Here is a 288,358-nt window from a genome sequence, read left to right on the forward strand (position 1 = left end):
TTGCTGGAGAAGACCAGAAAGGAGGAAGGAATATAAACCCATTGTTGAAATCCTAGGAAGGTAAAACTAGATACACAGCAGTGCTATGCAGTTAAATACTGTGGGGAAAGATCCTCAGTTGGTGTACATTGTCATAGCTCCATTGAAATCAATTTACATTAGCTGAGGATCTGTCAGATCCCAATCCCATCAAAATCAATGACAAAGCTACTATTGATTTCAATGGCAACAGAATTTTACTTCCTGTAGGGACAATCCCACAAGCCCTATTCATTACTGAAGTACATTTCCTATTGATTTCAAAACTCCCAACAAAGACAATCAGACTTGTGCTTGGGTAAAGAATTAATAATGGCTGCAGGAATAGGCTCTGTAAGATGTCAGGAAATATAATGTTTGCAGTGGTGTTGTAGTCCTGTTGGTCCCAGGATATAAGAGAGACAAGGTAGGTGAGGTAATATCTTTTATTGGGCCAACTTCTGTTGGTGAAAGAGACAAGATTTTGAGCTCCCTGTGGTCCAATAAAAGATATTACATAACCCACCTTGTGTCTCTCAGGAAATATAATGACTAATGGTTGCAACAAAAAGATGAAGAACTAAATACTTCCACTATCCCTGATCCAAATGAAGGATGGAGTAAAACAAAAATTACAGGGGAAGTCAGTCATCTGCATTTACAGTTATCTTGAGAAAATGAAAATAGGAAGCACCAGAGGACCTTGTTGTAAGTGATGCATATGCTATTGTGTGTTCATAAAAACCAAAATTAAAACAAGAGGACTTATATCTAAGACATCATTTAGATAATTTTAATATCACAGATATCCTGTGCATTATACTAAACCTCAAGAATCGGCAAAGAAGATCCAAACTATAATTAGCTCTGCCTTATTTTTTAAATTAGAAGTATCTTTGACATTCAATTATAGTACTAAACAAATTACTCAAAATAAGTCTGTACTTTGTACTGAGCAGTTTGGCTTTTATGTAGACATCGTTAGCATGGAGAAACAAATGCATCTGATAAAAAGTAACAAGAAAATAGGGTGGCTACAGTTTAAAAAGTGTTGTGCATGGTATAATCATAGAATCTCAGGGTTGGACGGGACCTCAGGAGGTCATCAAGTCCAACCCCCTGCTCAAAGCAGGACCAATCCCCCAATTTTTCTCCCAGATCCCTAAATGGTCCCCTCAAGGATTGAACTGACAACCCTGAGTTTAGCAGGTCAATACTCAAACCACTGAGCTATCCCTCCCCCACCCCCATTGTTTGTTTGGGTGAGCAGAACTGTTGATGGATAAGAGACAGTCCCTGGAAAGTTGTCTGGCTAATAGCAGCTATAGTATAAATCAGCCTTTATATTAAATGTGTATTTTATGGTTCCTTGTATAGAAGATCAAAAATTAAATATATGCAGGACCATAATTACAGGATTAATGGCCAAAGCTTATACATAAAGAGAGAGATTTCAAGAAAAATGTGTTGTAAGCATTTATTTATTTTTTTAATGAGTAGGCTTTACAAACAAACTTGAAATATAAAAACAATAGTTCTCTTTTTATACCAGAAAGGTCACATTCAACAATTCCCCACCGGCTTTATCCACTCTTAACACCAACTGAACCAGGAACAGGTTTTGCCTCTTTGATTTGCCAAGACTCTGATTACCAACCTTTTGGTTACAGCCATGAATCAGAGCTACTTGGTGTCTGTAATCGGGGGAAAAGTTCACTTGACTAAAGTAGTTCACAAATGTAACACATCTGAGCAAGTCATTTTACTAGTTCAATGACAGTACATTCATCCACATTATTAAATGCAAACTGAAAAGATTGTTTTCATATTTTGGAATAAAGGGCCAAGAAAATCAACAATTTCCACCCCCGCCCCTTCCCCAAGGAAAACGATATAGCTTCAGAGAAAAACCCGTTACTTCTCATCACAGATAGACATGTAATTCAAAACACAACCCCCTGCATAAATTCCTTTCTAATAAGCCATTATAAAGTAGTTGTCAACGGGGAAAAATAGTTAACCACACCTCTTGTGGGTTAGCCTGAATGGAGAATAAAGTACTAGGCCTGCGGGATTAAAAACGCCTGGATCTTTGGGGAGCTTCCAAACATTCGCTTTGGTAACAGATAGAAAGCTCTTCAGCTCAGACTGCATTGTCATATGTTTTATTCATGGGCCATCATAAGGGCCACCAAATAGATCATCACGTTTACATCAGGCCTCCTCAGGGAAATAAATTCTTTAATAGTTGAACTGGCAGGGTCAGTCAGTATAGAGATGCCTGCCGGGCAACCAAATAATAAATAAATAAATGAAATGAAATGAAATGAAATCAAACATTGAGAGTTTAATGATGTCCTTCAGCAGTCACCAATCAATATGTTTTCTCTCTCTCTGAAAAGGTCACATTAAGGTTTCATCATTTTAGTGGTATCCTTTTTTCGTGGCATGAGTAATTGCGGAGGTACATGAAAAAAGCAGTCTACAAGAAACAACTTCATTGGTGTTGACAAACCTTTACAAATACTTATTTGTGATGTTGCATCTCTTTTGTGATTTGGATTCCTAGTGCCACGTGGAGTTCCCATTGTTTGCCGCTGGAAATAAATGTTTTAACAGACCCAGCGGTACATGGGCTAGAGGCTCTCATTTCAGAGCTGACTAAACAATAGAACAGCCTCATATAAAAAATTTGGCAGGACTAAGGGCTTCTCATCACAGACAGACATGTAATTCGATGTTTTCTGCAAATGTATACATCTGTAGTTGTTCTGTTTATATATATGGGGTGCATTAGGTGAAACCTCATGTAAAAAAAGAAGGAATATATGCCCCTTTTAACTCTCTCAGTAATTAAGTTAGACGAAATTTGTAGAAGCTGGAGATTGATCTGATTTTTCCCTGGAAACCATCCCCTTCCCCATTCCTGTTGAAAAGTGCACTGTTGACCACATCACTGAGGCTTGGGGTCATATTCAACTCCTCCCCCCAAATCCAAGTTGTCAGTAAATACTGCTATTTTTTAAAAAACAGATCTCCAAAATCTATCCATTCCTCTCCATCCACTAGTAAAACCAATATCAATGTCTTGGTTGTCTCTTGTCTTGACGAGTAAAACCTTCTTTTCTTGGCATCCCCATTTTATGGTGGACCCTTTCTCTGACTTCCAATTGCTCCCACATGAAGGTCAAACTTCTCCAGGACTCTATGCAGTTTTGCTTCTGATCTTGGCTCTCTTTTCATACTACTGCTCACGCTGCTGTTTACACTCTGCTTACACCCTTCCACTGTAGCCATCTCCCACACTCACTTGAGAGTTTAGTGACTCTGCATCTACATTTCCTACAGTCACTCTGCCTTCATTCACATCCCTTCTCAAGGTGCAATATTTCCACAAAATCTTTCAAGATGATCAAATAATGAGATAATGCCTCCTTTTTAAAAAAGGTATCTGAACCCCTGTATAACAAAAAGGGAGGATGGTACAGTGGTTAGAATGCTAGACTGAGCTTGAGAAGACTTGGTTTCAATTCCTTGCTCTGTCACAGACCTCCTGTGTGACTTTGGGCAAGTCACATAGTCAATCTGTGCCTCTATAAAATGAGGATAATAGCACTGCTGCATTCCCAGGGCTGTTGCGAGGCTAAATACATTAAAGAGTTTGAGGTGCTGAAACACCATGGTGTTGGGCACCATAAGTACATTGGATAGACAGAAAACTCAGTTTTGAGGTTATTGCATATCAAATATATTACATGTCTGATTTGTACTGTCTGTCAAATGTAGACTGCATGTTCTTTGTGGCAGAAATTGTGGCTTTATCTAGGTGCCCAACAAATAAATAAATAGTAATTAATAAAAGTAAGGTCACTTGGGAGAGCCATAGAATTAACAGGGATAAAAATGGCAGCTCATAGTAGAAGAGTTGAGGAGACTCTAAACTAACTCCATAGCTATCAATTACTGGAATCACTGCCTTAGATAAAGGAGACCGTTGACATGTCTTTGGTCACTGGCAGGGAAAGACGCAGATATTGGTTTAAAACCCTGAGGAGGCTGAGAATATGAAACATTTGCATGCTAGTAGCTCCCACAAATGTTTGTGAATTGAAATTGTGTTTTACTTGGGAGAAATCTGCTTATTAGTTCACAAACAGCAGAAGTATTTCACTGCTTGTACAGCTTCTGTTTCCCCATTCCACAAATTCATGGCTCACTACCTAACACCCTGGCAGACAAAGAAAAACATTTTGAAAAAAATATTTTTGATACATTCTGTTGTGTTAAATTCAGTTACATGGCATCCAATTAGGCTGCTGGAAGCCAGGGTTATGCATTGCAGCAAACATGATGAGCCATAACAAGATATAGCAAAGTTGGCCAAAAGTGTAAGCAAAGATCACCAGGCCCTGGCAGTCCACTAAAAAGACAGAGAGAGATAAAGATATGGGTCCTTCAACTGAGGAGCATACAGCACAGCACAGACAGCAATACAAAGGTAGAATAAAGTCTGCTTTACACTACTCCAATCCTGAGCTCACTATGTGCGGGTAACCTGGAATAGTGTACATTATCTTGACGGCTACTCTAAATTACACTGGCTGCCAATGGCTCAGCATTGGTGAGGCTTAGAGAAACTCCAGCCACCTCTCCTATACTAACTGCAAGGAGAAGGGGTGCGGTAGAATTCATTATGCTGCCTCTTCAAAACCAAACAATCACTCCTATCCTCTGAGGAACAGTTATGCTGGCATTATGGCATGCCAAAACATCTGCATGGCACCTGAGGATCTGGCCTCATACTATATAGATATATAGCTATCCTAATGCTTATATGTTTTATATAAAAGATAATGTGATACCGGAAACTCAAAGTCGGGGAGAAAACTTAATCAAATGAGTGAAAATTACTCTAATATTTTGGGATGCCATGCACATGGCCTGACGGGGAGAGCACGTGGAACCTACACTAACATATTGTTTAAAGAGAGTGGCTCCAGGAGTGGTGGAATAGGCTCACAGGGTCATAGATAATTATTTATATTTGCCAAGGAGGAAAAAAAAAACAACCTCATTGACCTCACCCTTTTCTGGCTCTGCAAGTAGAGAAGCAAGGGCAGGCATGGGCTATTTTATTGGCAGGAAAAGGCAAAAATGTTGAATTTTTCCAGAATCTGTGCAAATGTCATCTTCGGTCTGTCATTTCAGACACTTTTCATGCAGCTTTTGCAACTGTCCCTCAAACTATTAAGCAAAATCTTATTATTATTCAGGTATCAGAGGGGCAGCCATGTTAGTCTGTATCCACAAAAACAACGAGGAGTCCGGTGACACCTTAAAGACTAACAGATTTATTTGGGCATAAGGTTTCGTGGGTAAAAAAACCCACTTCTTCAGATGCATGGAGTGAAATTTATTTTCCCAAATAAATCTGTTAGTCTTTAAAGTGCCACTGGACTCCTTGTTATTATTATTCAGGGGAGAGTTTTAAAAGTAAGTTGAGGACTTGCGGATCTTTGTTATATATCTGTTTGGCCCGCCATCTACCAAAGGGAATGTAGAAATGTTTGCTATAGAAATGTAAGACCAAACACTCGGGGGGCAAGGCAGAGGGGAGTTGGTGGGGGAAGAGAACCTTACACTGTTTGCATCTTTCCTTCCCTCATACCCAGCATTTTCAGTGCTATTTAGTAAATACAGGACATCTGCTTTATTGAGCTAGAAAAAACCTATCAGATGTAATGACAGCACTTTGGACTCTATTCTGATCTCACTTACACTCCATGCAGCTTGGGTTGTTTTTTTTCTGTAATTTTAATGAAAATGTGGCACAGCATATCCCTTTCATTTAAATTATGCACTGTCAGTATTTTTCCTCTTTGCAATTGAATCACGTCTCAGGAAACATGCCAACAAGAGGGGGCTGCAGAAAGCTGGGAGAAAGTGTTGGAGGCAGGCTCTTGACCAAATCTACACACACTCTGCTGGAGCCTGTAAATTCCCACTGTTTCTACATGGGGAGTTCCTGCCCTGAAGGGTAAATGCCACTGAATAACACTGACTTCCTGTTAAAAGGATGGTCCATCCATGCCCGCATGACAGGTTAAATGTTATGCTCCAGGATGGTATATTGTTACTTTTTCTTGACCCAAGTGGCTAATCAAAGTTTCAGGTTCTGAGGATTTCCAGTTGGGAGCAGAAATTACTGATGGAGTCTAGTATTTTCTTTGATGCAATCTTATTTGTTTACAAGGAATGTACAATCTAAGTCCCGCTTCTGTAAACACAGGAGGAACCAACAGCAAAAGGAGCAGTTTCTTAGCTTTCAGGCCCAAGTGTCTTTCAGCCAACACTCCCAAACCAGAAACTTTCTTGACTCTAGGCTTCTTCCAGGGTCACATGCACACCCTGCTTTCTTTCTCTGCTCTCAGTCTCTTTCTTTTTTTTTGGTCTATACCCCAGTTTCTCCCTCTTTCTCTCATCCCTCCCTCCCCCTGCCACACCCCTGCACCTGGCCAGAACAGTACCCAGTCAAATCCTTCACCCACATGGTGCTAGTTTCTGGGAAGACTCCAGTAGGCTTTGTTTTTGGTGTGGCGCTGTGTCTTAACTGTTTGTTACTGCAATCTTAAGTGAAGGGCACATTTACTCATCAGTTTCAATGAGGTTTTAATTCAACCCATAACAAGGTTTAATGCAGCTCATAATAATATTATTCTGCTTTCAAAAATCTTCCAAAAATGGAATGTGATAAACAGAAGCAGTCTTGGAACAGTTTTAGCTAGCATGAATGGCATTCATGCATCAGCTCTACAATATAAGTCTAGAATAGGCAATTCTTAACGTCAGCTATGTCAGGGTCTGAAATTAACAGATGTGCCTTTCATTTAATCTTCTGTAAACCCAATTTTTGGTTATACATGGGCACAGAAGCTCAGTCTTACCCACTTTTTAGCAAGAGTGATCTCTGCTTTCTTACCTCTTTTGGTGTCTCCTAACCTCTGTGCTAGTTCAGTCCATTGTCTCCTAAAATTCTCTGGCATTCTACTGGGTACCACTCAGCCCTCCTCACATGAGCTCCAGCATTTGCCATATTTTTTCTGGTGACACAACAACTTGGGCCATTGTGAGAACACAATTATGAGCAGTGCAGATGTTCTAGGGAGACACTAAAGGGGGCAAAAATTTTCAAAAGTAACCATTGTTTTTTGGTGTCCCTATTTTTAGAAGCCCGTATTTAGACTCCTGGGGCCTGATTTTCAGAGGTGCTGAAGGCCTGCAGCTCATATTGGCTTTATAATGGAATTGAGGGTGCTGCACCTCAGAAAAGAAAGCAAAAGGAGGAGAAAGCCTTGGTGCTATGGCTTAAATATGGCTGCGCTGTTTGGAAGCCAGATGGGAGACCAGTGAGCCCCTGGACCTGAAGAAGAGGTACAGGACCTTCATAGTGGGATGAATCTTTTGGGATCTTTAGGATTGGCTTTCACGTTCTAGCTGCGGCGGGGCGCGACAAATGACAAAAACATGAGGAATCTCTGAGGAGTTCTCCTCCCCACAGGGTACCTCTCTTGTGGGTTTTCTACAGCCTGTGGTACTATATTTAATATCAAAGAATCCAGATAGATGCCTGCTCCAAGATGGGTGAATCAATCCTCTCTCCCAAGCACATAACATCACAGTATTTCCACATAAAGTTACTGATTTGCCTTTCAGTTAAGTTCAAACCTTTGGTTAAGTTTAAAGCCAGTGACTTTAAACAGTTTCATTTTTCCACTGTGACATTTTTATTGAGGTCACCAGCTCTCTGGTTGACATTCAGTAATGAATGTTTGAAGGATCAGGTCCTAATATTGTTAGTGTAATCTAGTGGGCAGGGAATTAGACTAGGACTTAGGATACCTGAGTTCTATTCTTAGCTTTGCTATGCCCTGTTGTGTGACCCTGGGCAAGTCACTTCCACAATCTATGCCCCCATTTCCCCTGACACCTTTTGTCTGTCAGACACTGACTCCTACTATATATTTGAACTGTGCCTGATACAGTGGGGCCTCTAGATGCTAACACAATACAAGAGTTATATGATGATACATTAATATAGTCTAATATAGTCTATATCAATACGATAGTGTAATTAGACTATTTTTAAATACATATTTTATTTGTATTTATATTATATTCATTAACAGATTAATTTGACAGATACTTTAAAAAGGCAGCCACTTTTCTTCAATTCAAGTACATAATTTAATTAAGAAGTATTGGTAAGCTCTCTGGTTCAGAGACCATCTTTTTGTTCTGTGTTGTTACAGCATCGAACACAATAGGATCCAGGTTCACAATAGGGCTCCTAGATATTATAGTAATACAAATAATAAAAATAACAACAATTATAGAATAATAGCTGGAATTCAATATCTGGTATATCAGGTTGTTTATTACCTTATAGGTTTACATAATTCAGGTTTTATTTTTGTTACTGTACCTTTGCAAAATATCTTATTTCATCTTCTTCAATCAGAAGTCAAACTAACCTTTTGCGCTACGTCTAACCTGTCAAGGTCTCTAAGAGAAAATATGCTTTAAAGGAGTAGGAGTGAACGGTCACTTATGCACCATAAATTCTATTGGCAGATACACTAATAGCTTGTAGAAATAAAGATGACTTTCTCCTTGGAAGCTCTAATAAGACCAGGGAATAATATACAATCTGTGATTCAGATACATTGCCCTACAAATTCAAGAGCTTTTAAACAACCTCTAATGCTTAATAATAAGGGAATACATCCTATCTGCTTCTTTCTTAAACTTGGTGAGATAAACACAAGTTATATTTGTGAAACTCAACTACCTTTGATTTCTGTTGCTGTCAAAACACTTAATGATTATTTTAAACATGTAAAAGTAAATGCCCTCAAGGATTGCCTTTAATTCAACCACAGTGGATAAAAGGGAAAAGCACTGGATTCTTCTGGAAACTTCTTCATGATAGTTTTTTTAAACAAAGAACTTTTAAACATAGGCATTGAAAATCCTCTCCAATTCATGCTGTTATTTTTAAGCATTACAGGTCTCCCTAGATAATTGCAGCCAATGGAGTTTATCTTGGGCTAGCCTTACTTGGTATGTTTTTAGAGTGTCTAGGTAACAGCACCTAGAAGAATTAAACTTTCATAGAAAGAAAGAATGAAATTTTAATACCCCAATGAACCACACTGAGAATGTCTTTTTTGAAGGAGTAAGACAGCTTAAGACTGGACTTTTTCTAAAGAACAAAATGAGTCTCACTTCTAAAGACTCAGACTTGGCAGGTTTGCAGTTTTCTTCTGTACGGTAAAATGCAACTGATAGCTACCATATTTTTTAAAGCTATAGAAAACTGACAACTTGGCAGAAATGATAGTCTCAGAAACAACAGGGTTTTGTGTAGGAACCGTAAACCAGGAAAACTCTATTTAGCCAGAAGCCTACTTTTGTGTCCATTACCCAACCTACTAATTATTCCCTTCACTCTGTGGGCCCAGATTTACATACACAGATCTAATCTTGGAAAAAGAGGCAATAAAATTTTTCGAAAGATAATGCCTGGACTTCACAGTATCTTTGGTGAGCAATGCATGGGACACATACGTACCTACACACCCCTCTTGTGAATCTCATGCTTCAGTTTTTCTGGTATGTTTGGATTCTATGTGTGGGGCTACTCCATTTTCGCATTTGATATCAATCACTCTGAGATGCAAATGAACCTTCAATTAATAGGTCCTTGTGACTAAAAGAAAAAAGAAAAAGAAAAAAGTTGTTCTTTGATCAGATGCAAAAAACTGAAATACCCGATGTGTTTCACACTGGTGCTTCCACGACCTGCAAAATGGGCCCATAAAAAGACTAATAAGAGAGACAGCTTGGACTTCGGCTGCCCAATATCAGCAATGCCTGTGTTCAGGATAGGCATTTTACCCGTGCCCCTAGAAAACATGATAGCACATATTGTCTTAAAATGCCTGCACTCACTGCAAGTAATCCTGACAACTACTGTCTAGTAATCACCCTCTTGTTTCTGGACAAGGTTACTGAAAAGGTGGCAATGAGTTAATGCCAGACACACCTGTCATTTGCCAATGTTATACATCCTTTCCAGTCATAGCATGGAGAAAAGTCTGGTTGCACTGACGGATGACGTCCTCATAGCTATGGACTTCCATGTTAATATTACTTGACATTTCGGTGACTTTTGGCACAGTAAACCCTAAGAAGCTACTTAAGACCTTGCAGAGATGGATGAAATTGCCTTAAGCTAGCTCTGCTTATTCCTCTCTGACAATGTCTGGAAGGGGTATGATGGGGAAAAAAATTATTTTCCTCCTGTAGGGATCTCACTTGTTGTGTCGACAGAACTGAGTTCTGTCATTTCCTTTAGAAATAATTGGCTACAATATCAGGAATATAATAATGATACCTACTTCTAAATCACTTCTGCATTAGTACAACTATCCCAATGCTTGAAGGAAATCTGAATGTGGAAGAGAGATAATTGGCTCAAGTTTAACCCAGGGAAAATGGAGATGATGAGAGTAGGAAGTGGAAAAATTCTTAAAACTAAGGATGTACCACCTATGAAGGCCATCTGTCCTGAATAAGTAAGCAGAAGTCTTTCTGGACTCAGAGCTAGTCCTGCACCCTAAACACAATAATGAAGGAATATCTTTGTACCATCTTCAACTAGCTAGGAGACTGCACCCATTCCTTTCATATCAGCAGTTAGCCACCTTGAGCCATGTTTTTGTCATCTTCAAGATTAACTAGTCAATGCACTCTACCTCAGACAGAAGATGATGGCCACACAAAAGTTATTCATCAGACAACAGCTCCCCTCCTAAGTGAGACACACCAAAAGGGAGTCCATTACACAAGATTGCCATCCGCGTCTACAGCAGTTCTGATTGACTTTCGGGGGTGAGACTACTTGTTAAATTCCTGAATGGGCTGGCAAAAATCTATCTCAGAGTTCACCTCTGAGCCACCACAACATCTGTGATCAGACACATTGAGACTGATAGTCCTAGTGGTGAAACTATCCGAGACTTGGGGCTGAGCATTTTTTGGTGGGTGATATAGTATCTTTAGGCTTTTTTGTGGAGAAGCTGTAGTTGAGGCACATGTACAATGTGTTAAGGTATTTATTCCTTCATAGTGGTCTCATAAACCCACACATTCCTTGTTGCTTTCTTTGGCATCACACAGGTGATTGGTAAAGTCTCTACTTGAAATAGGAAGTTCATTCTCTGCTATCCAGTGGTAGTTGGGACTATCAATGGGTAGAGCTCATTGATGTTTTTCAGACAAAAGCTTTTGCATTGAAAAATGGCTTCTTTCCAAAAATGGCTTTTTAAAAAAAATCTTGTCAACATTGAAAATTGCAGTGACGAATGTTGTGCCGTTACATTTTTAAAACAATCTTCTATTGAAAACAAAAACATAATAATTTCAATTATTATTTCAAAATTGTGAATTTTTTGGAAAAAGCAAAAACTTCTAAATTGTTCATGAAAATTAAGTTGGACCAAAAATTAAAACCTCACTGTCAGAATTGTAATGCTTTGCTATATTCCGATATTCATTTTATTTTGGTACCCACTAAGCAACAAAGCAAAATACTGCAAGTAGGCAGAAACCATTACCTTTTGCTGGGGTTGAAGGTAAGTGTCTGAGGAGGATAATCTAGCATTAAAAGATAAAAGGTCATACACATAAATACTGGTGAAATTCCTTAACCTTCCAGTCGTCAAAACCAAACTCTGGACATCTTTATCTATTTGTGCATGATTCTTATTGAATGGAGTTAACATACAAGATGCAAATACTTCTGACCTTTCATACCTGTTCTTTTGAGGGGCTCTAAGTAGGGTTGCAAATTTTGGTTGGACGTATTCCTGGAGATTTAATCATGACATAATCTTTAATTAAAGATTAATCTTTAATTCCTGTAGACTCCGGGACAATCCTGAAGGGTTGGCAACCCTAGCTCTAAGGGAAGCTACTGCTGCTGTATGAGGACTCTGGGGGCTGCATTAAAATTTGTTGACTTTTAGATAATGTGACCTTGCCTCATTCCTTCAGATACCTCTGATATTACAGTATATTTTACCTAATTTGCATTGGTCATATGATAGTGGTCAGTAATATTACAGTGGCCTTTATGTGGTAATTTGCCTTTTTTCTTAGTATTCTTCAGAAACTTTAGGCACTCCAAGAAATGTTTATATTTAACAATTCATGTTTCTCAACATGCTCTTTGTTTTGGTTGGAAAACAGCATTTTAAAATCCATGTGTTATTCAAGTAAAAGAATAAGTGTCTGTTTGTGTGGAAGTGTCCCAAAAAAATATAAGCAATGAAATGAAATGTATTATTCCACATCTGGAATCTGCCTTTGTCCTAGAGACGGATGCAGTCTAGTTGTAGTTGTGAAGAAGAGCTGTCTCAAAAGCTTGTCTCTCTCACCAGTAGAAGTTGGTCCAATAAAAGATAAATATTACCTCACTCTCTTTGTCCTAGAGATGTCATTTGAAATATAAGCAACATTTAAAGTTATATCTTCATGCTAACAAACCTATGTCCTTCCTATTGTCACAATAAACACAGCATGTCAGTAAACAGAGTTTAAATTTAGTCATTCATTAAGTGAAAATGGAACAGTTATGAGTTATCATGACAGGAAGTTACCTTTGTAGGCATAGTAAAGACAAAAATATTCTCTTTGTGAAAACGTACCTGTATCAAACAATCACAGCATGTTTTATTCATGCCATGTTTATGTCTGGATATGTCCAAGTTACTTGCTAGGTCACACTTGATGGATTCAGGAGGGAATTTCTTGGTACAATGAACAAAAAGAGCCATTGTGTTCTTGTGCCCCCACCTCAGACCAGAAAAAAACCAGTACAATAAAAACACAGTCACCTTCCTGCCTTCATAACATGTGTGGAAAGAGTCTCAAAACATGAAAAAAAAAAAAAAGATGACTTTACAGGGGAAAAATCTTTGCTGTTCCTATTGTAATAGTCAAGCTGGTTTACACAGTAGCCCAGGAGTAGCCTGAGTCGGGAACAGACTGATGTGGATTGGAACAGCAATAAATGTTTGCTGGAGATTCAGACAGAGCTAGTGAATACTGAATGAGTAATAATTCTTGTATGCTAAACATTTACTGGAGACATTTTGCCATTTTAACTCTAGAATCTTAGTATAAAGTTGCTAATAGTTAAATACACCCTCTTCATAGATGTATTTACCAGAATCTAGACACTTGATGCAACAAACACTGTTGCTGAGCTCTCAAAGTTTTAAAATTAAAGGAGAGTAAAAGTGATAACACCTCATCGAGGTCGTGCCCCACTATGTTGATCCTACTGTATTTAAAGGGTAAGGTTGGGTCACTAGCTGAAATAAGAGCAGTGTAGATGTGGTGTTTTTTGTTCATTTTGGTCCCGATGACCCTAGCAGAGGGCTCACTTATTGAAGTGTGTTTGTGTGCAAAGGCATCTCCAGAGGGAATGTCTTAGATTATGCTCTTGGAATTGTGTCTGAAATTGGAAAAGCACTGCTTAAAGAAATATCATGGTGGTATTAGAGCCTGTTGCTAGCCTTGAGTAGCGCTAATGCAGTGATTACATAAAAGTCAGAGCTCTTCCCTGAGAAGGACTAAGATGCTGTCTTTTCTGCTGTGCTTCCCAGTATAACAGAGACAACATTACTCTATATAGTACTCGCGAAAATTTATGATGGCTAGCCAAAAAAGGAATATAGAGGCTAAACAGGCAGTGACATGGTGAGGGGAATAGAAATCTTGTCAAAGTAGATTGTCTATGTATGCAGTTAACAGATGTAGGTTTCAATATAGCAGGAGACCTCAGGAGGGTAAGTTGAGGTATTATGCCAAGAACATATTGACATATCAAGGTAAGTGGATGTGTCCGGGGGTGTCACATGGATTTATGTTAAAGATGCTAAAATCAGACCTATTAATGATCTAGAAAAAAGGGGAAAATGCATATTAATTACATATTGCTTAATTGGAAGAGTTGCAGACAGCAGTGAGAAAATATAAAGACACCTAGAGAGGTTAGAAATACAAGCAAGAAATTAAAAAAATAAAAACAAAATAAGATTTGGTATAGAAAACAATAGAGCAATGTATTTTAAGGGAAATAATCTGACACAAAAATATACAATGGGAGGAAGACAGTGCTTGGAAAGCATTAATGCTGAAAAAGACTTGGGGTTAGTGGTGAGCTGCAAATTAAATAAAGCCTGCAATGTGATATGGAAGTAGGAAAACAAACAAATGTGATTTTGGACTACCCATACAGAAGGATCACTTTCAAAGTGAAGTGTGGAAGCCACATCACATGAGAAATTTAGAGCACTTGAGAACCTGTTGTAGGAAATAATCTGGAAACAACAAAAGGATGGACAAAATGGCTTCATGTGTCATAATTCAGACCTGCTGTAAACAAGTGCAACTGCATTGACTTTAATGTAGTTGTATCTGTTTTTTTCCAGAAATGAATTTGACTTATTCAAATTCAAAAGACCTTTTTTACTTCAAATCAGAATGATCCTATGATATCTCCACACCTATACATTTAGAAAACCATTCATCCTACAGCTTTAAAAGAGACTAAGTCAGACATCTGTGGGTCAATGACCAGTTTTCCACCTCCTATTATTCTTGGCTTATTTCCCAGCTTTGGAGTTGGGTTCTTTAGACACTCTTGGGAAAGTGAAAATGTTTCAAGGCCCTACCTGCTTCATTGAGCTGAAAGTGCATATTAAAGAGTGTTTGAGAGCTGTTCCCCAAACTTGGACAATTTTACAGGCAAATATGGAGAGTTCATGAATCTTGACTGAGATTACAGACTACTGCCTGGGTACATAGTTTACATTTTTCTCTTGCATGCCATTATAAAGGTAGACATTTGAAACCATAATTCTACCTAAATAGTTGCCTTGATTTTTTTCTGTTTTGTTTTGAGAAGATTACAGTCATATGATATTATTTATTTGGAATTTCAAAAAGCTTCTTATACCATTTTCACATGACAAGCTCCTGCTTAAGCTTGTAGCTACAGAGATTCAAAGAATCACACTGGAATGGTTTAAGAATTGGTTCAGTGTAGAAAACATAGCTGGCCTGATGGTGAGGTGCAGGGGTAGCAGGCTTGTAAAAATTTTGGTGGTACCCAGAAGACCTAGAACCCTCCCCCACAAACTTCCCCAGCACCCGCCTAAGGCTCTGGGAGGGAGTTTGGGTGTGGGAGGGGGTCTGGGTTGCAGGCTCTGGGACGGAGTTTGGGTAGAGGCTCTGGGCTGGCGCAGAGGATTAGAGTGCAGGAGGGGTGTAGGGTACAGGCTCTGAGAGGGAGTTTGGGTGCAGGAGGGGTGAGAGGTCAGGCTCTGGGAGGGAGTTTGGGTGCAGGGGGCATGAGGGGTGCAGGCTCTGGGCTGGGGAAGGGGATTGGGGTGCAGGGTCTGGGACAGGGGTGGGCAAACTTTTTGGTCCGAGGGCCACATCAGGGTTGTGAAACTGTATGGAAGGCCAGGTAGGGAAGGCTGTGTCTCCCCAAACAGCCTGCCCCCTGCCCCCTATCCACCCCCTTCCACTTCCTACCACCTGACTGCACCCCTCAGAACCCCAACCCATCCAACCCCCCTGCTCCTTGTCCCCTGACAGCCCCCTCCTGGGACCCCCACCCCAACCATCCCCCCAGGACCCCACCCCCATCCAACCCCCCCTTCTCCCTGTCTACCCCGACCCCTATCCACACCTTCACCCCTGACAGGCCACCCTGGGACTCCCATGCCTATCCAACCCCCTCTGTTCCCTTTCCCCTGACCGCCCCCCACCCCAGAACCTCTGCCCCATCTGACCGCCCCCTGCTCCCTGTCCCTTATCCAATTCCAGAATTCCCTGTCCCTTATCCAACCCCCACCCACCTGTCCGCTTGCTCACTCGCTCGCTCCCCCCTCACCCACTTACCATGCTGCTCAGAGCAGCAGGAGATCATAGCCCCGCCACCTAGCTGAAGCCAGCCATGCCGCCATGCTTCATGGCAGGAGCTGTGGGCCAGAGCGTTGGTGGGGTGGGGAGGATAGCCCCTGACCCCTCCCCTGCTATCCTCCCTGCACTGCAGCCTCACCTCGCCGGGTTCAGGTTGCCGGGATGCAAGGACGTGCCGGAAATGATGTGGAACGAGCATGCATGAAGCCGCTCAGCCCTGCTGCACTGCTGGTGGGAGCCCCCGGGCTGTTTTAAATCTCCCGGGGGTGGCAGGAGGGGTTGGGGGACATGCGTGGGGGCGGGGGGACGGGCAGGAAACTTTGCTGGAGCCGGGCCCCTGGGCCAGAATATTCCTGGTGCCCAGGCACCACGGGCCCATATAACTCGCCGCCCATGGTGAGGTGATACAAAGGCAATGCTACATAGTGTTTTGCCTGAGACTATAGGTCTGTTGACCTTTAATCTCTTTGGATTGAAAGATTGTGGACATATTATAGCTTTACTGGATTCTTTGCTGCCTTGCACTTTGTATGGTCATTTACATCTGGGCACAGTAGGTGCAAAGTGAGTTCAAATGGCTACCTCTGGTGCCAGTGAGGAATTATGAGTGGGTAACATTATACATGCACATTGCACTCACTACACACAGGTGTATATGACTTCACAAGATGCAAGGCATTGTAGAAACAGGCCAAATGTTCTTAGTGTAAGGATATTATAACTGTGGGCTTGTCTACACTTAAAATGCTGCAGCGGCACAGCTGCACCACTCTATCGCTTCAGTGTAGACACTATCTACGCCAACAGGAGGGCTTCTCCCATCAGTGTAGGTAATCCACCTCCCATCTATCTAGAGATCAGGTCTATACTGGGGATTAGGTTTGTATAGCTCTGTCTCTCAGGGGTGGGGATTTTTCATATCCCAGAGAGATGAAGTTATACTGAAGTAAATTCCTCGTGTAGCCCAGGCCTATATATTGCTGTAGGCATAATGTTTGCTTCAGGACTCCATGATCAATCGATAGAAAAATAATAGCACTGGCTTCAAAGTCCAGAAATCTTACTACTTTGGCTGGAGGTGAGGACTGTGTTGACTGCTAACAGAAGAATAATGACAGAAGAAAAACAGACAAGTTTTTGGCATCTAATTCCGGGGTAAAAAAATCAATTATCTTTCTTTTACAAGCTATAAAAGAAAGGGTGAGCAAGCCCATGGCCAAATTCTTAGGTCTCTTATGCAAACAAACAAACAAAAGCGTAAACATAGAACAGGTGTTTGATTGAGAGGAGCTTTAACTGAAGCCAGTGGGGGTCACTTCTTGGATGGCTGATGCTTTTAATGTGCTGTATATGAATCATATCCTTTGTCTATACCTATAACAAAATCTATATAATCCAGACAGAGGAATAGGCTACTAAGTGGTGAAATTTGCTGATGACACAAGTTTGGTGGCATGTTGAAGAAAGAGCTAGTATCAAGTTTAATTAAAGGATTTTTATTTGCTGCATAGCTTGGCTGCTGTCTAGCAAACCAACCAGTCTGGACAATGTAAGGTTATATATAATTGTTTCAAAGTAGTAAACAAATAGTGTATACACAGGATAATTACACTCAATTACACGGGGAGTATTTTGAAAGAGATCATAAAATAGTGGGCTCCATTCATGAAATATCAAGAAAATGTGGGGAACCAATTAAAAGGGGGAGAAAAAGCCAACAGAAGGATTCGGTATATAGTGACAAGAGTAGAATACATGTTTTACAATGCACTTAGAAGTAAATGTCTTCATTTTTATTCATTAAAAAAAAAGAAAAAAACCCCCTAAAATTACCAACAACCTGTTTTAGCATTTGGGAAGGCACAAAGAAGGAACAGAAAGATAGAGGAGATGATGACAAGCTATAAATCTTAATGCTTAAATTAAGTGGTGGGGCTAGAAATACAGTACAGTGTACCACTTGTTAGAAGTGTGACAAATGGTGTTCCATTTGCTAAAGTCATTTACAATTGGCCATTAATAAAGGGTCTGGGATACGGGATGCCATTTCCTAAAGTTTTAAAATCTAAATGATAAAAAGTATCTGGAAATCTGAGTAAACTTATATTACTTAAGACCTCTGGTCAAAGAAGGAATTCAGTTCAGATATATATGGCCTTAAACAGAAAGCATGTTACTGATGATTTGCATTGCTCTCTTTAGGATTGTAAAACCTAATCACAACAGACAATAGCCCAGATGTGTTAAAGTGAAATTAAAGGAGAAAACCTAATGCAAAGCGGTTACCAAGAAGCTTTACCCCCTTTATTATAGAATTCATTAAACATCCCCCTACAAAACTTCATGAGATGGTCAGTGATCATTCATGAAAAACTGACGACATCTCAGAGGAAATACAAATACCCTTCTCAATACAAAAGCTTTGATGTGCAGCTTGTTTACCCAGCTTTTCTCCTCATATGCTTTTCCTCCATCATGTGGAAATTGGAATTGAAAGGGGATATTTTCTAGATGCTTGAGAATATCAGCCACTAGTTTCTTCCTTCCCCTCTATGTTCCCCTCAATCCAGTGTATCTAGTTTCTTTACACCCTTTAATCTGGAGGTTCATAGTTATTTCTTATAATATATAGGCCAGGGGTGGCCAAACTGTGGCTCACGAGCCACATGCGTCTCTTTTACCATTAAAGTGTGGCTCGCAAGCCCCCTCGGCCCCCTTATTCTCTGCCTACCACACTGCGGGGATGGCGGTATGGGATCTTGGCACCTCTGCCTTGCAGTGGGGTGGTGGAGTAGGAGCTTCTGACCAGCGGGAAGGAGGGTCTCAGGGCTTCAGCAGGAGTGGTACTGAAGCCCTGAGCCCCGGCTCCTAGCAGGGGTGCTCTGACTCTTGAACTTCTGAAGATTGTTGTATGCAGCTCGGAGGGACAGTAAGTCCCTGATATAGACCCTTAAAAAGTACCGGCAATTGTGTAGGGAAACCACAGTAGCACTTTCTAACATTTTGAGTCTAATTCTCATTTACACTAAGATTGCATCTACTCTGACAGAGTAAGGGGACCTTGAAGTGAGTATAAAATGTAACATATAGCCACTTTAAGGGATTTTTACACTGCCAGAGTGGTGTAAAGTGGCCTTAGTGTAAATGAGTAGCAGGCCCATTGTCTTTGGAGCCCAATCTTGCAGACCATACATAGGCAAAACTCTCACCAGTTTCAGGGCCCCTACAATGCTATTTTTATATGTAAGAGAAACGTAGTATTATTGACACTATAAGCAAACTAAAAGTCACACTAAAGTTAATATTCTCACATTATAACAGGGCTGTCCATAAATTATTAAACCAATACAATTTATTATCCTGTCTTTAGCTATAAAATAACTATATAAAAAGGGAACAAGTAATATCACAAGCCATTCTACTTAATTAATGATTTTTTTCCAAACTAGGATGTGTTGTGATTTATAAATCACTGTGCTAAACCTTGCACAGTTTCAAGAAGAAATATTTACTATCTTTGCCCCTCTCCAAGTTATGATCACCTATGGAGGACATACATTAGCATTCACATTACTTCAGAATGAATCACTTTTGCAGCCACCCTCTGTTCCACATTTGTGCTGGTAACCTTTCTATTATTATGGTAATTATTAGCAACTGCCTTTAAACAAATGGCAAAAGCAACATTACCAGACCTTGCCTTAATTTGTTTCCTTTACCTTCATACACATCTGTATGCTGTTTGGTCAGGATGGCATTTGATTTGATTTTATCAGTCTCAAAGTGAACAGCAAAAGCTAATGCTTTGCCCAAATGCAGACAAAACAGGCATGTAATTACAAGTTGTTTCAATGCATTTATTCTCAACAAGGTAATTTGATACTCCTACTTTTCAAGAATTAAGATGTTACAGATAAATAATGCATTGCTCAGACTTTCAATTTGCTATTCAAAAAGACATAAATCCTCCCCATGCTTTTATTTGCATCTCAGATTTAAATATAATTATAAGTTTGAACTTTTAAAGAAATGTTATTGTAGATAAAACTGTTGGATTGAAAAACTGCAGAGAGGAGCCAGCCACAGACTTCAGGCAGGAGAAGCAGCTGCTGAAGTAGCCAAGGCAGGGACATGCTGCACTCAGAGGGAAGGGGGTAAAATGGGGTAAAGCTTGGCCCACCCCTCAACAGACCCAGAACTTTGTCCTTACCCATAACTACTTCACATTTGGGGACAATGTATACCTTCAGATCAGCGGCACTGCTATGGGTACCCGCATGGCCCCACAGTATGCCAACATTTTTATGGCTGATTTAGAACAACGCTTCCTCAGCTCTCGTCCCCTAAAGCCCCTACTCTACTTGCGCTATATTGATGACATCTTCATCATCTGGACCCATGGAAAAGAAGCCCTTGAGGAATTCCACCATGATTTCAACAATTTCCATCCCACCACCAACCTCAGCCTGGTCCAGTCCACACAAGAGATCCACTTCCTGGACACTACAGTGCTAATAAACAATGGTCACATAAACACCACCCTATACCGGAAACCTACTGACCGCTATTCCTACCTGCATGCCTCCAGCTTTCACCCTGACCACACCACACGATCCATCGTCTACAGCCAAGCTCTGCGATACAACCGCATTTGCTCCAACCCCTCAGACAGAGACAAACACCTACAAGATCTCTGTCAAGCTTTCTTACAACTACAATACCCACCTGCAGAAGTAAAGAAACAGATTGATAGAGCCAGAAGAGTTCCCAGAAGTTACCTACTACAGGACAGGCCTAACAAAGAAAATAACAGAACGCCACTAGCCGTCACCTTCAGCCCCCAACTAAAACCCCTCCAACGCATTATTAAGGATCTACAACCTATCCTAAAGGATGACCCAACACTCTCACAAATCTTGGGAGACAGGCCAGTCCTTGCCTACAGACAGCCCCGCAACCTGAAGCAAATACTCACCAACAACCACATACCACACAACAGAACCACTAACCCAGGAACTTATCCTTGCAACAAAGCCCGTTGCCAACTGTGCCCACATATCTATTCAGGGGACACCATCACAGGGCCTAATAACATCAGCCACACTATCAGAGGCTCGTTCACCTGCACATCCACCAATGTGATATATGCCATCATGTGCCAGCAATGCCCCTCTGCCATGTACATTGGTCAAACTGGACAGTCTCTACGTAAAAGAATAAATGGACACAAATCAGATGTCAAGAATTATAACATTCATAAACCAGTCGGAGAACACTTCAATCTCTCTGGTCACGCAATCACAGACATGAAGGTCGCTATCTTAAAACAAAAAAACTACAAATCCAGACTCCAGCGAGAAACTGCTGAATTGGAATTCATTTGCAAATTGGATACTATTAATTTAGGCTTAAATAGAGACTTGGAGTGGCTAAGTCATTATGCAAGGTAGCCTGTTTCCTCTTGTTTTTTCCTACCCCCCCCCCCAGATGTTCTGGTTTAACTTGGATTTTAACTTGAAGAGTGGTCAGTTTGGATGAGCTATTACCAGCAGGAGAGTGAGTTTGTGTGTGTATGGGGGTGGGGGGGATGTGAGAACCTGGATTTATGCAGGAAATAGCCCAGCTTGATTGTCATGCACATTGTGTAAAGAGTTGTCACTTTGGATGGGCTATCACCAGCAGGAGAGTGAATTTGTGTGGGGGGGTGGAGGGTGAGAAAACCTGGATTTGTGCTGGAAATCACTTTAGATAAGCTATTACCAGCAGGACAGTGGGGTGGGAATAGGTATTGTTTCATATTCTCTGTGTATATATAAAGCCTGCTGCAGTTTCCACGATATGCATCTGAGGAAGTGAGCTGTAGCTCACGAAAGCTTATGCTCTAATAAATTGGTTAGTCTCTAAGGTGCCACAAGTCCTCCTTTTCTTTTTGCGAATACAGACTAACACGGCTGTTACTCTGAAACTGTACAGGAGAGACCCCATCTTCATACTTTAGGGCATTCTAGGACCCAGGCAGTGTGTCTTTTCTCCCTGGCTATGTGGCCTTGTGGGAAAACTGCAGAGAGGAATCAGGCAGAGACTCTTGCTGGAAAAAGCATCTGCAAACCGGGACCTCTGGGTATTCAGAGAACAGTCCACCGTTCTGACTGGATTTTCTCTGCCCTGTGCAGATTGGCTGTTTGCTCCAACCCTTCCTCCCCCCTCCAGGCTCTTCACCCGAGTTTCATTCCACAACTTACCCTCTTCTCCCCTGTCCTGTCCCCCTTCCCTTCAATGGCTCCTCTCCCTTTACTTTTCTTTCCATTTAACATTTTACTTTTTAACTAAATACCCCCACCAAAACAAAAATCATAACACTAACATTACATTTTTTTGCCATCACATAGCTCTCTCTCTCTCTGCTTGTGTGTTACATCTCACCCTGTGTCTGTCCTGTCTAGCTAGGCTGTAAACTCTCCAGGACAGAGGCAGTCTGCTACTCCGTGCTTGTACAGTGCCTAGCACAATGGGGCCCCATTCATGGTGGGCCTTAGGCACAACTGTGATAAACATAATAGAAAATAAAGTTGGAGATGATAGAACAGGCATATGAAATGGATGTAAACAGCCAAATTAGAGCAGGCCCAGGAATCTAGAGGGCCCTTGTGAATACAGAGTCGATTGTCAGATTGCTAGACTATCAGACAAAACACCAGCGAATATACTGTCTACAGAATGGACAAGGAGATCTATTAGGTCTTTTCCATTCATTAGATCGGTGGTGGGCAACCTGCGGCCCGTAATGGTAATCTGCTGGTGGGCTGTGAGACAATTTGTTTATGTTGACTGTCTGCAAGACCGGCTGCCCGCAGCTCCCAGTGGCTGTGATTCGCTGTTCCCCGTCAGTGGGAGCTGCGGGAAGCAGCGCGGGCCACAGGAACATGCTGGCCGCCGCTTCCTGCGGCTCCCATTGCCTGGGAACAGCGAACCGCAGCCACTGGAGCTGCGGGCAGCCATGCCTGCGGACAGTCAATGTAAACCATCTGTCTCATGGCCTGCCAGCCCACCACTGCTTTAGATTGCAAGCTCCTCAGAACTGGAACTATCTGTTCTTCAGTGTCTAGAAAATGCTGAGAACATAGTGAATGCTATGGCAAATGAACAATAATTATTATTCCTGTGATTCTTTGATTTCCTATATCTCAAGCATCGATTTAAAACTGACTGCCAACTAATTTTCAGTACATACTCTGAATGAATACGCTTTTAGAAAACGATGGGGCTTTCCTAACATTTTTCTTTTTAAAATCATTTTATTCAATTCTACAACAGCACGATGCAAAGTATTGGGCCAAATTCATCGTTGGTGTGACTTCGTTAGTTTAGCCCACTGTATATGTAACTGTATAAAACCACCACAATATATTTTAAAGAGCGTTATTGATAAGCTAAAGAGAAAAGAAAGTTTTCAAAGCAAGCATCAAAGAGAGGTCGAGTGATAAAAGGGCCAGAAGAAAGGGCTTCTAGATGAAAGGACCAGAGTGGCATGAAGGGGCCCTAAATATCCTATTTCCAGTTGGGGAACAACTCCCCGGTGCAGGCACTGTAGAAAACAGCTGTAAGGCTGCGTTCTGAGAACTCTCTTACAAGCCCTGGTGTAAGGGTGGACCTGCGGACAAGGAGGCATGGCTGCTGCAGAGTGACTGCAGCTCAGATTCAGGGCAGTGCTTTGGCTCTTAGCTTAGGGAGGCAGCTATAACTTAGTCAGATCCCCTTGGTATAGGTGGCATACAATCACTTTAGACCCTCTCTCCCTGGACATAGGGTGACCAGGTGTCCGGTTTTCAACCGGAAAACCCAGTAGAAAAGGGATCCTGGCAGCTCCGGTCAACATCGCTAACTGGGCCATTGACTGTCTGGTTGGTGACACCATGCAGTGGGGCTGGCAGGCTCCCTGCTAGCCTCCACGCTGCACAGCTCCCAGGAAGCAAGCGGCATGTCCCCCCTCCAGCTCCAACGAGTAGGGGCAGCCAGGGACCTCTGCACGCTGCCCCCACCCCAAGCGCCATCCCTGCAGCTCCCATTGGTCGGGAAGTGTGGACAATGGGAGCTGTGGGGTAGCGCCTGTGGATGGGGCAGCACGCAGAGCTGCATGGCCGCGTCCTCATGTTGGAGCCGACGGGAGGACATGCTGGCTGCTTCCGGGAGCTGCTTGAGGTAAGCGCCGCCCAGAGCCTGCGGCCCTGACCCCCTCCCGGGCCCCAACCTCCTGCCCAGCCCTGATCCTCCTCCTGTCCCCTGAACCCCTCGATCCCAGCCTGGAGCATCTTCCTGCACCCCAAATCCCTCACCCCCATCTCCATCCCAGAGTCTGTACCCCCAACCAGAGCCCTCACGCCCCATACCATACTCCAAACCTCTCGTCTGCACCACCCAGCCCAGAGCCAAACCCCACGTTTCTGGCCCTATCCCAGATCCCACAACCCCAGCCGGAGCCCTCATCCCCTCTCGTATCCCAACCCACTGCCTCAGCCTGGAGCCCCCTCCCACATGCTGAACTCCTAATTTCTGGCTCCACCCTGGAGCCTGCACCCCAGCCAGAACCCTCAACCCCTCCCACACCACAGCCCCCTGAGCCAGGCCGGTGAAAATGAGCCAGTTATGAGGGTGGGGAGAGTGAACAACAGAGGGAGGGGGGATGGAGTGAGTGGGGGCTGAGCCTCGGAGAAGGGGTGGGCAAAGGTGTTTGGTTTTGTGGAAGTAGGAAGTTGGCAACCTTACCTGGGCATCACATTCTAAATCTCAACCAAGGAAGGGGCGTAGTTAAGTCAGAGAAACAGAAAAGGGTTTAAACCAAAAGTCCAAAACATCTTTCCCTCCCAGACCATTCTCTGTCACTGTTTACAATGCAGACATCCTCTTTGTCACTCAGGCCTCTAACCAATGGAGGCCCTTTGACCCTTCCATCTCTCTTGCTCCACATATCCAAGATAGGCCTTAATTCTGCTGCTTTCTCCAGAGAGAAGATGTGTCCTTTCCTTTCCATCTCTATACCTAAACTCTTGTTCAAGATCTTGTCCTGCCTTGACGTGATTACTACAACCTCTTCTTCAGCAGCCTCCCTCTAACCCATGTTAATTTCTCTGATTCATGAAAAGGGCAGCTAATAAATTCATTCTTCTCATGTTTTTTCCTCCTCATTCTGACCATGTGATCTCCCACATCCATCCCTCTTTGAACTTCTGCACTGTCTTTCCTCTATTGTATCAAGTTCCAACCTCTCATCCTTGCTTCCAGAAAATCAGCTGAGGAAGATGTAGAACTGGATGTCCCCTGTATAGACTCAAATTAGCAATAAGGCTAATCCCATAAATAATCCAAAAAACCCAACTAACCAACCTACTCACTCACCCGAGGGCAACTGAAAAAGAGAAAAGGGCCTAGGGCAGAAACTCAGTGCATTTAATTAAAGGAGGGAGAGGAGAAAGCATAGTCTCTACCCAAAGTTATAAAAGGAGCTGTTAAAAATGTAGGATTAAAACTAGGGTAAGAGTATCCTCAAGATACACCTTCCTGTTGGAAAGATTTATTTATTAGTTTTATTAAAACACATTAATATTAACTTAGTGCCATGTGCATTAAAATGGCATGTGTAGATGTTTTTAAAAATATTTTTAATGTTACATAACGTAAGTAGATTCAATTTTACATGGCATTATGACATAAAACCCCAAAATTTAAAATGGAGGATATGATTATTTTAAAAAATCTCAAAGAAGCCTCCATCTTTAATTTTATCTTATTTTAAAGGGTATAGGTTTCCCCTGTCCTATAAATGCATACTTTATACAGGATGAGATAATTCAACATTTCCATTTTGCAGATGTCTGAAATTTTGGCGATTTCTAATAGAAAGAGTATCAGAATTTTTGTATATTTGAGAACTTTAGGATTTTGGATAAGATGCTAGTTTGTAGTGTGGTACAGTATTGAAGGCAATCTGGGCAGTTCAAACTTTCTTAGATAAGATCTGATCAATCAATTTGATTCACAATTTTATAGTGAATTAAAAAGAAAATTTATATTATCTGCTATTGAAAGACAATAAGATCATGATCCTGTTCAGGACATTTTTCTTGTGTTATATTTACATTCTTTGTACAAGGTTTCCTGCCTGCTAGGTCCCATTTCCAAGTGTGACGAGTACTGGGTTATTGATGAGGAGGCAACAGGGCTGAAAGATGATGGTGATATTTTTCAGAACATGAAACCAAGGACATAGAATAACAAGCTTCTAAATAGCATGGTTCTAAATAGAATCATGTTAGGTTACAACACAGGTATGCTTGTTACATCTTAAGATAGAGTGGCTGTAAATATATACAAGGAAATATTTGGTTTCCAGTTTTGTGCAACAATCCATTTATGTTCAGTAGTATTCATGAGCTTATAAAGAAACAAGTGGTAAGGTTGGAAATGTAAACAAAATATTTTAGATTAACTGAAATATCCATTTCATCATAAAGATATATCTAAAGAAGTTTTTTTTCAGAAAGGGTTTTCCTTGAGGAAAACCAAGTCCAAATCAGTTTACTAATAACAGAGATATTAGATCTAATAGGAAGGAAATAAAGTAACATTGTTTCAGAAGAGCCATCTCAAAAATTCAACTTGCAATAAAGTAGAATATGCACAGTAAGGGTCAAGGCTGATATAAAACTATGTGTTAAATCCTCAGAACAGCTGACATGGAAGTATTGGATGCATTAGCTCCAATGGGAGCTGTAAACTTCTTAAACACTGATCTAACTTAATAGTTGGCCTCTTATATAAGTCATGAAGGGAAGGTCTTTCTCTGTCCCCCTCCCACAAACATCCTGACATACATCCCTGACCCTTCTTTGCCTTCTGCAGGGTGTGGAAGTTGAAGCAGCCTCAGGGCTCATCCTTGATTTTTACTTACATTTTCTAAACTACAACCAATCGCGTTTCAGAGTGGTCCCTGGACACTCAATGATAGACTTCTAAGTGGCAATTCTTCAATAAAAAAACTTCAAAAACAGACTCCAACTAGAAACTGCAAAACTGGAATTAATTTGCAAACTGGACACTATCAAATTAGGCCTTAATAAAGACTGGGAGTGGTGGGTCACTACAAAAAACTAATTTTCCCCCTGCTGATACACCTTCTTTTCAACTGTTTGAAATGGGCCATCTTATATATTGAACCCATTACTACTACAAAAGTGATTTTTTCCTCCCCTCTTGTCAATTGTTGAGAATAGCCCACTTCCACCTTAATTGAATTGACTCGTTAGCACTGACCCCCCGCTTGGTAAGGCAACTCCTATCTTTTCATATGCTGTGTATTTATACCTCTATACTGTATTTTCCACTCCATGTGTCTGATGAAGTGGGTTTTAGCCCACGAAAGCTTATGCCCTAATAAATTTGTTAGTCTCTAAGATGCCACAAGGACTCCTCGTTGTTTTAACCAGTCCAGTGATTGGCTGAACATTTTACCTGCTCTGTTCAGAAAAGGGTGTAGCCCTCTATAGCTGTCTGTCACCGTATGGGAACTGCAGAGGGCACTTAAATACTTTGGAAAGTTCATCTTCCTTTTTTGATCTGTTCGTTCTCTACCTAAACTGCTCTTCCAGAAATATTTCAGATTAAGATTTGTCATGTGCACGTGTACATGGAATTAACATACATTAATTGTACATCAATTATCAGCAAACACAATTCTTTAACAATAAGGAGCCAGACCCTCAGACGATGTAATCTGGGTAGTTTATTTACACCCACTAAAAGTCTGGCCTACTATTCATTCTTCATTGTTGATATTTTATTTCTGCTCATTTTACTGAATGTTACAGCAGAAAACTGCTTTGGCTGTAAACATGCACAGCAATGCCAAGAAAAGGCACTCACACATTGCAAGAGAAGCAGTGGTGATCTATAGATTAGATAGATTTAATAGATGCAAACCCATGTCTCTATTTTTTGTGGGGAAGGAAGTATTGCATGAAGTGTTATCTACTGACTGGAACTGCATTGATTCACAACCTGCTGTCTGCGCTACCGTGACCTGTCACTGGTTGATCATAACTTCAGCATATTCCCTTGGGATTCATAGGAGTTTGTACATTAGCTTCTGATCCCAATGAAGAGTGCACAGAAACTTCTAAAACTCAATTCTCCAATTTCTTCTATGCAATGAAGGATTTGCTATTTTAACTGCACTAAACTCTTTTAACAGAACAGCTCCGGGTATAGTCTCAGTCAGGAAAAGCCCACAGACCTCAATAGGTGCTCTGAAAAAAAGCAATGTACACCCCACTCTAGCAGTATATACAGGGCAGGGGTCATGGCCTTGCTCCCTAACTAGGGGACCAAGTGGGGGTCCCTCTTGGGATCCCCTTGAGTAGTACAGCTTGGAAATCTGCACTGCTGTGTCAGGTGCCCTGGAAGGGAAAGATGTAAAAGGCTCCCTCTTCTGCTATCTTAATCTCTCCACCACAGAAAGGAATTTGGCATTGCCATTACATGTTGTTTTTCTGCTTTGTTTGTAAGTTGAACAGTCATTTACAGTGCCCCCCACCCTGCCATCTATGCAGGCCTGAGCTGTGTGTGACACTGAATTACATCAGGGATACTGATGATACTCATCAATGCTATAGTAGGATTATATTCACTTATATGGGCTCTGGTTAATAGAGAGAGCTAAATTATTCACGTGATTTATTTTAGTATATTTATTGCACCAAGATCTTTTCCCCTTTCTGACATGATTGGTGCCATAAACAGGATTTCGTAGTCTCCTAGGCTTTTAGCTCAAAAGTTGCTTCTTTACATATTATACCTATAAATGTAGAGAATGGAAAAATCATAGTGACCAAGCATAAATTATAAATTAAGCTGACAAAGTACAGGTAGTAGCCAAGTGTTACACAAAGTAAAACCAAAGCTTTGCAGGATCCTAGCCAGACACTTGTGTTGTGACAGCCCAGCTAGGGTAACAAGGAGCAAAAACACACAGGATGCTTCTTGTTTATTTTTAAAGTTTTTCCCCCTTAAGGTTATGTCCGTGGAATCCCACATAAGGCAGCAAGCCTGCATTCTGTAATGTTTACTTTTGCCCAACCCTTCTAACATTTGTGTATCACATTAATACATTTGCAATTGTTTGAACAGAATTTTACTATGTGTTTTGACTTCTGAGCAATAATTGGAAATAACAGACTTTTAAGTAGTACCCCAGCTGTCTCCTAAGTATTATTAAGCCTCAAGAATTATTGGGGATGCACCAAACTACAAAGGAATTGTAAATAAATGATTTCATCTGTATATGATTTTAATCAAGCTTGGCTTGCTGTTAAAAGGCTTGTTTAATGAAGGCTGTTTTTCCCTTATGAGAGTCTAGACTACGTAGTTCAATATCAGCCAACCAAGGCTTATTGCCGTAACAATAGCTAGAGGGTTTACCACAAAAAATATGCTTTCCTTTGAGTCTGTTTCTGATCACGTATTTGGAAAATGACAGGCAAATAACTTGAATAAAATAAAATAAGTGACAATCAGTGTGAAGAAAACTCTGTTGGCAAGAATATAAATTAAATGAAGTCAAATAATATTTTTGATTTGATTTATATGATGTTTTAATCTATAGTTTTAATTAAAATAATTACTTCATCTGGGATTTCTTTTCCAGTGTTACACCACAAACAGGAACACTTCAACAGCAGAAATAGCAAGAGGCAAAGACAAACCCTTGGCAGGTCAGCTGTAAATTGGATAGATGTATGATGGCTTCAGTACTTATCATTACAGATACAGGAAAGAATGCAACATTACAAAATACTCTGGAAACAAGAAATGCTGTGCATTTACCAGTCCATTCTCAACTGAATCCGAACTTTTGCAACTTCAGTTTCCAGCAAATATTTACACACATGCATAACTTGATTCACAGTCATGACTCACCCGAGTAAAGTTACATGTGTGCAAGCGTTTGAAGGATTGGTGCCTTAGGGTCAAATTCTCTCACGCATGTTTTTTCTTTGTAGTCAGTGGGACTATTTGGTATGAGTAGGAACTGCTCACTTGAGTAAAGGTTTGCAGGTTGGGGCCTTTATCCTTTCTATTGCCGACTGTACTTATAAGATAGTCCATTTCAACACATTTTGTTTAGTTAAACTGAAGTAGTTCATTTTTAAAGAAAAAAGTGCTATTGCCAAAAACTACAAACAAGACTAACTTTGACTAATATAAATATTTGAAAACCAGAACTTTTTGTTACGTATTATAGAAACAATCCCGATATAGCCGATGGGGAGAAGTGCTTTTATGGAATAGATGAATCAAATGAAATATAACAGAAGAGCATAAACGTTAAATAAACATGAGAAAGTTTGTCTTATAACAGAGCAGCATGTTTGGATCAGCGGCAGATATTCTCTGCTTTTAACAGCTCGAATGGAAATTCTTTACATTTCCACTTCCGCAACACATTATTTGAACCTTAAGCCTCTCTAATTAAAAGGAATCATTAAATTTATTCCTATTACCTCCTTTAAGGTTTATTTGCTAATAAGCAATTGGACAAGGGATGTGTGAAATGAATAGTTGAAGAAAAACGGACAGCAAAAGAGAGGTCTGGAGGGTGAAGTTGGTTTATTAGGCACTGTTTGTCATGAATGAGTCTACTGCACGTACAAAAGCAAATCCCACTACCTTAGAAGATTAATTCTGAAGGAGGCACTCTTTGGGTCAAAGTATACATAAGCGTGTGCCTAATCTCAGAGAAATCAGGCTATTTTCTCACAGCAATTAAGCAGAGGTCTAGGGTTTCACCCACAGTGTATTTAAACACAGGATACAATTAAACCCAAAAGTATTAATATCTTTGCTGTGCAAAATTGCCCAGGAAATAGATTTTGCCCTCTTTCAAATGGAAAGCAAGACAAATTAAGGAGGATGACTTTATCTGAGACAAAATTCTCTTGAAACAAGTGTATATGTAAGTTTCTAACTATTAATTCCTTATGTACACAGGAGTTTTTCCTTTTTTCACCTGTATATCTTATACTGAAAAAGCATAATGTTCAGTTTACCTAAGTGATTGATAACTTAATTTTTCAGTTAAATTAAATTTGTAAACAGTTCTACAAAATAAATAAATTCGACAAAAGCACTATTAACATCCAATATTACGAACAAAAATTCTGTCATGTAGCCTTGTTTTCTATTAGACCAGAGAAATGAGTAACTGTAACATCTTATTAAGTGATGAATAGTTTAGAAAGATTTCTTTCTTCCATGTTGTGTAAAGATTTTAGTTACATAAGCAAAAAGAAGGCTTGGTCTTGAAGAACATTAATGCCTATTTGAAACAGCACTCCGAGAGGAGGGGATAAAAAAAATAACTTCACAACATGTTATTTGTTACACATTGACCCCACTGGGCAAGAATCTTCATAATCCAATATTTTATTAGATAAACTATTACTTTTTCAAACCCTCTAAAAACCCATTGTGAGCTGGTGCACTTTCATATTTATCACCTCTCTTTTGGCTACGTAGCAGATCTATAATCCACTTCATCATTAATCCACTAAAATAAATCAATTTTTTTTCATTTATATAGATAGAAAATGCCAATCAGGACAGCTCTTTGTACACAAAACAATATCCATTAACAGTAAGAAATCAGGCAACCTGTATGTTTGGTCTTAAAAAATGCTACAGCTCTACCATCAAGGCAAAACATAGAACAGATATTAAATATATTGCATGAGAAAGCATCGGTGCTTTAATAAGTCACTGAAAAACTGTTAATAGCTTGAGCTTTCGGTCTGATGAAATCCTGCATATGATAGTAGATATTCTGAATTTTGTAAGAAATGTGCAGAAGTGGTTTTGTTTTGTTTTTTAAATCACCAGTGATTTACTTTTCACTGACACTGTTGGCCAGTTAGACTCCATTTTAACCTTTAAAAATGCAGCATTTCCCCAAACAAGTTACTTATTAAATAAATGTTCTTTTTTGAGTGCAAGTGACCTTTTAAATGATTATTTCTCAGCACTTGCAACAAAGAGAATTTCACCTATCACCTTTAGGTTTTTGATGTGCTGCAGTGAGTGAATCCCTAACCTTTTCACAACATGTAACATGCTGCAGAACACAAAATTACTTGCTAACTTTAATTAAATCCCTTCAGGAAAGTCTTGCTGACCTCCCTGGGGGAAAAAAAAAATCTTACAAAATGGAGAGAATCTCCCTCACCTCAAAACCACCATATCCCTCATCTGCATTTGATAGCTGTAAATCAATCTGCAACTGTTTCACAAAATTATGTTCTACTGTACCAGATAACCACTGCTGTTGCTACTTCACAGTAATGTTTTTACATAATTTAAATTAAAAACCATAAATCTCTTTTTTTTTCTGGCACTCAGTAAGGGCCTGATCCAAAACCCACTGAAGTCAACTGGACTCTTTGGAACAGGCCTTAAAACAGCAGTCACATGGAGTCTTCTAAGTCAGTGGTGCTCAACCTTTCCAGACTACTGTACCCCTTTCAGGAGTCTGATTTGTCTTGCATATCTCCAAGTTTCACCTGACTTAAAAACTACTTGCTTACAAAATCAGACATAAAAAATACAAAAGTGTCACAGCACATTATTACTGAAAAATTCCTTACTTTCTTATTTTTACCATATCATTATAAATCAATTGGAATATAAATATTGTACTTACATTTCAGTGTTTATACTCCTCTATATACTATACACGTCATTGTCTGTATGAAATTTTAGTTTGTATGACTTTGGTAGTGCTTTTAAGGTAGCCTGTTGTAAAAGTAGGCAATTATCTAGATTAGTTCATGTATCTCCTGGAAGACCTCTGCATACCCCCAGGGATACGTGTACCCCTGGTTGAGAACCACTGATTCTAAGTTGTGAGCTGCCTGAAAAACATTTGAAGAAAACACAAACTTCTGGACAAAAATCACCCTATTCTCTACACCATAGGGAAAAAAATTTGTTCTGCAAGGTAAGAGAATTTCACAACACAATGAATGTAAAAAAACAGGAAGTCACCTCAGAACCAACACACAAAGACTATCAAGGAACAACAGGCCAAAGTACCATTGGATAATAAATGGATGCAGCTCCCTCCTCAGAAACTAATGGAGCAGTGACCTCTTTTCCCATTAAGTGGCAATGGTAATTTTAAACTTGATAATTTATGTTACGAATCAAGTCAAACATAACATTTTCATGCTTTCCTTAGAGTTCTTTACTAAATTAAAGGGACCCAAGTTTTTGCCAATACTATTTCCCTGATCCCGAGCTATTATAACTTACAACCAACATATATAAACACACACACACACACACACACACACACACGAAGCACAGGATAGATTTTATTCGCTGGCTTGTTACAGTTCTCATGCATGCTAAATCCATCAGCATTACTCAGCTTTGATGTCTTCCTCTGAAATATTCAGGCACTTCAGCATACTTCTAACACTAAGATGTTCATCATGTATTATATTTTTCTATAACATTAAGTTAAGAAGGGACATAAGTCTTAATGTCTAGGTAATGCTTTTAATATCTAGGTAAGGAAAATTGGGTTCTAAATGACTTAGATAACATGATGATCATTTAAATATTAAAGTTTTTTCCCTCCTGACTTGAGTAGTAATACTATTTTTAAAATGTACATTACAGAGAGAATTGGAATGAGGCTTATTTACTTGAAATGAAAGGTAATGTAGCCTGGGAAACATGCCATATAGTTAAAAAGAACTTGTTAATGAAAAGAAACTTACAGGTTTTAGGATTTTTTTTTATGTTGAGTTAATAAGATGGTGCTGAAATTTTGCAATGGATGCAATCCTCCAGATGTAAAATCAAAATTAGTTTCCTGTTATAAGCTGGAGTCCTAGAATAAGCAAAGAAGCAACAGAAAGATGTAAGGACTATGGACCTTCTTCTGTTTTGTTCAGGAAAAAGGAGATCAGTTATCTGATTGGTGTGTAATCACAAAGTTAAACAGCAATAAGGGTAAACTGATTTACTGTCAAGTCTACATGCCATCTTTGTCAGTTCATTATGTATATTGGTGACAAATAGTACAGAAGAGACAACAATCAAATAACTTGCAACAACTTATACTTATATACAACTATTTACATTTCAGCAAATGAATATTGATAAACAAGTGGCTTTCCCTTCACAAACACTACTCAAGGATCTCCCATTCATTATTATATCTAGAAAGTACAAACACTAATTCTGAGTCAGTGACAGTCTGTTGAAACCTGCCCTTAAACAAGGCCAACTATACTAATGTAAAACCTTGGCAAAACCTGCTTTTGCTTCCAAATGTCCTATCATTTTATATCCCCAGGTCACAGGAGTACAGATTCAATATTATATCTGTCCTTGAACCTGGCATGCCCCAATGAAACAGTTGGCAGAGTTTATTTTGCACTGTATCAATACAGTGTAAACCAGCATTTGCTTTCCTCCATGGGGTTATTGAACCCAGCTTGTCTGGGTGCACAGACAGCACTTTGGCCACAGATGTGACTGGTTAACTGTACAAGTAAGGAGGATAAATCCACACAACAATACTTCATTCACCAAGGAAATCTGCAGTGGATTACAGCTTCTCTATGGTTACGTCTGTTCTTAATTTACTGCTTTTATTCAGTTTTCAACCATAAATGAGCCCCTTATGAGGCATTCACTATGCAGAATTGACAACTCTTTATATCTACTCGAAAAATATTTTTGGATAATAATGTATGGTTATGAAATATTTTAAGCCGTTTGAATAGTTACATTATATTCCTTCCGTACTTAATGATGCAGTGTCCCCTGTAAAAATGGAATCCTGGGCAATCTGGGGATTTCACATGTTTATAACAAACAGCAGCTTGGCCATACAGAAACGTAAATTTTAAAACTGCTTATTTCATGGGAATGGCATTGTGATTTTTAAAAAAGCTCTTATACTGCATCTCAGGAGAAAATCCTAGGCAAGAATTGTGACTAAGGGCCCTGTGGATAGGAAAATTTTAAAAAGTATTTTGGCAGGCATATTTTGTTTATGGGCTTTTTTGTTTGTTTGTTTGTTTAAGTTCATGCCACAAGTACTCCTTTTCTTTTTATGATAGATGTAGACGCTAAACACCATTCAACAAGGGAAATCTGAAGATTTCTGAGAGCACATAAAGGCACTGGGGAGGGTTACCACATTATTTATGTATGAAACCGAAATGTAAGCATGGGTATTTTAATCTTTTTCACCATCAAAGGTTCTCTCTCAATTTGTATGCCGAATTAATGTGCTATCTGCTTCGGAAGAGCCATCTAATGGGACTGATTAGCATTGGACATGAAGTGGCATTCAAGGAAGAAGATGCCAGTAAACAGAGCTACCTTGGAAACCAGTGACATGCCATAAAGCTTCACATACAAAAAATATGTCTTGCTCCATGCCAATATCTCCCACCTCTCCCCCCATCAGCAACTCAGACATATGTCCTCAGAGGGATGTCATCCCTTGACGCTGTAATTGGCAATAGAGCAGGGAATCCATGTCAACGATATGGAACACTTATTAATTGAGACAATAGCAATGAGGCTGTAAAAAACCTTCCAAGATGACAAAGTCCCCTTTGCATTATTTTAGATTAATTTAAAGTGTTGGCACACAAAGCTTTACAACTTTATTCTTGGCAGAATATGAGCACTTTCAGACTCATTGATACTCAGGGATTCTTCACTATTACAGAGTAAACTCCCTGTAGATGAACAAAAGAAAACATTTGAATGAGGTACTTGCAGTGTTTTCCTCATTAGCGGCTACAGTGTCTTGATCAGGGAATGAGTGCTTTGGGAAAAGCATTCTTGGCATTAAGAAGAAAGGACATTGCTTTTACAGGCAGGAACACTTTATGATTTTCTGAAACATCCTATCATAGCACCATATGTAATTCAAATAAAAAAATACAACTGAAAACAAAATTAAGTATCAGGGTACTTTAAAAATATGGGCATATGGATTTAAATACAGCAGAAAAATACTGAACTGATTTTAGCTTGGTTACTTTAACCATTACCCTGTTTTATGGATTCCAGTTCTTCCTTTGTTTGCAATCTAATTGTGACTGGTTTTGATTTCTTTATAAAAATAGAAATTGCATTGTTGTTATACTGTGTATCTTCAGTCTTGTTTAGTGGATGCAGTTTGCATGCTAGGGACATTTCCTGCATTTGTCTAAGATTCTGCTGGAATTACTGGATAAAATACTGTAACTAAATTCTGCAATAACAGGGACTATTCCAGTAAGACCCTAAGGCCTTGTGAGTGCATAATTCCCTGATGTATGCATTGTGCATGGACTTCAGTGGCAGTTGTGTGTGTGTGTACACAAGTCCTGCTAACATAAATAGGAGTTATGGCTCAGGACTGAAAGATTTACTTCAAAACAGAAAAGTCAGACAGGCAACACCACCCGATGACAATAATAATTGAAACTCAGCCCCACCCCAAAATACTAAACCTTAATGAACAGGCTTGGCACAGGGAGGCTTTGTGGGTGGCAGAATCCCCACATGTTTATTCACAACAGTTTCTGAAGCCTCAGACCAGCAGAAGCTTCTGTTGCCTATCCACCACTGCCCTATACATGCAAAGTCAAGTGAAGTGGTCTGTGGATTCAGATAGTCATAGATCAGCCTGCCACACCTGTTGCTCCATAGTGATGTGAAAGGAGCTCCAGTGGAGCTGGGCTCCATACACAGAGAGTGGATACCTACTGCAGAGGCTTTGAGAATCTGTATCAGTCCCACGGCACAGTAAGCCCTCTTGAGCCCCAGGGAGCAGTACCATGGTGTCTTGGGGCTCCGCAGCCACAGATATCTAAGTAATTCAGGAGAGAAATAATCTGAGGCAGCCATGTTTTCCCAGCACCATGCAGCTAGTCAACAACTCCCTTTCACCAACATCTGAGTCAGTGATGTTGTCCAGTTGTGCTACATTGCCGTTGGGGGTGGGGAGGTATGATGTCAGGAGAGGAAATGCCTACTCAAGATTCCAGCGGGGCGGGCGCTCCTCCTCAGCTGACTGATAGTCTGCGAGAGTGATTGGCCTGGACTGCCAAAGACAGGCGTGTGGTTGATAACTCCAAAATGACGGTCATTCGAGAAGTGGAGTTCAGGCCCCATCTGGCCAAAGACCACCCCTTCGCAGCAGCCAGGGGAGTCAATGTTCAGTAAAGCTCCCCCCACCTCCCCACAACTGTCCGCAGGACAAGCAGTATCAGTTCCTGGGCTATGTTATTAGTATGCTGCATACTAAAGGACTAGGATTTGGCCCTAGCAGCACAGTCTAATTTCATGAACAATAAACCATATCAGTTGTCTGTATTTGTGTGCCATAAATAAAATGAGCCACACAGTAATATACTGTTACAGGTCTAAATTAAACTGACAGCAGCAAGGACACTGCAAGCTAAGACTGCAGCTCCACTGTGAATTCACCTTCCTATACTAGTACTTAAGGACTGCCGTTAAGGATGATCAGTATCAAGACACCTGACCCAGCTGGCTAATCAAGTGTAATCTATCTGACCCATCTGGCACCTGAGCCAGCCAGCATTCTTACATAATTAATATCACACACCAGTGTACTCATACTAGACCTCCACACTACACTATACTGTGTATATGAAGAAGTGCAAGTTGGAGGATCATTTAACACTGAATTTTCTCAATACATCACAATTACAGAATCACCCTTGCTGAATAGCTTCTTTTTACTGAGCTGTTGGAAATTTTCACAGTATCCCAGTAGTTAACAAATTATATCATTTTTTATCTGAGATGGAGAGGTCTAATGGTTGCACATGGGGACTATAGTGTAAAACATATACAGGCATTAGGTCAAAACCACTTAAAGAGAAACTGAAGAAGTTAATCATTTAATCTACTCAGAGTTGTCCTGTTTAACTCTTACCTCAATATATATATACATATATATTTTAAGCCCACTACTTTATGGACCAGATACTGCAAACTTTATTCACATGGGTTGTACCATTTAAGTCAACTGGAGAGGATCCCCATATTGGGACTTCAGGGTTGGTTAATATCAACTTGCAGGCCCAAATATTGAAAAATACAGTTGTGTCTATGTACTAGTTTTGCTTCCAGTGACGTGCAGCAAGCTGGAGATTTTTTTTCTTGAAGCATTATGTAGCATTAACAGCAAAGATAGAATGAAACAACTATTAGACTATCACATATGCCTTCTCGGGCACTTGGATACTCTAACAGTTGAGATCAGTCCTTTCCTCCACCAGAACAAAGTTATTCTAAAGCCACTTTACCTAACTACAAGATCTTTGTAAAGGGGGGTCCTTGGATGGGCTACAGATGACATAACAGCTTCTACACCACTCCCAGCAACTGGCAAGGCCAAAGGAAAGGGTGACTGCACCCTGGCAATCCCTGGTTGCTGTAATTGCTCTTTGGTGCCATAGGCAATCAGCACAAGTTTGAAGTGCCTGAGGAATGTTTAAACATGATTCAGGGGATTGGAACTAATCAGAATGGTTTCAGGAGCGAGAAAGCACAAACGTGGCTTAAAACCCCCTTTGGACATCCATCCTTAACTTGTGCTAAGGGGTTCTCAGCTGTCACTGAAGATGTTGAAGATCTGGTTCTGTGTGTCTCTGGGAAAAGCTTGTCAACTTTTTGGGATGACAGTGTGGTATGAAGAAATGCAGAATATCCGATAACAATGGGCCAATTTAATCTTTGATGTAACCTCACTGACCTCCACAGATTTATGCTGGGGCAAACGTGTTCCATTATACCCATAAATAAGTAAATATAATGCATTCTGTAAACTACTGATAACTGCACCTGAGACAAGAACATATATGCTAAATTTGAGCCCATAGCAAATTAAAGAGTAGCTGAATGATAACCCCTCCACAATAAGGTGTGCAATCAATAATGAGCTCCCCTCCAAAGGTTAGCTCATTTACAAGAAGCACTTCAAAGTCTGGGGCCAACTGTTCACTAATAAACACTTTAGGTACTAGATGCTAAAATGCCATTGCAATAAAACAACTCCACCCTGGTGTATCAGCAATGGACCCCCACCAGGAGCAGACCCAATTGGGGCAGGCTAGATGGATTGATAGGTGAACCACTTCTGGATGTTACACACACTACACACATGCACTGATGGGTAGGTGACGCTTCAATGACGGAGGACAGTCAACACGACCGTTCTGGCTGGTGTTGCAGACAAATTCTGCTGTCCTTCTCAGGCTTCTTTATAATATTGGAATAATTGCTTAGTCCTGACTGGTACCAACACTCTTCACACATCTTCTGTCTACTGATAAATAAAGGGGGCTCTGGAATGCTGCATGCAATTTATTTCGACTTGTGTCTGGGATAGGTTGTTCAGATGAGGCATGCAGGGCTGGGCCAGATGGCAGGGTCAGGATCTGCAGAGATGCTCTAGGGGGTAAATCACTCTGACTTCTCAGAAAGTGATGCTCCATTTTCTCTGAGCCTCAACACTGGAAGAAAAAAAGGCAGATGTGGCCATCAGCAGTTTTCTCCACCAGTGTGAATTGCAGCACATTTCCCAAAGCCTGTGGTTCTGGAAAGAACTCTTTTATGGCTTTCTGTCCTATCCTATTTTGATATCCACAGATATATAATGAGATTTTTTTTCTGGGTTACTTATTGTGAATTTTATCTGAACCTGACATTATTTGGGTACGAGGATTGGGGCAGGAATTTCATAAGAATGTGCTACCATCTTAGATTTTTGGTACAATTTCCTGGCAGGTGCAAACACCTTGAGAAAAGGCTTTGAGTAATGTTCGCAAATGCACCTAAGTCCCATTTTGAAAAGTGACTTAGGGACTCCAAAGGGCCAGATTTTCAAAGGATTTTCGGCATCTAATGGAATAAATAGGCAGTTAATGTGATTTACAAAACTACCTAAATGAATTACATGCCTAACTCCCATTGAAATCAATGTTTTGGCACCTTTGAAAATCTGGGCCCAATTCACTTTTGAAAGTAAGAGTTAGGCACCTAAGTGACAGATATTTTTGAAAATGTCACTCCTTTATGGCTATATTTCTGTACTTTGCCCATGGTAATCAGTGGAACTCAGTAGAGCAAAGAGTAAGATGCAGAAAAGTGAAGGAAAAAAATGAAAAAAAGTTAAAATGAACTACTTCAGACTTAAAAAACATACAAAAAGTAAAAGTTGGCTTCAGTCAAAATTTAGGTTGCAGTTCTGGACTGGGGCCAATTCTCAATTTATCCAAGCCCAAACCATTTCTAATGGAAATGTCTGATTCTTCCCCCACAACTCTAAAAGCATTATTAGGTGCTGCTACTGTAATTAATAGACAGTAATTTATAGAGTTCCTACTTCCTTTTTAGAAACATGCAAAACTAATCTCACAAAAATAAATGCAAAGTAACAACTGAAAAGTGACCTTTAACCTTTTGATGAATTTAAAGAAAAAACGTATATTGGATCTGTACATTAATAGAGCCTGTTGAGCTCAGTAGAATATTTTATATTCATCTGTGGTTCATCAGGCAGGTTCATGACCTTTACAGAACTGCAGCAGCTCCCTCTGTTCTGAAAGTCGCAAAGGGGAAGATAGTAAATATTATTTTGTGATTAGAAAATGATACGAGAATTGTTACAGAGTTTTCAGTTCAAGAATTAAAACATACACAGCAGGAGAAACTGCACAGAGTGGAGCATATTTTATTCCTGGTAATACCCATGTAAAATCAGAGCAGCTTCTAGGACTTTGGTAGTGTTATTCCACAATTACACCAGCTTAAGCACATGCCTAACTTTAACCACGTGAGTAGACCATTGACTTCAGCACCTTGTGGAATCAGAATTTGGTTCCGTGATCTTGTTCCTTTCTACAGCGTAGAGAAAATGTATCCAAAATGAATACAACTGAACTTTTTAAAAAAAATTTAACAGTGAAAGTAACTAACCCTTGGAACAAACGTACCAAGGACTGTCATGGAGTCTCCATCACTGACGATTTTTAAATCAAGATTGTATGCCTTTCTTAAATATATGCTCAAGGATTTATTGTGGGGAAGTCCTATGCCCTGTGCTATATAGGAGGTCAGGCTAGATGATCACAATGGTCCCTTCTGGCCTTAGAATCTGAAAAAAAATTGTTAAATTTGTGTGTTGGTAGCATTTTATATGAAACACAGGAATAAATAACCAAGTGCAAGAGAGTACATTTTTAAAGCATTACATGAAGTGTCTGATACAGTGTTTACTAAAAGCTTAGTTTATCTACTGCATTTTTAGTTCCATATTCTGAGTTCCTTGGTATACATATAGATTTTTTAAAGGTCTTCAGTTATGACTTGTTGGGTTTATAATTTCATAATACCCTGCTCTTCTCAGACCTTACAACTCAGTGGGTTGGTCTAAGATACCAAAATACAGGTGTAGAATTGTGTTGGTTGTGTGCAGAAATCAAACTGGGGGTGGGGATGTTGGAGCAGTGGTACATTCCCAAGCTCTTCTTATTGCCCAAGTTCTACCTTCTTCTGTTACCAAAGTAAGAAACCAGATTTCACAGATCTTCATGATATGATTACCCCTCTCCTTTTGTACACTTTTGAGTTAGCAATGTTGACATTTAAATTATCATTACAAGGTTTCAAAGCTAATGCCCAATTGAAATGAATGAGACTTTTCCCAATTTTTAGTCCTGTTGTTTCAGGCTGTCTTCAGACTCACACAAATGGCACAGTATTTTGATTTACACTTTACTCACATACTGGACTACGGTTTGTTTGTTTGTTTTGAAATCAAAGCTTACAATTTGGCTCCCATCTTGTGCTCCATCAGGAAAAAATAATAGCTTGCCAAGCTGCTGGGAGCCAATCCAGTGGGAGCCTTGGTTGTATGTATGAACTACAATAGTCTTAAACATTGTGGAAATTCCTCTTTGGGTTGGTTTTTTTAATGCCACATATGAAATAAACATAAATCTGACTAACTGAACATGATGCTATACCTTATTCTGCATCATGAGAATGTCCTTTACTTCTTTCTCCATATACCCTTTTCACTGTGGTAAACTGCAGAGTGAGATTTAAACACTGTAACAATATCAAAGGTAACACCTTTCACATGGAGCATTATAGCCTAATGTCAATAACTAAGATGATGACAGGCAAAAAAAGGGTGGTACAACAAATTCAGCTTCCCTGCGGGCCAATTCACAGCCATCTTTCCAACCAAATTATCCCAATCTAGAAGATTCATGGTGAAATCCTGGTCCCAATGATGTCAATGAGAGTTTTTCCCACAAACTTCAAGGGGGCCAGGATTTCACCCTCTTTCTTTAGTGTATGAGGGCACTTTCAGCCCATGTTAATTTTCTCAAGTATCTGGTGATGAAATAGTTTTCATTTTAGCTTATTTTTCATCATTTACTTTATTATCACAGAACGATCCTTCCCATTAATGGATTGCCTTCATATTTATTCATTGTTTTGTAATATACTCTTTCTTTTGCTTCCTCATTGGCAAGGGACGATGAAGACAGGAGAGAACAGGGTATTAATGACTCCTGAGCTGGTGCTTCAGGAAATGCTCAAGTCCCGCCTGCCAAGAACTTCCAACTTTTATGAATGTGTGCAAATGTTTTTTTGCAGCCAGATACCACTTTCACATAATTGCTATGGGAGAGTCATCTAACTTGATTTTGTCATAATTTAAGTGGAAATCCTGTTACATACCATCCCAGGGTGGGCAGAACATAGCCCACATCGTTTTTACAAAGATCTTATACTGACATTCTCCATTTAAATAAGGCAAAGCTAACTCTAGAAAATATTTCTGGATAGGATACTAATAGTAATATTACAGCTCTCAATAGTACAAGAACACTGGTCAAAACCACAGATCCTAAACAGAACCACCATGAACAAAATAGCCAACATATTTTGCATCCTAGCTTGCTAATAACTAAAATGTGCTGTTGCCAGAATAAGTTTCCCTCAGAGCAAAATTTAAGAATCATATTATTTAGCTGGTTACCAGACTGTTTGAGTTATCTGTCCCTTATTTAATCCAAGGGATTACTCAACAAAACCAATGTTCATTCAACAACATTTACAAAATCTGTTGTGGATTACCACTATCACCAGTTAAACCTGTTTCAAATTTATTGCTTTCATTCAGGTTAAATAATAAAAGGGTCCATTTGTACCACCACATGTATATACACGAATTCAGCTTTCATCATTCTCTACAAGTTTAATCCAGTGATTTATGTTTTTTAACACAGATTTGGGGAATCTGTTGAAGAACCTCAGCCAGACTGATAGAAGAGTTAAACTGGATTAATGTGATATGGTTAAAGCCAGCCTATTCTGTTTGGTGAAAGAGAAAAGGCAAATATTTTAACACTGCAACCCTGCGTGAGGTTCTAATCATTTTAATGACTTTAGCAAAGGAGAACAGAGCAAGGTTGGGAAAGTTCAAAGACACTGATCTTTATTATTAGAAATATGTTAGAACAGCAAAGAAGCAAAGCTGCTTTTTTCCTACTTTTTCTTTAGTCACAGCAGGAAATAACACTCTACAGATTACAGAATAGCAGCCGTGTTAGTCTGTATTCGCAAAAAGATTAGAGTTTTCTGACATTTAAGCAGTCAGGGCAGTGGTTACATTTTAATTTTAAAAACATTTTTTTAAAATTCTTCCAGTCTTCCAACATTTAACATACACACACCATACAGAAAATTCAGTGTGAATTACTTGTCTTATGTTTCATAATACAGGCAAATTTTTTAATTTAAACTGAACTGAATGGCTGAGGGTTTTGTTATTGGGATACAAAGACTTTTGCCTTAGGTCAGCAGTTCAAATCCAGCTCAAATTAGAAACAACTGAAAGTGTTTAACCACCAAATGGCCATGTGATGGGTTGCATGAAATGAACTGGGTGCTCACAGTCCAGTTTGCAGTGGATAATACCCAACATAAAAACAACCACCACTGCCTCACTTCCCCAGATGGCATTGCTTGACAATCTTAGTAAAGAAGTCAGGAATTAATTACTTCCGCCCCTCTACCAGTGATCCCTCAGTTGAGGTGGTCAGGGCTGAGGTGCAACAGTGATGTGGTGTGGGGAAGCTTCTCTGGCTGATGCTTATGTTATACCTGCAATATGGATAAACAGAGGATTTCTGTCTCCAGAGTTATCACATGGCTCTTAAAAATCTTTCTCAAAGCACTGAAGGAATGAGAAGATTGGAATGTCCAGAACACTACATGGACTTCCCACATTCCATGTTATAAAGCTTGTTAAAGTAGCACCTTTTAATCTTCAGCAACAAATTAAGGCTTTCTTGAACAATTTGGTAAAGCATGGCTCTTCCTACAAGCAGTGGACAAATCAAAGCTTTAGAAAGGAATGTCTGGTTTTGCTTGATATGCAGTTCTGATTATTTTTAATTTAGCCTAACTGTAACTTTTGTTATCATAGAATCACAGGACTGGAAGGGACCTTGAGAGGTCACCTAGCCCTGCCCCTTACACTCATGGCAGGACTAAGTATTATATCTCCTGGAACTCCTTATACTAAGAACATTATCAAGATGGAAGAAGTGAAAACATAACAATGTGCTCTGTGCTTAGAATAAGGCACTGAGAGTCAAGTTCAAACTTGGGGATGTAAAGTTAAGCATAATCCACATTTGAGGACCAAAATAAGAGCTGCCTGGTTTTCAGCAGGGCTGAGTGCTTTGAGCTTCCACTGAAGTCAATGGACATTGTGGAATTTCAGCATCTCGATAATCAGATAATTTTTACTCGGGCGCTTAAATATGGATGTAGGCGCCTAATGTTAGGCACCCAAGTTTGAACATTGTTGGGTAAAATCAATGGTATTTAGGCTACTAAGTGACTCTGATGCTTTTGAAAAAGGGATTAAGACTCATCCTTTGAAAATGTTATCCTTTTAATCCTAAACTATTTCCCCTGCTATACACATTGTGTGACTCAAACAAGTCGTTATCTTCTCTGTAGCTCAGTTTACCAGCTGTAATTTGATGAGGCTTAATCAGTGTTTGTAGAGGGTTTTAGAACCTCTGATAAAAGAATCATAAGTGCAAAATATCATTATTAGTAGTATTGTTAAAAATCTCCTACAATAAAATACATGGCTTCTCCAAGTTCTGAAGCACTCATAAACAAGGTACTCCTGCCGGCTCCTGCTCCCTCTGTGAGAAAGGAGGAATGACTGACTTCAGCTCAGGTTAAATATTTACAAGCAACTTAAAATATCTTGACCTGTCTGATTTGCTTTAGTGATCGCAGTGGTATTTATAAAGAAGCCCAGCAAAACTCTTGGAACTATATTGTACACTTGTGTACGAGGGTGAAATTCACTCCTCTGCAGGGAACCAGCACCATGACTATTGTGCCTCCTAAATCCCATTTGCACAATGAAAATAGAACTTAAGTGAGATGTAAAAGAGGCCAGAGCCTTGTACAGGATCCCTGCATGGTAGGGAATTACACCCGTTGCAGTTATTTTCTCACATAAAAGATCTTTGGTTTTATTTCAGTACTAAGGGGCCAAATTCTGCAGAAATTACATAGACAAAACTCCCAGTGAATTCCCAGAAGAAATTTCTGAGTAAGCAAGGACTCAGCAAGGAGTACAACATTTGGCCTTCAGTGTTTAAAAATAATTTGGCTTCAGCTTACGGACCAGTTCAGAAGGTCCAATTATAGTACTAATTACATACAAGCATATTTTCCCCACATTCCTTATTTAGTCACTATTTTTATTTGCTGTTTTGTTTTTGTGCCAGTTTGACATATCAGTTTGACATCTTTTTGTCCTGATGATCCAGTATAAATGTATTTATTTAAAACATTCTGTCAAAGCAAAACCTTACATTTTTATTGGAATTTAATGGGAATTGGAAACTGTAGAGAACTAGGCTGGGAACTGTCTCAGGACATGTTCCTCAAGTCCCAATAGGATGGTGACACTTGATAACACAGAGATGACATAGTTAAGGTGAAATCCTGACCTTGCACAGACTGAAAAACTAGGGTGGAAGAGATTTCTACAGTTGTAGAAGTGAGGGAAGAATCAGCTTCAGCAAGCTACGGAGCTGCAATGCAGCTGAGAAGACCAGTGAATCCACATGGTTATGGATCCCTGGATCCATTCACTAGCCCTACTATACCAAATCACTTCCTGAAATCTCTCTAAAGCACATGTTCCAGTTCTGTGTGGGCTTCACCAATCCTACCCCTTCTTGCCTTGCTAAGTGGAATCATACTGATTCCACTTTATCAAAGGCCACCCTACACCATCTGTCTGGACAGATTTGTCCATTAATCCCTAACGACTAGACTGAGTTTTTAGCTGCAGTCTTGAGCAAGAGACACTGCATAACTTTCACTGCTCAGAGAGTTACAGTTCTTGCCCTGTTCCCCTCTTCTTCCACTTACTGCAGCCCTTGAGAGAATGCAGCCTACTTTCTCTCTCATGCCTGGCCATCTACCCTGACCAGCATGGAAGGCGGGAGAAAGAGCAAAACCAAGTCACACTCTGCCTTCTCTTTACTGACTTGCTCACAGGGAGGAGCATCTGGAGACCAAAGGCTACATTCCACACCAGACTGATACAAGGCTGAGGAAAAAAAATGTATAGGGAGCTTTACGCCCCTGCTTGGCTGAGTGAGACCAGGGCACCAAGGAAAGGGCCAGAGATAGTCAATTACTTTTTGTCAAGGTCCAAATTTCTTGGTCAAGGCATAGTCAAGGTCCAGACTCCAGAGAAACATTTTTCACGCTGCAGTAACAATAATTATAATAAAATAATAATAATAAGTAAATAAAAAGATTTTTCAGTCTTTTCAAAAACATCTGACGGTCTGAATCTGGCCTGCGGTCTGCCTATTGACTACCCCTGGTATAGGCGATAACAATCTGAGCATTTTTGGAGCAGGATTGAGGTCTAAATACTATCCAGATATTATTTTTATATATATATAAATATATATAAAATTGTCCAAAAATTGCAACAAGCTCAAGAGAAAACATTGCGTCACTAGTGCACTGTACCACCTTGTCTCTTACAACTCTGTGGTTCTGCGGAAGAGGTGCAAATACTTCCTTAGAATTCAACATGCTGCAGGGAAATGACAGCACTTTTCAATTGTTGGCATTTGTGCAACGTGCTGCGAAGAAAGAATGACAGAACAGACAGACAGACTGAAATGTAATAGACTCTGCTGTTTGTCTGTTAGGAATTTGGAAGAGCTACTTGGCACCCTTCAACACTTTGGTCCGCTGAGAAGAAATGTATGTTTTGAAAATCTGAATGTAGCTTTGAAACAAACCTGTCTGTAAACCTTTGACAAATCTTTCATTACAGAAATGTGGAAGTATGGCTACCAGTGTTAGGTAGGAAAGTCATAATGACAAGGAGAACCATTTATCATCCATACTCTGTGCATACCATTTACTGGATAAGGTGTATGCCAACAGTAAGAGTTAAATAGCATTCCAAACAGCTGTTCACATCAATCTGCTTAGCAGCTATGGAAAGGCCTAAAGTGTTTCCGTTTCAAATAATTTATCATGGAGGTAGTTAGTGGCACCTGTCTTTGACTTCTCCCTAGTACTGAATCCTTACTGGCCCAATGTATGCAAGGTTTGGTTCACCAGGCCTCTTGAAAGTTAATGACAAAGCCACCTACACAGAAATAATGCAACACAAACTGCGATGGTGCACAGTAGAATAAAATGGATCACTGAGTATTATTCTCCACACTGGATGAAGGGATACTTAGTATATTGACCACAAAAGTAGTAGTGTTTGCTTTATTTCTGCTTAAGTCAGTGAGACTCAAGGCAGTAGACCTTTGCACTGCAGCTCTCTAAAGCCCACTATTAAGCAGCTGGGATCCTCGCATTCTGAGGTTGCGTTAAAAGAGGGCAGTTAAATCTGAGGGGAAGTAGCCCTGCCAGTGGTTGAGGCTGCATGCCTGAGATATTGAATCAGCACATCCACTGGCTAGCCTCAGTAGACAATGCTGACCCATTTCAGGTCTCCTAGTGTCCTGAAGTTTGCTTGTCCTCATGTCACCACAACCCCCTTTAATGCACGTTCCATTGCCTGTGCCCTGGGTTATGCCAGCGGAAACTGGCATAACCCCAGGGCTGAATCTGGCCTGTGGTCTCCTTTCTTTTTCCCGTAACCAGGTGTTTTAATATAGCCAAACACTATTTAAAATAACACAAACACATCTTGGTTTTGTATGAGGGGAAATAACAGGCCTCTTTATAGCACACATTTTTATCCTGCCATAAAATTGGCACCTGGTGTAACAAAAAATGATATCAGTGTGCACTTTATAGACTTAATGTGAATAATGCAAGAAGTATTAAAAGAAAGAAGCACTGAAATTACCACTGCTGATAATTTTTCAAGAGTGCAGAATAATTTCTTGAGAAAACAAGAGGCACTATTCATTATGCTGTATCACATGAGCTCCAGTTTCATATCCCCCCCCCCTTAGCATTAGGTTTGAAAAATGCAAGCATCCCAGCTGCTTAATAATGATGTTGTTGTATTCATGCAAATCCCTCAGAACTTATGTCAATGTTTAATTTTACAATAAATAGAAAAAGAAGCTTGTTGCATCTGTAGTCCCTTGGCTGGTAACAGACTTGTCATCCGAAACATTTCCCACTGCAGTCGCCTCACTATTCTAGAGGTGGTAATAGTCAAGGAAAACGTTAACATTCATGTGGTGTATTGAGAGAAGTTTATAGATATTGACAGTAGCGTTCATGAAATAGATTATATCAAAACACCAAATATATTACCTTTACCCCAGCGGTAAGCTTTTGTAAATTGAAGTCAAATATGTAATCACTGAACTATGCTAGGATGATAAAAGGAGCAAAGAAAGGACTTCAAGTGCTACGGATTTATAAATGGAACTGTTCCATCATTTCTCCTTAACGAGTTTTAAGATATTTTTTACTCTATTTATTTACTGTGCAATTCCACATGATGGACTTATAAATGGAGAGCTAGAAACTGCACGGTTTGTGTAAGCAAAGCTCCCACTGACATCCATGGATGTTTTGCCTCTGTGAGAGCTGTAAAATAAGGGGTCCTGAGGATTTAATCCAATCACAGGATTTAGTCCAAATCCTGCTGAGAAAAGTCTTGTGGAATTTAAGGATGAAAATAGCAGGGTTGTATAGACATTAAATAGGATTCTAGAGAAATAACTCTAAAAACCTATAAAATTTAATACAGAATTATATGATGTGTATGGAATTTGTAAACCAGTTTATAGAATTTAACAGAAAATTACATAGAGAAGTTATTCTCCATTCAGGAGCTTTCCATAAGAGTAAACCCATTTGAAACAAGCTGGATATATTTAGGAAAATGTATGTTTCTTCAAAGAATGGTAGAGCAGATTGCTAGGGCTTTATAATTTGAGATAGTCACAAAATTGCTCCTAATTCTGAACTTTAGAACCCTAAAGCAACATTAGCTGAGCTGTTTTCACAACCCTATGGGGGAAAAAAATGAAATGAAAGAGAAAGGTCACTAATTGCCTTAGCCATATTTGCTTGTATTTCCACTTCTTGCAATGAGAGCTGGAATGTAAACCTAGGCAAGTCTAAGGCAGAGGGAAGTATATATGTTTTACATCAGTTTGCCTGCTGTGCCTGGTCAAATGAGCACAGTAGGGGGAAAGCATATTTAAAATACTAGGCTTGCTGAGCACAAGAACCAAAGCACCAGAGGCTCTGGGTGAAATCCTGATTCCACTGTAGTCAATCAGAACTTTGCCAACTTCAGCTGAGCCAGGATTTCACCCCCAGCCTATTCAGAAGATCTCTATGGGATCTTTTTACTGGCACCTAGGGCTCCGAGGAATGCAAGTGCCCTGGGGGACATGTTTTGTGGGCCCACTGACAATGTGAATTCAGTGCCTTGCATGGTGACAGGTTTCAGAGTGGTAGCCGTGTTAGTCTGTATAGTATCAGCAAAAACAACGAGGAGTCCTTGTGGCACCTTAGAGACTAACAAATGTATTTGGGCATAAGCTTTCAGTGGGTTCTAGCTCACGAAAGCTTATGCCCAAATACATTTGTTAGTCTCTAAGGTGCTACAAGGACTCCTCGTTGTTTTTAATGTGAATTCACTGTGCCACGAAGCTTCCCAGGTGGAGAAGATTGCAGCTGGCCACTTCTACTCCATCCCATATGCTGTAGCAGCAGCTGTGTCCTGGTTGTGTCAGTGCCAGGGAGTAAGGTTTCTATTCCCTGCACTCCCATGCAGTTTTTGAAAGCTAAGCCCTTTCTTTCACTCGGTATTTGCTCAGGAGATCAACATTTGAGTCACAAAAATACCTTTCTGCTTCTTTAAAAAAAGGTTTAAACAATCAACATTTGGCAAGAACAAAGCTGATACAAGCACATTCAGATTCCTCATACTTCTGCAGGCATCTCCATGACTCGACCCTTTCTACATTTCACCTCCTACTTCTTCCACTCATACACCTTTCACTCTGGGTTTGTCTACACTACCACTTTTGGCAGTAAAAGTTTTGGTGATCAGGCGTATGGAAAAAAAAAACAAGAGGCTCTCCTGCCGACATAGTTAGCACTGCTCTGTTGTGGGTGGTTTAATTATGCCGGCAGGAGAGCTCTCTCCTGCTGGCAAAAAGTGGTTACATGGGAGACCTTACAGTGGCACAGCTGTACACTCCCTTTTGTTTCCTTTTTTCATGCCGCTTCCCATGTCTGAACCAGCCAACCCCTTTCCACATTTCTCCAGTGATTTCATTCTTCTCCTTCAAGTCCTTCCTCATAACTTTCTTCAGGCTAAGGTTCCATCTACAGTCATTGCTTGAGAGCTGCCCATTGCCATTCCTTTGTTAATGTCCCACAGGTCAGGCTTACTAAACAACACAAGCTAACAATGTCAATCCAAACAAGCTTTGCCAGAGAACATTTCTTGTTCTCCTTTTGTGTTGTCACATCCTCCTTTGTTCTCTCTCTCTCTCACTCACACACACACACACACACAGACACACACATGTTGATAGTGGTTTTGCTTACTGTGTGATCTGTATCAAGTAAGCAGCCTAGGACATGTCCTTGTCTTCCTTTGTGTCTGTAAAATGCCTAACACATACAATAAGAATAAATACTAATACAATAATAATGACAATGATACTATCTTTGCTAACTGGGTGTCCTTAGATTTGGGCATGCTGCAAGTGGGTTTGAACAGTGCTGGGTGTGAAAGGGTATGTTTATCTTTGCAACTCACGTGTAGCTGCGTCACAGCTTCATGTTAATGAAAAGCTGCGTAGTTTCTCTAACACACCAGGGATCTCCTATGAGTTACACCATATGCACCCCCACTTTATAAGCCATCTTTACTCTTCTTTCCTTCCCCTCTTGTTCTCTATGCTCTTGCGTACTTGTAAATCCCCCATTGCGTACAGATTGAGTACTTGTATGATGAGAAATCCCCACCAATAAACTATCTTGTCTATATATACGACCAGCTATAAAAATATTTAAAGTAAATTACAGAGATGCTTGCGTTTTGAAGGACATTAGCAATTTCAGAATGGTGCCTATCGCTCTGTAATACTGACATTGATTCCAGCATCGCTACTCTGGTAACCTTTTCACGTGTTCATAGAAAATCAGATATGGATCTAGAATGAAATACCTGATCTTCACAGATACCTTTAAGATACTATCAAAATACTAGCAGGTAATCCAGTAACTCAGTCTACTTGGAAAAATTTGCACGAGGAACTTAATACTGGCAAGAAACCTAATTGAAACGAATGTGTGACAGTGAAACTTGGCACCCTTTAACTAGACCGCCAAACCTAGCTATTTATACACCTATTTTCATTTTTTAAGTACTTCTCATGATAAATAAGAAGCCAATAAATCTATCAAGACAATCAAAGAAGCAGGCACAATTTTTTAAAATATAAAACTTTAGACGGTATTGAGACTTTCTGGATTCCTACCTTTTTTCTATTACAAACTTCGAGAGCACTCAACACTGTAAATTTATTTCCCTAATTACACAGTTACAGAAGTGCCTTTGCCAAAAAAACATGCCAATCCATCTATTCTAGACAGCCACAGCATTGTAATATACCCTGGTGTGAACAAACCAGATCAAGCTGCAAAAGCACAGTGAGTCAGACATTAGCCATCCCATTCTGGATGTACACGGTGCTCTGCATCCACACACCATGATCCGTGCAAGATCTGGGGATTGTTGCACCTGTTTCAATTCCCAGCAAAGCTCCTTGGAGCAGGTGCATAATGTCTATGGTTTATAAGGTCTGTTTGCACCTGTGCATCTTAACTAATGACTCTTTTCTGTTTGCTCTTGTTTTGATCTCAGGAGCGTGGGAGATGCTGCTGAAGCAGCAGACAGGCAGCTGTGGGAAGCCCCAGTAAAGTACATCAGGGGCATGTGCCTATGTATGTGCCTGCTAAACTAACCACTGATTTTGTCCTTTATCTTTCACAGGCTACTCCCAGTGGGATTTTAAAAAGTTAACGTATTTTAGAAATTTGTATTAAGGTTTCACATTCTATTTTACTGTTGTGACCTTCTGTGTTGCTCTGGCGGTTGGGGTCCAAGGAGGCTGGCGGAACCAAGAGCCTTTTGGTCCTGTTCTGAATAGGAGTGTGTGTAGGGAGCACAGGACCAGGACCAATCAAGTATTACCTCAAGTACCCTTGGGCCTGCATGCACCTCCTAGTACGTTGTTTGACAGGTAACAGAACCAGGCACTAATGGAAAGGTGTAGAGGAACATTGTGGGATAGCACTAGGAGGCAACAAAGGTGCTGAAGCATTAATACAATGCTCCCCATTAATAAAAACTATGAGATTTGTTTGGGCAGGGGAGGGAGGAAAGAGAGAGAGACAGAAATGCAGCATGGCCATTTCACAGGATTCCCCCTGCCGCACCTATATTCAGTTGAAGGCTTGTGGATATTAGGTCCAGGAGTTGGCCACATTAGCATGTGAGTTGGGTGGTCTATACAGCTTGTTGCATTATCAATTTCAAACAATATGCTTTACAAATTTAGCCTTTTTTCTGTTCAAACTCGTTTAATCCCGGTTTCTGTATTCATTATTCATGTGTACTTATTATTCATAGATAATCACCTTATAGTATGAATTAATAATTCTCATCTTATAGGTAGTTCATAAACTGTTCAATTGGACTGTATGTTATTTGCACTGTGTGATTGCCTTGGTATTATTTTTGTTCTTTGATTGGAAGAGCGAAAAGTTTAAAACAAACGAATGAATAACAAATGACGAATACTGAATAACAAATACTTTTGTTCATGCACAAATACCCTTGTTTGCACGTGAATACAAGTGTTTTTGTATAAAGAACAGCCATTCCCCAAATGTGTGTGAAAAAACCCCCGCACATGAATGCTGTCTCATAGCAAATAAGAGAAGTACTCATGTGATTGAACAGAGGTTAAATATTCAAATTACTGTTTGCAGGTAGAAAAGGAGTACTTGTGGCACCTTAGAGACTAACCAGTTTATTTGAGCATGAGCTTTCGTGAGCTACAGCTCACTTCATAGCTCACGAAAGCTCATGCTCAAATAAATTGGTTAGTCTCTAAGGTGCCACAAGTACTCCTTTTCTTTTTGCGAATACAGACTAACATGGCTGTTACTCTGAAACCTGTTTGCAGGTACTGTTTTGCAATATTCCATCAGCTCCAGTGTGATGCATGTATAAGATACCAGGGACAAAATAATTCAAACTGGGATTTATCTGAATGGATTCAGGTCACAGTCATTCACCAAAAATGTTGATCTGCATATAATCTTAAATATTCTGCTGAACTTTACACAATAAGCAATAAGCAGCTTTAGCACTACTTATATTTCATAAATTTCACATCTTCTGGATAAATGAATGTCTCTAAATTCAGCTTTTGTACCCCATATCCTTTCCTGGCTTTAAAAGAGTTCGTCCAAGATCAGCGAGATACTGAACTTTAAAGCAGAGTCCATTGTAATAACAGTAAAGTTTAATGATGCATAGCTGTGAGAGACTGACAAATTCCCAGCCAAAGTATTGATTCCTAGAGAATTTATGAAGTACATGCTGTATTCTATGTCATTATGGTCCATTTTTGGCTGAAAGACTCATGTAAAATAGATTTTTAAATGAGTGGTAATAGCCAGACATAAAGAAGGTATTGATGTGTGTCACGAAGGGTGAAATAGCATGCCAGGTAAAGGCATATAACAAATTGAAAACAACAGTGCTGCAACTCCTACAAATGTAAATTTGTTTTTAGTTTTAATCAACCCTTTGTTTCAATAGGCCTGAATATTGCCACAGCAAGTGCAAAAAATAAAAAAAGCATAGATTTTTAAAATGTAATTATTTACAGTTCGATTTCATGCTTCACTTTGGAATATGTGTCTATAAAATGCATATCTCACTTACAGACATGTTAATCAATATGAATTGTGTACTACATTACAACAAAACTACATCTGAGATTATTAGAAAAAAAATCAAATGCACATAGATCTGCTTACTTGAGCAATATGTGAAAATTAATAGCTTGAACCTCTACAGAACTGGTGGTTAGAAGACAGGGCACTCTACCTTTTTAAAGTGAGAGCTATAGTAATGCTGTCTGATATGCCCGGATGAGGTAAAACCAAATTATGGCACAGACAAGACTTGAAAGCAGACTCAAAAAAATGAGGGTGAAGAGAAGCTCAGACAAAGAAGGAGAAGAGAATAATTGATTGGGTTGCTAAGGTTTTACAGAAAAGTAACACTGCATTTTAATTGCATTCCAGCAACCTCTTTTTGAGCTAGAAAAAGAGGTCACCTAGGTCTAACAGTGTTAGGGACCTACATAGTCCAGACATAAATATATCTCCCATGCACTCAGAAGCACCATGAGAATCAGCTAAATCCTCCTCGGAGCAGCTGCTTTTCAACAATTCAAGAGTTTATCAGCCTAATAAAAAAGTAGCTTGGCAGGAAAAAAAAGGCTGACAAGCTCAATAGGCTCTTCTGTGGCCTAGTGGGGCTGAAGAACTCTTCAAGGTCTTAGGCAGCACTGAACAGAGGGCTCTAAACTGGCACAATCATCTGTACCACAAACAAGCCGCAAGACCCAGAGAGAGGTCATTCTTTACATAAATGTTTTTCCCAGGCAAAATGCAGGCGAATTCAAAGAAAATGGGTTGAATCCAGGGTGCAAGGTTAGAACAGAAGTACTTTTAAGCTCAGGGAATCAGGAAAGATATTCCCACCTGTAATGCAATATCATAGCAGAAGTATTCACTAAACTGGCCCAGTTCCAGTCCATCCGTGTTTTTGTTTTTCATGGGTTCGCTAGGATTTATAAGAGCAGCCGTCAGCTCTCAAAAATAATGTGTATAAGGTTTAAATCTCCAGCTCAGGTTTTTACAGCAATTTTAAGGAATCAGTCTGGCAAAAGTGTAAATAAGTCAGTTAATGATTTCACAGGCTTATTTCTTTTCTATTTGTTGTTCATTTTTAAATTGAAATGGTCTGAGCAAAATTTACCTCAATTCAAATCTTCCTGGCTATTACCAGTTTAAGACAGACCTTTAACATTACAGTCACATAGCTTTCGTGTGTTACTGTGCATACACATATAGTATATCCAAGTATACATAATTACTGTATCTGGCTTCAACAAATCAGCTTTACTAAAACAGAACTGTCCCTTTTATCAACAACATTAACAGCTGAAAAGGGGAAAGTAAGTCAACTTAATGGCATATTAGATTTAGTAAATAAGCTATTCCTCCCATTATTAGTTCACTTGATGACAAGTGTTCAGGGACCACCTTTGATCATTGACAAGGCCTCACAAAATTGTATAAACTATCATAAATACCTAGAATTAGCAGCATCAAGTTATTTCTGACCTACAGCAAAGGAATGACTTCACATACTTCAGAATTTTCAGGATGTTTACTTACTGATCCATGATGCTCATTTGTGCTTTTAGACTATACGCGGTTTCTAAACTGCCTGCATGCAGCTGCATGTACAAAAAAGGACATTTATAATGTGTCCTTGGCTGCAGGAGCAGGGACTAGGATACGAGTTGCAGAATGTGCGTGATGGAAGCAAGAAGCCAGTAGAAGGAGTGAATATGTGACCCTAAGAAGTAGTAAAGGGTCAGAGCTTCTTAGGCACAACTTTCGCTGGAATGGGTGACTTGGGGATTTCTGAGCAAGGAAATTGCCTGCTGTTTGTTTCTACTGTGATCAGGGCAACAGGACTTTATGTACATTTGCATGAATCAACAAGTTTAGACCAAGAATATACCTGACTCATCACCAATTTCTCATCCTAATGGAAACAACCCTGCAAGACCCTGAATTCTGGCTAACCACTGGGGACAAATGGGGAACAGTAGTCTAACAAACTAAATCACTGGAAAAACTTTTCTATAATTAATTCACCAGCACGTTACTAGGAATAACTCAAAATTAACTGTGTTCTCTGTGGCTAAATGGACAGAGAAAAAGATGGCACACAAATGGTTTCCTTTGTAAATTTTTTACACATACTCACTAAATTTCTTTCTGCCTCTCAGGCCAGTATGCATCTAAAAAAGTATGCCATTGCACAGCAAATGGGAGTGAAGACATAGACCAATAACACATGTACAAACAAGTCAAACCCGACAGTAAATGAGTTCTGAATTAGGCTAGATAAAGTACATCATGGTTCAATGTGGTGTGTGTATTTATAATACACTAAAAATACACTTACTGGTATTTGTCTTTGGTTCAGGGAGGAAAGCTTCTTTTAAACAAACAAACCAAAAATAAAGTCTAGACCATAGTAACTTGTGTTTTTCAATATACTTTTTTTTACTAAGATGGTCAGTCCTGTGGCATTTGTAAGAACAAGACAAAGGTAAGAGCTATGTAATAGAGGGTGTTTAAAATATTTTATTTTTAAACATTTGAGGGGTTTTTTTGGCCTTAGTAGATCCTTAACTTTAAGAATGGATCAGTCACTAAGGGCAAGTCTACACTACAGCGGTACATCAGCGTAGTTGCACTGATGCAGCGCGTCTGGTGAAGTTGTGCTATGCTGAAGGGAGTGTGCTCTCCCATTGGCATAATTACTTCACCTTGGCGAGAAAAGGAAGCTCTGTCTGGGGGAAAGGGTCTCCCGCCAACGTTGCACCTGTATGGACAGTGAAATCCTGGGTCGCTCGGGGGAGAGGGCTTTTTCACACCCCTGAGCAATGTAAATTAGATCGACTTAAGCAGTAGTCTAGACCTGCCCCCAAAATAGTCTCATGTTAGACATTATTCGGGCCTGATTCTCCCTTACCCTGTACCTTGTATACTCATTTATACCTGTGTGAAGTGAGTGCAAAGTAAGTGTAAAATGACTATCCATCAGAATAGCAGCATTTTATGCCAACTTTGCACTCAATCCTTGGATGTGCTGATGTGGTGCAGAGCAACCTTAGCCTGTATAACTGGCTATGGCAGGATATTTGATGTGATCCACCACTGAGCCAGTACCAACAGCTCCTGCAGCACCCTGCTCCCTGCAACTGATGGAGGATGTGTGGCCTGAAGAAACTGTCTTCCCTGCATCCTGGCAACATAGGACTGCTGTTACAGCTCCTGGGAGCGACTGACAACTGGTATAAATTACACCAGCTTTTAGCCAATATTTGTTAAGTTATGTTGGAGTATTGGCCTTGACTATATCAGCTCAGGTGACTTAAAGCTTCCATCACACGCTCTCCGGAGAAAAGCTCTTCTGGCTTGCAACTAAGGATCAAGGCCATGTGCCCTGGTATAATGACTGCCTAATCCGCAAGGTAGGAGAATCAGACCTCACATCCACAGATCAACTTCCTTTATTTACAGAGTTCTCTCCTCTCAGATTCACAGTTGCAGGAAGCTAGTTTCAGCAGATGATACTGTGTGGAGTACAGTTTTATAGCCATTTAGTTCATGTTATTGAAATCTACTTTTGTGGAGATTATGTAAAAGTATGTTTCCCATAGGACAGAGTTTGACCATTCGAACGGGTATAAGTGAACCACTCTAAAAGGAAGAGCAGGTCAGAGCTTACCTAATGTGATCCATCACAAGGGCCAAAGGGAATAATTATTCCCTGCATGACTGATTTTGCTTTGTAATTTACCATATGTACTGTCCTCACCATGTTGGAATGCAAAATCTGGTTGCTGCACTAATGGTATTTCCCTTGATTATGTCACTCAGTAAAAATGATAGCTTAAAAATAGACAGGAAAGTTCAATACAACACATCATCTGGTCCATCCTAGCACTGTTAAAGGTACATCAGCCTAAATAAATGGTTCTAATGCTAGTGGGATAGGTACCTCAGCTTTGAAAATCCCACCCATAGTGCTTTGAAAAAGAAGAGCTGCATAGAATTACAGAAATTGGAGATGGCAATAGGGGCATCTTGCCCATCCATTTGCAAGTGAAAGACTGAATCCCACAGGATGGTGCCAAGCATTGCTATAGTCACTAATAATTTTTATTGAGTTATTGAATGCACAAACATTTAAATGCACCATAAATACCAAGACCTTATGGAGTAAGAATATGTCAGCTCAGTTTTGGTTAGGGTAACACTTGTGTGATTGTGAGTAGTAATGTATCTCATCAAAATACAAAGGCAGTAGATTACTGGTTTAAAATATTATATGTATTTTAAAACAGTAATCTGCTGATTACACACACACTTCAGTACGTGTATATCACATACATACAGGTATACACATATGCCATTCTGATTCACACACGCCTCATATCTATATATGTGCCTATGGATACACTTTATTCAGAAAAAATACAACCTGGACTCTTTTGTACAAACTTCAGAGAAAGGTCAGATAAAAAGAGCATGCTCAGATTCATTTTTAAAAAATAATTAAAATAACATAACATCCCATCTTCTCTACAATCCAAATCATTTTATTTTGAAGGCCCTCTATAGTTCTTCTGCATCTCTTCCTTCAGTTTGATTACAATCTATACACTTATTTTATATTAAGATATACATATATAGTACCACAGAGCATACTTGATACACATTCACATGCATATATATTTTGGAACCTAATGACTGTGCTATTAACCTGAACACATTAATATATATATAGAGAGAGAGAAAGAGCCTAATTATGGTGTCAGATGTGAGGCACACTGGAGAAGAAAGGGTGCAAGTTGCACCAGATGGCCTTAAAAACAGTACCCTGCCTCTAATATAGAATACACACACACACACATACACACACACATTCCAAAATATGGTCTAATATTACTTCTTTCCTGGGGGTTTGCCTTTTATACTTGATAAGGAATTATCAGACTCATGTTATATAAATGTGGGTGATAGACTACGTACTACAATGATACAGATATAAACCAAAATGATTACGCACAAAAACCCCTATATTGCATGTAGATTAACATCACTGAACATTACTTCGCAGAGGTTACAATCTACTTTATACTGGTGGGTTTGGAAAAGCTACATTAATAAAAAGACCCCATTCAGATATTATATAAAATATACTGCACTGTCTGTTATGTAATATTTGCTCCACAGATGAAGATAACAGCATATCAGTCTGCCTGCAAATCTAATGATCTACTTTCTACTAAAACCCATTAAAAATATCTTTAAACCTTCACCCAAATATAGTAGTGATAGAGGCTAAGGCATCTCTCCTCGGTACACACTGATAAGCTAATTAGTTACCAAACCTTGGGTATGCGACATTAAATATAGTGACTCTTCTGAAAAGCATGGATGGTCCTCCCAAGCCAGAAACATGAATGCGCACTACTGGGCGCAGAGTAATTTGTGTATGGACCCCAAACAAATATTTGATATGATCCACCACTATCCTCAGTGTCACATCTGTTCACCTTTTTCCTGCCCTATATTCTGGGCCAGTCAGGAAGCTCCACCCTTCTGGGAAGAGCCCATTACAACCGTACACCTTGTCGGCAGGGCGTGCTTACCTGTAGCTTGTTCAAAGAAGGTGAGGTGGAGTAGGGAGGAAGTGAGGGTATGGCCCCTTCCACCAATACTATTATTCTTATTCTTAGTATTACCATTGTGCCTCAGAGCTCTTCTCCTGGAGCAGGACCCCACTCTGCTAGGCACTGTGCAAACACAGAACAAAAAGACAGACCCCACCCCAAGCCACTTCCTATCCAAGTATAAGACGAGACAACAGATGGATATAGACTAACAGGGAAGTACAAGGAAAGAATGAGATAATGTAGGTCAGCATGATCAGCAGTGGTCTCAACCACCAGTGGCCCTAATAATTGTCAAGTTTTTGTAGGCATCACGGCAAAGGAGATTTTTAAGGAGGGTGTTGGAGGAGGATGAGGTGGCTTTGCAGAGGTTTCAGGGACTTCCTCCCAAGTATGAGGGGCAGCACGGGAGAAAGCATGAAGGTGTTTGTTTGAAAATTTAACACGTGTATGATGGAAACTGGCATCATGGGCCACTCAGAGGCAGGAGTTGACATCTCATGATGTCATTTTCATGAAACACTGAGAGATGATAGGATGGGCCATGAAGGTCCTTGAAAGTGAAGACAAGAAGCCTATGTGTGATGCAATAGAGAAAGAGAAACCAGTGGAGGAGAGCTCTGGCCCAAGAACATGGCTGATGAATCTGTGCCATCCTTGAGGATGTGAATGAATTAGAAAAGAAGGTCAAAATAAAACGATTTAACCTTTCAGGGCTATGACCTGACATTCAGAAGTTGCAAGGATTTTTCTGTGAAAATAATGCCAATTAGCTCTCGTGTAGCATTTTTCATCAGTAGATATCAAAGGGCTGTACAAAGGAGGTTAGTATCATTATAAGATGAGATAAGAGAGATGTCAGAATGTGGTTCCAGCTGAAAAGGGGTTAAGACTAGTGCATTAAACTCAATGGAGAGAGAGATATTTTTAAGCTTTCTAGTGATTTAAGAGGAAAAATATACATTGTGTCTTTCACATCATAATTACATGTTAACTCTCTGTTCAAAACATTCTGAAGATATCAGTAACAGTAGTTCTCAGTTATCTTAAAAAAAGGATAAATTCTGGTACTCGCTATAATAAGCATGCAAATATAAAAGACAGAAAAATCACAGAATAAGCAACTTCCACTGTATCATTTTCAGAGGTATAAATGCCTGACATTAGTCAGGAACCCTGAAGGACTAGTTTCCTCTGGACACATCTACCATGTAACATCCATTCCTATTAAAGGGCGTCAGACATGAAGCTTCATTGAAGAAGCAAGACCATATTATTGTGATGACTAGCTGGGCTTGTTACTTTGGCCTAGTCTACACTGGTGGCGGGGATCGACCTAAGATATACAACTTCAGCTATGAGAATAGCGTAGCTGAAGTCGACGCATCTTAGGTCGATTTACCACGCGTCCTCACGGCGCGGGGTCGACTGCCGCTGCTCCCCCATCGACTCCACTTCCACCTCTCGCTGTGGTGGAGTACAGGAGTCGACGGCAGAGTGATCGGGGATCAATTTATTGCGTCTACTCTAGACACGATAAATTGATGCCTGATAGATCAATCACTACCTGCTGATCTGGCGGGTAGTGTAGACGTACCCTAAGTAGTCTTATCAGACAAGGGTGTGTGTGCTGAGGTAATAATACTGGGCCAATAAAAGGTGTGTTTTGCTTGTGTCACTTCTGATCTTGATGTTTTTGGAAGCAAGACTATTGGCTTCACACTTTCTGTTGACAGATGTGACAAAGGCAGCTGTGTCTTACCAACTGAACCCACATTTTCAACCCTGGTGGTAGCTACAGTACTATTCCAAGATGTGAGGTATGAATATCCCAGGTACTCGCTTTTAAATGAACAGCCTGATATTAAATCCCAGGCTGTGGTTGGCCGATTGGTAGCCCCTGACATGTCCTTTTCCTTGTGACCCCAGAAATATAGGCCCCATTCCCCAATCTAGGACAAGGGATGTTGGCTAGTGCAGGTTGCCCATCAGGAACTAGGAGTTTACTGCTGTATGTGCAAACTACTCAAATAGTTCACCAGGTCAGACTCCATAAGCTGAAGACCTGTCTGCTCTTCACTTTGCAGGACACATTGCTGAACATACTGCAACATTAAGCATTTGAGAAATTGCAAGCAGGGGCTGACATGATTTACTTATACATACAACTCTTAGTTCTGTGCCTTCTAGGTTATTTAAAAGGTGTCTTGAGAATGGCAAGCTTAAATAGGGTAGACTGAGAACTTTCAGTTCAACCCTTACCTAGGGAAAGTCCTGACTGATATCCACATACTGCAAACAACAGAGGTCTATCACAATGTTCATTCAGATGTCAATATATCATGGAAAGGTGGGTGCATGGGACCCAGCAGGGAAATAGTCATATTGGCTGCAGATTATTGTTACAGCAAGTTTAATTTTTGTCAGGCACTTTGACATGGGCAGCTTTTAACTTTTGTTCAATCCACATAAATAGTACTTGACTAAAGTAACTCTGACCACATAACAGACAAACATTGCCGGATACTGTCTGAAGAGCACTCCATTGCTCTCATACATCTTATGGAATAATTATTTTGTACAAAATATCATCAATAACACTTTTGGTGGCTCTATGTCAATAAATACCTGAAATCACTAAAGTATCAGCATTTATTACTCCATTTGTAATTCTGATAGACTAGCAACAATAGTTCCCAGTAAGGGAGTTTGTTTGTTCACAAAAATCTTTATTTTAATAAGGAATTTGAGTGTGAATTTCATATTTTCGAGTCCTCACCTACCCTTCCTGTATAATCAGTGTTGCCAACTCTTGCAATTTTTATCATAAGTCTTGAGATATCTGATGTTGTTCTTAAAGCACTAGCCCCTGGCAGGTGAGTGAGAATTGCAGCATTTTAAAAAAATTAAGTTTCTAGCCCTCATGGTTGCAGAAAAAACCTAAAGGATCAAACCCAGAAAGCAAATAAAAGAACCCCACATTTATTATTTTAAAAATCTCATGATTTTCAAGCCAATATAATAATTGTGGGGGCATGCTGCCTGACTCACACTCTAACACCACTTGGGGTTGGCAATAGTATAAACCGCGGGTGTGAACAGGTGGAGAGCTTACTGGTCACTGCTAGGAAGCAGAACTGAGTGAGATGAGTGGGCTCCTTTCCTGGCGCTTTCAGCCTTCTCACCTGGTCCTTCCTCTAATTTCTGTAGCTGTTCTAGCCAGATCTCCTCTTAGTGGAAACACTCCAAGAAAAAGCACTGTGTGTGCTCCTTAGGCAGCATAGTAACAGCCACCAGGTACCCTGCAGGCACAGTTGCCAACTTTCACATGGTAAATAAGCACCCCGACTTTCACAATAAAAATCAAGCTAATCCCATTTCAAAACAAGGCCAAAACAAGCCAACCCCTAAGATCACCAACACTCTATGTGACTAGATCCCCCCTGGGCATGCAGTCTGGGACTGTCGTGGGCCTGCTGTACACCCCTGACTCTCTCCCACCCTTGCGCCTGCTTGCACCGCCTTTGCCCCTGCTTGCTGGGAGCTGATCAAGAAAAAAAAAAGCAACAAGCAACAAGCTACAAGCCAAAACCTAGTCAACAAGCGACTCACAAGCCAATTAAGCCAAAAACAAGCCCAATTTCTGCATTTTTTTTTTTTGTGGTGGGTTTGGCATGTCTGCCTGCAGGACTGCTTGGCTTTCTCAAATCTACCTCACAGCTCTGTCCCTCCCCACAGAGAGTTGCAGGTGGCTCCTCTACCCTCTGCCCAAAGCAGTTACAGTTTGTTGTTGGAGGTCTTTATGCCTTCCAGGCTAAATTCCTTTGAGAGACAGAGGGAGGAGTTGAGGTCATTGCTGGTTCTCTAGATCTGGATCCATCCTGTCAGCTCCTTCTGAGCCCTGACGCTAGAGCACCCAGCTCCATTAAAAGACGTTTAAAAAAAGCCCAGCAACCCTGACTGCAGGGGTGGTGTGTCTCTAAACTATCTGAGTTTTATAAGTAGATTTTAGGAAGGAACAATATATTCTTTCTATTGGCAGGGTGTAATCTGAAGGTGGAAATTCAGGAAAGAAATTTTGAAATATCTGAGGGTGGAGGGGATGGAATAACATTATCCAGGGGGAACAATTTCAAAGAAAGAAGATTACAATAAAAACCAGAATACGACTCTTTGTGTATTTGCAAAATCAGCAAAGCAGCAGTTGGACTGTAACTAACCCAGCCTTCAGGAAAAGGAGGGCCAATCCATTTTCAAGAGGGGAATGCACAGGTCTCTCCAATATGCAGCTCTGGAACAAAGCTGGCGAACAAGAGCCAAATAGACTAGATGGACTCCAATCAATTCTGCTAGTGCTAGCTTTCTGTAGCAATTACATATCACCTTTAAATGAACAAGCTCTTGTTTGTCCAAGTTGTTCTCTGATGCACCCTAAAACAAAGCCATTGGTGTTTTATCTGATCTGGATGGAACTGGGCTGCTTGAGGAAATACTTATATACTATTTGTTACTGTTTTAGTTAGGGCATTCTGTCTTCAGTGAAGGGGTTGCAGAATAAAAGGACTGAGCCCACCAAAATCACTCTGGCAAGATCTTCTGTTAAACTGTGCACCAAAAGGCACATAGGCTCAGAGGGGCAAAAAAGGTGGGTTTAGTTTTTTTTGTAGTTATGAATTATCCAGTATAGCTCTGGCTGCAATACTATTTATCCTTTCCTGTAGCATAAACACACGGAGAAGCACTATTCAGTACTTCTTGTCCATTATGAAAACTACTAAGCCAAGTTCAATCCCGATTGGCTTCCCTTGACTCACAGCCAAGGATGAATTTGGTCCCAATGTGTCTTGCTTTACTCAACGCAGTCCACATAATTCATGTTCAACGCGTCTTATTACTCACTTAATCCCATCTGGGGATTGAGATACTATTTTGATTTCTATATGCTGAGACAGAGAAATTGTTATGCTGGAAATTAGTTTCTCGGTGCAGAGTGCTATTTGCGTTGTGTAGTGGATGCCTTCCATGTCACCATTCATTAAGGTTCCTGTAATGAAGGATCCTCGGGCATTCCCACTATCAACCCCTAGGCCCATTGCTCAGTCATGGAAAATGAGCTCTTAGCTACAATTTAGTATAAAAGGTCTCAGCCAGAGAGCTCATATGTTTCTCTACTCAGCGCAAAACTCAGGGTGGACCACCACAAGAGTTCCATGATTCTGGAGCCTAGAACTTCATGGGATGACTAGAAAAAAATATGTACCATCGGCTTCAAACTACAGAAAGTTTTTCATGCCATCCAAACAACAAATATTTAAACCCCATGTCTAATATCAGCATCATGTAAGTGCCCCAATCCTACCAAATCTTGTTCCATTCGCACATCACTGTTCAAAAGGACAAGATAAAGAAAGCCAGAAGCTGGAAAAGTAGTATGTTGGGAAGCTGTTCACATAAAGAAGCCTCTGACAAAGGCACTTCAGGGCAGATGTTTCAAGGGATTTAGTTCTCTAGCTTAGTGGTTCTCAAAGCTGGTCCTACGCTTGTGCAGGGAAAGCCCCTGGCGGGCCGGACTGGTTTGTTTACCTGTCGTGTCTGCAGGTTCGGCCGATTGCAGCTCCCAGTGGCCGCGGTTCGCCACTCCAGGCCAAGGGGGGCTGTGGAAAGTGGCGCGGGCCAAGGGACGTGATGGCCGCCTTTCCCGCAGCCCCCATTGGCCTGGAGCGGCGAACTGCAGCCAGTGGGAGCCGTGATAGGCCGAACCTGCAGATACGGCAGGTAAACAAACTGGTCCGGCCCACCAGGGGCTTTCCCTGAACGAGCGGCAGACCGGCTTTGAGAACAACTGCTCTAGCTTTCATAAATTTCCATGAGTGTTAGGCACCAAAAATGCCTTTACAAATCTGGCCCTTCCTCCGAAGGCCCTGTCCAGGATGCTTTCATCCACTGGCACTCCCCGAGGGGTTGATTGGGTATTATGGCAAGTGTGCCTCAGTTTCCCCATTTGTTCAGCCAGTCATTTAGCCCTGTGTCTGGCAGTTCCTCACTGTGACTCCAGTGCACCTACTGGATCATTAATAATCTCTCCTCTCTTGGGGCAGTAAAGAGTTTAGTGAGTCAGAAGGCTGGTAACCCTAGCAAAGGGTCAATAGCCTCCAGCCGTTTGGGATTAGGACCCCTCTGCTGGGGTTTGTAGGGGAAAAAACACCCAATCCTTTGGGTTCCAATCCAGAGAACCTGTTTGAAGCTGTTACAATCAGTTTATCCCTAGCCCTTAGTGCTTCCTACCACACCTCTCTTGAGGCTGTTCCCCAGACTCATCCTGATCCTTTTTTCTGGAGGTCCAGGTGCCTGGGTGGCTTCCTGCCAGCATGTTGCTGAAGGAGTCAAGAATCCTGTTCTCAGTCTCTCTGGCAGCTGCCCCTCCCTTCTGACCTGCAGCCTTTTATCAGCCCATCTGGTGCAAGGTCACCAATCCATCCCAGATGAGACTAGCTATAGCTAGTCTTCCTGCTTAACCCTTTAGCATTTGGGACAGCATGGGGCCTGTGCATTCCATGACAATCTCCATACCCTCTAGGGGCAGTTGTGTGTTTTGTTGCTCTCTGACAGTCTGAATGACAATGGGAAAGCATGTGAACGACTGGATGACATCATTTGTAACACTGACATTTTGCAGTGTTGCCAAGCTCCTGACACAGGCTGGAGGGAGAACTGGAGCTAATCATTTAACCCCCACTTTGGGTTTTTTTTTTTTTTTAAGTGTAAAATTGATACAACACAATTTAATACAAGTGAGAGAAATCCTAGATGGGATTTTACTTTATGCAACAGAGATTAAGTGAAAACTCCACAAACATAAAAGATAAATCTTCTCTCCCTTTAATACAGCACTCTTCTGTTGCAAATGAGAGTCTACCTTGCAGGTGACACAGGTGAAAGTTTGAGTGAAGCCATGTTTGTGATTTGCCTCCAGTTTGCCTTTAAAACTCTGATTGTCCCCACCAGACTACATTTTTCAAGCCTAGGCAGTGCAAGTTGATGGAAGGTAGTATGCCAAATGCCCTGCATCTCACCCACAAATACATTCCTTTTTGCTCACTCTTGCATTACCTCACTCACATAGGCTATGTGCTTATTTTAAGTCTTCTGTACTGTTTTGATGCAGGTGGAAGTATGCAAAGCTGGGGAGAGTTCTGTAAGAAATAGGGTCTTTCCCACTCACATTGTTTCTATGAGTGGCATAGGCTGCTACAAAGAGAATACCTTCATTTAAAATAACAGCTCCACTTTACGTAGCTTGTCACAGAATTATTTTTTTAAATCCCTCTAATATTTCAATGAACCTCTTCCTCCCTGCCGCTCCCTTTAAATGAGCATCTGGATACATCATCCGGGGCCTGCCTTTGCTGTACTAACCTTGAAGTGCTGCAGAGTCTTGGGAAGCAGGAGGTTAAATATTAGCAGACAAAATCATGACACAAATGGCTAGTTTTATTCTCAACAATTTGGAATGCTACAGCGATAATTCAAAACCTAAAGAATATTCTGAAGCAGGGACTTTTCTTCTTTCATCCCAAAATCCCAGTAAAAGAAAAATCACCTTTTAAAGCCTTTTACATATCTTACACAGCACTATTACTAAGTACTATAAATCATGGACTGCCTGAAAAATATATACATTTCTTTTCATAGGGGCTGAGCCAACAGTCCATACCCAGGCAAAACTCCCATCAATTTCAACAGCAATTTTATCTAAGCAAGGACTGACTAGAGACTGAAGAATATGGTCCATAATCTTTAAAATGCATTATGCACCTCAGAGGAAGAAAATCTTTCTTTCCTTATATACCCTGTGCCAAGTTGGACCTGGCACTGAAAGGATTTTTGCTATTAGCAGACAATGGGGACAAGGTTAAAAAAAAAGTAGCCATGAGAAAGCAATGATTCTGATTAAGTAAATTCCATTGAACTCTTTCTAGTAAGCAGTATTCAGGTCATGAATGCTAATTTGTCCTGCAGGGGGCTGTGGGTAATTACCCAGAAAAACTATCAGCCTTATTGAATTGCTACAAAATAGTATTGCTGAATGGCATGCACTGTAAAGGAAGACAACCTTGATATGAGCTTGTACGAGAAGGCAGACTTTTTTCTGAAAACATCATAACCCAGACCCACATGATAATACATAACATTTTACTTAGGAAATGACAGACATATTCCAGAGTACTTTTATGTTTAACACTTAAATAAAATTAACATGCAAAATTATGCATTACAGAAATGCCACTATGACACATACAGCAAATTTAGCTTTCTGCATATTTAAAGTTGTGCAGAATCAGAACCATCTTAAAAAATGAAGCAAATGTGGCATATTTGGCCGCATTTCAGCTACCACACAGAACTGCTGACATGACTAAAATCTAGATAATTTAGTCCCATATGGGAATCCATACAACAATTATATTGCCCCTGTTCCGACACAGTCCTGATTTTGCACTTCTTTCAGCCTAGCTTTTTATAATTTTAATTCCCTTCACCAATAAAGCAATTTGCATTCACATAGTCTTCCTGGCTAAGGAGAGAAAGGAAGAAATCTGTTACATGACCTTGGTCTCTTTACAGTTGATTACAAGGAAACAAACTCTTCAACTAAACCATTCTCTCATCTGTTTTTAGTTGATGTAGAACATCGCCCCACAAACCACAGGAGAGAGCTAAATATGTACAACATAATGGAGGGTATCAATTCTGTTTCACTTAAAGAATGTATATAGGAGGGAAATCCTCCCATATATACCTAGTACAGAGAGAAGACCGGACTGTACTAAAACCCCATTCCAGGTATGCACATAAACACTCAAAATTTGCTGTTCATCTCAACTATGAAAATATAGAGGAAACTCTGAAGAAATTAAGAGATTCAAAAGAAAAAGAAACTACACCAGAATGTTTCCATCTGTTGCAAATCCTCTCCCTTTACTGGGATCAATTGAAAATGTTGCCCCTTTGATTCAATTATTATAAATTATTAATTATTATTATTATTATTATGTAACACTGACCACATTGGACTTCATTGGCAGGGCTCAAACCATGGACCTCTTGAGCTAAACACATGAGCCTCTGCTGCTTGAGCTAAAAGACACATCTCCCAAGTCCCGTAGTCAGCCCTATAGCAGGCTCATCAATCTCTAGCTGGCCTACCCACCACTAGAAAGGGACAGAATGCCATCCTGGCCAGGAAGGGGGGTTACAATTATTATTAATCATCATAATTCTTTATATCACATAAGTGCATAGAAGCTTCAGCCTATGGTGGGGTTCCATGTCCTAGTCACTGGACAAACATATAGACAGTCTCTGTCCCCAAAAAGCTTACAAATGTAGGCTGGCACTCAGGGACAGAGCCTCAGCTCATACAAACAGGTCTAACTTCACTGACTGACAAATCTATACCCATTTACACCAGCTTAGGATTTGGCCCTTATTGTAAATATTTAATTATTTCTGGAAAAATATCATTAAAAAAATTTATTCCAAACAGTATCAAATAGTGACATGAAGCATGTTTTCTTTGTGACTTACTTTACTAGTCTTAGATAACAAGGCAGAACATAAGACACACAGGGAAAATATAATCAAATTAATCAATTACCTGAAAGAAAAGTAGCATTGCTAGCAACTTTCTTTGTTTTAAATCTCTGCGAAGTAGGGGAAAATATTCAATGTGCAAACCTACCATAATTATTATAAAGGATATGTTTGCAGAGCTCCAACATACAAGAAGAAACAAGCTGTTATAATTGCTTTGTTATTAAATGGAGGGATTCTCTCCTCTCTCATATCTGCCTCTGTCTTTCTTTCTCTCTTTCCTTCTGCTCCCCCACCTCTTTTCCTCTTCTCACCCTGGCTCTGAATAGAAACATTACTCTTTACTAAATGGAAGATTAACTTTCCCATGGAACCAGCACTGCTGAGATTGGCTACTGGGATTCATTTGAAGGACTTAGTTCATGTTCAAGATGTTGGAACAACAATGACTGTCAGTAAAATAAAATATTGAATATAACTTGGACATAATATTAATTAATAATCTTTTCTTTTCAGTGCCTCATTTTCCATAGAAGATATGAGATTTTGGTCAAAGATCAAAGTGTAAGTCCACAATTTTCACAGGAAAGGACTCATTTTTCTTTTGAGTACTTGAAAGCAGCTGGTTAAAAGTTGGCCTGTGATGATATAATGTGTGTGTGTGTGTGTGTGTGTGTGTGTATTTTACTGCTTATTTTGGGGGCACTCTCTTTTTCAGGTTTCAGATGCAATTAAGCAAAAACAATCATTCTGTTTTCACCACCACAATGAATTGTTCTAAACATATCCTGAAAAAGCTAGACAGCTATGAACAAAGGCAACACAACAATTGTGAATCCAAGGTCCTCTAATGTACTCATACTGAAGTACATTAAAGTAGTTTTATTCCTTCTACACCTTGACAATGACAAAAAGGAACAAATAGAACTTCTCCCCCAGCTGATGGGAACAATGGCAGCTCTCACTTTTCAGTGCCACTATAACCTATATCTCATTGTAGAATTACAGCTGAAAGTTGTTGTTTTTAATTCAATAAGATCAGAAATGCACAAATTTCCTCAGTCTATATTTTTCACAATATAAAACTGTCTTCTATTGTAGTTCTTTTAAGGGAAAATGAATGCCGTGTGTGTTAATGGCAAACCCCAGCTATGAAGACTGTGAATGAGTGTGTTTGTCAGGTTAACACTTCTGTTTCTAATAAGAGTTTCATTTTTCAGCTTTTTTTTTTTTTTTGGTTACCTGATTGGAGCAATTGAGGTACACTTTAAGCAGTTGATGGATAGATGCCCAAGAAATACAATTATTACTGTGTATTCAGCCTTCACATTATCATTAACACTCCAAACAAAGAGACCACTGCTAAGATATGTTACATTATGAATATGAATGTTAGTTCAGTCTAATTTAGTTCATTAGTTGGATGGCATATTTGATTTCCAAAGAGTCAGCAGGATACTTTAATCAGGGCATAGCACATGGGGCTCTCATTCAATGCAAGGAAAGGGTTAACACAAACCTTTCCTTCCAATAGGAACATTAACATAAAGAAAATAAAAACAAACTTACAACAACCCCAGCAAACTTTAAAATTCTGCTTCTCCCTCCAGGCTGTGAAAGAGTCAGAGTCATTTCTCATCATTCCTGAATGCGCTCTATTGTAGAAAGAGTCTAACTGGGATTAAAAAGACAGTCCTATGCATGCACTTTACTAAATCCCTGCATGCCATTCTAGGGTGACTCTACTGTCTGAACAAGTTTGCACAGAAGGAATAGCTGCTTCAAACAATTCAACTGATCAGCAAGACTGGAACAGAAAGCATGTCAGTCCAGCTATGTGCCAGTTGGTAATCCACCTCTTTACATAAACGATGGAAACAAGGGCTTTGTTGCTTAAACAGTCCCCCTAGCAATGTGCAAATAGGTTTTTTTTTCCTTTTTAAACACTTAGTTCCTATCATCATAATGGTTCCTGTTAGCAATCTAGTACTATGATTACTACCACAATTCAGGCAGGCAAGAGGACTGCAGTAAATTCACATAAAACTGTCTGTCAAAAAGCTCGACATTCCATATCAGTTACAAAGCAGTTATCTGAACAGGTCAGAAGGTCAATATAATTGGATGATGGCAGATATAGCAGTGAAAGAAATGTACTGGGAGGCAAGCTTGAATCCTCTTACAGCTATGGGCAGCGCCCTTTTTTGCCATGTCATTTATATTTTTCTTCTTAGTGATTTCCCATGAAAGTGGAGGGGGGCGGGAGGAGTGGATGCATTGTGCTCAAAGCAGCAAACAAGTCAGCAAGCACCAGGAAAGATGCAGTTCTCCGGTGTGCAAGAATTACTAGGAGCTGTGATAGCTGATGCATTTGTGGGCACCGATCCTGGATTCATTTGTGTGTTTACAGTCCTCTGGTCCTCATACAGTTGAAAGATCAGCGTGGTGGGGTGTTGGAGTGGCTCCGGTAAATATCATAGCTTGGGATAACAATAATTCGGCTAAGCCAATAAAAGGAAAGGAGGCATTTTATCATTATACTTGTTTAAACTATTGATGAAAGAGGTACACACTGTGTACACATGTATTGGTTTAACTGAATTGGGCACAATAACTGGAAGCTTTTTTAAATAATAGAAGGGCTGATTCTGTTTATACACTAGTATAAATCAGGATTGACTCCACTGGACTCAATGGAGCTGCAGTGGTATACACCAGAGGAGAATCAGGTCCATAGTTGTTCATATCGCGCTAATTTCAAGCTGATACTTTTTTCATATTTTGGGTGAATATTTCACTTTCTAAAGGTTAGATCAGTAGCAAAGTTGAAAAATAAATGAAGCAACCTCGTTTACCATTTGCCAGGTGAAAGGGAGACTCTCTCGGTGTGTGCTTCCCTACACTGCTCTGCAGATGAACTCATTGCTGGGCTGGAAAGATACTCATCTGTAAAACGACAGGTTTCAGAGTAGCAGCCGTGTTAGTCTGTATTCGCAAAAAGAAAAGGAGTACTCGTGGCACCTTAGAGACTAACCAATTTATTTGAGCATAAGCTTTCGTGAGCTACAGTAAAAGTAAAAGTTCAACAAGTCTCCAAGCCAATTCAGCTGCTAAATCTTTCCTAGTCCCCCCGCTATTTTTCTTTTGAAGGAATGTGGCACACAAGTACACACACACACACCCCTCTACCTCAATTTATTTACAGAACAGGTACAAAGTAGGCAGCTGGAATGTGAATTCCCCATTACTGTCCCACTGAATAGACTTCTACTCTCCTGCTGCACCCCTCTGTAAGTAGTGAGAAATGATTCAGTCTTCATGGTTACTCAGTTCTGACCCTCACCTGAACACATCAATTGTACCAAATGCTGCGGCTTTTTACTGTTTTTGTGATCTGGTCAAATTTCAACTTGGCTTACCTGACTTCACTTTAAAGAGTGAGGTGAAGATGGCCCAGGGTCCTGAAAGCAAATGACAGATGCTTTATCTTGTAAGCCATCCTGCCCCTTGTAGTGAACCTGTTTTGATTTGCCCAGTCTATGAATTCTATCATGTATGTGAAAGTTTAGTGATTTGACAATTGAGCAGGCTGAGCCTGAGACTAAAAAATCATTTAATGTCGCTTTTACAGGTCACAGAGGTGATTTTCTGTCTTCTATCTACTGAGCACACCCAACTTTCTGTTCCAGCTTGTGCAGTGGATGTAATGGATGTGTGAGTATATAGATAATTATTCCAATAACGTGAGCGAGTCATATTGCACCAACTGCTTCCACAAGCCAGGGGAATGGACTTACTGCTGACCCAGGCCTGGGAGGTACAGAAGCTGGGAATTTTGCCTCTAAGTCATCTTTACTCCTCTTTCTTCATATCTGTGAAACCCCCTCTGTTGATATGGGAACTGTAATTGAGGAAGGAATATGGCAGGCCAGAGCCAAGGGAATGGCTATGAAGAGGCTTGTGGGTCCAGCAGCTGTCGGGGAGCCCTTGAAAGCATGGGATAACAGAGGAGGCAGAAAAGGGCCAGGAGTCAGTATGAAGGCATGGGACCACCACAGATCTCAAATCATATGCTGATTTTGGGAGATGAATGCTCTGGTTCTGCCATGGGAATGGGAAATCCTGCTTCTCTGACTTAAAAAATGTGTAGGAAACTGTGTATGGGGGAGTGTCATAGGGCAGCCTGTCTGAAGCACCCTCTTGCAGTAGCCACATCATGATACATGCACCTGCTCTGTTTCTCTCCTGAGTCCCCAGAGTCTTGCCAAGTATAAATATAGCCTTTGTGAGATTCAATTATTATAACAGTCTTGTGCACATAAATCATAACAAAAGTCCCACAACCATAGCCCAGGTTTCCCCTAGCACAGTCCAAATAGAACATGAAACATAAAGCCCTGACTTTCCTTAATAGGCCCTTGCTCTCCACTGAAGTCCTATCTTGTCTTTGTGCCAGGACAGCTACCCCAGTCCTTCCAACTAGAGTGAAGCCCTGCTCTTCCCAGCAGGAACCCTCACATCCCTTAAAAATTGTCTGCAGGGAGCATCCTTGCCAGGGGAGAGTCCCTCACTCCCCCAGCCCTCTCACAGTTCCTCTGGGTCCAGTTCCCCTGCCTGGAGATGTCAGCAGGTAAGCTGTCCTGCTACTCCCCTATATTCAGCCTTCTCTGGCCCTCGGCTCCAGCTCTTTTCCTCAGAGCCAGCAGACATCTCCCTCTCCTGTTCCCCCTGCCTTCTACCCTCTCCAGCCTGTTGATCTCTGGCTTGGGGATGCCAGCCAGCAAGACTCTTTTTCCTGTTCTCCTGTCTTCAGCCTTTTTCCAGGAATCACTTTCTCCTTCCTCCTCTAGTCCCCTGGTCTCCGGCACCTGTCCTTCCTGACTGAACCAATCTGCTCTGACTCACTGGGACTCCCTTCCCCACAATGGGTCTGTCTCTCTCACTAGATCTCTCTTGACAAACCCAGGTAGCCCTGACTCTCTGGGTCCCTCCTTAATTCTTTATAGCAACCTCTTAATTGCCACATGGGAGCACCTGCCCTGGCACAGGGGAGCTGAACTACTTTATTTACTGGGGCCAGCTACCCTGTGTGTCAGGGAGCTTATGGAGTTTCTGGTCCTTCATGGGACTAGCATGTGTATGGGATGATATTGGCCAATGTTACTGTCATTCTAATTCTATTGTTTCTCTTATTCTATTCTATCTTATTCCATCAATATTTTGTCACATTGCTTATATGTATCAGCTGACTAAAGCAGCAAGCCAAGATGAACATAATTGTATGTTGCTTAATTTTTGCAGCATGATTCACATCAAATTCACAAATGCTGAAAGTTGGATAGCTGCATTTCTCTCGTATGGGCATAAAGTCAACACTCAGTTGATGTAGCATCACCTTTGTTAGACTCAAAAGCCAACAATATTTAATAAGACATACAGGTGACTTCTATATTTTGAGATTTTATGAATCAGCCTTTGTGCCTCTCCACCTCCATCCCCTCCTAACTGAAACAGGTGTGGAAATATGAGATCCATCATTCTAGTAAATAATGCTATGTGGCAGATTGTAGAGAATACACAGTATAGATTCCTGTGATCACGCATGTGAATCATCGCATTTATGCTGCCTAAGGCACATGTACACTAAGGAACAGTTGAAACCCAGCTGATTAAGTTGTAGCATAAAACAACACCTCAGTAGTCAGGAGTATGACAGCCAACAATGGTTTATTAGACCAAGGAGTATAACATTGTAATTTACTTCTCTAATACATGTCATGTTCTCTCTTACTGTTTCCCCTTATAGAGTGAAATATGTAGGTAAGAGATTGCTGTACAAGCTTCATGTGTTATGCCCCTCCAAAATTAGAGGGTAACAAACCGTCCTTATTATCCAGTGCATTTGGTGAACTGCTATAAATCATCGAAACTGCAGGTTAGCATCTAGTGGTTTAAAAAGTCAAGGCACACTAAAGACTTCATGTATCTGCCTGAAGCTATTTTTGAACTACGATACAGATAGACAAATGATTACTTCCTGGCTCTTCCTATTTTATTGTATGTTCCTAGACATTATTTCTTTGCTTATTCACAGGAAACCCAGGATTTATAGAGTCTGGCTTGATGCAAATATTTAAACGATTCCCCTCGCCCCCCAAAAACCATAACAATATGAGCCAAATCAAGTTTTGTTTTTCTTTTGAAACTGGAATTTGTGGCCTTCCTCCAGATGAATGCTGTGCTGGTCACAGACAATTTATAAAGAATAGCTTGCTTATTTGTGAAGCAAACATATGTAATCTGATGAAATTATTAATGTCATCATGTTAACTGTATTTATGAGAAGAAAGGTAACAGTGCTGACATTGCAATTATGCTCAAATGTTCCGACTCTTTGCTTATTCGCCCAATCTGTCAGTCCAGCATGGGGGAGACAAATTGTGGTGGGCACTTGACAATGCACAAAAGAGATATAAAACTATTCTGATTAAACCTTGATGAAAGATTAAACAGCTCTGAACACTTGCCAGATTCCTAGGACATGACATTTTAAACTAGTATTAATAAGACTTTCTACTCGCCAGAGGTTTAAAAATATACAAGATTATAAAAATGGTAATGTAGCTCACATCTCATTTGGTTCTCACCTGTGTTTCAGAATCTATACACTAGTGGATTCATTCATAGCTCTTTTCCAACTAACCTGAGCTATATACATTTTTAGGGGAAATCCTATAGCCTATACATATTCAAGCACAACTCTCATTGCAATCAACCTGCTGTGATATCAATGAGTGTTTTGTCAGAGAAAGGACTTCAGCAATTTGCCCCATTACTGTTCAGGACAACTTTTTAAAACTAAATTCATATTTAGAGAGATAAAGTGAAGTGAGCTATAGCTCACGAAAGCTTATGCTCAAATAAATTGGTTAGTCTCTAAGGTGCAACAAGTACTCCTTTTCTTTTTGCGAATACAGACTAACACGGCTGCTACTCTGAAACCTGGGTGAGGTAATATCTTTTATTGCAGCAGTTCTCAACCAGGTGACCGTGAACAGGTTTCAGGGGGTTCACCAAAATAAACCAGAGAGCAGGGCCAGACCCACAGGACTAAACTCACTGGGGCCCAGGGCTGAAGCTGAAGTCTGAGCCCCTCATCCCTGGGTTGAAGCAAAAGCCCAAACAACCTAGCTTCATGGGGCCCCCTGTAGCATGGGGCCCTGGGAAATTGCTCTGCTTGCTACCCACTAACGCCAGCCCTGGCTTTTAATCTACTCTGAAAAACAGTTGTTTTGGCACAGGTGGGCTGTGGAATTTTTATAGCATGGGGGGGGGAGGGGCTCAGAAAGAAAAAGGTTAAGAAAAAAACCATTTTATTGGACCAACTTCCGATGGTGAGAGAGACAAGCTTTCAAGCCACACAGAGCTCTTCTTCAGATCTGGGAACAGTACTCCCAGCACAGAAAAATGAAAGCGGAACAGATTGTTTAGCACAAGTGGTTAGCACATATTGTAAGGGACCATTCAAGGTTCTCACAAGAAAACCTGCACAAAAAGATGAGCCTGAACGCTTAAATTCATAACTTTGGTAGAGACCAAAAACCATGGACTGAACAGAGACACTGGGTTTATGGCTTATTACAACAATCTGTAACCCACTAACCCAGTGGTGAGCTGGAGCCAGTTCATACCTGTTCACTAGAACCGGTTGTTAAATTTAGAAGCCCTTTTAGAACCGGTTGTTCTGCGAGGGACAACCGGTTCTAAAAGGGCTTCTAAATTTAACTGGCCAAAAGTGGCGCCATAGGCGCCGACTCCAGGGGTCCTCCAGGGCTGGAGCACCCAAGGGGAAAACTTGGTGGGTGCAGAGCACTCACCAGCAGCTCTCCGCCCCACCCCCAGCTCCAGCTCTCCTCCGCTCCGCTCCGCCTTCGCCTCCTCTCCTGAATGCGCTGCCCCGCTCTGCTTCTCCGCCCCCCCAGGCTTCCCGCGAATCAGCTGTTTGCGTGGGAAGCTGGGGCAGGATGAGAAGCAGGCTGCAGCTTCCCGCTCAGGCCCAGGAGGCGGAGGTGAGCTGGGGCGGGGGGGTGCAAGGAGGGCTGCCTGCGCCGCAGCCGGGGTGGGGGGCGCGCAGGGGAACCACTCCCTGCCCCAGCTCACCTCTGCCACCCTTGGCCTGAGTGTGAAGCAGCAGCCTGCTTCTCAGCCCTCCCAGGCTTCCTGCCAAACAGCTGATTTTCAGGAAGCCAGGGGAGGGGGCGGAGAAGCAGAGCGGGGCAGCACGTTCAGGGGCAGAGGCAGAGCAGAGGTGAGGTGTGCTGGGGCCAGGCGCGGGGTGGGGAGCTGCCGGTGGGTGCTCTGCACCCACTGAATTTTCCCTGTGGGTGCTCCAGCCCCGGAGCACCCAGGGAGTCAGCGCCTAAGGTGCCACTTTTGGCATGATCAGTGGGGGGAGCGGCCGCTCCCCCTTCTCCCCCCCAGCTACGCTCCCCCACCCCTAGGAGCTAGAGGGACCTGCCAGATGCTTCCTGGGAGCTGCCCCAGGTAAGCACCTCCGGGACTCCCCACCTTGCCCCCCGGCAGGTCCCTTTGTCTCTTAGGGGTGGGGTGGGCACTCACTACGGTGGCCCAGGAGACCCTCCTGCCTGGTTCTGGGGGCAGTCAGGGGCCAGGGAAGGGGGATGGATGGGGCAGGGGTCCTGGGGGGGGGCATCAAGGAATGCGGGGGGTTGGATGGGGCAGGAGTCCAGGGGGGCGGGGGTGGGCAACGATCCCCTCGTGGGGTGAGGAATGAACCCGTTAAGATTTTGGCAGATCATCACTGCACTAACCTCCTCTTTTTGTCCTATGACTGCAGAGGTGTTAACGGACCACTCTAACTTGAATGGTTCCTTACAATATGTGCTAACTGCTTATGGTAAACAATCTGTTCCACTTCGCATTTTGCTGACCCTGGGATTTCCTTTCTCTCACCTGAAGAAGAGCTCTGTGTGGCCTGAAAGCCTCTCTCTCTCACCAACAGAAGTTGGTTCAATAAAAGATATTACCTCACCCACCGTGTCTCTCTAATATCCTGGACCAACATGGCTACAACAACACTACATGCAACTAATTCATATTTCGGCACCTAAATAAGCGCCCTACTGCTCGGGGGCTCATGTCTCCCCGGACTTCAAAGAGACTGTTTCAAGTGCCTCTAAAAATCAGACCATTTAGATGCCTTAGGTCTTGATCTTGATCCCACTGAAATCAATAGCAAAATCCCCATTAACTTCAATTGTAGAGGAACAGTCACTAACTATGGATTTAGATGCTTAACTTTAGGCATGCCATTTGGAAAATATAAGCAAAAACCTGTTTATATTATTGTTCATAATTCAGCATTTGGCTATAGATCTATCTAGAGGAAAATAGAAATAGTAATCCCCAAACTACCGCTCTCTCTTTATTCTTTAGCAAAAAGTTTCTGGCTTGAAAAAAGGGATTTTTCTAGAATATAAATTATACCTCTCTGTTTACACAAAATAGGAGCCTGATTTTTCACTGCATTGCCCCTTGTGTAGGCATTTACACTGTGCAGAGTGCAAACTGGGTGTAACATGCTGCTGTTCTGATTATGTAAGTGGCAAGAAGTAAAGCAGTAGGGACTCAGGCCCAACATTGCTATGATTATATGTTTTTAATATACATGTATATTGACGCCTGTAGATCTATAGTGATTTCACATCAGCTGAGAATCTGGCCCACAATTTCTACTCTAGCAAAATCTTTTCATACCAGTTTTATTGCCAAGGAGTAAATAAAGACCCCCAACAGATCACTTAGGCCTTTTGTTCCAAATTGATGAGACACATATTGGAACTGAAACTCTCATATGACACAACTGAGAAGACTTTAACAGACATATGTTTAATTTCTGAGGGTTTGAGATGATTGTATTTGCTTTCTCTTTCACCAGATCTGAAGACTGAGGAAAAGTCTCATCCACTCACAATGAAAACATATTTTGATTTATGATTTGCCAGATTTCAGTGATGACTTCTGTCAAAAAGAGAACGATCCCATATATGGGCCTCATAAAATATTTAGTTAGCATAGAACAAAACCACAGAACTATAAAAATGCAATTCTCACAGTTCAGAAAGAGAAATAAATTAAAGTGAAAAAAAGTTTCTTAACAAAAAAATTCCTTCAATATTCTGCTTTTACATGCAGTCCATGCATCCATTAAACCTGAAAGGAAACAGTGAGCTAAGATGAGGTAAACCTAGACACTAAGACCTTTTTTGTTGACTTATTCGGAGAAGATAAATTGAAATAATAAAAAAGCTGCCTGGCTCTTAGAGGCTGTTATTACTTGCAACTTCACATGCATTCTTTTTGAATTTGCAACTTGTAGACTGTTTTTATCATTATTATGTGTGTACATATATCCATATAGTTATACTTTTAGCTGTTAAACACAAGTAGAACATTGTCCTTCATATTTAAGGCCGCAGTCCTGCAGACACATAAGTGTGTGCATAACTTTTACTTTAATGGGATTCCTTGCACAAGTAATTTGTTTCAGTGTTTGAAGGATCAAGGACTAAAGCCCCAGTCCTGCAGAAAGATCCATGGGAATGGGGCCTATATTAGTAAATCGGCTTGAAAGTATGCTAAAGTGTTGAGGTAGTTTTCTGAAAGCTTGTGCATTATTGATTTTTCAGCAGGGTAAGTGATCTAGCTAGTTACAAAATCTTGTGCTGATTTTCTCAAGATGAAGCGATTCACAGTAAATTCACTCCTAACCTAAAACATACCTCCAAATTTACTGACCAATCCTGACGCCTTCAAAGTCAATGGTAAAATTCTAACTGACTGCTGTGAGAACAGGATCAGGCCCTCTCGGCTCTTGGTATTGGAATTTTAAGGTCTCTCCCCCCCAACCTCCCGCCACAATAGCTTGAATTCCTGTATTCTGATTAAGATAGATGGAATATTTGCATCCTATCCATATTCATAACCCTCCTTTTCAGTGTCAACCCAAGATACCACATTTGTTGCCTGGGCAGACACATGCAATATGTTTAGGAGGTTTTGTAGGGATGGAAAAGAACACAGTCCTTTTCAAATTCCGCAGAATAGGTGGCCACTAGGTGAATTCATGCTGTTGAAGTGCTGAGAGACCGGAACAATCACCATGTCTTTTGTGTGTGACAGAAACTGTAATTAATGATTTCTCCCCTTTTTTGCTAGAGAGAATAGAGAGATGTGCCATTGACAGGCATTTTATTAATGGTTTCTGCCATCTTAGTATACATAAAGGGGCATTATTGGTTGCAATGCTAGTTTAAAGATTCTTTTTGAGGAAATGTTGAAGACGTTGTTTCATGGATGAAAAATGAAGGTAATCTATCCTCAGCCCAAGTTTGGGTTTCAATAACAAAATTAACACTATTGTGACAGTTCCTATTGTGTCTTTTAACCATCTGCCTCCTGCTGGCCCAATCAATAATGGCATCTGCGGGGACGTTGTCACCCTTACCTACTCTCTCTCTGTTGAACAACAAAACGTGTCAATATCATGTCTCATGGCAGCTTTACTAAGGAGATTTATCATCCGTCTAGGTGGTGGTACATATTTTAGTGACTGTTGGTCTGTTTTTTTATTGGGAACCTATAGGGGATAAATAGTCAGCCTGGCACACAATAAATTAGACATGCATCTTCCAGTTGCAATAATGGGTGTCAAATGCCTAATCCGCTGGCCACAGAACTGAAAATGTACTACGAGGCCTTGACTACACTAGGGTATTAAAATGAAAGAAAGGGTGTGCCAAATTCAATATTACTTTACAAACTATTTTGCTGATGGCAGCAAATAATTCAGCGTGCAGTGCTAAAAATGCATGCACATTTTCCTTTAAAAAAATTAAATTCTTTTGAATTGCCCAGAATTCGCAATGAGGGGCCATTTCTATGCTGCAATAAATGGGTATCGCTTCATTGAAATCATTAGAGTGGAGTCCATTTACACTGGCTGAGGATTTGGCCCATTATTTAAAGATGGATTAGGAAACCAGACTACCTTTATTTGGCTTAGTACTTTTTCCAAAACACTTTGGAAGTAATGTTTTACTTTGTCACTGATGTGTTGTTGATTCAGTGATTTCTGTGCATCAATTAAGAAAAAAACATTTTTTTACCACATGGATTCACAATAATGCAATCCAAAAACACAGGGATCTTTGCTGCAGCTTGCAAAATCCTCCATTAAAAGGAAAATAAGATATTCCATATTTTAGGTCCCGCCGGTATTTTATTGCAGACTTCTGGAGATTTAATTTTAAAACACAGAACTTTTCTGACTACTTTATGCAGTGTTACAGCTGACAACATTGACAAATTTATCCACTTTAGTTCATTAATAAAATACCCCTCCTCACAACCCCAATAAGCAACCCTATGATTTTCTATTCAGTTTTTCAAACTTCCATTTCTCAAAGTCCTGAAAGTCCCTGTTTTGGGAGGCAGCTGGAAGTGTGCTGTTTGCTCATTTGATCTACCAACAGCCATTCATTTTCTCTGGGAATTTTTAAGTAAGCTCCCTTATTGGGAATATGTTAATGACATCCGCCATGATTACCGATTTTCTTTTTGAATCGTTATTCCTCTGTGGGCAAAGCAATCAGAAAGGGAGAATAGAAGATTTACTTCTTGCTTGTGTGCCTTCTTCAACCATCTGCTCCATCCTGATTCATTTGAATAAGATCTGCAGTTTTAGAGATTCTTTACTATGACATTCTAAAGTATTTTAAAGCTTAAAGGAGTTAATAGTTATCTATCAATGTCACAAATGTGGCACTGTGATGTATTCTAAGAGCAAATTTACCTTTCAATAGTTTACAGGGCTAGATTAATTTTATTAAAGTAAAAAACTGCAATGCTCCTTAACAGCTTCATTATTTCAAACATGCCTTTTGTGAGCACATTTATTATCAGGAGCACAGAGTATAAAAGCTGCAAGAAAGGGAACTAATTTACAAAGCAAAATGATTTTTAAAATGGGCATTGTTAATCTAAAAAAAGAAGGAAGAAGAATAAAGAAGCCCCATATACAAGAAAGGATATTTCTGAATGAGGAATTATGATATAACATGAAAAACATTGTCCCTTAAAGTACATTGTTCTTGCTGAATCTATATTCCTATGCATTGTGGTTCATTTACCTAGATTGGAAATGTTGTTTTGAGATTTAACTTGGACAGGAGACGTCATTTGTCCATATCAAAATCAAATTCAACTGTTCTCTCAAATTAAAATACCTATCTCATATAGCGAGAGTTAGTTCATCCAGCCTCTATTGTTGATAGTGATGGGCATACTGTACTTTTTAAATGGGGTGCACGTCTTTTGCTGCTTTACGTGTACACCGCAGATTCAAAACACTGCTGACTGACTTAAGCCATTTGTACAGAAAAGTAACTGAAAATCAGCAAGACTGACATCCTAGAAGAGAGAGAGCTAACTAAACAGGAATGTAGAGGCAGCATTTATAGAGGGGCTGCAGGACTTGGGGATAGTAGGCCATTAAACATTGTCCAAACATTAAGAAAAAAATAATTAATTTTCAATGAGGGGAAGGAATGGCAAACCCTCTTTAGTTCATCCAGATGAGGAGAAATATTCATGGGCACATAAATAAAGAATGTATCGAGGTCAGTTACTTGACTTTATGGAACTAATTTGGAATTTGTACTACCTGGTAGAAACCTAAAAAAAGAGAGAGAGAAAAAAAAAAGTAGAGGTAATCTACAGAACGGCAAGTAGTAGATGACATTAATGCACTTCCAATAAATAAGATGAGCCTTTATTGATTAGAGTTCTGATTTCCCTTTGACTTACTACAAATTGAATAACAAAGCTGGGACCTAAAGAGTAATGACCACACCACTACGATTTAGTTGACCAGAGCCAAATTCTCTCAAAATAGCTGCCACTATCTCCAGAGATCTTCCCAGAAAGAGAGCTTGGACTAAAAATCCTTACTGGTGTTGTGTGATTAATATGACTGCCCCAGGGGTTACAGGACTGGGTTCAAAGGAGAGGAACCTACAAACCCATTTTTTCTTATTTTTTAATACGAGATGGACCTGAACCAAACCACAAGTTATTGGGCTCAGTGCATTAATTATTTGTTGAAACTGTTATTCAGGAGGTCAATTTCCTTCTGGCCTTCAGAATCTTTGAATCTTTGAAATTCCCTTTTCTAAACATCCAAAGGTTCTTAGGATTTCAAACCCAGATTTGGAATTCATGGCTGTCCCTAATGACTAAACTGAATCCTGCCTCCAAAAACTCCAAAACTTGGTCCCAAGCCTATTTCTACTTTTAATGTAGTGTACAAATAAAACACTTTGGAGAAAGAGGACTAAAAATAGAAAAGCACATGTCTATCTTAATATTTCATGAGATCAAAATCTTAAGAACTCTAAATTAAAGCTAGGCAGGTGGCCAATGGAGTACAGAATAGAAGTATTCATAGAAAAAGTAGGGCTACATTTGATGGAGAGTGAATAACCTATATCTGGACACATTCTTGTTTTGCCCAGGGGAGTGCATTGCATTTAAAATATACAGTGCAGCGTTAGGTTATTTCGTTTGGGAAACATCATGTTCTAGTTTTTCCATCTACATACTCTTCCATTTTTCTTTCATCCCGGTAAAAATGCACCTTGCTGTTCTAATGTTATAGCTGTGAGGGATGCAGCCGTCTGCTCATTCAGTGGTCAAAGGAAAGCCATTCACCACAAAGCTCTGGATCTTTAAATACACAGACTCAGTGTGCAGAAGGAATATTTTAATCTCTTTTTCAATATTTCCCCACATTTTGGACCATTTTAGATAAGTAATCTGACCACCCAACCCAATTATTTTTCATGAATAAAAGAATTCGAGATCTTAGTCTCCCGTGTAAAGCCAGAATAAAAGGTTTGCAAGGGGGAAACTATACCCCAGAAGGGTGTGAAACATCTGTGTAGTTTAAGGGCATAGTAGTAGCACTGGCTTAGTGAAACCAGTTCCCGCACCCATATGAGGTTTGTGGCCAGTAGATTCATGCATGGCTACTAAGTCTTTGCCCACTAACAACTGCCACATCTGTTGTCTATCTATCTTAGGCACTTATGGAACTCCTATTACCATAGTTTCTGAGCATATCAGAATCTTTAATGTATCCCTATGAGGTAGGGAAGCCCATGTCATTTCAGATGTTGGAGGGGAAGAAAATTTGGCCTTAAACACATGAGAACACCTAGCATGCTGGGCTTTAAGCAGCAGTACATCAAAGTACAAGGTCACTCTTCTGCTGTCTGTGAGCAGAGAAGAAAAATACTAAAAAAAAAAATGAGGATAGTCTTAAATGCAGTAGTAAATTTCCAATGATGGACATGCAGACAAGGGTAGTGAATATTTTATCCCATTTTGCTGAATGTATTTGTTATCTGAAATATGTATATAACATATTTCAATTTTACCTTAAAAATCTATTTAATAGCTATAAAAAAATCTGATTTTAGAGTCAGATTCTAGATCTAAGAACTACCAGTGCCTTCTGCTGAACCAACATATTTCTTTCAGTAGTAGACGAGAACTTGGGGATTTTTTGCATTACATTTCCCCTCTCATGTGATCTGCGTCAATATACTATTGGTACTATTAGGCTAAAGAGTGTTTTTTTCCACATAACCAGATTCTGAGTTTATGAAACAAACAAACAAACAAACAAACAAAAACTCTCCAAAAAACAAAAAAAAGCCCTACTTGAAACTTGATATTGGAGCCCAGAAAGTAGATTAGGCTATTCTCGCTTCTTGAATCTCTTTGTAAGGGTATTTGGAAGAGTAAGATCATATGAGTCCTGTACTGTGTTTAGAAAATATTTACTTCTTTGGATCTTGCTGTTGTTTACTATCGACTTACTTATTTTTTAGTCAGTATGCTGTTGCTGGAAGTGTTCAAAAATAAAAGGCACAACAGTCCTGTTCTCACACATTGTTTTAACACAATTCCACATTGGTAAATCAATGCCAGATGTGTACAACCTGCCAAATGTTTAATCATTGCCATGACTGCATTTATCCTTTTTTAAGGATACACTGTATTTCTCATTTGAGCTGCACTATGTGTAAAGGTCCTACCTTCATTTGCATGGGGTGTTGTCTGGAATGGTTAGCTAGCCAAAACTCTCACTGTAGTCCCACTGACTTCAGCGTGAGTTGATCAGGCTCTAGCGGATGTGTATGCAAGATGTCTGTTTGTGCAGCCTCATACGTGAGCACAGAGCAACTCATTTAAAGAGGACAACAAGACTTATGCAATTTTGAAAAGAGACAGGGTTTTAATATCAGCCAATGAATGAAAGGAAAGAAAATGGCAGACAGGAATAATAGTGAATAGTAAATGAATAACTCCAGATGATATAAACTCATCATATGTTTTCAATTACCTTTTGTTAATAAAGTAGGATATTGAAGGACTAGTCTACTGACTGACAAATAAAACCAAGACTTAGGCAATTCTGGAATCCTTTGCTAGGTACAGTTATATAACATTGATTTGCTTTCACTGTACTCCCTAAGGCTGAACTTAACTTCTTTGCAGCAGGCCAGCATGAAGCCTCTGTACCACATAAGTAACTTAAGCTCACAAAATAGCTTTTAAATGGGTCACACTTTATCGTAAGGTTCCTTTGATAAATAGTTGATAAAGGATTAATAGAGGTTTTAATCAATGGTTAGTCAATTGTTATAGAGTCCCATAAATTAATAGTTTGCTTATAATCATCTAGGTCTCCTTCTGCTGACAAACTTATAACCATCTATACCCACACTACTCATGTTTGCAATGAGCATTTAATATCTATTAATCACTTATTGACCTTTTAGAAAGGAGGTATAAATGGAACTTTAATATAAAATATGAACCCTAAATGGGTCTCAATTGGAGCCTAGACAATTTGTACAGGGGCATATTTCACCCTAAATTTGAAAAACGGAAGTCCTGCTAGATGTCAAGGAGTTTCAGTGATACTACTTGTTCCAATACAGAAACAATATTATACTTGTGTGTGTTTGTGAATCAATTATGTGCTTTGTCACCTATTGTAAGCAAATTACCAGTTCTAGATGAGATGAAAACCTCTTCTGACTACAACTTAAAGGTCTCATTGAGAACAGGGATACAACATGACCTGCCATATGGCTGCTTCTCTGACAAAGCACAGATACCCACCTATTATTACAGCTAATGCTGTAATCTCTCAGCATTGTGCACTTTCCAATTTAGTGCCTCTGTAAGGATTCTTCCATAGAATTCATTTACAGTCCTTTTAATGACAATGTTTTTCTCATAACATTCCAATAAATATTTCAATTTGTTCAGTTAAACCAAATTGGGGAAAAGGAAACAAAGGTTTGACCATAGGGGAGGTAGACTGAGGTGAGGGTAGCTGGCAGTGCAGTGCACCAGTGCATGGAGAAGGCGGCATGTAGCACCATACATTGTGAACAACGGTGGCACACATTGTGGACACAGTGGGCACACAAAGAGGGCTAGCTCCATAAGCAATACCAGGCAACTGTTAGAAATGTATCAGTATATAGCAGTAATACTGACAAGCTTGCCAGTCCTTCCCCCCACTCCCCACCTCCCCCCGCCACAAGATAAACAGAATGACTACCTCCATATCTGCCGTATTCCCTGGTGCATCTCCATACATAATACAGGAAATACCTAGTGTATTATAAATACTGAAGTTAGCTAACTGCAAATCTTATTTAATTATCTACGACAATTAGCAAGTTTCAAGTCCCATCACTGCCACCTATGCTCTAAGAATTATTTGAAACAAAATACATTGGCAGCAATAAGCAAAGGCACAGAAGGCAAAATGCTGCAGGAAAATAAATAACTAATTGCATTAACCATCCACTGTCACTCCTATAAACTAAATGCACTGATGAATCAGATATTTTTAAAAATGCTACCAAAGTTTGTATTGTCTGCAGCCATAGACTGAGGAACACTATGGAGCCCCAACCCAAGGTTTGTATGTAAGTTAATTAAGTTTTTGGAGTAATTGCCCTCTCATAAATCTCGATGGGTTTTTTAGTTCTTTTTTCGGATCCTGACAATTCCATAAGGATTTCAATTTCCTTCTCCAGTTCCTGATTACAGTACTCCAATCAGGTTCTAGTTATCTTGTTTTCCTTTCAACTCCATACTTACCTTCTCAGAACCCAGTTTCGCAGTTCAAGCTGTTATACAATGTTCTATTGGTGAGTAATTTAGTATCTTACATTTTTCAAAGCTTTGAGGGAAATCCTTTACTGCTACAAACAGCAGTTCATCCTCAGCACTCAATGTGGTGTTCTATATACCATAAATTCAGCTGTCTTTCTTGTAACTGTAAAAAACTAGCTTCTGCTTTCTGGTTACTTTACAATAAAGTAGCCCATCTGCTTACACTGTCTATAGTAACAATGTTATCTTGTGAGAGAAATACCTAAAGATATGCAAACTCCGCACTGCTTAGGTCTGCATAAACATTTTTAAAAACAGCCCGAATTTTCTTTTTCAGAAGGATTTGAATGCTTCTCCCAATACAAATACAGACAAAAACAAATCTGACCCTGTATTTTATTTCAATTAATATTACAATCTTCCTGACCAAGACAAATGTTTAACAAGTGACTCTGCCAAGGAGCCTTGTCAGAATTTTATCTTTACTGTTCATTAAAAATGTCCTAACAAACATTGTTTATGGAATAAAAAAAGTAGCCACTGTACCTTTTATTGTGCAAAACTCAAAGGTGGCTCTTCCTGCTACTGGTTTTACTCAGCAGTAAAAGAGAAAACCTTGCAAGTGTTGTTTACACAGTACTAAATTCTTGTAAAGTCATACTGAAACAAGCCTGCTATCTGACCTAGCCCTTAGGGCTACTTAAACACCTGTGGATTTATAGAGTTCAGATGTCTACAAGGTCTGTGTTGAAGTTCATTTTCAAACCTGTACCCCATGTGAAATGCTTTGCTGGTACAGTTAAGCTATTTCTACTTCTTTCTGGTTCGCAATGCAGGGACATTATGAAACAACAAAGATAATGAATTATGAACAAACTTATTGTTATATACAGGCTTTAAATGCAAACGGCAGATAAATACTGAATATTTTGGACTCTGTTTTGAGAAGCTTAGCTTCACTAAGAATTCAGCAATAGGTGGGGGTGAAAGCAGGGGAGGGGGATGACTAGCATCCTCTGTGCAACTAACTGCACAGAGTCACATACACGTACAGGGTTACATATCATCTGTTTTTAAGATGAGTACCCCCATTACTTTTACTCTTACTCATGGTGAGTGTTATAAAAAAGGCATCCCACAACCCAATGACACAATATGGTCCAGGTGAGAAGAACAGGCCATGATGTATTCTAAACATTCCAAAATAAAAATAGCTGAAGCACATAGTGGGGAAATCCTGGCCCCATGGAAATCAATAGGAGTTTTGCCATTGACTTCAATGGGTTCTGGTCTTTACCCACTGCATTCAGATAAAATGTGCCCCAAATATTGTCTCTCTCCATAATCCAAGTTTAATGCAAATGCCTGTCGTTTGATTCTTTGAAAATCACCGGATATAAGCTGGTCTAGCTCTAAGGCCGTAATTTTAATCATTCACTTTTCATGGCACTCCATCCCACCTACTTCCTTCAGATTTTTCAGAACTGAGCAGTTGGCAAGAACTTTAAATTCCACTTTTTCAGTAAGATTTTATAACCATCCACAACAAATGTTAAGTTTCATGGTTCTGATGAAATGTTGAGGGTCATGGCAATATACAGCCTCACTTATAATAGACCAGGTTTGACTAGAATGTCAAGATGGTTCCATATGGCAGAGGCGGCTATGCCGCAGTGGGAAACGTAGGAATTTGGTCTAGCTCAGCCACAATGCATCTCGACAATGGTCATGATCTTATTCCGAGTCTCGCAATATTTGAGGTTTTTCTGAAACCCCCAGCTACTGATTACATGAGACTCTGAACTCAGAAAAACTTAAAAATGTGATTGGAGTGCACCCTAAAGGCTTGCCAATCAGAAGGCAAATGAAAAGAACCCTGCATTTATGAGTCTTTACATTTCAGGATTTTTCAGCCCTTCTCATGATTTTCTGGGACCTGACTCATGAGTTTTGAACAGTTGGGGTTTGTGACGCTGACTCCCGGAGCTCAGAGAGCTCATGCTGCAAAAAGAGCTGTAAGAAAGCATGCACACTTATTACCATCCAGCCAAATTTGCTGACTAGAGCAGGGGAGAGGGAAGCTGGCCATTGTCCTGCCCTCGTCACCTTTAGGTAGCTTAGTGCGGTCAGCACAGAACAGCTGCTGTATTTCCCAGCTTCACTGTGGCTTGCCCCTGCACAATGTGAACAAGAGACATCTCCGTGCGTCCACTCCATGTTTAATGATGCATCACAGTGTGCTGCTGCACTCTACATCAGTGCATTTAATTCAAGCCACTCATAACTTTATAAATTGTTGGAAGTCAACACTGCTGTATAAAGAGTTATATACATGTTAAATACATTTACCCCTACATGCAGCCCAATCCTCTTCTGGCTTGAAAGCTCCAAATCAGATCCTTTTAAGGAGCAGAATAATAAATAATAATAAAGTCATCATATATTTAACATCTCTTCCTCTTTTAAACTCTGCTCACTATAGCTTTCAATAGGGGTAAATGTATATAATAAACTGCCATGCTTGGCCTCTTGCTGATCTATCCTGTTTACACATGACTAAATCTTTTTTTATGCTTTTGACAACATGTTGTTCATACCTTTATATCTGTACTCATATTGGTTTTATTGTAGGGTTATATTTGCAATGCCGAATTAGACTGGAAGATGTATCTGTTTATTAGATGGAGTATGGCTCACACACATTTTTATGATCATTATTTTTTATTTCTCTCTCACACACATTTATACACCCCACCCCCAATATAACGTTTAATTATTTACCAAGTTTTTCATTATTCTTCTCAGTGCGACTGATCAATAGGCAAAAAAGCATGGACACTTTTTGGTAAAAGGTGACATAGCCAATAAAATAAAGCCATTCTCTCAGTCACTCCCCACACTGAGGCCACGTCTACATTACAGCCGCACAGCTACAGAGCTGCAGCTATAGCAATGTAGGGTAGACTCTTCCTAAGTTAATGGAAAGGATGTTTCTATCGACATTGATAATCCATCCCTCCGAGAGGTGGTAGGTAGGTTGACAGAAGAATTCTTCCGTCGACCTAGGAGGTGCCTCTCATCTGCACTTAATACTAAGGCTCTCACTCACCATGTATCATCAATCTTTGCAGAATTCTCTGTCCAGTCCTGTGCCTAATTTGTAGAAGTAGCCTTCTTCCACTGGAATAAATACTGCATACTGCAAGTCAAAATATCCTCAAAACTCTCCTTTGCCTGACGCCTACAAAAAACTTGACAACATTTAGGCAGTAGTCTTTGCCCACCAACAGCTCATTATGTTGACCAATGTTGTCTCATTGTTCATTTGTACCCTCCCATCTGTCTATATCTGTTCCTTGTCTTATACTTAGATTGTAAGCTTCTTGGGCAGTGACTGTCTCTTTGTTCTGGGTCTGTACAGCTCCTAGCACAATGGGGATCTGGTCCCTGACTAGGGCTCCTAGGTACTATGGTAATATAAATAAACAAACAAATAAAATGGAATATGACAAAAGTGAAATATGGCTTCCATTTCCAAGGAGATGTTTGAGGAGATCTCATAGAAATGTGGTCTAGTGCTCATTTCCAAAGACAGAGAGATGAGAAGCCAAGGACGTGAGAGCAAAACCAGGGATGCTAATATAGCATTCAGAGCAAATTGGGAGGATCCTGTAGAACGCAGGCCAAGCCTGGGAGAAAAAGAGTTAAAGGGGTAATGATCATGTAGTAGCAGGGGAAAAAATGGGAACATAGTAATGAAAGTTCAAGGAAGGACTTGGGGCAGCAATCATCATGATTTATTATTGGATTGTCTTTTTACTTCATGTCTGTACAGCACCTAGCACAATGGAGCCCTGACTGGCACTACTATATTAGAATTTATAAAAAGTAAATAATAATAAGGGCTGGTAGTGAGTTGAACAATGATACATTAGCTGGAGCGGGAAAGGAAACTGGCAGATTGCGTTAGGTGTGAGGCCTTAGCAGCAGCTACTGGAGAATGAAAGGAAGGAGAGAGTGAAGAGAGAAGAGAAATTAGTTTGAATCAGGGTGGACAGAGCAGTGGATAATTAGGTCACTTGCCAAAGTAGTATTAATCCAGCACAAATAATCTTTAAGGGAAATCTTGTTCCTATATAAAATCATCCATGAAAGGGATAATTCCGTCAAGAAGAGATCAGTTTTGCAATACCTGCCCCTGGGCTCAATCCTATTCTCATTGAAGCAAAATGTCTTTTGACCTCAGTGGGTGCAGAAATTTGGCCCTTTGCCCAAACATCACCCCACTTTTTACTGGATCAGCTGGGAAAACCACCCTTTTGAATCACTGAAATTCTTCTCTACTTTGCTGGGACAAAGCATTTCTTCCATTTGAAATATTTCTTAGTTTCATAAATGCTGAGACAACGTGATAGAATATGGATTCTTCAAAAGAGCCAAGGAATAGATATTTTTAGGTTTTCAAATATGAACAAAAATGGCATCATTTTGTATGTAATTCTGAATTTTAATGAGCAGTTCTATTGATAATCACTGAACAGCTATATTTATAGAAAAAATGGATCATCATAAATACTGAATTGTGCCATTATCTACATATGTTGCAGTTCTCAATACATCTAGAAATTCAGTGTTTAATTTCTATAGCAATAGAAATATGGTAATTTCCACCAGAACTATTAGTCAGAATGCAAAATTAGATCTAAGCCAACATCCCGGCTGCAGTTTTAAAAAGTTGGATCTAGATGAACTTCCTCATAGATATTTTCATATTTTCCCCCCCACAGGGGAAAAAGAAACAATGTTATTTAGGAATGCTAACTGTGCCAGCTCGATTTTAAAAAGATCTTTAACAATTTAATGTCACTTATTTTGGTACAGCAAAAATTGTGGTCATCGTCTTGAATTGTATTAAAAAACACACAGTACTAAACCAGACGGAACCAATAAGAATATTGCAACCCCAACTGGTAGTGCTGGACTGGTTTGACATGATAAGATTTTTTTTTATAGTCTTATGCACACTAATTATACTGCCTTTTCCATTGAGACTTCAAGGGTTCAATAATAAAAAGAATTGAATGAGTAATGACTGATTTCTGATGTCTGCCTATAGTGGAAATAACATTTTTCACTGCAGGTTTGAAAATGTCCAATTTTATCCTTTGTAGATAAGCAACAGTTGCTCTCTAGCACTGGAATCCCCTCTGTTTGGGTTGATTACACCTTTTAAAATTGTGAGCCCATTAGATGTATATTCAAAAAGAGAAAGTTTGATGTAGTCAAGTTGGGATTTCGTAAACATAAAATACAGAAACTTAATCTGTCAGTCATCTTCCAGAAACCTGCTCCTTGTTGTTTTGGTACATAGAATTAAAAAAAGGAAAAATGTAACAGTGCATTGGATCCTCAAATCTTAGCAATATAAATACACATCCAACTATGTAATTAAAAAAAGATTAAAATTTGGCTTTGTAAAACAGCTTGCAAATTCAATGTATCTCGAAGCAATTTAGAAGTAATGAGTTGATATACTCAAAACTAAGTGCTTTGAGATCGTGGTCTGAAAGGGGCTATGCAAGTATTAATTATTATTAGAAGTAATTTAATAACCAGGTAGCGAAAGAGAACAACATTAAGCATTCAGCTCTCTCTCAGATATAGCCTTGAATGTTAAAACCTTTATTATTGAGAAAGAATGCAATAGAAATCAATTGAATCTTTTTATCATAACATTTTAGCCTTGGTGAAGGGGGAAAAAAACCACGCTGAGAAATGCAGGTTCATTTTTTTTTTAATCTGTTTTAAACTTAAAGGTTTTTTTAAACTTTCAACCCTAGTGTGCGGTGGGAAACAAATTCATACCCAGAGTAGGCATTCTTTTGGGTGCATATCATATTTCCTTTTGCATTTATAATAAAATAATAATTATTAATAATACTAATAATTGTAGCAGATCAAACCAGAAGGATCCTGGAATATATTTGCTGGGAATTGCCTAAGGCTAAACACCAGGGACATGAAACAAACTGTTCTTATCACCTTTTTCCAAACACAGCGATTTAAATTTACAATGAAAGAGCCAGCACCAGCTGCACTTTAAGAAAGCACCACATGTCTTGAGCAGTAAGAAAATGGAAAAAAGCCCAGTTCAAGCTGGAGGTGTCATCTTCCTCTAGCCAGCTGGGTGACACAAAGCTGAAAGCGATGAGGTGCTAATTAGAGGTTGATGAACAGAATCTCCGAGTGGAAACTTGTCGAAATAGCCTTCACTGAATCAGAGCCTTATATGTCAGCTCTTATCTCCCAGTACAGAGCACTGTCAAAGCCACAGAAAGAATGTGTGAATTCAGATATATATACGGTTAGGTTACCTTTTATCTCGTACCATATGTCCTCTTTATCTTGGCGTTACTGAAAAATTACCATATTTTATATCATCCGTCTGTATCTTTTCTCCAGTTTGCTCTATTAAAATGTCTAGCTCTTATTGCAGAAGGACACATCAGACCTTTTTTTATTAAAAAAAAAATAAGTATTACTAATTCTCCCAAGGAAAAATGATCTTGGAATGCAAAGTACCAACAAGCAACGAGCAATTAGCCAGATCAGACAGTAGCCTATGTAAAAGGAAAATGATGTAGCTCAATAAAAGAAAGAGATATTATTTTAGAACGGGGCTGAGTTTAAAGACATTCCCTCCTTTCCAAGAGAAGGGAACATTTTGTGGTTTTGATTTTTTTTAAAGGGTCAATACCAAAGTGCTATTAGCAGATTTGTATGCAAGCATCCTATTCTAATTAGATCAAAGGCAGAAATATTTAGTGGCACTGATGGGCCAAGCACAGGCAGTTAGCTTCACTTCTGGAAGAAGCAAGAGCCAATGGTTTAACAGCAACAGCAGGTGCACCGTGGCAGCTGCTCCCAGGACACCAGAAGGGTAGGGTAATTGGAGAATTTTAACAAAGGGCTTGTCCTCTTGATCCCCTTCCACCTCATCTGTTCATCCTTAACTTCTGCTATCACTATTCACTGAATAGTGCAAATGCTGTGGGTGAAATTCACTGCAGGTGTATAGGCCCTGAATTAGCAAAGCATTTAAGCATGTATTGTTGACTTTAATGGCATAAACACACATGCTTAAAGTTAAGCATGTACTTAAGGACTTTGCTGATTTGAGGTCATAAAACCAGGGTGATACAAATTTATGCAGGAAAAGTCTGGAACCAGAATGGGGAGTTGAAATCATTCTCCAACACAGGGCCAGGGCACAGGTCTGTACCAACTCTGCAAACTTGTGTAGTGGGTTGGAGCATAAATATGAGCTCTGTGGACTGGCACCATGCTAACCTCTGCCTCAACCTTTCTAAGGCTGGCATCTAGATCTCTGACAGCACACTGAGGGCTGCAGAGACCTCGCCTGACTGCTCCAGCAGAACCCCAGATGAGGCGCTCAAGGGGTAGCTCTGACTGTACCAGAGTGAACGTCACCCTTAATGTATGTCATACCACAGGCCAAGTTACTTGCTCCTAATATATGATGAAAAATGCTAATCACTCACCAAATCTTCCACTCACACTAATGCATCAGTTACTGAAAACTGCAGTACTCACTGCGTAAGGATGAGGGGGAGACCTCACCGGAGGCCTTATTGCACAACAGAGATTAATATCCTTCCGGTTCTTTTGAAGGTATTAAACCAGGCCCAGTACTGCTACTGTTCTGTAGCATTACTGTTAAACAGTAGCGTCACTGAACTGCAGAAAGGCGTGCACGTCAGTGGTGAATAGAGCTTTTTATTATACATAGTATGCAATGTTCTTCAGGCATTCAGATACCATGGTAATGAGCATAAGGACCTATATAGAATGGAATTGGGTAGCTTAGGACAAAATACTGATAATCAAGATATTATTAAAGAACTGTGTTTAAAAGAAAAGGAGGACTTGTGGCACCTTAGAGACTAACAAACTTATTTGAGCATAAGCTTTCGTGGGCTACAGCTCACTTCATCGGATGCTGAAGTGAGCTGTAGCTCACGAAAGCTTATGCTCAAATAAATTTGTTAGTCTCTAAGGTGCCACAAGTCCTCCTTTTCTTTTTGCGGATACAGACTAACACGGCTGCTACTCTGAAACCTGTGTTTAAAAGGACTTTTAAGAACGGTCAGATAAATACACTGCATTGACATCTAGCAGCTCGATGGCTTGGTGACAGATATATCTGTCTCGTAAATAAAATACCAAAACCCATTTTCTATTTAAAAGCTGTTTGCATCCAATATGCAACATGTGGTTCTCCCGATATTATGTAGTAGAGACCAAGTTACACTAACAGGTTAGTAATTCATGAGTAGCTCTGAATATCTAAATAATTCCTATAAAAATGGACAATTTACAGGTAACAACATTCTCTTGTCCAGTGTCTTTCTCCTCTCGTGCTCTAAGGCTCCAAAGAATTTGAGACTGGCCAATCACATGATTTTCTACTCGTCTTCCAGACAGGAACCCACTTGGGCTCTGTGACAGCGTGTGTTAGTTATTGTGATGCATTGGTTTTCTGTTACAATTTGAGTGTATTAAAATCCTAAACGTATGACTTACAGACCTTGGTGCATGTCAATGGAAAAGGGGAAAATGCTAAGTTGATGAAAACTTGGCATAAAAGATTCACAACATATTCAAAAATGCGGCCCTAGCTCTGATGAGCACACAAGATATGCATAAGGAGCTGATCCCATAATTGTATCATGTAAAGATTTATGATATTGTACTTTAAATATTAACACCTTATAAAATATGAAATATGCTTTCCTGCACATTTGTAATTTTACTCAAAGTAACATGTTTCATTCTGTTTGCCTTTTGCTTCTGAAACACAGTTCAGATTAATTGTTCTCTTGGAAAAAAAAAAATCCATGCTCTTTTGAAAACGTCAACTCTCATTAAAGCAACTCTCCAGAATAATGACGTTATCTGATTTTTCCCTCTTTGATTAGGCTTGTATAATTCTGTATTATCTTGGTATCTTTGATGCCAAACAGGATTAAATTGTCAGGTATAGTATGCTAAATTCATAATCTGAATTTAAAATAAAATCACTTATAAGGAACTCGAAGCATCGGCATCAAGGGACATAGTTGCTATATTTACATAATTTACACCACTGACAAGGCATTCTTCCCTAATTATTTATGGCCAGTTATCATCAATTTCTGGTCACTGCTTGAATCATTCACTGTAATTATTTCCCTAAGGAATCTTGCTTGGATGTAATGGAGACAGTTCCTTATGCCTCATGATAGCACCAATATATGTGTTTCTTTACAAAAACAATACTGTTTTTGCCACTTTACATCTGTGTGATTTACTCAGCTTGAAAAAATAAAACAAAAAATCTACAAATCCTGAAAAATTGATATCAGCATTTCAGCTTTATATTCTATTTGTCATAGATTTTCAGAATTATCACGCAAGGAAGAGAGAGGAGAATTCCCTCAGAAATTTTTGAGATATTAGGAGGAATCCTTGCTCAATCTATTATATGCCTTTACTTTTCATTACCCTCTCTCTTCCACTTTATCTTTAAATATTTTCCATCCCTAATTTTTATTTTATAAAAGTAAATACAATGAGGACTGATTTCTGCCCACAAATGTAGATTTCACTTCTATTTGAATCAATCCTAAAGCGTGCAAACACAAACCTGCATTTGAGTTCCTAATAATTCTTCCGATTGTCTCGTTGCTGTTAAAACCTGTCAGTCACTGATGAAAAGTGCTAATCACTCCCAGAAATCCAAGTCTAACACACAAAAGTACCAGTCACTGAAAAAATAATACCAATTTGTCATGGATGGGAGGGAAATCTCACGCAGGATCTAACTGCACAATGGAGTTTATTAAGTTCATTTTGCTTCAGTCTAGCTCTGCTTGCATCCAATGGTTTCAGACTTTAATTTCAATGTCAGCTAAACCCCACCAAGGTAACTTATATTCATTAGCTAGGCTCCAGCTGAACTGCTGTGAAATCTCTTGGCTGTGACAAGGATTCTTGGCTTTCAGCAGAAGCAGCAGCATTTATTTTCACTTTAAGAAAAGTAGAGTTAGTCGGATGTTCCTACTCCTAAATTCTGAACTGGTTCTTGCGCGATTTTTTTTATTTTAATAGGCACATAAGTTATTTTCAAAGTTGGTTCTTTACATGTGACTAATTGTATCCAGGAAAGAATATTTCACAGTTAATACTCCACATCGCAGCAGTGCCTTTGCTCTACAACAGTTAAGCTTACTACAGAGCAGTCGCGGTGATGAGGAGTACATATCATGCACCATAAAGCACTGTCGCCTCCGGTCACAGAAACTGTGTAATATTACAAAGGAAAGGTAGCTAATTCAGGAGTCTTCATGCCCAAACCATTGTACCCTCAAAGCACTTCTTTAAAGCCTTAAAGCAGGCTCTGCTGTTTGCGCTTAAACTATAAACAGAGACTCTGTGTTTTCCTATTACGTCACCTAAATGTTTAGGAGCGTTTGATCTTAATATACTATAATTAAGGAATTTACAATAATTACCTTTTAGAAATCCCTATAGTGGTTATTACCTCTGGAGTTGATGAGAGGATGTTGAGAATGTGCAATAATTGATTTCTATCGGTTATGTGGATTTTACTTTCTATTTTTCAAAGGGGCAGCAACATTTTAATTGGCTGAAATTTCTGCTTAGTTAACTTAGTTTTATGAGTTCATCTGGATTTGGTTAGATATCACTACAGTCAGAGATTGCTATCTGAGCAAGGCCTACCCCATAAGTAGTGTGGTAGGAGCACCCTTACAAGAACTGTAACATTTGCACATAGTCAACCATTCACAATGAGCGTCTTTTTGTCTACAGCTTTGTACCATAGGTCCCTGGTTGTCTGCAGTGGTTAGGTTGCAGAAGGGTTTAGAGACCTACCTCTAAGAGGCAAGATGTTGAGTGCTTCCTGCTTTCAAGGCAATTGAGGGCTCCTCACGGGATCAGGCTTGCAATGCTTTTGATAGAAAGAGGAAACAGAGTACGGCAAAGCACATTTCAAGGGTGGCGTGCAAGCTTCAAAAACACAGCTTCATCAGAGTACCTCAGTCCCGACCTACAGCCCTCTCACTATTCCAAGCCTCTGAATTGATCCAGAGAATTTGGTGCAGCTTACACCAAACTATATATGTGGTGATTCAGGAAGAGGGAAAACTTCAGTTTGAGATTTGCCTTGCTTATGATACAAGCCCCCAGGCACATTAATCCTCAAGTACGTTAATCCACAGTGCCACCTAGCCACCTCTGTGTATTTATTTTAACTGTGACAAAAAGATAACTTTCCTAAACTGTAAAAACTGCTAAAACAAAGTCCCTTTAGTAGCTGGGTGTAGAGGGAGGGTGAAAAACAACAACTATACACTACCCAAATATGACTATACCAACAGTTACTGACCCAAAGGAAATCTGCAAATCTTTCCTACAGCTCTGTGTTATACTGTCATTATTCAGGACAATATAAACGGGATATTATCTACCTTAAATGACAATGAACCATACTGAATTACAATGAACTATTCTATAAACACCTGCTCTAAAATAACACAGAACTTGTCTTCCAAAAACACAAGCATTTTTTTCCTGCCCATATCCTCTTCCCCCCGCCTCCCTTTTTCAACCTTGGTCTTAGAACGGAGTTAATTTTTATATTATATTTACACTAGTCAAGCTTTCAAATGTTCTCATAAGTATTTAATTTATTCTGGGCCAGGCTAGCAGAATCAAAGACAGCCACTAAAAGAAGTCCACCAGAATGTATCTAATAGATAGTTCCAAGCCAAGGGAATTCCCACAGAGAATTAACTGATGCCCTGAGCAGTCAAGTTCTTTGGCATAGTGATCAAAGAATGAACTAGTTCTCAGCTCAGGGTGCTTCTGTGAGACTCACCCTTTAAAACTTCTCTGGTCTTTGATAGCATCTGCACAGTATTCCCTAGACATCCCTTATACCTGCGCATAGGGAAGTAAAAGGAATAATACAGCTACCATGGTGACATTTTCCAGTTATCAAAAGCAAAATTGGACGTATGTGCTAGTTCGGACTAACAGGATGACAGAAGACAGGACCATCTACACGCTCTGGATTGCTGAGATCTGCTCCAGACATCCCCCAGTTTTGTTAACCCAAATTTATGTTCTCACTAGGATGATGCCATCTTTAGTAACTCACCTGGTTCCAAAATTTGCCCAGACATATAATTTCACCCCTGCGTCCCCAGCCCAAATACTGTGGAGACCAGACTATACAGAGTTCACATTAATGTGACAGCTGTCATTTATGGCTGGCAGTTATATTTCAAACCCCTCCATGCTTCAAGTTCAGGTAAGATGACTTAGGCCTATACAATTATAACTTTTCAAATGACAACTTTGTTTAAAAACAGTTAAAGTTGAAAGTATGTTTCAATGGAGTCCTGCTAAAAGCCAAAACACAATACTACATTTCTTTGCAAAAATCCACACCTTTAAGAATATCCTCTAAAAAGTCTGGAAATGAAGAGTAAGGGGCCAGTTCCCATTGCCACGTACTGTGCAGTTACTCACTGCAGACCAACTAGATGGAGGAGAAAGGACTTTCTCTCTCTCTCTATGCCACTCCACAACTCCCACTATCACCTGAATCATCGCTTCACACATTCCCTACTCCCTTCCTCTACCTGCCTCACTTGGTCCCAATTCCTGGTGTCCCCCTTCCACACCTCTGTGTCCCTTGGTCCTCTGCCTTACCAGTCTCCTGCCACTTCCAAGTTTGCCCAACTCCTGACTGTTCCAGAGCCCTCCATTATCTTGATTTCAGTAAAGCTTTTGTTACAATCCCAGATGACAATCTTATTAGCAAACTAGGGAAACGTGGTCTAGATGAAATTACTACAAGGTGAGTGTACAAGTGGTTGAAAGACCATATTCACAGGGTAGTTATCAATGGTTTGCTGTCAAACTGGGAGGGTGTATCTAATGGGATCCCACAGGGGTCAGTCCTGGGTCTAGTACTATTTAACATTTTCATTAATGAGCTGGATAAACGAATGGAGAATATGCTAATAAAATATGCAGATGACACCAGGTTGGGACGGGTGGCAAGCACTTTGGAGGACAGGATTAGAATTCAAAACAACCTTGACAAAATTGGAGAATCAGTCAGAAATCAACAAGATGAAATTCAATAAAGTACAAAGTACTATACTTAGGAAGGAAAAATCAAATGTACAACTACAAAATGGGGAATAACTGGCTAGGTAGTAGTACTGCGCAATAGGATCTAGGGTTTATAGTGGATCACAAATTGAATGTCTGTCAACAATACGATGCAGTTGCAAAAAAGGCTAAAAAAATTCTGGGGTGTATTAACAGGAGCATTGTATGGAAGACACAGGAAATAACTGTCCCATTCTACATGGCATTAGTGAAGCTTCAGCACTTTAGGAAAGATGTGGGCAAAATTGGAGAGAGTCCAGAAGACAGCAACAAAAATGATGAAAGATTTAGAAAACCTGACCTACAAGGAAAGATTAAAAAAAAACTTGACATGAGTAGTTTTGAAAAAAGAGGACTGAAAGGGGACCTGATAACAGTCTTCAAATATGTTAAGGGCTGGTATAAAGAGGAGGGTGACCAATTGTTCTCTGTGTCTACTGAATGTAGGCTTAATCTGCAGCAAGGGAGATTTAGGTTAGGATATTCAGAAAAACTTTCTAACTATCAGGGCAGTTAAGCTCTGGAATAGGCTTCCAAGAGAAGTTGTGGAATCTCCGTCACTGGAAGTTTTAAGACCAGGTTGGACAAACACCTGCCAGGGGTGGCCTAGATTTACTTGGTCCTGTCTCAACAAAAGGGGCTGGGCTTGCGGACCTCTTCAGGTCCCTTTCAGCCCTACATTTCTGATTATCAGACTGAAGAGCATGCCCCTTCTCCATCCGCCTTTCACCTAGTCCTCTGCCTCCTTTTTATACCCCTTACCTCATCCTATGTACTCTGGCCTCCCACCCAACATCCATGCCCTCCCGCCTCTAGCTCAGCTCATCAATAGCAGTAGCACATCTTGGGACGTCAGCAGCAGGTCAGTTTACCGTAATAACATTTTTAAAGTTATCCTGTAGACATGTGAAGAAACTGAGCTCTGTAAAGCCGTGGCCAGGAAAAAGCACAAGGAAACAAACAAAGAAACAAGATATTACATCCTGCCACTTCAGGGCACTCACACACACACACACAAACACACACACACTTCTGCACAGAGCATTTCTTCACCCACATGCAATACAGTGGGAGTCAGAACCAAAGTTGGTTTTTTTTTTAGCCTGGCACAAAAAAGAGCAAAAGGCAAACAAAGGATGAGCTGCTTCAGCTGGAGGATAAAACAAACAGTTCTTAATTCACAAAGTTTCTTGTGAGCAAGATGGCCAGTTTCCCAATCCTTCCTTAATACCAGTCCTGGGCCTGTGCCCAGGAGGCTGCTTATGGGGTTTCTTCCATGGTCTAGAAGTGAAAGTTTGGGCTTCCTCTTTTACTACTTCTCTTCACAGCCCTGCTCTAATTATCCCCTAGCTAACCCATTCGCTGACTAACTTAACATAGGGAACACACATGCACACCGCAGTGCAATCTCTTTGTCATTGTACCATCCAAACACTCATTTTGCTCCTCAAAGCACTTCACCTTAGCACGGGCAACAAAGCAAAATAATTCTGGGCTTTGTAGACCAAGACATTTTGAAGATAGAATGAGACAAAAAAAGTTAGGAAAGTTTTCAAAAAAAAGTCATAGAGAGGGAAATTTCTTAAACACCATAATTTTCTGGGTTTCCCCCGCCACCCCAACCTCCGCTTTCCTGAAAATATTCTATGCTGGGGTAAGACACGGCATGTTCAAAGAAATGTATTTGTTTCTGAGGACACTGAAAATTAGGCTTAAAATAGGAAACTAGCTTCAACCTTAATTGTAGAATAGCTGCCCCCGCATAACAACCGTGCTGGGTATTTATCTCAAGGAGAATGTACTAGGTGGCGCAATGATTGACACTTGATGGAAGACAATGTGCTGAGCAACCCCTGCTTAGTGGCCTTGTGCTTTGACAAGTTTTTTTCTCCTGGTGGCTATTTGTCATTGTTAGATAGCTACACACTTCCCTTCCTGTGGACCTTTTTGAACTCTGCTGTCTTTGAACAACATTCAGATTGCAAAAGAAACTATTTACCAGCCAGTAATTACAAGCCACCCCTTGTGTAAAGGTAAACGGTAATGAGGAATGTGCAAAGAATGGCTGGCACTGTCAAAAGAAAAGAGGTTCTTGTAAAATGTAAAGCCATACAAAATGCCTTATAGACTTATCCTGCAGTAACTGTATCAATTAACCATGCTAAAAGCTCTAACTCAGATGGGCACTGCACACAGCATGTCTGCCAGTGTTTTATTATCAAGTCCATTATGATGAGTTCTTGTCCTAGACAAAGGGAGAACAGAAAAAGAATTCAGGTTGACAAATTAGACTTGAAATCAGTTTCATTTACATAACGACTGGAAGTTCATTAATAACAGAGTTTTAATTATTCATGCTCTTGTTTCACTAGATACAGCAGTTTTCCTCCTGCTGTGCTGGATGTCTGGATTAGCTAAAATGAACCATAGCAAACTGATAGACTGCCCAGATTTCTTAGATTCTTTTCTGCTTTCCAACTACCAAGGAGAAAGCAGGAGGGAGGGAAAAAAGGCAATTCTTTTATCCAACTTTACAACATGCTTGTTAAAGCGATTTAATTTTGTATTGGGTGGTATCTTCCATGTGAAGTGGGAACTCAGCTTTAAAATTCAAGTCATTAGAAAATTTCTTAAAGCACATTGCATGCAAATTTGATGCATATTTGTCAATTTATAATTCCCTGTACTGAGATCAAATTAGATCCGTAGCATCAATGCTGGGTATTTGCATTGAAGTACCCCCACGTGAGCAGTGAGCATCTCTGGAGGGGCAGAGCCACCTTATTCTTTACCAAGTACTTTTTTATAAACTGTAAACTTTTCTTATAAACTTCTCATTCCATTAGTCCTTTTTTCCTCCCCATGAAATCCCTTCTATTGGCTACCTACCTACCTGTTGCTCACTCTTGAGGGGATGGGAACAGAGCCAAGTGAAATAAAAGGGGAAAGTCTGTAGATATTTATGAGAGACACACACACAGATAACAGAAGGACTTCAAACCACTCTGGGAATGAATGAATGAATAAATAAATAATAAAAAGGAAAGCAAACAATGATTGGGCAGCTTTACCTTGTGGGGGCTCAATTCTCCCACCACAGGATACACAAGTAACCCACTGACTTCAACATATCCTGCAGGGAAAGAAGAGGGCCCCTGGATTTTACATGACTATTTGCTGTTCATTAAAACTCAAGAGTCCTACTCTCCGGCTGCAGGATGCGTGAAATTCCTACTGAAATCAATGGGAATTACTCTTGTATCCTGCGGCACAACTGGGCCCCACTTGAATCGGAGCTATACGTTATGGCACTTAGAACACTGGCTAGTTTACAAGACTGGGAGATATTTCTGAAGGATCATGCTTGCTAATCTGTAAATTATACCCAAAAAATCCTTCCTTTTCCACAGTCATTTAACTAAGATGCAAGTTCTTGGTGGTTTTTTAAATGATATATGCTGAAACAAAATAACGGTATTAGACTAAAAATCATTTCTGTAGAACAAAAAATAGGTGATCTCTTGAGCTTGAACTATGCAGGGGTCAGGGGAAGTTGTTTGCTTTGCTCTGCAAATACTGTTTTGTTCTATTTTCATTGTTTTCCCCTTCCCCTCACTTAAAAAACAACAAAATTGCTAAAGGAAAATAATGGAAGATTTTATGCTGAAGGAAAGTGGGAGATTCAAGAGACATCTGGGTGGTGTTTGCTCTGGCACTTCTTTTCAGTGTCCCCTAGTAGGTTGCTGATGGGGGCAAGCAGGAGGGGGTTTCCTATGCTTACATTTAATTTCCAGGTGCAAGTATACGTGCATCTAAATCCTGTCCAGATACTGCCACCCAGCTGTATGCACCTTCCAGGTTTGTTTATGAACTGGGCATATACTGCACACCTGACTCATGCCTTATCTCTATGGCAAAAATCATGGAATGCCTCAGTGAGTTCTTTATAAGGAATCCAGTTCTAAACTGAGAAAAAGGGTGGGCTCTGAGTAGACACAAGGCTGGGATTCAGGAGATTTTGACTCCATTCCTGGCTCACCCACAGAATTTCTATTTTTCCTTGGGTATGATACCTAGGGCCAAATTGTGAATCCATTATTCACTCTGGTGAGCAGTTATTCTCAGGGATAGTCTGTAGAGCCAGAGATAATTCCTGTGAGTAACTGCTCACAGTGTGAACCAGGAGTTAACAATCTGGCCCTTTACTCCTCTGTGCCTCAGTGTCCACATAAAAATAAATAGGGGTGATAATATTTGCCTGCCTCCCAGGAGTATTGTGGGAATGAATCTGTTAATATGATGAGCACTGTAGAAAATCCTAAATACAAGAATACTTGAAGATTCCTCTGCCAGAAGAGTTAGGTAACGTGGACAACTTCTTATCATCCTGAAAAAGACAATGTAAACTTAATAAAAGGAGAGTAGAACTCTGCACTGGGATTTCTATGGGGCTTAGGCAGAGACAGATGCCATGTCTACACTGCAGAGCCTTTGCTGGCATGTTTTGTTTTGTTTTTTGCTGACATAGCTATGTCAGCTAAAAGGGTGTGATTTTTTTCACACTCCTAGCCAGCATAGCTATTCCAGCAAAAACTTTTTAATGCAGACCAGGCTAGAGAATAATGCACATTTCCCAACCCCAGAGGCAGATTCCCAACCCCAGAAATGGGGCTCTTCAAGAATTGGGTGGAGAGAGGCAGCTAACCTTCAGCCTTCTCTACAAGGGGAGATCTTTAGGCGGTGATCATCTGTAGCCATAGTAGTGATCAGACAATCTTGCTAGACCATGTGCCTTTTGGGAAGGACTTCCTTCTCCTCGGGCAGCTTTAAAAAATATTGCAAGTGCAAATTTTCTTGTGAAAGTGGCTTTCCAGGATTTCACATGCTTCTCTTGCTACATGCTCTTTGTCTACCATTGGACTTTCCAAACCAGCCATCACTCTAGTATCTCAATACAATTTATTTTCAGTCCCCTTGAAGTTTCCTAACAAACCTCAAAAACATTCCTTGGGGCAAAGTCCTACACAATGATCTGGTGGAAAACATCACGTGCACATCCATGAAAAATCAGCAACAAAACCCAGACACACATTTCATTCAGCTCAGTCATTAACAATGATCAAAGAAGTTTTAGCAGCACACATGTGAGGCAGAAGCGAAGAATTCACAAATCAACAGTTGTGGCCCACATTTTTAGAAGATTCAAATTCAAATGCACCTCAGGCCTGGTTGTCAGTAATGCAGATCTTAAGTTAGACCCTCAAAAAATCAGGTCTTAGGTGTCTAAAGTAGGGCAACAAAATATGGAGGCCACTCAAAGCTGGTGGTCACTTTTTGAAAAGCATGGCCTTCTAAATCAGGTTTCTGAACAAATTAAGTAGAAATAGTATTTTCACTTTATATGTATTAAAGTCACGAGGACATTCATCAGCATGCTCTCTAAACACATTTAATTCCCTGCCTGTGCAACTGCATGTACGCTTTCCATCCAACAGCTTGCAATAATATGGGGGAGGGGATGAAGACTGTAGACAATTCAGGGGTTTAAGGCTGGTACCAAAAAAAAATTTAAAAAAAAGGAAAAGGTTGATTTTAATGTTTATCTGATTTGTCTATGATTACATTTCTGTTTATTGTGGCCTTGTGTGTTCTCACCATGTCATTTCCAGTTCCACACTAAAGTTTGTGTTTTATCCTCAATGAGGAAATCTTCAGGTAGGTTTAGTGCAGAAGATTAAGGCTGCATTAAGATTAAGTCTGAAATGTTCTGCTACCAATTAGCCCTCTAGTATTTCTGTAAGCTCTGAATTTTTGATGCGATCAATGACACCAAGTGGAGCCATCTTCTGTGGAGTGGTTATTAAAGATATAAAAATCAATACAAAGATGATACTTGGAAATCTATATCACAAGATAATGAATCACCATGAAAGCCAGCTAAGAAGGAATGTCAGCAAACCAAACAGAAGGTTTGTGCATAACAAAGTATTTGATGCCAGTAGAATTTAAGCTAAATTTTGCATGAGACAGAAGTCTTCAGGCAACACTTATGATACATTTGCATGGCAAGGTTTTAATGAGATGAAGACACAAGACCAACCACACACGGGGCTTTTTGTGCATTAAAGTAAGAGAGGCAGAGAGGGCGAGGGGGAGAGAGAGAGAGAAGATAGTTATGGAGACATACACTATTAAGACAATAATGCCATAATTTGACTTTAATGACAAAACAGCATTGAAAATTTTCTCTGTCAGTAATTCTCATTCAATTTCTTCTAAATGAAACATTATTTGCCTGCACCTTAAGTGCTGATTGTTATTGGAGTTGCGTATTGGAGCTTCACAGGATACTCCAAATTTAATTTGAACTAGGGATTGATTCAGTTTCCTTCAAAGCAAGGATTTTTCCTTTCCAAAATAGAGCTAGTGCATGAGTTTGCAAGTTCATATGGGTTTACTGCTTGACACGATTGTATGTGACATTACAACATTTATGGTATTTTTGCCTTGCACGATGACATATACAAAGAGCCAGAACTAGCAAAACAAATGCTTTGTTGTGTTATTTCTTTGCTTCCTTGGGAAATATACTCCTCACTAAGAGATACTGATATCAAAGACAGCTGTTCACAGTTCAAATCTAGTATATAATAAAACCACTTTCACTTTGAACTTCTAGTATACCATCCATTGGCAGGATCTCAAAGCATTTTACTGAGATTAATTAAGGCACAAATCAGCCCTATAAGGTAAGTATTATAACACTCTTTTTGCAGATGGGGAAACTGAGGCACAGAGGCCATGTGACAGGCAGCATGGTCCAGGAGATACAGCACTAAACAGGGACTCAAGAGACCTGGTCCTGTCACTAACTTACAGAGTGACCTTAAAAAAGTCACCTCACCTCTTGGTGCCTCTTTTTCCCCCGATGCTCTTTGTCTGTCTTTTTAGACGGCAAAATCTCTGGGTCATGAACTATCTTTTCCTAGGTGCTTGCACAGTACCCAGTGAGAACCTAACCTCCTTTATGGCCTCTAGATACTACTGAAATACAAATAATAAATTATATTAATAAATGCCATGCTCAAGGCCACACAGGAAGTCTGGCAGAGCCAGAATGAAAAACCAGATCATGTAAGTCTCATTCTTGTCCTTCACTCACAAGACCATCCTTCCCCCGAAGCCCACAGAAGCTCTCATTCTTAAATCTTTTCCTGCCGTACAGATATGCACCAACACTGTTTCTATTTTCCCTTTTCGGGGCTATATTGTTATATTTTCCTTTTCAGGAGTATTCACTTTCATTCAGCAGGATTAGGACACTTGCTTTTTAGCGTTGTATTGTGGCACAACAGTTATCAATGCTTCTGTTTCCTTGTTTCTCCCAGACACACATAGCTATCGCATTTGCAGCTGTTAAGTAACAACGTTCGCGGATAATCATGCTCACAATCACAGCTTATTGTGCTTTTAACAGGACGCTAAATGCGAGGCGGGTATTCTTTGTTAATCAGTAACTAACTGCTGATTTACAGATAGGCATTTTAGGTTTTCTCCCCCCCTCCCAATGTTCCCCTCCAAACTACTATGCCAAAACATCAAACCAGGGGACTAATGGATCAGATCCTGCTGTAAATGTGTGTCACTCCAATGAAATTTACGCTGATTTACACCAGCCCAGGATCTGGCCTAATTACCTTTTGTCCTGGACCTAAAGGCAAGCAGAGAGCATATTGATAACCCCATTGCTGTCCATCAGCGCTTGGCTGGAGCAGGAGCGGCTCATTCCTGAGTCACTAATTCATGGTGGAATTCCCCCAGAACTGGCTTTAAAAACCAACAACTGCATAACAATTATGTTATTTAAAAGCAAAAATAAAAATAAAATAAAATAAAAAGGAACACCTTGAATAGTTTTTTAACTAGTCATTACAGTTTTGGCTTCCCTCCCTCTTTACCCCCTGGGGCTTTGAAGGCAAATGAACTATTCAGTAGCATAAAACAAGGCGAATTAGAACAGGCTTCAATAAAACACAGACCTCTGGCCTGCAACGTTTTTCACATGGCACAAAATGTTCTTCACTGCAGTTTTAAATCTTCCAGCTTCGTGATTGTTCTGACACCTCTTTATTGTCCCTTTCAAGTGCAAATGCCTAGGTATCCTTGCTAGCAATGAAGCACTCCTGTTCACAGGCTGCGTTCACCGGCTGGGAGAGCTTCCTCTTCTTCAGCTGCATCTGTACAATTTACATCTGTCCCTGTGCCGCTGCTCAGAGGTTGCAGAAGGGCAATGAGACACCCCCCCCCCCCCCCCCACACACACACAGAAGGGCAGCTCCTGGAGGCTGCTCTTCACAGCCTTCAGAGAGGCAACCCCCCACTGTATTTTCCACAGCATGCATCCGATGAAGTGAGCTGTAGCTCATGAAAGCTAGGCTCAAATAAATTGGCTAGTCTCTAAGGTGCCACAAGTCGTCCCGTTCTTTTTGCGGATACAGGCTAACACGGCTGCTACTCTGAAACCCAGCCAATGTGGTTTACTCCAGGAAGGGCGAGGAGTGGTAATGTGAACACTGCCAAGAGAGGCCACTACAATGTGTGAAGTGAGTTCCCTGAGCGATCTCACTCCTGTGATAGCCTTTGCACTGCTGATGAATATTCAGGGCCCCAGTCTGAATGTCTCCCTTCGGGCATTCATAGCCTCCTGTGTGTGGCTCAGAAAGGGGGCATGGGCCTGCTTTGTGCAGCATTGGGTGTCAGAAAGAGATGGCCAAATACTTTCTTACCTGTGAAATTGATATTATTCCTTTCATAGCACCTCCAGGAAAGAGTGCCCTGACAACAGGACAGCCTCTCCCTGAACTCCCCATTATCCAGCAATATGCTGGGAATATTTTAACAAGGGGCTCCCTCAAAAATTATCCACCTTCGCCTATGATAAACCCCAGGTACCAGGGTGTGTGTTCTCACATACACAGGGATAAGACACTGGGGAAGCTCTATATTTGCTTCCCCAATCACTTTCACCTAGGATGGAGGCAACACCACTTGATAAACAAACACATTATGTGGTTTATGCTGGAAGTGTCTACAATTTGTTCCTGAATTTTTTTTTCTGATTATAACTATGTGCTGTATTGTTGGAATAAACTGTCTCACTTGAAAGAAGATGGAAAAGACCGAAAAGGTGGAAAAGACTGAAGGAGATTCTGGGACTTTTCCCCTTCTCCCATGAAAATAATTGGGATAAAGCTGCCATTTTGGCACAATGTGGTTCACTGCAAGAACAAACAAACAAATAAACAAACAAACAAAAAGGTGCTCTTCAGTTAAAGTCTAGGGGACTAAGTCTGGCCAGAATAGAGTTGCCGTATTTCAGGTTCCCAAAAAGAGGACCCTGCAGGGGATGGTGTGGGGGGGGGGGGAAGGGTGGGAGCTGGAGGGGGTACCTGTGGCAGGGGTTGGAAGCAGTGTTGCTCCCTGTCATGGTGGCAAGGCAGCTGGCGCAAGCCCAGGACACAGCGACAGCCATCAGTCAGCACCTCCCTGTGGGACCCACTCCCCAGCCTGGGTGGGTGGAATCTGGCAGCTGTGGCTGCAGGGCAATGGACCAATCAGCTGCCAATGCAGAGGAGGGACCAATCTGGAAGCAGCCAATCAGTGTTCTCTCTGAGCTGCAGCCATCTGGTCCGAAAAAAATCCTGAACATTGTCTATTATTTGAAAAATCCACCTGGACAGAGGCTCAAAAATGAGGCAATGTCCAGGAACACCTGGACATATGGTAAACCTTGGCCAGAATATGTAGCTAAGAAGAGTCCATACCCTGAAGAGCTTACTATGTGTACGTAGGGGCTCCTGATCCTGGATGGGACTTCTAGGTGCTACCATAATGCAAATAATATGTAACAATAATAATAACTTAGCAGTGTCCAACGCAGGGATGATTTGCATTAACTGCAGGCATTCCAAGACTCCTTTCAATTTGGTGGCAGATATGTATTTCATTAAACTATGTAGATATACCTCTTTCTAAATAATCACCATATGGAACCTCCAGTATGGAACCAGGCAAGGCACTGGTATAACATGTGGTGTATCCAATTCCTATGCTTTTTCTCAGCTGAGGTTACGGTTGCAATATTCACTCTAAAACCATGGTGAATAGCAATAGTTTCCATGCTTTGTTGTTTTTAATTCATTGTGTCTTTCAGGAACCAGGAGATGAGCTGAATGAAAACCACCAGAGGGGAGCTTGTGGTATTAGGCCATCCTGCTGATCAACTAAAATAATAAGTTATCATATGCTTTATCTCAGTGACAATGCTATCGGATTATAGTATTGTTCCTTGTTTTACTAGCAAAGCATAATTGCGTATGATAGGGGCTCTCCATGGACCATCAGAACAGATAAAGAACATTAAGAGGGACTCGGAAGCTGGGAGGAGAAGCAGTCATGGGAAGATCTTTTTTTCTGTTTTGCAGAATGAAAAAGTTGGAGAACAACTAGCATTCCCCTTCACCATCATGTCATATGTCTGCATGTTCTTTATTTAGAAAGGAGAATGTGAACCACCTCATTACAAATTCAGCTGAAGCCTGCATTCTCAGTCCTTCTGACCCCAACCTCTACCTTATTGTCTTTTTTACATCATGTCTAAAATTAGCTTGACATCTCTTTCTTTTATCTATTTTGGGAGACACCTCCACATTTTTGGTTGCCAAAATAACAATTAATCATAACAGTACACAGTGCATTAATGTTTCTAGTATTAATGCAATTTGTTAAGAAGACTCTCTCTTTCTAAACATAGAACCTAATTATTTAGAGTATTTTTTCTCCATTTTAGAGACTTTGGCACCTGTAGATAAAAAAAGATCAGTCTCCATGTATAGTCAGTCCTTAAACCTCTAGTGGCTGAGGAGGAGTTCATTGTGGTGATGTTTTTTTCTATTTGTATATTTTAGGTTGACACCTACCTGCTATGGCCTGGAGATTGCCCACAAGCTTATTTCATTTCACTGCTACATTCCATCAGATGGATTACCGCTGCACTCATATAAATTTGAGCCAATGGCCTATACATGGAAGACACAATGCCCCAACCACCCAAGCTGTTTAGTCCCTCCCTTAAATAGCATTTTCCAATGCATTAAATAGCATTTTCCAATCTCCCTTCAGCTGTAACATTTACTTGCCTTGCTCTCATGGAGATAAATGTTTAGGGTAATATTTTTGTTAAAGGATGCAGATTTCCCAAATGAAGTAAACATGCAAAAGATAAATTTGTTGCAGAAAATCTAGAAGTACCCAGAGTCAAAGATGAAAGACCACAAGCTGACTGAAATTGTTGACAAGCAACAGTGTAATAAGAGCATTGCAATAGTGGAAGAATTAGATTGAAATATGCACAGTAAAATGCTTGCATACACAGATGGATTTAAGCTCCTGTTCTACTATTTTTCTTACTAAAAATATAGCCACAGTATTAGAAATAAGGTAATTAAAGAGGACTACTAGGAGAGATGGTAAAGGGAGACTTTCAAACAAACAAAAAAACAGACCTTCATAACAACTGAGGTAATCCCCTGATGCAGAAATAGGTACATGCAGAACAGACATAAGCAAGAAGCTCACTTGTTGGGCAAACTCTGGCAAATAAAGAACACTGTTCAACTCAGTACGATCATCATCCAAGTAGTATGGAAGCAGGGAAAGGGTTTACTAGCAACCCCTGAAAAGCTTTTCAAACTCACCTGGCACTCTTGTCAGCCCCTTGACTCTATGTGCCAAATGACACTTGCCTCGCTCTCAAAAGGCAGCATAATTTTTAATTGCTATCCTTAGTGCACTTAAAGCAATGTCAGCAGTCACCCCACTCCGTTGCCTTATGCTTCACACCACCTGGGGCTGGCACAAATCCCTTCAGTTGGCAAGGCACTGTGACTTTCTTTTCCCTTGCAGCTGTTTTGTGAAGAGTACAATGATTTATATTGTCTCCTTGAAGTGCTCAAGTGGCTGCATGTGATGCTGCTGTCTACGGATTGGAACTTGGGGTCCTGAGCTTGCCTGCAGCCTCAGGGGGTGACAGGAAGACCACACTGAAGAATAGGGGTGGGAGTTGGAGAAAGAAGACCTAATTGAGCTCCATCTAATCCAGAAATAGCATTGAAGTTGAGAGGGAGCCATGACCATCTCTCCTTGGCCAGAAAGGCTTTGAGGAAGGGATAACGGAGCAGGGTTGAGGAAGAGATTTAAATGAAGTTCCCCATAATATTACTTAGAAGCTTTTATGGATCACTTACCCAGGCTTAGACTCCATAGCGCTCAGCACCAGATGAGGAGATGTCCCAAGAGTTGAGTTCTGCCACCTACAGCTGAAAACAAAAACAAACGAACAAACAAAAAACCATTAGTTGGTTTAAAAATGCAACAGCAAACAAACATTAACAGGATTTAAAATAAACATGATAAGTTCAATTACATCCCTAGCCACAGTGAATAGTTTGATCTATATGTATCTGACAGAGGGAAGGACATGGGGGATTCTTCTTCTTGGTTAGTGAAGCTTGAGGAGAGCCAGAAGGATCTCGCAGACAAGGAAGGAAGGAAGGAAAAGGTGGCTGAATGATTTCAGGAGCTGAGCAGCGTGACAGAGCAGGTGGAGAGCTGCTGCTAGCCCACCTAACTCAGGGAGGGGGTTAATTAAAAAATCAATTTGCAATCTTCTGTAATTAGTTTGAAGAGAACCATCATTGCCACCTGCTTGTATTGATTGTGACAATACAGGTTAACCACTGGAAAGCTGCCACCACCATTTTACAAGTGCATTTCTTTCTTCATCTGGAGGTTAGTCTGCTGCCTTTGGAGCTTGAAGGAGGAGGTCTGAACTCTTCCCCTAGCATCTGCTCCTTCCATAAGCAGAGATCCAGTGGAAAAAGCAAAGGGTTGTTTTGATTTGCAAGCCATTGCTTTCTTTCATGTCTTTTTTTTTTTGAGTTGGCATTTGCTCCTCTGACTGGAACAGGCACTCAACATATTAGGGCAAAACTTTACCCTTTTGTTTCCCACCTCTGGCTGGTGTTATACCTCTGTTCTTTCTGAAATACACATCACATTTCTCTTACATCTCAAACTGGTGGCCAAGGTAACTGCAGATGAATCAAAAGTGACTTAGCTCACAAGTTATTAGAAACTGTCTCATCATCTTGTTAAATTCTGGCCAAATCCTGCTCTGTTATGTTAGCCAAAATCTGAAGACGTTCCATTTAAGTCAAGAGTGCTGGATCTTTAACTAATGTAAGCCAACACAGTAATATTGCAGCCAACAGTGCAGTTTACACCAGCTGGGGATCTGGTCCTGGAATCAACAGAGCTATTCCCTGGGTGTAAACAAGAACAGAACATTGCCCTCCATCTCACTATGTGCGCCTGTCTGGCCCTGCTTCCCCCTGTCTTTCTCCATCCTCATCCCTGGCTTCCTTGACTGATGGGAACACCCAGACCATCCCTCTGCTAAATGAAGCAGGCAAGTATTTCTTACTCACTTTTATTCACCTTTAGCAATGTGTATTTTATTTGTGATCCTGTGTGTCTATTATTTGTTGTTCTTTAAGCAGTTCGTGTGTGTTTGAGAACCAGGACATGTTTTACACATTTACAATCTGATCAAAAACAGTTCAAGAGTAGAAAAAGGCAAGCTGGAAATAAAAGAAAAGTTCAGCCATGATAGTTTGGAAAAGTTTGGTTGGCTGACCCAGTGGCTAACTTAACCCATAACATTTTATTCCCATGTCAGTCATTCCTTGGTTAGGAGAAAAGGCCTAATTTCACTTTATATGGATCCCTGCTGCTGAACTAGCAGTAGCTCGGGTCTCAAGAATTCCCATCCAGCCTAACTTGGCCAAGAAAACATTCCACTAAGCGGCGATCTAACATCTGATTTTCTTCTCCTTGAATGATATATAAAGGTAATTTAACCCTCTTTCTTAATTATTAAATAATCTGGTTTTACAGTTCACAACCCAAGTATTAATAAGGGGGAAGTGTAGGCCGTGGACAGGACATGACCAGGAGACAGAAAACCTGGTTTTCTTCTCAGTTCTGCCACTGAATCACTGGGTTGCCTTGGGCAAGAGACTTAACCTTCCCAGGCATTGGTTCCTAAAGGGATAAAATGGGGATAAAGACACCACCCTCTCTGAAGTGCTTTGAGATCCTCAGTGCTAAGTAATATTACTATGAGGCTGGGGCTATACTGTGTTTTTTGAAAGTGAAAACTGTGTATTTTAATCCCAGAAGAAGCATGTTTTCAGCTTAGAATTCAACTTTATTTACAACTGAACCCTGATGACAACATCATTTATTTACTTAACAACAATTCTGCATTAGGCACCATGAGGTGATTCAATGTCTGTTACATTTATCAGTATAGTACAGTGAAAGAGGAGTTGAACTGCTGCTCAGATGCATCAGCAATGCAAGTTGCAGTCTAATAATGTGGTAAATGCTGCCCTCTGGCTCAGGTTGGCAATGGTCTCTTATTTAAAAAAAGGATCATTTTGTATTAAACAGGGCAGGGGTTGGGGGTTCAACAGCTGTCAGAACTCTCCTTAGAATTTAATTTAAAAGGCTAACTGCTCAAAGCATATAGGGTTAGAAAACAACATGAACGTGCATTCAGGGAATAGTCATATTACATATAGTAATATATATATATATTTCCAAATATCCATAAAGAATGGGAAGTACTCATTTTAATATAGCTTTATCTTGAACAGGATGAGTAAAGGATTCACGTCCACATTAAGTTAAAAATTTTACATTATTTTCCTTTGACGATTCTAGAAGGCATACAACTTATTTCTGTATATAATTTTACAGTTTTAGACAACATATAATATGATAAAATAAAGTTACAATGTGGCACATAAATCCAAACACTGGAGGATAAAACTAGTTCATAGCATCACTGCACTGAAAGCTTCCAATGAGAACGTTTGCACATCTGTGGACACACAGCAGCTTGCCAGAGTGGTAAAGATTAAGCTGTAATGATTCTTCTTAGGAAATTGTAGCTTTAAAAAAATTATTTAGGTGACCAGCAAGAGAGTCTCTGAGCAAAGGAAGAGAATATAATGATTTCTTGTCCTCATGCTCCTAAAAATTTTGACAAGTTTCAAAGTAGCAGCTGTGTTAGTCTGTAACCATAAAAAGAAAAGGAGTACTTGTGGCACCTTAGAGACTAACAAATTTTTGTTAGTCTCTAAGACACCACAAGTACTCCTTTTCTTTTTTCTAGAAATTTTGGCCCTTTTTTCTTATAAAATTTGGGCCATATTTTACATTGTACTGCACCCATGGGTGGTCATTGCACTCATTTTGCACTGGTGTAAAAGTACTATCATTGTGATATGGTAACATTTTACAGCCACTTTACACTGGGGTGAAGGACTATAAAAGGTTGAAGGCAATGGAAAATCCAGCCCTGTGACTTCAAGTCTTAAAGTCCATCTTCTTAAAATAGAAGCAGGAAGAGAGACTGTCTGCTTTGCATTAGAGGAGGATGCACACAATGTATTGAACACAAGGGCAGTATTTCTCCTGGGAATATTTCAAATTTAGGTAAAAGGGCAGTAGCCTTTTTCTGTAATTCCAGAGAAAAGTTCAATTGACTTTAGGAAGAAGGTTCAGAGCAGATTAGAGGATGACCATCTCAGAATCAAATTGCAAATAGGAAAGAGTAATTGATAGGGCTTTTAGTTCACTGATCCTGTGCTCTGACATAAAAGTAATTAAAAAACAACTCTAACAGGTGAAAAGAACAAAGAAATTTAACTGAAAATTTCAAAGGAAGAATTTTTAGAGGCTGTGAATTCAATACTCAAGTTCAAAGGACCTAATGGGATGTGGTCAGGAGAGCTCAGAAGCTAAATACTCTGTGCAACCTTATCATGTGCTTCCAGCAGCACCTGCAGCGGCAATTGGCACTCAGACAATGAACACTAAGAATCCTTCAAAATGTGAAAAGTTGAGGCAAACTGAAAATCTTTTAGCCTAAGCGTCTGTCTCTATGACAAAAGGCAAATGTTACACTAATTCCATAATACTGTAGATAAAAGGAGGTAGAAGAGGGTTTAACATGTCTTACTGTAAAATACCTCCAATTAATTCTTATTATCCCTCTTTATTAAAAGAGGAAATCTATTCAAGTTAACACCAGACATCCCTGGTGGCTGCATTAGGCCTCGAATTGGCCAGAGACAGAGGAGGTAGATGTAGAAACATCCTTCGCTGCACAGAGCAGGCCTTAACCTGGGTCCAGCTGAGTCTTCTGCACAGAGCTCCCAGGAGGTGTGTGGCTGTGGGCCATTTAGGTGCTACACCGTTAGATGCTAACATGGATTCCAAGGGGGCGAGCATCTGCCTTGAGGTGGCCATGTAATTAGAGCTGATACAGGATGACAATTCCGTTCCATTTTGTAGCAACTGTTTGAGGATTCTAAATGTTTTTATTGTACAGTGGAATGAAAACAAAACCTTTCAAACATTTTTGCACAAAAGGGATTACATCAAAATGTCCCTTTTTGAATTGAAACAGAAGGGGTGTGGGTAGCCTGGTGGTTAAGGTTGTGGGAGATCCAGATCCAAGTCCTTGCTCTGCCTGGCTCAGAGTGATCAGTGTTGAAAAACTTTGCTCTAAAAGAGGCAGCATGGAGACTGAAACCTGGGTGTCCCCAATCCTAGGCCAGTGCAGTAACCACCAGGCTATAGAGTGAGCCGCTCTCAAAATGGATACAGCTACATGAAGTGTTTTGATTTTGACAAAAGAGTTTGTTTCAACTTGGTCTACACATAATGCTTATATCACTGCCTTCCTTTCCCAAGGGCAGTCATAGGTGTGGCAATGAATCGAGTGGGAGGAAACAGACACACCTGCAAGCTGTCTGTGTATATAAGTACAGGAACTGGTTTTGTCTCCCACCCTCATAATTATACAGGGGTTACTACAGTCCTATGGATGTCCCAGCTGGTGAAAGATATGTACAGTGCTGCTCCCTGACTCCTGCAAGCAGGCACATAAACTTCCATTAATAAAACAGGTCACCTTGACTCCCTTTACACAGCATGCTGAGCTTCTTCAGGCTTACAAGCCATTGGAAGAACTGGGGCTAGGACTGGACCCCTTGTTATGTTAAGTTGATTAACTGTTGCCTTGCCTTACTTTATATATCGATTTTTTAGAAAGGTTAGTGGGAAGAGCAGTTGTAAAAGAGAGTCAGCACTTTTCCCACCACCCCTGGCCTTGGCTCTCCCACCATTAAACTGAAAATCCATTGCACAGCAGTAAGTGTACAACAAAATTTGTGAACCCTGCAACTGATTCAAAAGGAACAATCAATTAAATAGAAAACTTTCTAGTATGTGTTTCTATTTCCTTTAATAAGAAACTAGCTAGCTCAGCAGCCATTCTAAACATTCTTCAGTGTACATTAATGGGATCCACCCATCTTAATCTGCCTGCAGGAAATGAAGTTAAAAAAGAAAAAGAATCTAAAGAAAGAAGCACTTCCTAATTGTCTAGACTCTACACTACCACTTACGTCACTCAAGGGTATGAATAAGCCAACTCCCCTGAGCAACATAAGTTACATGGACCTAAGTGCTGGTGTGGACAGCACTATGTCGGCGGGAGAACCTCTCCCGCCGACATAGCTACTACCGCTTCTTGGGAGGTGCAATCATTAAGTCGAAGGGAGAGCTCTTGTCTGTCGGCTTAAAGCGGTTACACTAGAGAATTTACAGTGATGCAGCTGCAAGCTCTGGTGATTTTGGAGGCTGCAAACATCCATCTCACCTCCTGTGAATCTTTTGATGGAGGCCCTGACAGCTTCTTTTGCTCACAATGCCAACAAACTGATTGGACATTAGAATTCTCTGATGGCCACTTGTCCTGGTTGATGTAGCCTGGAAAAGAACTGTAATTCAGACTAACAGACATCATGCAACATTACTGCTGATCTGGGGAAGATGGGATATTGGTGAACAACTTTCAGTAAGGATGTTCACCACCTGAGCACAAAGCTCGGGAACCCCTCTCCTCCCACCAAATCATGCTTTCAGCGCTTAGTCTTGATTCTTTCTGGGAGGTGAAAAGACGCACATACAAAACATAACCCAACCAGTCAATTCCAAAGTCCTTTTTGCAATTGATAACTCATTTGTTACCCTGGAAAAAGACTTTATAATTGAATATCAGAAAATCTACATTGTAATCTAGCTATTACTTCATGGGCCAGAAGAGGTAAGCAAAACACGTTTCCACTTTGTTTTGTCTTCGTGCTTGGACATTTTCCTCTCACATGTATTAGTGACCATGCTGGTATTAAATGGCTTTTTTCCATTTGATGGTTAGAAAGTCTTTCTAAGCAATTTTCTAATAATAGTTTAAAAATAATATTCCCAAATGTAAATAATGAATAGCAAATTAGTTGGGGAGGAATTAAAAGCCTGGCCTCTACTAATGGTTATAACCAAAGAGTGCAATTACCAGTACATTTTGTATGTAAACCTGTCTCTAGCTTCATGAAATCCCTGAATCTGACACACAAAAAACAGAGCTCTCTCATTGCCATGGCTGGGTATCTTACTATCTGATATGAACTGTAGCTGTTAGAGTGGTGAACTGGAGATGTTATTTTATAGCTATAGAGAGAACTTTAATTTTCAAATCTGTGTTCCAGGAAAAGAGAACCCCCCACAGGTGAAGTCTTCATTAATTCATTGAGCGACACTGTTCCATAAGAGGCTGTTTGCTCCAATTCTTAACAGAACGTAGGGGACACTTTGTAGAGCACCCAAGTGTTTAATGGTAGACCTTGTGGCCTCTTCAGCTAATTTTTATGATTTAGGTTTTTGTATCAAATTTAAAGAACTCAACCCTCAGGCAAGGTCCAAAGGTTTATTCTGAAATGGGAACAAGATCTTTGAAAAGCTCTCTCATGTACCCCGTGGAAATTAGAAAAAGGAAATTAAAACGATCAACTGAAGTGAAGGAAAACTGAAGCTAATCGTGTAAATTTAAAATGCAGCTAAGTATGTGCCAGTGTCTGAACTTGAGAATGAGATATTCATTCATGCTAATGAAGACAGCAATTGGACTCAGAGAGCCATAGATGAGAAAGAGGGAGAAATGAAGAGTCACACACCTTTCTTTGCTGGGACATAATACCCACACTGGCCCTGTAGCCACTGGCTGGAATCAAGGACAAACTCCTTTCAGGGAGATGTTAAATACTAGCTGATAGCTAGCTGGGCTGAGAGAGAAAGAGAGAGAGAGAGAGAGAGAGAAGGAAAGTGGCAATAAATATAGTTTTCAGGCTACATAACATTCACCACAACTATGGCCATCCTTATGCCACTCTGGTTTAAGACTGGTTTAAAGGGGCAAGATCAGAATCAGATCTACACCTGGAGCCAACCTAGCTATGTTTTTCATAGTGTTTTAGTCTGGCTGCGTCTATATTCTCTTGAACAGCTATTTTGTTTGTGATTCTCTGTATTTTTGCCCTGAGCCAAATGGGCTTTGCTTTCACTTAAGACACTTGGCATTGCTTGCCTAGACTACCAGTGGGAATAGTCACTGCTGGCTGCCTTGGAGAGACGTAAACTGCCCTCTGATCTTGAGAGATAAAAGAATGAGGCAACAGGCATGAGCACCTAGGCAGCAGAAAGGGATTGTAAATATGCTGTGTTTGTGAGGAAGGTGACTACAGTCAAGTGCAGCCACAGGGAGTCTGACCTAAAGCCCACTGGAGTCATACAGTTTACTTCAATAGACTCCGGATTAGACTAAGGTTATGTCTACACTGGCAGAGTTACAGCGCCAGCAGTTACAGCAGCGCTCAGAGAGCGCTGAAGGGAAACCGCTGTTATGTGTTCACACTGTCAGCTGCCTGCACAATAGTGTGTTCACACTTGAGGCACTTGCAGCGGTATTTGGAGCGGTGCACTCTGGGCAGCTATCCCACAGAGCATCTCTTCCTCTTCTGCCGCTAAGAGTTGTGGGGAGGTGGAGGGGGTCGTGGGGCATCCTGGGTCCTGTCCCGGTGCCTTGTGACGCATTGCTTCACATCCCAGCAATCCCTGTACTTCCGTCTGCATTTGGCACCATCTTTCAATGGTTTTTGTATGCATGCTCTGTCTCTTGGGTCTGCAGGAATGAATTCTGCAGTGTTGACCAGTATGCTGCTTGCTCTGACTAACACGCCAAGAGTGGCAATGGGGTTATTCCTTAAACTACAAAGGCAAGAGGAGTGTGACATTGATCTCACCATGCATAGTAGCTATGACACAAGATTGTTTCTGGCATTCACAGAGGCACTGACCACAGTGGAATGCCACTTTTGGGCTCAGGAAACAAGCACTGAATGGTGGGATCACATCGTCATGCACGTCTGGGATGACTAGCAGTAGCTGCAAAACTTTCGGGTGAGGAAAGCCACATTCATGGGACTGTGTGATGAGCTCTCCCCAGCCGTGCAGTGCAAGGACACGAGAATGAGAGCTGCCTTGCCATTGGAGAAGCACGTGGCGATTGCACTGTGGAAGCTGGCTACTCTGGGCTGCTACCGATCGGTCACTAACCAGTTCGGAATGGGAAAGTCTACCATTGGACTCGTGTTGATGGAAGTGTGCAGGGCCATTAATCACATTCTGCTCTGAAAGACCGTGACCCTGGGTAATGTGTGTGACATTGGGGATGGCTTTGCACAAATGGGCTTCTCTAACTGCGGAGGGGCGAAAGATGGCACACATATTCCAATTCTGGCACCAGACCACCTAGCTACTGAGTACATTAATCGGAAGGGATATTTCTCTATGGTTCTTCAGGTGCTTGTGGATCACCTTGGGTGTTTCACGGACGTTAATGCAGGCTGGTCCAGAAAGATGTATGACATACATATCTTTCAGGACACTGGCCTGTTCAGGAAGCTGCAAGCAGGGACTTTCTTCCTGGACCAGAATATCACTGTAGGGGAAGTTGAAATGATCCTGGGAGACCGCACCTACCCCTTAATGCCGTGGCTTATGAAGCCATACATGGGGAACCTTAACAGCAGGAAGGAGCGGTTCAACAACAGGCTGAGCAAGTGCAGAATGACTGCTGAATGTGCTTTTGGCCGTTTAAAGGCCCGCTGGCGCTGCCTATATGGGAGGCTGGACCTGGCCGATGACAGTATTCCTATGCTGTACGCTCCATAATATTTGTGAAGGGAAGGGTGAAAGCTTCACTCAGGGCTGGAGTGCAGAGGCTCAGTGTCTGGAGGCTGAGTTTGAACAGCCAGAGACCAGGGCTATTATAGGGGTGCAGCATGGGACTATAAGGATCAGGAATGCCTTGAGGCAGCAATTTGAAGCTGAAAGCCACTATTATTTGTTGCTATGCTCACGAGTGCAGTGCTTGTAATGCTAGAAGGTGATTGTGATTGATGCAGATGATGCAACATGAAGGTTTAAGAAAATTCCCTGTTGCTTTGCAGGGCTCTGTTTGTTTTCAGTTAAAATAATTAGGATTGTTTCAAACCAAACCAATTCTTTTATCGGCTGTAGTGTGTCCCAGTCATGGCCCCTTTCTGTCATGCATTGTGAAATCTGTCCGTAGGTATCACAATTCCTGCAGCTGGAGCCCAGCTGGGACTGGACAGCCTCCTCTCCCCAAATGCTGATAAGGTCCAGCAGCTTGGCATTGATCCAACTGGGGGATCACCTGGTGCATGGAGCAGGTATGGCCACCTGGAAAGATGCGCTGAGATCACTACACGCATCACTGAGAAAACAGGAAGGGGACTTTCAAAATTCCAAAGGAATTTATGGGGTGGGGATGATGGTTGGTCACCTGAGGGGAGGGCAGTAGAGTTCAAACCCATGACCAGGGAGGCAAGAACAGGCAAGAACTGCAGCACTGTAATCAACCAGGCTGTCTACACTGGCACCGCGGTGCTGTACCCCCAACACAGAAAGCTCTACGCTTCTCGTTGGGTTGGGTTTTTTTACAGTGCTGCACTGTTTTTTACAGTTTCTGCACACTAAGGGGCTTGGCAGTGTGTATACCTCGGGAGTTACAACACTGAAAGCTGCTGTACTGCGCAGAGACTTGCCAGTGTAGACAAGGTCTGAGAGAGAGCTAAGAGATCTGAGGGCTGAAAGGCTTGGCTATGCGCATCTATACTGTAAAACCCCTATGAGGATTTTCCTTACCATGACCCAAATCTTTTTATTGCAGGTCACTAACTAAGGGCTTGATCCTGAATGACCTCAAATCCCATTGACTTCAAGAGGCATAATTTCTGCAGCAACCTGAAAACTGATGCAGTCATGCAGATACAACAGTTTGGATTGCCTGGTTGTCTGAGCTGTGTCGGTGCAGGACTAGAGAGGAAAAAGAGAATAAAAGTGGTTTAAGACAGTTAAGCTTTGTCATGCTTGGGACAGAATGCAGACTGGTTCTATCACTGTGAAAATCAGATCAGCCTGAAGTCTGGTCTATATTATGTCCAGCTGCCAATGACCCAGGGGACCATTTCAGCTCCTAGGATCAGCCAGATGCATTGGGGTTCCTTGCTATGCTTCTTTTCCCTACTTATGCCTATGTGCCTGAGGCCTGGAGGATGAGTGGCACAGGAGTCACTACATTGGCCCTCTACCAGCTGAAAATGAATTCTCGGGTAGCTAGTTAAGCCAGTTTTTTGCTGCCTTGCACCACTGGCTGATAACTTTATAGTCCAAAATAGATTGTTTCAGTTTCAGAACCATCTTGTGAGAAGCTGTTGAATTCCTTCAGTTACTAAGCTTAACAGGAACATTCTCGGACAGAAAAGTGTTAGAAAAAGAAGCTAGCACTCTGCCTGCCTTAGGGACTGATCATAATGTAGCTGTATGCTTGGGAAAGTCTTACCTGTGGATTACCTGGAAGTTTCCCCCAATGACCAAGTCTGTTTCCTCTCCTGCTTTTTTTTTTTTTAAAGAAAAAATATATATCCCTGAGAAACTGTTTGCAGCATGAACAGAGAATAAATCAACAACAACAGAAAACCAAGAACTCGATTGCTTCTCTCTACTTCTGCAAAAAACCATAAAGGCTCAATTGTCCTCTTAGGACTCCTTGGGAAGTCTTAACAAAAGTCTCTAACAAGAAACTAAATGAAAGACTAGGGATTTAGCAGCAAGGCAGATCTATCATAGACAAATCATATGGAACATTCTTTCCTTATGATTGTGTCTATAATAGGGCCAGATTCTGATCCCCTTAATCATGTTGAATAGTATTTCACTCCCTGAATGGCTCCACCGAAGCCACCGGGATAACTTGTGGAATAAGATCTGATGGATAGTTATCAGAAGATACCAGAATCTGACCCATTGGGATTAAAATTTTGGAAAGTTAATTACAAATATAACTTTAATTTTAAATTAAAGGTGACTTGCAAAGGAAAAAAGAGGATTGTGTGTGATTTGTTTCTTCATGATATCCAGGGAGCCTGAAAATTTTTGGTTATTTAAATTTTTTTCCTACTTGGATTTTTACACTAGAAATTCATGTCTCATCTATGCTGGAGGACTCAGAGGATTGGGGACGTACTAGGCTTTATGATATCACAATTATCAAGGATGTGAAACCTGATTAGCTGAGGCCAGGTCTACACTACAAGTTTTTTCAAGGGTGTCAGTCAGGGGTGTTAAAAAATACAATCCCCGCTTGAGATAGCTGGGCAGCAAAAACTCCTCGTGTAGATGCAATTATACTGGCAAAACTGTGCTTTGGGTAGTATAGTTTATTTGACAGGGGGATGAGAGAGAGGGTGGTGTTTCAAATAAGCAATTCTAGCAAACGCACAGTTTTGCAGGTATAAACCGTGTGCACCATACGCATGGCATAGCTATCCTGGAAAATGTTCCTGGCCTGAGCGGGGAAATGATTTTTTTTCAGACATTTTTTTTTTTACAAATGATTTCCACTGCAGAGTTAACTCAGGGTCTTACTTGGGTGCTGTCCTTAAACCCCCTCCTATCCACACACACAAAACCCCACACTTGAGTTTGGTGGCACTTTAAATCCACAGCAGCTGGCATGGCTGGGGTGCAGACCAGAGCTCAGACATCACTTTCACTCAGACTGGTAACCCACCCACTTTGCAGAGAGGACTCAGGCTAAATCACTCAAGTACTGATAGTCCTCCAATGCTTTCCCCATAATTCCCCATGTGCTCAGAAGGACAAACAAGTTCTACCACAATTCACTGGGAAGAAAGATGTGGTTTTGGGATTTCATTATAAGCCCCCGCTTTTTAAGGTGTCCATGGGCCAACATTTCATGAGACTCTCACCACCATCCGCTTGACTGGGGAAGCCTACAGTAGTTCTCAGATTGCCATGCTTGACCAATTGTCAATTAAACCTTCCTCAGCTGGTTTCTCATTATGCACCTGCATTTTGTTTGGCAGGGATTGTCCCCGTACTGCCAATGCTTCCCTTCATGCTTGAAAGCCAAAGTACCTCAGCATCTGTTGTGCATATGCAGAGCTTTGTGGGGTAGTTCACTTCTGAAACCCAGAGGAAGTCAATCCCAAGCATGAATCAAGCACCCCAAAATCATGAGATTGTTTTAAAAATCATAACATTAAAGAACACTCAACATTTTGAGCTCCTGATTTTTAAGCCTTCAGGGTCATGTTTTTAACATTTTGTCTACCACCATGAGGGTTAGAAACTTACATGCAAATCCATTTTCATTTTTAATAAAAGTAATCACATGACTCCAGGAGAAGAAGCTTTGAGAAAAAACAAATCTCGTAAGACTGAGATTAACATTACAAGAGTTGATGAACTATAGGGACACAAACAGGTGCTTATACATCAGGAACTAGCTGAGGCTTAGGGTCTAAATTGTGGATCGAGAGGAAGGGAAAAGAAAAGTTGACAGAGTATAGGAGGGGTGGGCAAGGGGAGTGAAGACGTTAGAGGGAACTAAAAAGGGAGAGAAAAAATCAAAATTAGATTCAATATACTTTGCTCTCATCCCATTTCTCTACCCCAACCCAAAAAAACCTGTTTCCTGGATGGCCTCGGTAGACTGCCACAGAAATCTGTTTTGGGCTGCAGAGTAACCAGTTTTTACTTTGTTCTTTTCCCAGTGGGTGAGTAGGTTGTTATTTTTTAAATGGTAAGAATGAAGTAAAAATAGAACTTCATGGCTGCTTCTTCTTAGAAGTCTCTAAATATTCAGAGAGGCTCACAAATTGTGTCCACTTTTTCACTCCTGTAAAGCCATTTCCCTCCTATGTTTATTTAAATACTCTGCCATTAAAATAAAAATTAAAATAAACAAAACAAAAGGATACTAATGGGTAGATTGTGAACCCCTTGCTCTCATTGGTAAGCAGCTACCAGAAGTAGGGAGGTTCAAAGCAGAAGCTAACCCTTCCTCTTTTCTTCAACATAGTGTGTTTCCATATTGCTGGGGTCACAGATCAAGGTAGGCTGTTAGGTACCATATGGACAATAGAACTAAGGAACAGCAGGGAAAATTACAAACAATTGGTTATATTCTGCCTTCATTACATTCATGCAACCCCATTGACATTAGTGGGGTTGTCTGGTGTAATTTCTCCTGAGGGCAGAATATGGTTCAGTGGGTTTAGATCAGTTTGAATTTCTTTGCTTTTGTCACATCTCAGTTTTTGGTGATTTGTTTTTCAGTTTTCCTATAAACAGCACTAAGCAATCAGTGTTTGTGCCACATTTCACAGAAACTGCTGCCTTCCTGTCTGCAAAGTAAACCCAAGAATGCCTATTGTGTTAGCCAATGTTTCTTCCTCAGCCAAATTTTTCATTTTCTGGTCAAAAATGGTCTGGAGCAAATTAAACATAGATATGGATACTACAGTAGTCAGACCCAACCCTGAAGTGCTTTGAGATCTACTGATTAAAAGTGCTGCATCAGAACTAGGTATTATTATGGTTATTACTACTTACGTGAGTAGTCCCACTGATTTCAGTGGAACGAGGGGGGGACAGCTTTTTGAAAGCAGAGAGCATTCACACATTAACCTGTCTGCTTCTTGTTCAGAGAAATAGTGCAAACAGTGTTCTTTAATTGAGATAGACAATCTGGCTAAAAACAGAAGGGTGTGCTTTTTCCTTCCTCCTGTATACACAGATTTATTTTTAAAGGAATTAAGAGTAATATACTGGAATTAGTGACCCTTTTTAAAGCAGAGCTAAGACTGAGTAGATCCTCTTTGGAAAACAGGAAATGAAATTGGGTGAAAATAATTTCAAGACCTGCTTTACTTTCAGAGAGCACAAAGGGTGTGCCTAAGCCTAATTTATGGACACAAATATAAATAAGTTGCTTTTCTTTTACTTTATAACAACATTTCAGTTAGTAGCAGCATGCCAAGATCGTTTGCTATTGTTTTTAGAAGGCTGTGATCCGTTCTGGAGTATTTGGGAGTTCAAGTGTTGTATAATTACACAAAGCAGGGCCTAAGCAAGAATATCCTGTTTTGCTTCCTGTACACTCATAGGGTGGTTCATCTGAATCCTTGACAACATCTAGCTCCATGAAGAAAACATTAAGACTCCTTGCTGATAGCTGCTTTTCACCTAGTGCTCCTCAGCAGTTGGGCTGTTTAGTCACCAAGTGTAAGCAGACAATCACCCTATTGTTTACTTTCTAGTCAGAAGGAGCGTTCCTGCTTTTCTTCACTCTGTATGGCCTCCATAATCCTAACAGTCATGTTCACTCAGCAGTAAATCTAAATATATGCTTCCCAAAGGAGTTTCAAATCCATGACATAGATTAGCATCACCGTGGCTTGACACGATCTGTGACAGATTCCACAGTAATTAACATTTTAAATCAGTCAGTACTGCCATTATTCGATGAGGAATCATTCTGCTCCCCAAATAGTGAGAAATTAACAATAAATTTAAAGTGCAAAGCACTATTATTATTATAATAAGTTGAATAGGCTGTGGTGAACAATGTATCATTCAGAAGCTCTCTGTCAGAAATGCTTCATCTCATTACCTATCACCATGTCTTAAAAAAAAAAAAAAGAGGGAGACTCAACTGTGTGATGGTGAATCAGGAAACTTCACAAACATTCAAGGAACACACATGCCACTACAAATTAACCATTAGCACTGCATGGTATTCATTCTTTCTGTCACACACTGTGGGAAGCATGCCTTATTAGCATGGGAGCATGGAGCAATAGTATCTCACTCTACTTAACATTCACTTACCTTGGGGGAAAAAAAAAGCACACAAGCACAGTCTTAAAACAAAAATAGAAACCTAACCCCCAAAACACTGCAGTTCTGTTCCCTTCCACATTTAATCCCAGGATTAAAAATTACAAAATGAAATTTTACGGCCTTTTCTTTCTCTTCTTCCCTTTCGCTGTAATGCTTATAATGAATGTGGGGTTTGCATTTTTAATCAGCCCTAATAATAAACAAGACAGTGATAACAATTGCTGCTCCCCCTTTAGTTTTGAATTTCAATAGTACCCAGGACACTGGGGAACCTTCCTGGATCCCAGATGTCAAGTTACATGGTCTGCCCTACTATTTTCATAGTGGCAGGCCGGTTTCTTGTTAAATTTCAAGGGATTTGAATGGCCATCCTGGAGTCACCACTTCTCACTCAGACAAGTTGTGACTAACCCTCATCCTATTGCCCCGATTCTCCAAAACCAATTCCCTTTGACCTAATTGTTTCTTTGTAAAACACACTTGGGTTATTTTTTAAAAATCTCTTGTTAAAATGTCCTGCACAAATCCTTACGAAATCTATATTCAGTATCAGTGTTCCTGCTGGAGTCCTGTGCGGTCTATAAAATGTCTAGTGAGGGGCCCACTTCCCATACCTGCCCTACTTGCATGCTGTTTTATTTAAGAATCAAGAGTACATTTTACAACCACTTTGCCATGTTAAAAAAACCCCAACAACCCCCAAAAACATAAAAGTGACTTTCTGGGGGACAGGACCACTTATGTTTTGTTTCACTAACTTCTTTCAAAATACACTTGTAAAATAAAAAGTTATAAATCCCAAACAATTTAGTAAAAGCTAATGTAGCAGTAAACCAGAGCCTTCCACGGACCTAAAGGCAGAGCTGGTGTTTTAAACCTCTGTTGCTTTAACCTATGTATTTAAAAAAATAAAAAAGAAAAGAAAATCTACATGACTCAGTGTAACCCAACACCATGGATTCGCAATGCAACTAGATAACATGGAAATGTATTTTGTTTTTGACTCTAGCATAATTATTTCAAAAAGCAACAGCCAAAGTTTTGCTGGTAACTAGCAGATAAAGTTAAACATTGCATAAGAGATTCAGGCCAGCTCAATGGCCTAGATATGCAGCATGAAGTATCACTAAGTGGAGCCAGATTTAAGGCAAATCACAACCCTCAATAATCACCCCCCTCCTGTGTATTATTATTAAATGTATCTATTGTGGCAGCATTCAAAAGCTCTAAATCAGAATCAGAGCCACGTTGTGGTGGACAGTGTACAAATACAGATAACAGATAATCCCCTACCCTAAAGGGCTTAAAGATTTACCCCTTTGCCACGGCCCTGTTGTGCATGGGTTGGTAATGGAGGGGCCTTTCACATAAGAGTGCATCTTATGGGTTTGGGGGGATCTCACCGCCATTCCTCTTTGTGAAAATTGGACCCTTCACCTTCTCCAGAGCACCGATGCCTGTGTTCAGGCAGGCTGGGATCAATCTCAGAGGAGGTGTGGAAGACCCTGCGAAGCTATGATGGGGAGTGGCAGTGAAGGCCTCCTCCCTGACACACATACACAGAGTCCTCAGTTCCCTGCCTCCCCAAAGCAGTAGGTTTCAGAATTAACCCATTAATATCAATGTGATAGTTCACTCATCTCAGAGGTCTAGTTTCAGGCTGTCAGCCGATTCAGGCAGATATCATGTGACCTTAGGAGCTGGGACCTTACCATAGGTGTACAGTGCTCTGCCTCCAAGCAAGAGTCCTGGATTCCAGGTCTAGTTCTGCTTCCTGAGCTGTGTGGGCAGTTACCATCATGGAGGTGATGGACTCAACTCCAATTGTTATCTCTGGATCCCTGTACAGCAACACCGGCTGGCTAACCCAGAGGTGCAATAACAGATACTCTAGCCTATTGAAGTGACAGAGTGATATGAGACATGCATGGGGGGAGGCAGAGGTTAGATAAGGGTGCAGAAAAAGGCTTTCACATCAAAGTGGAGATTTGACTTTGAACTTTCCCCTCTTCTGATGTCTAGGTCATTGATTTCTTGACCTGACCAGATTGCCTTCTCATCTGGGAACCCCCCCAACTTATGAGAGGTTGTATCACAAGGGGTAGAACCAGATGACAGTTTTGTAGACATGGGGAAGTTAGATCCATTCACTGGAGGAGGCAATAGAAAGTTGGGCTATTTTAGTCCATACTGCAATCCTCTGACATAGCTAGCATTCAGATGAAGCATATTGTATTCTGAAAGCATGTCAAGTCTGGCAGCCAAAAATTGCCTTTCGTGTAAGAGGAAGAGTTTTAAAAAGTCCTCATTCACATAAGTTAGTCAATAGAAAGTGTTTACTCTAAAAGACTTGTTGACATATTGCTATGGGCACATTTTTTCTTTTATTTTTTTTAAATAAAAGCATAGTTAGGGCAATGTAGCTGGAACAAGCATTGTTAAGTACTTGTCCAGGACAAAAACCTTCCTGCAGAAAAAATTCTCAATTGCTTTTCAGCTGCACAGTGGTTTATTGTTTGCTTTAAATCAACCCAGATTCTATACTACATACCACTGTGTCTGTTAAAAATCATTATGGTGCAATTAAAAGCAGTGTCAAAGGTGGGATTTTCTTGTGTGTGTGGGTCTAACTGTTATGTACTTCCTCTGTGCCTCTCATGATTATCTGCCCTAGCTCTGGTCAAGAGATACAGCTGTCATGAAACACTCAACAGATGGCAGTGGCTGAATGATGCTTCATCCATTTTTGGATACTCTAGTGACATTTGAGCTTATGTCTTCCATAAATGCTGTCATGCCACCAACTTCTTTCAACCAAACACAAGCCTACAATGAACAGTCACGATATTAATCTTTCCAAAGGAATAGCGATAAATTGAACTGCCCTTATGTAAAGTAATATAAAATACTTAAATTTATTGTCCTTTAAAACTTTTAACCATAATGGATAGATATGGCTAGAAAATAGATAGACTGATAAATTGGTAGATGGATCTCTCTTTCTTAAGGATGAAACAGCAGTAAACTATTTTATTCTTATAAGACTCTTCAGAGATTGATTTAATTTACAAAGAGCAGCAATTTCTCTCCAGTTGTAGGAAACTGCTAGGAACTGGAGTGCTTTGAAAAGCAATTTTACTAATCAATTTATTTTAAAAAGAAAGGAAAACAGCCAAAACATACACAGCTTCTTGGGGCCTTTTAGGTAACAAAGGCTGCTTAGTGCTCTATTTTAAAATTAATTTTTAAAGCTAATTCATATTGAATTTTTGATAGTTAAATTTGATTTGGAGAAGGAGGTTTGTATGGGAAAATTGACTGGCATTGCTTCAAAATAACCTTGTACCTCTACCCTGTAATATAGCATCAAGATACTATGGTGATCACTATACAAAAACCTTACAAAGGAAGACCGATGGCTGCATTTAATGTTTCTGACACTTCCTCTCCAGCAACCTTAGTTCTGATCTACAAATACAATGAAAAAAACGAAAGGCAGAAAAGGGTTGGACAATTCAGGTATGTAATCATAGTGATTAGGAAAGGCTTTTGCCAGAAAAGCAGGTTCAGGTATTTGGTTTCTGACCTGGTATGGTGGCTGCATTTTCCCCATACCATTTCCAGAAGAACTGGACCTAAAAGCAGTATTTCCAGAAATGATGTTGCAATGTTGGAAACATGATTAGTCAACATGAAACTGTAAGATGTTTATTTCTCACTACTTTATGGTGCCCATCACCATGGCGTCTAGGTGCCTCACCTAATTAAAATGAAATAATTGCTGAATAAATTCTTTCCCCAGTGATGATCAAATAATTTGCTTCCTTGAGGGCTGTGCGCATTTGCCAACAGGCTCTGCTTACTGTCATGGGAATATTTAACCTAATGCCTGGCTAAACAAACACACCTTCCATTGTGCTCTGAAGACAATCAATCTTTCATCTCTTAGAAACCAATTCCAAAGACCTTCTAATGCCCAGATACCAGACTTAAAGAAATTTGTCCTAGGAATCAACAGTAGAAACATTCCATTTTATCTCAAACACCATGAGAGGGAACAGATAGAGATGCACTTTCCCAAATAGCTCAGTCCCAGACTATTCAGGGCTTTAAGTTCCTACTGAGCCCCTTGATCTGCACCCAGAAGTGAATTGGTAGGTAACCACTGCAGATCACAGGTGTTCCCTGCTAATGGTGGCCAGCTCCATATACTGCTGGATGTCTCCAAGGGAAATCTGAAACAGAGCACACTGCAGTGGTTTGGCATGTGCTGGATGACTAATGTGAAATTTGCACGTTACTAACCATGGATAAGAAATGGAGTCCAAGAACATTCACCGCTGCCACATTAGAATCCAGGAGCAGAGGTGGGTTGACAGTCCAACACTCCAAACCAAAGGGTGACATCCTCAGAGACTTGTCCCACTCCTCATGTCACAGCACCACCTTCTGGAGGAAGTCTGCCTTAAAATTACATCTAACTTCAGCTTTTTTAGTTTTCCACCACAGACCCTGTGGAGGAGAGCTAACCCACCCCCTGTAAATCTTGTGCCAGTACCTTTAGACGTTCTAATACTTGGGGAGATTGAGGAAATCTCAAGATTGTCTAGTTACCTTTTGCTTTAATCTCTGCTGTTGTAGCAGTTTCCACACACTCAACAGGGAACTAGGAGGAGGGAAAAGAGGGCAGTTTACTTGCATGCTATTTCCCTTTCCACTGTCTCCCAACTGTTTATACTGTGAGCTTTTCCATGCAGAGACCTGTCTTACTCTGTTTGTGACATGCCGACTACCTCTGAGCACTTGATAAATAATATAGTAATGATAATATCCATTTTCAGTCAAGCATACAAAAATTGCACAGTTGTGAAGTACAAGAGCTGGTCTCATTAAATATCCCAACCTTTCTATATATATAGTTTATGCCCCAAATACCAGCACCTAAGCAGTAGCATATGTTCTTCTGGTTTTGTTCTTGCTCGGCATGATCAGACAACATCCTGACTTCAGACACTGGACTGTTGGAGGTATATGACTAATGTGCACTAATCAGTAAATAATCCTACAAACCCGAGTGAATGATGGGAAAGATATATGGTCCACAATGAATGTAATTGTGTCTGCAACCTTGTGGATCAGCATTTGAAATGAAAAATATGCAAATGCTGACTCCATGCACCAGAGGGTTAAGCTTCTGTCTCACCACTCAAAAGGTCTGTGCATCCCGTTTTCAAAACGTATCTATGTCAAGAGTACACTGAGCAATTTTCCTGAATTTCTACCTCTTCTAAATATGGTGCTCTTTGTCCGACATTCTGTGCATACTGCAGAATATAAGCATTTAGTGCATGATCCAAAGCTCCTTGAGTTTTCCCAATCATTTCAGTGGTTTTAGCTGAAGTTCTTAAAGAACTCACCGTATTCCACATTAAACCATCACTTTCCATTCATTATTTTTAACCATTTTGGTTTCCTTGGCCTCTCAGTGCAATGGCTGCAAGCAAGTAAAATGAAATAAAATGAGGAAAAAATATACAGATGTGTGTATTCAGAGAATCAGGTGGTAAAATAGGGAGTTTCAAGCTAGTGCACAAAGTAAGAGTACCTATTTCTCTCTATAAAGAAACAAATAAAGAATTTCAAACTCGGTCAGAGTTCAAATTTGCAAGCTATGAAAAAAATATCTGAAGTGTGTTTGTGTTTCTGTTATGAGGGAAACAAGCAGTGTTTAGAAAATTATATTTTTAGCCACACGTGATTCGATGGAAAGAATTAAAAAAATCCAGCAAGAACTCTCAAGCACTAAGTACAAGAATAACAAGCCATAGAATAAAACAGAAGGGGTTTTCACATAGGCTGTGAGGCTGTCACCTCATTAGACAGTTGCTTCCTTGTAAATGGAGTAAGAGGTAATTCCTTTCTGTAATGTGCACACAACTTATTTAATTTTATTTTTTTAAAAGTGAAATGCAACAGGGAATGACCACATCATATTTATCTGGCTTTCAATACGGAGAGGATAGAGAAGTTTAAGAGAGCTCCATGGTTACCACTGCTATTACGTCATTATTGAGCATATGACAGTGCAAAACGACAAAGAGGCAACAGTGTAAACATTGAGGAGGCAGTGGCCACCCCTCACAAAACAGCAAATCTGTGCAAAAACTGCATGCAGCATCAGATATGAGGAAAAAAGGATTTTCATGCCATAGCTGATCTCAGTTTGAGCATTGTGAGGCTAAGCACAATAGGGAGCTTTCCAGTACTAATCTGCATCTGATATTTTATACAGTCTAAATTCATGCAGATGATAAGGTCCAATTTTTGTAACCATTAAACTCAGGCCATCAGCATCCTCTCATGATTGGCTCTGAATTCTGGAACAGTATTTGCTTTTATCTCTGCTTATGATTTTCACATCCCTCTATGCAAAAGCAGGATGAATAACAAAAGGAAGCTAGAAAAAATGTAGGCTTTTTACAATAAACCTAAGGTTTCAAGTGGACATAATTTAAACAGATTTTAAAATACACATGATAGGGAAGGAATTGGACACAAAAAGGATTATCCATCTCTAAATACTTTATAGTGAGAGTTAAATGAAATGTTGTTTCTCCAGCTGGACATTTTGCTGATCATCGGTTATCATCATTGGTTCAAAACCCAAAAGATATTATGTGAGGTTTTTTTGTGCAGCTTTAGCATTGGCCCTTCTGTCAGTGTTTCACTGCATGATGTAAAGAGCAACTCTTTACATGTGAGAAGACAGATGCTGGTGATTTAAGCAGGGCAATGCACCACAGTGCTTTTATTCAGCTGATATTTAATGATTTACCATTTAATGCAGTTCATCTTTCATAACCCTGAGTTCAAACAGAAGCAGCTGCTATTAGGGATGCAATAATATTGAACTTCCAACCAAAGGCATAGGAGAGCTTCTTTTATAGCTTTAGCTACTGGACCCATCTGGCCCTTCACTTAAGCACTGTAAATGAAGGAGATGGGGTCCTGAACAGAATGCATAATTATGCAGGATAAAGACTTTCTAGTCAAAACTAGTTGCGTTAACATCACTCTCGAACTTTGGTTGATGAAAACAATTCACTTTATCACATTATCAGAAGAACTCTCAAAAGAGGCCAGTAGCATATGGGAAAATAATGCTGAGCTGAAATCAATTATGATGCCAAGGTTCCTCGAATCACTCAAACAGGAGACTGGGTCATTCTTTCAGGAACTCTTTCCATTCCTAGAAAAGGATTCACATTTGGGGCATGGAGCACAGCCGTACCTCAGTTCAGAGGGTGAAGGTCAGCAGCTGAAATTTCCTCCCACAGTAACGTAACAGCTGGGACCAGCCTTCAGAAGCTACTTTTAAGTTTCTGTTACATCATATCTGAGTAGACATCAACAACTGGATGGGGAAAGTGACAGAAATGTTATCAAGCAAGTTGCTTAAAAAAACCTTTTACTAAAAAACAAACAAACAAAAAAACCATTTACTAATGCAATAATCTGTTTTCAATTTTGTGCTAGTGGAGATCTGTTGGAAAGTAGATTATTGAAGGACTACATTTACCTCTGTTCCCACCAACATCTGTAAATTAGGATTTGCACGAACAGAAGCAGATTATGAACTCTCATTACAATTACAGGGCTACAGAACAACAACTGTTGCCTAGTTATGATTATAGCTAATCCCTTGACTGCCAATGGTAGACAAAAGATGTTTTCATTTTCTAGTATCTTATTTGTAAAAGAATAGGAGACTTTTATTGTCAGCTGCTTTTCCAGATGAGGTGTCCAAGCATGATATGTCTGGTCTTTCATGTTTAGTGTGACAAAGTTCCTCCTCTGCTTTGGTGGGTCCTGCGCTCACCTCAGAGGTTCACGGCAGCCCCCAGTTTGGCCACTTTCATGGCTCAAATCTGCCATTCACTCAGTTAGCCTCATCACTGGCCAGCATGGGGAAAGGAAGAAGAACAATCCCCGCAGTCTCTGCTGATCCACCTAGTGGATCGGGAAACAGGCCAGAGACCTTCCCCTCTGGTGGAACCCACAGTCCAGTTCAACTCCTCCGGTATCAAGTAGGGAGTTGGGGGGATGGAGAGATGGGGGGAACCCAGGCCCGCCCTCTACTCCGGGTTCCAGCCCAGGCCCTGTGGATTGCAGCTGTCTACAGTGGCTCCTGTAACAGCTGCGTGACAGCTACAATTCACTGTGCTACTTCCCCATGGCCTCCTCCCAACACCTTCTTTATTTTCACCACAGGACCTTCCTCCTCATGTCTGCTAATGCTTGTACTTCTCAGTCTTCCAGTAGTACACCTTCTCACTCTCAGCTTCTTGCACCTCTGACCAGCACTTTAACACGCACTGCGAACTGAAGTAAGCTCTATTTTAAACCCAGGTGCCCTGATTAGCCTGCCTGTCTTAATTGATTCTGGCAGCTTCTTGATTGGCTGCAGGTGTTCTAATCAGCCTGTCTGCCTTAATTGTTTCCAGAAAGTTCCTGATTGTTCTGGAACCTTCCCTGTTGGGAAATGGGACATCCTTCGCTTGCTCCTCAGCTATCTGCTTTCTATTCTTTCCTAAAGCCCCCTGGCCTGGATTTTTCTTACTTTTTGAACCTGCCTTAGTTTCCCTCCCGCGCCCCGACCGGGTCAGACGCTTTTTTGTTTCGTTTCATCTTTCTGCCGTTTTTCTCTGCTGCCGTTGAGTGCTGGTCAGCTGCCAATTTGCCGCCAGCACCCCCACACACACCTGTTCCCGGGCGTAGCTATTTGCCTCAGTTGAAACCCCCGGAGGAGGAGGGGGAAGATTGCCGACCCGCTATCCGGAGGGGGGAGTGGAAGCCCCCAGACCCAGCCGTTTTGCTGTCAGCCTATCTTTGCAATATTCTCGGCCTGCCGGAAGCCTTGGAACACAGCCAACAAAGCTGGAGAAGAAGACAGAGGACAGAGGAATCACCCAGGGAAACTACAAAACATCGCGGAGGCGGCCGTAAGACTGAGTAATTTTTTAAATTATACTTTCGTGGGGGGGAGTTTGACTGTGGTTTAATTGCGTTAGTGGCGGCACAGGGGGTGTGGCACGGAGCTGCCCCCCGATCCATCGGTGCCCCCCCCAACATTATTACAACTATCAAGGCCCCCCACCATCCGTCCCTGCTGGCAACCTGCCATCTGCCTTCGGATCCAGCTGTTTGCTTTGAACTTTGCCTTTCGGACTGGACATAACAGCCGACCAGACGAGACTCTTTGGACAAACGTGCGTGAGTCCACCCCCACCCCCCTGGACTGTTTACCCCACAGCTTGCCCCTATCACCGGACCCCGATTTCTGTTTCCCCCCCCTTCCAGTCCAACCCATTTGGTACCCCCCGGCCTGCAGCCCAGCAGGGAGGAGCGGTTAATCTGCTTCCCCCTCCCCCCTCCTCCTTCCGGTGTCTCCCCATCTCTCCCTGCTCACAATAGCGGGGAATGAGAGGGGCGAGGGCCCTCTAACAATATCAGTTGTCCCTCCCCCACCTACCCTCCTGCCCAACCGCCAAGCCCCCGCCCCCCACCACTGTCAAAACACCTGCCACCGCCCACGCTGGGGCACCGGCAGCAGGAGGCACCGGGGCGATTACTGCCACTGCTACATCCACCGCCCCCCCCAGATTCTAGGAACCCCCCCCAGTTGGCCGGAAAGGCCAGGGCGGGAAGAAAGGAAAGGGCCCCGCTAAAACCACTAGGCCCTCCATGGCAGGGGCTGCCCCCACCGCTGTGGCCTTGTCATCGACCATGGCATCCCTCCCTGCTGTTCCCCCTACCAGCTCTGCGAACGTCCCTCTCCCGGCCCCCGGGGCGTATGCCCGGGCGGCAGCGGGCTCCCCCCTGCCTGCCGCCTCGTCATCTCGCCCACCCACTGCCTCCGCTACCATCACCAGCGGCCGGGGCCCCTTCCCCACCTTGACCAGGAGGCACGGTGTCCGTTGCCTCCTGGTGCCCGCCTCGCCCCACGTGGAGACATACGTGCAGGCACTGGCAAAGGTGGTAGGACCCACGGCTATTGTGGCGGCCTCCAAAATGTATGGGAAGGTCATTTTTTTCTTACCTTCGGAGGCTGCCGCCCAGGAGGCGGTGGAGAGGGGCCTGGCGGTGGGGGGGGTGTTTGTCCCCCTAAAGCCGCTAGAAGACCTGGGCGTTCGCCTCGTCCTCACCTCCGTTCCTCCCTTTTTACCCAATGCTGCCCTGTTACCTGCTCTTTCCACCCTGGGGAAACTTGTTTCTGTCATCAGCCCTCTCCCGTTGGGCTGCAAGGACCCCACCCTCCGTCACGTCCTTTCGTTCCGCCGGCAAGTGCAGCTTCTACCGCCGCCGGCGGTGCGTGACGGAGTGGCGCTCGAGGGGTCCTTCCTAGTCCCTTACCAAGGAGCCCGCTATCGGGTGTTTTACTCCACCGGAGAGGCCCGGTGCTACCTCTGCCGCTCAGCGGGGCATGTCCGCAGAGACTGCCCTTTGGCCCAGGGGGGAGGGGCACCCGAGACCCCCGAGACCTGGCAGGACATCGGCCCCGTCGTTGCCGACGCCCCTGGCCGCCCGGCACCTGAAATCAACCCTCCTCCTACTCGATCCACCGCTGCTCCCATCCGGGCCCAAGAAACAGCTCCCCTACAACGCCCAGGCGAGCAAGGGAGTCTCACCCTTGCTATTACCGGGTATAGGAGAGGGCCCGCCCCAAGCAGAACCCCCCGCCCCTCATGCTGCCTCACTGTTACCCCCCCGAACCCTTGAACCATCGCCTCCGCCCCCCACACGACCCCTGCTAACCAACCCCCAGACGACGCTATGGAGGGCTGGACCCTAGTCCAGGGGAAGCGAGGCAAGAGGAAGGCTCGAGCTCCACTGCACCCATCCGATTAGGAAGCCCCCCAGAAGACCAGGAAGGGAGGCACTGATATTGAGCCTTCCGCTACGGCCACGAGTGAGATCCATCCGCTGGTGTCGGGAGGGGAAGACAGACTGGCATTGGAGGGCAGAATCCCCCCTCCACGAGAGACTCTCCCCTCCGAGACCCCTGAGGAAGCTCCTTCTGCCCGGATACCACCCGAACCGCCCGCGAACCCCGAGGGGACCGTTGAGGCGGGCCCTAGAGGAGAGACCCCGGGAGTAGCAGGAGTTGGCCTCTCCTCCGTGTATGCAGAGATTGAGGCCCTAGATTTGACCCCGGTCACCCAGGGAGAGGATGATCTACTGCCGGCTGGCCTCGATCTGGGTAACCTCACCCCAGCCCCTTTCCCCATGCTCCCTCCCCCTAATTGCCTTCCCGGGCGAGCGCCCCGCAGAAGGTGGTCCACCACCTGATGCCATGGCCGCCAAGACCACCACGGAGCCAGCGCCTAGCGTCACTGGGAGCCCCCTCCCTTACCCTTTAACCCTCGACTCTGCTCAGGAGGCACCTTCTTTTAGCTGTTCGCCTCCTGAAGCCCAGAGCCTTACCTCTGCCCCTGCCCCCACCCCTGTCCCTGCCCAATTCACCTCCTCCTGTAATGCTATTGCCACCCCTGGGGTTATTTCTTTCCCGCCTTCCGCAGATTCCTCCCAGGGAGCAGCCTTTGCACTTTCTAGTTGCGACCCATTAGGAGTTGCAATTTTTCCCCCGCCATCCCCTTCCACCCCAAGGCGTGAAATGGATTTAATAACCCCAGCCTGTCAGACGCCCCGCTGGTGGTCCGCACCCTGCCTACCCACCTTAGCGGACCACGAGGCTGCATTAAGAGCCCCACCAGGGAACACCCCGGAAATCATAACCCACCCCCCCATGAGCTGCGGCATGGACTACGGAAGTTCCTAGAACACACCTGTGGTGCCCGCAATAGGGTACAGCTGGCTTTTCAGCTATGGGGGGACTTTGACCAAATCCTCCAGGCCACAAGGGCCCTTATACAGGAGGGCAGGGGGCAAGGAAAGCGCAGTGCTGCGGCCTACGAGTGGGCCCGCGGCTTCCGAAAAGATCTACTCATCCACGGGATGGGTCACGGGTTGCTGTGCAACCCGCCGGGGGCCACGAACACCCCCACCAATAAGAAACCCCCACCCCGCCAGCCCTCCGCATGACGCCTCTCATTATTGCAACCTTGAACACCAGGGGCTGTAGGATGACTCTCCGCAGGTCCCAGGTGCTCTCTTACCTTCGGGAAGGGGGGTACTCTGTAGCTTTCCTGCAGGAGACCCATACGGACCCGACCGTTGAGGACAGGTGGTGGCTGGAGTGGGGGGATGGGGTATACTTTAGCCAGTTCATGACTTGGCAAGCTGGAGTGGCGACCCTGTTCTCCCCCACCCTACGGCCCGAGGTGCTAGGGGTCACTGAGGCCGTGCCGGGCCACCTGCTGCACCTTCGAGTCTGTATGGAGGGGCTCCTGGTCAACCTTGTTAACATCTATGCCCCGCAAACGAGCCCAAAGCGGCCACAATTCTATCAGCAGGTGTCCGACTTTCTCGGACTTTCTCTTAGATTCGCATGAGTGCCTGGTCCTGGGAGGGGACTTTAACACCACCCTCGAGGAACAAGACCGCTTAGGGGCTGAGCCGAGCCTAGCCGCCGCGAACATTCTCCGAGGAATAGTCGAACATCACTCCCTAGTGGACGTCTGACGTGACCATCACCCAGATGACACTTCCACGTTCACCTTTGTCCGGGTGGAGGCCCATCGGTCACACCACTCTCGGTTGGACCGTATTTACTTATCCCGTTTCCATCTTTCACAGGCCCTCTTCTCCACCATTCGGCCGGCCCCATTCTCCGACCATCATTTAGCCACCATAACGGTCTCCCTCTGTGCAGAGAGACCGGGGCCGGCCGATTGGCACTTTAACAACAGCCTGTTGGAGGACGAGAGCTTCGTGACGTCCTTCCGGGAGTTTTGGCTGGCCTGGCAAGAGCAGCGGCGTGCCTTTCCCTCGGTGCGGCAATGGTGGGATCTAAGGAAGGTGCGCGCCAAGCTCTTCTGCTGTGACTACACCCGGGGCACCAGCCGACGGAGAAATGCGGCGATAGAGCAGTTGGAACGGGAGGTCTTAGAGATGGAGAGGCGCCTGGCCGCCAGCCCCGAGGACCCGTCCCTCTGCGGAGCGTGCCGGGAGAAGCGGGAGGAGCTCCGGGCCCTCGAGGACTACCGGGCCCGAGGTGCCTTCGTTTGGTCCCACATCCGTCTCCTTCAGGAGATGGACCGCGCTCCCGCTTCTTCTATGCCCTGGAAAAAACGAGGGGGGCCAAGAAACACGTCACCTGCCTTCTAGCAGAAGACGGCACCCCCCTCATGGATCCGGAAGAGATGTGTGGGAGGGCCCGTGACTTCTACACAAACCTTTTCTCCCCGGATCCAACTAATCCTGGCACTTGCGGGGTGCTCTGGGAGGAACTCCCCACAGTCAGCGTGGGCGACCGAGACCGGCTAGAGCTGCCTCTCACCCTGGCTGAGTTCTCGGAAGCCCTCCGTCGCATGCCCACCAATAAATCTCTGGACATGGACGGGCTGACCGTGGAGTTTTACCGCGCGTTCTGGGACATTCTCGGCCCAGACCTAGTCACTGTCTGGGCTGAGTCCTTGCAGAGCGGGGTCCTCCCTCTGTCGTGCAGGTGAGCGGTACTCCCCTTGTTGCCAAAGAAGGGGGACCTCTGCGATTTACGAAACTGGCGTCCCGTATCACTCCTTAGTACGGATTACAAGAAAGCAATCTCGCTGCGGCTAGGGTCCGTGATGGCGGACGTGATCCACCCAGACCAGACCTATACTGTCCCGGGTCGCAGCATTTTTGACAACCTATTTCTAGTCCGGGACCTTTTGGAATTCGGGCGGAGAGATGGTCTGTCGTTCGCCCTCCTGTCTCTTGATCAGGAGAAGGCATTCGATAGAGTAGACCATGGGTACCTCCTGAGCACTCTGCAGGCGTTTGGATTCGGACCTCAGTTTGTGAGTTTTCTCCGGGTACTGTATGCCTCTGCGGAGTGTTTGGTTAGGCTCAACTGGACCCTGACTGAACCGGTCAGCTTCGGGCGAGGAGTGTGGCAGGGGTGCCCCCTCTCGGGCCAGCTGTACGCTCTGGCGATCGAGCCTTTCCTCTGTCTCCTCCACAGGAGGTTGACAGGGTTGGTGCTGCGGGAGCTGGAGCTGCAGCTGGTCCTGTCGGCATACGCTGATGACGTACTCCTCGTAGTCCAGGACCCGGGCGACTTGGCGTGAGTGGAGGCATGCCAGGCCATCTATTTGGCAGCCTCCTCCGCCCGAGTCAACTGGGTCAAGAGCTCTGGCTTGGCGGTGGGGGACTGGCGGCAGGTAAGCTCCCTCCCACCCGCGCTTCAGACCATCCGGTGGAGTGCGTGTCCACTGCTCTATCTCGGCATTTACCTTTCCACCACGTACCCTTCCCCGCTGGAGAACTGGCAAAATTTAGAGGGCGGGGTGATAAGAGCGGATCCGGAAATGGACGAGGCTACTCCGATGTCTCTCCCTCCGAGGGAGAGCACTGGTGCTTAACCAACTAGTCCTGTCCATGCTCTGGTACCGGCTCAACACCCTGGCCCCGGCCCCGGGTTTCCTGACCCACCTCAGGAGATTGATTCTAGAGTTCTTTTGGTCAGGAATGCACTGGGCCCCTGTTGGAGTTCTTCATTTACCCCTGAAGGAAGGAGGGCAGGGCCTGAAGTATCTGTACACTCAGGTCCGCGTTTTCCGCCTCCAGGCTCTGCAGAGGCTCCTTTATAGTGCAGGTAGTTCGACGTGGAGCATATTGGCGCACGCCTTCCTGCGCCGCTTCCAAGGGCTCCGATACGACCGGCAGCTCTTTTATCTTTATCCAAGAGGTTTTCCGCGAGACCTCTCCAGGCTGCCTGTCTTCTACCAGGACCTCCTCCGGACCTGGAAACTGTTTCTAACGACCAGGTCCGTGGCGGCCACCGTGGGAGCAGATCTCCTCACGAAGCCCCTGCTACACAATCCCCAGCTCCGTGTACAGGTGGCGGAGTCCCGCTCGGTGCACCAGAGGTTGGTCCTGGCGGAAGTCACGAGGGTCGGAGACCTCCTGGACTACGACCGGAGAGACTGGCTGGATCCCCTGATGCTTGCTCGGTGCATGGGGCTCTCCAGCCCTCGTACCCCCCGGCGGGTACTTCAGGAGGTGAAGGCCGCCTTGACCCCCGCTGCTCGGGCTTATGTCAACCGAGCCTTGCACGAGGGCGCACCCCGCCCACCCTCTACCCCAGGCCCACCGGACCTTTCCATTGGGCCCCTACCCTGCCGATCCCAACAAACCCCTCACCCTTTCACTGCAAGCCGGCTGCATGAACTGCAGCCGGTCAGTTTTCAAATCGCACCATGGAAATATTTATACACACTCTCACTTCACACCCTTCACGCCCATACCCTGGTGTCCCGCCCCGATACAAAGTGGCGGGACCTCCTGCCACCTTTGGAGGGTGAGCAACCTCGGTGGGCCAGCCTGTATTCCACCTTGGTCCCGAGGCCCGTCGGGGACATCAGTTGGCGACTCCTTCACGGAGCTCTGAGCACGGGCGTGTTTCTGACACGGTTCACCCCCATCCCGGATACTTGCCCTTTTTGTAATGTGAGGGAAACCCTGGCGCACGTATATCTAGAGTGTGCCAGATTGCAGCCCCTTTTCCGGCTCCTCACAAATATTCTATTGCGCTTTTGGCTTCATTTCTCCCCTCACCTTTTTATCTATACACTCCCCATCCGTGGCCCCACAAAATCGCAAGATCTCCTGGTTAACCTCCTCCTAGCCTTGGCTAAAACAGCCATTTATAAAACCAGAGAGGGGAGGTTGGCTCATGAAGCGTCCTGCGATTGTAGGGCCTTTTTCCGATCCTCAGTACAATCACGTATCCGGGCGGAGTTCCTCTGGGCGACGTCCACCGACTCCCTTGATGCCTTCGAGGAGCGGTGGGCGCTGTCCGGGGTTCTCTGCTCGGTGACCCCATCCCGTTCCCTCCGTCTGACCCTTTGATTGAGGGAAAGAGCGAGAGACGCCAGCCCCAGCCATTGCCGCTGTGGATACCATCATTACTGTCATCTAGGAGGGGTCCTATAATACATGGGTGTCCCCCCCCGCCCCAAACTGCCCACCCCGCAGCCGTGCCCATCTTGCCGGGCACTCTCAGGAGAGGGATAATCGGTGACACTGGGCATGGCACTAGGTAACTCGAGGGATGTGGAAGACCACGAGTGTCGAGGAAGCCCCCCGCTCTGGGCCCAGGCAAGCCTGAAAACTTCTCCCTCCTGAAAGCTGCTGTGTTATACCTTCTGTTTGCGTTGTTTTGTTGCATAGTTTGTTTTGTTTTCCTTGGTAACTTTTTGCAAGTGTTACACAATAAAATTCTTTTCTGTTTAAAAAAAAAACAAAAAAAAACAAAAAACAAAAAAAAAACCAACCTTCCCTGTTACCTTGAAAAGGGAAAAGGGATGTACTTAACCTGGAACTAATATATCTACTCTCCTGTAGCCATCTGGCCTGACCCTGTCACATTAGATACAACATTTCAGTTTTCTTCTAGATCTTTTAGGCCTTTTTTCACTCCACTTTCCATCTGAGAATCTGAAGGCACTTTACAAACACTAATGGATTTAGTCTCAAAATCAGGATAAAATGAGATACTCCCATTTTGTAGATGGGCAAACTGAGGCATAGAGCAGTTAAAGCCCAAATTTTCAAATGTGGCCTTCAATTTTTGGTCCCCAATCTTAGATACCTAATTGATGTCACTGGTAACCACAAGTGCCCAAATTAGAGGGTGTTTTTTTTTTTTTAAATTTGGCCCTAAGATTACTCAGGAAGTTAGTGGCAGAGTTAGAAGTAGAACTCTGGTTTCCTGACTTTCTGGGCTCTGCCTAATCACAAGACCATCCTTACTACAGAAATATTGCAACTAAGAAATTGTTCTTTGATCACATATCAGCTAAGTGAATTGTATATATTGTTGGCAAAACACTATTTTCAGTATTTAGAATTAGCCAGAGTATTTTTGTAGATGTGATCATACAAAAAAAAAAAGTACAACACTTATTTATAGATTATGAGACCTTGTTTTAGAAAGTCAAACTGGAAAACATGGGTGCAGGAAAGACAAGCCTGATCTTGTTCTGGGTTTTACTGCCAAATGATGTTTTTAGATTTTAGAACAAGTGGAGCCAGTCTACTTCCTCATGTCTGTTAGTTACCAGATGTAAAAGGCTCTGGGATTCAACTTTTACCACAAGATTAAATGTAATAGTTGGAAATGTAATTCAGATACAGCCTACTGAGATAGGAATTGGAAAAGGTTTGGAAATTCAGTTTGGCTTACCCAGAATATATGCAAAGCTAACTGAATCTTGTTAATCTGCATTGGACTTCTGGACATTTCAGAAGATAGCGCTTTACTTACATGAATCTGTGTCCCTAAAAACAAACAAAAATGAAACACACATACCCCCATGCTGCCTCCTTTATCAATTCACTGTATTACCCAACATGGCCAACGTCCACCTTGGTCACTTTACCTGTATATTGTAATCATCCCTCTGCCTTGTTTGTTTTTTAGCCCTCATCCTGCAAACACTTATGCACATGAATAACTTTACTCACATGAGTAGTGCCATTGGTACTACTCCCACATGTACATTGTTGAAGGATTGGAACTGTAGACTGTAAGCTGTACATGCCATGGATTTCAAAGCACATGTAAACAAATAAATAGTCATTGGTATTCCACATTTTCCAGGACTTGGCCAGGGGAGGTATTTTGGTAGTTTTTATTTACATTTCTGTCCTAAACATATATGTACCAAAAAAAAAAAGTTAACCAAATTTTTTAGACTCTTAAAAAAAGATTGAGTGTGTTATTGGGTTAGGGCAGGCTCTGGGCCCATTACTACTACAGTCCCTGAAAGAAAAACAGTCTAAAGCTCATTCTTATCACCATCTTGAATTTTATAGTGAGCTGTCAGTGTCATAATTCAAGTAAATTAAAATACCTGACATGGTAGGACAGAAGTGTAGAATTGCTCTGTCTACTCTATCATAGAAGTATAGAAGCCAAAGGTAGATGCACCTTATTTTGTCACCTCACTGCTGGTGCAGAAGTGTTCCCTAGTGTAATGGAACATTCACCTCTATTAAGTAACCACTCTACCCCTTCTTTCCCACCACCCTGTTGGTCTCTACATTGGGGGGTGGGGAGGAGAATGGCATGTTGCCAAGCATGCTGGGGAGTAAATAGAGCAGCGTGTCAACCTGTGATCAGATGTTTGTTATGGGCAAACAGGTACTTGGGGTGCACATATGCTCAGCCAGCCTGTTATCCATTTTATCAGCCTAGCTGGCAAGTGACTTCTTCAGGTGGCTAGTCAGTGGAGAGTGGGGATTAGGAGTTAAAAAACAACAAGAAGAAGCCATTTTAGAAACAAACCAGCAAGCAACCTGCCAGGAACAGGTCCTGAACAGAGGAATGTTCCTGGGATCCAAGGGAATCCTTCCTACCTGTTTCTTTTACCTGTTTTGCAGCAGAAGCTCCAAGTGGGTAGCGGCAGAGCAGAAGTGCTTACTGAGCCTGTTCAGTGTGAGAGGCTCAGACAGATGGATTGCAGAAGGTAGGAAACATTTTATCACTCCCTGCCCTTCTCTTTGGCATTTGGCTCTGGATCCTAAATAGATACCCATTCCAAGCAGGATTCTTTTCTTGGGGAGATTTTGTCCACAGTCTCTCAGCAAAGCACGTTGGGGTATGAATCCACTCCCCCCTCCCCAGTGTTGTCCAACTGGTGTTTCTAAATGTCCCAAGTGAGACTTGGAGACTGTTCCACAATATAATATTTCTTAATGTCAGGAGTTTTTTATATAAATTTTAAACATTTTAAGTATTCACTTTCATCATTTTTCTCCTTGACTCCTATTTATACTCCGATCTGCTAGTCTCACTAATCCGTTTTCCTCCTGCATACTGACCCTCTTTGAATTTGAAGATTTATTATGCCTTTCCTTTTAGTTATCTCCCACTTCCCCGTAATTTGTGTTCTCTTGTGAAAACTCCCTCCAGTTTGCCAACATATTTCTGATAAGGAAGTGTATCACAATATTTGGGGTGTGGTTACATCAGAAACATAAAGAGAGGGACAATAACCAGGCTTGTCTGTGGTGCCTCTGGGTAGGCAGCCTTTTTGCTGTCATTACTCATTGCTTACTTCATGTCTAATTTGTTTTCCATTTCCACTTCTTACACTCTTAATATTACAGTTTTCCTAGTTTCTTGAAGCCATTCAATATCCTTATTCTGCATTACATTTTCTCAGATGTATTAGCTTTAATATTTTTCTAACTGAATTTCAGTTTCTTGTGTACTGCCCCTGTTTGAAATCTCTTTGGTACAAATTCTTCAATCATTATTGGCATTCACAACACCTCCCAATTTAGTATTATCTCCAAATTCATTAATATGTTGCTTACCCTCACCTCTATACCATTAATGAATATATTAAATATGACTAGATATCATAGTAGTGCTCTTCTAGACACATCCCGCAATTCAACACTTAACCATTTATGATTAGCTTTCCCTTCAGCCAGATTTCAAATCACATCACCATGTTTACATTCCAATAGAGCTGGGTGATTTTTTTATTGAATAGTGCATTGCCCAAAAAGCATGGGAAATTTTTGCAAACCAAGACTATTTGAAAATGTGACATGGAATTTGCTGAATAGTTTTGGCCAAAACTTTGTTTGGTGGGGGGACTGAGCTGCCATTTACAAGGCAGCCAGAGGAGACTCCCTTGTAAACTATTGCCCAGTAATTAGGGTACGCACCTAGGATGTGAGAGACCCAGGTTCAATTCTTTTTCTGGCTGATGGGGAGAAAGGATTTGAACTGGGCTCTCCTACATTGTCGGTGCATGCTGGAGCTACTGGGCTATAGGTAGGGCTCTCTCATTCCCTCCTGCTGAAGTTGTTCCACTGATCATAAATAATTAAACAGCCATAGGAGTAGGGAGACAAACTCAGGGCTCCCAGGTGGGTGCCCTAAGCATAAGGCTAAGGAGTCTTCCTCACACTGTCCCAAAGACTATTAGAGAGACTGAGAGAGCTCACCATAAGGATATCCCATAGCATGCTGATTAGACGAGCACTCATTTACCCCCAGGGAGCTCCCAGGGAAAATCTCTTCTGTACATCAGGCTGAGAGAGACATTAAACAGGTCTCCCAGATCCTAGGTGAATGCTAAAGCTTATAAAAGGCGGCTTCTCCCCATTTTCTGAATCTAGCCCTTTAAAATCATGCAGAAACAAAATGTTTCAGGTTGAAAGAAACATTTTGTAAAACCTCAAATGGACTTTTTGAATTCACAGATTTTTTTCTGAATTTTTTAATACAGTTCTACCCAAACCATTTTCCTCCCAATTTTTCAGACTTGCCAGTGAACTTAGAAATAAATTATTTGCTCAGCTCTACATTTAAGCTGATTTGAATTAACAAAAAGAGGAAATTTTCCTGAGACATTGTATTAAGTGTTTTTCTAAAATCCAAATATCTATCAATTTTAACATGCTTGCATTGGAATTGTGTAATTCTACCAAAAGTCTAAAATCAACCAGCATTATCTGTCAAGATCTGTTCATTATAAAATCATGCTACCCACTGTTCATGGTTCCAATATCCTTTAGAGTGTAGTAAGCTATTTTTCCCTCATATTATTTGTTCCATTATTTCACTATGATTAGAAATTAAACTTATGCTGCCATAATTGATAGCATCACTGGTATGGGACTATATTTACTTTTCTCTAATCTTCTAAAATATTTCCATTCCTTTTCTAAATATTGGTCAGTGGTACCAAAAATTAATTTGTTCATTCATTTAGCACCCTAGGAAGTATATTATCTTGGCCAGCTGATTTATATGTTTCAAGTTTCCAAACACACCCTTACCTGCTCTATATCATTATTAACTAGTTTTCTTCACTTTGTTTCTTGTTGAATAGAGATTTATAAAATGGAGTTATACATCTAAACCATGTATTGAGTCATCTTTAATTTCCTTTGTTTGTCAACAGAGACTTACTTTGGCTATTATGTCTTTTAAACTTTTTGGTTCATCTGTCTTCTGGGCAAGCAGTAACTGACTCTATAAGTGAGTGGTCAGTTTGGATGAGCTATTACCAGCAGGAGAGTGAGTTTGTGTGTGTATGGGGGTGGGGGGGGATGTGAGAACCTGGATTTGTGCAGGAAATAGCCCAGCTTGATTGTCATGCACACTGTGTAAAGAGTTGTCACTTTGGATGGGCTATCACCAGCAGGAGAGTGAATTTGTGTGGGGGGGTGGAGGGTGAGAAAACCTGGATTTGTGCTGGAAATCACTTTAGATAAGCTATTACCAGCAGGACAGTGGGGTGGGAATAGGTATTGTTTCATATTCTCTGTGTATATATAAAGCCTGCTGCAGTTTCCACGATATGCATCTGAGGAAGTGAGCTGTAGCTCACGAAAGCTTATGCTCTAATAAATTGGTTAGTCTCTAAGGTGCCACAAGTCCTCCTTTTCTTTTTGACTCTATAAGAAAGACCTTTGGGTGTACTGGGCCACTGCTCTCTTGGGCAATATTTATTTTAGATCATATAAACATGTCATCTTTCCAAAAATATTGTTTAGGACTATGGTCAAATTTCCCATTTCAGATCTGTACAGTGGATCTCAGTTCTGATATTATTCCCTTCATATACGTTTGAACTGCCTGGTGATCTCAGTGGAAGACCTACACATATTGGATGAGCAGAATATAATAATTGAGACTTACTGTGGGAACATGAGAAAACTATTTTGCCCTTAATAATACTTATGCAGGTGTTTACAGACTGTATGTGTCCACAGAAGTCATACATGCTTGATTCTTATCAGATCATTTCTTAGGAAGAGGCCAGTATTATTAGTCAAGAAGTGCTTGTTTTGTAATGAGGTCAGTGTGTTCAGTCAAACTTTTTCATTTGTTTTTCCTGACTAATAGTTAGGACCACACCTTCAACTGGAAGGACCAAAACCATTATTGCACAATATTAGTGAGCAGCTTATCCAAAATATTCAAGCAAGGGTTCCTTACCAACAGATATGACAGGTAGGACAAAGACATTTGGCAATGATCAGTGAAAGCAAATAGGTCTTTAAATAATGATACTGTGATACTCCTAGTTTTTGTACGGTATCATTTCAGTTACAGGGTATAACCAAAAGTTGTTGTGTTCTGCACTTTCCCCACCATTCACTCATCCTTTGGATGCGGCAGAGAATAACTAGGGTCACCCCCATAAATTTACATTCAGAATGTTATGGAAAAAGGTTAGGATTGTTATTCTGTCCTTGTTTCATGGATGTAACTCTCATTACCATTGGCTCACAGGGGAGCAGGGCTAGGAGAAAAAATTTCTTAGCATGTAGATTCAGAATTGAGGGATGTTATCTGTGTTGAGGAAATTCAGCTAAACCATTTTCTATCCCTGCCCGGTATGGGGTTGCCTTGGAGATACTGCAATGAAATATATGCATCATTGGTCAGTGTTAACTAGAGTATCGAAGACTGTCCGCCTGGCTCTCAGATTCTATAGGATGGAAAATGGGGGGGGGGGGAAAGTCCTCTTTTCTCCTCACATACATAAAAGGCCATACTGAGTCAGACCAATTGTCCATCTAGCCCAGTATCCTGTCTTCTGACAGTGGCCAGTTGCAGATGCTTCAGAGAGAATGAACAGAATAGGACAATTATCAAGTGATCCATCCCTTGTCGTTCAGTCCCAGCTTCTGGCAGTTGGAGGTTTAGAGACATCCCGAACATGGGGTTGTGTCTCTAGCCATTTGGGCTAATAGGTATTGATGGACCTCTCCTCCATGAATTTATCTAATTCTTTTGAACCCCTTTTTTGAATACATCAGGTGGCAACCTCAGATAACCTCCTCTACATTGGGATTGAATAACAATGATAATACCTTACAGATAGAGAGTCTTTCATCTTTCAGGGTCCAAAGTGCTTCATAGACTCTATAGAAAGTCTATGGAATGCAGCTAATTTCCAGGGCAGTTAGTTAAGAGTGCCAGCAACACTATTCAATAATTTCTAGGAGGGGAAGTGAAGAAAAATTCACTCAATTAAAACTGGAGGTGGAATTGAAGAAGAATATAATTATAAGAATATAATTACCCAAAACAGAATTTGGCCAGGATACTGGGCTACAGTCATGCAAAAAGTTCTGTGTGATCTCAGAGTTTTGTGTGTCATCAGAAGGACAGCACCCCTAGCAGCACGAACCACTGAGTAAAATGCTGGGACATTGGTTTAGTACTACTTCGGACAAAAGAGTGGCGCCTATTAATTTGCCAACGTGCCTTTCTGCAACACCTACCCTCTGACAATACAGTATATAATACAGTATGACAAATTCACAAGATGATGTTGCCAAAGTCTTAGGACTATGAGAAGAACATAATCTGTTAGTGGGGCAGTGGCAAAAGGAATATTCATGAAGATTAATCAATGTTTACAGCAGCCAGAATGCTCTTCTTATTTACGAAAATGAAAAAAGCAGCCACCCACACCCCCCAAAATCTTTCTTTATGATTTTCAACAACAATAAATATCACTTTGAAGCTACAGGATTGTAATCCTACTATACACCCTCAGGATTCAAACATCTCAGGTAGGATTATGCAGTCCAACATTAATTCCTTGTCGAATGAATCACATGTAACAGACGCTAGTCATGTTGCTTAATATATTGGTGCTTAGATGCCATGGTGATGGATGATCTAAATAACATGGTGATCTAAATAACTGCATAGAATAATATACATTTGAGATTTGCCTTAGTGAGCTATCACAGAAATCATGTTTTGTGGTGATTCAAGAGTTAAAGAATTTTCCCTTCCAGTGTTTATGAAACTAGAAAAAGGAGAGTAGAGTATCTCTTTAAGATGCCTCAGGATTAGATGTAGCATGATGTAGCACACAACCTGATCTGCGCATGGTAGGATCTGGGGAAGGGGGAGGTTAGTAATCCGTAAGCACATGTTGAGCATTTATAAAACAGATCTTTTAACTTCAGTTTAAAGCTGATAGGCCAGATTTACTTGGCTCGTGCAGTGAAATGTACATCACTGTTCCCAGTACCAACCTGTGTTCTAATGGGATTTACTCCAAGGAGGGCAAGAGGTGTTACCACTCCTTGCCTTACTTGATTTCCCTGCCAGTGTGGGAAGAGTAGCTTTATTTCATGACTGGCTGATGGAAGTACTTCCCTCACTTACCCTGGTCCCATACCTTCCTGGTCAGCAGCACCCATGATTTTGGGTTATGTCGGGCCTCTACAGCTCCCCAGAAGAGGGGAGGCTACAACCATTTTCCTCTGCTGTGACCTCCTACCATGCTGGATTCTTTACACCAGATTCTGACCTTAGTTAGTATGGGATAAATTCAAAAGCAGTGCGCTGGAAGCTGACAGAGTTGCTCCAGACTTACCCTACTCTAATAAGGGCCAACATTTTGCCCCTTAGTAGGAGCCAGTTTAATTCCAGGCAGTATCTAGTCCATTATAATAGGAGTAATTATGAGCTAGCCTATTTTGTTTTAAATTATGCCCTATCAGCCTGGCAAGATCTGGTTAATAAAGTAGTATGCTTACTTTTCTGCCCTGGGGAACGCTGCTGTATGTCACGCTGTTGCTTCTTAAGGAGACAGTCTCTCTTTTACATGCCCTGTTTAATCAGTAAACTCCACAATGAACGCAGAGTCATGGCAAAAAGAGTCACACGGGACAGTGAGTGAACTGTATAAATATGCTGACAACTGATTAAGCAAAAATAAAACAAGAATCAAATAACCACAAAAAGTTGGCAAGACTCCAGCCACCATTCATTTCCTACAGCAGTGAGAATAATTTAGTTTTATATACTCTTTTACTGACTGGAGTTTCAAAGTTCTCCACTGTACAAAGGAATGGCAAAGATTCTTTCAGTCATTCTGGGAATCTTGAAATCTTCCCCCTATTGTTGCAAAAGGGCTGCTCGTGTGCAGGTTTTAATCGAGCTGTTCCTGAGCTAATTCACATGAGTGCAAGTAGGCAACTGGCCATAACAACAGGCAACAGATAGACCACATATTAAAGAACCCAAGCAGGAAACAAACTGCAGTGCACTAACTGCGGTCAGCACTTTATCTACAAAATTACCTCAGCTCAAGGAAGAAGGCATCCTAAGGTGTAATAAAGCAAATACTGATGGTTTTTGGTACATAAAATTCAGTGAACTGTTAACCTTGTGCAAAAGGTTACTGAGATGATCTAATACTATAGTATGGCAAACTTATCTAAACTTTGCTAGTTCTGCTCCTTAAAAAACAAACCTACCAACAAACTGGAGGGTATCATTTTATCTTAGCTAGATGGCATATTCTGCTCTGCAGACTTTAGAATCTCCTGCACTCTTTAATCAAACCTAACTTTGCTATGCTGTGATTTCAATAGGGAATTCTGATGGAGTAAGGGCTCCTACAAAACAGACACATCAGTAGAAGGGTCTAGCTAATTACAGTTGTTACATTATAATTTCCAAATGATCTGATATGGAAATTAATGTTCCTTTAAATGAACATATTTCAGTGGATTAATTTAGTGAGTCATCAACATCCCTCCACCCAAACAACAAACCAACATCAAGGAAGAAGATATTGTGGTATTAGTATTATTAAACAGAAGGCATGTTGTGAAACCTGGTTTATTACATACTTGTTATGAAGCCTGTTTCATTATTGGGTCATGTCAATGTTGGGTTTAGAGTTAAGCTCATTTGAAAATGGAGTAGGAAATCAGTTTACACAGGGGTATAGCTAAGCTTGTTTAAAACACAGTTTTGAAACTGGGTTTTATAGCATTTTGATCCTGTTGATGCTGTTTTAAACTGGCTTAAAACAGGAGCAGGGAAAATTGAAGGGAAGCATGGCTTAAAGCCTATGGATTGTCGTAACAACGGTTTTGTCTACTCTCAGGTGTTTGTGAAATACTCCCACTATCGCATTAGCATTGTGCAGTTCCACCAGTTGGAAGCACTACTGTAGACAGGTTGCTGGTATTTTTTACCATTATCATCTAACCCTGTTATTCAAATGGCGTAGAATTATGCAAAAAAAAAGAGTTTAGACAGGGCCTGTGAAAATATCCTATATCCCGCCCTTACCACCTAGAGCCCTGTGGAAAATGTACAGTTCTGCTGTACAATGAAGGAGGATTTGCACATACCAGTGTTTCCTGATGAGGGATGGGCCAAAGAAAGGGGCTCAATTGGAGGATCCATTGCTGTGCAGATTTTCTACTCCTTCTCTCTGTGGAAGAGAGAGGGAAACTAGATTGCAGAGCCTACTCCAGCCATTACCCTGGAGTAGCCATTCTCCTTCCTGCAGACCTCACCAGAGCCCCAATGAAATACTTGGCTTCAGGAAGGGATTTTCCCGCAACCCTTGCACTGAAGTCAGAGTCAGAAGCAATTAAAAGCAGCACGGAATAATCTACTGGATATGAGTGGGGGATCCAAATCTGGCCACAGATTTAGGATTTCCTGCTGGGTGCATTGATTAAGCTTCTAGGTATAATGGGTGCCAAGTTGTCTCACAGTACCTGCCAGGTAGCCCTGGCTCATGGCTAGGGGATGGAGAAGCTACTATATATGCTATGGGGTTTACTTCACCTCTTCTGCTCAAAATTAGCTCAGATGGCCTCCATCTCAAACATGTGAACATAAGAACACCCATACTGGGTCAGATCAGAGGTCCATCTAGCCAGTATCCTGTCTTCCGAAGTGGCCAATGTCTAAGGTGACCATACTTCCCTATGCTGAATACGGGACCTCTGGTAAAATTACTCATATTCATATTCAAGTAAGTTCAACAGCAATCAATCAGAACTATGCAATACAAACGTTCAAATTAACATCAAGTTGACTGAGCCCCTGTTAAAAAGAAATACTGAGTAATTGGATTCTTTTTATTTATCTTCTTATCTTTAAGGCTTTAGGGTTCACGTGGGGAGAGGTGACACACATACTCTCTCATACACGTCTCTCATATGGGGGAGTGACCTACTGACCCGACCCTCCCTGCCAGGCACTCTCTGCCCTCCGTGTCTGGCTAGGCCCCTGGGATAAACCCACCTCTCCTGATACCTGGCACCGCATCTTCCCAAGGCAACACATTGGGGGTGTCACATGGCCCCCCTCTTCCCAGATTTCTGCCAGGGTTCACACCAGAATGTGGCCAGTAGCAGCCTTTGGGCACTGTGTGGGAGGAAAGGGATCGGAGCTGCTTCCAGCCATGGGGGTGAAGGGGGGATGACTTAGCCCTGTGTATTTGCAGTGCTCTTCTTCCCATCCCCCAACCCCTCTCTGTGCCCACGCCCCCTCCCCCATGGCTGGAAGAGCTTGTCCCTTCCTGCCTGCACAGCGTGGAAAGGCAGCTAACACCTCCAGGTTGCTGCTGACCACTGACATAACCCAGCTGCCTCCTGTCCCCGCCCAGCTGCAGAGCGGGCAGGAAGGGGTTAAACTCTAAGGCTTCATTGTGTACCAGGGCCCAGGGAACCTGACTGCAGGGGCTTCTGCGAACCAGCCCAGAGAGGTGGCTCAGCAGGGGAGGGTGCCTAGAGAATGGAACAGCCCTGTGCTCCCTGCGGGCAAGACCCAGGGTGGGATGTGTGTGTGTGTGAAGAGGGTACTAAGTCCCTGCCCATGGGGCTCCTGTGGATCCTGCAGGGTCAGGGTGTGAACAGGCTGGAAATTGCTTCCTCCCCAACTCCAAAACTTAGCTAAGATGCAGAGAGGCTTCCCCGTGCCAGCGCTGTGCGGGGGGTTTGGCACATGCAGGGCTTGGCTCCTCCTGGCCAGCGCCCCTGGAGTATCTTGGGTTTTCCCAGGGCACCAGCCCAGCCAGAAGTAGTGGGGAAGGAAGGAGCCTGGCGACCAGGCTGCTGGTGAGCTGAGCACTCCGACCAGGGGCTGGTTCTCCACACAGAACTGGGAGCGGGATGTGCCCCTCTGGGGAGGATATGGAGGAGTAGCGGCGCTGGGGGTGGGGAGGTGAAGGGGAAAACAAGGGAGAAGACAGCAAGAGGGGAGAACGTAAAGGGCCAATGGGGGGTGGGCAGTAGAGGTGACACGTACCGGCTGCTGCTTGGCACCTGCCCGCATTCACCAACCACCGCAGCTTGCAGTTAGTACTAGCAGGAAATGGGACTGGGGGCAGGGCCCTGCTGGCCAAAACCTGGCACGTAGCAGGAGCTATGCTGACGGACCAGCAGGGAGAGCAGCCTGTGCCATGCGCTGCATCTTCGCCTCGCCACCAGCCTTGCACACCCACCCCCATTGTCAGGCACTGGACCTCCCCCCCCACTCACTGCTGGTGGATGGACGGCTGGCAAGCAGGGATCCAGCCAGCAGCAGGACCTGCCAGTACTGATAGGGGAGACAGAAAATACAGGACAATTTGCCTGTTTTTAGGAAAAAGTCAGGACACCTGCAGGAGGGCTTAAATATGGTACTGTCCCTTTAAAAATGGGATATCTGGTCACCCTACCAATGCCAGGTGCCACAGGGGGAATGAACAGAACAGGTAATCATCAAGTGATTCATCCCGTCGCCCATTTCCAGCTTTTGGCAAACAGAGATTAGGGTCACCATCCCTGCCCATCCTGGCTAATAGCCATTGATGGATTTATCCTCCATGAACTTATCTAGTTCTTTTTTAAACTCTAAATATGAGAGAAAGAACAGAATATGTTTCAAAACAACAAAAACTGTAATTTAAATAAAGAAAGGGCCGAAGACTCCACTGAGTGCTTTTATCAGCTGCCTGCCAATTTCTGAATGATGACTACTAAAAAAAGATAATAATGAAAGGAAAGTTTGAGATGAAAGATAAGGCAGAAGAACCGTTGCATTAAAATGTATATACATACACTCAGATTCATAAAAGAAGTCCTGCCTGTTTAACACGTAGCCATAAACACCTAATGAGTCCTGATTCGTAGATTTTATGGATACATGAACATACTCAGGTATGATTACCTATGCCGACACTTTAGTTTATATATTTAATTAAGATCAAGTCTTTGCAGCCTTAGCTCTTTTTTTGTTTTTTTTTTTCCTCCTCATCTCCATTATCCAAATGTGGAAAGGAAGCTAATAGCAGATCTCTAACAGCCAAATGAGTATGACCAATATAAATGATGAGAAGATTTTTCTTTTCTGTCTACAGGGGAATGCTAGAGGATAATGAATGCATTTTTATGAAGAAAAAAAATACTATAGCCAGGGAAATACATTGTGTCTACATATATAAATATGTTTATTGAAAAGGAAAGTGGGTGTCTAATTTGGACTGGAAATACCAAATTTACTACACTCTTTATTTCTGAATAAATTTATCCAATGTACAGAATTATACTATAGCAAATCTGAGAACTTCATAAAAAACCAGACATACTGCTTTGATTACATGGTCCAGAAGCACCTGATCATTGTTGAATATTTCTTTGGCTGAAGGGGATATATGATCTATAACATAATTTGTTGTGGCTTGACATATCACACAGATGAATACTCTGATCTGCATTAGCTAACCCTGGAACACATTACTGAAAGTTACTGCTGATTCTGATATGCTGCCTTTATATCTTCGCCAAAGCTAGCACTGGCTTTCAGCTATTCATAGAACGCCCTTGGATAATGTGATAGATTGTTCATGAATTCAGCATCTAATCATTTTAGTGGCAGTAATGACAAAAGACGACTTTCCAGATCCTGAACTAATAATGGCAATTCTTTTTTTGTACGGTATATAACGTTCATTTTTTCGTTTCTAAAACAACCATAGAACAAATCGCAGAGCTGTATCCAAACTATACATAGTAGCATGAAACCACAGACCAGGACAAAAAGCTGTATATGAAGATTCCTTGGTCTCCTTAGCTAAAATCTTGATATGGAAATAAAGAAATTATGTGATTTTCTTTAAAAAGGGACCCACACACTGTAAGATACCGATACCAGCCCAGTATTTGATCTAATTAGATACCAAACATACAGAGCCAGGTTTTCCACTGCCTTGTACCCTTCATAGTCATTTACACATCTGGAAAGTGAGCATAAAATACTCTGGTTACAGTGCTGAACTGTGCCTCTCAGGAGGTGCAGTCGAGGGAGAAGAAAGGCAAAGGTAACTTTCATAGAGACCTTTGCAGCACCTGAAATCTGGGCCTTCCTGTCAGACTGTTCAGTTCAGAGACCAAATAACAGAACAGTCTCTGAGGCTGTTAAGCTGGCGTCCCACAGCTGCCTATCTGGGGTGCCCCACCATGCCAGAATAGCCACAGTGCTGTTGTGTGCTTACCCACCAGGCCTCCACACTATGCCCAGAGTTAGGGACTGTGAGGGAGGAGACAGTAGGGCTGCTGCCTCGGCCTGACACCACTGGGGGAGCCTCTTTACACAGTGAGTTTTCCTGGGGCTGTTTTGCCCCTGTGTGACTCCTTTACATCACAGGAGAAAGAATAAAGCGGCCACAGTAAGGGAGATATTTGGAGCCTACTATTTTTATGTGGTAGATTTTATATTCACTTTGCATAGCTGTAAATATCTACACAAAGTGCAAGGCAGAATAGAATCTGCTCCATAATGTACAACATGCACCATCACTTTAATACAGGTATTAGAATATTCATAGAATGGGCTGAATATCATATGCACGATTCAACTTGAACCACGTGAGTTCATGGGCGAAATCTCAATAAGATAAAAAAAAGAGGCCAATCCTTTATTCCTTGTGCATCTGCAATGGAAAGCAGGATTGGAGCAGAAACACAATCCTGCAAGACCATGTTTTTCACCCACATACACATTCACAGCAGATTTAATAGTATCAGTGAAAGACAGCAGAATGCTCCATTTTCCTTCAGATGGCAGAAACATAACAGGGCACATGAGAGATATTTCTGTTGTCTTGCACAAACAGTTTCCTTTCCCTTCTCCCAAGTGTTTTATTTCCAAGAAAGGAAGAAATCATTGTGGAGGAAAGCCAAAAAGCCAAATCCTGCTCACCAGACATACAGGGCTAATCAGTGAATAGGACACTGGACTGGGTTTCAGGAGAACTGGGTCTGTTCCTGGCTCAGCCACTGATTTTGGGGGAAACATTTCACCTCTCTGAGCCTCGGTTTCCCCACTTGTGAAATGGGGATCGCTTTGAGATCTAGGATTGAAAAGTGCTATTCAAAAGCTAAGTATTATATCATTAACATCAGCAGGACTTCTATTGTAAGCAAGGAGCACAGGCTTTGGCCCAAAGAGTCAGAATGTGAAGCTCAAAAATAAAACTATGTTTATTGGAAAATGGCCAATGAATGCCTGAAAATCAGACTAAAAATAGAGATGTTTAGCCTGATTTTGATACATGTGTGGTATTACAATCCCTTGTTACCAATAGCACTTCCTAATGTTAAGAGCCTGTTGGCTAACTTAAGTTTCCTCTGGGTCGTTCCCATATTCTTCTCCTCTGTGAGATACGAGTCCTTGTTACTACTCAGATATGCATTCCACATCTTGTAATCATTAATGCACTCAAGGGAGAAAGGAGGGGGCAAGAGGACATGGTTTCAAAGCCTGTTTCTGCCCAATTCATTTTGCTTAATTTGTAGACCAAAGCAGAACTCCGTTGAAGCACGTCTTTTCTCGCCATTTGTCATGTGCTTCCCCCATCACTGAGCTGAGATATTAAGCCGTAATAATATGTCTTTGGATAGTTTAGCAGAGAGAACTTGCTGATTCTTCTTATAGTAGCTCTGTTTGGATTTTGCAGCTATCCTAATTGCCATTCAGGGGTCCATTTTGTGGACACTGTTCAGCGAAATTCTGCTCTTGTTCCCCACAGTGAAAATCTGGAAAAATGCCTCAGACTTCGCCAGTGTTGTTCTGGATCTAGAATGGTGGAGGCGAGAGCAGAATGGCTAAGATGTCCCTTTCTGTGATAAGTAAATGTTGAGAAAGGGAGAATGTGCCTGTGTTGTTTTCAATTAAAGAGGGCTATGATTGTGATTGGTCTATAAGGTTTCCAGAGCAGAGGCTCAGTCATGCCTTGTGACAACCTCACAGTAGCACAGGGCTAGTGAGCAACAGGAGACTAGACTACTTGTATCTTGGATCCAATTCAGTGTGACAATTCCTAGTGAACAACAGCTTTGGACCTAATATTAATTTGCTGTCTTTTTTGCTTTGGTGTCATGCATGTCCTTGGAGGTGGTTGCATTTTGTGCATTAGACAAATATAGATTTCTTAGTAGCAGATCTGTGGAACTGATATTTTAAAGAATTTTATGCTCAAAAACTGATGCACTGCAAAGGTCTGGTATTAAACTTCGTGTTCGGGCCTTGGTGGGTTTGTTCACTGATAAGCCTGCTTGTTTTTCCTTTGTATGATATGTTTACTTCAGCAACATGAAACTTAATCAATAAATAAATCAAAGGAAAAATTTACAGCCTTTTAAATTAAAACAGAGGGATTTTGTTGATTACTGATACATCATGAATATCATAATAAGAAAAAGACAGCTGCTCCAACATGGATTTATTATGAGTATGCTGTTTCTAAAACTACTGGTAATTTTCTTTTCCTTTGCATTTTATTACCTGGGTGGATTTGTGAATGATTGCCAATCAATTCCTAAATTTTACCCTGCCAGGCCTTTAGAAATTGTACCAGTGGCTTCTTCAGAATTCTCACAAGCAATGTTGGGAATTTCTCTGACAAGGAAGATGTAATGACTCAGATGAAGCTCACAGCAATTACAGACACAACAGGTTTACATTTCTCAGAATGTATCTGAACTCCTGATAATTTGAAGAATTATCTCCCTTTATCTGTGTGTGTATGTTTTGTGCCAATACCACTGTGTACAGAAACTAGCTGGGAATGGAATGTGCTCATACCATAATAAAGCAAAGAGTGAAACAGAAACCAGTTCTTTCTAGGTTTGTATTTCTACCTGTTCAACCACTCCCTGTCTAAGAACTCCTTGGCAGCCTTACCTTATACTACCTAACATCTGCTGAAAGATGGACGGCTGCCCAACCCCGCCTCCCGCCCGCTGTCTTTTTTCTTCTTGGTGTTACACTACACCTTTTATCTGCATATCATCAAGTCCTTTTGGACGCATAATAAGATTTGTGCCAGACTATGTTTCTTGGCTTTAATGGTTAGTTAGCTTTCCAGAATACACACTCTGGTTTAGACATACTTTTATTACTGACATCATGAGAATGCATCCCTACTTATGTTTAAAATTGGGTGTTCACCCTTACATGAAAGCAATGAGATCAGGTTGAGCAAGAATCTGAGAGACAGAATAAAAACAGCTGTTATCTGCTTGATCCATTTTTTTTCTTTCACATTATGAATGATAATGATCTGGAACAGCGAGCAGCCTCCAGCCATGAGAGTTTTCCACAAATCTGCATTTCCATGTGTTTGAATAATGTCTCCTTCCTCTGCCCTTAATATGATCATTTTGCGTTTACTCATGGCTGTTGGTATTTTAGTGAGGTGATAAATGCAGAGGAAAAAAAAACACCTTTACTCAGTGCTCAGGTGGACATGCTGATAGGTAAGTCTCTTGTAAGTCACCCAGAAATATTAGGACTAACTGATGTAGGTTTGTGTTGAGAGTTCTCTCATTGGGAGCAAATAACAGATATTTCCAACTGTCAAGCAAATGAGGAATAGGGTGGTCCATATTAATTAAATCACTTTTAAAACTATTACAGTTGCTCCCTATGAACTTCTCCCTCCATGAAGATTTCTCAGAATGGTAGGAAATAAGCAATATCTCATAGAAATCCATATTCCTCTGAATGAGTCCAGGCGAGGGCTCACGGGTTCAAACAGAAGAGCCTGGTGTTCTGAATGAGCCATACAGGAAGGTTTATTTAGTTTATTTCCATTCAACACTCCTTCATCACAGGCTGCTTCTGAAGATCTCACTGCATTTGCCTAGACAGACAAGCCTAAATTGGATTTAACCTCCAGAGTCAGCCTTTCATATTGCAGATGTTGCAGATTGGGGAGCAAAATTTATTCATTCTCCAAAGCCAGAGATTTATGGGCTCAAGCTGGATCAACCAGTGGAGGGCATAACTCCTACCTCCTTGCAAGAGAAGGCTGTCATTTCCTCCCCTTAATGAATTGCAATTGTTAGTGGATATCTTTTTCAGACTCTCCTTTGGAACACTACCCCAGAAGTGCAAGTAATCAAATTGTTTATGGGTGAATATCAAAGGTTTGCTTCCAAGCATCTTGAAGGTTAGTTTCTTATGCTGGCTTTATCTGAAATAACCAGACCCCTTAGGTCTGCAAAACTGGGCTGGAAATCTTATGACGACAGTTTCTTCCCTGGATTTCTCAGTACTTCCTAATTCTGTCTGGTCTGGAAAAACCACAAGAACAGCCTTTTTGATGACACGTTTATTCTTCTTTTTCTGGCCACTCATGGCAACAATAGGTGCAAGGGCACCTGAAAATAAAAGAAAATGTTTAAGAGGAGAAACCCATACTTTTCAAACATTGAAAATGGGTTTGAATTCTGGGCTGGGGCTTGCACCGATTCCAATTTATATGAATCAGTTTTCCTATTGTGATTTTCATTTTATGTGAACTGGCTTGCCCATGTGATACTTGACTCCCCAAATTCTGCCAAAGGTTTTATGCAGCACATCTGCTTGTTTCCATGACAGTGAGAAACTGAAAAGCTCTTGGGCAATGTTCAGTGGAAAATATTAATGCAGTGATAGAAATAGCTTGATGTTTGAGGATTGACGGTATTATATATAATATTTATGCACATATACATACATATAATACATGCCTGCATGCATTCACACACATCACACTGTATTAGTGACCACTCCTAGACATTGAACACCAGTGAATTCACATTATGTATCTCTTCAGCAAATATTATTTAAATCTCAACATGGAAGATTTTCAGTATATAGTCAAATTCTAAAGAATTCCTTGTTTGGTAAACAGCTTCTGCTTACCAATCTAGGAAGTCTAGTATAGACAAGTTAACGGAAATTAACAAGGCATAGTGCTCTCAAAATTCCTCTTGCCAGTTTTCTTGTGGCTTTTTTTTTAAATTAAATGGACAATAAGAGTTTTGCTGTACAGAGATTTTCCAGTGTAATGAGCATATCAGGGAAGTAGTGAAATCTTATTTCCCCATTTTCCCTTCTTGGAATATAAGATTTCCATGGCAGAGAGGAAAATAAACAGCTGGAATCTATAAAAGTTTGGAAACTAACAAAGTTGAAATTTACACTTCCATTTGCCGATGTTATCAGGCAACCAAACAATATGTACATAAACAGAGAGAAGCATGTAATCTGATAGATGTCACTATCAGATTTATTCAATATATGATTTCAAGTAAAAAGACATGATAGTTGTTTGTCAGACATGTTAAGGGGAAACTGTCAGAAACCATGACGAAGATGATCATGCCTAGTGGTCAGAGTCATGGCAGCTGGGCATGGTCAGAACTGGGAGTCAGAACTACAGTTAGAAGCCCTGCCTCAAGAGCTAGGCTGGAGAGGGACTAGGAACAAGGCTGGAGCAAGCGAAGGACTGGAGCAGGCTAATGTTTGTGAAGGCTGTTACCACTATCAGGAAGAGGATAGTTCCAAACCATGAAGTAACACTGAACAGACTAAGCTGCTGTTTCTCCTGTGAAGCTTATATACATCCTTGTGAGTCACCAGACCAGATCCTGGCTTGTGGATTGGCTGGAGCCTCGCACAGGAATGACTCAGCAACGCAAGTGGCTTAATCATGCTCTAATTTAGGGATGATTCATCATTTTACAGAAACATGACAGATATCCCAGTAAATAACTCAAACTCATAGGAAGCTTTATCCGAGATGGATAATTCTGAGGAATTCTTTATAATCTATACTTCCTGGTACTCAGCCCCACATGATTTAGCTTCTCCACAAAAGCAAAAAATGAACTTTCTATATATCTAAAACCCCAGACCCTCTAGATTTCTTAAGAACCCTTTGTAGTTCTGCCCTTCCTTGTATTATGCCTTGGAAGGAAGAACTAGTAAAAAACAAAAAAATCAAACAAGGTGATGTTATCTATTCCTCACTGGACTTGAAGAAGTAGGCTCTAGCACAGATCCAAACAATACTACTGGACATGGCCTCTCAAATAACAGGTTTCCTGAAGGGAGGATGGAAAAAAATCTTTGGTTGCAAATTTACATCCTGCTTATTTAATGGAGATTGCTAAACACAAATATGACATTTTTTGGAAAGTGGGATTAGTTCTGAAATACCACTCTAATATAAATAATTCTGTCAGCCTCTTTGGGGATTTATCTGCCAACCTACATACTTTATTAGCACGAAGTTGGTCTTCCAGCACTTGTGAGAGGAACTTGGTGAAAACGGATGAGACTTGGTTGCAGAAGAACCCTAAGGTACACCAAATATTATTGGACAGCAGGTGAAAAACTCAGTTATATGCAGACTCAATCATTTTAGATCTAATGAAAGAGTGCATGGAGCCAAACATATGAATCCCACTTGTCTAGGATTATCTTTGTTTAAAACAAAAATCTCCCTCAAATTTTCAGTCATCTTCCTAGCCCCTTTGTTTGAACTGCCAGTCCTCAAAAATCAGTGACTACAAATCCACGCCTCAAGCCAGCAGGAAGCATGAAGAAATTGAATTGTTAGGTTGGCTTAGAACTATTGGCCAAGGCTTAGATTTTAATTCCACCATCTATACAGCCAAGTAAAAATTCAAACTTTTTTACAATTGTATTCCTATCCTAACTCAGGGAGAACAGGGGTTTACAAAGCCAGCTCCTATGCGACCAGAGGAGCTAGCAAAAGGGAGCAGCAAACAGGGGAGCTTTGCAAGGCAGTTCTCCAGTGAAAGAGAAGAGACTACATGACCCTTGGGGTGAGTTTGTCTGTTGAGTGCTTGCTTGCCATGTGCCAGGTTCATTTAAGAGTTTAGTGTAGTCTATTCATAGATTCATAGACATTTAGGTCAGAAGGGAACATTATGATCATCTAGTCTGACCTCCAGCACAACGCAGGCCACAAAATTTCACCCACCACTCCTGCAAAAAACCTCACACCTATATCTGTGCTATTGAAGTCCTCAAATCGTAGTTTAAAGACTTCAAGGAGCAGAGACTCCTTCAGCAAGTGACCCATGCCCCATGCTACAGAGGAAGGCGAAAAACCTCCAGGGCCTCTTCCAATCTGCCCTGGAGGAAAATTCCTTCCCGACCCCAAATATGGCGATCAGTTAAACCCTGAGCATATGGGCAAGATTCATCAGCCAGATACTACAGAAAATTCTTTCCTGTGTAACTCCTTGGCTGTGTGCTGAGACAAGCGGCCTGCTAGGCTAGGCTGAGAGCTTCCTAACAGGCTCTAGACTGCTGTCCTTTGATCCCTAACCCCTTTAGAATCCCTTGACAAAGGGATGGGGCTAATTTAGGGAGAACGGAGGGGGGGTGTTAAAAAGCCAGTTCCTAAGTGACCAGAGTTGCTAGCGAACAAGAGAGTTTAGAGGAGTGCAAGAGTCAGATACACCTAACAAACTTAGGCCAATTACCAGCTTCACCCCCCTAAAAATATACAAAAACCCAACGGAAAAACCCCAACAAGAGTAAAAAATAATTCTGGCATAAATCCAGCAGCAGAGTGGGAGCTATCCAGTTTATTGTATTGAATGCGGCATGTATGATTATTTACCTTGTGGGCAGGTGGAATATGTGTGCATAAGGTACAAGCAACTCATGGCCCTCAGAGACAGAGTACGGGCTGTTGAGACCAGAGTGGGTGAACTGGAGGAGCGAAAGGAGACAAGGAGGTACATAGATATGACTTTCAGGGACACAATAGTAGGGCCTCACTCCCAGTCTGACAGCCTCTTTGCTGTTAAGGAGGATGAAAGTCTTGGGGTAAGAGCATGAAACTGGACTAGAAGAAAACAATTCCATATTTGGAACCTTCCTTCCAGATGATGTCATGATATCCTCCCACCCTGAGGATACCCCTCCTGGGGAAGGAAACCCAGTTGCTAGGAAGAGTCAGATAATAGTAATGGAAATATAGATAGCTGGGTTTGTAATGACCAGGAGAACCACATGGTAAGTTGCTTGCTGGGTGAAAAAATTTCAGATCTCACGAGACATCTAGACAGACTTATGTGCAGTGATAGGGAGGAGCCAGTGGTTGTGGTACACATAGGTACCAATGACTTAGGGAAAGATAGGAGAGAAGTCCTGGAGGCGAAATTTAATCTGCTAGGTAAGAGATTACAGACCAGGACCTTCATTCTCTGAAATGCTTCCACATGTAGAGTCAGGAAGACAGGCAGAACTACAGGTCTGAATGCTTGACTGAAATGATGATGCAGGGAGGAGGGCTTTAGGTTTATTAGGAATCCTTTTGGGAATGGAAGAGCCTATGCAAGAAGGATGGGCTCCACCTACACCAAAATGGAACCAGATTGCTGGCATATAAAATTAACAAGGTTGTAGAAAATTTTTTTAAAACTAAGGGCTGGGGGAAAGCCAACAGGTGTGGAAGAGCATATGGTTTGAGCAGAGACATCCCTTAGGGATGAATTTATTAAAGGGGGAACTCTATATCTACATATAGGAAAGAAGTTGGTGAAGTACATGTAGGAGTCAGTGTGGAACAGTCAAATGTAAAAAAGAGTCCCATTTAAATATAACCCATTAAGACAAGCAATAATATTGACAGAATGCACAAATGCTTTTTACAAAAGCTAGAAGTCTAAATATTAAGATGGGTGAACTAGAGTGCCTAGTATTGGTGAAGATATTGATATGATAGGCATCACCAAAACTTGGTTGAACAAGGATAATCAATGGGATACCAAGGTACAAAATATATAGGAATGACAGATTTCAGAGTAACAGCCGTGTTAGTCTGTATTCGCAAAAAGAAAAGGAGTACTTGTGGCACCTTAGAGACTAACCAATTTATTTGAGCATAAGCTTTCGTGAGCTACAGCTCACTTCATCGGATGCAGTGAGCTGTAGCTCACGAAAGCTTATGCTCAAATAAATAGGAATGACAGAGTAGGTCATGCTGGTAGGGGAGCAGCACTATATGTGAAAAAGCATAGATTCAAATAAAATAAAAATCGTAAATTAATCAAACTTTTCCATAAACTCTCTATGGATAGAAATTCCAAGCTTGAACAATAAGAATATAGCAGTAGGAATATACTACCAACCACCTGACCAGGATGTTGATAGTGAAATGCTCAGGAAGACTGGAGAGGCTAAGGAAGAAGATGAGGGGATTTTAACTGTCCTCATAATGACTGGATACATGGCACCTCATGAAGAGATACAGAGATAGAACGTCTAGATACCATTAATGACTGCTTCTTGGAACAGCTTGTCCTGGAACCCTCAAGGGGAGAGGGAATTCTTGATTTAGTCCTAAGTGGAATGCAGAATTTGCTCCAAGAGGTGAATATAGCTGAACCGCTCAGTAATAGTGACCATAATGTAACTAAATTTAACATCCTAGGGGGGAGAGGGAGAGGCCAAAGAAACTCACCACAGTAGTATTTAACTTCAGAAAGGGGAACTACACAAAAATGAGGAAGCTAGTTAAATGGAAATAAAAAGAAACAATCACAAGGGTGAAATGCAGAGCAAACTGCATGGAGGCTATTTAAAAACACCATAATAGAAGCTCAAACTAATGTATACCTCAAATAATAATAAATAGTAATAATAATACTAAAAAAACCCACCCAAACAGTAAAAGGACCAACCCTGCCCCCCCCCCCAAAAAAACAAGCCCCACCATGGCTAAACAGCAGGATAAAACAGGAGGATGGACACGAAAAGGCAAAATTGAAAGTCAAATTCTAGTGAAGTCAAGTGTAGAAGTAAAATAAGGCAGGACAAGAAAGAATTCGAAGAGCACCTAGCTAAAGACACAAAAATTAACAGCAACATTTTTTAAAATTACATCAGAAGCCAGAAGGCTACCAAACAATTAGTGGGGCCAATGGATAATCAAGGTGCTAAAGGAGCACTCATGGAAGATAGGGCCATCAAAGAGAAGATAAATGAATTCTTTGCATCTGTCTTTACTGAAGAGGATATTTGGAAGATCCCCACACGCATTATTTTTAGGTGAAAAATCTGAGGAACTGTCCCAGACTGAGGTGTCAATAGAAGAGGTTTTTGGAACAAATTGATATATTAAACAGTAATAAGTCATCAGAACCAGATAGTATTCACCCAAGAGTTCTGAAGGAACTCAAATATGAAATTGTAGCTACTACAAAATGTGATATGTAACCTATCACTTAAATCAGTCTCTGTACCAGATGACTGGAGGGGTAGCTAATGTAATGTCTATTTAAAAAAAAAAAGGCTCCAGAGCCAATCATGACAATTACAGTCCAGCTAATGTCAGCATCAGTCAAATTGCTTGAAACTATAGTAAAGAACAAAATTATCACACACATAGATAAACATGATATGTTAGAGAAGAGTCAACACAACTTTTTAAAATGGAAATCATGTCTGACCAAGCTAATAGAATTCTTTGAGGGTGTCAACAAGCATGTGGATGAGAGTGATCCAGTCGATATCGCATACTTGGATTTTTAGAAAGCCTTTGACAAGGTCCCTCACCACAGGCTGTTAAGTAAACTAAACAGTCTTGGGATAAAAGGGAAAGTACTCTAATGGATCAGTAACTGGTTAAAAGACAGGAAACAAAGGACAGAAATAAATGGTCAGTTTTCACAGTAGAGAAAGATAAATAGCGGGGTTCACTCAGGATTGGTGCTGGGTCCTGTGCTGTTTACATACTCATAAATGATCTGGAAAAAGGGGTGAACAATGAGGTGGCAAAATTTGCAGATGATATACAATTACGCAAGATAGTTAAGTCCAAAGCTGACTGCAAAGTATTACAAAGAGATCTCACTAAACCGGGTAATAGGATGACAAAATGGCAGATGAAATTCAATTTGATAAGTGCCAAGTAATGCATATTGGGAAAAAATAATCCCAACTATACATACAAAATGATGGGGTCTAAATTAGCTGTTACCACTCAGAAAAATCTTGGAGTCATTGTGAATAGTTCTCTGAAACATCTATTCAATGTGTAAGCTAACCAAAAGTTAGGAACTATTATGAAACGGGATAGTTAATAAAACAGAAAATATGATACCATTATATAAATCCATGAGTACTGTGTGCAGGTTCTGATAATCCCATCTCCAAAAACATATATTAGAATTGGAGGAGGTGCAGAGAAGGGCAACAATGAAGAGAGATTAAAAAGACTGGGACTGTTCATCTTAGGAAACAAATGACTAAGTGGGGGATATGATAGAAAGTGAATAGGGAAGTGCTACTTACCCCTTCACATGACATCTGATGAAATTAATAGGTAGCAGATTTAAAACAAACAAACAGAAGTTTTGTTCACACAATGCAGTCAATTTGTGAAAATGAACTGTATAACTGGGTTCAAAAAAGAATTAGATAAGTGAATGGAAGATAGGTCCACCAGTGGCTATTAGCCAAGATGGTCAGAGATGCAACCCCATGCTCCAGGTGTCGCTAAAACCACCAGCTGCCAGAAGCTGCGATTGGACGACAGGATATGGATGCCTTAATACTTGCATTGTTGCATTCATTCCCTCTGAAGTGTCTGACACTGGCCATTGTCAGAGACAGGTTATTGAGCTAGAGGAACCATTGTTTTGACCCAATATAGCCATTCTTATGTTTTATCAAATAAGGATAATGTCCTCAGTTCATTCAGGTATTAGGAGATGTTACTTCTCATTTGTATACAGAAATATTCATAATTATGACAACACTGGTTTACCTTTGACTTATCAGTATGGTATTAAGAGCCAAGATTTTTCCATTAAAAGGACCAAGGGATATTACAGTAATTAACTGATTATCTCTGTGACACTATGGTGACATTCAAACTCAACACATTTTGCTATTTATAAAGTGAAACAGAATAAAGGTGTTGTGTGTTTTTTTCCTGTAATTAGGCATATGTTTTTAATAGATATTAGATAATTACCAAAACATAATGATAAACACATTAATTAGTTTTGGAAACTTTTTCATTTTCACAGCAATAATTGTTGAATTTATTTCCTGTTTTACAAGGAAACTTTTCTGCACAGTTAGCAGGAGACTGTTCTTTAGCCTCATTTTTCAAATTAGCCCCTAGATATGAAGAATTTAAAGTTAAAAAACCTTGGGACAGTTTATCTGTATTCATATTGCTTAGAAAACTTGCTTCAAACAAGTTAGTGAAAAAGTCCAGACCTTCCTTTCTAAGGAAACAGCTTACAGTTAGGCATGCCTGTAATTTATGGATGCATATTTAATATGATAAATATTTGCTAGCAATTTAAGAAATTATTGGTAAAGTAATTTTCTCAGCTGTGTCAGCTCATTCTATTTATAAACTTTTATAACCACATTTTGAAAAACATCCATTAATTTCTGGTATTCAACTTGAGACAGAGCCCAATTGGGAAAGTCTACATGGCTATTTTTAGCTCCATAGCATGAGTCGGTAGACCTGGATTCTGAGACTGACTGCCATGGGTGGGTTTTTATTTTTTTTATAAATGTAGACGTTTCCTTAGTGTCTCAAGGTGCACAGCCAAAAACATGTGCACTTAAAATTAATGAATAGTTTTGAGATCTTTTGCCTTAAACTTGAGCTGATCCTGCTCCCATTGAAATCAATAAAAGTTTTGCCATTGACTTCCATGGAAACAATGTTGGCCTTTATATAATCTTTTGACACTGATCAGTGATCTGAACTCTTAAAAGTCCTCTCTGATTTATGGACACAGATCTGCACTTTTCGTGTCAGTCTTTTACGAACTGCACATAACAGATACTGGGATGAATGGTACCCTATATGACATAGGCTGGGTAAGGATAAACAGACATAATGTATTAGTGAGATTCTGCTCTTTAGAAATAGATAAAATTCAAAATGAATTAATCTTCAGGAATTTGGCTGATACATAAAAGACAGGACATTTCAAATATGGCCTAAAAATAAGACTGAAAATCTTCCAAGGAGAAGTTTCTTGTGAGAATTCTGATACCTGCATGATCTGGCCAGATTATGTTATCACATTAGATCAATTAACTAGTATTTTTGTAGCACTCTGAACCTCTAAAGAACAATACAAATACAAAGTATCATTATCATTGTCAAGGTTCCTCCCCCACTCTGAACTCTAGGGTACAGATGTGGGGACCTGCATGAAAAACCTCCTAAGCTTATCTTTACCAGCTTAGGTCAAAACTTCCCCAAGGTACAAAATATTACACCGTTATCCTTGGACTGGCCGCTACCACCACCAAACTAATACTGGTTACTGGGGAAGAGCTGTTTGGACGCGTCCTTCCCCCCAAAATACTTCCCAAAACCTTGCACCCCACTTCCTGGACAAGGTTTGGTAAAAAGCCTCACCAATTTGCCTAGGTGACTACAGACCCAGACCCTTGGATCTTAAGAACAATGAACAATCCTCCCAACACTTGCACCCCCCCTTTCCTGGGAAATGTTGGATAAAAAGCCTCACCAATTTGCATAGGTGACCACAGACCCAAACCCTTGGATCTGAGAACAATGAAAAAGCATTCAGTGTTTTACAAGAAGACTTTTAATAAAAAATAGAAGTAAATAGAAATAAAGAAATCCCCCCTGTAAAATCAGGATGGTAGATATCTTACAGGGTAATTAGATTAAAAAAACATAGAGAACCCCTCTAGGCAAAACCTTAAGTTACAAAAAAGATACACAGACAGAAATAGTTATTCTATTCAGCACAATTCTTTTCTCAGCCATTTAAAGAAATCATAATCTAACACATACCTAGCTAGATTACTTACTAAAAGTTCTAAGACTCCATTCCTGTTCTGTCCCTGGCCAAGACGACTACAGACAGACACAGACCCTTTGTTTCTCTCCCTCCTCCCAGCTTTTGAAAGTATCTTGTCTCCTCATTGGTCATTTTGGTCAGGTGCCAGCGAGGTTACCTTTAGCTTCTTAACCCTTTACAGGTGAGAGAAGCTTTCCCCTGGCCAGGAGGGATTTCAAAGGGGTTTACCCTTCCCTTTATATTTATGACAATCATCATCAGATGAGCAATACTAGAAGAATAAAGTCTAGTAATATTTTGATACTTCTGGAACTCAATGAACCAAGAAATGGAAAGGGCAGAATTTTGTATTTATTTATTTTTTAAAGAAAAAGTGTAATTGAACTTTTCAAACTTCATGAAAGTTCATCCCTAATCTAAGGCAAGACTTTTCAGACTGTTTTACCTATCCCTTACTCAGAGTAATATGCCCCCATAAAAGAATGTAGTACAGTGAAATTTGTGGACACAGTGTGTCTACCAGGAAGTGCAGAAGCATCAAGAAGTGGGTTAGCGAGATATGAAGACACAGCATTTAGGGAGTGTCTGATGTAACACTGAATCTGCTTTCATCCATTATGTTATTGATATAATAGTTAAATAAAAACATTTCACTAAAATCCAGGACTCCCTCCTTCCCCAAGAATACTACTAAGTATACATTTTTAATGTTTTCTCCCATTCTAGTTTAACAAATGCAATATTCAGCAATTTAAACTAAATGAACAAGCTCTTAAGGCCTTAAATTATCTAGCTCAAAATCCTACAAAGCCTTATTCACATGCTTAATTTTATGCAACATGAGTAGCCCTACTGACTTCAGTGGCACCACTCACATGTGTAAAGGTTCAGGGCCCTATTTTCTAAGCTGTCTGGACAGCACCACAAAATGAGGATTTTAGGGCTTGTCTACATGGTGATTTATTGTGGAAGTTAGTCACTAGAACTGGAAGGTGTAATTTCCAGCTTCAGGAGACATTCCCATATTAGTTCTGGTCAAGCTAGCATACTAAGAACAGAAGTGTAGCCATGCTGATATGAGGGGCTAGCTGCCCCAAGTATGATCCTGTCTGACTGGGCACATGCTTTCGTGGCTACACTTCTACTTCTAGTGCTAACTCTATCAGAGCTGGCTCAAGTATGTTCCTTGAGCCAGAATTTGTACCTTCCATCTCTAGCTTAGACATATCCTTAGTATAGACAACATACTTGTAGGACAACATCTTGTGGTACTACTTACACATCAGTGTCTGTGGTAGATTTGGAGATGTAGGCCATGTATGAGAAATTGGATTGGGCTAACTTAATTCCTTTTGTTTTGCTTAAAATATTTTCCCCTGCATTCCTACTTTATTGTTTCCCATGCAACTGCAAGAATTAGCTCAGTAGACTGGATACTGGAACACTGTGACAGTCAATTTAGTTTTAAAGGAAAGTGACTTTACATTTTAAAGCACAAAGAAAACACAATTTGAAGGTAGACCACAGAGAGCAAAAACATAGTTAATAAAACACAACAGAAGACCTATAGAGGTTTCTGTAAAATGGCTAGTGTTATTTAAAAATCTTTCAAAAGCTTCTGTCTAGCAACAGTACTGACAAGACCAATTTTAAGCAGCTAAAGCTGCAAACTACAGATGATCTTTTCCTAAGAAAATGTCTTTTTAAAACTTATATTATCTAACTTCCTAGGCTTGAACAAACAGCAATTTAAAAAAAAGTCTATTTTCAGTCATCAAAAGAAAGTTGCAAGTGCAGTAATATTTTCATGTGAAAATGCAGCACTAACTTTAGCTTTTCCAGTATCCAATAGGGTTTTATTGAATGGTTTTACTATTATGATCTCTGTCACAGATAAAATAGACAAAGGCATTACCTCAGATAAAATTAAGTTTATTTTTCTTTAATAGTGATCATTGGGTTATTTGCAGAAGGGCACAAAAATAACTGGAAAATATTGATTTAATAGCTCCAGCTTTCATAAAGCTTCATATCTTTTCTTTTTAAATTCTGGTAATACGCCAAAGAACAATTTCCAGTACACCAGTTGTGTTCCATAAAAAAAAAGGTAAAAATCAATTAAAGTCATATATTCTAGAGGAGCACCTAACTATATGGAAACGTTATTAAGTTAAAGCCTTTTTTGTTGTTTCTGGCAGTCCTCCTCCAAACTGTGTCTAAACCACTTTGTTTCACTGCAGAATAAAGGAAGCTATGTGTTTTCTTTTCTTGGCAGGTGAAGGTATAACTAATACAGAGAGGAACTTCTTGGTAGTGTATGGGGTGCAGCGGAAGCTGGCTAACCAATGACATCACCCCATCACAAAGAAACTATCAAGGCCATTCCATACACTCTGGAAATTAGAACAAGCTGCTGTCCAGTCACCAATGCCATGATACCAAAAGGCTAAATGATAATGTGGGGAAAGGGAAGTGTCAAAGATATGTAATTCCAATATGAAACTTGGTCTAATTCTTCCTGTAAGATTAGATACTCTGAATGTGAATTAATACCCATCTCAATGATGCTTTGTTTTACTTAATGTGTTTTTTTCCCATGTGTTTTCTGAGGCAGTGTTTTGTTTTTTCCCTGTATGTTCATAGGAAATAAAAATTGGCTCTGGCTTTCCCTAGGAAAAGAAATAGAAACTTTCAGAGCATATGGCCTTTCAGATGAACTAGTCACTTTAAAATAAGCTCATCCATTCAACTTGAGGACGACTGCTTTCAGTGGTAGAACAATAGTCCCAGAATAGCAATGCATGCATTCTGCTAGATAGAGGATATATTTGAATGCTTTGTCAAAAAATTGGATTTCTTGTTTAATGCCAAATGGATACAAGATTTAGGTAACAGAATAATCTGTCAGCCTCAGAAACTACTATGTTTGACAAGAGAGGAGGTGCAACATTTTGATTCTGCAGTATAGATGACCTTTATACAAATGCATGACATAAATGCAATAAAAATAGATTTACTTGAATACATTAATGCTTTCTTTTAAAGGCTGCCATAACCTTTTATTTACTGAGTAAGTTTTTTTTTTTTAAAATGCAATGGCAATCAAGCTATCAGTGAGTAAGTTATGATCTGGAAGTTGATAGTGAAATAAATACTATTTTTTCTTAAAAACATCTGGCATCTTATCCGATATGCTTTTTCCTTTCATGACTCCTAAATGTAGCATTCCATTCTGAAAGGTAACTGCAAAGCAAACTGCAAACTTTTAAATAATTATTTCATAGCCATGGCTTTCTGCATTTCCAGAAATGTGCACTGCAATTATTCTTGCTTTCAGAATATGCAGCCGAAGCAAAAGACTAAATTTAATTTACTCTCTTTCTGTTTTTTCCTGTGATCTCTCTATGTAGTATATATATTTTCAAGTGACTATATATTAATTCTGTCAGAGAGAAAAAGAGACTCCCATATTAGTTCCTGCTAGTCAGAAGTCAAGACCTGAATCTATATCATTGGAATTCTCCACATATAACAGCCTTGACATTGTCAACTGTTATTCCAGTGACTAGTGCGCTTAGCTGCAATAAAGCCATTTCTCTAGATTATTCTATTCTGCCCTTGGGGCACTTATGCTGAAGAATGACCCTTTCTCTTATACACCAGGACCAGGAAACCTCTACAACAATTTCAAATCCTACCCAGCAATGGCAGTGTTGGGAGTTGAAATGCCTCCTTCAAAGCAACAGGCTCCACACAACAGCGGCCTAGTTTGTCAAATTACTACCCTTGCCATGATCTTTTTTAAAATGTCCCCTTGTTGTTTGTGAAGTTTTAATTCCTATTCAAGTGACATACTAAAATGTTAAGGCCAAGAAGGAGAAAAATTCCCTATACAGTCCATCATAGTCCATCATAGTTTGGCTTGTGAAGTGGCAACCCATGACAATTCAGATTACGGTCATAAATCAGTCGTAAAGCAGGGCACATATTTCAACAGATCATTGGGACAATCGGCACACGGCACAAGAAGCTAACATCCCAATTCAGCGGGGCACTTAAGCACATGCATAACTTTGAGCACATGAATACTACTTGCATTTTTCAAATTATACACCTGCTTAAGTATCTTGATGAAGTGGGGCAACATTTGTCCATCCCAATTCTGATTCTCCCACATACCCAGGAAAGAGAATATGTAACATGTTGCAAAGTGAGTAAAGAAGTAAATCCCTTCTAGTAGCTGAACTTTTTTGGCAATGTTAACAAATGCGTTTCCTTGGCAATGAGTCAGAATCTCAGAGAAGCTAAATTCAACAGCGTTTAGCACAAAGAATTCCCAACCACTAACACACAGAGGAAAGCAGCCCACTAGTGCTGCCAGGTAGTGGAGTATTTCTTTAGCTCAAGTGGTAGGTACAAGTTTGTAATTTGGGGCTGAAGATCTCAGGGTCAAACTCTGCTGAAGAACACTGATGAGAACTGTTACAAAGTCTCTCTCAGACATTCTAGAAGAAAGAGTCTTACCTCATTTTATGCACATAAAATGCGCTGTATAGATTATTCATTCTCCTGACAGGAATAATCTATTCTGGTGGAACAGTTGGGGAGGTCGTCGCATGAGGTTTTTGCAGGCCAGAACACAGGCACACATTAGCACAGGTAGGGACCCAACTTTTGGCCCAGATTTGCTGTAATTGGTTATTATTAATCAGTGACAATCATCAGGTGAGCATTTTATATTGCAAAAGTTCTGGACACTTTTAAAAACATGTACTGTATAGTTTTTTATAAGAAATATTACTTTGCTTACAGCCTGAGTGGCCTCTTTATTGACGTTTTGTGTTATTTATTCATTTTTCCTTGATGATGCAAGGCATAATTCTATAATTTGGTATTTTATGGTCAACATACAGTGTGACTTTTCCTGACAGAGAGCTGTTAACTCATTTGTGCTAGTGGTTGGGAATTCTTTGTGCTAAACGCTGTTGAATTTAGTTTCTCTGAGATTCTGACTCATTGTCAAGGAAACGCATTTGTTAACATTGCCAAAAAAGTTCAGTGTTAAGATCATTGAAGTCATTGTACCTTAGCAAAATCCTGACACTGGGTCACCACTGGGTAAACATGAACATTGTACACAGCATATTGAAGTATGTATTTAAAATAGAATGATATTACACGATTTAAGAAGAAATTAAACAAAAATCATCCTTTAAAATATTATTTAAATAAAAGTAACAGATACGATGGGGATGAAAAAGAGTCAGCAGCTCTTTATGTTCTCTTGGGTAATAGCAAACACGACTGAGATCCCAGATGTGGGGCATGGAATCAATTAAATAAAAATCAATTAAAATCACTAAGAGTCTATGTGACAAGACATCTGAAAGTTCCTAACTGAACTAATGGGCCTGGAAAGGAAGAGCTGTAGTGAGACCTGTAGCTACCATATTGCACCCCCCAAAAGACACGTTAATGCTCCCATTTGCTGCCCATTATTAATTTAACAGTGCAAAATTGAACCTGAAAAAAGGGTGGGGGCTGTATTGAAAATATGGTTCAATAACTTAGATAGGAAAAGCTTCAGATTTTTATTAACACACCAATATTAGTGAAGTCACAAAGCTTTCAGCTAGCAAAATCAACATTTCCCCTGCATCCAGCTGTTATCATACCACATATATTACAGTTAACCAGCATATTAGTGATATTTGTGTTGAAGAGCGAATTACACTGGTATCCAATAAGATTATACAATATAAAAGGAAATTTACCACCACTTATCTGATTCAGAGAACAGATCCCCTGGGGCCTTTAACTGTATTTTGTCTAACAAATGTTGAGCCTACTCTTGCTCTCAGAAAATGTACAGTTTATCCTTTTGTTTCACTCTGAGCTTTGCAGGGTATGAGCTATCCATTTCTACTTAAGGGAATGCTCTGTGAGGGCCAGACCCCAGAGGGGTGCATGAAGCGTGCATATGTGTGTGTGTGCCAGGGGAGGGCAGGGCACTAGGTGTCCTTCCCAATCATTGGTCCTTCTGTATAGGACCTGTTCAAAATTCTGATAGGTGGTATAGTCCATGTTCCTGACTAACACCCCTACAAGCATCTGCTATAGGAAAGGTGGAGAAGGATAAGTGGGACCATAGCACATGCCCACATCCCCAGTAGCCAGCAAATCTGGCTGGACATAGAATGAGGCGCAAGCTGCTCCTTCTCCATGGGTGGGAAAGGTAAGTGGTCAGGTGTGCTGGCTGCAAGATCCCCCAGGAGAAATGCTGACTGATGAAGCCTTCCGGTGCTCCTGACATAGCATGGTTGCTATATATGCCCTGCAGTGTGCCTGAAGGCACCCCCAACAGAAGCTTGCCATAAATAAAAATATAATACTCTGCACATCTGTTTAAGGATCCCAGAGTGCTTTACAAATATTGGCACATTCAGCCTCATAGACTTCCTGGGAGGAGTTATTATTATCCCCATTGAAGTCAATGTAAAACAGGTACTCAGACAGATTCTAGGTGCACCTCAAAATGGAGAGCACCAAAATTTGGTGGACATATTTTGAAAATTTTGGCCTAACTGTCTTGCCCAAGATCACACAATGAGGCTATGGCTGAGCCAGGAATAGAACTCTGAGCTTCTTTCTCTAAGTTCCTTGATTTAATCGCCAGGAGTGAAATCCTGGCCCCACTGAAGTCAATGGGAAAACTCCCTTTGACTTAAGTGGGACAAACATTCTGCCCAAGGCCATCACCCGTCTCTCTGTTCACTTCCCTGGGACCAAAGTTTGTTGATACTTCAGGTCACAGGTTCAGGAATTACATGCCTTCCCCATTGTCTTTTTCCTCCCCATTTTAAAATTCACTCTTTGTTGCACAGGCCTCACAGTTTAACAATTATTGTGCTTTCATCTTTATCCTTCTTGTGCTGGTTTTTTTTTTTTTTCCTTGAGATATTGTGTGCATGCTCTATCCTCACCAGGTAATCTTCAAGCCTCAAGATATCTGGGAACTAGTCTTTCAGAAAAGCCACTCAAATGTTTACAGTTCAAAATCCACACACCACAACCTATTTGAACAGCTGAAAATCCTTTCATTTGGTTTTCAAGATAGTCTCATTTGTATGTAAGTTTTCCAGGTAAGTCAATGGTTTTCTTGGAGTCAATGATGTGATGATTCCATTTATTTCAATAGGGCTATCCATATTAAAATTAATGCACAGAGAAGCCACAAAAGAAAGCCCCAATCACAAAAAAAAGCTCTGGTAAACATTTTATTCTTATGATTTCTATGGAGTATTACCACTTATTATTCTCACTTGGCTATGTTTATCTGAAATTAGCAGTACAAGAATCCCACTTATTCCAAAGGGAATTTGCACAATGAAAATGACATAGCCATAATACCACATGAAAAGAAACTGCATCATAATAATAATATATTTAATTATGCTGCTGGGAGTTTTTTCCCCATTTATAATTCCAAAAGGCCATAAGTCCCTTTAAGGACAATTGTAACTCAACATTTTGATCTTGAGCAAATATGTATCTGAAGCTCTGAGTAATTTACTTTCTCTGCCACTCCATGAATCAAAACAAGTGTTATGGATTAAAAAAAGTCTTTTTCTGGAAATATTTGAAACCATGCTGCCAAATTGCATGTCGGGTTTCAACTTGATATGATTTGAAATAGCTGAGAGAGAAAAGCCATGAAAATGGGATTTATTAATGAATAGGAAAGAAACCCTACTGTCTGCTGTAATACTGAGTGCAGCTAAACATTATGAAAAGATGTGTGGCATATGTTTAGTGGCCCTGTTTCCCCAGGAAGGAGTTTCTCAGCCTTCTTAAAACCATGTTATTTTAAAAATATCAAATGGCACCAGTTCTGCCTTACATTCGGTGTGATGCTGAGCTCCCTCATCTCCTAATGACTACAATGGGAATTCCAGCGATACATAGACTTTAAGGTCAGAAGGGATCATTATATCATCTAGATGACCTCCTGTACAACACTGGACATAGCATTTCACCCACTTACTGCTGTAGTGAGCTCAACAATTTTAGCTAAAGCTTTTCTTCCAGAAAGGCATCCACTCAGGATCTGAAGACATCAAGTCATTGGAGGTGAGGGCTGTCAGAAATTCACAGCATTAAGCTCCAAGACCCTGATCCAGCAAAGCACTTAAGACATGCTTAAGTGCTTTTCTAAACGAGTTCTTATCTGCCTATAGATTTCTGTTTAACTGGGCTGCTTCTTCTGCAAGAAGTGGACAGTTATGGCTAAACCAAACCCTAATCATATCCAGCTTCTAAGGCAAGACACCTGCTTAGATAAGAATACATCTCCCTCAGATTAATCCTCAACAAGGCTAACAGCAGGGAAATGCAGGTGGCAAGGAGAAAAGAAGAAACATGAGAATGAAAGAAAGGGATAAAAAGAAAGAAAGATAAAGTAAAGAAAGAAATACTAAAAATTATCCACAGGAAAAGGTGGCAGACCATGCAGCTAATGCCTTTTGGGGGCATGCTTAGTGCTTCTTAATTGTTGCATGGCACTTGGGTACCATGGTGACAGGTGCCTTACTAGTACCATATGGTAAGTGTTAGATAGATTAGATTCTAGGGAAGACTGTGATAGCTCATAAAATATTGTTTGTTTAAAATGTTTGTGCAAATTCTATATAAATCCAGTGGAAACTTCACAGTGCAGCACTCAATGAATCCCCATTTATCGAAACCTCAAAAATGGAAGGTTAAATATTGGTTTTGTCTCCTGTCTTGAATTATAATCCCCATCATAAATCAGTAACCCCCACTAACCTTCTCCCACTGTTTATCTACAGTCTTGTGATTGAGACTGCATGTTCACACAAGAGAGTAAACCCCACTGTATGAGCTATCCTGACATTGGGTCTATTCACATAGGAGAAAGCAGGTGATGTGGGCCTGCTTACTTTCTATTGCCCCATCTGGAGCAAGTAGGAGGAGAATGGATGGGGTAAAGCAGGAAATAGGCAGATGCTTAGCTTCACTCGACTACTCACTGGCCCACACAGCTGAGCCAACAAAGGAAATATCATAATTTGCTGCTGGTATAGGCCAGGATCAAATTACTACCGTCCTATTCTCAACCCCTTACTCCTGGAAGAAGCAGGGAGAGAACTGTGCCTTAAAGAAATACCCCTATGTTACAATGCTTTCTGGGGATGTACCTCGGCTGATGCAGTTTATGTATCACTCCTTGCCTAAACTCACAATCTGGCCCTCAATTGATTTTGCTCTCCCTGATAAATTTCCACTAAACTGGATTGGGACATATTTTCATACAGCTAAGACTGGTTGCACAGCTTTGCATCCTCCCTGGAAGCAAACTACCCTTCTTATCCTTCATGTTTGCCTTTCTTAATGCAGCAATATATTGGATGGATGATATCAATGTTTCTTCTACAGTAACCCCCAACATCTCTTTCCTTTATCAGTATGCTGCATGACTGTGCTGCTTAATAGGTATTCTCTATTTTGGTTCATTGCTCCCAGACTTAATATTTTACATTGTCTACACTAAACTTCATTTTCATTTACTGGCCCAGTAATCTAAGATATCCAGCTCTCTCTGAATAAGGTTGCATTGTTCCTCATTACATGAGGCTAACTGCCTGTAAAATGTCATATTTTAAAATTAAGCTGTTTTTAGCTGTGGCTTGAAAAAAGAAACTCCCTTTTTATTTGGAAACAACAGCTTTCCAAACACTGAGCCACTCACATGCTAGACAATGTGGACCAAAGTCCATGCACTTGATTTAGGCACACAGACCTCTCACATCTGGAGCAGGTAGGCAGAGCATACAAGGGGTAGGGTAGGAAATAAGCACAGGCGTTGTTTTGCCTAAATCTTGTGGTTAAAGCATACACAGGGTTGCATGTATGTACTTCCCAAATGCATCAACGCAAGCTAACTTGTGCACATGCATTAGAGGATTTGTTCACGTACGCAGGGACTCATTGACTTTAAGGCCAGAAGGGACCATCACAATCTGACCTCCTGCACGTTGCAGGCCACAGAAGCACACCCATCTACTCCTGTAGTAGGCCAAGAAGCTCTGGCTGACTTACTGAAGTCCTCTAAAGTTGATTTAAAGACTTCAAATTACAGAGCCACTTGAACCAGGTTTGCACAAAAGAATATGCATATTTCAAAATTAGGGTCTAAATTTTAATAAATAGGCAAACAAGCAAGCAAAAAACCCAACTCAACCAATCAACCACAACAACCCCCCTGTAACCCTATCAATCTGACAGCTTGAATAAATTTCAGACTCAATTTAAAAAGCTAATTTTTTATTCAAAACCTTGGATCCAAATGGCTCTGATTTTTGTGGTGTTTTAAATCTGAGCTTAAATCTGGATCAGAAGTTTCCAAGTTATCTTTCTGGATCTGAACCGAGTTTCTAAGTGCAGTTGGTCTGTGGTCTCTACTAAAACTGCCAACCATTGTGCTAAGTAAGGCCAATAATGATGGTAGCTTTTCTGATGGTGCCACTTATTCAGCAAGGGCATAATCTTTCAAGGACTTATGCAAGTGTTTAATTTTATGTACCGTGAATTAGTTAGCCCTATTGACTTCAGTGAGACTACATACAGTACAGAAAGTTAAGCACGTACCTAGGTCTTTGTAAGATCAAGGGATAAGAAATCAATTGAGATGGCCCAGAGGAAAACAACGAGGTGATGACAACTTTAAGCAACTACTGCCAGAGTTCACATCCAAACAGGAATGATTCCTTATCGCTTTCAATTTCCTTACCTATTCCCTCCACTTTAATTATTGTGGTGCTATTGGACATCGCTATAATGGAATTATTTAATATTAATTATAAAATGAGGTTAAATGATTTGAGACCATTATAGGGTCATACATCTTGTGCCTCCATCAAACTGTTAGCCATAATTTGGAACTGCTGTTGGCACTCCACTGAAGTCCACAGCATCCATTTGGCTCAGTGAGTCACTTTCAAATTTAAATGCATGAGCCAATGGAGTTACGAAAATGCCATAACACAAGCTTCAGAAGCCACATTTGTGTCCTGCTGTCATTCTGAAAGCCACGTTTCAATTTTGGTGAACAATGTATGGCGAGGAAGTTTGAGCATCAGACTTTGGGAAAAAGAGCACAATTGATGACTAAGGTTCAAAAGAGAATTTTCATTTGGAATACTGACCTTGAAAGTATCTTCCATTTTTGTATATTTATGTACATATATTTTTCCTTCTGTTAAGCATCAGATATCAGCCACTGTTCAAGGCAGGGCACTGGACTAGAGAAACAGCTATGATATTGTATGGTGAATCCTACATTCCAATATGAAACATATAAATCTGAGCTCCTAAAAGTGTGAAAAGACTGATTTAACAATAAATATGAAAACGTGGAAACCCTACTGGATGGATGTCCTTCTCTTTTTTTTAGTTCTTGGGAGGTTGGAGAGGTTTGTGAAGGGAAGGGAAAGAAAGCAAAGACACACAAAGGTTTTCATGATGTTCAAAGACCATAACTTAAGTAGCAATGATGCCATATCAATCCCATTTCAGTCTGAACTCTATTACTTATGCACTGAAATTTACTCTACGAGTTATTTACCAGAAAAAAACAAACAAGAAAGAGTACACAATACAAATGAGAGGAATGGAATGATGGGGCAGTGACTGAAAAATGACAAAAGCAAGGATACCCCCTGAACCACACCATTTGTGCTTGAATAAATAATCATAAAAGACACCTCTTAAACTACTTTCATGATGCATCTTGCCATGTCTAGTGGTTAAGGAATTTGACACTATTACTTTTAGCACCAGGTGTGGATTTAGGCAGAATCTATGAATATACATGGGGGGATATGGAGGTACTTCTGAAAATTGTGGTGGGAAAACTGTAAGGGACAGGGGCTTAGGTGGTCTAGCTCAGCTGGGCTGAGATCTGCTCACCAAGGATGTGAGTTGCCAGGCAGGAGTTATAGAATCACAAGAGCCAGGTTACATAAGCAAAAGTTAAGAGTCAGGATGGGGCAGAAGACCAGAGATCAGAAGATCTTCCTGGGGCAACCCCTGAGGTTAAACAGAGCGCTTGGCCAATCAGAGGGCTGCAGGGTACCATCACTCTGAGTCTTTTCGGTGGCACTTCTTGAGGCACCTTCTCTCCATAGTGCTGCCTGGGTATGCCTCTGCATGGTCTTCTGGTGGCACTGTGAAACTATCAACTGTCCCAGGTTCTGCAGATGTGGGTTCTAGTCCCCAGTTCCTTACACATACTCCTTGGGCTAGCCACAGAAACTATGATTACACTGAAGTGTAAGCCTGGGCTTAGACAAAGCCTTGAGGGTAACCCTTCTGTCTACACACAAATCTCTCAGGATCCTGTGTGAGTAGAGGGGTCAAGCTGGGACCTATTGCTTTGCAATACAGATGCACCCCCGCCCTCCAACTCAGGTCTTGGGAGTCCACCAAAAGTGTCCCTTAGGCCAGCTTCCTTTGTCCTTTCTATCTCGGGAATCACCAGTCAACTCCAGGGAAATGGAAGCAACCTTCATGTTGTATTGCAGCAGCTGGGTGAGTCAGCATTTAACCTTTCAATAGTTTTCTGACTGCCTCAAACATACCTTTGGAGAACCTTCTACATATGCAGTGGAGACCAGTCAGAAGAAATCCTTTACAAAGCGTGCTGCTCCATGGTTGCAGGAGCACAGCCAAATTTTGGTTAATCTCTGGCATGATGCCAACAAACAAGTGTATTTTAATAAGAGTACCAGAACGATGATGTATAGCAGCAAAAAGCGAAGAAGCTGGCAGCACTGGAAATTTTCTGGAGCAGTGACCAGCATACGGAGTGTATTAAGTGGCTAAAGACCGAGTACCAGAAAATCAGAGACCGGAACCACACCTGAGACAACTCACTGACATTATGAATAATGCTGACATTATTAATCTGATGAATCATAGAATCATAGAATATCAGGGTTGGAAGGGACCCCAGAAGGTCATCTAGTCCAACCCCCTGCTCGAAGCAGGACCAATTCCCAGTTAAATCATCCCAGCCAGGGCTTTGTCAAGCCTGACCTTAAAAACCTCTAAGGAAGGAGATTCTACCACCTCCCTAGGTAACGCATTCCAGTGTTTCACCACCCTCCCAGTGAAAAAGTTTTTCCTAATATCCAATCTAAACCTCCCCCACTACAACTTGAGACCATTACTCCTCGTTCTGTCATCTGCTACCATTGAGAACAGTCTAGAGCCATCCTCTTTGGAACCCCCTTTCAGGTAGTTGAAAGCAGCTATCAAATCCCCCCTCATTCTTCTCTTCTGCAGGCTAAACAATCCCAGCTCCCTCAGCCTCTCCTCATAACTCATGTGTTCCAGTCCCCTAATCATTTTTGTTGCCCTTCGCTGGACTCTCTCCAATTTATCCACATCCTTCTTGAAGTGTGGGGCCCAAAACTGGACACAGTACTCCAGATGAGGCCTCACCAATGTCGAATAGAGGGGAACGATCACGTCCCTCGATCTGCTCGCTATGCCCCTACTTATACATCCCAAAATGTCATTGGCCTTCTTGGCAACAAGGGCACACTGCTGACTCATATCCAGCTTCTCGTCCACTGTCACCCCTAGGTCCTTTTCCGCAGAACTGCTGCCTAGCCATTCGGTCCCTAGTCTGTAGCTGTGCATTGGGTTCTTCCGTCCTAAGTGCAGGACCCTGCACTTATTCTTATTGAACCTCATCAGATTTCTTTTGGCCCAATCTTCCAATTTGTCTAGGTCCTTCTGTATCCTATCCCTCCCCTCCAGCGTATCTACCACTCCTCCCAGTTTAGTATCATCTACAAATTTGCTGAGAGTGCAATCCACACCATCCTCCAGATCATTTATGAAGATATTGAATAAAACCGGCCCCAGGACCGACCCTTGGGGCACTCCACTTGATACCGGCTGCCAACTAGACATGGAGCCATTGATCACTACCCGTTGAGCCCGACAATCTAGCCAGCTTTCTACCCACCTTGTAGTGAGGTTCAATAAGGATAAGTGCAGGGTCCTGCACTTAGGACAGAAGAACCCAATGCACAGCTACAGACTAGGGACCGAATGGCTAGGCAGCAGCTCTGCGGAAAAGGACCTAGGGGTGACAGTGGACGAGAAGCTGGATATGAGTCAGCAGTGTGCCCTTGTTGCCAAGAAGGCCAATGGCATTTTGGGATGTAAAAGTAGGGGCATAGCGAGCAGATCGAGGGACGTGATCGTCCCCCTCTATTCGACATTGGTGAGGCCTCATCTGGAGTACTGTGTCCAGTTTTGGGCCCCACACTACAAGAAGGATGTGGATAAATTGGAAAGAGTCCAGCGAAGGGCAACAAAAATGATTAGGGGTCTGGAACACATGACTTATGAGGAGAGGCTGAGGGAACTGGGATTGTTTAGTCTGCAGAAGAGAAGAATGAGGGGGGATTTGATAACTGCTTTCAACTACCTGCGAGGGGTTCCAGAGAGGATGGTTCTAGACTATTCTCAGTGGTAGAAGAGGACAGGACAAGGAGTAATGGTCTCAAGTTGCAGTGGGGGAGGTTTAGGTTGGATATTAGGAAAAACTTTTTCACTGGGAGGGTGGTGAAACACTGGAATGCGTTGCCTAAGGAGGTGGTGGAATCTCCTTCCTTGGAGGTTTTTAAGGTCAGGCTTGACAAAGCCCTGGCTGGGATGATTTAATTGGGGATTGGTCCTGCTTTTGAGCAGGGGGATGGACTAGATGACCTCCTGAGGTCCCTTCCAACCCTGATATTCTATGATTCTATGATTCTATGCCCATTTTATGATGTGTTTGATCTGGTGCTGGGTACTGCATCAAGCATAGAGCCAATGGTAGTGCATGTTGACCTGGACAGCTGGGATGACGACCTCCTGGCCCAGAGTCCAGGTTGGGGACTGATGTGAGCCAGCAGCAGATGCTGAGGAAGGCCAGCAAAGTGACTCTGGTTGCTGAAACTGGTCCCAGAGAAGGCTTTGTTGCAGGAGCAGCAGCAGCACATCCTGGGGCCATATGTCGAAGAGCTTTCTCATGCTCCCCACTGAGGAACAGCTCAGCATGGAACCAGCAGCAGATATGGAAGGGACAGAAGCCTGGCAAGTTTCTGGATCCATTTTAATATTTATTAATGTAGGAATGGGAGGGATTTCCATTCTATGAACCAATGCAAAAGTTATAACAAGCCCTGGGTAGCAGTGTGTATCCGATAATGGCTGACTGCATGCCAGAGCCTTGGCCTCCAGGCCATGTTGAATTCAAAATGGTGACTAGTAAATGATGACTCACTGGTGACTAGTCACTGGTGTAATGATCTGCCTAGAAACAGTGAACTGTGGGGAGGAAGGCGGAAATGTGTTCCAATCAGATCTAGTCCATTTCAGTGAAATGTAGTCCATGCAGTCCACAAAATTATTTGTCCCAAATACAACTGGGGTTTGAAATTTTGTCCAGAAATGTGTACTCGGGGGTGGAGCAGAGTCTAAGGAGGAAGGCTGTAGATTTCTGCGTGTTTGCATGCAGTCAGACCAGGCTAAGGCATGTGGAAGCTAACACAGCATTCTGTTGATTTCCTCATGAATTCTGACCCAATCCCATGCTGATAGCTGCAGACTTTTCCCGTGGCAGGAACTCCAGACAGTAGTCACATTTCAGGGAAGGACGTATTTTCCAGGGCCACCTTGATAGCTGACCACTCCACTCAACTCAGGTGTGCTGTTCGGTCATTATACGTTGAAATTCTTCGGTTGCATACACTGCTGGTTTCCCACCATTAGCTTGGAATAACATCTCCCATTGCCAATTGGGTCCTCCAACATATGAAAGGCCTGAAATGATAGAAAACCCTTTTGTAGTATGGCCTCTGACCCTCCCTGCCCTGCAAACCCAAGGTGTTTGAAATTTTTAGGAGAAAAAAGCAGTTTTGATTGATTAAATTTACCATTATATCTTCACTTCTTTTGCTGCAATTAACCCAGGTGTGTCCAGGGAGCTTCTGTGGTCTGAAGCATCCCTCTCACAATATACTGAAGTTCACTTTGGAAAAGTAACATTTTATGTCCTTGAAATGCCACAAGGATTTTTTCTGTGCTTCTCCACTGAGCTATTTGAGACAATAACCCTGTGTCTTGTCCTATTCCAGGCCCCTCGACATCTAAACCTGCAGTATCTCCACAGCTTTCCCACACAGCAGCAGAAGCCTAGCTCAATGTATGTTCATGGGCCATTCCAAGAGGAAGTGTTTCCGTTATGAATTTATTGTTGAAGTGCTGGACAGGGTCAAGGCAAACCGTGGGATTTATGGCAAGAAGAAAGGCTCAGGCTGGTTGCACAGCTTGGGACAGGGTTGCAGAGCAGGAGCAGGCTCTTGCTTCACAATTCTGGAACATGAATTCTGGAACCTGGCTATAGGGGGTTGACAGTGATCAGATGGTGCCTGATTGCCTCAGAAACCTCTGCCACTACTTTACTCACAGTCAACTTTCCAACACCAAAGGAGTTGGCAATGGCTCTGCAGCAGTCTGGATAGCCACTGTCCAGACCTTTATAGCAACCTGCTTCTGATTGGCATGGCCAACCTCAGGTGGGTGTCTTTATGCTGGAGAGTCGGGGCAAACTGCTCATAAAGCTCCAGAAATGTAGCTTTCTTCATGTGAAAATTCCAGACCCACTGCTGGTCATCCCAGGACTGCAAAACGATGTGATCCCACCAGTCTGTGCTTGTGGCCCTACTCCAGAAGCGCTGGTCTACATAGGTGACATCAGTGGCTATACCAAGTGTCACGAGCAGCATCAGTCCGTCTGAGTCTGCCGTGTCTGTGTCATCCTCCTGCTCTGTCATAAACTCTGTCAGGTGCCTTTGGTAGGTCAGAAAACGCTGCCGAATTGTCCACCAGCATCTCATGGAAGCTCTCCCCATTTCCTGATATAAGAGTGAAAGGGCAAGCAAGAGAAATTCTTCAAATGGTGTCTCCTCCATATCATTGTATGGCAGTGCACATACCAAAATGACTGCGCAGCAAGATGTTTTGGGGCTGTTGAAATTTCTTGTAGTGTGCAAGGTGGACAGTCAAGTTTTCCCACTCTACACCATGGCCAAAAGCCTAGAGTGGCTACAGTTCAGGAGGGTGCTAGGGAGTCTAGGATATGGTGGTTTAACTAGAGTCTGTGTGCTGCAGTGTGGATGCCAGAGTCCTGGGTTAGAGCCTGGGCTAGAAAATTCTTAAGCTAGGGTTGACAATCACTGTAGACACTCAAGCGCTGTGTTCTCTAACCCAGGGTCTGCTGACTTGAGTCCTGCTAACCCGGGGCTTACATGGCAGCATACACACCCTTAGTCACTTTCTGAACCAGTTTCCCAGCTATAAAATGAGGATAATTGTTCTTCCTTTCTCCCACCCTTTCTGGTGGGAGTTTCAAAAGTGCTCAGTGTTGGTGTAATTCTGCTCCGATTGAAACCAATGATAAAAGCACCATTGATTTAATGGGACCAGAATTAGACTAGTGTTGTTAAATACCATGAGGGGAGTAGCTCCCAGTGCTGGTGTACTGTCTACACTGCCACTTTACAGCGCTGAGACTTGCATCGCCCAGGGGTGTGTTTTTTCACACCCCCGAGCTAGAAAGTTTCAGCACTGTAAAGTGACAGTATAGACAAGGCCTAAGTATTGGTCTCCTCCAGGCACTAGGAAAACAAAGATGCTGTGCCATCTGGGTTTGATGGAAGAGAGGCATATAACTGTGTGTGCCATGTGCATCTTGATAGAACTACAGCCCAAATTGTTTTATTATTTTCCTCAGCATGACATACAGGACGGGCAATCAAAATCAGCCTGGCAGAACATGCATGAGAACTGTCTCTGGACAGATAAGCAATTAATCAAAATCACATTCTCTGATCTCTTGGGGCCAAATTCTGTTCCCATTGAAATCAAAAGAAGTTTTGCTATTGAGTTCAATGGGAACAGGCTTTGACATTTGGAGAGGAAAGAACAAAACCACTCAAGCAAGGGCTATGTCACTTATATCACAGATATCAAAGGCTGCTGACTCATGTGAGAAAGTCAGCAGACATCTGATCTTTGTCCGTTGCAAGGGAGAAATCAGCAATCAATGAGGCTAGAACAGTCTTTGTACCATATACAACTCATAAATTCATCTGCAAAGGATCAGGGAAATATGAAGGCTCCAGATTACCCTAAAGTCCTCAGTCCCTTGGTTAGAATGTTCCCATCGGTATATGTTCATAGTCCAGGGTCTGGAGCAGGAATCAAAAACACTGTTTAAACACCTTCCTTTCCCCCCCCCCCACTCCTGTCTTAAGGACTCCTGACCAACTTAACAGCACAATACGTATGCAAACAAACTTAAACAAAGCCTTTGTTTAAATTTGTTAGCATACGTATTGTGCTATTAAACCCATATAAAGAATGAATGCCCTCCCGAGCAGCATTCTGCTCCTTTAAGGAGCAGAGTGCAGCTCCACCCCCCTCCAGAGTGGGGGGGATAGCCTCCCCAAGTCTTTCCGGTACTCTGTACCCACTAAAAATCTCTTGCGTACTGGAGCGTACCACCCTACTTGTACTCCTGATTGTATCTGGGATCCATTAAGCCTAATTCAACATGGATTTCCCTGGCTGTTCATTGTTTCAGATAGAACCCATGCATGCTCTCAATACAATATTTGCTGTGTTAACTCTGATACTCTCTTACCTGGGCAATCACCACTATTTTTTTCCTGAATAGTAGTACAGAACACAAGAACACCTTATTTCATGAAGAAAATTAATGGGTTTCTTTGCTCACTTGGGAATATTACTTCTGTTGTGTGGGGAAAGGTCATACAACTATATACTAAATCCTAAAATCAGTGAATGCATAATGGCTTCTGCTATTCTGAACAAGAATCATTAAACAAATTCATAAATCAATGAAGCACACTGATGCATTACTTTAATTATCATTTCTGCTCAGATGGTTGGTTTACATAATGTAATTGTTTACTGTATGATTATTACACAAGAAAGGCTTGCCTGGACCTTCATTTTAAAATCTATTTTAATTTTTTAACGTTTTTATGACAGTAACAAGCAATAATTTCTGCACTAAAGAGATTAATTTTAAAGGATCACCAATTGCTTCCTTTTGGCATTCATAATGGTGTAATATTAAACATTAGTTTTGGTAAATTATTCTATTTTTTATGACCAAATACTACTCTCAGATTTGCCTATGGCAAACATCTAATAGGACTTGCAAAGATGAGGGCAGAATTTTGGAGTCTGGCATTGACTTTAAGGACAGAATTATTAGGCTCTTAGATTTGACCAAATGGAATGAAACAACATCAACAGCATGAAAGGCATAATTTTTGTTTTCTAAAATGATAGGCACAATATGTTAGTCTTTTCCTGGTATGGATGACAGTCCAGAAATACATGGCATTACTGTTCCCAAGGGTTTAGAACTCATGAGTCAGGCCCCCAAAATCATGAGAGTGGCTTAAAAATTATGTGACTTAAAACAGGCTCTTTTGATTTGCCTCTGGGTTTTGAGATTTTAGGGTTCATATTTTCAAGTCCTGTTCTGCAACCATGAGGACTAGACACATATCATTAAAAAAAAAGAGGAAAGCTGATAGTTTCACATAATCGCATGACTCCAGGCACTGGGGTTTTAAGAAAAACAGAAAATATTGGAAGTCCCACTCAGCCAAAAAGCATTGTTTCTGTGACTCATGTAGTTCAGGTCTCTGCAGCCCCCTTCAGTGCTGAGCTACATAGCATTAGAACATGGAGGAAAGCATTTGTACCCAAGGCTGAAGCTCAGATGAAATGCACCCCTGTGCACCAGGCCTAAGCATCACTTAAGTCCTCAAAATAGGGTCGAAGGGGCACTTAAGTGGTGTATAGGCTATGCAGGACTCTGCTTGAAGGTGAAATGGGCAGCATACACAACTTCCCTCATACCATGGCATCATGCTGTGGAAAATCTGTGTTGATAATACAATTGGACCTGAGGATTCTATGCTTCTGCCTTGTGCCTTTTGAACATGAAGTAAAGCCCCTTCACACAGCCTTTCCTCCCTGCTGAGTACTTCTTTCACAATGAGATGCAAGATATGTTATCTTAGTTTCCCATTAATGTTAATGACAGTTACATATATAGGTTAGATCAGGTCACCTGGAGTGCATACTCCCAGGGTGATACACAATTCAATGTATGATCTAAAATAGTACGCAGGTGGTAGGACCATCATGTAAGCTTTACTTATTTACAACTGTTATTAAAATGATTCAGAGTCAGGAGCAAGAATAAGAAAAATATATTAAAACTCGTTGCTTCATAAATGAAAATAAAATCTGATTAAATTGCAGTGCAAGATGACCAGAACAATAAAACATCATGTACTAAATTTACCTCTGCTTTGACTCCACTGAAGTCAGTGAAGCTACACCATAGAGGAATTTTGGCTCTTGGTGTTAAAATTCTAAAGATCCTGATGTGTCAAGAATAAACTGTAAAGTGTTTAAACAGTAAAATGCTAAACGCATAAAAGGGGTTTTAGAAGTAGGTCCATGAAAAATGATTAGCTATTTTAGAAAAAAAGAAAATTTCTGTTGCTGATATCATTAGCACACTGATACTGTCCCTATAATAACCTGTTGTTTGGGACTCCTTTTCTCTTGCAAGGAAGTAACACTGCACATTTCATCCAATTTGTCCCTGCACTTTTCACAGACATTCCAGGAGCTCATTAAGAAAAGGAACGACAGTCATTAATCTATTTTTACTAATATACTTCCCTCAGGATCTTAAAAAAAATTCTACTTGGCCCTCATAAGTAACACGCTTTTCTCCTAACAATAGAAGTTGATCTTCCTATAATATATTGAGTTATATCGTTGTATAGGATTGAAATCTCAGAGTAATTTGTCTTCAGTACAGCCCCAAGCAGGAGGTGGTACCTCTCCAATATTAGCTGCCGAAAGCTTTGTGACTCCCAGACATACTGCAAATCATAATTCCTCCCCTCTTCATCCTGGCTCAGAGGGTAGTAATTTGTTGCTGGCCGTTATCAGCAACAAATGCAACACCCCCCAGTGCCCAAACAGCTGCACTGGCAAGTACATTCTCTGCCCTTCTCCACTCTCTTGTTCCAGGGGGTAGAAAGTGGGTGGTCAACATCATCTGATTCCTGTAAGCCCTGACTCAAGGTCCAGGGAGCTCATGCAGTGGAATAATTTTTAATTCTCCTTAGTCCTTTACATGGGCATGTAGTTCAAGTCACAGTCTAGTGCTAAGGTAGTCTATATTACCTCATTTCAAAAATAATGTAATATACTCCCCCCCCCCCCGTATATTTTAAGATGGCATTTACAAAGGAGCCTTCTTGCCAGACCTCAGATCAGTTGATCAGCTCAGAGCTAGGATTGACACAAAAGAACATTACTAGAGCATGTGTTTATTGGCACTGCTGGAAAAGAAAGAGCTTTTTGGAGGGATTTCTTTATACCTCATTCAAAATTATTTTTGCTCTTCAACAACTTTGTTTAAAGGCTTGTCTACACTTAAAACTTTACAGCAGCATAGCTGGAAAGGATTCTGCCATTGATGTAGGCAATCCGCCTCACCAAGACGCGTTAGTTTGGTTAACAGAAGAATTCTTCCATCAACCTAGCACTGTCTACATGGGGACTTTAGGTTGGCTTAACTGAGGTGCTCAGGGCTGTGGATTTTTCACATCCCGGACTGACATCGTTAAACCAACCTAATTTTCTAAAGTAGACTGGGCCTAAGAGATGAACCCAGATGCACCTGCTGATCTGTATTTATCTGGCACCAAACCAGTTCACTTTTGTTCCTTCCAGTGAGAAATTGTTCTGTATATCTCTCAGCAAGGGCACAAATCTCTATTCCGTTGCTTGTGAGGATAATATAAGTGAGGGAGGTTTAAAAAGAAAATACAAGTAAGATTTTCAAATTCCTCAGTGAAACACAAAGCAAAATCCTTTTTCATGAGAGGGAAATGTAGTAAATGAGTGGTATGGGAGTATCACTCCAGAGAAGAAAACATTGGCAGTTCTGCCATTTTCAAGTGATTTTTGTTATAATAAATCATTTACTACCAAAAGTCAACAGAATTCATATGGCACCTTAGCAAATAAGAGAACACGTAGGAATTGAAAGGGTTCTGAATGAGAAGTTTTCTGTGTCTAAAATGAACACTGACACCCACATTTTTAATATGTGTTTGAGGGTTTTTTTTTAATATATTTTGGGTTTTTTGTTAGTTTGTTTTTAAACACTCTTCATCAGCAAAAATTACTCCCTTAAATTTCCCAAGATTTTGAATAGCTGTTCCTATATTATGCATCCGATGAAGTGAGCTGTAGCTCACGAAAGCTTATGCTCAAATAAATTTGTTCGTCTCTAAGGTGCCACAAGTACTCCTTTTCTGTTTGTGAACACAGACTAACACGGCTGCTACTCTGAATCCTATATTATTGTAACTTTTATTATTATTGTTTGCTGAGCAACATGATTGTTCTTGATGCTGTACAATATATAGAAGAAGACATGGTGTCTATGCCCAGGGAATTCCATTCTTAGACAATACAATTCAGGCACAGAACACACTGGTTCACCATATCAATATACAGTCTCTCTCTTCTGCTTTGCCTAAACAACACACCAGGCTGAGGCTCTCTCTCACCTGGAAGATGTCCTCAGCTTCTTTCCTCAATGACCATTAGAGGGCTACCTATCCTTAACTTGCCAAAGTCACTTGGTAAGCCACCTGGCCCAACTGCCCTCTTAAATTCACCCAGCTGGCTCTCATCAACAAAGTGGCTCTTTGGAGGGCCAGTTGCCTTCTCTCCAGAATCCCGATCTTTCCTGCACAGCTTCACCTACCTTTAAGAACATTGAGAGCTCAAGTTCCCACTCTTAAGTGGAGTGCATTCCTCTGCTTCAAGTTCTCTGGTATGCCCTGAGGCTTGATGTGTTCCACAGCGTGTAGCACCATCGAGAGGCATGCACTTTACAGTGAAGGCATCCAGGGCTCAGGAGAAAAGCAGCTGGAGTGTGCAACAAAGTAAGAGGGAGCCACAGGTTTGGAGAAGGGAGAGGGACCTGGAGGCAGGTAGATAAATAACAAGCACATGTATGGTACTCTTTAAATAAATAATTATAATAATAATAATCCTGGGAGAGGATAAACAGAGTATGGCTGACCCTTGTGTAGGTGCTAGACAAAAGGACTCTTGCATCCATTGGAAAGGGTGGGGAGAAGGAGGGGAAGCAGTCACAATTGCAGTTCCTGTACCACACCTGCAGGGTGCATACCTGTGTAAGAACCAATGAGCTACACCTACGGTGGCATGCCTCCACACTGGCTCCACCACAGGCCTGTGCTTTAATGGCACAATGTGACCGCTCCCACAGCAGGCAGTTAGATAATGGGGTTGCAAGTAGGCGGCAATCAGTCAAGTGCCCTATTGAAGGAGAATCTCCTTCAACAAAGCCAACCTGTACTTAAAAAAAAAAAAAGGAGGGTGTGGTTGATTCATCTCAGTTTACAGAAACAGCTGAGGTTCCTACCCTTGCCTGATTTAGGCATAGTTTATTAGAGAATTAGTTTCCTCAGACACGTATAAGGAAACTGCTTACAGGGCACGATAGTGAAGGGAACTGGCCTTCAGGAAAAGAAAAATCAACTTTGGAGTGGTAAAATGAGTCCCTTTAAACAGAAATAAACTTTTGACATTTACATCTCCCTGTCTCCTGTGTGAAGCAGGAGCCATGTTTTGCAAATCTAGAAGTGGCAGAAAGAATCCTGCTTTTAAAAATAGTCTTCCTGGTTTATTAAGCACCAGCCTCCATCCCTGCACGCTTGTCACAGAGAAAACTGGGTGCTCCCTATCAGGAACAACTCTATGCATGGTTGTTTCACAGACCAGCTCCGGTGTCACTTCAGAAAAAAGCCACCTGCTGCTTCCCTCAGCCAGGCATGCTGTAACTGACATTTGAAAAAAAATATATAAAATAAAATAAAGGAAGAGAAAATGAGGAAGATGAGAGACTGGGGGACAGAAAACACATAGTAGATAGAAATTTGCATTAACTATCTGAAGCCAAGTTTAACAGGTAACATAAGTACTGAAGGGATTGTTTCATTAATTCATATTCTAAACTGATACCCAGCAATCTCTGCAAGATGGCAAATAACCTAAGACAGAGAACATTACTGGAAAAATGGTGGAATACCCAAAATTATCATCATTACCTTATTAGGGAGATAACATTTCTGATCCACTCCTGAATAATAAGGTTATTTCTCCAAATGCTATTTTATATCTCTGGTTCCACTCTTACAAGTTGTATCCATAATTAAGATACAGTAACTGGGGGGCAGTTTTACTTAGGGGGAAAAAAGCACAAAAGGGACTTTTCTCCTCCATCACACTTGCCCATATTCAATAACTTTTCATTTCCCATTGTCTCATCATTTTGCAAATGATGGATGAATAAGTCTGGAATTAAATTAATAATTAAATAAAAATTTAAAAATGTGATCCTGTGAGCAGACCTATAAATACATAAATACAAAAGGCCAGTGCATAGTTTTCCAAAGTGGACCTCCAAATCCCTCATTTGGATGTTGAAATTGTCACTCAAATGGCTGCTTTATTTGCCTGAGTGCTGACTTAATAGACTGAATACAGGATGTGGCAGTACTGTTAAAGCACCCGTGTTTGAAAATTGAGTGCTGACTTTGAATGATTTGTGACTATATTTATTCTGTTGTTCAGTAGAAACTAGCATCCTATCTATCCATCATGGCAACTCTCATAACAAATCCAGTGGTTCTGTATATGATCAGCTTCTGAGAAACAACACATGCTCACCGTTATATACTGTGTCTCTGCTCTTTTACTTTGTTTTACAGGAAAAAATACATTATAGACTATTGTTCTTAATTTAATGTTAACTAGAGAGATAAAGTGGGTGAGGTAATATCTTTTAATAGATCAACTTCAGAACTTCAGTTGGTGGAAGAGACAAGCTTTTGAGCTGCACAGAGCTCTTCTTCAGGTTTGTTAACTAGTTAATGGTAACTGGTTCTTTGTAAATAAAATTCACATCTCTGAGAAAGGAGATCAGTGGCTAAGGATTTGAGAGTGTCAATTTGAGAGGGAAAAGGCCACAGGTCAGAGAGACTCCATGAGGTTAGAAGCACTGGCCTTAGGACTTTAAAGGGGACTGGAAGAGATGGGAGCAGGCTTGTGGTCCCACCATTTCTACATGTTAGCATAGGTGGGATGCAGAGAGGGAGAATAAGATATACTAGCTTTGTCCTGTCAAGCTCTGGCATAACTCCAACAATAGTCTTGTTTAGGTGGCTAAAAAAGGTGTGCTTTTTAGCTCAGGGTAACTTACATGTGAGCTCTCCTGAGGAAAATACATGTCACTTTAATTTTATCACTAAATAAATTAGATGAGATCAACCCTGGGAAGGGTATAATGTCTTCACTGTTTTACCTCAGGATAGCTCATATATATTAGCTACATTGAATAAAAAATATTGCACCTTTTTTGGCCGTAAAGACAAGGCCAATGATTTCGACCTGTGCCACATCTGATACTCCTGTCAAGGAGAGACAGTCATTCTGAACTGTATGATGAATTTGTGATGTGGATAATAAATATTTAGGAGAGGCTATTATGTCTACAATAATGAAAGACTACCTCAAGTGTATCAATTTTTTTTTAAAAAATCTCCTTGCATATTTACTTACTGTATGCAGAGAATTGATCGCTTGTGATTCTTCATGTGCACATTTGTGCAAGTAATTGTGCCTACAAAAGTGAGCACACACTTGTTTACATGGACAACACTGGCATATGGGTGCACAAATTAACATTTGGATGTCTAATTTGTGTGTGCAAAATCAGAGCCTTTAGTTGAAAATTTACTATTCTTACATGAGGTGTTATTAGTTTTAAAATTGATAGTACTCATTAAATGCAAACTGTTTTAAGTTTTTATAGTTAGCAAATGTCAATAAATCTATGGCATGTAAAAGGGCACTGCTCACATGGCAGCTATTTGAATTCTATACTTTGTCAAATATATGTACCTCTTAATTCAATATTCCTTAAAGGCAATACTCATTGTGGTTTACAGCATGACACCTGACCTTTTGTTAATGTCAAACATAATTTTATTTTAGTAAAGGAAATGATTATATTTCTATAAATCTAATCATTATTGTTGGAAAATATATATATTAGAAAAAAAGAGGAAACACTGATCAACTAATCAGTTGCTTATCTTGTCAGTGATTTCATATGTTATTGATGACATTTATTTCTGGGGCTAATAGGTATGAAATGGAGGGGGCAAGGAAGACAACATAAAAGTCAAAGTTCCACCCTTATCTGAGAATGGCTAAGAAATCTGTTGTGTTGATTGGAAAGAAGAATGTAGCACTAAGTTGTTTTTTCCACCCAAGCAGGATAAAAATCATTGATTATAAAATATGTGATTTGGAACTTCACTTGAATGTACCAAGGTTGAGTACAATTTACTAGGCTGCTATTTTGTTGTGGTCTCTCCAGTTCTCCCTACTGGAGTTACAGAATTTAGTTCCTAGACATGGTAATTTTTTCCTCTAGTGAACTGAAACTTTTGCTGTGGGATGACACAGATCGATTGGACTTATATATGTTAATAGATAGCATACATGGCCACACTGATCATGTATGCTAATCTATTAACAGATGCAGGTCTTATTTTGTTATTTTTTATGATTCATGTGGACAGTTGAGACTCTTATATTGTTAGACAGGTTTTGTGCATTCAGCAAAGGCTATGAAGGAATACTTTTTTATTTTTTCTACTTTTCTCCATACATGTACATTTAGGGAGGGATATGTTTTCTACTGAACAGCTGGATTGTGTTTAACTGTCTTACATTGCACAATGTGTTGTCTTTTCTTTGAGAGACACCATGGCAGAATTTTATAGCATGCCTAAGATTAAGTGAAAAGAAAGCTACACATCTGCTTTTTGGTTCTAACATACCTATTAGATTGGTTCATGTGCCACAGATTTAGTATTTCTATTTATTATTTAGATAGCATGATGAGTATGCATAGCACCTCAGAGACAATTTGAAAAGAGACTCTTTCATTGGGACTTTAACATGTAAGACCCCATGACAGGGCTTGCTTCCATGATGCATCCTTGTGGCCACATGACCTACTATTCACTAGTCAGTTGAGTCTTTGACAGTCTTTCGCCAGTTATCCTGGGGTCCAATGCAGTGGTGCTTTAGTCCTCTGACTAAGACATGCTTGAGTCTCACCCCATCCAGGGTATTAAAGTCCAAAATTAAGAGAAAACCAAAAACTCAAAATAGAGTCATCCAATAAGTTTTCAGCAGGACCCTTCCTTTCCACTCAGGGCCTCTTTTCAAACAACCATTCCTTTGGTTGGTCTCCCCCACCAGGAGGTTCATCTATCTACCAGCTGAGCTAGGCCTTCTCCTTTTAATTGCCCAGTCTACACCTGATATCTAATGCACGTGATGAGGCAGGGGAGGGCTAATTGAACCCACAGGAACTCATGCTCCTTTCTAGTGAGGTGCTTGTGCACCAAATCACAGACTGACATAACAAAATACTAAAGCATGAATTTGACTTTGAGCATGTGAGTAGTTCCATTGAATTCATGGCTAAAGTTAAGCATATACTTTAGTGCTTTGCTGGGTGGGGCCTAAAGTCCCAATTGTGAAAACTCTCAGTACCAACTGTAATGATTACTGCCATGAGTAGTCAATTCCACAGCACTTGGTAATGTTTGCAGGACCAGACACAAAACTACACAGATCACAGCAAGGAACCACAAACAGCTGGGGAGATCATGTAAGGTTATGACTTGAGTTGGGTGAAATTTTTCAGCTGAAACTGTTTTAAGCTAAAAATGCAGATTCAGTGACACCAAAATATTTAGTGAATTGATATTGATTTGCTGAATTATTTTGGTAAAAAACACAACCAAATCTAAAAAAAATCCTAAAAAATTAAAATGAAAATTTTCAAAATGAAATGTTTTGATTTTTATATTTGAAATGGTTTTTTTGTTTTGAAATTTCTGTAATTTTAAAATATAAAATATTTAAATATTAAAATATAAATTATTACAATATAAAATATTAATAAATGCTCAAAATTGAGACAAAACATTTTGTTTTGGGTCAAACAAAACTTTTCATTTAACTTGAAATGAATAATTTTAACTTTTTGATCTAGCCCAAATTTTTTCAAAATTAATTTTTGGATTGACCCAAAATGATTGTTTTCCGGTTTTTCAGAATTTTTCAGAAAAATCTGTTATTCGTGAAGCTCTAGCTGTGACAGTAAGCTATAGAGATGTGCTTCGTTATGTACACATCTTGTCTGTTTTTCTTTTCAATTGTAAGTGAATATCTTATAATTTGAGAGAAAAAAGCATGGAAAGAGATCAGAAGAAAATAGTGCTGGAAGACTAACAAGTTTGACTAACTGGAAATGGTGCTGTTCCTACTGCTTTGTTTCAGGAATATAACCTGTTGGTGACAGCAATCATGACTTGACAGAGGATCAATCACAAGAGTTACAAGTGCTTTGCCCTTTTTGCAATATGTGACAGTTTTCAAAAATATCATCCAAGATAATCCTTTGTGGAACAACCTTTTGGATGATCTCTACTGACCCTAGTTTTCCTACACAAACACAAATGTGCTTCAAATAATATTTGCCCCAGTTAGTATAATAATCTTGGTAACAACAAGATGTAGCCTAACTAAAGAGGTTTTCTGTGCTTAGCAGCCAGAAGAGACACCTTGAACTAACTAATCAAAACAAAACATGTTTAAAGCTACCTGTAGCCTCACACCTGCTATTGCCAGCACATAGTGCCTGATTCACTACTGTGTTACTCCAGTTTATATCAATGTAATTCTACTGGGACCAGATTTACGGACTATGAAGGACATGATTCACTGGAGCATTACTCCAGCTGTATGCCAGTACAAGTCCAATGGAGTAACCAATGGAGTTCAGTTTTATACCAGTGTAACTCCATTATTTACTCCCATGCAGTTATACTGGCATAACATTGGATATCACAGTACTGATCTGCCAGTGTGCCTCCCACAGCTCTCCTAATGCCTCTTCTGCTATCTGCTTTACAGAATGGATAGGAAGCTAACCACACAGCTTAAATGGCACAGAATTTTGCATTGATCTGGCATTTGCACCTGGGTAATTTACAAAGGACAGAATTTAGCCCTTACTGTTACTTCATCCTGGTTATGTTTTGCGGTTTTATTTAGTATCCACTTCTAACTCCATAACAGTTTTCAATGTGGTTAAGTGACATACCACACTGAAGTAACCAAACAATGATGGCTTAGTATATAGACGGTATGACATTTGATTACAGCTAAGCTCCCGCAAATGCCAAGAGGAGTTCCTGGGAAGATATTTGATATTGACTTTAAAAATGGTCCATGTGACTAAAATTTAATACATCTTGTTAACATTTATTTTAAGAATATTGATTTTAAAGTAGAAATCACCTACAAAGAGAGACCAACGATAAAGGCCAATGTGTAAATTGCTTTAAAACTGTAGTTATTGTAATTATATGGAGTATTTTATAAGCAACTAGGGACTGCTTTGGATAGGTGACTGAAATTTAATCAGTATCTGGCAGATTGCCTTTCTGTTGCACCTCACATTTCCAAAGTACTATTCTAGGGCAAACCTGCTAGCATTGAGAACTTTTATTATCACATTTGGTCTCTCTTTGAACATTTCCCAAAAGAATGGCTTTCACAGTTCTCATGGAAGATTTGGGAGCTGGGTCATTTTTCTCAATAGCATGTGTCTCCCTTTTCAGGTTGGGGCAAACTTCATTAATCTATGTGGGCTGGGTTTTATAATCACATGGAGCATTATGTATGAAATGCATAAAAGATTGATTTGTTAATGAGACTACAAGATAAAGGAAGCTTGCACATTCCTTTGTACTCCAAGGACCTATACGTTTGTGTTAAATCTCTTAGAAAAGACAACTTATTTCTTCTTTATTTGTGTTAAATGGCAAAAAATGGATAGTTTGGGCAAGAGAGCCTGAATGCTCTCTCTCTTTTAAAACAAGGCGATAACAGAAAATAATTATAAATGGTAAATGTGAAAATTAACCTATCTTGAGAGTTTGTGGTTTACAAATAAGAAATCAATAAAGCAGATTTAAAACGTTTGATTATTTTTGATGGTTCAAGATGTAAAGGTCTTAAAGTCTAAATAGAATTCTTAGAGCTTACCTTCATTAAAGTGGTAACTATTGGAAGACATACAGTAGCTGTCTAGATTGATTATTATATTATCTGCTTTGCAGAAAAATAATATCCTTGACTCAGTGCTTGTTGTGAAATCCTGATTATTTTGCTTAATATACTTTGTCCCCAGAGTAAATTAAAACATTTATTTCTTTTGTACTGTAGTTTGCTTAAACTTGGATTCTTGGAACATATCTGGATTGTGCTGTGACATCTGAATCCCACAAATCAATTTATAGTTGTTAAAGATCATGAAGAATGGTCCATTAAAACAGTTAGTATTTGACAAATAACAACATCTGTGTTTAGTACAGAAATTGATCAAACAGACAGAGCACTTATTCCTGATGCCCAAATGAAAGTCTGCTTGAACAAACTTATTAGTCAGTGTCCTAGTCTTAACATGCTGCCTTATTAAATAACTCTAGATGTATTAAAATCACAATCTAATGTGATAGCACCATGAAATACCTGTTTCTAAATGACAGTTGTTAGGCCAAAAATTACTAAAAACTGAAATATATAGAAAACATACTTTGATTTTCAATAGGAAGTTTCTCTATCACAGATGAATCTCAGAGTCAGACTTGAATGAGTGTGTACTCATATGTTGCATCTAGACATATAAAACAGGCAGATTATCAGTATTGTTTATACTGTGCTTCAGCCACTGTGCTGCATCACTGAAGTCAATGTGTAGAAATTTTAAGGTTTTGTTCCAACTTGGAACAAAGGATTTCAAGATTTTGAAGTATGGCTTCATACTGAAAATTCTCTGTGAAAGAAAATATATTTGTTTTAGATCTATTAGAACATTTTGTTTAGACAAAAATAGAAATGTTTTGTTTTGATGTTGACTTTTAATTTTTTTATATTATATTATAATAGCTAATAAAAATACAAACATTTCAAAACTAAAAGTCAAAAAACAAAATGTTTTGTTCCAAAAAATGTCAAAACAGGACATTTTTGGAACTTTTTCCCCTCTGATTTTTCTTCAGAATGAAATGTTCATGCAATCGACACATGCTTTTGCAAAGCGTTTCAATTACAATGGAACTGCATTCTCTGATGGACAATTGTTCCATCAGAGGGTATATATATATATATATATATATATAAGATCTAGCTATTGATTCTATTGGGAGTAGGACCAGAGTTTTACAGACAAATAAAAGATAGGCCCCTGCTACTGGGATCCCACTATAAGTCAGCAATGGATCACAATTAATCAAGGAGAGGGGTATGGGAAGAACAAAAGGTGATAAGAGTAAAAGATTATAACAGGTGGTTTTTATTACATGTACATCTTACTAGTTCATTTCTCTCTCTTTGTCTGGGAGTGTGCATTTGTGAGTTGTTTAAAAAGCTGTAGATATTGTTGCTCTGGATTATTGTTTAAATTACTACAGGTTTTGTGTATGTATTTTATTTGCAAATTATGCACGTGGCCCTTATTTTGTATGTGTTTTGCAGACAATACGAATGCTTGGACTTAAGGGTATACTACAAATTAATGCAATCTATTTTCAAATATGAATAAATAATATTTTACCTTCTACCATGAATAATGATACTTAACATTTATACAGCATTTATTTTCCAACCCACTATACAAATATTAAACAATGAATCCTCACAATATCCCTCTGAGGTAGGTAAGTATTCTAGGTTTTACATATAAGAAAAATGAGAAAAAGAAATAAAGGTAAAGCACCTAGCACAGTCGGGTCCTGGTTCACAACTAAGGCTCTTTGGTGCTGTGCTAATACAAATAATAATATAAACAACAACAGGCAAAATTTTTAAATCTGGGTGCCTAAATTAGGCACCTAAAGAAATCAGTGATTTTCATAGATTTGGACTTCTGAATGCTCACAGCTCCCTTTGAAGTCAGTTGAAGTTGTGGGTACTCAGCATCACATATTAAAAACAGGTGTCTGGGTGTTTAAGCCTGGATTTAGGTACACATCTTTAGATTTGAAAATTTTGGCTTAAGTAGGGTGACCAGATGTCCTGTTTTTAAAGGGACAGTCCTGTTTTTGGGGACTTTTTCTTATATAGGTGCCTATTACCTCCCACCCCCTGTCCCGTTTTTTCACACTTGCTATCTGGTCACCCTAGGCTTAAGTGACTTTATGGAAGGAACATAACAAGTCAGCGGCCCAGCCCGGAGTAGAACTTGGAGGTTCATGACTCCCATCACCTTCTGTTCTCAAAGATTCCAAACCAAATCCCAAGCCCACTATCTTGTACCCAGTGCCGATAAGGTGAAGTGGGCACCACAGTGATAGGTGACCATTGAGAGGTTATATGATGTGCTTCAGGGAGAAGAGGAAGACTCCATCCTCCAGACCATGGAATGTCTGCTGAATGAAGGCTACTCTAGTCAAACTGCTGAAGTAGTCTGTACAGTTCTTTACATACCGCCTCGGCTACAGGGGAGGAGAAAAGAATCTGCAGAGAGGCAGATCCTCCAGTTCCACCCTCTTCTAGGCCACCATGCTGTGCCCTCAGCTGCACAGGAAGTGCTTAGAAAGTTGGTTTGATAAAGGGGATGCACATCCTCTTCAAGACCTCCTAAAATTCTATTCTGTTCTATTCAGGATCTTATACCACATTCATCACCACAGTATTTGAATGCAGCTTAAATAGAATAGAATAGTTCAGCCCTTCCTTTCCTCCGCACAGCAAAAATGCAATGGTTCCCTTCCTGTGGGATCTCCACAGCTGCAGTCGAGAATATGGGATTTTCTCCTATAAGAATACAGAGCCAAATGTGGCTTTTTGGTTATGTTGTTGGAAGAGAGTGTGCAGGTAGCCTCACTGTCGGCTCACCAATACAGGAGATACCTGAAATTCAGAGGTAGTGCTCCTTGGAATGTTACCAGAGAACCTGGGCAGTAGATCTGATGGAGTTCCATGATTCTAAAAGAGTTAGCCAAGGCTCTCCTTCATGAGGTACGGCAGGTGGGAGAGCGGTATTGAGGGATGATGCATCCTGCAACTTTCCATACTGCAAGAAGGACCATCTCTGGCCATGCTCCCACATAGCCCACTGAGCCATTCTGCTGGTGTCTGCTCTGCACAGAAAAAGTATCTCAGGCTACTTCCACTCAGGTCCTATAGCTTACTACTTCCAGCTCCAGTGCACTTCAGGGGCTTGCCCACAGGCATTACTTTCCTTCACTTGCAACTGAGATCCTGCCACTTATGGGGTGCTAAGGCAACTACTGGTGCGCAATACACTTCAGAACAAAGGGGAAGGGAAAAATCTGATAAGTGACACTGAGCCAGACTCTATCATTACAAGAAATGCCACAATATTTTAATATCTAGGTGTAAACTCATTACACGAGGTCACATCCAAAAGTCTGAGTACACTTTACAACCAAATTGAACTGAATAGAACACAATTGACCTTGGAAGAATAAAAGTCTTAATCAACCCTCAAGCTGACTAAAACATCAGAAACTCCAAGGATATCCTAAGAAACTTTCACAGTGGGTCAATGCAAATTTCTGACTTCCCATTAAAACCAGGGAGAGAATAAGGTGTGTGAACAACAGACAACAGTTAGCATAAGTTGTGATCTTCTAGCTTTAATCATGAGCAACCCCCAGTATATTTATAGAGGAAAGCTTACCTACATAGTATTCGAAAACCAGAGGGTGTAAGTTTAGACTGCTAACAGGCACGTCTAATTTTCCTTCATACTTAGGGTTTTATAGTCAACCATACCCACGAAAAAATAGTACAAGTAGTAACCTGATAGTTATTCTCCACAGACGTGAAGAAAGCTTAAAGAATTACACAATGTCTGAAATGTTTGACATGTATAACTGTTTTAATTGTAATGTTGTTTTTCAAATTGATTTTTTGCTGTGTTGTAAGTTGAAACAGTGGCAAAAGTTCACAGTAAAGAAGCAAAGCTTACACTGGGGTGAGGAAAGAGGGCACTAAGTCTGTCCAATCCAATTAATTGACACATTTCTAAAATAGGGAATGTGGTCTTATGAAATTACATAGAAGTATCTGTCCTTCCTTAGTTTAGTGTATGGTAAAGTGGCGCTGTTTCCTAACACCAGTTTGATCTACTTGCCAGTCTTCAATATTATAGCATCTCAGCACCTCAGAAACATTAAACATCAACTCCCCTGTGAGAAAGGGAGTATTATTGTCTTTCCTTATTTTGCAGATCAAGACTCAGTCAGAGAGAGATTAAGTGGCTTGCCCAAACAAGTTTGTGACAGAACCAAAATTTGAACCAAGGATGCCTTAACCACAAGTCCATTTTTCCTCTTAGTCCATCCTCACTTGCTAGTCTAAACATCCCCCTGATGTCTGCACTTAACTAAATTACCCACTGAATTTTTCCTAATGTGCTCAAGCTAAAACCTATGTACAAAGACAGGAAAGCATATTTAGAATTATAACCTATTTTTGTAGCAAATTATATTCATATAATTGATATCCATATTAATTCAAAATATATTTGGAGTCACTATACCTTATTTCTGTTTTTAACATAATAATTGTCATTCATGTCACATTTTAACCAAATTAAATTATAAAAATACTCCGTGCTTAAGAACCAACAACACAAGTATCTCCTCTTATTACACGGAGACAAACAAGTAGTTTATTGGAAAAAATATGTGAATCTCATTTCTGATCCTAATGAAGCAAGTAGCCCATTATACTGAGGTTAATTTGTTGACTCATGATTTCTACTTATCCAATGATATACCGAATCATATGAACAAACCTCTACATCTAATCAGTTTTTTTATTGAATCCTGACCTTTAATACACCTTCTTCTTGATTATGAATGGCAGTAACCTTTATCTAATTTAAAACAGACACACTGATGCAAAAATATGCAAAGTATACATGTAAATTCTGAAATAAGATGAAGATATGCATAATCTTCTGGGGAGAAAGATAGAGATGTTTACATGAGGGCCAATTGAGGGTATGTGTGTATGAGGGGGAGAATAAACAAAAAAACAAAACAAAACCGAACCCCAGAACAAGAATGGGTTTTGAGGAACAGCTGCAGAGAGCGTGAAGTCTGTTTAGATTTTCAGAGCTTCTATTTAAAAATCCCGAAACGTCACTATAAATATCAATTTTTATTCTGCTTTTCAGCATTTTATGACATTCATGAAATGATCAAAATGCAGTAAAGTCAGACAAAATACCTCTTGCAAGCTTTGGCAAACTATGCTTCCATATTCCATTGTTTTTTCACTTCCAATACATAAAATTCATTCCCTGCAACAGAAAAGCTGAGTCAAATTCACAACATTCTAAGTGCTGTCTATGTTTGGTTCATGCTGCCCTTTGTCTCAAAATGGAATGCCATGCACATCATCAGGCGATATTCTTTTTCATCCATAACATATTTAGAAACTGCTGTCGTTACCAAAAAAAGAGTGATTTTGAAAAAAAAATTACTTATCTAACTTTCCCCCCCTTTCCTCGCACTTTCTTCTTTTCCCCCCAGGTTAATACAAATGGGCTGCATTGACATTACTAGAGATGACCCCAGCCATGGGCACATTCTGAACTGCAGCATAAGCCTATAATCCATTCTCTCTTTTCACAAGTCATTCTTTCCTGTGACGAGCTCTGAAATGAAATTGTACATCAGCTGCTCTGCTCAAACATTGGAATCCATTTTTGTAAAGAATATGCAGAAAATTTGCAAAACTAGGAGTAAAGAATGTCAAAGCACAAGTCTAGTGAACACATTCCTCTGACAGAATTCTATCAAACAGTACCTGGCATTAGCATGTACTTTCACGATTAACAAGAGGGGGTTGTCAAACTACTATTTCTGAAATAAACAGATTTATCCTGACAGATAATCAGTAGTTTGCACTGCCTAATACATGTTATCATCCACGACTGACATAATTACATTAAAAGCACACTTACTATAATCTTTCATTGGAAATTAAACAGGTTTTATGTAAGACATAAGATGGATCTTTTGGGGAGTGCATGGGGGCTGGGAAGGGAGAGAGGAATGTTGGGGAGAACATATAAACTAAACAACAAAGAGTAAATCCCAAGAAAATCAATGCCAGATTGAGTCTATCAGAATCTATTAGCATAATTTCAAAAGAAATTAAAACCAAATGTGCAGAACTGTAAAATGTGTCCTATACATGCAACCAGTATCTGGGTAATGCCTTTCACTTTCCCATTATACTATCTCAATGGCATCCTCTGTGTGTATGCATGTATGTGTCTGTCTGTGTCTAGTCCCCTGCCTTACCCACAACAGGAACTAGGCACCTAACAACGACATCACAAGTTTATGATACATTTCTGATTTAGACATTTATAGTCAAATATTTAAAGATGGCCACAGATCTTGGGAGCCCAACTTGAGTGAAGTACCATGGGCCTGGTTTTCTGAGGTGATAAGCACGTGTGACTAACATTGACTTTGACTGCAGTTGTGAGTACTCAGCAGTTCTGTTAATCTGTTCTCAAAATGAGCTCCAAAATGAAAGAAGGCATCCCTGATCAGTGTCCACGTTTGTAAACTTTGGTCTTGATTCCTAAGGGCCAATTCCTTAAATGTTTTTTTAGTCAAAAAAAGTAAGGTTTGTAGGATTTGTCCCAAAGTACAAAGAATGTGTGTTTCTTACTGGTCCTATAATTGCTTGAGGCCTGCTTAGGCAATGAAACTAATGTGGCTATGCTACGCATGGCTGGGGACAAGACATTAGAAGCTTGTGCAGAGATATCAAGCCATCTGTATGCTATAGTGTAGAGAGTTTTGGGACAGGATACAGAAAGGCAGGGAAAGGCCAGAAAGATGTAGGTTAATACCTGGTTGATCTAGGACTGACACAGCCAGGCTGTGCAAACCCCTTGGAGAAGAGTGCAGAAGCTACTGAAGCCCAGTGGTTGAAAAACTGGCTGCAGAGCAGTCCTGTAGCATGAGGGAAATGAGGAATGATTCCACTCACACATCTGACATCTGTGGAACCTTCCTCACAAACAACTTGTTTCCTCAACTAGCTTTTTCAGCAGGAACCAAGAATGGGCTCTGTGAGAACAAGAAAGTTTTAATAAAAATGATCTCATCTGCTATCTTTCTTCTAGGAATGCCCTAAATCCTTTGAGGATGTTACCTTGCCTCAGAAGAAGAATACTGAGCATAAAATAATTCCAGGAACATTAGGTCTAATTCTGAAATTTTTCTTTCTTTCTCTCCTATACTTTTTATTGTAGGTCACAGTGTCACAGTTAACATTACATTGTTATTATTGACTTCACTGACTCACAGAACACAGCACAGTGCAAAGGTCAGGGAACAGAAATTGCATAGGTTAGTTAGTGGTTGTATTCCCTTTAGTAAGCATTTACTCCTTTGGTTGTAGTCCTCTTAGCTAAAGCATACAGCTTTTGAACCACAGGCTCCTGTAGAAAGGTGAGTCAAATGTCCGAGTTTTGGGTCTATTAGTTTATTTAGGGTAGTAGAGAGACAAGGGGTGAGGTAATATCTTTTATTGGACCAGCTTCTGTTGGTGAGACAGACAAGCTTACAAGACAGAGAGAGAATGAGAGCAAACTTGTCTGTCTCACCAACAAAAGTTTGTCCAATAAAAGATATTACCTCATCTACCTTGTCTGTCTAATATCCTGGAACCGGCATGCCTATAACACCACATACAATATTGAGAGTAGTGAATTTCTCCACAAACAGAACCTGAAAACTGGGTGCATTCTGGTTTTTCTATCCTCATACAGTTATATTACCCTGGCAGCAAAGAGAAGAAGTTGAAATAACAGCTGGTTACTGAAGGGTCCACTTTTGAGAATTGATTCACACCAATGCATATTTCTGAAACAATCTAAGAGATTTTTTAATGTTGCAACATTAACAGAGTGATGGAAATTAAATGGATATGTAACAAATGCAATCTTCTTGCAAAATACTTGGCAGTGTCATACAGAATTTAAATGAATTTATAATTATGTGCTAACTATACACTTGTTTAACACTCACATTTCTCAAGAATGAAAAAAATAAACTATACTTTTAAAATACAGTCTCTTAGCTGATTTAGACCTGTTTCAATCCCACTGGTGTAAATCAGTGAAGCATTTGGCTGTGTGGCTTTAGCCTCATGTACTGAGTACTGTATGCCGGGCAAATCCACAGAGTCTGATACGTTGACGAGGATCAGGGAAAGAAAAAACTGATCTAACAAAGTGGTCTCATCTGTTCTTTTTATCCCTACTCTAAAACTGTTGAATTGCTCGTCACCCATGTTCTGCATATTTCTTGCACTTGATTATGTGTTAAGGCTGTTTGATTGTTGTTTATGTGAGATATTTTGTGTCCAAAGGTCAAATGAGCATAGCTTTTGAATCAGATTCCTACTGGCTGCTTTTGTAATACTTAAACTTTGCACACTGGGAGGAAAAGAAAGTGGGAGACAGTTCAAGCTAACTCAAATAAACAGAGAGAAGTAAAGCAACAATTGCTTTTCTGTATGGACCTGCTCCCTTGCTCGATTCTTCTTTAGAGATAACACTCTTTGACAAAACGTCAGATAACCATGTTCAAAGTTTCACAGGCTAATCATTTAAAGATGCATTTCCACTCCATTTATTTTCCTTTATCTGAACCCTCTGTTGGTTCATTTCAACTGAGGACATTTTCATTTAGACTCCCCAAAACAGAGACATATAGGGAAAAAAAGGGCCCACTTTGAAACCCCTCTGGAGATTACAAAGAAAAGCATATGACATCAGAATGCTGTGTTCTGATGAGAACAGTTGTTTGCATAAAAATGTTAACTATTACTAAAACTTCAATGAAGTTTCAAGGAAAGAAAGACAGATAAAGCCTCAGGTTAATTTGAGTCATTACCAAGCACTTTACCTGCTGAAAAATTCCAAAATGCAAAGGGATGTCAATCTTGTTCTTTAGGATTTTTTTTTTTAAATGGAGAAGACCTTCAAAGTAGACAAGACAGTCAATTACAGACCTGATTCAGCTCTTAACCCCTTGACGTATAAGTAAGCTTTTTCTGCAATAGAAATCATATTCAGCATTCATTCAGATAAAAGGCCTAAATTTCCAGCATGATATTTCAGCAATGTATTCTGGAGTACAAGGCTATGACAGGTATTGCAAAATGAGAGCATGATATAATCAAATACGTAAGCTGATGAGACACACTGGGGAACACATATTCTTTTTCTGCTGCCGTAGCAAGTCACCAATGACATCTCACTACTTGATAAACTTGTAGCCACTTAGGTTTTCTTTCCTACTAACCTATATTGCTGTACATTTTCTTACATGATCTATCATATGTTCCCTTCATTGCTAAAAGACTCTCTCTCTCTATATATATATTTGTAAGGTACTAGACTTGGTTAAAGCTGAAAGCAACTTGGGCCTCAATGAACAATTAATAAGTTGAATGGAACTTATTAACCATCTCTATTATATCCTTTTAAGATGATAATTTATCTTTTTAACTATCCTCTGTAAAACCTGCAGAAAAGAGCCTGATGGGAGCAAGTACACTGCATTATATACAGCTACAAGGTTTACCACATCCTATAGATTCTCTTGCAAGGCACATTAAAGTGGAGTAAAAGGTAACTTATCTTGAAGAGTTGTTTGAGTGAGTTACCGTAGCAAGGGCAAGTTCAAAGATGATGAAGAAGAAACCATCATCAGTGGAAAACAGAAACCAGGTGTAAAGGGCCCTAATAATTTTGGTTAGAAGACTACACAGGATGAACTAACTTGAAGCTTAACATATGGGTTAGATCTTTAGAGAGTTTCCTGAAAGGTTAGCAAATAAATTCAGAGACTTATATAAAATGCAGGGCCTGATTTTCCTTTCATTTATTTCAGTGTATCAATGAATTCAACCTGTAAACCTGGTGTACCTAAGAGGAGAATCATACCAATCATTCTGAAATTACTTAGTGAAATGATGGTGATGACTCACTTAAGGAACACTTTCATACCTGTGAAACATTGGCCATTTGGTTGAAGGAAAGGAAGCCGAAAATAACTGTTTGCTACAACATTTTTTTATTCACTTAGAAAAAGCTTTTCCTCCTAAAGGTCCTTTTGCCCCCTCCTTTTCATATTTCCAGTATTGATTTATCTGATCTCATCTCATTGATTATCAAATTCCATAGGGATCTCCTTTATCTCCCAACTTTATATTGGCCAGAATTTCCATTCAAAAAGATCCCTAAGGTCTTTTCTGAAGTTCACTTTTCCTATCTAAAATTCCCCATCCCCATTTTATTTTTTTGTAATACCAAAAAATATTCTATAAATGCTCTTGCTCCTGGAGTAGGCAAGAAGAATGAATTTGCACTGGACTCTTTCCTCCATCTCTAAATCAAAAGTGCTGTGTGTGCAGCAAGCAGAATGGAGAAATTTCTCACTCTCTTTCTATCTGGAAATGATTCTAAAATTCGTAATGTGTGAAGGCATTGTTCAAAAACAGATACTGGTTCTTCCTAGGTAACTTGAATTTACTTAAAAGAACCCCCTTGCACTTAAAATAGTTAACAGCAATTCTAATTACTGGATAAGAAAGAAAGGTCAGATTTCTGTTACATCATTGTGAAAGGCTTTTATTACATGCTGCTATAAAACGTATTTCTTTGTCAGTTGCCATCCTAGCAGACTAGCCTGCATACCAATAGGAACTAAAATGCCAAGAAGCAGAAGATAGTTATCTGCTAAATTCTATGTACAGTAACCTAACAAATGCCAGAGGAAGAAAGATTGCCCTCTGCACAGTAATACTTGTGTAGATGTCTTCTTTATGCTAACAATGACAAGGCTCCTTTCGTTTGTACTGTACTCCTTTCGTTTGTACTGTACAAAAATCAGAATGCATTTTTTTCAAAAGCAGACTGTATATCAAAGAGAAAAGATAGACATTCTGGGGCACTGGGATACTTAATGTGGAGAGCAAATACATTTTCCTGAAGACTGCTAACTAAAAGATTTGAATCCATAATGTTAAAACTGAAGATTTACACCATCAGTATTATTCAAGGTACTAGGGAAGGTTTTTGATGGTTTTAAACTTTTTTCTTTCCCCTCTTTCTGTCCATTCTGCTTTACAACATTTTCCTCTTACCTCTATTCTGTTACAGACTTTTAAAATTACAGTTGTTTTTATTAACTCCTAAGTTAGTTAGATAACATTTCTATGTGAATAATATATACAAAACTAATTATTATAATTTACAAATTGCAGCTGACAAACGATGAAGTGAGCTGTAGCTCACGAAAGCTTATGCTCAAATAAATTGGTTAGTCTCTAAGGTGCCACAAGTACTCCTTTTCTTTTTGCTAAACAGGACAAATTTTATTGAAGGACAAATTTAAGGAAGAAGAATTCTAATGCTGTAATTTCTGCACTGTGCTGCTCTTCAAAACTATTATTTTATTGTATTTGAATATATCTAAAATTGTCCTGTCAAAGCAACATTTCAGATGTAACTCTAAACTCTGCCAGCAAATCCAAAGAAACGTTCATGAAGTGATGCCAGACTTACTGTCTGCCTTCATACAATCAGTGTGCTCTCAAACGTGCTAGTTTCATATTTCTTGTTATACCCACTTCAAGTCAGAACTTTACTGAGTAAACAGCGCTTGAATTGCCTCCCCACCCCGCTTTTTGCAGTCTATAGGAATTATGCCCCAAACTGGTTTTGATCCAGTTAACTTTCTTTTTTTAAAAAAACCAAGAATTTTATGTTCAACATTTCAAAAAATAGATATGAACACACTTATAACTATAATGGTTACATTTAATTACTTCTGTTACTACTGGCAATTCTATTAAAAATATGTCTATCTTGTGGTCTACATTATTTGACAGGCCCATTTGCAACAAGGCCTGCAGTTTCCTTGTATACAACAGTGCAAAGTAAAAGGTGACCTTTTTATTTATGTTTAAAACATTTCAACAGTTAGTTCTGCTCCAAAGATAACACCCTAAGAAGGTTCAAGGCCAGAAACCCCTGACAATATTGACTTTTCACTTGATGACTACTGCACTGCATTGACTTAAACAGATATTGGAAAACATTTTTTAAAAGGAAAAAGAAAAAAGCTTAATTGAAGGTTGCACTTGTAGACTAGAGAGCCTCTATGTTAAAATCTTACTTGTCATTGTAAAAAGGATAAATAGCTGGCTAAATAAATGTTAGAATAACAGTCACTTAAACAACTGCACCTATACAGATAAATAACAAAAACATCAGGCACCTGGCATTATATTAGGACCTACTGATGACAAGAACATGCATCATTATAGTGGCATCTAATAATGAGCAAACAGTGATGGTATTATGTCTTTAGAAGAATCAGGCTCCTACCTTTACAAGACAGATGGAAGGTAAGTCCCCCTTTAAAGAAAGTTGTCAGTAAAACCAGGCTGCAGTTGCAGTAAATTGAGTCCTTTCAGTCACTGTATACATGCAGCAGTTCTGCAATGAGGGGAAAAATATTATGGGAGGAGCAGCTGTGAATGAGTGACCTCCTGAAGCTGAGTTCTCTTTGTGAATCAAGCACTGGGAGCCAGTGCCTCTGATTTGCATGGATTATCTCCACTTGAACAGATACATTTAAATTTATCTGGCACAGTGGCAAAAAAATGGGAGAGAAAGTGAATGAGAGCGAGAACAAGAGAGAAGGGGAGAGACAGAGAAAAAGAAGACAAGAAATCGGGAAGCTTGGCTGGATATGCTGGTTCTGGCAGAACTGTGTCTCAGAAGAGCTACAGCTCCCTCTTCATGTCACAATTATAAGATAAGAAATGCTGTCATTAAGCACTGGTTAATAACAGAATACCTGCCCCAAACTTCTGATGTTCCATTTGATCAGATTTTTATAAACACTTAATTATTCTGTCATCATAAAGTCAGGATTTTATACTGGAAGCTTCAAGTGATTTGTAATCAGGCAGGTAAAAGAATGAGGCAGGTAAAACTCCCCACGTAATTTTAAACACAGAAACATTTCAAACTGAGTAGTTTGTACAAATTAAGACAGATTTCTACATGTGCCTTAAAAATACAGTTATTGAGTATGCAGATAACTTTAAAGGAATGGAGAGAAGACGGGATTCAAAATGTTGATATATTGTTGTCTTTGACAAAAATATCATTGCTCTGTGTGTGTAAACCAATATTTTTGAGATTACCGAAATATATCAAGACAAAGAGACCTGTGAAAACCCTCTAACAATCTGCATCCAGCCACTTCTCCCTTATTACCATGAATAACACAAGCATTACCTGTCAAATTTTCCCAATTTGATTTAAATGAAGTACTTATGCTGATTAGGGACGTGTGAGGAACCCTCTTGAGCCCTCATCAAAACTAAGATGAACCTGAACTAAACTTTTTTTCTGGTTCAAAGGCATTTAGATAATTTTTTCCCCCACTCTACAGTTTCCCAGTTTAAAGATTTTTGAACCTCTAACTATAGTTGTTGGGTACCAGTTGGACCAAAAGTCATTAAATGCAGAGATAATAGCTATTCGGAAATGGAAGGTAACAGAAAGCTCTGACAGAGTTTATTTTTATGAGATTTCAAGCCCAAAGCTGCAATCTCAGGAGATTCAGATAATTCAAATGAACTTCAAATAAAAATCTGAACTTTTGGTGCTTGTACAAACCAAAGTCAAATTGCAAAACAGTTGAGGGTCACACATCAGTTACATGAAACTTTAAATCCCTCTGTCCCAGGTCTCCCCTTTTTAGTCCTGATTCTGCAAAGAGACGCAAGTTAAACAGATCCTGTTCCCATGTACAGTCTCAGTGAAGTCAACCAGAGTCCATGCCGACTCAGGAGTCTACCCCCTGCTTGGAGCCTGGTTGATATCAGTGGGGACCTGCCTGTGGGGTTCACTTTGCAGGATTGAGATATTTGCTTGAAACCTGGATGCTTAGATGATGCATCTAGCTAAACAATAAATATTGTAAGTACTAAGCTTACCCCTGCCATGAAAAATTGCTTCTTGGAAGTAATCACATTTACAGTAAAACTCACTGCAGATAAATGATTACACAGATGCTGGACAAAGTAGTGGGGAATATATCTAGATTCTCTAATAAAAGCTATGTGACACAGTTATTAGTAACTGCCTATGCCCCATACGCAACCGCTAGCTCTTAAAAATGCACTTGGCTCTCTCCAAAAAACGTCGAGATTCAGATTATTTTGTTTTGGGGGCTAGATCCTTGAGCTGTGCCTGTTTACACCAGCTGAGGATTTAGCTCTGAATGTTTATTAGAAATGTATCAAAACTGCCTGAGGTTTCATACATCCTTCCCATTTTTCTCTCCCATCTTTCCTTCCATGTTTCTCTCAAGCCCATAATGGGTTGCCAGGTGTCCAGTTTTCAACTGAACACCTGGTCGAAACGGGACCCAGCCTGCTGAAAATGAGCAAGTGAGTGAGGGTGGGGGAGAGTGAGCGATGGAGGGAGCGGATGGAGTGAGTGGGGTTGGCCGTATCTCACCTGCTCCTTTGCCTCCAGAATTCACTTGCTCCTTCCACTTACCCTTTCTCTGACCTCCCAGTAAGTGAATGAGTACCCTTCTCTCTTCACAACCTTCCATGATAAATCCATATTTTACACACCATTCCCTGTGAAGGGTTATGAGTAGTGTGTTTCCAACTGCTAGAGGGCCTGGAAAAGCACCATGAGCCGAAATCTGCTCCCAGAAGTGGGGTAAATTCTGTGTAACTCCACTTTACACCTGTATCATGAAGAGATTAATTTGGCCTAAGCTACTCATATTAATCTCCTTTAACCACAGTGACCACTTCTTAAATCTCCTTTGCCATCTTTTACTTTCCATGGTCCCCAATCAATCCTTCTCAATCTTTGAAGAATGTCGTCAGATTCAATAGGTCTTACAGTGCCTTAGACTGTCCTATGTGTTATGCCTCAGACTGTGCTGCTTTCAGATATACTTTGCATTCTCCCTGGTCCTAGCTTGCAATGCATTCTGGACTAGGAAATCCTACAGCGTGACAGATATGGATGTAACAGCAGCTTCGTCACCCTACACATGGACCCTCTGAAGACCATCAATGATAAGGGGACTTCAGAAAGGAGCCTGGGAGGAATCAGAGCACAGGAAGTATCCGGGGTAGCCGTGTTAGTCTGTATCTACAAGAACAACAAGGAGTCCAGTGGCACCTTAAAGACTAACAGATTTATTTGGACATAAGCTTTCGTGGGTAAAAAACGCACTTCTTCAGATGCATGGAGTGAAAATTACAGATGCAGGCATTATTATACTGACACGTGAAGAGAAGGGCGTTACATCACAAATGGAGAACGCAGGGCCAATTCGATCAGGGTGGATGTAGTGCACTCCCAATAATTGATGAGAAGGTGTTAATTCTAGGAGAGGCAAAGCTGCTTTTGTAATGAGCCAGCCACTACCAATCCCTATATAAGCCGAAATTAATGATGTTAAATTTGCAAATGAATTTTAGTTCTGCAGTTTCTCTTTGAAGTCTGTTTCTGAAGTTTTTTTGTTCACGTATGGCTACTTTTAAATCTGTTATAAAATGACCAGGAAGATTGGAGTGTTCTTCTACTGGCTTTTGTGTGTTACCATTCCTGATGTCCGATTTGTGTCAATTTATTCTTTTACGTAGACACTGTTTGGTTTGGCCAACGTACATGGCAGAGGGGCACTGCTGGCACATGATGGCATATATCACATTGGTAGATGTGCAGGTGAATGGGTCCCCGATGGTGTGGCTGATGTGGTTGGGTCTTCTGATGGTGTCGCTAGAGTAGATATGGGGACAGAGTAGGCAATGAGGTTTGTTACAGGGATTGGTTCCTGGGTTATGGAATGTAGTTGCTGGTGAGTATTTGCTTCAGGTTGAGGGGCTGTCTGTAAGCGAGGACTGGCCTGCCTCCCAGGTCTCTGAGAGTGAAGGATCTTTTTCCAGGATAGGTTGTAGATCGTTGATGATGTGCTGGAGAGGTTTAGCTGGGGGCTGTATGTGATGGCCAGAGCACAGGAAGGATTAAGAGAAATTGTAGGAAGACCAGGAAAATTATTATCTCATTTGGTAGTGTGGGGGTGGGAGGTTGAAGATGTTGGGGCTGAGATTCCCTTTTGGCAAACTATGTACACCTGTTAGGGATCACTGTGTGGGAGAGTGAAGTGAAGGCTGTGGGGAGGAACCAGAGAAACAATTACTAGAATATCTGTTAACCTTATAAGAAGTCTGAATTTCATTCACTTAGAGGAAAGGGCCAAAGATGAAAATGATATTTTAATCAAATCCATTTGCACATCCTTGCTCTGCAATTGAGCAAACACATTAACAATTCCCTGTTGACTAGGGAAAAAAAAAAACAAAAAAAGAACAAATCAGGTTAGGGTGAAGGAAAAGGCAAATGTACCAGAACAACTGGCCACAAAATCAACACAAAGTTGCCAAACCTATGGGAAAAAGTGAATTTAGAGGGCAGGTGCCACACAGTCCTATCAAATAGCCACAAATTTTCCCACTGCTGTGCAAAAGATAGTTATGCATATATTTGTTAATAGTGTTATTCAGTTTAATCCCTGCCCCCACAACATGCACATCAATCCGTGAACTCATTCAGATAAAATAAAAGCCCCCTGAATCTTTCAGAAATTTTCATATGTATCAAGTTTCCAGATTAAATTGAAACAAAAATATCCAAAATGGCATCCAAAAGATTAGTCTTGAGTTTTGCCCAGTTTCAGGTTTGCCCATGACCAATATAACTTCTAGTTATTGGTAATTCATCCCTTCAAACCCAGCATAAAGAAGCAGCAGAAGATATTTTTGGGGCATACTTAGTCATGGGAGAAAACCCACATGAATAAAACAGAACATATCAAAGGACACTGAGACAGGATCTTTGGTAACAGACTTTTATCATTTTGCTACACTGTCCAAATCACACAGTATTTGTCCAGTAACAAAAAGGCAGGTAACTTCATAAAATAAGAGGGAAACTTAAATCAGAAATACAAGACAGTCTAGTATAATGAAAGACCTGTGAGAGGTAGACAGGCTATACATGTGGAATGAACTTAATTCAATCAAGCAACATGTATTTCACTAACAAAAAGAGGTAGCAGAATCAAAACCCTGCAATACAGGCATAATATGACCAGTCATCAGGGATGGCCCATACTGCAGAACAACTGAGACTGGTGTAAGAGTAAATACATCCAATGAAGTGAGCTGCAGCTCACGAAAGCTTATGCTCAAATAAATTTGTTAGTCTCTAAGGTGCCACAAGTACTCCTTTTCTTTTTGCAGATACAGACTAACACGGCTGCTACTCTGATACATATGAAATGAATTTTTAAAAAGCTGACAAAATTGTAGTGAATTGAATGCTTATTTATGACAACTTCTGAAAGAAACAGGACAACAGATTATCTGCATATAAGTGGACTTAAAATATCTCTCAGTGCCAGCCTGTTACCCAGTTCAAAAGGAAACAAACTACATCTTTACAGATTGAGACTGTAAATGGTCAAGCCAGAGCTTCAATCAGTCTCATTAATTAAAGAGCAGGAGTAATGCATTTAAGGAAAATTCAGAATTATAGTCTAGTAAAAGTGACACTGTAGTTTTAAAAAAAGAGCATGGAAGAAGAAAGGGAACAGAAGAAATACCAATAAAAGACACAATAAAAACCCTAATGTGGAATGCACAAAGGCTACACATGCACACTGTATTATATAACTTTGGTAGCTAACCCATTTTATTTATGAGGAAATTTCTTGTAAGTTCCTGGTGACAAGACTTACGGTAAGAATGCAGTGAGCACCTTGGGAGTCTCAGAGTATCTGCAACATGGATTCCACAGAACGCCACTTTGCTTGACAAACACAAACTTGTTTATCAGCAACAGGGCCTGGCAGAGAGGATGCCATTTTCTGTTACTAAAGGGGAAAAAGGAAAGTGAGGCCTGGGAGTAAGAAAGAGAACTTAGCTAAATCAGTTTCAGTCCTCAGAATAAAGATTTATTCCAGTTTTCGAGATAGAAGAAGGTTCAGTTCTCATTTTTCCTCACATGTTCACCTATGCAGAGTGAAAAACACATTCCACTCTCCATCACCTAAAGCTGGTATCAAATGCCGTTTCTGTTCCGTCTAGATAGGTAGGCTGCATGTGATGGTTGGTAGCATTTCATCGCTAGTATATTACCTCCTAATCACATACAGGTAAACAAGTAAGAGTTCATGAGCGTGAAATCCCCTCAGAGATCAGTCACCCTTCTGATTACTAATCCATTTCTTTCTTTTCTATATCCAAATTAATTTCTTTTGCAGTCAAAGAAACACAGCAAAGTACTAGGAGAAAATCAAAGGATTTGATTCTTATTTCACATTGTTGTAAATGGGCAGTAATGTCACTCCAGTCAATGGGCCTTTCTCTCCACTCTCCTCCTCTTTGTGTATTTACACCTGTGCAAAGAGTTTGCATGATGCTACCAAATCAGAACAGTAGCATTTTTACATTACTTTTGAACAGTATGAGTAACTGCACCAAATGCAAGGTGGTGGAGAATCAGGCCCAACAGAGCTACACTTATACAAAGTTACTGAGGCAGTGAGATCAGAATCAGGTCCTCAGTTTCCTGGTATTTTTTGAGACTCCATAACAGCATAAACATGAGCAATTATTACTCTGAGCACTAGATATACAGTATCTTAGTTTTCTATATCAGTTTCCCAGGCTATCTAAAGGATCAACTAAAGCTCTGGATGAAAAGTATGGTGATAACTTTGTTCCTCTTACGTAATGGAACTCTTTTAAACAAGGGTAAAACTCATCTGTATAGAAGCCACAACTGTTCTTGGGGGAAGTTCAAAATTGGAGTGAACTCCAGTAGGAACTAAGGACCATTACAAACCTTACCACCTTCTGTTCTAAGTTCAAGGCACATTTCTTTGACCTTGCCTTCTCTAACAGAAAAATAAAGCATGTCTGTATATATTATAGAAGAAAAAATCCAAAACAAAACATTCCTTTGCATACACCTCTCCCCCTCGGGAGAGACTGAGGCAAAAAATAACTGACAGATGTTAGTCACATTGCTTAATGCACTCCTGGATGGTACTCAGATAGTACAGTGATAAGTGCAGTAAAAACCTATAAGTATACAAAAGAACCAAAGATAATTTCTCATGAGCTTGTGTTAAACTATTTGTTAGAAAATTAAATCATTGTGGGTTCTCTGCTCCTTGTCTGCTCTCCCCATAAGAAAATCTCCATCTATAGGTAACAATGAGAAAATCTTGCAAAAATTCATTATGACTAAAGCTGGTGTTATGTTAAATACATTTTTAAAAATTGCTTTCAAAATTTTCTTTTTTTCTGTGCTATACTGGATTGTCCTTTATGTCGTCAAGACCATAACAAGTTCAGGACCACATGTCACAGCAACACAGAATGGCTATACATTGCAAAAATATGTGTGAAACCACTGCATCTGTAAGAACTTAAGAATGACCATATTGGGTCATTGGGAACAATGATACACCTACCCAGTATTCTGTCTTCCAACAGTGGCCAGTGCCAGATGCTTCATAGGGAATGAACAGAATAGGGAAATTCTTGTTGTCCAGTCCCAGCATCTGGAGCATGGGGTTGTGTCCCTGACCATCTTGGCTAATAGCCACCGATGGACCTATCCTATATGAACTTATCTAATTCTTTTTTGAACACTGTTATAATTTTGGGCTTCGCAACATGCCCAGGAAATGAGTTCCATAGGTTGAATGTGCACTGTGTGAAGAAGTACTTCCTTATATATGTATTAAACCTGTTGCCTATTAATTTCATTGTGTGACCACCGGTTCTTGTGTTATATGAAGGGGTAAATAACACTTCCTTATTCACTTTCTCGAAATGTGATTTTATAGACCTCAATCATATCCCTCCTTAGTCATTTCTTTTCTAGTGTAGTCCCACTCTTTTTAATTTCTCCTCATAAGGAAGCTGTTCCATGCCCCTAATCCTTTTTGTTGCCCTTTTCTGTGCCTTTTCCAATTTCAATATATCTTTTTTTGAGATGGGACTACCAGAACAGCATGCAGTATTCCAGGTGTGGGTGTACAATGGATTTATATAGTGGCATTATGATCTTTTCTGTCTTATTATCTATCCCTTTCCTAATGATTCCTAACATTCCAATAGCTTTTTTGACTGCCACTGCAGTTGTTTTCAGAGAACTAGCCATGATGACACAAGATCTCTTTCTTGAGTGGTAACACTAATTTACCTAATTTAGACTCCACCATTTTTTATGTATTATTGGAATATTTTTCCTATGTGCATTATCAGTGTTGAATGTCACCTGCCATTTTGTCACCCAGTCACCGAGTTTTGTGAGTTCCCTCTGTAACTCTTTACAGTTGGCTTTGGACTGAACTATCTTGAGTAATTTAATATTGTATGCAATTTTTTCCACCTCACTGTTTATTCCCTTTTCCAATGCATTTATGGATACATTGAACAGCACTGGTCCCAGTTCAGATCCTCGGAGGACCCCGCTATTTACTTCTTTCCATTGTGAAAACTCAACCTTTATTCCTACCCTTTGTTTCCTATCTTTTAACTAGTTACTGATTCACAAGAGATTTGCCATATCAAATCACTACTTAGTTTGCTTAAGAGACTTTGGTGTGGTGTCGAATTCTTCCTGAAAGTCCAAGTACACTGTATCAGCTGAATCACCCTTGTCCACGTGCTTGTTGACATCTTCAAAGAATTCCAGTAGATTGGTGAGGCATGATTTTGCTTTATAAAAGCAATGTTGACTCTTCCCCAACATATTCAGGTATGTGTCTTTGAATTATGTTCTTTACTATCGTTTCAACTAATTTGCCTGATCACTAGCCTGTAATTGCCATGATTGCCTCTGAAACTTTTTTTTAAAAATGAGTATTACATTACCTATTCTGCAGTCATCTGGTCCAGAGGCTGATTTAAGTGATAGTTTACATCCTGCATTAGTAGTTCTGCAATTTCAAATTTGAGTTCCTTCAGAACTTTTTGGGGGAATACCATCTGGTCCTGGTTACTTATTACTGTTTAATTATTCAGTTTGTTCCAAAGCTTCTTCTACTGACATTTCATCTGGGACAGTTCATCTAAAAAGAATATCACCTAAAAAGAATGACTCAGTTATTGGAATCTCCTTCATATCCTGTGCAGTGAAGACTGATGCAAAGAATTCATTTACTGTCTCTGCATCAGCCTCTACTTCCTTGAGTGCTCCTATAGCACCTCCATCATACAGTGGCCCCACTGATTGTTTGGCAGGCTTCTTGCTTCTGATGTACTTAAAAATATTGCTGGTAGTTTTTATTGGTCTTTTGCTAGTTGCTCTTCAAATTCTTTTTTGGTCTTCCTAATTAAATTTGACTTGCCAGAGATTATGCTCCTCTCTATTTTCCTCAGTAGAATCAGACTTCCAATTTTTAAAGGATGCCTTTTAGCCTCTAGCTGCCTCTTTTACTCTGCTGTTTAGCCAAGGAGTCATCTTTTTGGTCCACTTACTGATTTTCTTTTCATTTGGGGTACATTTACTTTGAGTCTCTGTGATGGTGTTTTTAAACTAATTTCCACGCAGTTTGAAGGCTGTTTTAACTGTTCCTTTTAATTTTCATTTAACTAGCTTCCTCATTTTTGAGCAGTCCCCCTTTCTGAAGTTTGGTGAGTTTCTCTGGTATTTTCCCCCTACAGGACGTTATGTTTAATTACATTATGATCCCGATTACTGAGCAGTTCAGCTATATTCACCTCTTAGACCAGATCCTGTGCTCCACTTAGGACTAAATCAAGAATCGCCTCTCCTGTTGTGGGATCCAGGACTAGCTGCTTCAAGAAGTAGTCATTAATAGTGTCTAGACATTTTATCTCTGCATCCTACCTTGAGGTGACATAGTTGAAAGCCCTTGTTATTATTGGGTGTTCTGTTTTTGTAGTCTCTCTAAACTCCTTGAACATTTCACAGTCACCGTAACAATTCTCATTATGTGGTCTGTGGTATATTTCTACTTCTATACTCTTATTATTCAATCATGGAATTTCTATCCACAGAGATTCTATGGTACAGTTTGATTAATTTAAGTCCTCATATTTGCATATGCAAAGCAGATATTGCTTGAAAGATTTATTTTTTCACAAAAAAAAGTTTTATGTACCTTTTTGAAAATTTATATAAGATTATTATTGAAAACACTACTGAAATTATCGAGTTGCTCACTAAAAGAGGATTTCAGTAATGTTGCATAGACATTTTTTTAAAATTGGAAAAAAATTGCAAAATCTTTTGAAAAAACAAAAAATGAATCAGTTTTTGAGGTCTTTGAAATGAAAACAACTTTAAATTTTTCATAAAGCTAGTTTTTCTTTTTTTAACAATATCTAAGGACTAATAGGATATGAAGATCAGACTGACTTTACATTTATATAATGCCTCATGTTTTGCTACTTTCCATGGATAGATGAAAATATATATGTACATAAATGAGTTCAATAATAAAAGAGTTAAAAGGCACTGTGTACAAAGATAATTTAGAGATTTGTCTAACATGATATTCTATTTTACAAAGAATAGTAAATATTTCAGAAATCCTCATTTTTGGATATTTGATCTACTAACAATCTAGATCACATATCAAAATTCATAGTGAGCTCTTTAAAATGGTAGCCATCAAATTAAATACTTTAATTATACCATGTTACATTTTGTATGGCTTTATCAGATCATTTTTTGGGCAGAAGACTGACACAGATCAAATCTGACAGATTCTATGAGAGACAGGGATTTGTTAACATTCATGGAACTACAGTAGAGCTATACATTGTACTCTACTTTCAAAGTTACCAGCAGTTTCCTCACTTCTGAATTTTAATATGTCACACAAAAAGACAAAAGCATCATTCTATTCTTATAATAAATCAAGTCCCTTTCCTCTCTCTGCATATAATGTTGCTTAATTAACTGTTGTGATGGGTCAAGAAAACCTGTGATCTCCCTCTCCTCTCCACCACGATCCCCCAATCTCTCCCATAGGTTCTCTTTCCAAGTGACAGGCCTCTCTGTCTGAAGTCCAGAGTGGAACTCACCCCATTTAAGACTGGATCAACATTCTCTATTTTAGGCACAGCCCCATGTTAGGGCAGCCAGGGGGAGCTCCAACTGGGGTTGTATTGACTTTAAAGGAGCTATGCTCTTTTATCCAATCTGAGAAGCTAGACCAGTGTTTGCATTTTCTGGTTGCAATGGCAAAGGAAAGTGCTTAGACTCTGAGATTCTCAGAGCTGCCTAAAGGATATGTAAGCCAATTTACCATGACAATTCATGGGAATTTTGTGTCCAAACCTCCTGTGTGGCTTTGCAAATCTCCATCCAATAGTTCAGAATTGGCAATTTAGTTACTTTTATATTTGAGTCTCTGCCGTTTCCTAACTTATTTCTTTTCTTTACAATAAATAAATTAAAAGCGTCCACCCAAGCCATCCGATGAAGTGAGCTGTAGCTCACGAAAGCTTATGCTCAGATAAATTGGTTAGTCTCTAATGTGCCACAAGTACTCCTTTTCTTTTCACCCAAGCTAAGTCGACAGACTAAAGAACTGCAGCATGAATGTCTAATTCTCTCACTTCTTGTTTGTCTAGTTCACATCCTCTTCCCTGTTTCGGGAATGATTCAGAATAGTCTAGACAGACACTAACTTTAGCACTTGGATAAATCAAACCTTTCAGTTCTCATGGTGTCTTCAGAATAATCATTTTCATTAAAACTGATTTACACAGTACCAAAACTGTGTCCAGTGTCTGTTTTAAAGCTGATTTTAAAGCAGAGAGCTGATGGGCAGAAATCAACAAAATTGCAAAAGAAGAGCTAATAAGGTCAAACAAAGCAGTAAACCATTTTTCAAAGGAGCTTTCTGGGTTAGAATTTCCTGTTTGCTCAGGAATTCACACAATCCCCACATGTCTTGATGCAAGACTTACTTTTAATTCACTACATTTATTTTTGAAGAGACGCGATATCCGAGGTTGAATTTTAGAAGCAAGTTTAGCCTTTCCCACTGTGTTATGTAATGCAGAGAAATTACTTCTTGATCAGGACATGCAGGCAAATGAACACCAGACCCCTGGGATGGATTTTAAGCTGCAAGCCACAACTTTCATTTATTTAACAATGGGAGGAGTGTTATGTGCTCCCCTTCCCTGGGCTCTCACATACCAGGCATTTAACTGGGTCTGGTGCAGTGTTCAGAACTCCTGCCAAATAACCAATAATTTGGGGTACACCTGGGCCTACTCCTAGGATTCAGCCCACCCCTAGGACTCAGTCTGCATCTGAAACCTTTCCACTTTCCTCACTTGCGGGGGGGAGAGGCAGAGGTTCCCCATGGGGGAACTCAGTCTGTGAAAACTTCAGGTCTCCCCTGAACTTCTGGTTCTTATAGGTAAGAGGACAACCACCACCAAAATCCCAGGTTTCTTTTGCCTCTGGGAACTGGTCCCATTTACCCTTATCCCAAGGTTGAATTTTAGCAGCAAGTTTAGCTTTCCCTATTGTTATGTAATGCAGAGACATTACTTCATGAAGGGTGTAACGCATACCTAGCTATTGGTTACCTTTCTATGCTGAGGCGACAGTATCTTTGCACTATGCTGTGTCTTGTTATCAGGATTTATTTTTTTTACTACGGTATCTACACTTTACTCAGCAGAACAAGACAAAGCTGAGTCAGATCTGATCTGATCAGTGCAGTGCTGGGAAGAGGCAAGCAATGTTATGTTCATTCACTGTGCTCCCCAACACTAGACACTGCCAGCAGTGCAGTGATAAGCTATTTTGGATATTATGGGCCAGTTTCCCCACAGTGGAGTTTCCCTCCAGTGACATTCAGTTGACTCTGAGTTCTGTTGCAGAGAAGAGTCTGCAGGTACAAGTGTACCATGGTAAGCTTCTGTGTAAGTGTTGGGGGCACGTTGGGAACGGAGGATGTGGGGAGGCATGTGGCAGAACAGAGCTCTGTTATGCAAATCGTGGCTCAACTTAAAGCTCCCCAACTCCCTTACACCTCCACATCTCCTTCTCTGAGCAGCGTGCTGGAGCTAGAGAGAGTCTCGAGTAGACCATGCACATGTGAGGTCCCTGAAATAGATATTTTAGAGACAGGTTCATATTATTTATATTTAGCAATAATTTTGAATGGTTGTTTATTGTTGTTTTCATCTTTTTGTTTTTGGATTGTTAATAGTGATATAAATCATATAACAAGATAAATGGGAGCTGCCCCTTTAAGAATAGGCTTGGGGCAGTGGTGTGATCATGTTGGACAGAAAGAGTGCACATGAGTAGAGGGACAAAAAAACCCAAACCAAAGCAATACAACTGTTTCACAGATCCATCCAAAACTTCTAAGGCTGACTCTGGCAGTCAGCTAACTTCAATATTTGTACTATTCAAAGTATTTCCTGGAGTAAGTATGGGGAAATTCAAGAAAATTCTGCAGCCAGAGCCAGAGCCTATGAGGTGATGAGCGCTCCCTTTGAAGTCAGTTTGAGTTTAGGGCACTCAGCACCTCATTGGATCTGAACCACTGGCTTCGAATCTATTTATCTTGAATAAAACTGACATGACTATATATGACAGAAGTAGAGACTATGGGAAAAATTCATCTCGTAAGGAGACACAACTTCATTGACTTCAGTGGGATTGTATGTAGTTATACTAGGGCTGAATTCGTCTTTGTAGCTATAAAGGTAGACTGGACTTTAGGAAATATATTACCAAAAATTCAAAAGAAATAAAAGTAATAAAATGATTCTACTATCAACAGTAGACAGTAATTCTATAATATTTTGCTTGTTCTGTCTTTCTCAAGTACTGAGGGAAATGGTATAAAATAGTTTTTCTGTATATAGTGAAAAAAGCTTTTTACTCAGCATGTAATGAAAGTGGAGGCTACAACGGCATAGAATTTTATTTATAGCAGCTTTTCAACCCTTTGTTTTTTAACCCTAGAATTTTGGACTAGCTCAGTTGTATCCATCCTTGTTGGGCTCCTGTCTGAAATGATATTAAGCTGGGCAAATTATTTCATGTGTTTCACCACAAATTTTTAATTTTTATATAGTACATATATATATTTACAGTGTGAACAAACATTGTCTAGTTTCTCTAATGTTCTTCAAATTTTAGTTACTCAAAAACACCCTACATCGTAACATGTTTGCAAAGCGAGTTCTTTTCTGACAAGAAACACACACATAGCTTCTCTAGTGAAAGTGGGGTTTTCATTTTTATTAGGGTCATCTTACATTTGTTGTAATTAGCATGAGGGCTTGATCCAAAGCTCACTGAAATCAATGGGCTTCTTTCTATTGACTTTAGTGAATTTTGGATCAGGTCCTTGATGTCTCTATAAAATTTTATGTACAGTACTAAATAGTGGCCTATTCCTGTATTCCTTGTACACCAGAAACTTCCAGGGTCTAGCTCTAAGACATTAAAATAATTTAATAAGAGCACAAAAAAATATTTTGGATCTGCTCCTGTAATCCCTTTGTGGGCATAACTGCAAGTGAATTCAGTGAGAATTCTGCCTACAGCGGCTTTGCAGGATTAGGCACTTACATCTATATTACACTTTTAAACCATATTTAGCCTGATGGTGTAGTTCTCTGACTGAAGTGCCCATGAAGTTAATAGAAAAAGTTTCTCATAGAAAAAGGTTTCATCTCCATGTCAGAGACATAAGTGTTCATGTTCGCTAAAGAAATGTTTTACTGCTGCCACTGATCAAATACTTTATTTTAGAAATATCCTGTTTCATAGACATTTGGCTGTACTATCGGACAGGTTTTTAGGGTTGCTAAGAACTTGCAGCTCCTAATGAAGTCAATCTTCTCCAAAGCTAGCTGAAATAAATGGGAATCCTTTCATTGTCTTTAATGGGTTTTGGATCAGACCTAACAGGAAATACACGTGCTCAGCACCTCTGAAAAATCAGGTCATTATCTACATATTCTGCAATGTCTGGCTCCACACATTACCAAAATATTTACTGGAGTGTTGTCCCCTTTATATACCTTTGCAATATCGTCTAAGAACATAAGGCAGCTATAGCCAACTCAGGCAGGCAGCAAATGGGAGGAGGTGCTGAGGAAAGAAAGGGTAAACATGCAAAAAGAAATCACTGCCAACAGGAAAAATTCCACTGTAAAAAGATGGAAATGGATCACTGCAAGCAGCTGTAATTCATCTAACTAACATACTGTTTCTCCTTTAAGATTCAGAGTGTAGCTTTAACCAAACTGACTTTCAGAGACAAAAATAATATGTGCTTTTGCAGACCTGAGAAACAATCGTTATAGTGTGCATTTAGCATGTAAACAGCTAAATGGCTCACATTGCATAAAAATACAAAGTTTTGCAATGAAATGAACTGTCACTGAAGTAGCGAAGTGACATATGACCCTCTATTTACCTTTCCAGTTAGCAATCGCAATTGTCTTGGCTTCCCAACCAGTCTCGATAGATTACTGAGCTAATTGTCACTGTATATAAAGTCATTGAAAAAGAGTGTGGAATTATATTGCAAATCAGATTTTATTGATTCATGACAACTCTGAAGCATTTAAATAGGCTGATTTATAATGACACAACAGAACACAGCTAAAATGAGTTAAAATGAGAAAATGATATAAATATTTCTTGCTGGTTTTCATTTTTGTTGACTTAAAAATACCTTCAGCCTACATTACAGTATTATTATTAATATTCCAGTAGCACCTAGGAGCCCTAGTCAAGGACAAAAAATACTCAAGTACTTGAGCTAGATACTGTACAACTCCTCCATCTCCCAAAAGAGGTCCCTGCCCTCAGAGCTTTACCTAATACATGATAAATACCAAGTGTTTTAATCTTCCCTCTATTAGTGAACTTCCATCAGAGACAACGTAAATTATGTGAACACATCAAGAGGGAAGAAGAGCATAGACACAAATTGCTACAGCAAAACCACTCAAAGCCTCGATCCTTCCATCAGATCCAAAGGAACAGACTTTTGCAATAGCCTGCATTCCAGATGACTTGACGGATCCAATTTAAATGGATGCTGCTTTGCTCTGCATCTTTCAGGAGATTGTTTGCACTCCCGAAGATCAGACTTTAGAAGGATTTCAATTAAATCTGGATGATATTCACTAGGATTTGCTGTAATGGATCAGTTCTGGAATCTTACCAATACCTGATACTTTGAAGATGGTGAAAAGCCCCAGAGTGCATCTGGTCACGTGTACAATGGTGTTCATTGGTGAGGAAATTCCTTTCAGATCCCTGCTGGTGAGCAGTATTCACCCTGAAGCATGAGATGTGAGTGTACTTATGTTAGCATTAGCAAATATTAGTCCTCAAATTGCCAAACCTCTTTAAAATCTATCCCCAGCATTTGATTACGAGACCTGAAACTGTAAAATCCATCTATATTTAGCCATACTTTAAAAAGGAAAAGAGTAACATTTATATAAATAACACATGAACATCATTCTGATTTGAAGAAGTCACAGGTCCTGATTCTGATCTCACTTACACTGGTGTCAGTCTGGAGTAATCCCACAGATGCCTACCGCTTTCTGGAAGTGGGAAAAAACAGGTGGACATTCTAAGGGCAGGCTCATTATAAAACAAAAATCTGACATCATCATGTGTCAATCAAAACTGTCTCATACATCATACAGCTAGAATGTTAAACTTCTGTCGGTATTTAGGGCTAGAGTGTGACGGCACACCCAGGCAGGGGACTAAGAAGGAGTAAGGACACTGTTTAGGATTTATCTACATGGGAAAGTTTTACCAGTTATATCAGTATAGTTACCCTGATATGAATATATACCTATGTAATGCTACAGAGTGGCTTTTTTCAGTTTAGCTAAAACCCCTTCCAAAGCACCACAAGCAAAAGTGAAAAAGGTACTAATTCTGGAATAATTAACAAATAATGTATTCATATCTAGCACTTATTTAGTGGTATTCAGGAGTAGATCTCGAAACACTTTACAAAGGTCAGTATCATTATGCGCCATTTTACAGATGGGGAAACTAAGACACAACGAGGGGAAATGACTTGCCCGAGGTCACCCAGCAGGCCAGTGTCAGAGCCAGGAATAGAACCCAGATCCCTTGAGTCCAAGTGCTCTAGCCATTAGGCAACATTATCTGAGTCCATGCAAGAAAATATCCTGGTATAACTGTATTGGTTCAAATTCAGACCTTAGTTTATACTGGTATAACTTTCCCATGTAGACAGCCCGTACACTCTGACATGAGCTACTTGGATTTTGGATCTAGGTGTGCAGGAATAAGAGGATGCTGTGTGTCCACATACTCTGTCCCCATAATAGTTGGGCAGCAGGTACGGCTTTGTTCCCAATGTATGCAATCTTACTGTGAATCTTGTGCTATATGTTTTACTTGGAACTCCAGTTCTTGGGAACAAGTGATTATGTGAGAACCTCAGCTTTCATTTAAAAAAAAAAAAAAAGAAGTTTCTAGTCCTCACAGTTGAGGAGAAAAGCTTGAAAATGTGACCTGAGTGCACCATAAAGGCCCAAAAGCCAGGGGGCAAATAAAAAGAACCCAAATGTATTTTTAAAATAATCTCATTATTTTGGGGTCTGAACTCATGATTTTGGAACATTTGGGATTGGCAGTATTGGCATGGGAAATAGGCAAAGCCTTGGTTCAACCCCCAAAGCACTGGCCAGTGCAGCTGAACTGATGGGGGGGGGGGGATCATAATTTACTGTTGGTATAAGCAAGGGGTAAATTATTACTTCCCCACAGAAAGGATGAAAGAGAGGTATTGTGACTCAGAGGTGTGTCTCCTGGAGTGACACAGCAGACAGGGCAGTGCAAAAAGACACCTTCACTGTTGGACAATAGGTATATTATTCTAGATGGTTATGGAGCCTATTCTAAAGGCAGGCAGATATCAGCGGAAGCTAAGAATACATGGGGAGAGGAAAACAGACTGTATATTTAGTATGCTACTTAGTCTCTATCCAAACTTCCACTGGCTATTTTTAGGTTGCTAGATCTAAACAAACTGATTTCTTGTCTTGTGTCTGTGTTGTCATCAAGGTTGGAAATGAATCAAATTCTTAACACTGTTTTATGCTCTCTTCTTAAATTCTGTTTAAGAAAAACTTATTGAAGCACCAAACAAATAAAAATTGAATGGGTAATAACATTATCTAACTGTGATGGCTTAGGAAGCACATCCCTTTGCTACTGTATCCAAAACATTTTAAAGGTCCAAGCAGAGGAAAGCATCTCTATCATCTGAACTTAATACAGAATCATGTTCTTCTGCTGTCACACAGAGAATTTGTTATAGAGTTTATCTGCAATAAAAGCTATGTCAGTAGTGCCATATAATGCATTTGTAAAGGTTAGCGATATTTTAACCCTTATCTGTGACCAGAATTTTAATGGAAAGCATCCTCTCCAAAGCAGTTGTAGAGAGGGATACTCTTCAGTAGACATTAATGCAAATCAGTGTAGAACAATGACTACCCAATGTTGCAATCAGGTCATTTGGAATCATGTCCTTGAAATTACAAATTTGTGACATAAGTAAAAATATATTATTACAAATTCTGTCAGTCTCCTGTCCTTGTCACAGATTTCTGTTGTTGCAGTCCAGAGAGATTAAGACATTTTATTGCTTAAACTGTCAAGAAAACCTGCAAAAATAGAACAGCGTCATTACTTTAATGACTTTCTTTTTGAAATGTGCATTGTTACAAACTATGCATAATGAACAGTGAATCCACAGAAGTATTGGTTTTATCCATTTGTAGTCCAGTTTCCAAAAATTCATATAATGCTCCATCTTGAACTTCACTAATTAGGGGAATTTAGAGAAGTAAATGTCTCACCAGAAGGAGTTTTTTTCCCCACAAGGAGTTGCAAACTCAGACCCTGTATTTGAAACTGGATGGGTGGCAAATAGAAAATTAAGATTTTTGATGTTTAGTGAAGAAAAATGGTTGTTTCTTTTTCTTTCTTTCTTAATCAGTTTTATTCATCCCCTCTAACTTTTCTAGCAAAATACATTTTCCACTTTAATTGCTGTTTATTTCTTTTCTAAATTTGAGATGTTGAAAATTTTCCGTGTGATGCAGCTCAGCAATTACAGAGCAGCTAACAAGATCACTGTACTTTTAAACTGACGAGACTTATCATACTGTTTCAACAGGGAAAACAGAATTGATGGTTTGATTTTATTTTACTTAATTTGATATAATGTGAGATTCAAATAACAATGTTTTCCTAAAAAAAAAAATCATCCAAAATAAAATATTAGGATTTAGGTCTATGACCATAACTAAATATACTACTAAAGGCTTGCTCTGCTCATTTTGGCATCTGCTCATTTTAATCAGAACTGCAAGACTCGTTTGGGATAAATGATGATTTAATTACTGCATTCCATACACAGTTTCAACTTTTACCTTTTCCCCTTAAAACAACAAGTCTCCAAAAAGCATGTGCAGAAGTTCTGTTTTGATTACTCCTTTATCTTTCAACCGTAGATCTATATCAGGGCATTCCTTTCCCCTCACCCCTTTTGTTCATAATCCATTATAGAAAACACTGTGGATGGCTGCTGCATGACTGAAACTCCGCATTACATTTGCAATTATCCATAAGATTTGTATAGCATAAAGTAGAAGTGTTTGTTTTAAGGGACATCTGCTATAAATAAAATAATACCATATATTTTCAAGACAGCTATCACCTATCCTGTTGTTAGAATGGTGAAAAGTCTCAGCTTCCCAGAGCAGGTTTCAGTATTTGCCTTTTGCCAGTGTGGTCAATAGCGTTTACTTTTGCGCTCTAAGCACCCTCCCCCACTTTAATGAAATTAGCATGTAATGCTTTTGACGCCTGCACGTATCAGCTTTCACTCTTTGGGAAACATGTGAACATCATTAAAATATAGTTTCACCCTCTCTCTTCAAAAATATTTCCTTAACAAACGTTATGAAATTCAAACCAGGGGGTTCATTCTGATGCTATCTTTATTAAAGTGGCATCTGTTAATGCTGCTAAACGTAAGCATCTGTCAACATATCTGGTATAAACCCCTATTTTCTGGGGCCAGAAGACATCAAACTCCCTTTAATATTTGGTATAAAGGACTCAGTAGAGGGATCAAATCTTTGCTTTGTTTTATTTCTTACAAAATGTCACCCAAACCTGTTCTTTTGTTCTGGAGAAAGGATCAGAGACAAAGAGAGAAGATTCCATTCTAATGCACTGTTTAGGATACTGCCATTTGCCACTGTTTGTTAACAGTAAAGTATATTTTGTGCCTTCAAATCACAGTATCATGATGGAGGAAGTGTAAAACTCCCTCGTCCCAGTGGCAGCTCTAGGGAGCACAATGGGAGCATGGCTGGTTCCACCCATTATGTAAGCAGGGGAATAGTCCTGCTATTATGGGGACCATTCCTGGCTTCTGCACTACCCCGGTGAAGTGGGCTAGCGAAAAGATCTGAGTCCTGGCTCCCAATTCCTTTACCCAGTGGCCTCCCTGCCCTTGAGGACTTCCCTTCCACACTCCTGTCTGCAAGAGTCCTCATAACCACAACAAGGCTGGGCCCAGGATTCCTGGGGGAGCTCGACCCCCAACCCTGCTGAGGTCACCTAGGACAGGGGCTAGGGTGTCCCCACTCCGGGGTACTCTCTCTGCACTGGGCACTTCTCTGACCCACTGATCATTACATACAATTTGAAGCAAATGCAAGTTATTTAATCAACAATTAATTTTAAAAAGAATAAGGGGAAATGGGAAAAGTTAAAGGAAACACATCAAACCGCTCTGTGGTGAGGAACATCACAAACAGTGTCTCTGGAATGTCAGGGCAGTTCACAGTCTGTTACTTGTAAGTCCCAGACCGCCTTCTCAGGCCCTGGCTTTGCTGTAGGGATGCTGTGGGTTGGACACTCGCTCTGGTGGTGGCCACAGCCTCTAGGTGGCAGGGCCCTTCTTCCCAGTGTTGCCCCTCCCTGTCAGGGTTACCAATCCCCCTTCGAGTCTGACCTGCAGAACCTCCTGGCTGAGGTGTCTCCCTGTGCTGGGCTCACTGCCCAGGGTCCCCGCTCACTCTCCCCAGCTGCTCACGACACCCGGCTCCGGACTGCTCCAGCTCCAGCCCCAGCTCCACTCTGTCTTAGCTCCAGCTCCACTCTGTCTCAGCACTGCTGCTGCTCTGCCTCCAGCTCCCTGGGCTGCTTCTCTGCCTCTGGTTGCTACAGCTCTCCTCCCAGGACAGGTCTGCTCTGCAGGCTGCTTCTGTGACTCTGCTCCCAGCACTGACTTGCTTCTTGGGCTGCTTTTCTGGCCCCTCTGGCTCCTGCAGCTCTCCTCCCAGGGCAAGTCTGCTCTCTCTGGGCCGTGCCTCTGGCTTTGGGGCTGCAGCTCTGCTCCCAGAACAGGGTCTGCTCTCTCTGGGCTGCTTTTCTGGTCCCTCTGGATCTGGCACAGCTCTGCTCCCCAGCTCAGCTCGGGCCCCTGCTTTCTCATTATCTCGGCCCCACTCTGTCTCACCCAGGCAATTCCAGCTCACACGGAGGATGGGACTTCCCTGGCCTCCTGACTCCCTGATTAGCCTGCCCGCCCTGTCATTCAGGCTGACCTGGAGCATTGACCTCTCCCCATTGTTCCTGGGCACTGTCAGTCTCAGGGTCCTGATTCCCCATCAACCCTTCCCCCTTGAGTACTGGGAGCTAGCAACTAAAACACCCCCACTGAATGTTAGTAAGGGGTCAACAGTCCCCTTTACATTTGCAAGTGTGCAGTGTATTCTCCTCTCTGCACTTAGCTAGCTACGCAGGCCAGTGTGTGATGGGTGAGGAAGTGTGGCTGTGGTAAGGCCGTGGCCCCACCCACTTTGGAAAGGCTATCCTTATGTTGTCTTGTGCTTACCAGAGGGCAAGGATGGCCATTATTCCTGATACCCTCACCAGAATACAAAGAGACAAGGAGGTGTTGTGACCTTTCATTTCATAAAGCCCCTCAAAAATCTGAATAGGTGAGTAGTCTCATTGCAATCAGTGGGGCAACTCACAATATTAAAGTTAAGCACATGTGCGTTTGCAGGACTGGGAATTAAGTGTATATTTTTAATACACTTATGTAATATTTAAAATAAATATTGTGGGGAAAAATCAGACACTCCACTCAATTGCTTTAAAAAGTATTGAAAACACTTTGGCCTCCCTGTTTGTCAAAAGCAGAAATGCCTTTCAAGTGATACAGGTAATAAAGGTTCTTTCTTTATTAGCAAGATAACCTCAGCTAGTTTTGCACCTGGCTAAGGATGGATTTAGTGATTTCTGATTGACGGGACAAATAGATGTGTTTTGGGACAAGTTATGATGCTTAGTCATATTGCCTTGGAACAGCTAAGAGAGAGAGAGAGAAGGCAGCTGTGGGAAGGTGCTTAAAACAGAGCTGTGTCTACTGGAGTTCTGCGAGGGGAACTAGCTACACCTGTGAACTGTGAGCTTTGCTGCTGGTTTTGCCATCAAAATCCCTGTTCACGATTGTTGAAACTTGTCAGCAATGTAGATCAATAGCTTCCCTGCAACCCCAAGCATTCAAAAATAATGAGTTGGGTCCCTCCAAAACGAGATTGTACTATTTTAAAAATCTAATTATTTTTAAGCCAATCTGGGGTTCTTTTTATAAGCCTTCTGTTTTTCGAGTCTTTAGGGTTCACAGTTTCAAGCTTTTCTCCACAATCCTAAGGGCTAGAAACTTTCTTTTTTAAAATGAGAGCTGGAATTCTCATGTAATCATAGAAATGTGGTGAAAGCAAAAAAATACACCACATACTCATGTATATTTTAATTACTCAAGAACATATGTTTTTTGTAGGGTGAGGCCTTATTGTGCAAAGTTTCTAACAGGGGTTTCTAGGAAAATCTCTAAACAAACTTTATTAAATCACAAAGTCCAAATTTGAATGGGTTCTATTTAGTAAACCGTTTAGAGCTTGTCATCCAATACAGCAAACATTTGTGGACAGATTATTAGAAAAAGAAGCCACACTGATTAAATTTAAGAAAAACTGGTAAGTAAATTTTAAACAGATGCCACAATTAATTCTCTCTAAAAGAAAAGGAGTACTTGTGGCACCTTAGAGACTAACCAATTTATTTGAGCATAAGCTTTCGTGAGCTACAGCTCACTTCATCGGATGCATACTTCCGATGAAGTGAGCTGTAGCTCACAAAAGCTTATGCTCAAATAAATTGGTTAGTCTCTAAGGTGCCACAAGTACTCCTTTTCTTTTTGCGAATACAGACTAACACGGCTGTTACTCTGAAACCAATTAATTCTCTCTGTTTCAAAAAGGCTCCAATCCTGCAAACACATATGCATGTGTTTAACTTTACTACCACGAGTAGTCTCATTGCAATCAACGGGGCAACTCACAATAGTGAAGTTAAGCACGTGTGTTTGCAGAAGTGGAAATTAATTTTTAATACACTTATCTAATATTTAAAATAAATATTGTGGGGAAAAATCAAAGTCATCATGCAGACAACAGTCTTCCAACAGAGGAATCATCTATATCTTCAATGGGCATATTATGTCAGTATTGTTTCTTGAAAAATACTTTTCCTTCCTCTTTTAAAGAGTTCAAGTTTTTTTTGCAATCTTTTTGGAATCCTTTGTCTTATCTTGTGTCCCATCCTACAATATATAGAAAATTTTATCAAAAGTTTTCAGTACTACCCCAAATTACCATGTATGAATTATCAGCACTGATCTGTCAAAGGGGCTTTTGCCTTCAGAGATCCCGCCACACACGCACTTTTATGTGTGTGAATTGCTCCCTTTTTTAAAGCTGAGCCTGGTCCTCATAAGATTTAGCTTATGATGAGGTGATACAGTAGAAAACTGTTCACTGAATGACCTTGGTGCACCAAGAAACCGCAGGTTTATGTCTCTCACAGATACTTGTGTTTAAGAAAGCTCTCCATAACTGTTTTGTGAATTATATCTTGATTTGCAGCAAAGAAAATATATTCTCTCAACTAGTTAATTTTCTGTTACATTTCAACTTTTGGCACACTGGAAATTTACTGGTGTTTTCAAAACAACCTAAGGAAGTTAGGCATCTAACTGTTACTGAATTTCAATGAGAGTTGGGCAACTAACTCCCAGAGACCCTCTGAAAATACCAGCCTTAATGGGATTTATTTTAACAGTGCCTCATTGTATTTCTGTGTGTAAGTGGGGGAATAGTCCCGCTATTGTGGGGAATTTTCCTGGCTTCTGCACTACCCCGGTGAAGTGGGCTAACAAAAGGATCTGAGTCCTGGCTCCCAATTCCTTTACCCAGTGGCCTCCCTGCCCTTGAGGACTCCTCTTCCACTCTCCTGTCTGGCAGAGTCCTCGTAAACCCAACAAGGCTGGGCCCAGGATTCCTGGGGGGCTCGACCTCCAACCCTGCTGAGGTCACCTAGGACAGGGGCTAGGGTGTCCCCACTCCGGGGTACTCTCTCTGCACTGGGCACTTCTCTGACCCACTGATCATTACATACAATTTGAAGCAAATGCAAGTTATTTAATCAACAATTAATTTTAAAAAGAATAAGAAAAAATGGGAAAGGTTAAAGGAAACACATCAACCTGCTCTGTGGCAGGGAACATCACAAACAGTGTCTCTGGAATGTCAGGGCAGTTCACAGTCTGTTCCTTGTAAGTCCCAGGCCTTCTTCTCAGGCCCTGGCTTTGCTGTAGGGATGCTGTGGGTTGGACACTCGCTCTGGTGGTGGCCACAGTCTTTAGGTGGCAGGGCCCTTCTTCCCAGTGTTGCCCCTCCCTGTTGGGGTTACCAATCTCCTTTCGAGTCTGGCCTGCAGAGCCTCCTGGCTGAGGTGTCTCCCTGTGCTGGGCCCACTGCCCAGGGTCCCCCTAGCTCTCCCCAGCTGCTCACGACACCCGGCTCCGGACTGCTCCAGCTCCAGCTCCAGCTCCAGCCCCAGCTCCACTCTGTCTTAGCTCCAGCTCCACTCGGTCTCAGCACTGCTGCTGCTCTGCCTCCAGCTCCCTGGGCTGCTTCTCTGCCTCTGGTTGCTACAGCTCTCCTCCCAGGACAGGTCTGCTCTGCAGGCTGCTTCTGTGACTCTGCTCCCAGCACTGACTTGCTTCTTGGGCTGCTTTTCTGGCCCCTCTGGCTCCTGCAGCTCTCCTCCCAGGGCAAGTCTGCTTTCTCTGGGCCGTGCCTCTGGCTTTGGGGCTGCAGCTCTGCTCCCAGCACAGGGTCTGCTCTCTCTGGGCTGCTTTTCTGGTCCCTCTGGATCTGGCACAGCTCTGCTCCCCAGCTCAGCTCGGGCCCCTGCTTTCTCATTATCTCGGCCCCACTCTGTCTCACCCAGGCAATTCCAGCTCACACGGAGGATGGGACTTCCCTGGCCTCCTGACTCCCTGATTAGCCTGCCCGCCCTGTCATTCAGGCTGACCTGGAGCATTGACCTCTCCCCATTGTTCCTGGGCACTGTCAGTCTCAGGGTCCTGATTTCCCATCGACCGTTCCCCTTTGAGTACTGGGATGTTAGAAAGTGGGCAACAGCCCCCTTAAATGTGTATTTGTTTTACTTCCTGAAAAAGGTTAGTTTTTTAGTGGTCTATGTGTAAAATTTTCAGACGTGCCTTAGTAACTGTCTTCTAAGTCCAATTGAAAGCCAGTGGGAAAGCCCTTCTGAAAATGTCACGCTATTTCTTTTGAAGTGGGATGCACCAGATGGCACTTGAGAAGGCCTCCTAATTTGTGACAACCAAAAGTTTTGACAACCAGAACGCTACTTTCAGCTTCCTCAAAGAAAGTCCAGGTTAACTGGATTAGATATTCCCTATTAAATGCTGAGCTGATAACATCCTTTCATGAACTATGGAAACAGGTTTGGGTGGGGATTTTGTATATCAAGTATGTTTAAAAAAGTATGTAGGTAAAAAAAGGATGAGGGCTTGAATGAAAATTCTCAATTCCATTTTAGGGTGGGAGAAAGGATTAGGGTGACATTCTCTAAAGATCCAGACCTTAAGAAATACCTCTCCTTCGCCTGCAATTAAGGATAGGCCTATTTTGAATAAGGACCCTAAACTCTTCTCAAACCTTGTATTCCATGTCAAGAGGACTTTAAAAGTAGTAATGTATTGTCTTTTCCATTAGTAGCATACCTAATGAGATGTGTTTGAAGAAGCCAAAAGATGAAACGTTATGGATATTCATAGTTTCATGGATATAGCTGTTTAACTGGTTACACACAGTATATTATTTGAGTGTTCAGCCACATGCTGAGTTATATTGCTCAGCCAAAATGAGTGCAAATAAAATCTTCTGCCACACCACACCTTCATGAGTGTGTATACCACATATTTGAAAAATATGCTAGAGAAGGTTTTAAAAATTGTATTGGTACTTCCTTTTTTGGTCTCCTTCCAGCTATAAAGCTAAATTTTCACAGTCCCAAATATACTGGTGAAAGGAGAGGAAATTATAAACTAGTATCTAATATAAAGGTATCTAAAATAGGGGTTTTTTAAACTAAATTGGTGCCATAAACTTAAGCCAACAATAGAAAGAAGTAGTATATCCCATTGGAAAAAGGGGAATTTTCAACTCTGTAGTGATATAAAAATACCCATATCTGGCCCTTATGATATAAGACCTATAATTGGTCAGAGACTGAACATTAATTTGGAGAGAAATAAATTTCTCTTACCAGTTTAATTTGTGTTCTCAGAAAGGTTCTGTTTACCAGTCCTTAATTATGGGTGCTTTTTGACATTGCAGAAATCAAATACAGAATATATTAACTGTAACAAACACTCATGAGATAAAAATTCATATTAACTAGTAACAAACAATATTAGTTAAGGGTTTGGAAATCACACTTGTAACAGGGTGGCAATGTCTTTTGTTAATGCTAACAGCAGTATTGTAATTCTGCATGCTCAAGCTACTTGATTCCTATTGAATCACAGTAGCAGTTTTGGTTTTGGTTTATTAACTTTGCCTAGAGGTGGAAATGGCTCTTTGAGGAGAAAACATTAAACACTTGGCTAAGTGTTTAGGGCACTAACTTATTGTCTGGGATACCCAAGTTTAATTCCATAGTCTGCCACAAACTTCCTGTGTGACCTTGGGAAGAGTAAATGAGAGTTAGGGTATGTCTACACTGGTAAGTTTCACTGACAAGTTATACCACTTTTATTAAAACGCTGAAATTAAACCCCTGTTGCGTGTCCACACTGTGCTTTTTGTGATGCAGGTGTGCCTCCACATTAGCAGCTCTTACAACAGCAAAGACAGCAGTGCATTGTGGTAGCTATCCCACCGTGCAACTGGCCGCAGGTTGCTTTGGGAAGGGTTTGCAACGCCTCATGGGGCAGGTACAGCATCACATGATGCAGTTTCCCAATCCCATTGTTCCATGGGCATCCTACTACATTGCCAGCTGCTTTTTAACTGAAGGTGTGGGAGGAGAGTGTGTAACAGGGAGTGTGTATGTGTATGGAGTGGGGGAGAGACAGTATGTTTTGGGGGACAGAGAGTGTCACATGCTGTCTTGTAAGTTCAGACAGCAGCAGGAAGCAACCAGTCCTGAGGCAGGGGGAGGGGGAAACCCTGACATCAGCTCCCGCCTCCCTCCTTGGGCTCTCTGCACAGCCATCTCTCACGGGCATTAATGGTTTGCTTTGTGTTCCGGAGCAGATCAACACAGTACCCAAGGACTGTCAGAGACAGTGCTTTGAAAGGAGAGGGGTGCATGTCTCCAGGGCAGCCAAGTTCAAAACAATGAGCAGAGCGGTCACTTGAGGCATATGGGACAGCCTGGAGGCCAATTACAGCACAGAAAGCAATCAAGTGCTAACATTGGCAATAGAGCACTGGTGCCTCTGTGCAAATAGCCTTATGTCTCTCGTTGAGTTTTTTTGCAGCACTGCAACTGAGGAGTTTCTGCGCACAAAGTGGCTTGGCAGTGTGTACACTTCTGCAGTTTGAGCGCAAAAAGCTGCTTTACTGTGCAGAAACTTGCCGGTGTAGACAAGCCCTTACACATCTAACTATCTTCAAGGAGCTGGACCTTAATCTCTCTGTGCCTCAATTCCCCATCTGTAAATTGAAAATAATAGTACTTCCCTACTCAGGGAGTGAAATCCAGGCTCCATGAAGTCAATGGCAAAGCTCTTATTGACTTAAATTGAGCCAGGATTTCACTCAATGTCAGGATAGCCGTGACTGCTGTTCTATAGAAACAGTTCCAAGCCTTCACTATTGTGCACATCCTACAAAATATAAGTTTGCATGCACTCCTGTAACTAGTCCCTCTGAGTGAGTTACTTTCCCTTCTCCCCATTTAATGTGCCTATAAATTCCTTCATTATTTTTATCCCTGGTTTTAATATTGCAACCATATTTGCTGGCTTCCCGCCTGGTTTCCTGGACTCATCTGACAGTGTGTGCATTCATTTGTTATTCAGCTATTGTATCATCATCTGTGATTTTGTTTCATATCCCTTCCTGTATTCTTTAAAACTTCCCCCGTGACTGCTCTCTGCCTTTGGCAGAACTTAAAAACCAAACTTCTTGGATTAATGTAGTTTGCATTTCCAGCTATAGTGTGTCTCAGTTAAAAGATTTTTTCTTTGCATTGGTAATACCTTTATCTGGTCTAAATCATAATGCAGTTTCAATATATATACCGCCTTTAACATCAAGCAGTCAGAGTCCTTTATAAAATGGAGGAGGAGGAAGCTAAACCTGAATAGTCCTTGCAAATAGAAAAAATGTTCAGACTAGATTTAAATTGAGATAATATAGGGGCATTCTACATATTAACATATTCCTTTCCTTATTCCCAATGATTTGCACTTACTTGTTTCCCTGTAGAGGTGGTATACTAAATGATCTCTTCCATTTTTGGGTTGCTTGTTTGGTAATTCTTTTACCCATTTGGGGAATATATTAGTATTTTTCATTATAGTTTTTCATGTATACATACCCCTACTTTGTTTGAGATTATTTGCCATGGTTTCAAAGTTAGAGATGGGTCAGAACCCAAACTTCAGTATCTGAACAACCGTCTTGTAAAATTTAGATTCACATCTAAATCTTATGGGACATTCCAGTCTCTATAATGTGCTAAACCAAATTCTGGGCCAACCACTATTCACCTTTATGAACACTAATTTATCACAGCATTTCTCTCATTTATTGAAAATAATTTGTCTATAGTGTAGTGTCCCTCGAGATAAAGAAGCCGTGTTGAATATAAATAGGATTTTTTATTGAGGCAACTGGACACAAGCAGCACCTGTACTTCCCTCTGGCCCTTCATTGTCCTATGACTGCAGAAGTGTTAATTCATTTTAAGTGGTCTTCTACAACATATGCAAACCCATTATGCTTAATAATCTGTCCCACCTTTTATTTAGCTTGGATACTCTGGTTTTCTTCTCCACACCTGAGGAAGAACTCTGTGAACCTTGAAAGCTTGTCCCTTCCACCAACAGAAGTTGGTTCAATAAAAGATATTACCTCATCCACCTTCTCTGTCTCATATCCAGGGACCAAACGCAGCTACAACAACACTGTTATCACAGCCTGACCTGCTTAGTGTCACTACCCAAGCACTTCTTAAATGCTGGCCTGAACAATAGATTCTGGAAGGGACTCTGATTGCTCACCGTAACAAGAACACTTTCAGGTATATGGTGTATAGTTATAAGGCTTCCTGTTCCAGTAATAACCCGTGATGCAACACTATTGTACCTTGGCTCTCAGACACATTACATTTATTTCTCCAGATAATGGCTTCATTTTATTATAAGAAACACTGTGGTTCCCAGATAGGGAATTACGCAGATGGTGGAATACACTTACTATTGATTATTAGTTGATTAATCATTGCTACAATAATGGGTTAAGAATTATGGTTAGATATAAGAGGAGGAGAATGGAGGAAAACATCAACCATAACCAAAGCCAGATCCACAAGGCAAACAAGAAAAGGGTTATTTGTTTGCAACATAATTCATTTTCCCTTGAAAAATTAAACACCATATTCCCAGCATTTGGTTCTGCAGGAATAAGACATGAAGGTAATTTAGACCTTCATAAATGGAGGTGACACAGACAGGCTATATGGCAAGGTGATAGGGTTATTTAAATAGGCAGTAACTTGACAACTCTGTCTGGCCTGTGTCACACTACCACTGGTATTATTATAACCCGAAGAAGGTCATTGTGGTAACAGCAAGTTGAAGACGAGAAATCATTTTAAGGGATGCAAACCACTGTACAGCAGTCTCTATTTGTCTGGGTTTTATTAAGTCTTATTTTTCTTTCACAAGAAGTAGGGCGGTCCAATCATCTATTCCTCATTACGCAGCAGCACATATACACAGATACCTTTTAGTCACAGATTTGAAACCTATTGTTTAAAGGGAGGTGTTCACTTCCTTCCATTCTAACCTTTGCATTTTTGACGTATAAAGAAGGAAATGTGCCTCCTTTAGCACTGAAAAAATGTGCACTGAAAAATCAGATTAAACCTGTGCTGGTTAACTCCTGATGTCGGCTACTGAACATTTACTCCAATCACATATCTAACCCTGCAGTTTGCATTGTACTGTGTAAAGAATGGAAAACCTAGGAGCTCTTATTTGGCTCTTTTTCTCTCAACATCACTCCTGAAAGTTCTGCAATTACATGTCTCCTTTTTTCAATACACCGTGTAGAGAACGGAGTGGAGGAAAGACGTGCTGATGAAAAATAAATGCATTTTGAGGGACTTTGTGACTCACAGGTCTTGCTATGAGTAGTATTCATCAACATTAATACCAAAGGCATCTAAAAGGCAACAGTTTCGCAGAGATCACTCTCTCCAGTACACCGTATGCCAAACTATTTTATATCTGGTTCTTTGTTGTTTTTTACTCCTGTTTCCAACCTAAGCCCTTTTTTTGGCTTTTTATTTCCATTTCCTCCCCATAAAGTTACATTGATTTCAGGCTTTTAAAGTGCTACTGTTCTCTACTCTGATGAGTTTGGCCTGATTCTCTCCTTTCTCTTTTGATGAGGTTGGCCCATTCATCTCTTCTTCAAAGGAACCATCCTTCGCCACACTTTTTTTTCTGAGAGGTTGGCTCACTCCACTGTTCTCTCTGCCAACAGGATTGGCTTACTTTGCTCAGCACTGACGGAGCCATTCTGCTTTGCTCTGTCAGAGTTGGCTTACTCCACTTGGCTCAGATTAAGTAGAGATGGTAAAAATTCAGATCTTCCATTTAACGGAATTTTTCAACATTTGAAAAAACAAAAAACAAAGAGAATTGGCATTTTCTATGAAACAGAATTTCTGCAAAATTTCATTTTTTCAAAGTCTTCATTTGGGAATTTTGAAAGTTTGTTATTTTATGGGTGTTTTCATTTTTAATTTATTTGTACATTATTTCATGATGTCAGTAGTAGTAGTCAGTAGCCTTATTATTACTGACACATAATGACAACATAGATGAAACATTTTATTTTCAAAATCACTAAGAGTCCAACATTTCATTGAAACATCTTGTCTTCTTTTCAAGATCACTCTCCTGTTTGTGTTGTAAGTAGCTAGCAGCTGTCCTTAACGATTTTAAAGATAAAATAAAATAGAATACTTTATAATGAAATAATGTAAAACAATATAAATATGAAAAAAGCCATAAGAACATAAGAACGGCCATATTGGGTCAGACCAAAGGTCCATCTAGCCCAGTATCCTGTCTTCTGACAGTGGCCAATGCCAGGTGCCCTAGAAGGAATTAACAGAACAGGTAATCATCAAGTGACCCATCCCCTGACACCAATTCCCAGCTTCTAGCAAACAGAGGCTAGGGATAGCATACCTGCCCATCCTGGCTAATAGGCATTGATGGACTTATCCTCCATGAACTTATCTAGTTATTTTTTTTAACTCTATTATAGTCTTGACCTTCACAACTACCTCTGACAAGGTGTTCCACAAGTTGACTGTACATTGTATGAAAAAATACTTCCTTTTCTTTGTATTAAACCTGCTGCCTATTAATTTCATTTGGTGATCCCTAGTTCTTGTGTTATGAGAAGGAGTAAATAAAAATACACTTCCTTATTTACTTTCTCCACACCAGTCATGATTTTATAAATCTCTATCATATTCCCCCCTTAGTCATCTCTTTTCCAAGCTGAAAAGTTCCAGTCTTATTAATCTCTCCTCATATGGCAGCCTTTCCATACTCCTAATAATTTTTGTTGCCCTTTTCTTAACCTTTTCCAAATCCAATATATCTTTTTTGAGATGGGGTGACTGCATCTGCACGCAGTATTCAAGATGTAGGCATACCAGGGATTCATATAGAGGAAATATGATATTTTCTGTCTTATTATGAAAAAAATCCCACAAGAACAGCTGTACTGGGTCAGACCAAAGGTCCATGTAGCCCAGTATCCTGTATGCCGACAGTGGCCAATGCCAGGTGCCCCAGAGGGAATGAACAGAACAGGTACTCATCAAGTGATCCATCCTCTGTCGCCCATTCCCAGCTTCTGGCAAACAGAGGCTAGGGACACTATCCCTGCCTAACCTGGCTAATAGCCATTGATGGACTTATCCTCCAAGAACTGATCTGGTTGTTGAAATTGACACATTTTAAAAACATATTGATGAAAACAGCATTTTTTGTTAAAAAAAAACTGTTTTGACTAAAAATTTCCAAACAGTTCTAGATTAAGCCCCTCTAAGTCTGCTCCTCTTTGTTGTGATGGGGCCATCCTACTGTAATCTTCTATATTTTGATGTAGTTAGCCTGCTCCTCACTTGTCCAAGGCTGGCTTGAGAATCATCTTCTCTTTGCATGGAAATTGATCAGACCATTTTCCACTGACCACTCAGCCTGCAGTAGTTTATCTTGCCTAGCATATTTTGCCAGATGGGTTATGGTTTTGACTACTCATGTGCATTGGTCAGTTGTGTTTATATACTTTACTGGAAAACAGTCATCTCAAACTCAATAGTACATTTTTGTGCATATACCTTGGAGGACTGAAAAATTGGATCCATGTAAAATCTATTTAGGTGTCGATTATCCCATTACTACACAAGGATATATGTATAGACATCTCATTGGTATGGGACATATCTATCTAAATCCTTCACACATCATATCAGTAGCAGTACATCAGCCTTTGGTCACTTGGGAATCAGGGATAAGTTTTGATAAATGGGTGCCTAAAGTTAGGCCCAGAGCAGGTCTAATCAAAACAGTGTTAAAAACATTGGCATCAGCCAGTGGCCCATCTATAACAGAGTTCCCAGTGTTGCTAATACCAGTGGAGCTGTAGTGGGTTTAGCGACAGTGGTAAATTTTCAAAAAAATGTGCCTAGTGTAGATAGGGCTGTTAATGATTATCCTTATGCTTTTATTAATTAGTCTGCCACTGTCCTTTCTTGTAAAGATTCTGCAGGTTAAATTATTCAACCAATGTTATATCAAAATTAAATGCTAATGTATTTTAAAAAGAATTATTTCAAAACTGCAATCCACACATGGATTACTGATAGCCTTTTTTAATAAGTAAATTTCAATTCATAATAAGATAGGCAAAGTACAAAAAATTTTGCTTGTGAACTTATTAGAGTTTAGTTTAAGGATAATTACATTTGTATTTTAATGTTATAAAGCTTTAACTTTTTGAATCTCCCATTTAATGTTATTAGACAATTATTGTCTGTCCCTCCATTGTTCCCCCCCCAATAATTTATTGCAAGTGGACATTTAAAATCAATAAAAATACATTTTTAAAAAATGCTTAAAACCCATAATTTTGCACAGCTGTGAATATTTAAATAGATACAAGTTGAAAAAATGCTTAAAAATAAACATTGATATTACCCATTGAAAAACCATTGAGTCAAACCATTAAAAATTTCCTTCAGTTCTGGTTTGGGTTCATCAATATTTCCTAACTCTCTGGTTCAGACACTAAGGTAAATGATGGTTCAGTAACTAGTTCAACCACTTTGAACTTGTCTGAACCAGTTCAGATACATTTCCTGCTTGCATGGTAACACCTAGCAAATATTTCTTTCACTGTAGAAAAAATATTTTTAAATTGTTATTTTCGTGCACCAGTAGAACATCCTCCAGAATTCTGTCAGTCATATTTGACCACTGAAGTGACCAAATGAATTTCAGCCCAGAAAATGCTATTTCTACCCTGACTTCCACTACAGGAACATGCACTCAGCAGGAAGTGGGAGGAGGGAGGAGACAAAGAGGGGAGGGAAGTGTTCTGGTGTTCCTTTCCAAAGCAGTTCTCTCCCTGGGTAAAACAGACAGGAGAACTACCAATCCCAGAACCCTTTCTCCCCCTCTTCCCTCTCTTCTCATCTCCTCCAGTGGCTTCCTGGTAAGTTTAGTCTCTGCCTTTCCCGCTCTAGGGTTCCTCAGCACCTCAAAAACACCCTCTCTCAGCACCTGATTATTGAACCTGTTAGTCTGAACTGGTTACTGGTTTGGGGTTTTGTGGTTTGATTCCAGTTCTTATTCAATGTGACAGAGAGATTTTCAGTTCTGGTTCACTCAAAAAAAATGTCTGAACCAGTTTTCAGATCCAGGTTTGGGTTCCGTTCAACTCCCTGGAGGAAATGATGAATAAGTAAAATTTTGCCTAGCCTAGTTACTCAAATTATTTTATACCATTACTATAAAATTTTCAGTGCTGACATACTATTAGTTTTCAACTTTTTCTACTTTGCTGCTAAAAGTACTACATTCTCAGCACTCCTGACATCAATCACATTAGGCTGGAGGAAAAAAAATAACTAGAATTTTAAAAATCATAACATCCAATTAATGTGTGAGAGGGCTTTTTGAATCCTATGACTTAGGACTTTCTTATGACTTTCTGTCCTAGTCTATGTATTCCTGCCATCTCATTGTTTAATCCAACTATGCAACATTAATAAAAAAATATAAATTCTAATGATGCTGGTTTTGTGCAGTCCTGTGAACTATTACTTTGATAGAAGTAAACAAATTTTAACCAAAGTGTTTCTATGCATCATTGCAAGATAAAAATATTTGACTTTATAAATCTTTTATTTGTACATAAGTGATGAAACAAGAAAGGTCTATAAAGCTATGAATACCTATTCTAGTAAATGATACAAAAAGTTCTATACAGAAATAATTGATAATCTTGAGATCAGTGACAGAAAAATATAAATCTGTCTCCTTTATGAAGTCTCTTGTGTGAAATATGGAATGGTTTAGGCTATGAAATATGTGTTTACAGCAGAAGACTCAATCAACAGCTTTAAACGTAATATTTCAGGATGAAGATGGAAGTCAATGTTATTGACGTGCAATTTTGAAATTTTATTTATTTATATTTTTGCTCTCTTGCTGGCTTTCAGTTAAAATAACATTTTACATTACAACATTAAGTCCTTCCACCACAGTTAATTACTTCTCTTAGGTAGTGAAGCATTTAGTTTCAGCACCTTCTCTCAAAGGGCTTGGAAGGCACAATTTAATATTTGTATGTATGGTGTTGTTGTACATCTTAAAAACCATAAAGACCACATCAAGGGCTCCAAGGAATAATACATTATTAATCTGATGGCAAAAAATTAAGTGGCTTAAAGAAAGAAGCTGTTGTCTATCCCATGAGTGGCTTTTAAGACATTGATGTCTAGCTTTGAATGTGTCTATTCTTAGCCAAAGAAACCACACGTAATCAGACCTAAAGTAACTATCCAACTTCAATCAAGCAGCTCACTGATGGAAAACCACCAATTTCTTCTCTGTCAGGGCTTCAGTATGAAAAAGGCTATCCCAGAGTCTTCTGGTTTTTGACAATATTATAAAAAGATCTGCTATATTCCTGCTAACTCTGGAGAAAAAGCATCTTCTTAAAGAAATGACACTCCATTCCCATATAATAAAAATGCACAGTGTGTATTTAATATGCTACATCATAATTAGCTTAGAAATCAGAAATGCCTGTCGGAATATCAGCAAGAATACATACAAACAAACTGCATGTATCTTCTTTAAAAAGAATATTGGGCCAGATCTTCAGCTGATATAAATCAGTGAATCTCCATGGAAGTCAGAGGAGCTAAACCAATTTACACGCGTTGAGGATCTGGCCCACAATTAAAAGTCAGCTATATTGGGCCATCCATTTTAAGAAAGCACTCCTCATTGTATTTAGTGGTGCATGCTCTTTAAAATGGACAGCATGATACTGCCATATTACTACCTTCACTGGGTCAATGAAATAGGGAAATTCTGTAATATAAGACGGTCCGCAATCTGAATATTGTTTAGTATGTATATTTATTGTCAGCAGTAACAAGTGATGATTTACCAAGTCATCATCATAAACATATTTAAAAATCGTTAATTTCTTTTATTCTAAATTAAAGGTTTAAACTAGAAACCCTGGCCAGATCTGTTTTAGTAACATTTACTGGGAATGGTGCTGACTTTTATTTTTACTGTAAATTAAAACCAGTCAAGGAAACTAGTAGGGCTGTCGATTAACTCAAAAAAATTAATCACGATTAATCGCACTGTTAAACAATAGAATACCAACTGAAATTTATTAAATATTTTGGATTTTTTTCTACATTTTCAAATATATCTATTTCAATTACAACACAGAATACAAACTGTACAGTGCTCACTTTATATTATTTTTATTACAAATATTTACACTGTAAAATGATAAACAAAAGAAATAGTAGTTTTCAATTCACCTCATACAAATACTGTAGCGCAATCTCTTTATCATGAAAGTGCAACTTACAAATGTAGGGATTGTTTTGTTACATAACTGCACTAAAAACAAAACAATGTAAAACTTCAGAGGCTACAAGTCCACTCAGTCCTACTTCTTGTTCAGCCAATTGCTCAGACAAACAAGTTTGTTTACATTTTCAGAAGATAATGCTTCCTGCTTCTTGTTTACAATGTCACCTGAAACTGAGAACAGGCATTTGCATGGCACTTTTGTAGCTAGTGTCTCAAGATCTTTACATGCCAGATGTGCTAAAGATTCATATGCCTTTTTATGCTTTGGCCATCGTTCCAGAGGACATGCTTCCATGTAGATGATGCTTGTTAAAAAAATAATGCATTAATTAAATTTGTGACTGAACTCCTTGGGGGAGAATTGTATGTCTCCTGCTGTTTTATCCACATTCTGCCATATATTTTATGTTATAGCAGTCTCAGATGATGACCCACCACATGTTGTTAATTTTAAGAACACTTCCACTGCAAATTTAACAAAATGCAAAGAAGATACCAAATGAAATGAAAATTCCAAATGAAAATTTCTAAAGATAGCTACAGCACTCAACCCAAGATTTAAGAATCTGAAGTGCCTTCCAAAATCTGAGAGGGATAAGATGTGGAGCATGCTTTCAGAAGTCTTAAAAGAGCAACACTCTGATGTGAACACTACAGAACCCAAACCACCAAAAAACAAAATCAACCTTCTGCTGGTGGCATCTGACTCATGATGAAGAAAATGAACATGCATCAGTCTGCTCTGCTTTGGATGGTTATCAAGCAGAACCTGTCATCAGCATGGACGCATGTCCCCTGGAATGGTGGTTGAAGCATGTAAGGACACATGAATTTTTAGTGCATCTGGCATGTAAAGATCTTGAGATACTAGCTACAACAGTGCCATGCAAATGCCTGTTCTCACAGGTGCCTCTGGCCATACCTGGGTAATAAGACTATCTCACTCAGTATCATAAACAATGGGCTACCACAAGGCTCTGTACTTGCACCAACCCTTTTTAATATTTACATAAGTGACATGCCTCCAACTAAGTCATGAAAATTTCGATATGCAGATGATCTTGCCATGACAATCCAAGAATCAAACCTCCATGACTCTAAGAAAGCATTAACTAAGGACCTCCAAAATATGGAATAATATTTCTGGAAATGGAGGCTAAAAGCAAACCCTGCAAAAACAATAGTAAGCACATTTCATCTTGATTATAGAGTGCCAAAAACACAGAGAAAGTAGCTTTCTGTGGTAAAAATGTGAAACATGATTATACTCCAACATATCTCAGAGTGAAACTCAACCACACCCTCTCCTTCCATGATCATCTTGAGAAGGTAGTTGCAAAGATAAAAACGAGAGCCAACATAACCCAGAAACTAGCAGGTCCAACCTGGAGTGCACCAGCATCAGTGCTGCGAACATCTGCAATAGCACTTTTATATTCAGTAGCTGAATATTGTGCACTGGTATGGAGCAGATGCAGCCACACATGACTTGTGAATACCCAGCTGAATACAGTGATGTGGTGCATCACAGGAACCCTTAAGTCGACTCCAACTTCATGGCTACCTTTCCTGTCTAACATTGTTCCCCTGCTGATAAGCCGATAATGCTACGAATTCCACGAAGCTCAGCAAATCCAGGAAAACAGATGCCTTCCTATTCAACAAGACCTTGACAACGCCCCACCCTGCAACGTCTTAAGTCCCACAAGCTTTCCTGGGAACATTCGTTTAGCCTCATGCAATCAGGCTATGACCAGAAGGAGGCTTGGAAAGCAGACTGGGCTAAACAAGTCTTAAAAAATAAGCACCTTGTGCCAGATCCCAGGCAGAAGGTTCCTGGGTTTGACCTTCCATGGTCATCTTGGTCAACTCTGAACCGAATTCGAACCAACCATGGTAGATGCAGATATCTAATGTACAAATGGAAAATCAAGCACTCCCCGGTGTGCGAGCGTGGTTCCCCACAACAGACCATCGAACATATCACTACCTACTGCCCAATTTATAAGTATGAAGGAAAGATTACTGCGATACATTCTGCTACTCTGGATATACCCATTTGGGTTAATAAACTTCAGGTGAATTTGTAGTTGCCGCTCTACACCAGCCATACGAAAGAAGAACCAACAAATGGCATTTACTTTTTACACTCCATAATCCATTTAGTGCATGACATGGCAGAGCTCTTTAAGGAGTCCAATCCAAAGCCCACTGAAGTCAATGGAAAGACTTCCACTTACCTCGAAAGGCTTTGGATCCATGCTCCCCCTTCCTCTTCCCCCACAAAAAATGTTCATGAACAGTAACTAGTAAACTTCAGGATCTTGACTCAAAGTTCGAGGGTTTATTGACTGCAGTTTGCTCAGAAAGAAGGGTCGAACTGTAGGAAATTAGAGCTAAGACTTACATTGTTTTCCTAGGTCATGCATCTTGAATTAATAGCTAGAATTTGCAGGACATTGCACCTGTGCAGGTAGCATTTTAAAAGTGTGGAATCAGTGTTGCAACTGAACACTAGTGTTTAAGAACAACTCTGAAGTAGTGGAGAGAAAGAGCAGCACACACATGAGAGATAAGCAAGCTCAGCAAGGCAGGCCAGCAGTTGCCTGTATGTTAAAAAGACAGGAACTGATATCTATTAAATTTTCCCTGCCTATATTTTTATATGTCCCCTACATTTTATTCCCTTTCACATTTATAATGATTAATCTGTTTTTGTGCTGTTTTCTATATAAAGATCTAGCTGCCGCAAAGTCTAACTCAGAAATGAGTTAGAGTGTTGTAGAGTGAGAGTGTGCATGCTTGTGTGAGTGTGTATATATATATATATATATCTCTCCTTTTTCCTCACAAGAAATTATATTTAATAAATATGTAAATCAACCTGTCTCACTGTTTCATTTCAAGAAAAGGTGAATAGATGTACTGAAATATTACTCCTAATCTTTTTTCATTGCAGAAGTATATTAGGAAGGTTAATAATTAGTGCTACATGGAGAACAGAAATTCCATTTTTCAAATGATTTCAAGATTTCAAAATCTGGTTTTGTTCTGAATTTGGTTTCAAAATTCTCCACAAAGAAAAATTCTGGAAAATAATCATTTTGACTCAATCAAAATTTTTTGTTTTGACAAAACTGAAACATTTAAATCTCAGCCTTATTTAATTTGTATTATACTACAATACACAATTTAAAAAAATCAAAATGGGACCTTGTAACATGGTTGGAATTTATTTCTGTTTTTTTCCAAAACAGAATTCTGGCAAAATTGACCTGAATTTGTGAAACATTTCAATTTTAATGGAACTACGTATTCCAATGGAATATGGTTCTGTCAAAGTTTCTCCAACCAGCTTTGGTAATAATTAACAAATAAAGTTCTTGTAAAATTTTTTGCTCAGAATTTAGAAGCCAGAAAAACAAACAGTCACAATATGCAATTTAGCATTCGCAATGTGGAACAAGAAATTTGACACTATTCATTGATTAACAGATAGAATTCTCAGACTCTAAGAAAGCCAAAACTTTCTGTTAAGAGCCATGTGATGTACCTAACTGAGGAGTGATGAACCTTGACTGACACAACACAAGTTGGTATGCAGCAATGATACACGGCAGATGAAAAAACATCTGTTAAAAATGTAGCTTTTCACCCCCACAAAAAATATACGAATGGCACAGGCAATTATGACATACTTTTACAAAATATCTGTTGAGAACATTTTTACAAGTAAAAATGATCAGGTACAATTTTTGCTACTCACAATTTTCTCGATTGTAGTACAGCAATAAAGATCTTGTGGGAGCAAGATCTTATATAGAAACTAAAGGAAGTTTGGGTTTTATAGTCACTATTGATTGGCTTCAGTCCTGCAATGAACAGCTCTTTTGGGGTAAACGGAGCTCTTCATGGGTGTAGCAGTGCTACTCAAAGTGGTGGTCCATGGACCGCTGCTGGTCCGTGAGCCATCGGCTGCCAGTCTGCGCGCACGTTGGAAAAAAAAATTGCCAGTCCCCCACATCAGATAGCTTGAGAAGCTCTAGAGAGAAGCTCTTGAGAAGCTCTAGAGAGCTTCCACCAGTAATAGCTGTGGTGGGAAAGGTCTTAGTGTTTCAGTCTATCCTGTTTAATGCTTATTTTGTCATGATTTCCTCTGTCTTTTGTGCCCTATACCAAATAGCCTTTGCTTTTATTTAAGACACCTGGAATTATTTGCATAGGATGATGGTGAGGAAAATCCCTGACAGGTTCCCAGAGAGAAATAAATGGCCCTCTGACCACACTGGAGTCATGCCAGAATGCTGTTCTGGCACATTCTGTGAGAGCTGGAACAACATTCATGTACTTCTGGATGATTGTATTAGAATTTTCGTAAGAGTCCTTTTTCAAAAATCCTGTATCAGGGCCTTGCTAATTCAAAGAATTCTTGTCAAAATTGTGCATTCTAGCACCTCTTGTTTTAGGATTCAAGCACGGCCTTTGACCCTAAGGTGGGATGGAAGCAGAGGTGAGGTCCTCCTGGTGAGAGGAAAGAAAGAACAATCCCCTCCCTAAATGGAGCAGAAGGGGCGAGGCAGTTTCAAATGGGGACACATGAAGAGCTAAAAGATTTCAGAGCTGATAGGTTTGTTTCCAATGGTACAGCACATAGAGTAGTACAAATCACTCTCATTATAAAAACTCCATTTTTTTAAAATTTCTGAAATTGTGCTTTGTTCCCCTAAATTCAAATTCCATAGAGAAGCCACATTCTGAAACTCCAATCATCAAAAATTTCCAGTGCTTTCTGGGACATTTGCCTAATCAGTTTACCTGCACATAATAAGTGCCTAGATAACTCTTGAACTACTTCCTTCAGAAAACAAACAGAAACCTAACCCACAGGCATGTGTAAAAAAATCCTAAACAGATTAGACTACTCTGAAAGGGGACCAAACAACAAACAAACAGATAATAGGATAAAGGGGGATCAATATGCAACAATGCCAGGGGAAATTTTGGGATCTAAACTTTAAGCTGCTATTGCAAGTTCATTGTTCTTTCAAAAGAGAAATAGTTCAGCATCTCAAGTGTAAGTATACTCAAGAAAAGTACTTTGCATGTTTGCTGGCTCATATCATTTTATTGCATTAAAATGTCTGATTGCATACGAACGAAAACGAGCATGAGACACTGCACTGCATTGCTAACTCCTTTTCAAAGAAAGTTTAGAATGTGGAGATTGCACATATCACAGGTCTCACACCACAGTGGAAGACACTAACAATAAACTTGGTGTTCTGTTCAGGTAGCCCTAATCAGCACCTCTGGGCTTTAAGAAGCAAATTCAGAAGTGGAGTTTTCCAAAGGATAATAGAAATGTGTGTGAGAGAGTGAGAGAGAGAGAATAAAGTATACCAATGTGTTTAAATAACAGCTATAGCCTGGTGCATCTCCCGTGTGCTTTTACAAAATTTATCCAGTCCTACATAGCAGCTGTTTTCCTCAGCTGTCTTGGTGGTATTAACTTCTAAAACTTTAATTTTCCAGCCAGATACCAAGCATACCTGAGATCCCTTATTATGGACTTGATTATCCATGCCTGATTTACACTGTAACCATGGTATCTTTATGGCAATGAGGAGTTCATCTTTGAAGAAAGTCATTCTGATTTACAACTATACAGATTCACACAATGTGATAATAAAGAGGGTACATGCTGAAACCTGACAGGATGTTAAGCTTACTGCACAAGTGTGGACAGCTGAAAAGGCAAGAAATAATACAGTTGTCATTGGATTGTTTCACCTCAACACCATATAAACAAAAGCAGTGTTGTGAATCAGTCCAACTCTTCAGCTGCATAATCCTAAAGTAGTTAACGATAAATGTGAAAAACATAAGACCCCAGCTCTGTGAGACACATAAAACATAGGAATATGCATTGGAGGGCTGTTTTGGTCAAGAAACTATTTAACTGTTTGAAATCAGGATACATATATGCTTTAGGGGTTTTTTTTGTACTGTAATATAGTTTCTCTTATTTGTATATTATGTCTTAATTTCTAAGAGTGAAAATGGCAATGGATTTTAGCCATACACTGAGGACTCTGAATACACATCAAAACTATAGGACAAATGGCTTAACAATAAGTGCTGTACTTGAGCTTTTTCCAAATGCATTCTATTTTGAAGAAAAATATTAAATCTATAACAGCTCTCTAAAAGAAACTAAATGCTTCTCAGAGAATATGATCTTAAAGAGTAACTTATCTTAGAAGACCTGTAGTTTCATTCTGGCAGTGCTTACTTAAAATTTCACCATGTATAAGAATACATTTATTTTCCAGTAATAGCTCACCATGTGCTTCTTTGATACACGCAGCATAAGAATGATACTGAGACAGTCTTTAATATGATGTCAATGTACGAGTCACAGCTACTTATCCTGAATATAAATCAGCTTAAGGCTTTATTAAATATACACCCACCCACACCTTAAGCTATTTTTGTTTCAAACAAATACTTTTTCATCACAGTAAAACATCAACATTTGTATTTAAATGCATATCTTGCATACAAATGTATGTAATAATTAGATGTAATATACCTGCGACTATAAAGCACATTTTTGTACCAGTGACTTTAAAATTCTCGCTTTAAGTGAATGATCAGATAATGAAAATATACAATTTATGCCAGTATTTTCTCTACAGGTTAGTCCAATTTACAGGCCTTATTCCATCTCATTTATGTCCCTTGCTTCTCATATTTTTGCATAATTTAAATAACAAATTGGGGTAACATAAGCTAGCTCTTTTTTGGATATTATTCAATGTCAGCATTATGTCTTCAATAGATTGCTGTCTTGGAAAACTTACACTTACACAGTACGCTGTGGGAGAAATGGAGGGGAAGCAATCAATGTCCAAATGGGGGGTGAACAAAGTGGGCTTAAATAAATAATAATAATAAAAAAGATATGAGTCACACATTTCAAGATGAGCTTATTTATGCCTCACATATTGGAGAAATTGTGGGAGAAGAGTTTATTCATGTGAATGTACGATTCCTGTAGGATTGACAAGGTCAGTGATCTCGATGGTGATCTGCTGAGTAAGTGCTTGTTGTGCAAGTTAAAGTTGCCTAGGGGCTGCTTTAACCTATGCACCCATTTTTTGCAGGACTACACAACATTTTGGAAATTAAAATGTGTGTAATATGCTCCTATTGGCCAAGTGCTTCTTTTCACCCTAATTTTCCCCTTTGTACCCCCTACCCTCTATCACTTATTTTATGCACCAAATTCTTGGAGGAAGATCCCTAAGTAACTGCAGTTTGAATGAAAGGGCCAGGTAGCCTCTTTTCATGTATATAGCATGAAACTTCAAGATCCACAGGGTGTAAAGGAGAGCAGAACAGAGTGCTTAGCCTTTAATGGATGGTTAAGAAGAAGTAATGAAAGGAGAATCAGCTTATCTCAGGGTGCCCTGTGGGCTACATTGTTTTCAAATAGCTTTAGCTGGGTTTTCTTTACTTGATACAATGCTATATTTTGTTTGAGCGATTACCTCAAGAAATATGACTATTTCAAATATCCCCCATAGATATTACAACTATAACTACAGCTCTAAGTTGTGCTAAAAAATAGTTTGTATTGTACTCAGTAGTGCCAAAACACGCTACTGAGATCAGTTTCTGGCAAAAAGCATTATATTCCTTCTTTCTGCAAGGAAACTGGTTCAAATCTGATCCCCTAATGCACTGCATGTGTTCATCTTCCGGATAAACAGGCTAGGATTACTGCAGATGTGGGGATTTACAGTGTACCCTGGGATTTACAGTCTACTTTTAAGAGGTTATCAGCAATTGCTGCTTTAAGGACACCAACACTGCAAGACTTTTGAGATTTCTGGTCTTGATGCAAAATTGTTAGTCTTCGCTTCCCATCTTTCATATCATTTGTACTGTATTTAAACAACAGCAGGGCAACAAATTATTTACTGGATGAAGAGATTAGTGACAATTTGACCATATCCAGCAGTTAAACTTGACTCTAACTTTAACTAAACAACAATTCCCCATTGTAAACTACGCTGGCCTAAAAGGTAATTTTCCAATGACACTGGGACAGGTTATTTCCATACAAAATGAAACCTACCTAGGGGACTGGAAACTTTGGGCCAAAGCCCACTGAAGTCACTGGAAAGACTCTGCAGTTTCCAACCAGCAGGTTCACCCCCACACTTCCCACCAATCTTTAACGCCACAAAATGAGCAGCAGGCCTTGGAATCCACTGGAGTTAGGGTCTTCCAGCTGAAGTCCTTGCACCTTGACACTGCTTCCTGGCTGTTGTGGAGTTTCTCCATTCACCTGTTAGGAGCTGCTTCCAGAAGTCTTCTTAAGTGGGATTCCACAGATATGCTTAGCACAGAAGTTATTAGTGTCTGAGTCTGTGTTGACTTGTGAGCAGATTTCTGACTGTTTTCCAGGCAGTATGGTGAGAGAAAATGCCCACAATGTACCTGGCCTTTCCTAGGGAATAGGAAAACGGAGAGTATGATCCAGCAAAGGCAGTGTGTGTGTGTGTTCTCAGTGAAGCAATGGGGTCTTTGTTGCAGCATATACAATAAACACTTTCTGTAGGTTTTTTTTCTCTTGTGAGTATGGAAGCCCCAAAGAAGGGAGAGAGAAATTGGTTTGGATAAAATAAGAACTGTCCAAACTACTGATCAAAACACAAAATTTCAACTCTTTAATTTTTTTTTTAAGTTTATTTCCCAGTTGCATCCTGAACAGCAAGTCTATCCTTGCTATATTTTCCACCAGGCCAAAAGCAGCAAGTTAGATTCCTGCCCAGAGAATTTAAGGAAGGGGTGTGGTTGAAATGTCTGAGCACAGATCCAGGAGCTCCTGAAGTGTAATTGCAGCTCTGACAGTGACTTTCTTCTGTAAATGAAAGGTGATATTATTTACCTGCTTAACAAGGATGTTATTAAGCTAACTTAATTAGTGATTTATGGGCCTGATCCAAAGACCACTGAAGTAAAAATGGGAGCTTTCCATTAATGGGCTTTGGATTAGGCCCTAAATTTGCTAGCTATTCATAAAATCATAGAACTGGAAGGGATCAAGAGGTCATCTACTCCAGTACCCTGCACTTGTGGCAGGACTTCTAGACCATTCCTGACAGGTGTTTGTCTAATCTGCTCTTGCCTAACCTGCTCCAATGATGGAGATTCCACAACCTCCCTAGGCAATTTATTCCAGTGCTTAACCACCCTGACAATTAGGAAGTTTTTCCTAATGTCCAGCCTAAACCTCCCTTGCTGCAATTTAAGCCCATTGCTTCTTGTCCTATCCTCAGAGGTTAAGAAAAAAACAATTTTTCTTCCTCCTCCTTGTAACAACCTTTTACATACTTGAAAACTGTTACCATGTCCCCTCTCAGTCTTCTATTTTCCAGACTAAACAAACCCAGTTTTTTCAATCTTCCCTCATAGGTCATGTTTTCTAGACCTTTAATAATTTTTGTTGCTCTTTAGTTATTCTTCATATTATTCTTTAGTTAAGCACCTGAGCTGAATAGAACCACTAAATTTTGAGGTTTCCCATCACTATCCTCAAATTAACTGGCATTTTGTGTGAATAATGGTGGAGAATCAAGGACTTAACTTGTTTCTGGCAATCAGTCTTTCCTTGTCACAGATCTAATAACATCTTTGCAACTGATTTGAACTGGTATTAACACAACTGTTGCCTTAGTCCACTCAGAACTTTATCCTGAGTGATTGACTTTGCTGAATGGATTAATTGAGTTAATCAAGACAAGGGTTGCCAACGTATTAGCATTACTTTACATGTCACTTTTGACTTGATCCTTAGATGTCAATGTTTAATTTCAGAGAATTAAATCCAGAGAATCAAAACTATTTATAATTAGCATGCCAGTAATTGTCTCCCACTGTAGCACAGGCAATGGAGATATGCAGTGATAAACATTGTACCGAGAGATGCTAGCAGTTCATTACACACACATGCCTCTACAGTCCAGTATTTAAACATCAGATATATCTGAGAATTGGAGACAGTAGCGTTCTGCGTCCTGAAAAATGTTATAGCGACAATATTTTGTTAGGTCAATTTTTTGTTTACACCCTCCCGTCTAGAAATAAGTTTTTATAGGAAGTTGCAAATTCTTTTAAAATACCATTTCATTAAAATGTGTTCCCTTGGAAAGCAGTTAGGAATAAAGCCCTGCTTCTGCTTGGCAGTAAAAATGATACAATAGGCACTGTTCTCAAGGTAAAGAGCATTCAAATCTGCTTTACTCTGGTTGTGAGTAATAATCACAACTGGTTCCACCCCAAAATAAATTATTGGCACTCCATCTTGAACTCTAATTGCCTTTAAGTTTTCAGTGGAATTTCTTTTTCCAGGTGGAGGAAAAATGAAAGTACATGAAATATAGCTACATTATTAACAAGACACTCTTTCATTGGACTGGTTTTGTTGTTGCTTAAAGATGTTTACCAGAGTTTTAAAAAAAGTCTTATTAAAAATAAAAAGTGTTGGGAAACCAGCAGGCGCCAGAATAACGTGGTTGAATGAAGCCTGAACTCAGAATTTAGTAAAGCCATTGAGTCCTTCAAACCTATTAAACTTCCCCCAAAAAACAGAGCACAGAGTTGCAGAAGATGGATTCTCCAAGAAAATCTGAAGACATAAAAAGATCCATCTCTAAGAAGAATGGTTTTGGCCAGGGTTGGAGGGGGGGGGGGTAGGGAAGTACCAAAATACAAGTTTGTCAAGCACCAAAATACAAGTTTGTCCAGGGCACCATTTTTCCTAAGTCTGGCCCTGTTTCTGACTCACAGCGTGGAGAAACCCGAGACTCCAAGTCAACACAAGGCAGCCAAACAAGTCTGAAATGCCAGACGTGAAGAAAATCAAATGGCTTCCAAAGCAAACATTCTGGAGATGATCTCTGAGCTTCAGACCATGACAGATAATTTGATGACCAAGCTTCTTGCTGTAAAGAAGGAAGTTGCTGACTTGGAAGAGTGAGCGACAGTGCTAGAGACTGGCCTGAGAGAAGCAAGTGAGAGAGAAACAGAGTTGCAGAGCTGCATTGCACTGATGGAGAATTGATGGAAAGAGATGCAGCTTAAACTGGACAGTATAGAAAACTGATCAAGAAGGAACAATATCAGAATTAAGGGACTGCCTGAAAACTCTGACAGAGGAAACCCAATTTGGTATGGGAAAACTTGAGTTGTGGAGCTGTTACATCTGATCTCTCTGGAAGAGGTAAAAAAGGTGGAGAGAGCACACAGAGTGCTGCTCCCCCAACCTGGCATCATCATAATAATAAACCCAGAGACCTAATTGTGAAATTTCATGAGCTCATACTCAAAGTCCACAAGATGCAAATTTTCCATGACTTCTCTGCCCTAACTTTAAAAGAGAAGAGAGCCTGGGAAAATTACAGCAAAAAGGCACATCTCCACTCCAGGTGGGGATTCCCATTTAAACTGTCATTCAGTTTCCAAAATCACTATTACAGAGAAAGAGATTTTAAACAAGGAAAAAATACAACCCAGTTGCTTGGGACAGAAATCCAAATTTTAGACATACAAGATGACTCTCCAGAGGCAGGAACTACAGATAAGCTGCTGAAAAATTATTGGCAAATGGTGAAACCCAGAAAAAAGATGACAGGAAAAGAAAAGGCAAAAATACTCTAGAGACCAGACTGGCAATAACAGAAGTGAAGCTGAACAAGAGAACTGGAATACCTGAGGAGTAATCTAAAAGTAGCACATAGGATGTAACAGAATAGACCTCTTGCAAGTCGCTAAATACTATGAATACTAAAATACTATGAAGTTTACTTTAATTGGGGTGATCAGTAATAGCATGTTCTGTATTTTCAAATATAGAGGAAATAAAGAACAAGAGTGGACTGGAGGTGAAGTTCAAGGATGGAGGAGATTGGAGAAAATAGAGAGGGGAGTGGGAAGAGCCTTTAGGGGTCTGTGTAAACTCTCCCTGCAACTCAAATGACCACATGGCAATCTATCTCTACGGGTCAGGGTCGAAGTCCCATAGGGGGAGAACGTACCTCCTTTGGATTGCAAGAAAAGCAGTTCAAGTGCTCATGAGGATAGTACAGAGGGTTTAAGGTTCAGCAAGTCACAGTCGTTAGGGGACTGTTTTACATGCTTCGTTGTTGTGTCATTTGTGGATTTAGAGCAAGGGGAATGCACAAGAGGGGAGGGAACTGGGGAAGAGGGGGGAATTAATACAAGAAGTAGATATGGAAGGTTACAAAAACCAGAAACCAAGCCATATTCCAGCACACAAATCATGAATGGAACATACTTAGAAATGAGAGACATTAGAGACTTGATGGCATGAATGCTTGTGTTGCTAAGGTGCCACTAGTACTCCTTTTCTTTTTGCGAATACAGACTAACACGGCTGCTACTCTGAAACCTGTCAAACAGCTAAAGAATCACAATAATTTCAGATTTTTTCAATAAGCTAAATAGTTACTCTCAATGGCTCTTCCTTATAAAGCAATGTATTTGAATGTCAAAGGGCTAAATAATGTTATTAAAAGGAAAACAAGCCCTGGTAGAACTTAAACCCCTCCCCCCCACAGTCTCATTACTCTACCTCAACAAAGTCTTTTTCAGGAGGGGCAAAGTATGGGCATGGAAGATAATTGATGTCAACAGACATTTTTTTGCTTCAGCTAAAGAAAAGAGGAATGGGCATAATATTTGCTAAACATAGACCTTTTCAGATTAAAGATCAGTGTAAGGATAAGTAGGGGTGATTTATATTGAAGAGCACAATTGCTGGGTTATTAATAACAGTGGGCTCAGTGTATGCTCCCAACCAAAAACAAAACTCTTTTTTAAGGACTTCTTTAAAACACTTTAACACTTGAGGAAAGGGCAATAATACCTGGAGGAAACTTCAATTGCACACGGATTCCTTACTGGGAAAGATGTGTTAAGAAAGACAAGGGGAACAGGGAAGCAGGTGCAGCATTGACTCCTCTGTGCCAACAATTCAATCTCTCAGATTACTGGAGAAAATTGCACCCAGGGGAAAGAGATTATACATTTTATTCACACCCTCATGAGTTTTATACTAGAATAGACTTAATGGTAATTTCTAAATCCTTAATGAAGCAGATAAGATCTGCAGAAACTGGCAACAATACATGGTCAGATCATCCACCAGAAGGCACATTTGATATCTGGGATGGGTCCCAAAGATCACTTTATTGGAAAATGAACTGCTTGCTTCTCCAAGACACAGATTGCGTTACAGCAATTGTTCAATACTTTCAAATAAATGATATGGACAATATAAAAAGAGGCCTTCTTTGGGAGGACAGTAAAGCAGTATTTAGGGGCAGCTGATAAGCACAACCTCTCAACTGAAAAAAGGAAGAGCTCAAGAAAAAACAGAACTACAATAGGAAATAATGAGGTTACAAGACATTCACAAAACCTGTTTAAAAATATCAATAATATTGGGAGGGGGAATTGAATATGTTGATAACAGATATCACTGGAAAAGCTCTTAGCAGATGTTTTATGAAAAAGGAAATAAAAGTGATTGGCTGTTGGCTCAAAAACTTAAAGGAATTCAAGAGCTACATATTATTCCACCAACTAAGAACAATCAGCAAAACACAGTTACACACCCTAATGAAATATGTGCTATTTTTGCTGGTTATAAAAATCTATATACCCAGATCTGCCAAGCTCTGAAGTTGTTCAAAAATATCTGGAAGTAGCAGGCTTGCCAAAGATAAGCAAAATTGATAAAGAAACATAAGATAAAGAAATAACGGAAGAAATCCTGGAGGCAATAGCAAGTATGAAAAGTGGTAAAACTCCAGGACCTGATGGCTTTCCAGATGAATTTTACAAGGTATTTAAGGAGGTATTAATGGGTCTTTTGAGAGGTACCTTCAACACTATCCTGTTAGGGGAGGAACTTCCACAACCTATGGAAGAAGCTACTGTGATTTTTCTCCCTAAAGATGGAAAAGATTTTACGTTTTGCAGTTCGTATGGGCCCATCTCTCTCTTGAATCATATCAAAGGTTTTAGCAAAAGTACTAGCTAGCCAATTGCAGTCTATACTCTCAATTTAAATAAATCCAAATCTAACTGGATTCATTATGGATAGATGGATGTCCGACAATATCCACAGAGAATTTGGAATCATAAATAATGCCAAATTAAAAAAAAGATCCAGTTCTCTTGTTATCAGTAGACTCAGAGAAAGCCTTTGATAGAATAAAATAGAACTTTCTTTTTCAAGTCCTGTCCCACGTGGATGTTAGCCCCCAGTTCCTTAAATGGATAACTGCTTTTTACACCAGCCCAAAAGCAGTGGTGCAGGTTAATGGGGTTAAATCTCCTCTTTTTTGAATTACGCTGAAGGATCAGGAAGGGATGTCTATTGTCTCCTTTACTTTTTGCACTGGCCATCGAGTCTTTTGCACAGAAGATAAGGAACATCACAAGAATAAAATTTGCAGGAACACATCAGAAAATAGCATTATATGCAGATAATTTCATATTATCCTCATCTAAACCAAGTATTTCCCTAAAATGTGTTTGTAAATAAATCCAGGATTTTGGGAAAGCATCTGGATTTAACATAAATCATGTGAAATTTGAAATGCTAGCTATACATTTGCCAGTCTCTGGAAAGTCACTTTTCCAGAAAACTTTTTGATACAAATGGGCAAAAAATTCTATAAGATACCTGGGAATTCAAATCTCAATAACCTAGAAGAATTCTATGTTTTAAAAGTCAAAACACTATTTCATCAAATGAGAAAAAAAGCGGGAGCACTGGGGGGAAATACGCAATTTTTTGCTTGGGAAGACTAGCCACAATCAAAATGAATATTCTGCCAAAGATATCTTTCTTGTTTCAAAATCTTTCTTTGTGATTATCCTCGATAAAACCCTAGCAGTAATACAGAAAATGTTCTTAGAATTTATTTGAATAAGAAAAGGACAAGAATGAGAGCAGATACTTTGTATAAACCCATTAAACAGGATGGACTAGCTGTTCCAAATATTCTATGGTATTATCAAGCCAGCCATCAAAAAGCAGCCATGGATTGGTGGCACTCTAACCCAGTCAAACACTGGGTCTTTACTGAACAAGAAAATTGCTGTATTGTAAACTTTACTAGGCTACCATGGATTAATAAAAACAAAAAATCACATCCTCCAGAAATTTACACACATCCTATAGCAAAGGCTATGGGGTTGGGATAGAATTAGAGATAAGGTCTTTGCCCCTTGCCAATGACACCCATTGCACATAATCCAGATCTTAACCCTAACAGTGACCAAGGGAGCTTCAACGGTTGGGAGACATGGCGTACACATGCTTGGCAAGCTATTCAGCAAAGACACTTTTTTTAAACTTATTTAGAGATCAAACTAATTAACCGTCCCACTCTCCCCTGTAGTAGTACTTTTAAGGCAGGCATTATGTTTTTCAACTTTCTAGAAAACCTGTTTTATACAGAAAGTTAACTTTAATAGAAGCAATGGGGTCTGGTCAATTAGGAAAAATATAACTACGTTATATCAGTCTTTGCAGACAGCTTTCCTAACAACAACAACTGTCTACATATGACATGCTGGGAAAAGGATGGTTGGATAAACACATTACCCCAGAGGAATGGAATTTGATCTGGAAAAGTGGATCAGCAACCTCAGTCTGTAGCACAATAAAAGAAAATTTCTTTAAGATACTGTTTCAGTGGTACTTCACACTAGTATTGTTAATATAGATCAGGGCAGATCAAACCATAGCTTGCAAGCCACATGTGGCTCTTTTACAGTTAAAGTGTAGCTCACGGAGCCCCCCCCCAACCCATCCCATTCTCCACCTACTAGATTCGGGTGGGGGGAGCTCAGGGGTTCTACCCTGTAGCAGAGTGGTGGGACTAGGGCTTCTACCCTGTGGTGAGGGGGGTCTTGGGCCTTCAGCCCTGCAGGAGGCACCTGCCGGGGCTCAGGGCTTCAGCAGGAGCTGGGCTGAATCCTCGAGCCCTGGCTGGTGCGCCCAGCTCTCGAACCTCTGAAGATTATCATATGTAGCTTGGAGGGTCACTAAATTTGGCCAATCCCGATAGATCACTGGTTCTCAACTCTGGCCCACCGCTTGTTCAGAGAAAGTCCCTGGCGGGCTGGACCAGTTTGTTTACCTGCCACGTCCACAGGTTCGGCTGATCGTGGCTCCCACTGGCCGTGGTTCACCGCTCCAGGCCAATGGGGGCTGCAGAAAGTGGCCTGGAGCGGCAAACCATGGCCAGTGGGAGCCACGATCGGCCGAACCTGTGGACACGGCAGGTAAACAAACTGGCCTGGCACGCCAGGGGCTTTCCCTGATCAAGCGGTGGACTAGAGTTGAGAACCACTGTGATAGATAGATAGATAGATAGATAGATAGATAGATGAGGGAGAAATTTTGTAGGAGGAGACTTTATGCATATATGGTGGACATGTCCAGTCATTAAAGTATTGGGATGTAATCTGTAAATAAATATCACAAATTGTTAGATATTTATACCAAATGATCCCTTGGTAATCCTTCTGGGCTTCCTAGTGGAAATGGTCATACAAAAGGAAAAAAAAATCTCTCATTTGCTAGTAGCTGCTCCGCTGTTGGTAGCCTCTCATTGGAAAAAGAAAAAATAACTCAATTATAAAGGAATGGTTCTAAAGAATCTGGTTGTGGTTATGGAACAATTAACACAATATGTACCCAGCAAAATAGAGAGGGGGTAGGTAGATATTTAGATATTTGGTTACCTTTTATTCAATACTCAGCAAGTACATTCACCTGCAAAACAAAAAAAGAAAAAAAGAAAAAAGTATACCTTTCTAATTTTTTTAATACTAACATTTGATAGACATGTCTGGTCTGTTAAATATGTGCATACAGAAATTTCACTCAGTTTAATAAAATCACTAGAAATAACATAGGTGTTGTAATGATGCTCACTCTGCAATATGGTACCACCCTGTTTCGAGAAATCTGATGACTATATGCCTGTATAAACTCTTTTTAAAGAAAGCTACCTGTTGTAATGATTGCTTAGTTTATGATATTTACATGGAAAGAATTTGGAAACTTGCTAAAACTTCCTAAATAAGTATTTTAAAAACAATAAAATAAAGAGAGTTTGGGTGACTTGTATTGTGACTTGGTGACTTGTATTGGGTGACTTGTATTAGCACTAAGACAGCAAAACTGGCCTTCAGCATGTGTTTCAGGCCAGTAAACATGGTCACAACCTTGCCCATGAAAACACGTGATCAGTTTTGCTATACAAATAAGCTTTGCCAGAACTGTAGATTAAAAAACTTACTGAGAGCAATCACAAGAAGGTTTTAAAGGTATATTTGGGGCAGCATAGCAACAATACCTTCAGACGAGTCTTCTTAATTCAGAAATACATCATGTTAAGAAAAATTAACATAAGTATGAAAATTCTGCTGCACTAATTTATTCTCAAACTTTACTTCTCATATTTTTAAATATTAAAATGCAAGAAATATTTTGAAAGATGCTGTGTGCAATGATAACAGCAGTTCTTCGAATAAATTTGAATTAACTTAGCAATTGAAAGCAGAATTTGAAAAAAGCGAGTTATACATCTTCTGGGAATGGGATTACAATAGTGTTTTTCAAGGTTACTTACTCTTCATTAAAAACTTTGTAAAATAATAATGAAGAGGAAACTGCCTCTCATTAAGGGAAGAATAAGATCACTAGTCAATGTTACTGCTCTTCTCCTCTGACTCTACACTGGTAAGAGTGTAGCACTGTCTTCCACTCCTTAAGAATTCTTTGCTTCACATTCACTGTAAACAGAGAGGAGCCATTATTATACCACATTTGATCCATATCAAAGTGACTGATCCGTGTATCGATTTACATAAAGTAAAGCACATAAAACATTTTTGCTTTTCACCTTTACGCCACCACCTTCTAACGAAAGTTTCCCTTTGCAGACTTCATTTGAATATAAAAATCTCCTGTTGAAATTTGCGGTGTTAAACAAACCATACCAGTCATTCAACTTTTTAATTAAGGATTCAGTGTTCCATCCCTTTTCAGACATTAAAATTCAGGTGCAGTCATTAATCTTTCTAAACGAATTCACCTGTGGCTAATACTGATGTATTTTCTATGAGGCTTGTCATGGACTACATACTGCATGCATAACCACTCTACAGTTAATTACACAAGGGATTATCGTTAGTGTCATAAAGATAAAGCCTTGCTAGAAGCATTACAGAGATTTTTTGAGCAATGCCTTATTTCATTTTTGTTAACAGCTACCTAAGTATTTAAGAACAATAGACATTTGTTTACAGCATGGGAAAGCTAATGGGGGAGATCAGAGAGCATCCAAGATGGAAAAAATATCCAGGACATCTGACCATCTATTCTTTAGCTTCCTTAAAAATAGATCTTAAATCTATTGCTAAAAGCAACATGAGAAAAAAATGCAAATGAAATACTCTTCCTAAAGTTCAAGGATTAGATGTGTGTCAAGTATTCTTTTCTGAAAGGGATGGATAGCACAGTTTATGGGAACTGTAATTTATAGTACAACATAGCAGTCTCTGGGGAAGAAAACAGTTCAAAGGTTGTTAAGGAAGAAAGCAACCTAAGAATAGTGAGTACAATATACAGGAATGTTCATGAAGACATTCATGACGTGGTGTTCCAGTACAAACAAAACTCCAGGGAGAATAAAGATGAGGACTGGGCACATGTAGAAAGGAGTTATATAATATAATGTCAAAATTTGCTTATTATTATCAATTTACATTATCAATTTAACAATGTAATCATATTTAACAATTTTGAATGTCCTGTTCCAGACAACATACAGGCTGGGTGAATGGCGCTTGCTCTTCTGGGCTTGGGGCATTGGTATGCAACACTGGAAAATGCTATTGGTTAATGGGCATTGTACCTGTCACAGCTAGAATGGATATGCTTCAGTCATGAAAACAGATCTAATCAATATAATGCAGACACAAAAAGGGACTAACGTGTAAAAAAAGTTTATGAAAATGACAAGATAGCACAGTAGAGCAACAGCCCTAATTCTGATGTCACTTACATCTGTTTCAAATATACTTCAGTGGAATTTCTCCTGATTTACACTACTGGGAGAGAGAGAAAGAGAGAGAGAGAAAAAGAGAGAGAGAGAGCACGCACGAGTGAGATGAGATGAGATAAGATTCAGCCCCAACGTGCTCCAGTTATATCAGAATTTTACATTATGTTCCTCAATGAACAACCATAGCTCAGAGTGAGGAAGTGCCAGACTGCAGATTTATATCATGAAGGGCTCACACCAGACAAAGTAAGTTCTAAAATAACAACTATCAAAACAATGGAAATTCAAGTGATTTTGTTTTATTTGTTAATTTTTTTTTGAGGTTATATGTTTTTTCTGTTCTGGGTATCAAATTAGTTCCAGTCAAGTGCGAGTTGTTTTTAGTCCACTGAGCCTCTATTAGCAGGAAACAACCAACACAAAAGAATCAATTGGGAACTGAAATTATGATGACATTACAGTAGCTTACTGGATATGCAACAAACACCATAGGGTGCTGTCTCTTTGTTTTAACATTTCCTGTTTGTTTGAACACCTGAAAGCTGAGGGGCTGTGGAATACAACCACCCACTTCAAATCTTTGCTTCACAGACTTGCTTTCCTGTCTGTTAAATCCCTGAAGGCTTGCTTCTATAAACAATAGCAGATCATTGAATTTATGCATGTAATTTGATTTACATTGATTCTAACAGTTATCCAGTGATGCCGTGGAAGACATGGAACCACACAGAGGACAAAACTTGCACTAGCTTTACTGGCTACTTCATAAATATTATGCAACTGAAAAGATCCTCACTGCCCCACATATAGTTTCTGTGAATATTATTTTTTGTCCTCCCACAACAAAGTTACTGATCACAATAAAAATTTGGTTCCTTGTAAGATTAAGTGACTATTTTGTAAATGGCTCTTTTCTACGAGTTCCTCATGTTTAAGTGTCCTACCTATGGGTCAGGGTTTTATTCTGCTGCACATCATTGTAGTAGCTAAGCTCCTTCCATGTAAAATTGATAGCAATAGCTAAGACCCTTACAGATGATATGGAATCTCTGGCTCATCTCTCTTTTTGGGTGAAAGTTCTACTTGGCGTATGTATTTTGGGTGAGGTATGGGGAGGCATGGGAGGTACTTGCATAGGGAGAGTGTCCATCTTGTGTCATTTTTGTTATAGTGGAAAGACTTCTATTTAAAGTTATGTTTGTGAATATTTGTGGGAGGAAATACAGGTTGTTTTCAGCCTGTCATTTTAGTTCAAGGATAATAAACCACTAAAATACTTAGTTGTTTCATTGTAAGAAGAGCTATATTCTTCTTTCCATAAAAAAATACACACCTACAAAAACAGTTTGCCTAAAAACACTCTCCCTATGAAATATTTATCTAAGAATGAATGGGCCATTCCTAAACTACAGATGCGTCAATAAAACATAACAAAGAAGTGACTGTCTTAAAAAACTAGTTGATTTTTGCCACTGCATGTTACTATTTTGTCCCTTTTCCTTTTTCGAAGCAGTTTTATTTATGTGGCAAGGATTCTGCTCATGGTCCTGCAACTTTTTATAGAAAATCTATTACATTGTCAATGTTCTTTGGTTCTTGAAATTTGAATCCACAAGTCAGCTGAGGAGAATCAATCTCATATTCAAAGATAAGTGCATTTGGTTAGGCAGAGATTCTAACTTTGTGGGATGTAGTGTTCTTTTGCCCCTTTAGATTTAATACCGATAGTGGCCACGGCCAAAAAATAATAAAAACATGATTTCTCTTTCTGCTTCCATCCCACTTTCCTGATTTGAAAATATGCAAACTATGTTTTAGTGAAATACAAGAAGTCATTGGGAATTTTAATGCTTTTTTCTTTCAAGGACAGTCTGGAAACATCTTCCTTGCAGGCATCTGTATCTATATATTCACACAAAAACTATGTTAAGCTTTTGCTTAAAAAGTTACTGTATTGAGAAAGAATAATAAAGCATTTCTTTCTGTCTTAAATACCCCAGACAGACATTACCAGATACCACAGTTAATAAGAAGTACTGTCATGCTCTTCTTTTATTTAGTTAGTTTGGGGATGAATTTAGTGCTAATGAGTTTGAGGGACTGATAGCAAAATCTAGAGTCAGGCACAGCGTGGGAAGGTACTCTGAAAGGTTCTTCAAACAGCTGCCAGTGGGTACACTTTTATCCTCATTTGCCACATTCCTGCTTGCTATCAAGAAGCCTGTTCTTGCCAGTTCCCAATGAAGCCAATGAAAGCCAGAACTTCATATGATGAACTCATCTCCTGGCAGTATCAGGATCAGAGTCTTGAAGCTTCCTGGAGCAGAGTGGAAAACTGTGCCCAAAACAAATGGAGGTTTGGTCAGATAAATAAATTCATGCTAAAGACAAAGTTGATAACACTAACTCTTTTCATTTGTGGCCTAATCAATACAGGAATTTAGATCGCCAGACGTAAATGGATTGTATTAATCCATTGGACCACCTATCCCTTTTCATTTGCTATTAAAAAGGCATTTTCTTAAAGGATTAGGAAAAGAAAAACAATAACAACAGAAATATAATCAAACAAATCAAGTGTGCTAGGTGACGTACATGATAATTGACCTGGTACACAGATTCAAATGGTTTGTTTGAAAGGCCAAAGAGAATCTACTCTGGCTGTGATTCTGCACATATTTACGTATATAAGTGAATAGTCCCATTCGCCAAAAATCGGATGACTCAGTCACTAGCATAAAGTTACTCATGTGCAGGTTTGGGGCCTATGTGTGTCATTCAGAATCTCTTTTAAAGTGGTGAATCAAATCTTGAAAGTTACACGGTTGCAAAGTTTCTTAAAACGTCTGTTCACCAGACCGTCTGTTGGCCAGGTATCTATTTTCTTTTTTTTAAATATTATTTCATTTTCCTCCTATTCACCTGCTATTATATCAGTGTGGTTACAGCTATAGCACATCAAGGGCCTGATCATGAGAGATACCCTGCCTTCTTGTCTCCTATTGACTTTGGTTTCTGATTCCAGGGAACTTGGCACTAGTCAGGATCAGTTTCTGAGTCTGCACCCTGAAAACCGAAATGAATTCTTGTTGAGTGGAACAGTACTGTGTATACGTAGCCTCAACTACTTTAGTTTTTAAAAAAGGCATTTAGTTATTTAACAAATTACATTAAAGTATGTACAACAGCCTCTGAACTGCAGTAATTTCAGTGTAATGCAACAAAGTGCATTTGAAATGTGGTGGTGCAGAACAGCACCTAAAGTCATTTTATATACTAAATTGCAGTCAGAAACAGATTAATTTTGACCAAATTATAAAACCTTTAAAAAACGTAACCACAGCAACTGTGAAACCACAGACTTATCTAGATTCATGGTTTGAATGGCGATACAGAAAATATAAACACAGATTGCAAAGGAAAACTCAGAGTAACCCCAAAGGAGTAGGTCACTTCTCACGCATGATGATAAATTCTATTATTATTATTTATTTATTTTGTGTATTACCATAGTGCATAAAAGCTAGTCATGGATCATACACATTATATTCATGTAATATTTCATCTTTTCTCTGTGTACACATACACAAACACACATGCTTTCATACTGACTCCACACAGCAAACAGCAGCCTTAATGGTCCCTTAACAAGAGTTCATTTCTATGGCAAGCCTACTGAGAAGAGACAGTCTAAGTACATCAGGAACTGCTGAATTAGATGATGCACTAGCAAGGTTAATGTAGCATCTGTGATGCAGATACGTGACTTCTCTAATAGCTGCACTATTACATCAGTGCTATTTCTAAGCTCTCCTCTTCAGTTCCATTAAGCTGGTTCCCATTCCTCATTAGTATCGAGTATCATTTACATAGAGAATCCATCAATATATACAGAAGGATTCTAGGAATGCGCTTACACAAGTTGTACTATGAATCACAGTAACGCGAACAACATTATGCTTAAACTAGACTGACAGCACTTCGTGAAACCCTACTTCCAGTTTCTGCATATACGTTCAACTTCAGCTCATGAGCAAGGTGTTAACTGGCCTGATATATCAGCTATGAAATGGTTCATTTTTCTCATTTATTGGTTTAGCAACATGCCTTATGGAGTGTATTTGCAAGATGTCATATTCTAACAAGCATGTAAATAGGCTATAGAGTCAGAAGCAAACTCACAAAAGAAAGTTTCTTTTTTATCTGTGGGCTCTAATGTTAAAAGCCCAGCAGGAGCCATCCAGTTTACAAAAGCTTTTCCTTTCTTGCACACAGTGTGTGCTTAGATATACCATCCCACATCATAGTCCCATACCAAATATCTTTTTCTGGCTGCTCAGTTCGTATTTGTTGCTAGTATACAAAATGGAACATCTAAAGACAGCATGATCAGCTAGTGCATCACTAATCTCATTACTGTAATGGCTATGAAAATATCCAACAAAAAAGGAGCCTGTTAGCCTGTATGCACATACATGTCATGCTCAGCATGTGCCCTACGCAAACATGCACAGTTACTGACTCCCTCAGACAATGACGAAAGCTGACTTTTAATTTGACTCGTCAATTCCTGCTGCAAATGACAAATACCTTGTGAGACCCAAATGAAAGGACTGCTGAAAGGCTGCTGACTGTTCCATATACCTCGAAGAGAGATTAAACACATTGATTGGGAAAAAAAAAAGATGTTCACCGACCTTTCAAATCCAATTAAACACTTTTAATCTTTAGAATCATTAGAAAGAAAATAAAAGGCATTTTTTCCTGTTTTCAGTTTATTAGTTGTCATTTATCCCTTCTTTGGAATCAATGCCCCCTAGAATTCAAACCTAAGTCCTTTGAGGTCAAGATTACATCATTGCTGTTATGGCATGTTATACACTAATCATAACCATTACCACTTACAAGTCCACAGCTTCATTCAATTAACTGCCTGACATGGATTTTGCAGTTAATTCATAGTGAAGGTCACCAGTGGTCAGAATGGCAGGTGCATTCTGATACCTCTTTGAATGCCAATTACTAGTGTTAAGCAAGTAAGGGGGGGGGGATTTCTAACTGAGTCTGAACAAGTTAATCAGAGGGATCAGAACTTAAAACACATCTTTTATAGGTGTGCCTAATAGTCTATAAAATAATGCATCATAATTGGCAAATTCAAACGACAGTCACACCACTTAGAACTGTAATTTTACATTGAAAGGTAGAAAAAAGAGATTATTCTGCTTTATCTTTATGATGGGAAGGCAAAAGATGAAATTAGGAAACCATACCATAAGCCATTTAGTATCATATTTAACAGAGATGGACCTATTGCAAGCGGTCACATTCCAGTCAGAAGTACAGTGAAAATAGCAGGTTACATGCAGCTTTGTGTTACTACTAGTGTAGGCCAATTTGTTGTACTGCTTAAACACGCAGACAGATATACCACAGCAGACATGTATTGGCATGAAAAGATAATCAAGCCACAGAACAAATTCTTAGAGTAATTGTACTGGAATATATGCAAGCAGATAATCATGAAAATAAAGGATGACTTGTGAAGAAAGATAAAATAAAGTCACAGGACTTAACATAATTCAGGTTTCAGCTGTGAAGAAGAAGTTTTGGCAGAAATCTGAATCAGCCACACTGGAACCCAACCACATAAAATGGACCCAGCCATTCAGCTGGCATAGAGCAGTGGTGTAATATAAAGCATCCAGGCCAGTACTGGGAACTCATTCCAGGGGTATCTCTGGGAAGAAGGGAATGGCTGTTTTCTCAAGACCAGTCCAAAAGATCCTGGGCTCAGAACAGGATCATCAGTAGCTTTTGTGCATTGAGGTATAAGCAACAGTAGTGCTCACATACCAGGATGATGTTTAGTCACCAGTCCTTTTATACCTTAAGATAAAATGTAGACAAATTTCCTGTATGACTCTGAATTATTCTACATTTCTAAGTTTTGCACCAAGCACTTCCGTTTCTTTTGTCTCTATTGCATAATATAATCATAATTAACACTTCACACATTATATTATGTACACACACATATTCGGTGTGTCTCAGTTTTTTTATATAAATAATATAATCACAAAGAGAGAGCATTTTCCATCCAAAGATCTCAAATCACTTTACTATTAGTAGCAAAGTTAGTCTCATATCACTCCCATAAAATAGGGAAGTATTATTATTCCCATTTTATGAGCAGGAAACTGAAACACAATATTATTTATTATTAATATTCTGGTTTCCACCCAAAAGCCCCAGTTAGGATCAAGACCCTATTATATTGGGATCTGTAGAAATACATTGGCAGACTTAAGATGTAGACAAACTGGAGAGAGTCCAGAGGACAGCAACAAAAATGACAAAAGGTTCAGAAAACCCGATCTATCAGGAACAGTTAAAAATAAATAAAAATCTAACAAAGCACACACATTAGGCATATTTAGTCTTCAGAAAAGAAGGCAGAGACGACCCAATAACAGTCTTCAAATATATTAAGGGCTGTTATAAAGAGGATGACAATCAATTGTTCTCCATGTCCACTAAAGGTAGGTCAAGAAGTCATCGCCTCAATCTTCAGGAAGGGAGATTTAGGTTAGATATTAGGAAAAACTTTCTTACTATAGGGACAGTTAAGCATGGGAATAGACTTCCAAGGAAGGTTGTGGAATCATCATCATTGGAGGTTTTTAAGAACAGGTTAGACAAACACTTATCAGGGATGATCTAGGTCAATAGCTCTCAATGTACCCCTTTTCAGGAGGCTGATTTGTCTTACCCCAAGGTTCACCTCGCTTGAAAACTACTGGCTTACAAAATCAGACATAAAAATACAAAGAAGTGTCACAGCATAGCATTACTGAAAAATTGCTTACTTTCTCTCTTTTACCCTATAATTATAAAATTAATCTATTGGAATATAAATATTGTACTTACATTTCACTGTATAGTATACAGAGAAGTATAAACAAGTCATTGTATGAAATTTTAGTTTGTACTGACTTTGCTAGTGCTTTTTATGTAGCTTGTTGTCAAACTAGGCAAATGTACCCCCTGGAAGACCTCTGTGTATGAGTACCCCTGGTTGACAACCACTAGTCTAGGTATACTTGGCCCTGCCTCAGTGCAAGGAAATGGACTAGATGACTTACTGAGACCTACATTTCTATTATTCTGTAATCCATCCTCTGAATTACATCTAATTTTCTGGTAAACCAAGACCCAGGAAGAGCTTTAAGTGGTGAATATATTGTTTGCTGGGCATCACAGAAGATGTGATTTATAAGAAGGGATCTGAACATAAGGATGGAGTTGGCTTGGCAAAGCAAGATTGGAAGGTGGTGGGAAAAAGAGGACCAGAACATGTGTGGGAGAGAACGGATGGGGCCTTGAGACCAGTATCTTTGGCAGAGTGGAGGGAGAGGGGAAAACAAGATATTTTGGGGAGACATGCCAGATGCCAGTGAAGGAATTTACCCAGTTAAAGAAGACAAAAAACAGTGTGATTCTATAGACTTAGCAATATTTTCTATCGCTGTTACTGAGCTGCAAGCTTACCTAGTACTACTATATATAATTAATTTCATGCTTGTCTAATCTTGTAAAATCACTGACAAAATTCTTTAAAAAATTAAAGTCAAAATTGGGACAGCACATAAGCTAAATGTTAGTATAAACAAACCAATGTTTGGTTTATATGACCGCTCAATTAGTCTTAATAATTAGTCAAAATAAGCATTAGACACTGCTAAGCAAAGCAATACCATTTACACAGGTGCCATTGTACTTTGGCTCCCTTGGCTTACAACACTTCATGTGGAATCTCACACAAACTGCTAGAAGGACAAAAATGGAAAGACACCGTAGACAGATTGTGAAAAAAGGCCTTAAATGTAGTATTTGAAGGAATGGAATTTCAGAAATATTTATAAAAGGTAGAAAATTTACCATAAAGCTTTATTGACAAATCATAGGTGCTAAGTCTGGGATACCTCCTCTAGCAGATGCAGGACTGCAATGATCTTTATACTGTCAGCACAGTAATGTGGATGCTCTGTCAGAAAAATCCAGGCAGCTGTGTCTTATCCGATACACCAACATCCCCTAAAATAAGCTGGGTCTTGTCCATCCCCAGCCTTAGCACCAGTTACAGAGGGGAGTACTGCCTGCATCATCATTCAAAGGTGTGATGCAACAGGCATACTTTCCTGTGTGCTGGAAAGTTCAAGGGGACAGTGGGCTCTCCACAGAGCTAACATGTGCCTATGCCTTTATGACAGAGTAAGATCCTTAAACAGGAAGGCTGTTAGCTGGGGAACACAAGATCACAAGAACTGCCATAGTGGGTCAGACCTATGGTCCGTCTAACCCAGTGTCCTGTCTCAAACCATGGCCTGAATCAGAGCTTCAGGGAGAGTGTACTGAATAGGTCAGTTGGAGTGATCCACTCCCGTCTTCCCCTTCTGGCTTCTCGTAGTCAGATATTTAGGGTTGCCCCAAGTATGTGTTTTCATCCCTGACCCTCTTGGCTAATAGTCATTGATAGACCTGTCCTCCATGAACTTATATAGTTCTTTTTTTAACCCAGTTATACTTTTGGCCATCACAGCATCCCATGACAATGACAACAGATTAATTGTGCATGGTATGAAAAAAGTACTTCCTCTTGTTTGTATTAAACCTGTTACTTATTAATTTCGTTCAGTGGCCCCAGATTTTTGTATTGTGGGAAGAGGTAAATAACACATGTCTATTCACTTTTTCCATGCCATTCATGATTTTGATAGACCTCTATCCTATCCCCCATTTAGTCGTCTCTAAACTGAACAGCCCTAATCTTAGAATCATAGAATATCGGGGTTGGAAGGGACCTCAGGAGGTCATCTAATCCAACTGCCTGCTCAAAGCAGGACCAATCCCCAACTAAATCATCCCATGTCAAGCCTGACCTTAAAAACCTCAAAGGAAGGAGATTCCACCACCTCCCTAGGTAACACATTCCAGTGCTTCACCAACGCATTCCAGTGCTTCACTAAAAAGTGCTTCTTTTTAGTCTCTCCTTATATGGGAACAGTTCTATACCCTTGATCATCTTTGTCATCTTTCTTTGAACCTTTTCCAGTTCCACTATATCTTTTTCAAGATAGGGCAACCAGAACTGGACACAATATTCCAGGTATGGCCACACCATTCATTTAGATAGTAGCACTGTCACATTTTCTGTCTTATTTTATATCCCTTTCCTAATGTTGTTAGACTTCTTGCGCACTGCTGTGCATTGAGCTGAAGTTTGCAGAGAACTCTATATGGTGATACCAAGCTCTCTTTTTTAGTGGTAATTGCTCATTTAGAACCCATTGTTTTCTGTGGAAAAATAATCCTAATTACACAATGTGTATTACTTTGTACTTATCAGTGTTTAATTTCAGTGACAGTGTCCAAGTAAATCACGCTTAGGACCCATTCTATGATCCAGAGTCATATTCCGAAGAATCACTTTGGTAAAGCAATTCTGTGCAAAATTTATCTTTGTGCCTTTATCCACAGTAGAATCAATAGAGGATGGTGTACAGTTTATTTTTGTGGGAGAGAGATATTTCTTTTTATAATGCTGCTTAACGAGCCTGATAATAAGGTCTGATTTTTAGAAAGTCTGTTTTTCCTCAAATTGTAGCTGTCCTATTGCACAAAATGTCACTTAAACTGTTTTGTAATGTAACACAAGCAAGTGCTCTTTTTGCATAGTGTAACGATACAGAGGAGATGTAATGCAATGTGATAGGTATCATACAGAGCAGAAAAGACTTTTTTCCCTGAGATCAATTACTTGCTATTAACTCAGGCAGTAGGTATCTGATATCCAGTTTATGACAATAATTTAAACAGTGCTGACATAAGTGTGATGTAATCTGCTATACTTTTTGCAATGTGTTTTCTATTTATAATATTTGGGAATAATTTGGCACCTTTCTATATTTAAACTTTTATTTTGACAGGAATAAATGGTTCTTCATATGTAGGACATTCAGCCATTTTTACGCAGTTGAAATTATGAAGAACATTTTTTAATAGGAATCAGGCTATATTTCTTGATAAATTGAGGGGCTGGGGGAAGCTTATTCACATCATGGGACACCTCCATAAATAAACTCTGTTATTCAACTATCTTATCCTGCAACAAAGGGTCATTTTTTTCCTTAAAGGCCTTTAATTGGTATTATTTCTCAGAAGAGAATGCAGTGGCATCTGTCTAGTCTAGGTGGGTTGTTAAAGAATTAGCCCATATAGGATTGACCGTAAGAGAAAAACGAAGTGTAGCAGAGTCTCTGTTCTGCAGGGCAATAAAGGAAGATCTATCCATTGATAAGTTATCTTCAGAGGTCCCCATACTTAGGGAACATGTACCTCAGCACTATGGGTCTGATCCAAAGCTCACTGCAGTTAGTAGAAAGTCTCTCATTGACATAAGTGAAATTGAATCAAGCCCCCTGAACTCAAAATCTAAACCACAGAAGAATGGGCATAATGTTAGGCACATAAATAGTTCTACTGGCTGCTTAAAGTTACACGTGTTTAACTGTTCAGGACCTTAAGGCATGATCCATCACTCACTGAAGTCAATGGGAGTCTTCATTGTTTTCAGTGGATAAAGGGCCAGTTCCAGTAAGAATAGTGACTACTGTGTCCATGCACATGCCCTCTGTTGGGATTGAGATCAATGCAAGGATATATAAGAAATCACAGGCCAGTCCCACTCATTTCCTTTCTACCATGGCAGACAGAGAGGTTCTTCCCTGCAGCATCCACTCATTTTTCTCTTAAACAGTAGATAATTGTCACTTGTACTGTAAATAATTATTTCTATTAGTGTTGTGAGTCTCAAAACAAAATCCACAACTAACTTATTGAAAATAGTTATCTTTATCCTCAATGCCATTCAAATTCTAGTCTACTTGAATCCAAAGCATGTTTTAAAAGACAATATGAATCTCTTAGAAAGCATTCATCTTTGATAAGCAGCAGTATAAGGCCTTTTGCTGTTGCAGGGTTATCTCCCTACTCTGACGGATTACTCTTTCTTAGGAAACAACACAGAATTTATTGTAAACTTTGAGTTATTCTTTGAATGCAAAAAGCCAACTAAATTAGGCTGTGCTTTCCCTAGATGTAGAATTCTTGTTTTTGAAAAAAAAAAAGGTTGCTCTAACTTTTCCACCAAATATTCAAATTCTCTATAAAAGACAGTTATACAATTAGGATCTGAGCCAAACCATGCCCGAACGAGCAAAGTCAGAGGTAGAACCGTTTGGACTTGGTGACCTGGGTCCATCCCCTCTTTTGAAGAACTTATTTAAATTTGATAAGCATCTAGCAAATAGCTAAGTTAATGGATAGTGGGAGAGGGGAGGGGGGTAGAAACAATTTTCCCTCTATAATTTTGAAGCTAGAAAAGATAGCCCAGTGAATATAGCACAATCCTGGGACTCAGGAGACCATAGATCAATTGCCTGTTTTGTCACAGACTTCCTGTGTGACTTTGGTCAAGTCACTTAGTCTCTCTGTGCCTCAGTTTCAGCGGGTACTTTCCTACTTCCAAGGGTGTTATGAGGATAAATATATTATGTTACATCTTGTGAGGTGCTCAGATGCTATGCTGATGGCATGGGTATCTTAGATAGATAAGTTTGATCCAATATCTATGGCACAGGGGGATAAGGAATAAGTTAACCCAGCTTCCATCATAGCTGGTCAATAGTTTGTGTAAAGGCAGCTCATGCTTGAAAGAGGAGAACCCTTCCAAGGCACACAGAGGAATCTATTACAGGGGTCCAAAACCCAATCTGCACTAAGGACTGATTGACCTTTTTAAGTGGGGACCATGGGCCAGAATGATATTGTTAGGTAGCTTAGTTTATGGGAATTCTGTGCACAGAGGGACTGTAGAGTAGGCTTCTTTAGGGTCTGATTAGGCTCCCCTGGACAGCTCATGGGAATTTTCACCATTATCTTCAAGGTGAGCTGGATCAGCTCCTCAGTCAATGAAAGTTAACTGGTGGATTGCCTCACTCAGTTCTTTGAAAAAAACCAAAGATGTTTTCTCTCCCTTCCTCCCTGGGGATCTTTCAAAATATCTCTTCTCCCCTCTTTCGCTTTCTTTCCCATCCTTCAAAAGCCATGCATTTTAAGAACGCTGCTTCTTGCTGAAGAGTGCTGGATTGTGGCTCTTTTCACAGCCTGTTGCTATTTCTACAGCTCCAGCAACCGTTCATGTATAGAAAACATTGGGGCACAGACTGCCAAGGTATGCAAAAGTGCATGTGTGTGTCACTAAACAGATTGCACAAATTGTGTCTGTGTTCACAATTTGTATGCCTCAGGGTATTCATCTCCACCACAGCGATTTTGAGTGGGGTTTGGGACATTGGATTCACTACCCAAGCCCCAGGCTGTGGGGACTGTGCAGTGCTCTCACTGCCCCTTGTAGATGCTGGTAGCCTGCTCTCTAGGTACCTTTTAGAACAGGCCAGAAGGGACTACAGAGAACAGATTGCTGTACAGTCACTGCAGCCTGGGTGGGTGAATTAAGCACCCTAAACTGAGCCGCAGCTGGTGTTGATGACTTGGACCAGCAGCATTGTCACAGCCACAGTAAAATTTCCCCTCTGTAAAATTGTTCTCCTTCATCTCCTCCCCTAAAGATCCTGCATCCTCAGCCTGATCACCTGATGCCCCAGGCAGACTGGTAACATAAATCTGTCACAGCATGAGTAGTGGCTACAGAAGCCTGCAGGAGAAGTCTGAGCAATTGTTGTTTACTGCCCACTCCTTCCTCTTTAAGAGGCCCACGTGGAAAACCAGGGCTGACCCACAAGTATGGACAAAGTCCCTGGGATGGGGAAGCTCTAGCCTACTTTGGGAGTCTGGGCTCCTCTCCAGCCCAGTGTGTCTGCGGCATGTGGTACTCGGCTGTCCCTACTACTTGCTGAGTACAGACCAGTCCCAGATACTCAGGCTGTGTCCTGACTTGATATCTTCCAGGGACTCACTGAGGGGAGGGGAGGGACAGGAAGCAGGGTAGAGGTCCTGGCCAGTCAGCGTCTCTCCAGTAGGAGAGAGGGAAAGTTGTGGCAATGTGAAGTGGGGAACCCAATACACATGCTCCTCTAGCCCCGAACCTCACCAGTTGCCACTGCACAGCTCCCCTGATGTTAGGCTTGTCCTTTCCAAAGCCTGAGTGCATAGTGTGATGGGCTGGGTCACAGAAACCCCCTTGGGGCTGCCAACGGATGTGCCGAGACTACCTCTGAGCCCGTTTTTCCTGCCAGCTTGGGACCCCAGAACCTTGCCTTGTTTGAGCCAGACAGGCTTGCCTGCTGCAAACATAGACTCAGGTCTGAACAATGTCCCCCAAAAGCTGCAGGCTTAACTGAAAACAGTTTAAGAAGTGTTCCTGTCTCCAATAATCAGATGCCCAGCTCCCAGTGGGGTCCAAACCCTAAATAAATCCATTTACCCTATATAAAGCTTATACAGGATAAACTCATAAATTGTTTACCCTCTATAACACTGATAGAGAGATATGCATAGCTGTTTGCCCTCCCCTCCCGCCTCCAGGTATTAATACATACTCTGGGTTAATTAATAAATAAAATATTAACTACGAAAAGTAGGATTTAAGTGGTTCCAAATAATAACAGACAGAACGAAGTAAATTACCAAACAAAATAAAACAAAACACACAAGTCTAAACCTAATACAGTAAGAAAGTGATTACAGACGAAATCTCACTCTCAGAGATGTTCCAGTAAGCTTCTTTTACAGACTAGACTCCTTCTAGTCTGGGTCAAGCAATCACTCACACCCCTGTGGTTACTGTCCTTTGTTCCAGTTTCTTTCAGGTATCTCTTGAGCCAGCTGAAGACCAAATGGAAGGGTCTCCCAGGGGCTTAAACAGACTTTCTCTTGTGAGTGGTCTCCCTCCCTCCCCAGTGTAGAATCCCAGCTACAAGATGAAGTTTTAGAGTCACATGGGCAAGTCACTTGTCCATGCATGACTCCGAATTTTACAGGTGGCTGCCATTGCTCACATGCTACCTTGAACATCCTCAGATAGACTTCTTATGTGGACTGGAGTCTTCCAAGATCTATTTTCCATTAAGTGTTTCTTGATTGGGCACTTAACTTGCAAATTCCTTTCTAAAGAAGCTTTCTAAAGAAGCTGACCAAATGCCAGGGTATGTTCATACCAGGGTATGTTCAGAGTAAGGTAAATGCCGGTTCATTATAATAAATAAGTGGTAGTCCCTGATTTGCAATCTTCACGCACCTTATATTCCATTTTAATGCAATGGGAGTTGGAAATATGCCAGGAATGCAGAATCAGGCCCACAGAACTTAGCTTACAACAACTAAGACATTACAGTATCATTTCTGTATGCATTCAAATAGGATTTGCCTCCCTGTGCCTGTTCTACATCATCAAACTAGACTTCTTGCTGTGAAGGATCAGTCAAATGGCGGCTTATACTGAAAGACCATTCAGTCACACCATTTATGGCTATGGAGTCTGTAAAACAGCTATAGAGGTTGAAAACAATAATTGTAAAAGAGATACTGATTGTTCTGATAGTTCATTTTTAATATACGCAGTCTTGTTTAGTAAGCATTTATCTGGAGCACCAAAGCTATTTTTTAACTAATTACTGCAGTTTTCTTGTAGAGGACAGGTTGAGCTCATGGAAATGAAAAATTTTCAAAGGGATTTCTCTTTTTTCTCCCTCTGTTCTCCTATAATGAGACGAAGCTGCCTCTGGTTTTTAAGACCAAAATATTGTAACTAAGCTGTTTTATTCTGCTCTCACTACAGCAAATTTGACAAGAACATTTTGCAGCCTTTTTATTTTGAAGTCAAGTAATGCAGACTATATTGCATTTTTAATACCTCCACTGTATCCATATTTAGATCAGTTGTTTACTTCCAGAAGTTATTTCAAGCTCCAGACCAGACTAAACTGAGAAAAATACATTTGTCTGCTGCACTTGTTTGTCTGAAAAGGACCAGAGCTCATGGAAGAGAGTAAACGAAAAATATGTTAACCAACAAGATATCAGACAGCTGCAAAAACAATGTTTTATAATCTGCCATTTAAAATGCATAAGTATTTCCATTTTACTAACGAAACGTTATAGATTCATTAAAAAAAAAAGAGCGAAGAATTGTGAAGAAATTACTTAAAATGAGTGAAAATCATATATCACTGTTTAAGCTGCCACTAGCCAAATAGCATTTTGCTAATGACTTCTACTTTCAGACTACAAATCAGGCTTGTTTGAGTAGCTAAATTGCTCCTGCTCATATCCATCATGAGGAGATAGCAAAGTAACCTGGAAGATATTGCTTCTGGGTGGGAAGGAGGAGGGGAGAGAGATAATTTCTTCACTGGGTGAAAAAAAGCTTGAAAAGATAATTATTTAGAGACTGAGGAAGGTTTGACTGCTCCCAGAATGTTTTACATATTAATATGAGTGGAGTTGTCTGAACATGTTTGATGGATACTGCATTCTGATGTTCTTTGTCCAGGCCTCCGGTCTAGAGGCCATATTTCAGTGGTGCTGAATGTATATAACTTGGGAATCGCACTATCTAAATATAAAATATTATTATTGCAGTATTTTGGTACTTCCACTGCTGGCTGACTGCAGACATTTTGGAGTTTAAAAATATGATTTAGTTTATGGCTGGTTCAAGTTTGGAATGAAAATTCACATTGGGTTTTATCAGCGGAAATCCTGGCCCTGCTGAAGCTGTTGAGTTTTTGCACCAGTAACTTCAATAGAACCAGGATCTAAACCTGGCTAGTTTTGAAAATTTTTAGATATCCATTTAATCACTGAGTTGTTTTCCTGGATCTCTCTTTAAAGGTTCATCCCCAGTGGATATGACATCCATTATATTCCTTTTTGAAAAGTGTTCTCTTTCTGGGAACAGTAAGAACAGATTAAGCTATGTTTTCTCCAAGGATTGGAAAAAAGTATCAAGATAGTCTCTTTAGAGGTTTAAGACAACAAACCTACATGGAGAAGTGTTTTGAGCTGAAATAACCTTTTCATTTGTTTTGTAAGTATTGTCATACTGAAATAATATATATATTTGTCCAGACTTGAGCTGAGGTTGCTGTCAAGTAATTAACAGTCTTCTTAGGGATTTTCAGCGGTAGCTATTTAATTTATAAGATGGCTTTTTAAGAGTTATTCTTTTCCTCATTAGATGTAATTGAGGGATCTGACTTTTACTCAAGAGATACATTTTGGTATTAATTAGCTAACAATCCAAAGTTTCAAACTTCATAAACCATATCTGTGCAAAAGTTTCACCTAATGAACTACATGAATTTCACCTGCTTTGGTGGGTCTTCTTGTAAACCTGACTCTCCTCTTGCTGAGGCTCTGATCCTGCAAGCGTTTATGCTTGTGCTTAATTTTAAATATGTGCTTAGTTCCATTTCACTTTGTCAAGGTAAGCATATGCATAATTGTTTGTTGGCTCAGGACCTGGTGTAAAACATATCTAGCCCAACCAGTGTCAATGGAATTACACTGGTATAAATGAGATCAGAATCAGCCCCACTGACTCCTAATTTATACCAATAAGTGAGAGGAAATAATCAGGCCCTAGGTCTTTTGAAAGTTTCATTTAGGTTTTTGAACCCATGATCTGAAATCATGCAAAATGAGCAGTTTCTCCTGGTTTTGACATCAAGCCTGGTAAAACTCT

General features: G+C 40.4%; 1 long non-coding RNA gene across 4 annotated transcripts; it reads right to left on the bottom strand.

Moving 5' to 3' along the window:
* Positions 1-8,234: 8,234 nt before the first annotated feature.
* Positions 8,235-216,025, bottom strand: LOC140916573 (uncharacterized). Of its 4 annotated transcripts, none has more exons than XR_012160551.1 (6): positions 215,773-216,025; positions 136,105-136,227; positions 113,795-113,866; positions 33,906-34,018; positions 9,650-9,787; positions 8,235-8,365 (listed from the first exon to the last, which is right to left on the bottom strand). It is a non-coding gene; the product is annotated as an uncharacterized LOC140916573 (long non-coding RNA). The 4 variants fall into 4 exon arrangements; XR_012160550.2 differs by lacking the exon at positions 215,773-216,025 and adding an exon at positions 137,576-137,804; XR_012160553.1 differs by lacking the exon at positions 136,105-136,227.
* Between the last annotated feature and the right edge of the window lie 72,333 nt (positions 216,026-288,358).

Source organism: Lepidochelys kempii, chromosome 8 (assembly GCF_965140285.1).
Source record: "Lepidochelys kempii isolate rLepKem1 chromosome 8, rLepKem1.hap1, whole genome shotgun sequence".
Lineage (NCBI taxonomy): Eukaryota > Metazoa > Chordata > Testudines > Cheloniidae > Lepidochelys > Lepidochelys kempii.